This window comes from Callithrix jacchus, chromosome 4, assembly GCF_049354715.1.
Source record: "Callithrix jacchus isolate 240 chromosome 4, calJac240_pri, whole genome shotgun sequence".
NCBI lineage: Eukaryota > Metazoa > Chordata > Mammalia > Primates > Cebidae > Callithrix > Callithrix jacchus.
This window is the reverse complement of record NC_133505.1, coordinates 122,421,626-122,684,991: the sequence shown is the minus strand read 5'-3', so window position 1 is coordinate 122,684,991 and position 263,366 is coordinate 122,421,626. Positions and strand designations below refer to the sequence as shown.

General features: G+C 36.7%; 4 protein-coding genes and 2 pseudogenes across 11 annotated transcripts; 5 read left to right on the top strand and 1 right to left on the bottom strand.

The window, feature by feature from the left end:
* The first annotated feature begins 21,509 nt into the window (after positions 1-21,509).
* Positions 21,510-32,479, top strand: LOC100408508 (eukaryotic translation initiation factor 3 subunit H pseudogene; annotated as a pseudogene).
* A 30,928-nt stretch (positions 32,480-63,407) lies between these two features.
* Positions 63,408-66,609, top strand: TSPYL1 (TSPY like 1). The gene has a single exon (XM_002746885.6). The coding sequence runs from the start codon at positions 63,506-63,508 to the stop codon at positions 64,790-64,792; it is 1,287 nt and encodes a 428-aa protein (XP_002746931.1). The 5' UTR covers positions 63,408-63,505; the 3' UTR covers positions 64,793-66,609.
* Positions 66,610-79,599: 12,990 nt separating this feature from the next.
* Positions 79,600-83,470, top strand: TSPYL4 (TSPY like 4). The gene has a single exon (XM_008994942.4). The coding sequence runs from the start codon at positions 79,663-79,665 to the stop codon at positions 80,899-80,901; it is 1,239 nt and encodes a 412-aa protein (XP_008993190.3). The 5' UTR covers positions 79,600-79,662; the 3' UTR covers positions 80,902-83,470.
* A 4,554-nt stretch (positions 83,471-88,024) lies between these two features.
* Positions 88,025-230,919, bottom strand: NT5DC1 (5'-nucleotidase domain containing 1). 7 transcript variants are annotated; one of them, XM_078369974.1, is made up of 12 exons: positions 230,736-230,848; positions 225,041-225,132; positions 223,264-223,335; positions 220,771-220,877; positions 215,857-215,936; positions 213,681-213,765; positions 113,795-113,969; positions 111,910-112,007; positions 96,390-96,508; positions 95,061-95,222; positions 94,312-94,480; positions 88,025-89,847 (listed from the first exon to the last, which is right to left on the bottom strand). In XM_078369974.1, the coding sequence occupies exons 4-12, from the start codon at positions 220,856-220,858 to the stop codon at positions 89,732-89,734; spliced, it is 1,092 nt and encodes a 363-aa protein (XP_078226100.1). In that variant the 5' UTR covers positions 220,859-220,877; positions 223,264-223,335; positions 225,041-225,132; positions 230,736-230,848; the 3' UTR covers positions 88,025-89,731. The 7 variants fall into 7 exon arrangements, with proteins under 7 accessions (XP_078226100.1, XP_002746929.1, XP_008993188.1 ...); XM_002746883.5 differs by lacking the exon at positions 230,736-230,848 and adding an exon at positions 230,377-230,588; XM_008994940.4 differs by lacking the exon at positions 230,736-230,848 and adding an exon at positions 230,377-230,588 and having other exon boundaries at positions 213,681-213,762.
* On the top strand, positions 174,821-212,714 carry COL10A1 (collagen type X alpha 1 chain). Its single transcript, XM_008994939.5, has 3 exons — positions 174,821-174,969; positions 206,146-206,314; positions 209,675-212,714. Exons 2-3 carry the CDS (start codon positions 206,161-206,163, stop codon positions 211,561-211,563), a joined length of 2,043 nt encoding a protein of 680 aa, XP_008993187.1. The 5' UTR covers positions 174,821-174,969; positions 206,146-206,160; the 3' UTR covers positions 211,564-212,714.
* Positions 193,728-195,176, top strand: LOC118153059 (60S ribosome subunit biogenesis protein NIP7 homolog pseudogene; annotated as a pseudogene). The gene has a single exon (XR_013534490.1). The product of XR_013534490.1 is annotated as a 60S ribosome subunit biogenesis protein NIP7 homolog pseudogene (transcript).
* Positions 230,920-263,366: the final 32,447 nt, after the last annotated feature.

The window sequence follows — 263,366 nt, the reverse complement described above, 5'->3', positions numbered from 1 at the left end:
TCATGTCTAAAGGCATGGAAAACACCCAAAAGCTATTTTTTTTTCTTACTTGGAGTCAGATTATTTAGTAGCATACACGTTTAGTGAATATACTTGTATGGAACATAACTCATCTTTGAGAATATCATCATAGTCGTAAGGACTTGCCTGACCTTTACAGAGCCATATACTTTTCTGTCTAAGGAATAGTCTTGAATAACAGAATTACCAAATAAATACAAAACAATGCCTGCCTGACTGGGTTTTTTGCTCCCTCAAAGAATAGACAGTTGTGTCAGTTGGCCATTTTATGATTAATGGAGTAATGATGGTCCTGTTGAATACCTTTTCCTGAGATAATTTGGGTGGAACCTCATGCCCCTGCAAATTCTAAATTTAATTTTCAGATTGGGTGACCCTGAATTCACTGGAGTAAGCTTTCCTGATATGAAAAGAAGAAACACAAGTTCTTTTCTCTGAAGAGTTATCATGTAATCATGCTTTTTGTAAAAAAGAATTTATTGCCACAGAAGTTAGAAGTAGAAGATTTCCACTCTATGGGGAAGTAAGTCAGTCCTAGAATAATGTAGGTCCATACACATTGTTCTTCATACTCTTCCTCAACCATATCATCTTGATCAGTTTTTACTAAGGCATACCAAATGGCCTGATCACTTTTCAGTTTTCTTACTGTCCTAATCTCTTAAGAGACAAATCACTTTGAAACAGAAAAAAAATCAAGGTATAAAATTTTAAAATGAAACTTAGATTTGGACTAATTAGCCCCTTAAAATTACAAGGTCAGATTCCTAAATACTATAAAAGGGAGTAGTATATTTAGGTAATTTTTAAAAAATACTATGCATGTATACATGAAACAGAATTAATATATCTGTGACTCTTTTAAAAGTAATAGATTATGCCGGGTGCGGTGGCTCAAGCCTGTAATCCCAGCACTTTGGGAGGCCGAGGTGGGTGGATCATGAGATCAAGAGATCGAGAACATCCTGGTCAACATGGTGAAACCCCGTCTCTACTAAAAAATATACAAAAAATTAGCTGGGCATGGTGGCGCATGCCTGTAATCCCAGCTACTCGGGAGGCTGAGGCAGGAGAATTGCCTGAACCCAGGAGGCGGAGGTTGCCGTGAGCCGAGATTGTGCCATTGCACTCCGGCCTGGGTAACAAGCGCGAAACTCCATCTCGGAAAAAAAAAAAAAAAAAAAAGAAGTGTGTATCTATGTATATGGGTGTGTGTGTATATAGATATACTGTAGATATATATGTATAGATATACATTATATATTAGTATATATATTGGTATATATGTGTATATTTTAACTGAGCGGAAATATCAGCATGTGCAAAAGGCAGAGGAAATTTTCTTTTTACAAATTTTGCGCAGGCAAGTTACTTAAAAATACAAAAAACAGCAACAATAATAGTCTTTATGAAGTCAAAAAATTAGAATACAAACTTACTACAATACATTATCAAATATGCCCACTTTCCAACAAAATAATTATAAGATGTGCAAAAACCGGCCGGGCGCTGTGGCTCAAGCCTGTAATCCCAGCACTTTGGGAGGCCAAGGCGGGTGGATCACGAGGTCAAGAGATTGAGACCATCCTGGTCAACAAGGTGAAACCCCGTCTCTACTAAAAATACAAAAAATTAGCTGGGCGTGGTGGCGTGTGCCTGTAGTCCCAGCTACTCGGGAGGCTGAGGCAGGAGAATTGCCTGAACCCAGGAGGCAGAGGTTGCGGTGAGCCGAGATCGCGCCATTGCACTCCAGCCTGGGTAAAAAGAGCGAAACTCCATCTCAAAAAAAAATGTGCAAAAACCAAGAATATGTGACCCATATTCAGGGGAAAAATTCGTTGAACAGAAATAGTCTCTGGTTGTCCCCAAATGCTAGATTTTGCAGACACAACATATACAGCAACTATTTTTAAAAGCAGCTATTTCATTCAAAGAACTAAAATAAACCATGTTTAAAAAATTAACATATGACAGCAGTGAATCAACAAATAGAAACTCTCAGGTAATAGAAATTAGAAAAAGGAACCAAACGCATATTCTGGATTTGAAAACTGAAGTGAGGGATTCACTAGAAGCACTCAGTAGCAGATTCAAGATGGCAGAAGAAGGAATCAATGAATTTGGCAGATCAGGAGACATTATCCCAGCTGAAGAAAAGAGACCTGTGGACATCAAATATACCAATATACATGTAGTGAGAGTTCCAGCAGGAGACAAGAGAGAGATGAGGACAGAAAAATATTTTTAAAAAGAATGACTGAAAACATATTAAATTTGATTAAAAACATTAATCTGCAGGTTCAAGAAGCTCAACAAACCACAAGAAGATAAACTTTCTGCCTGAAACTTTTCTCCCTGGCTTTCTGTGATTCTGTACTCTCATTAATCCCCTCACACTACTTGACTGTTTCTTTACTTTGTTCCTTCCTCAATCCTTTTTTTCTCAGTGAGTGTGTTTTAAAATCCCATGCAATTCATATTTTTGTATACTCCACAGTCACATAGAAATTCCATCGATTTTCATAGTCCATCAGTAAAGAGACTTTCAAAACTCTTAAGAGGGTTTCTATATTTCTACTGCCAGGTTAAATACCTCTTTGCGGATGTTTCTCTAGCATCCTAAATGCAGAATGTAGATTCTTCTTCTGTTCCATATTTCCATAGTTTTATTATCACCAGGAATGGGCAACAGACATCTCAAAACCTGTTACCTTTGACATTTCCTTCTTCCTCACCTACACTCAGTTGCCAAGCCATATAAATTCCATTGACCATTGTCTCCCTCCTCTTCATTCCCACTGCTGCTTTACTAGTTCAGGATTTCATTACTTGCTCACGCAGATTGATACTACAGCAGTAACTGAATTTCATGACTCTGTTGTCTCTTCTTTTTAATCCATTCAAAACATAGTGGTCAGATTAATATTCCTAAAGCATAGCTCTGATCATTTCACATTAAAACAACAATAAAAAGATTTGATGGTTTCCCTTGGCTCATTAAATCTGAATTTCTTAGCAGAACATTCCTTTCCAAAGTGTATTTACCACTTCCCTTCACCAACCCCAAATTCCAATTGTGAAAAATATTGGCTACTTTTTCAAATGCACTGAAATAAACCATAAGGTTTAAAAATAAAAAAGAAAGAAAGAAAAGTGGGGGGAATGTTTTATTACTTTTGGGTGGGTACACATTCCCTGACAACTTGTAAATGTTCTAAGATTTAAGATTATGTAAGTTTTTGGAAGCATAGAGTAGCCACATCAGCTATGGGAGATGAAAAGATCAGGACACATGGTCACCGATTATGATGAACACATGGACAGAACTGGGGTGGAGGAGATCCCACCCTGCACTTTCTCAGCCAGTTACAGACAAGAAGACAAACTCATTTATCTGCTGAACAGGAGCATGTTACCAGTAAATGAATACAGATGAACAGAGCTTCTAGCACAGGGTGCATGAGACAAATAAGACAAAGATTGGAGCAAACATTTCTGGGATACTGTTTTGCTATTTGGAGGCACAGAGGAACTTGTAGTGCCAGATGGACCTGGGCAAAAATGTCTGGGCAAGCCCTCAGAGGTCCAGAGACTTGACAATGGGAAGCTGGAGAATCTTGATTAATTGTCATGAAGTTGCTTTGTTTTTGTAAACATGCTGCTGACGCCCTGTACAACACTTGGCTGGAAAATGGAAAAAGCTTTCTATTCCTTTACAACTTTGTAAGTAAAATAAGCTGCTTGGATTTTGCAAATTAGGTAACAGAAACTGCAGTTGCTGGTTGAGTGTGGGTCAAATTGCTTAGCTGAGCCTGCTACTCTCTTTGTACCTAAGCCAAAGGTAATCTTTGGTTCTGTCTGTGAATTACAATGAATTTTAAATTCATGAGATCCACATTTTAAAAATTTCACTGTGAGGCTGGGTGCGGTGGCTCAAGCCTATAATCCCAGCACTCTGGGAGGCCGAGGTAGGTGTATCACGAGGTCAAGAGATTGAGACTAGCCTAGCCAACGTGGTGAAACCCCGTCTCGTCTCTTCTGAAAATACAAAAATTAGCTGGGCGTGGTGGCATGTGCCTGTAGTCCCAGCTACTTGGGAGGCTGAGGCAGGAGAATCGCTTGAACCCAGGAGGTGGAGGTTGCAGTGGGCTGAGATTGCACCACTGCACTCCAGCCTGGCAACAGAGTGAGACTCCATCAAAAAAAAAAAAAAAAAAAGAAAAAGAAAAAATTTCACTGTAAAAGGATGCACAGTAGACCAGGCGCGGGGGCTCATGCCTATAATCCCAGCACTTTGGGAGGCTGAAGCAGGTGGATCACCTGAGGTCAGGAGTTCGAAATCAGCCTAGCTAACATAATGAAACCCCATCTCTATAAAAAATACAAAAAATTACCTGGGCTTGGTGGTGGACACCTGTAATTCCAGCTACTAGGAAGGCTGAGGCAGAAGAATTGGTTGAACCCGGGAAGCGGAGGCTGCAGTGAGCTGAGATCATGCCACTGCACTCTAGCCTGGGCAACAAGAACAAAACTCTGTCAAAACAAAACAAAAAAAACAAAGTAAGCATGCATAGTAATTAAAGATAAATAGAGCCAAAAAAGTAAGGTTATTCAGAACATCAAACAGAGACATGAAGAATAACAAGGCTCCTGTTAGAGCAGAGAACTGATGAAGTTTATTCTCTGTGGTTGTCCTTTCTCCTACCTGACAAAATCAAGGTAACTGCAAATTTCTTCTAGTTTCTGAAGTTATAGTCTTTGTAATCATACCAAATTTCGTAATGCCCCTCAAAACTGCTAAGGGTGTTCCTGAATGCAGGAATAAAAAGTCTAAACAAATTAGAATAGACTGAACTTACAGTCATTTTTTTCAGTGCCATTTTTAGAAAACAAAATTACACATTATGCTTATTAATAATGGTCATGAGAAGTATATAAAACCATTTTACTGTAACATGTCTGAATTCAGTCTTCAACAAAACCTAATTTTTCTAAATCTTTTATTTGACCTCAAGACTCTCTGTAATCATCAGTAATACCAATGCTTTTCAATTTATCTGGATTAATTTTGCAATTAGAGTATTTCTAATATTAAATGATGAATAATGACACTGTAGTAAAAGTTAGCTAAAGCAAATCTCTCACAAAGCAACTTTCTTATATATATTTTCCTCATATAGCATGGCAGTGAGAAGCCAGGGTTCTGGAGTCAGCTCTATATGCCAGCTCTACCACTTATCAGCTATGTGATATTCAGCTAATACTCAATACTCTCTGTGCCTCAGGTTCCTTGTGTGTAAAATAGGGATAACGAAAGTATACTGTACTTAGAGCTCATGGCATTATTATATTAAAAGAGATAAAATGTAAAAACACTGGCATTATCAATAAATCACTATGATTAGCTATTCTTATTATAGTCATGCTGTTTTATTGCTTTAAATCTTTAGTCATGAAATGTAGCCTTACATATATTGCTGACAATAAAATTATTATTTACTATGATTCCTGAAAGCTGAAGTTTGTAAGATTAGTATTTTTTGCTACAAAGACTATGAACCTAGCCTAAAATACACGGTCAGATATTTTGAGCACAACATAATAATACTAATATAATTTGATATTTTTTTTCTTTAAAACATGCAAGCACTGGGCACAGTGGCTCATGCCTATAATACCAGCACTTTGGGAGGCTGAGGCAGGTGGATCACCTGAGGTCAGGAGTTCAAGACCAGTCTGGCCAATATGGTGAAATCCCATCTCTACTAAAAATACAAAAAATTAGCTGGGCATGGTGGCAAGTGCCTGTATTCCCAGCTACTCCGGAGGCTGAGGCAGGGGAATCACTTGAACCTGGGAGGCGGAGGTTGCAGTGAGCTGAGGTTGTGCCACTGCACTCCAGCCTGGGTGACAAGAGCAAAACTCTGCCTAAAAAATATCAAGAAACAAACAAACAAACAAACTAAACCATTCAAGCAAATACCCAGACCATATGTCACTTGGGTAGGTGGCATCATAGCATTAATTTTTAAATAATAATGCTTTACTTTTAATACAACTCTTAGAAATTGTAATGGTTACATGCAGATGAGCAAGACTTTGGCTAAAATTAACTATATCACATTATCTAGCATTCTGTAGGCTTGCAGACTAAATGCTAGATAGCTATTTAGATTCTGTCTAGGTCATCAAGAACCTTTTCAATAGGAGTGTATTTCTGTTCATATACTACAAGGTATATATTTTTAAATTCTTCTTCAATAAAACAAATTTATATTAAATATAGTCAAAATAAAATTGTTCCTGGATTCCAAAGGAGTTGATAAGACTGCAAATATAAATCAGGGACATTCACATGCTGAACATAATTCTGAAAGAGATGTTTATGACTAAGTGCTGTTAAAGTTTATGGGAATCCATTGTTTTGGACCAGACTTCTGCCCCAGACTCCCACAGACCAGACCAAACCACAATAGTGTCACTCATGCAAAGTGCTTCATAATCAAACTGAACTTTAAAGTTCAGTAGAAGCTGGCAGACCCCAATTGGAGCAGTTATTCCTGAAAACAGGAGATTCATAGTAACTAGTCATAAAGAGCTCAGTCTTCCTAAAACAACATAATAAAGAGGTCTTCTCTGTTTTAACTCTTACAAGAAAAGTGACTTGCAGTAACTTATGCTAACCATTTCGCTTTTATTTATCGTTCTGTTGTCTTATTCCCACCTTACAAAAACCAATCAATCTATCATAGCCAGTGGAATACTAGTTCTGTTTTGTAGAATGAAGTGTTGCCTGATTCTAGAATCACAAATAAAAGCCAATTAGATCTTCAAAATAAATTTGCTGTATTTTGTCATTTGACAGTACAGTCAGAAGAGAACAATACCTTTTTTAAAAATTTAACTTTTAAGTTCAGGGGTACATATGCAGGTTTGTTATATAGGTAAACATGTCATGGGGGTTTGTTGTACAGATTACTTTGTCACCCAGGTATTAAGCCTAATACTCATGAGTTTTTTTTCCTGATGCTTTCCCACTTCCCACCCTCCACCCTTGCATAGACCCAGTGTGTATTGTTCCCCTCTTTGTGTTTATGTGGTTTTATCATTTAGCTCCCACTTAAAGTGAGAACATATGGTATTTGGTTTTCTCTTTCTATGTTAGTTTGGTAAGAATAATGGCCTCTAGTTCCATTAATGTCCTTGCAAAGGACATGAGCTTGTCCTTTTTATGGTTGCATAATATTCCATGGTATATATGTACCACATTTTCTTTATCAAGTCTATCATTGATGGGCATTTAGGTTGATTCCACATCTTTGTTATGGTGAATAATGCTGCAGTGAACATACATGTGCATGTGTCTTTATAACAGAGTGATTTACATTTCTTTGAGTATATATCCAGTAATGAGATTGTTGGGTCAAACGGCATTTCTGTCTATAGGTCTCTGAGGAATCACCACACTGTCTTCCACAACTAATTTACCCTTCCACCAACAGTGGGAGTCTCCTTCTCCACAACCTCACCAGCATCTGTTATATTTTGACTTTTTAACAGCCGTTCTGACTGGTGTGAGATGGTATTTCATTGTTATTTTGATTTGTATTTCTCTAATGATAACTGATGTTAAGCTTTCTTCATTATTGTTGGCCACATTAATGTCTTTTGAAAAGTCTGTTCATATCCTTTGCCAACTTCTTAATGGTTTATTTTCTTGTAAATTTGTTGAAGTTCCTCAAGATGGATTAAAGACTTACATGGAAAACCCAAAGTTATAGGAACTCTGGAAGATAACCTGGGCAATACCATTCTGGACACAGGAATGGGCAAGGATTTCATGACAGATGTCAAAAGCAATTGCAACAAAGGTAAAAAAGTAACAAATGGGATCTAATTAAAGGGTTTCTGCATAGCAAAGGTAACTATCAAGAGTGAGCAGACAACCTACAGAATGGGAGAAAATTTTCGAAGACAATATTTTTGGCAAAGAGAGCCTCATTCTCTGGATATAGTTTGTAAAATGTGGGCTTTGTGTGAATTAAGAAACCAACAGGAAATAGAATTATTTGTGAATCACTTCAAATGGAAAAATGAAGTAGAATCCTTTATCTTTCAAAATATGATTTGACTTTAACTCTGCTAGAAAGTAGCAGAGTGATTTCAAGCTTTCTTTAAAAGGGTTGAGAGTAAAAACTCATCTAGTTATTCAACAGACAATTGTGTGATATGCTGAAGATAAAAAGACACAAAGATAAGAACTTGTCCTCAAGAATACTAGAATCTAATGGTGGTAAGCAAATGTGTAAATAGATTAGCACAATGTTCACTAAGTACAATACATTAAAATAAAGCTGCTAGGATAGAGATCAGCATGTATGTGAAACTTCTTTCACATTGCAATATGTTGGAGGATTGCTTGTTGTTGAGAGGGATTCTTGCTCTGTCACACAGGCTGGAGCACAGTAGTGCAATCATGGCTCACTGCAGACTCAACCTCCTGGGCTCAAGGATTGCAATATTTTGTAAACTGCATTGTCTTACCTCTGAGTAAGGAGCAAAAGGCATCAAGTAATGTACTTAAAATGATATTTTAAAATTTAAAGGTAAATTTATAAATGTATAAGGAAAAACAGGATATATTTTTAAAGGATGCTTTCATAAACATAGTGAACAAATATGAGGTTGAGAATGAGAAAGAACTTGTTTAGATAGTGGCTCTTGAACTTAGTGGATTCGTGGATTTATTAAACATCTTTCTCTTTCTTAACTAGATATGTTCATGCCATAAAGATCAGTTGAGGCACGCTATGGTTTGAATGTCCCCTCTAAAACTCATGTTGAAAATTAATTGCCAGTGTTAACAGTATTGGGAGATGGGGACTTTACAAAGTGATTAAGTCATGGGGGCACTTTCTTCATGAATGGATTGTCGTTATCACAGAAGTGAGTTATCTCACATGTTCAGTCCCCTTTTTCTCTCTGTCTCTTGCTGTTACTCTCTCTCACATTATCTCACCATGTGACACCTTCCATCATGTTATGATACAACAAGAAGGCCCTCACCGAATATGGTAACTCAACCTTGGACTTCCCAGTCTCCAGAACTATAAGCCAAATAAATATCTTTTCTTTATAAATCACCCAGTCTGTAATACTCTGATATAGCAGCAGAAAATGGACTAAGACAAGACACAAAATAGGTTGGTGCTTTCTACTGGGATGCATGAATTTATGTGAATATATATATAAATTCTATTCCCTTTTCATTGTAAATGTTATCCTGAGGAAGTACATCTACCAATTTTCACATTAGCAGTGAATGAGAATTCCTGTTGCTCTACCTTTTCTCCCACAGTTGGGATTATCAGGATTCCTAATTTTAGCTATTTTGAAGGAAGTCTGGTGGTACGTAATTTAAATTTTTTAAAAATGTGGTTTTAATTTGCATTTCCATGATTACTAAAGAAATCAAAGATCTTATACTTGTTGGCAATTGGGGTATCTCTTTTTGTGAAATGCCTGGTCAAGTCTTTTTGCCCACTGCTCACTGGATTTTCTCATATATTGATTTAATTTCTGGATGTACTCTATACTGGGCACAAGACTTGGATATGTAATATATTCTACCATGTAGCTTGATTTTTTTACCAAATAAAGTTGTCTTTTCATAAACCGAGGCTCTTAATTTTAATCCACTCTAAATACGAGTGTTTTCCTTTATTGACTTTTCTTTTTGTGTTCTGCTTAATATATACTTAATTTATTTCAAATATGTGTCTTTTACTGGACTTCAATTTGTTCCACTGTTTTTTTTTTAAATCTTTTCTTACCCCAATGCTATACTATCCTAATTATCACAGACATAAGTATAAATATCCAGTAGGGCAACTTCTTCTACTTTTTTCCTCCTATTCAAGAGGAAATGTCTATACCTGTCTCTCTTAATTTTTGTTCATATTTTAAAGAACTGAGTTTCAAACCTCTTTTCTCCCTGTGTCTCTCTCTTACACATATATATACACACACACCACAACTGGGATTTTGATTTGAATTCATTGAATCTAAAGCTCAGTTTCAGGAAAATTAACATTTTTAAAATGTTGAGTCTTTCAATATATACATGTAATATAGGTATTCATTGATTTGTGTTTTCAAATGTCTCTTGGGAATGTTTTATGTTTCTTTCACAACTGCTAAAATATTTATTTCTATGTTTTAAATATTTTTGATCCTATTATTATTTTTTCAGTTTTATTCTTGTTGCTCGTCATAGAAATGAAATTTTAAAAATCTGCAAGTCGAGATTAGAATTGAGTTTAACAAGGTGGCTGGGATACAATCTTATTAAACTCAATTCTAATAACTACAGAGTCTTTGAGTTTTTTAATACATACAGTCATAGCAAATAATGGTGGTTTTACTTGTGCTTTTCAATTTGTCTTCCTTACCACACTGATTAGGACTTTCAGTAGCAGGTAGCCAAGAAACATCGATAACTATTGATATGGTTTGGCTGTGTCCCCACCCAGAACCACATCTTGAATTGTAATCCCCACATATTGGCAGGGGGAATCTTGTGGGAGGTGATTAGGTCATGGGGGCAGTTCCCCTATGCTGTTTTCATGATAGTGAGTGGTTTTTTTCATGATAGGTCTGATGGTTTTACAAGGGGCTTTTCCCTGCTTCTCTGCACTTTTCCTTGCTGCTGCCATGTAAAGAGGGATGTTTGCTTTCCCTTCCACCATGATTGTAAGTTTCCTGAGGCCACCCCAGCCTGCAGAACTGTGAGTCGAATAAACCTCTTTCCTTTATAATTACCCAGTCTCAGGTATTTCATCATAGCAGCATGAGAATGAACTAATACAACTATTATCTTATTCCTGACCTCAGAAAGACAGCTCTCAGTATTTCCATAGTGTTTATTATTGGTGTTTTCTAGATGTCTTTTATTTGATTAAAGAAGCTCTCTTCTATTCTTAGTTTGCCCAAAGACTATTTTAATCATAAATAAATGCGTACTTTAACCAACTGCTTTTCTGCATCTAGTACAATGATCATATAATTTGTTTCTTTTCTCTGTTAATGTCATAAATTCTTAGTTTTCTAATGTTAAACTAATATTGCATAATTGCAACAAGCTCAACTTATTTGTGACATTTCATATGTGCATGTTTTATGGTTATCTAATTTTAAGAATTTAAGAATATGTGTTCATGATTGAGGTTGCCTGCAATTTTTTCCTCATTATTTAAGGTTCATGTTCTTATATCAAAGTTGTGTTGACTTTATAAACTTAGTTGGAGAACATTATTTTCTGTTTTCTGAAAAGGTGTAAGGTCAGGGTATTTGCTAGACTAGAAAGTTTAAAATGAAAGATTCAGCTTTTTTGAGTCATAAGGAGATATTAATAATTTCTATTTCATCATGTTGAGATTTTATGCAGCTGTCTTTTTTTGTATTTTTCTTATCCTACTAAGCTTATAATGAAATAATCAACATAAAATATACTTTGAGAAATAACAGTTATTACTAAAATCTGTGGTGGTTGAAAGCTGTATTTAAGGGTAGCTGTTTCTATTTCTTGATTAAGAGTTTGCCTTATTAAAATAAATTGCTTTTTGGCATAATTGTCAAAATATATTTAATACTAAAAAGATTAAGAATGCATTTTGTTTTTGGTTAAAATGAATAGATGCATGTAGTGGCATAGCCAGTGTACTTGATGCCTGAAAGGGACCATTTTTAATACCCCTTCCTCAGTATGATAAAAGTATGTTCAGCAATAATTTTGACATGAAACAATATCAATAATTATGTCCAGAAAAGAAAGGCAGACAGTGAAAGTTTTCATTTATTCCATATTGTATATATAATCATTCTAACAATAAATTAATAAAGTATATATTTTAGTTGAAAATGGAAAAAGTTAAGGTTTAATGCTTTACATTACATTTGTGTGGGCTGGCCGTGGTGGCTTACACCTGTAATCCCAGCACTTTGGGAGGCTGAGGTGGGCAGATCACCTGAGTTTGGGAGTTTGAGACCAGCATGGCCCATATGGTGAAACCTCTTCACTACTAAAAACACAAAAAAGGCCGGGCACGGTGGCTCAAGCCTGTAATCCCAGCACTTTGAGAGGCCGAGGCGGGTGGATCACGAGGTCAAGAGATCGAGAACATCCTGGTCAACATGGTGAAACCCCATCTCTACTAAAAATATTTTTAAAAATTAGCTGGGCATGGTGGCGCGTGCCTGTAATCCCAGCTACTCGGGAGGCTGAGGCAGGAGAATTGCCTGAACCCAGGAGGCGGAGGTTGCAGTGAGCCGAGATCTCGCCATTGCACTCCAGCCTGGGTAACAAGAGCAAAACTCCGTCTCAAAACACACACACACACACACACACACACACACACACACACACAAAATTAGTCAGCCTGGTGGCAGGTGCCTGTAATACCAGCTACTTGGGAGACTGCAGTGGGAGAATCACTTGAACCCGGGAGGCGGAGGTTGTAGTGAGCCGAGATTGTGCCATTGCACTCCAGCCTGGGCAACAGAGCGAGACTCCATCTCAAAAAAAGAAATAAAAGAAGAGCAAATAAAAATATTTATACCTATATATTGGTTTGCCTCAGTGAAAAATAATCACATTAGGTTTTCCGACTTTGAACACTAACTTGCCAATTTGTCGATTCTTTGTCAAAGTAATCTTCACATAGTTATGGTCAGTAGAATCAGTACGGTCAGATTTGTCGACTTCTCTTCACTCATAGTGATTAAAGAACACTTTTTATTTTAATTTCAAGAAGTTTCTTCAGATGAAATAATGTATATGCAAATAGTGGTAAAATGTTTAAAACAAGAATAAATTTATCAGATTCCTAAAAATCCCACTTCACAATCAATTCCAGAAATTACATTACTGCACCTATCCTTCTTTCTTTGGAATCAGTTCCAGCAGTTTTCAAATACTTCTGCACTTGAAAAATTTCCACTAAAATAACTTCACCAGAAAATTCATCACAAATTTCTATCATATTTGGTACAATTCTCTGGAGCTTGTAATGACTGTGAATTATTTGAGCTCTCTTCAGGCTCAGGTCACATCTCCAGTCCCCGTGGTACTATGTAAGCCTATAGTTAAACATAGACTAAAAATAAACAATTATAGCCCAGTGATTATAAAAGTGAAACAGAACTTGACTGCTTATTCTTGAAATAAACAAGTGTAGCTGAGTCCATGTGCATTTGGGAGTTATAATTCCTTCCACATAGGATGCAATGTTTATTAGTGAATAAGTAATAATAAAAAGCAGTAATATTCAGCTTACATATTTTGTTAAATTTCAGCAACTGCAGCAGTTGTTTAGAACTTAGACCAACAAAAGTTTGTTGTTGTTGTTGTTTTTTTCCAAGAGAAGTAGTACTGTCGATGTTGCTTGGAATTGCCAGGCATAGTGATAATAAAAAGCAGAACTGGCTTTTATTATTATTTTATTTTATTCCTTTTCAATTTTCTACACACAAAGCAGCCCTTATTGCCTGTACGAGGGGTGAACTACTCCCACTATCCCATCCTTGGTATCACATACCACTGACTGAATGAGAAAAATAGTGAAGCAAACTGAAAGGGAACACTCATTTCCTTTTAACGAATAGGCTAAATAGTCTTCTGGAATTAAGAAATTCCAAGTAATTATAAGAAGAATAAAGTGGTTTGTTGATTTATTTCTGGAAATGCTCACAAAAATAGAAACTCCATTCCTTCTTGCTCCTTTATTGGGCTTGACTCACTACAATGTGCATCATTTTTTGTGATCTGCTGATACTAGCACTAGAGTATTAGAACTTACTCTGATGTCATGGGATAGATATACCAAGATTTTAAATTTTGGTCAGTCTTACAGACCTCTGCAGTGCCATTTGAGGTATTTCGTGGTGGTATCTGAAACTCTTCACATCCTGTCACAAACTGAAGGCAGGCAAAATTGTTCTGATGTCTGAGAAATTTGATTAAAATCTCAATGATTCATAATGCGAATCTCAAAATAGTGCAGCAACGGTTAATTAGTTTTAAATTCCAACACCCTAAGACCTTATTGTATAAATTGTAGTAAGTGAAATAACTGGAAAAAAGAGCATTAAATCCTTTCACAATCAGACTTTCCCCTAACCAAAATGACTGCACGTTGTATGTTTTCTATGCTTCGTTGACAAATTTGGTTGAAGGAACTAAACTACGACTTTCTTAATAATCACAAAATAAACAGAAGAAATGCCCATTTGGTGGTTCCTGTTTGGTTCTGTTGATGGGCTAACGTTCCCTCCTGCTGTAGCAATTGAGGATGTTTATATTCTTGACCCCTCTGCAGGGAAGCAGGAAAGAATCTGAACTCTGATGACTCGCTGTGCTTTTGGCTTTGATGTGCTCCTCTGGCCTCCCTGGCAGAAGCTCCATGTTAGAGTAACAGACCTGAACTTACACTAAAAGGAGTGAAAATATCACAACAGCTAAAAGAGACTGATTTTTGGCTGCTGTGTCTCTAAATTTACTTGTGTAAGAACACAGTTTCTGTAGTAACATACATAACGATTTCAACTGCCCTCAAAATTAGGCAGTAAAAATATATCATAAAACATTTTCTAGAAAATACAGAATGGCCAATGAGGTAGAAAGCATAAATGAATAATGGGCCCACCAATAACAAACAGAAATATTTACCAAGAGCAGTTTGGATTTAAGCATTATGGATAATACTTTAACGTTTTGAACTCCAAATATCCTGCAATATGAGTGACTTCTATTTAACCCCTGGACTCCAGCTATGGTTTTTTTCAGCATATCATTTGCCCAAGATCTTGACAAGAAAATCCATCCTCTTCCAATTCTACCTTCTCTGAAATCCCAACATCATAAATGGTGGAAGGCAGTTGAGGGTTAAAGTTATGATTATCTAGGTCACATCTGGGAGCTTAGAAGTTTATCTTAACCCTGGTTCTTAAACTCTTTACTCACCATTCACCTTATGATGGAAGAAATGGAGAAATCAATGAGATTTTATCTTAATTGTCTGCTGGGAAATAATCTTGTAAAGTCTTTGGCTCATTTCTTTTCTGTGCCTCAAGGGTCAATAGCTTAGTCTCTCTGATATGCTGTGTAACTAAGTAACTGAAGAAAACAGGGTCTGTTCTGGAGGAGAATGGAACTCTATTAGCTGGAGATTCCTATCCTCAACTTTTTCCTGTTTCTCCCCTCTTTGCTGTATGCACTGTAAATATCTTTAGACCCCATTAATTTCCCTCTAGGAGAAAGCCATTCATTTTCCCTCAAGTTAGCAGGCTTCTACAGAAGGCCTGAATATTTGAAGATCATACAAATGACCCCAACAACAGCCTAATGAGTGAAGGATCACACTGCCATGTGCATACCTATGCAACAATCTTGCGTGTTCTTCACATGTACCCCAAAACCTAAAAGGCAATAAAAAAATAAATGTGGCCAGGAGCAGTGGGTCACGCCTGTAATCCCAGCACGTTGGGAGGCCGAGGCAGGTGGATCACGAGGTCAAGAGATCAAGACCATCCTGGTCAACATGGTGAAACCCTGTCTCTATTAAAAATACAAAAAATCAGCTGGGCATGGTGGTGCGTGCCTGTAATCCCAGCTACTCAGGAGGCTGAGGCAGGGGAATTGCCTGAACCCAGGAGGCGGAGGTTGCGGTGAGCTGAGATCAGGCCATTGCACTCCAGCCTGGGTAACAAGAGTGAAACTCTGTCTCAAGAAATAAATAAATAAGTAAATGTGAAGCATCATGAAAATTTAACTACCTGACTAATCATTTTGAAGAGTCTAATTACAGTTATATTTTTAGCTTAGGCATTTTCTCTTTATAGATTGTTCACTAGAATGAAGTAAAAAAAATATTTTACATTCTCATCTCTGTAGTAATTATTCTGCTTCATTTTGCCCTTATGTACTAGAGATTTCGATACTTTTGCCTTTCTTTCCATTGAGTCTTCACCTAAATTCATGCTTTGTGCCTCAAAAGTTAAGTTTCAAGGAGTGCCTAATACCCTCATATTTGACAGATGAAGAGAGAACCTAACAGTTTTCTTGGCCAAGCAAAAGAGACATGGTGTAGGAGTGTAGTGAGTCAGGATTTGGCCGCCTTAGTATTCATTCAGAAGATGCCTGTGGTGCCGCAGCATGGAATAAATGCACAAAACACTGAAAGGAGACAGATGGTCAAACAGCATTATGTTGGTATCATTTAAATACTATCAGCAAGATACCCTAAGGAGGTGAACTGGCACAAAGATCACAGTAACTGACAAAAAATTTCATCACTTTTGGCATAAGTAGTTCCCAAGATATTTCAAAAATATTTTTAAATTGGGGGGGAGTTAAAGAAAAAGCTGCAAAGAACCCTTGCCTCAGATTTTCCTTTCATCTCTAGGCTATGACTCCTCAGGACTCCCGCCTTCCTCCCCTCTGAGCTCCTTTAGGATGAGGCCTGCCTTCTGGTTACTATAGTGACAGGCCAGGAAAATATCCGAATGTTTGCTGTAAGTCAGATAGCAAACTATACATGGGTTACGTATTTGAGAAGGCAGAAGTGGTCCTTACGTGGAGAGCAGAAGACAATTCCACAACACGTGTTAGTGTGGCAAAGAGAAGTATAAACATCTTAACTTGGCAGGAGAACACCTACCTACTACTCCAGTTGCAACACAGGACATTAGGTTTTATATGAAATGATGAAAGGTACAAGAAATCTGGGGATGAAGGCAATATATAAGATAAAAACAAATCATTTTATACAGTTTCTCTAATCCAAAAGTGAAAGAGCCCATATGTTTACGATGATACCTACCTCAAGAACTAAACAGCTGATGGGGACCTTGGAGATTATATATTATGCAGTACTCACCCTGGAGTGCATATCACAATTTGTGGTGGACATTTTTCAAAAATTACGCATGGTTTCACCCTTAACTTACAAAGTTTAGGCAGCCATAAGTCTCAGTCACCAGGGTTTTTCTTTTGCAGAAAATCCACCTTTTCCCAGTGACTCGTGGGTTTGGAGGCTTTGGTGTCTGAAGGACTCCTATGGTGACACTGAACATAATTTTGGGCCAGCAGCCACCTGGTTCCAGCCTTTCCTCAGATGATTATTTCCACCCTAGGTGAACCAGTTAAACTCTGCTGCTTGGTGGTATGTTTCTCTACTTCAACTATCATGCAAAGGAGTATAAGCACTCCTTATTAGTGCCTCATGGTACAAATATAAAATGGGATAAATTGAGAGAAAACTTAAGAGCACAGACATAGGAGAGTGCACACAGGCAGACATGGACTACATGCATCCCCAGAAGGGTGAAACTCTCCCCCTATAATACTGTACTCACTATAAGAAACAGAGAAGTTAGTGAACATCAATGCAATGGAAAGAAGTAGTTGAAATGCAAGCCTGTTCCTTCCTCAAGCTAACTCAGGCTCATTGAGCTACCAATGAGAGGGGATAATGAACTTCCGGGGTCACCTGGCTTGTTCTACTATTTGTGTTCAACAAAATCAGCTCTTTGTATTTTACATATACCCCTGCACACAACCCTCAGAATCTCATGTAGGTTTCCAAAGCTACGTAAGCTGCAACTATCCTATTCTAAGGCAATTATGCTTTCCCTGTCCTTTGTGTTGACGAAGATCTAAAACTCATGGAGTCAATTCAAATAGTTACAAAGGGATGGAGCTGGGATTTCACTGGGTGACTATTTGACTTCCAAACTCACATTCTTGTCAATAATCTAAACTGCTGCCTCCCAGGAGGTTACTTGTCCTAAGCTATTAAAGAAAACTGGGGAAAAAAAGTCAAAATACCTTTGTTTCCCTGAATCTCACCTGCTGTTGCATATACCTTGGAGTCAGGCCAAAAACAGGAAAATCTGCCCACCTGCCAATGGCAAGCTGATGAAATAAGATATAAGTGAAGTCTCAATAAAATGATGGTAAAATTAGCAGGAAAGGCTACTAGCAGACATAGCTTTGGGTCTTGTGTTTCCCACATGTTAATACAAAGAAAATCCCTTTGGATACTGGGGTGAGGGGTAAGAAAGGGACCTATTAACTGCTGAATTCAGATTCCACAGGTGGGCACTCCTTTTCTCTTTTGTCCTCTTACTTTGCCTTTGAGGGGTGTTAAGGAGCTGTGGTTTGACCATGTGGGGCAGGTTTGACTATGGGGCCCAGAAAAAAGAGAAGACCTGGATGACTCAGCCAATAAAAATATATCCTGGCTAAAGAAGGATGGTAGTTAGTGATGGAGAGAAGATAAAGGAAGAAATAATGGGAAGAGAGTTATCAGAAAAGATGCACATGATCAGGCTAAGGACCTATTTTCCCCTTATAGAAACCATATACAAAATTAACCATAATTTATTGCCAACTTAATTTTTTTTTCTCTTGGTATGTATTTTCTACCTGAAATGCTGTGCTATTGAACATGTTTTTTATTTTTCTGTTAGGTTTAAATTTTAAATCTTTCTTCAGAATATTTAAAAATTTTTGTGTTCATTACAAATGAAATGACATGAAATTCCATTACTCTTAGAACTAAAATGAGTGAATAGATCATAATAATATAAAGGTTTTTCCTGGACACACTTTTGGATAAGAACATTTAAAAGCACATTTGTAGACAAAGCACACTATAGCACCTGGCTGCTAAACCAATGTCCAAGAAATAATTATTATCTGCATTGCTGCCATTGAAATGTTTTTTATTTTTCTGGCAAGTCAAATGTGAATATCACTACTCAATAAAAAATAGAAATCCAAATTAATTACTAGCTTAACAGTAGAAGAATCTAGTAAGATTTAGTACAGTCCTGAAGAAACACAGTGAAAGATGTTCAGCTCTTATATTTATCAGTATATATTTCTTATGAGGTAAATGACATGATCATGCTGCAACTGAAAAAATATATATATTTTAAAGAAATCTGTTTAAAAATGGGCTTACACCTGATGTGTAAATTTCACTTTACAAGGGAACTTGGAGGGAAATTTTTCCACTGACATCTTAAAGAACAACATTAACAAAACCAGACTACAAATAATTGTTGCAAATCTGGGATTCCCTAATCATAGACCAGTAAAGTGAAAAATACCATGATCCACTCACTAACAGCTCTCTCTACTGGATGACTCTTCTGCTCCTTACATAGATACATTACTTCCTGCAGTTGGTTAGGGGAGGACTTCCCACAGCCAGGAAGCAAAAAAATGCCATAGTCTACACTAACACTCCAACGTGAACTATGTAGAGTGCAGTGTCAAATCTGGGAAGTTATCTTTCTGAAACACCTTTCTGCAGTCTCTTCTCCCCTGCCCCTTCTCTCTCTTCTTTCCATATTTAAACAGGAAATCTTGGTTGAGAGTCATTTACACTTGCACATAGGCTGATTACATTTTAACAAATTGAAATCCCAGCTTCGATCACAGGTTTGCATTTAAATCTTTTATCACTGGTTGAGGAGTGAAATACTTTTTTCTTGTATTTACTTCAAGCATCAACAAAGTGATGTGCTTTAGGAAGAAGGCAATCAGATAAAAACCTAAAAAATCACTCCACGTTTATTCAACAGGTCCCAAAGGTAAATCTTAGTTAATTGGGGTGGAGGGGGGCAGTAGTAATTTTGGGGATGGTGGGAAGGAAAGGTTTGTCTAAAGACTCTATGGCAGAGGCTCTGCTCCATCTAGGAGGCTGGCTGAGGCCTATAGACCATTGGGAACATCCAGGACTTCATCTCTTTTATTTAACATCATATTCCACTTATTCTATCATGTGAAATTATTGTGGCACATTGATTGTCAGGTACTACTAGACTTACAATAGTGAACAAAAAAGACCAAGTTCCTTCTCTTATGACACAGTGTAGGGGAGAAGGCAGACACTACTTAAGGAACTGTATGCATGCATGTATGTATGTATGTATGTGTGTATGCATTTGAGACAGAGTCTTGCACTGTCACCCAGGCTGGAGTACAGTGGTGCAATCTTGGCTCACTGCAACCTCTGTCTCCTGGGTTGAAGTGATACTCCTGCCTCAGTCTCCAGAGTAGCTGGGATTACAGGCACTCACCACCACTCCTGGCTAATTTCTTGTATTTTTAGTAGAGACGGGGTTTCACTATGTTGGCCAGGCTTGTCTCGAATGCCTGACCTCATGATCCACCCACCCTGGCCTCCCAAAGTACTGAAATAACAGGTGTGAGCCACTGTGCCCAGCCAGGAACTGTAAATATAGTAAGAGTTTTTGTAGGCTGGGTGCAGTAGCTCATGCTTGTAATCTTGGTGCTTTGTCGGGCTGAGACAAGGGGATTGCTTGAGGCCAGGAGTTTCAGACCAGCCTGGCCAAGACAGTAAGACCCCCATCCCTACAAGAAAATTGAAAAGGAGGCTGAGGCAGGAGAATTGCCAGAACCCAGGAGGCGGAGGTTGCGGTGAGCCGAGATCGCGCCATTGCACTCCAGCCTGGGTAACAAGAGCGAAACTCTGTCTCAAAAAAAAAAAAAAAAAAAAAAACAGAAAATTGGAGCACAGGAAAGAGACACCAGGAATGTGCATGCACAGAGAAAAAAACTATGTGAAAAGGCAGCAATAGAGTGGCCATCTCAAGCACAGAAGAGGAAACCAATGCTGCTGGCATCTTGACCTTGAAATTCCAACCTCCAGATGTGATAAAATATATTTTTGTTGTTTAATTCACTCAGTCTATGGTATTTTGTTATGGCAGCACAAGCAAACTACTACACCTCCTTCCCCAAAGGAGGATTCCTTCACCTGCCCTAACATGCACTGTTCTCTACTTCGTTTGTTTCTCAAAGCACAGTTTATATTTTCTGACTTATCTAGTATCTAATAAGTTCTTTATCTAGAAATATATCCTAGACTCTTGGAGGATGAAAACATTTACGTATTCTTGCTAGAAAATCTCATTTTTACAAAAGGACGAAACAAGATTTAGAAGTCCCACAATTTAGAACTAAGCAGGAACACATTCTGATATTGAGAGTAACCTTTGCAATAAAATATATACCTAAGAAGCAGCCAGCTATGATGGCCCTCTTATATAAGCAATCCTGGTATGGATCCCGTTCCTAACAGCTCTGCTGGTAAAGTTGTCTATTCTTCCTGTGAAATCTGGTAATGTAAGCTTTGGGCACTAATCCAAAACCCAGATTTGGCCAACAAATATTTGAGTGTTTGATTGTGTGCTGGGTATTGTGCTGTGGGTGTGAGTTAAATAGACACAACTTATATCCTGAGAAAATGCATCAGGTGCTCTTAGACACATAACGGGATATTTACCTGGAAACTCAGGGACAGTTACCAAGAGTAAGTCATGTTTAAATTGAGTTGTGAAGGTGGGGGTAGGATTCAGCTTATGGAAAAGTGGGTAGACTAAACACAAGTGCAAAGATGTATAAACAGGAGGGAGAAGAACATATTTATGAAACTAACACATCAGACAAGTTGACCAACATGACTGCAGTGAAGTAAGTGAAAGGGGAAGAATCAAAAGATGAAGTTTTGAAGGTGAATGTCAGATCAACAGAGCCTCAAGGGCCATGTCAAGATACTATATTTACCCCAAGGGCCATAATAAGGCACTGTAGTATAGGATTTTCAGTAAGACCAGGATATGACCAGATTCTCATTTCACATTATATTAGTTTTATGACATCCATTAGGGTTTTTCAACAAATACATTCAATTCAGACCTCTTCTAAGTTGTACTTCCCTACCTCTTCTTTCCATGTAAGACATAACAATGTAATTTGCTTTGGTCAATGGATGTGAGCAGAGGCTTTAAGGGGCAGTGTTAGATACACTATATTTCCTCATTCACTATAGCATAATAGTTGGCAAACTTGAATAGCTTGGGTGCTTGTTAGCATGTATCCCTGAATAACTAAAAAACAGAGTTCCCCTGCTTACAGTAAATACATATCATTACCTCAACACAAGCTTTTGGTATCTTAGATCACTGAGTATTAAGGGTTGGTTTGTTACTACAGCATAACCTATCTGCTCTAACACAGGGGTATATGTTAACTAATCTATAAGAAATCCTCGAAGTAAGCAGCCAAGTTTATTCATCTATCCCCTATAATATTTATTTTTCAATGAACATCTTAAGAATGGACAGCACTACCTCAAAGTGCTTAGAAAAATTAAAGAAAGAATAAATAATCTTAGAACTGAAGAGAGTCTGGAGATGACCTAGCCTATTCCCCTCAATTTATAGAAAAGACTACTGAAGCATTTTTTTCAATGGTTTCACCCTAAACAGAATCCGAGCATTTGGGGCATTCTGTCCTCTATTTCAGTCATCTTTAAATCATTTGTAAATATATCAATACATATTTACTATGCACACGGTTTTCCCAGATATTTCTGCAATGTGCTTTATAGGGTATGTTAGCATGTTTATTGTTATCATAAGCAAGTAGAGAAGAAGGTGATTTAATTCATTTTACTATTTGGATATTTCCTTCCCAAAAAAAAGATTTTTAAATTTCTCATTTTCTATTTACTTTTAACCCTTCATTTCTAAATTATCCAGGTAATTTGATGCTGAAATTTAATTTCCTTCATTTAAAAAAATATGTATAGCTGAGAAACATAGACTGGAGTTTTGATATCAGATAGTTGTAAAGTTGCTAGTTTTGCCACTTACTAGTTGAGAGCCATGGGCAAGTTAGTTTTGCTTTTTTAGTCTCCTCCCCCACATCTCAAATGTGCATAATGACACCTAGCCCACTGGCTTGTTGTGAAGTATAATAATTATAGTGCTACAAAAAATGAAATCATGAATGTCAAATGCCTCAGCACGGCATACAGCAAGTGCTCAATATATATTTGTCCACTCCTTGTTTGATCAAAGAAATACAGTGAATAAAACTGGCTTCGATTAGGATAAATGCTATTTTTATACTATTTGAGGTTTTAAAAATCTTCAAATAGTTGTTCTGATTGTGTATAATTTCCAAGGAAATAATAAAAAACCAAATTGATCAATAATAGTAAATGACAATTTTTCTTGTTTCCCTGACATGTTACCAGTTTCTCTCACCTCTGAACTTTGAGTGACAACTATTATTTCAAGAAGTAGAAATCAAAAAGGACCTATGAAAGCAGCAGACTGAGGTGAAAGCCCAAGTGACAAATTCACAATACTCATAAACACAGAGTAACTAAACCCAAACAATTGCACACTTTGTTTAGATAAGGCAATACAGTTCCTTTAATGGTCTATAATAACCAGCTGAATAAATTTATGTTACCCAATACTATGTGTGTGTGTATGTATACATATACATGATACAAACACACACATGCACACATAAACACCCCCCTTTTGTTTAGCATTAAACTTTTCTTAGAAGATTTAGAGACTAGCAGTGTAGATTTTATGTTTTTAAATTACTAAGCACCCTTATTAAAAATTATCTACATGGGTTAGAGTTTAGCACAAGACTGATAATAACCAAGTTAAAGAATGTGTAAAATGAAATCATCCTGGAAAAGACACATCTTGATGATAGCCAAGAGTAACTTCTCGGAATCTCTAGAACATTATGTCTAAATATGAGAATATTGGTCATAACAATATGCCTCCTAGATTTTGACTGCAGGGAGTAGAATTGACTGAAATCCCCAGCTGCTCTGCTCTGAAATCCACTGAGGCCTATATTTTCCCTTAGGCTGCTCCCAGCCATGACTGTGTGCAGCAGAAATACAAAGGCATGCCCAATCCCATGAGACAAGGGAATCCTTTAATAGTTGGCTTTGGCTTGGTGACTCCCAACAGCCTTGCTAAGTTTTCACAGAACTGAACAGCAGTCTGAAATGCTTACACCATTCTTCCCTTTCTCTATCTTTTCTTCAGGGTCAGACTTGCATTCAAGGCTCTTCTAGTGTCTCTGGGATCCCTTCACATTTTTATCTCACAGGCATTTACCCTAATACATTTCTTGCACATTGAATGCTGAATCAGTATCTGCTTTTTGGATAATCCATGCTAACATAAGCTCACAGAATTTCTTAGAAGTAAATGAGTTAAGGTACCTGTACAACACATTAAATGTTGTAGCAGTAGCAGTAGTAGTAGTAATAGTGGTAGGAGCAGCAGCAGCAGTAGTAGAAGCAGTAGTAGTAGTAGACGAAGAAGGAAGAAGCAGCTTAATCAGTTTCCAAGGCATTTGTTAAATATCTTCCTTTATGTAATTAGTTGTAGGATTAGAAAGTCATCTATAGCACAACCAAATACCAATCTTTCTGGGCTAGCTGTCATTTCAGCTCATTCTGTTCCAAGTTCCATTACATTGCTCTAGTAAAGATTGACTTGAGGGGTAATGCTTTGACAAAATCATTTAAGTCTTACTCATCTAGTATAATGTGGTTCGTTACTTGAAAACTGGAACTAGTTCCAAAGGTCCAGTCCCAGGGTAGGTTTAGACTGTCCACTTGTTAAACACCAATATTTGAAAGAGAAGAATAATTATGAAATTATACTGTGGTTAAACAACTGATTTTAAATCATATAGATTATTATGAGTTTACTGCCAGTCTATAGTAAGGTCTCTAGATACCAGTCACAGGCCAATCCTACTTAACATTTAGAATCAACTGGAAAATCATTATAGAAAGATCCATGAACTCAGCCATAAACCCAACCATGAATCAATGTCAGAAGGAAGCTCTGCTCCTACTATCTTCCATCTGTCCCTTTAAACAAAAGATTCAATCTCGACTTCTTTTGGAATACATTTAAAAAATTTCTAAAATTAAGGGTGTTATTAAGATAAACTTAAGCTATGCTTAGTTTAGGTGCAAACTAAGTTCACTTGGGAGTTTTAGGACAAAATGTTGTGACTCCAAACTCACTAAATTCCTTCAGAGTATGTAATGGGGAAGAGTAGGGAGCAGCAGGCATTTGTAGCTTTTGTTTTTGAAACAGAGTCTCACACTGTCGTTCATGCTGGAGTGCAGCGGCAGGATCTTGGCTCACTCCAACCTCCACCTCCTGGGTGCAAGAGATTCTCCTGCCTCAGCCTCCTGAGTAGCTGGGATTCCAGATGCACACCACCATTCCCAGCTAATTTTTGTATTTTAGGTAGAGACAGGGTTTTGCCATGTTGGTCAAGCTGGTCTGGAACTCCTGACCTCTTAATCCACCTTCCTTGGCTTCCCAAAGTGCTGAGGTTACAGGCGTGAGCAACTGTTCTCGGCCCCATTTGTAGCTTTTAAAACACCGCAGGTAATTCTGATGTGAAACCGGCATGATGAAACCAGGACTTGGAAGCCATTGGTTGCCTAATTTTAGTCGGTGTAACACAGTGCTTTAGAGTAGGGGATCTGGAGATAAACCATCTGGGACCAATTCACAACTCTGCCCCATTACTGTTTTGGTGAACATTAATAAATTACTTGATCTATGTACCTTATTCATTCAACATTGATTTTATAATTATTTCTTGTCAGGCTCTGTTTTAGAGTTATACTAATAAATGAAACAAATGGAAGTTCCTGCCCTTATGACATTTATATCCTAGAGCAAGGAAACTGACAAAAAAAAAACCCTGAAAACATAATGTGTACAAAAGAATAATACATATTCTGAGATGTATATGTGTGTGTGTGTGCGCGTGTGTGTGTGTGTATCAGATGGTGATGAGACAACAGGAGGGAAAAGCAGGCAGGGCAGGGAGAATCGAGAGGGTATGAGTGTGTTGGATCTTTCACCCTCACAGAGTTCTGAGGATTTAACTAATTTTACATGTAAAGTATTTGGAGTAGTGCCTGGCACATAATGTTAAGTAAATGTCAGTGGGTATTCCCTCACTGTACTGATGAGGGAATGTACTGATTTCTAGACAGATGGAGGAAGCTGCCGAAACAACCTTAAAAGTTAGGAGGTGAATCCCCAGGACTTTCCCCATGTCTCCCCACTCAACTTCCTCCAAGAATTTCACTCTGGGGCTGGAAGACAGATGGTAAAACAATAATTCCAGAGCCCACCTCCAGACACAGGTTCCTTACCTGAGTGTAGCTCTTTCTGGAGCCACACATCAGAAGCAAATATTGCTAAATGAAGCTTTGATTTAGCGTCCCTGAGAGATAAAGAAACTTAACTTTGCTTGTAGCTCCAGCCATCTCCTTAAACACCTTTCTGTAATAATGTTCCATAAGGGGTTATCTACTGGCCTCCACTTATAACACGAATAGATAAGCAATGGCTAAGAAAAAGTGTAAAGGAACTATAAAATAAATATTTGTAATAATTTAATATAATAATAATTTCCCTCAAAATAACACTATCTAATGAATAAAGCAAATCTAACAATTTCCCCAAATATATTTCGTCCAGAGCATTATTTTAAAGTATTTTAGAGTCAGATGAAACTTAGAAAACTTACAGGAGACCAGAAGTCAGGAAAGCAAAAATGAAGACACTTTCCTGAGAAAATGTATTAATGGAAGAACTTATCTGAGCCAAAGTCCTATGAGATGTCCAAACTGTTCTTCTAACCTTTATCAGAATGACTAATGTTTGTTTGGGTTACAAGATAACTATAAAGGTTAAAACCCATATGATGTGACCAACCTCAAACTTGTTCCCATGACCCTCAAGTAGAAAAAATAAGAAAAACTGAGTTAAGAATTAAATTTGAGGTTGAGTAAAGGAAGGGGGAGCAATAATTTAAACATGTTGCAAACCATACTAGAAATGATTTTTTTAATAAGATTTTTTTCCTATTTATGGACCTGCCATATGATAACAAAGCAAAATCTCTTATCCTTATTGTGAAAACACATGGACCAGAAAAGAAAGACAAAACATTAAATCTTGGCTTAATATAAGAGATAGAACTGACAGAAAAAAAAACAGGAGAAAGGAAATCATCAAGGCAATGGCTGACAGCCTTAAAAACAAAGATAAGTAAAATGTAAACCTGATATAACTTGATTTTCTCTCTGTAAACAACAGAAAACAGCTATCTGCCCAGGCAGTTTAAGTTTATACATAATTCATTTCTCTATGAATTTTCTCTCTGATTCAGCACATAAGTTAGCAAGATTATTGGCATAGTGAGTCCTAAATCTCTTGTTATACTTAAATAAGCATAATAAATGACTATATGATAGTCATTTAGTTCATGAACTTAAAACCAAAAAAGTTAAAATCTATTCATTATCTTATATGAATAGATTCATGCAATGATTGTTGCCTAAATCATTGGATGAAATGTACATAGGAATTAATGCTTTAACTAAAATAAGAGAAAAAGAAAGCCTGTTGAAGATTGAGGTTTTAAGATACAAAAATGAAAACAAAAGATCTATGTCTGATTCTACCGGTGATTCACTTAGTTTGTGGCTTGACTTACTCCAACTATGCTTGCAATTAATTTATAAAGAACTCTGTTCAAAGAATTTAATGATGCTTGCATTTATAGGTATTAAGTAACCAATCACTATCACTAAATCAACAAATAGATATACAAAGTTCTAATTGAATTTGTCAAATGTCCCATAAACCCAGTTACAAAGCAAGTGATGGTTTTCTTCTATTTGGCTTCATTTCAAAATTGGGTTGTAAAAGCAGAGTTTCTGTATTAGTCTCCTAAGGCTGCCATAATAAAATATCATAAACTGCATGGCTTAAAATAACAGAAATCTATTGTCTCACAGTTCTGCAAGCTAAAAGTTAGAAATCAAGGTATTGGCAGGGCCATGATCCCTCTGAAGCCTACAGGGGAGGTTCCTTCTTTGCCTTTTTCAGCTTCTTATAGATCCAGGCATTCCTTGGATTAAGGAGCATAACTCCAATATCAGCCTGCATCTTCACCTTCACATGGCGTTCTGCATGTTTAGCTCTGTCTTTACATGGGATCTTCTTATAAAGATACCAGTCATATTGGATTAGGGGTCCATCTCTCCAGTGTTACTTCATCTTATGTAATCATATCTGCAATGACCATACCACCAACTAAGATCATATTCTGAGGTACTAGAGAGGACTTACACACACACACACACACACACACACACACTTACACCCCTCACTCATTAATTAATTACCTTGCTCTATTTTTCTGTATGGTAGTTATCACCATCCCAAATTACGTTTACCAATATGTAAATGTAAAGCAGGGACTTGGCAGTATTATTTCCTACTTCATTTCCAGGGCCTACGTATTTATATAAATGTAGAAATAAAAAGAAAACAAAATATTTTTATGCAACTCAATCCATAACAGTGTGTAACTACTGTTTGACTTACATTATCTGTCTATAGAAAAAATAAAATCTTTAAAACAATACTTTTTTTTTTTTTGAGATGGAATCTCATTCTGTCGCCCAGGCTTGAGTGCAATGGCATAATCTCAGTTTACTGCAACCTCCGCTCCTGGGGTTCAAGCGATTCTCTTGTCTCAGCCTCCAGAGTAGCTGGGATTCAGCACCTGCCACTGTACCCTGCTGATTTTAGTATTTTTAGTAGAGACGAGGTTTCACCATCTTGGCCAGGCTGGTCTTGAACTTCTGACCTTGTGATTCATGCACCTTGGCCTCTCAAAATGCTGGGATTATAGGCGTGAGCCACCACACCCACCCTAAAACAATACTTTTTAAGAAAGTAAGTCTCCCCAGTACAGGCCCTAAAGATTTAAAGACTGATGTTCCAGTTTCTATTTCTGAGCTAACTATATTATGGGTCACAATTAATTTCTTGTTAAGTCCTTATAGGTTTCTCCCTCAAGGTCTGGGTCCTATACCTGGACCTCTCCCACCACTGCTCACTGCTGCAATGCTTTCCTGAAATGCTCCTTTTCCCTCCTCAGCATTAAATCTCTTCTGTCCTTCAAGGGCCAGCTGATGTCCTCCTTCAGGAAGACTGTTCTGATCAATGACTGTGTCCACAGTGATTTATCTTCCTCCAAATCCCTTAGGGCTTGTGCCTGAATTATTTACCTGGCTACCATCTCACTGATATTTTTCAAAATATATTTATGGAGGTTATTTTAAAATTAAGTGGCACATTACATAACTCAGAGTTCAGAAGCATAAAAAGTCATCCTATCACTATTGACTTTCATTTTCATTGGACCTCCACACAATATTTAATACCCTTCTCAATCCACCCTTTGACAAAATCATGGTTTGGACTAGATGACCTCTAAGGTCCCTATCAGCCTAAAAGCACACTTAAGTTTTTAAACATGAAGGGTAGCATATGGTGGTAATTTTACTCTCCTATCCAAAAGAACCTGATTGGAAAATCAGATCTATCTCTCTCTCATTTCTCTTTTTTTTTTTCAACGTTACTCCAGGCACTGTTGTAGGCCCTGAGAATGCAGCAGCAAATAAGACTGTCAAGTCCCTGCCTTACATTTGCAGATGAGTAAATGGAATTTTGGATGGTGATAACTATTATGCAGAATAGAGCAAAACAAGAGATTAGTGAGTGAAAGGGGTAAAAGATACTTTAAACTTGGTGTTGGAACATTCTCTGGGAGGTACTATCTAAGAGACACATGAGAGATCTGGAGAAGAGCATTTCAGATAGAAGGAATAGTGAGTGCAAAGGCCGAGAGCAGGAAAGCAGATGGCGAAAGCACACTGTTCTGCAACAGGCCTTTTCACTTTATTTTAGAGCTAGTACATTTTTATTTTCTTAGTTAATTTTTATTGTTGCATTTTATTATATGCATGCTCCATGATTTATTAATAGTCCTTTATTAACAGACATGTAGTTTGTTGCCAATTTTTTGTTGTTACAAGCAAAACGTTACACACAGTGAAGAGTCAGCATAGCCTAATGGAATCAAACAGAATCACAATTGGAAACAATTCATTTTCTTTCTTTCTTTCATTGTGTCATTCTTTATTTCTACTATATTTCACTGATTGTTTTGGGCACTAGGGATATAGAATTGAACTAGATGCTTCATCTTCCTGCCCTCAGGATGCTAATATTCTGGTGGGAGAGACAAGCAATATGAAAGTCAAGAAGTATATAAAAATGATATAGTTTTAGATGGTGGCAAATGCTGTAAAAAGTACAAAAGAAGGACAAGGTCTTCCTAGAACCTTGGGCAGAGCTGTGGATGCAGTTTTAGATATATTGGTCAAAGACAGTCTTTGAGGAGGTGGCATTTGAGCAAAATATAAATGATGTGAGATCAAGCCATATAAAAGTCTGAGGAAGTGCATTTCAGACAGAAGTGCAGCATGTGTGAAGAGCTGAGATGAGGAGGATCTTGGCACATTGGAAGTGCAGCAAGAAGGCAGAATGGTCAGAGCACACCTAACCAGCTATCGGAAATGAGTTGAGGCTGGACACATAGGCAAAGCAGGGCACAGAGACCTTGTGACATCACAAGACATTCTGATTTATTCTAAGTGTAATGGGAAGACATTACAAAGGGCCTTTGAGAAAGAAAATTACATGTTCCAATTTTACAGTTTAGAAAGCTTGTTCTGTCTGTATGCAGAGAGGAGACTATTAGGAAGATCAGTGGAAGCAGGGCTATGAGTCTTGCTGTAGTCCAGGTGAGAGTTGATGGTGCCATATACTAGAGTGGACATGATAAATACGCTGAGAAGTGTGCAGACTTGGGATATATTTTGAAGACAGAGACAAAAGGAGTTGTTGGTAGACTGAATATAGGTAAAGGAAAAAGAGGGAAATGAATGATGACTGCTAGGTTTTTGTATTTAACTGAATAAACGGCAGAGCCATGGACCAAGATGAGGAAAACTGGAGTAGGAGTACAGTGAGTGGTTTCAGGGGAAGATGTCAAGAAGGACATAGTAAGCGTTGAAAACCTGTTAGGCATCTGGATGGAGATTATTGTGAATGGCTGGAGAAGCAGCGGATATCACCAGTAACTGGAAAAAAATAATTATTTTGCCTACATGATTTGTAAGTATATTTAAAAGGCAGTTCATTAGATGTAACAACCCAGAAGGGAGAATACACAGAGAAAAGGAGAGGACCAAGGACACACCCTTCCACCTGTAGAGACTGAGAAGAAAAAGGACTAAAAAAAGAGATGAGAAATGGCTACCTCTAAATTAGGGGAGACAAACGGAGAATGTAGGATTCCAAAGGCACAAGTCATAGGGCCCAGACTTAGAGCCCTGGCTTCCTCATCTGTAAAATAGTACTTTCCTGTTAGAATTTGTAGAGATTCTCTTTCTTCCTGTCTTCTTGGAAAGATCGCATCCCACAAGGAAGGCACTGGCTCTACTGCCACCTCTTCCAGTTCCACCACCAGTGCAGCAGGGAAAGGCAAAGGCGAAGGTGGCTCCGGAGATTCAGCCATGAAGCAAGTGCAGATAGATGGCCTTGTGGTATTAAAGATAATCAAACATTATCAAGAAGGACGAAGAACTGAAGTTGTTCAAGGAGTGCTTTTGGACCTGGTTGTAGATCGGCTTGAAATTACTAACTGCTTTCCTTTCCCTCAGCACACAGAATATGATGCTGACTTTGATGAAGTCCAATATCAGATGGAAATGATGCAGAGCCTTTGCCATGTAAACACTGATCATCTTCATGTAGGCTGGTACCAGTCCACATTCTATGGTTCATTCATTACCTGGGTGCTCCTGGACTCTCAGTTCAGTTACCAGCATGCCATTGAAGAATCTGTTGTTCTCATTTATGATCCCATAAAAACAGCAAGGGTCTCTCTCACTAAAGGCATGACTCCTAAACTGATGGAAGTTTGTAAAGAGAAGGAATTTTCTCCTGAAGCACTGAAAAAGGCAGTATCACCTCTGATTACATGTTTGAAGAAGTGTCAATTGTAATTAAAATTCAAATCTGATCAATGTCCTAACTGAGAACTTGAAAAGAAGTCAGCTTAGCAGATAAATATGAATTCTTCAGTCTTGCCAGCAGCAATCATTTGGGGAAGAATCTACAGTTGCTGATGGACAGAGTGGATAAAATGAGGCAAGATATAGTTAAATACAACACATACATGAGGATTATTAGTAAACAGCAGCAGCAGAAACATCAGTATCGGCAGCATCACCAGCAGGAGAATATGTAGCACCAGAGCCAACAAGAATCCCTGCTCCCAGAGGAGGACCTGTTCAAATTCTTCAAACAGCCACAGCCTCCTGTCAGGATGGACTCACTGCTCATTGCACAGCAGATAAACACTTACTGCCATAACATCAAGGAGTTCACTGCCCAAAACTTAGGCAAGCTCTTCATGGCCCAGACTCTTCAAGAATATAACAATGAAGAAAAGGAATTTTCCAGAAAAGAAGTTAACATGAACACTTGAAATCATATCAGGGCAATTCTTGGAAGAAATATATTTGCATATTGAAAAGCATGGAAGTTTTCTTTAATGTCATTACTGATTTTGGCTATAACAGTGTCTTTCTAGATATAATAAAAGAAATCTTGAAAAAAAAAAGAGTTTGTAGGGATTAAATAAGATTATGTATGTGAGGTCCTAGAAGGAAATCTGGCCATAATAAATATGCAATAAACTCTAATAGTTGGCAAAATTTTGAATGTTCCTTATGTGCATGACTGCTATGGTTTAAATGCTTTTTTTTCTTTCCAAAATTTTTATGGAAACTTAATCCTCAATACAACAGTACTGGTAGATGAGGCCTCTGAGAGGTGACTGAGTCATGAGGACTTTGCCCTCATGAATTGGACTAGGTGCCCTTATAAAAGGGATTGACAGATGATGGCTGATTAGGAGCAGCTCAGGATTGGCGCTCCCAGCAAAAGCATGGAGGGCGAGTGGGCGCTGCATATCCAGATGAATTTTTATTGCCCACAGACCAGGAGATTCCCAAGCGGAGGAACCCCATGGCTCGCCAGTGCAGCTGTTTTGGCTGGTGTAGCTGTTTTGGCCAGCACAGTTATTTTGGTTGGTGCCCCGGTGCAGCTATTCTCTGTACAAAATACATGGGTCTGGGCACCATTTTAGCTGGCGATTGGAGCTCCAGGAATACAGAGTCACCCATTCAACTGATAGACAAGGAGGCTGACACAGGGAGCCAGGCCAGGAGATTTCCAGGCAAAAAAGGACCATGATCTCAGCACCACTGTTTCAGCACCACTGTTTCAGCTGGTGCAGTGGGTCGCCACACAGGAAATCACACAGATCCCAGCACCTTTTCAACAGGCAACTGGAACACCTGGGAGACAGTTGACCATTCAACTAAAGAAAAAAAAAAAAGAGGCTCTGAGGCAGGGAGCCAGGTGATCAGGCTTGGCTGGTTCCATCCCCACCAAAAAAACAGCAGTCTGAAAGGCTCTGGATTGAGAGTTTCACAGCAAGCACAGCTGAACCCGGGATGGTCCAGCTCTGTGGGGGAGGGGTGCACGCCATTACTGAGGCACTCCACCACTATGGAGGTAGTCCACCATCACTGAGGCAGCCTGCCATTGCCGAGGCAGCCCACCGTTGCCAAGGCAGCCCACCATTACAGAGAGAGTCCACCAGTATAGAGGTGGGCCACCATTGCTGAGGCAGCTCTAACTATACCTATATAAACAGGACTTCAGGGAAGTTGACACAGCAGCTGGGCAGAGCCCACAGCAGCTCAGCAAAGCCTCTGCAGACAGACAGTGACTAGGCTGCCTCCTAACTGGGTAGGGCAGCCCTGAAAAAAGACAGCATCACAACAGAAATTCATAAATAAAGCCCTAACTCCCTGGGACAGAGCACCTGGGGAAAAAAAAAGGGGTTTATGAGTTCTGCTGCAGCAGACTTAAATGCACATGCCCAGTAGCTCTGCATGAACAATGGAGCTCACAACTCAGCACTTGAGCTCATATAAAGGACAGACTGTCTCCTCAAGCAGCTCCCTGACCCCCGTTTATCCAAAAAGTCATCTCATGAAGGAGAGCTCAGACTGACATGAGGCGGGTATCCTCAAGGGACAAAGATAGCAGAAGAAGAAACTGGCAGCAACCCTTGCTGTTCTGCAGCCACTGCAGGTGATCTCCAGGCAAGCAGAGCCTGGAGTGGACCTCAGCAGTCCTACAGCAGAGGGGCCTGACTGTTAGAAGAAAAACTAAGAAACAGAAAGAAATAACTTAATTATCAACAAACTGGACATCCACTCAGAGATCCAATCTGAAAGTCAACAACTACAAAGATGACAGGTGGATAAATTCACAAAGATGGGAAGAAACCAGTGCAAAAGGGATGAAAACACCAAAAACCAGAATGCCTCTCCTCCTACAAGGGATCACAACTCCTCCCCAGCAAGGAAACAAGGCTGGATGGAGAATGAGCATGATGAATTGACAGAATCAGGCTTCAGAAGGTGGGTAATAAGAAACTTCTGCAAGCTAAAAGAACATGTTTTAACCCAATGCAAAGAAACTAACAACCTTGAAAAAAGATTTGACAAAATGCTAATGAGAATAAACAACTTAGAGAGGAATATAACTGAATTGATGGAGCTGAAAAACACAACACAAGAACATTGCAAAGCATACACAAGTTTCAACAGCCGAATTGACCAAGCAGAAGAAAGGATATCAGAAGTCAAAGATCAACTCAATGAAATAAAATGAGAAGGCAAGATTAGATAAAAAAGGGTAAAAAGGAATGAACAAAGTCTCCAAGAAATATGGGACTGTGTGAAAAGACCTAATCTATGTTTGATAGGTGTACCTGAATGTGATGGAGAGAATTAATCCAAGCTGGAAAATACTCTTTGGGATATTATCCAGGAAAACTTCCCCAACCTAGCAAGGCAGGCCAATATTCAAGTCCAGAAAATACAGGGAATGCCACAAAGATATTCCACAAGAAGAGCAACCCCAAGGCACATAATTGTCAGATTCACCAGGGTTGTAACAAAGGAGAAAATGCTAAGGGCAGCCAGAGGGAACAGTTGGGTTACCCACAAAGGGAAGCCCATCAGACTCACAGCAGATCTCTCAGCAGAAACCCTACAAGCCAGAAGAGAGTGGGGGCCAATATTCAACATCCTTAAAGAAAAGAACTTTCAACCCAGAATTCCATATCCAGCCAAACTAAGCTTCATAAGTGAAAGAAAAATAAAATCCTTTATGAACAAGCAAGTACTCAGAGATTTCATCACCACGAGGCCTGCTTTACAAGAGCTCCTGAAAGAGGCACTACACATAGAAAGGAACAACCAGTACCAGCCAATCCAAAAACATACCAAATGGTAAAGAGCATCAACACAATGAAGAAACTGCATCAATTAATGGGCAAAATAGCCAGCTAGCATCAAAATGGCAGGATCAAATTGACACATAACAATATTAACCTTAAAGGTAAATGGGCTAAATGCCCCAATCAAAAGACACAGACTGGCAAACTGGATAAAACGCCAAAACCCGTCGGTGTGCTCTATCCTACAGACCCATCTCACATGCAAGGATACACAGAGCCTCAAAATAAAGGGGTGGAAGAAGATTTACTAAGCAAATGGAGAGCAAAACAAAAGCAGGAGTTGCAATCCTAGTCTCTGATCAAATAGACTTTAAACCAACAAAGATCAAAAGAGACAAAGAAGGACATTACATAATGATAAAACCATCAATGCAACAAGAAGAGCTAACAATTCTAAATATATATGCACCCAATACAGGAGCACCCAGATACATAAGGCAAGTTCTTAATGACTTACAAAGAGACTTAGACTCCCACACAATAATAGTGGGAGACTTTAACACCCCATCATCAATATTAGACAGATCAATGAGACAGAAAATTGACAAGGATATCTGGGACTTGAACTCTGACCTGGACCAAGCAAACCTAATAGACATTTACAGAACTCTTCACCCCAAATCCACAGAATATACATTCTTCTCAGCACCACATTGCACCTACTCTAAAATTGACCACATAACTGGAAGTAAATCACTCCTCAGCAAATGCAAAAGAATGGAAATCATAACAAATAGTCTCTCAGACCACAGTGCAATCAAGTTAGAACTCAGAATTGAGAAACTAACTCAGATCCACACAGCTTCATGGAAACTGAACAACTGGCTCTTGAATGTTGACTGGATAAACAATAAAATGAAGGCAGAAATAAAGATGTTCTTTGAAACCAGTGAGAATGAAGACACAACATACCAGAATCTCTGGGACACATTTAAAGAAGTCTCTAGAGAAAAATATATTGCAATAAATGCCCACATGAGAAGCAAGGAGAGATCTAAAATTGACACCCTATTGTTAAAATTGAAAGAGCTAGAAGAGCAAGATAAAAAAAAACCCTCAAAACCTAGCAGAAGACAATAAATAACTAAGATAAGAGCAGAAATGAAGGAGATAGAGACACACACAAAAAAACCATTCAAAACATCAATAAATCCAGGAGCTGGTTTTTTGAAAAGATCAACAAAATAGACCACAAGCCAGATTAATAAAAAAGAAAAGAGAGAATAACAAAATAGATACAATAAAAAACAATAAAGGGGATATCACCACAGATTCCACAGAAATACAAACCATCATCAGAGATTATTACAAAGAACTCTATGCAAATAAACTAGAAAACCTGGAAAAAATGGATAAATTCCTTGATATTTGCATCCTCCCATGCCTAAACCAGGAAGAATTTGAAACCCTGAATAGACCAATAACAAGGTCTGAAGTTAAGGCAGCAATTAAGAGCCTACCACCCAAAAAAACCCCAGGTCCAGATGGGTTCACAGCCAAAATCTACCAGATATACAAAGCGGAGCTGGTACCATTGCTTCTGAAACGATTCCAAACAATCCAGAAAAAGGGAATCCTTTCCAAATCATTTTATGAGACCACCATCATCCTGATACCAAAACCCGGCAGAGACGCAGCAAGAAAAGAAAACTTGAGGCCAATATCCATGATGAACATAGATGCAAAAATCTTCAATAAAATACTGGCCAACCAATTGCAACAGCACATCAAAAAGCTTATCCACCATGATCAAGTAGGATTCATCCTGGGGATGCAAGATTCAACATATGCAAGTCTATAAACATAATTCACCACATAAACAGAACCAAAGACAAAAAACACATGATTATCTCAATTGATGCAGAGAAGGCATTTGACAAAATTCAGCAGCCCTTTATGCTAAACACCCTCAATAAACTAGGTATTGATGGAACGTATCTCAAAATAATAAAAGTTATTTATGACAAACCAACAGCCAATCCCATACTGAATGGGCAAAAACTGGAATCATTCCCTTTGAAATCTGTCACTAGACAAGGATGCCCTCTCTCACCACTCCTATTCAATATAGTACTGGAAGTTCTAGCCAGAGCCGTCAGGCAAGAAAAAGAAATAAAGGGTATTCAAATAGGAAAGGAGGAAGTCAAATTGTCTCTGTTTGCAGACAACATGATTGTATATCTAGAAAACCCCATCATCTCAGCCCCAAATCCCCTGAAACTGATAAGCAACTTCAGCAAAGTCTTAGGATACAAAATCAATGTGCAGAAATCACAAGCATTCCTATACACCAACAACAGACTTAAAGAGAGCCACATCAAGAATTAACTGCCATTCACAATTGCTACAAAGAGAATAAAATATCTGGGATTACAACTAACAAAGGATGTAAAGAACCTCTTCAAGGAGAACTACAAACCACTGCTCAACAAAATAAGAGAGGACACAAACAGATGGAGAAACATTCCATGTTCATGGTTAGGAAGAATCGTGAAAATGGCCATACTGCCCAAAGTAATTTACACATTCAATGCTATCCCCATCAAGCTACTAGTGACCTTCAAGGAACTGGAAAAAATGAGCTTAAACTTCATATGGAACCAAAAGAGAGTCCACATAGCCAAGTCAATTCTAAGCAATAAGAACAAAGTGGTAGACATCACACTACTGGACTTCAAACTATATTACAAGGCTACAGTGCTCAAAACAGCATGGTACTGGCACCAAAACAGAGATATAGACCAATGGAACAGAACAGAGGTCTCAGAGGCAACACAACACATCTACAACCATCTGATCTTTGACAAACCTGACAAAAACAAGCAATGGGGAAAGGATTCCATGTTTAACAAATGGTGTTGGGAAAACTGGCTAGCCATGTGCAGAAAGCAGAAACTGCACCCCTTCCTGACACCTTACACTAAAATTAACTCCAGATGGATTAAAGACTTAAACATAAGACCTAACACCATAAAAACCCTAGAAGAAAACCTAGGCAAAACCATTCAGGACATAGGCATAGGCAAGGACTTCATGACCAAAACACCAAAAACATTGGCAACAAAAGCCAAAATAGACAAATGGGACCTAATCAAACTCCACAGCTTCTGCACAGCAAAAGAAACGGTCACTAAAGTGAATCGGCAACCAACAGAATGGGAAAAAATTTTTGCAATCTACCTGTCTGACAAAGGGCTGATATCTAGAATCTACAAAGAACTAAAACAGATTTACAAGAAAAAAACAAACAAGCCCATTCAAAAGTGGGCAAAGGACATAAACAGACACTTTACAAAAGAAGACATACATGAGGCCAACAAACATATGAAAAAATGCTCATCATCACTGGTCATTAGAGAAATGCAAATCAAAACTACATTGAGATACCATCTCATGCCAGTTAGAACAGTGATCATTAAAAAATCTGGAGACAACAGATGCTGGAGAGAATGTGGAGAAATAGGAACAGTTTTACACTGTTGGTGGGAGTGTAAATTAGTTCAACCATTGTAGAAGACAGTGTGGCAATTCTTCAAGGTCCTAGAAACAGAAATTCCATTTGATCCAGCAATCCCATTACTGGGTATATATCCAAAGGATTATAAATCATTCTACTATAGGGATACAGGCACACAAATGTTCATTGCAGCACTGTTTACAATAGCAAAGACCTGGAACCAACCCAAATGCACATCAATGATAGACTGGACAGGGAAAATGTGGCACATATACACCATGGAATACTATGCAGCCATCAAGAATGATGAGTTCGTGTCATTTGTAGGGACATGGATGAACCTGGAAACCATCATTCTCAGCAAACTGACACAAGAACAGAAAATCAAACACCACATGTTCTCACTCATAGGTGGGTGTTGAACAATGAGAACACATGGACAAAGGGAGGGGAGCATCACACACTGGGGTCTGTCGGGGGAAATAGGGGAGGGACAGCAAAGGGTAGGGAGTTGGGGAGAGATAGCATGGGGAGAAATGCCAGATATAGGTGATGAGGAGGAAGGCAGCATACCACACTGCCATGTGTGTACCTAAGCAACAATCTTGCATGTTCTTCACACATACCCCAAAACCTAAAATGCAATAAAAAAATTAAATAAAAAATAAAAGGGATTGACAGAGGGAGTTTGCTCCTCTTTTGTTCTTCTGCTTTCTGGCCATATGAAGACACAGCAGCATTCCTCCCTTCAAGAGAACATGGTGTTCAAGGCACCATCTTGAAGCAGAGTCTGCATCTTCACTGGACAATCATACTGCTAGCACCTTGATCTTGGACTTCCCAGCCTTCAGAACCATGAGAAATAAATATCTGCTCTTTATAAATTACTAGTCTCAGGTATTTTGTTATAGTAGCACAAACAGACAACAACCATTAGGTTATTTTTACATTTGAGTTAACATACGCAAAGATGAATAATTCACATATATCTAAAAACAGATGTATCTACTTATATATAAACACTATCCACATCCATATGTGAACAAAAGTTAATGCCATCATAATTAAACATTATATAAGGAAGCAATAATAGCACCCATTCTAGACGACAGATAATAGGTAATTGACCTTTTCATTTTTGAGTGGTATGTGTGTATGTGTATTCAAAATGACATAAATAATGACTAAGTCTAAAAAAATTATTTTCTAGACCATCTTGGAAGAAATCCACCTAAAAAAGAGAGCTGTGTGTATAGTGGTTGAGGAAGAGGGAATAAAATGAGCACATTGAGTGCTTTCTATGTGTCATCTAGTAGAATAGATCATTCTAATTTTACTTAATTTACTCTTCATAAAACATCATAAGATAATATTAATAAGTTCAATTTACTAATGGCTGTTCTAAACAAAATAAAAATTTTTAGTAAAAGTAATAATTAGAAATTTTAGTTGATCTCATTTTGCCCTCTTGATTTAAAAAATATTAATCATAAAAGCCACTATTTACTAAAGTGTGTATTATAAATATATATTATGCTCAAGGCACTGTAACTCATAATCTATATACCGTTTTTTCATTTTCAAAACAATGCAACAAAACGATGGGTGTCATTATCACCATTTTATAGAAGATATACTTGGGGCTCAAGAGTTTATGTAAATTGATTTAAAAATATAGGTAGTAAATCACAAAATAAGAATGTGGGCCCTGATATTTCTCATTAAAAAGCCCTCATTCCATCTGCTATGTCAGGCCACCACCATACTACTTTGACAAATTAGTCTCCATGTTCAATATTCCTTATGTTTTCATTTATATTTATCAACAAATATTTTCTGTCTAAACAGCTCATTTCAAAATATATAAGGGTAAGCAAGGTCACATTAAATTCCATATTACCTTACACATTTATGAGATTTACAAATCTCTTACAAGATTGAAGCCAAACTTAAAACAAAAACAAAAACACTCCCAGAATTACTGAGTCTAATGCTTACCAGAAAACAACTTGCCTCCAACTCTTACAACATACAATATAACAGGCAGTGTTAGTTGAATAAATAGTCAGTGGAAGCAGCCACGTTGTCTGACAGACGAGAAATAAATCCACTCCATGACATAGTTAACACAATGCTATAGTAATATGTGTTTCTGGACATTCGAAATTAGGCCACCTGATTATCCAAAGAACACAGGATGGTGATGGTAGACTTTGCAATTACCACAAATTGTCACTGAGTGTTCAAGGCCCTGTACAGAATGAAATAAAAAACAAAGAAAACAAGCAAAAGCAATCTCTGAGTTGATAGAGATTGCTATTGAATGACTTAGAACTATATTCACTGTTCATACTTTTCCAGTAATTTTTCCTGATTTTATCTGAAATTGACTAAACAGTTCATATATACATAACCCTCCTCCAATTTTGAACATGTATTTAGAAACATGTATTACCCTTTGGAATGATCTTGTACACACTTCTTTCATTGTGCAGTATGGGCTGCCCAGTGTTTTGTTTCATTTTCAATAAAATATCTGCTGAAATGACTCTGTGCAAGAGGGTAGGGAGGGGACTGTATAAGAAAAATATTTGTATTAAAAGATGAGCCAGATGCTTACCATTGTTTAACTTGTACTACCTCTAAAGAAATAAATACTCATAATTTATTAACAACAGCATCTCATTTTTAAAAACTTTTTGATTATTGTAAGCATACTTTATTGTCTAGTTCATATCCATATAAAATGCATAAAGAAAAGTTTATTTTCAGAATGTTTTCAACCAAATGCATTCAAAATTCTTTATTAAGATATTCTCTTGAGGTCACTGAGTCCATCACTGAAGTTATAGAAAGAGGCAAGTAGGAGTACATACAATGCCTCTGCTTCACTAGAAACTAGCTGTCTGTCAATTGCTGAAATCATCTCATCACAAATTCAAGCAAAGTAACAATCAATCCACACCCAAACAGTATGGTTAGTGAATGATTGCAGTGATCAGGTTCAGATTGTCTCATTCATTCAGCAAGTCTGGACTTAAGGTCTCCATGGGTCAGGCAGTATATTGGGGACAGAAAAATGAAACACATAGCTGCTGTCCTCAGGACTCACATGCCTATCAGAGAGAAAGATTCATCAACAACCCAAAATAAGACTGAGTTCTAACTGCTATCTTTTTCCTCTGTGCAAAGTTCTATGAATACCCAGAGGAGGTATATTAGTCTGCTCGTACTGCCCTAACAAAATACTATAAACTGAGTAGATTAAAAAACAGAAATGTATTTTGTATTTTCTTACAGTTCTGGATTCTGGGAAGTCCAAGATCAAGGTGCTAGTTAATTTGGCTCCTGGGCAGGGCTCCCTTTCTGGCTTGTAAATGGCAACCTTCTTGCTCTATCTTCCCAAGACAAAGAGATCTCTTAGGGCACAAATCCCAAAGACCCCATCTCTAAAGAGTTTCACACTGGGGGTTATGGTTTCAACATAAAAATTTGGGGAAAACACAACATTCAGTTCACAAAAAGAGGGAAGAGTTGTCTGCTGAGCACTGTAGAGAAGGGTATTATGGAAACAGTATTTGAGCTTGGTTTCAAAGCAGGCATAGGAAATCACCAGTGGAGGAGCTGCGAGGGCTTACCTTATAGAGTGAACAGCAGGAATAAAAACACAGAAGGAGAAATACATGTAACCATTTCAGCATATATAGAGTAAGGAGTGCCTTAGAGAAAGGAAAAAATGAGGCAGGAAAATTAGGATGAGAACTGATTTTAGAAACTCCCTAAGCATAATGTTTATGAGCTTAAAATTTCTTCATATGGGCAGTGGGAAGCTTATGCAATTTTGTGTGTATGCATCTGTGTGTGTATGTATGTTATAATAAAGTTTGTTGTTTGGATAACAGTTATGTAAGTTCAATGATCTAAAAATTGAGTTTTTAAAAGTTTCTATGTTGAAATAATTTAAAACCTATAGAAAGGTTGCAAGAATAGTACAAAGAACTTCTGTGTACTTTTTACTCATATTTACCAATTATTACTCCCTTGCCATATTTATTATTCTCTTTCTATGTATGCATATACTATTTATATACACATATGAATGCGTGTACCTATACACACATACACATAATCGCATGTATATGCATACATTTTTTTCTGAACTAGTTGAGAATGGGTTCACATATTAATCCCTTTATTTCCTTTCTTTCTTTTTTTTTTTTGAGACGGAGTTTCGCTCTTGTTACCCAGGCCGGAGTGCAATGCCGCGATCTTGGCTCACTGCAACCTCCGCCTCCTGGGTTCAGGCGATTCTCCTGCCTCAGCCTCCTGAGTAGCCGGGATTACAGGCACGCGCCACATGCCCAGCTAATTTTTTGTATTTTTAGTAGAGACGGGGTTTCACCATGTTGACCAGGATGGTCTCGATCTCTTGAGCTTTTGATCCACCCGCCTCGGCCTCCCAAAGTGCTGGGATTAGACTTGAGCCACCGCGCCCGGCTCCCTTTAGTTCTTAATAATTCAGTGTGTATTTTACAGAAATAAAGATACTCTATGCCGGGCACAGTAGCTCACACTTGTAATTCTAGCACTTTGGGAGGCTGAAGTGGGTGGATCACCTGAGGTCAGGAGTTCAAGACCAGCCTATCCAACATAGTGAAACCCCATCTCTACTAAAAATACAAAAACTAGCTGGGCATGGTGGCACAGGCCTGTAATCCCAGCTACTCAGGAGGCTGAGGCAGGAGAATTGCTTGAACCTGCTTGATACTGCCATTGCACCCCAGCCTGGGCAAAAAGAATGAAACTCAAAAATAAAAATAAAAGGATACTCTATAGCCATGGTAGCCATGGTATAGTTACCAAATCCAGGACATTTAACACTGATATAATAATTTTATCTATTCCAATATGTCAATTACTTCAATGACCTATATAATATGTCATTTTTTTTTTTTTTGTATAGGACTTAATCCAAGATCTTTTATTACATTTCATTTTCTTGTTTCTTTTGTCTCCTTCAATCTGGAACAGTTCCTTGGCCTTTTTTTTTAAAAAATTTTTCAGGAAACTAACCTTTTTTTAAAAAAAATGAGGAATTTTAAAGCAACAATATGTTTTAAAATCTTTATTATTGAAAAATAACTAAGTTCTTCAAGAAAGAAATGGATAAGAGTATTAAATGAGGGGCAGAGAGGATCCTTGTGAGATCAAACCAGCTAAGGTGCTACTGGTATAGGAGAGGAGGACGCTTATGTGGGAGACTCAACAGGATGTAGTGCAGGTTATGTGCAAAAAGAAAAAAGAAAAAGGAACGTCTGATTCTAATTTGGGCCATTTAGTGTATAGTGATAAGGATTATAGGGTAAGCAGCAGATTTTGTTTTAGTCTGATTCTAGGTTGAAGGGGGAAAACCAGTTTTGGATTTTGAATGTTAGGTAGATCTGTGTACCAGGCAGCTGGAAATAAGACATGGAGCTCAAGAGAGATATCTAGGATAGAGACAGATTACCTAACAGAGGATGAAGTTAAACAGCCCAGCTTCTGCTTAACTTTCTATTTCCTAACTGAACTCTGAACACAGCAGATACTTAATGAAGATAATAAAAAGACAACCATCTCACAGTAGCCTAAGGAAAAGGCAAAGGGTCAGAGTTTCATTCTAGGAGGATGAGGGCTTGCGGGACTCTGGGGACTCCCTGCAGAATTGAGGAACTACCGAGTCAGCCAACCAGAGCAGCTCCTCCCTGTGCTGGGAATCAGTGAAATAAGAATTAACAGGGCACCAGAAGCACACAACGCTTTGTACCAATGCCCCAAGCCCCGATACAGAATTTCCAAACCCAAAAAGCTCTTCTAAACAAAAAGCATTTTGGTATCTCATTTGGCAGCAAAACCTGACCTCATATGTTGTGAGGCTATTGAGAGTTTATGTATCACACACACTATATATTTACATGTTTCACCGCATGGCTACTAATGTGTTTGATAACAAACACTGCCTTAGAATCCACTAGTGATGGTAGCTTATTCATGGTAAATGCATTCTGGGATGATACTCTATCTCCTTTCTAAAATAAAATAAATAAATCTAAATTTCAAACTCATGTGACTAAAATTTCAGAAGAGGAAATGTATTTGAAAAGTGGGCTAAATACTTTGCAACCCAGATTGATGCCTTTAAATGAATATTTTGCTCATGAAAATGTGAGTGGAGCTCAAAGAAACTTCCCCAGGCTTTGGCACGTTGTATCTGGAACTACTAAGGAGAACTTCATTTCACCTCCTCTTACCCACTGTTTCTTATTGCAGAATATTTGGCTCTTTGATTCTGTCCCTAGGCAATCATTACAGGACTGGCTTACCATTATGATCTGAAATCTTTATTCTTCAGGATATAGTTTTTGCTATTTTATGTATGGTCCTTCTGAATTGTAGCTGCTTCTAAGAATAGGGTTTACCAGCCCTCTTCCCTAGCCAGCCCTCCCCTACCCACATGGTCACCTGTTTCTTGCTTTCCTGCCCTGAGTTGTTGGGAGAAGGTGGAGTAAAAAAAGGAATCAGATTAGTCAGCGATTCAGCCATGCAGTTGGTCATTTGTTTGCTCAGCATTTATTCATTCAAGAAATATATATTGATCATCTACAACATGCCAGATACTACACTAGTTACATGAGATACAGTAATTAACAGACATATTCAGTGTCATCACTGAGTTTACAATCTAACAAGGGGAATGGGTATTAAATACCTACAATTGTAGTAAGTGCTGCAAATGGGGACTGCAGAGTTCAAAAAGAGTGTGTAAGGGGGCATAAGGGGCCTAACTTGTGTAAAAATTCAAGAAGTCTTCCTGAAGGAAGTGACTTTTGAGTTGAAAAGAGAATGAAGAGAAGGAAGTAGCCAGATAAAGAGGGTAAAGTTGAGGGGAAGCGTGGAGATAAAGAGAAATTCAGGCAAAGCAAATAGCATAAAAAGAAGCCAAGGCAGGAAAGAACTTGTACTAGAGGTGGAAATGAAAGCTATAACTGTGGCTAGAGGAGAGAAAGAGAGTGCATATTGGGTGAGATAAAAGAATGATGATTTCGGCCGGGCGCGGTGGCTCACGCCTGTAATCCCAGCACTTTGGGAGGCCAAGGCGGGTGGATCACGAGGTCAAGAGATCAAGAACATCCTGGTCAACATGGTGAAACCCCGTCTCTACTAAAAATATCAAAAATTAGCTGGGCATGGTGGCACGTGCCTGTAATCCCAGCTACTCAGGAGGGTGAAGCAGGAGAATTGCCTGAACCCAGGAGGTGGAGGTTGCGGTGAGCCGAGATCGTGCCATTGCACTCCAGCCTGGGTAACAAGAGCGAAACTCCGCCTCAAAAAAAAAAAAAACAAAAAAACTAAGAATGATGATTTCACATGGTACTGGTACCAAAACAGAGATACAGACCAATGGAACAGAACAGTGGCCTCAGAAATAACACCACACATCTACAACCATCTGATCTTTGACAAACCTGACAAAAATAAGCAATGGGGAAAGGATTCCCTATTTAATAAATTACGTTGGGAAAACTGGCTAGCCATATGCAGAAAACTGAAACTGGATTCCTTCCTTACATCTTATACAAAAATTAACTCAGGATGGATTAAAGACTTAAATTTAAGACCTAAAACCATAGAAGAAACCTAGGCAATACCATTCAGGACATAGGTATGGGCAAAGACTTAATGACTAAAATACCAAAAGAAATGGCAACAGAAGCCAAGATTGACAAATGAGATCTAATTAAACTAAAGAGCTTCTGCATAGCAAAAGAAACTATCGTCAGAGTGAACGGGCAACCTACAGAATGGGAGAAAATTTTTGCAATCTGTCCATTTGACAAAGGGCTAAAAGGAACTTAAATGAATTTACAAGAAAAAAACAACCCCAACAAAAAGTGGGCAAAGGATATGAAGAGACACTTCTGAAAAGAAGACATTTATGCAGCCAACAAACATATAAAAATAAGCTCATCATCATCACTGGTCATTGGAAAAGTGCAAATCAAAACCACAATGAGATACCATCTCATGCCAGTTAGAATGGGAATCATTAGAAGTCGATAAACAACAGATGCCGGACAGGATGTGGAGAAATAGGAATGCTTTTACACCACTGGTGAGAATGTAAATTAGTTCAACTATTGTGAAAGACAGTGTGGCGATTCCTCAAGGATCTACTACCAGAAATACCATTTGACTCAGCAATCCCATTCCTGGGTATATACCAAATGATTATAAATCATTCTACTATAAAGACACATGCACACGAATGCTTACTGCAGCACTGTTCACAATAGCAAAGACTTCGAACCAACCCAAATGCCCATCAATGATAGACTGGATTCAAAAAATGTGGCACATATACCCCATGGAATATTATGCAGTCACAAAAAAGGATGAGTTCATGTCCTTTGCAGGGACATGGATGAAGCTAGAAACCATCATTCTCAGCAAACTAATACAGGAGGAGAAAACCAAATACTGCATGTTCTCACTCATAAGTAGGAGTTGAAAAATGAGAGCACATGGACACAGGGAGGGGAACATCACACACTGGGGCCTGTTGGTGGTGGGGGGATAAGGGAAAGAAAGCATTAGGAGAAAAATACCTAATGTAGATAAGAGGTTGATGGACTCAGCAAACCACCATGGTACGCGTATACCTATACAACAAACCTGCACATTCTACACACACATCCCAGACCTTAAATTATTTTTTATAAAAAGAATGCTATTTTTATCCTAAGAGTACTACTCAGTCATTGAGGGGTTTTAAGTAAGAATGTGACATAATCAGATACTATTCAGCAGATTACTATGGCTGTAGTGGGAAGAAGGCATTGGAAGATGAAGAGTGAATGTAGGAAGAATCAATAAAAAATAAAATGGTTCTTCCCTCTTCAGACACATACACATCTAACAGAAGAGATAATACAGGAACATACCCAAGGACCATGACTCTGAGCAGACTGGATCTCCCTGCTCTAGGGAGGATCATACAGCCTAGTTGCACATGGGTAAGGCCAAGGCTTCCAGGAAGTCCCAGTCATCTCCAAGGAAGAGAAACAAAACTGTCTCTTCAGATGGGTCCTTGAAACTGCCCTTCAGCTCTAAGACAGAGCCCTGAGGGAGGTTGTGCTCTTGCATGTGCATGAATGCCTATGTTTGCGTGTGTGCTCTCTGGCTCTCTCTCTCTCTTTCTCTCTCTCTCTCTCTCCACCCCCCCACTGCTCTGTCTATATAACCACTCTAAAACCTTTCAGCCTGACTACCTCAGAAGTGCAACCACTATGCTACAACCAAAGAACTGTCTATCTCTTAGGACCTTCCTCCATATTTTGTATATGAATAATATCCTATTGGGATAAAAAAACACAGTAAGATGATTTCACCTCTAAGTTTGTGGTCTATAAATATTGATCAATTAAGCGCTTAAGATGGCCATGAAGTTTGCATTAGAAATCTTATCATATAGTGCCATATATAAATGACTTCGCTCATAGTGAGAAGAATTTATTCTGGCTTACTTCCACACTCGAGACCTTTATGCTGCCTGCTGGCATTAGCAACACTGCTGGAATTCATTCTTGAACAGAACTTTCCCTGAACTGAAACTTTACACTAAAAAGCAGTGAAGAGAACTTGTTACTATTCATTTATTTTGGACTCAGATTCAAAGGGTGAAAGAAAGCGGGGAAGGACAATAGTTCTTTGACACTAGTACTGGTAACTTAGCAGAAGGCCAAAAATGTCTCCATTAGACTTGATTGCCTGAGGCAGAAGTCAGGAAAAGTAATTATGCAAAGAAGATCTTTAGCAGAAGGAGAAAAATAAGTTAAGTATATGTCATGAAGCACATTAAGCTATTGCCAAATATTATACATGGTCTCTGTGAATTCTAAAAATTCCCAGCTCTTCTATTCTGTGGAATTTTATCAACAAGCTGGCTAAAATGATGTATTCAGAAATTTAAGAAACTTATACATTTGAAGCAAGGATTTTCTTCTTTCATTTTTGCATTTGTATGAAAATAATACTCAAATATGGAAAGAAATGAGTATTGTACACATCAAAACTATTTAGTATTCCAAGAAATAGTAACAATCACCTAAAATGTACTATTTGAAACTTACTTTTCAGACATGACTGTTAGTCCCTATTATTCCTCTAATTGTGACTTTGGCTCCTAAAGTACTATGGCAAACTCTGGAAGTACAAATTCAGTAGGTTGGGGCAAATAAAATTTCTTTCTGGAAGATGTGAAGGTCTGTCTTTTCTTTATTCTCTTACTACTATACAGAGCTTCCTAAGAAAAGTTGACACTTTTTTCTGGACTAAGATTTATGAATAACTGCCAAATTTAAAAATGGTTTGAATAAAAGTGAATTATTGGCAGACCAACAGTTTATTAAAATTCCACAACTATATTTCCATCTAATGTTGCATGCTATCCTTGCCCACAGCCAGTCATTGCCAAAACACAAGCAATCTCAGAAAACGGTAAAATTTGTTAGGTAACATTCTTTTAGACCATATTGATTTTACTTTCTCAGTTTCAATTCACAGTGCACTGCAGAATTAACCATTTCAACATTAATAACTGTTAATGATGTGCCTTAAAAAGTTACTCTGGGGCCCGCAGTGGCTCCGGCCAGATGTCCTGGCGCTTGAGGAGGCGAGGCCATGAGTTCAAGGCCAACCTGAGCAATGTTACAAGCTCTCATTGATTAACAATAACAACAACAACAAAAAAGTTACCTTGGCCTCTTAGGTGACAAAATAAAAAGTTGTGAATAGTTTTGTTCAAACTTGAGAGATTCTATGTGGTACAAGCTAAGTGCAGGGGACTATCCATTATCTGTCTCTACCTCTATCTCTTTATCCATATCCATACCTATAACTAATCTCTCTTTCTAAATATATTTGGATCATGTTCTCTCTGCTAATATGGTCTTCTGGCTCATTTAGACAAAGGAAGTAACCCACCTACATTCTAGAGTAACTTAAACAAAACACATACTGCTTGGTTCTGCAATAGATAAAATATGTAGTTAACACTGGAGAGAAACCCCAAATAGAGAAGATAACATCACCAGAAGATTAAATCAATTTAGGATTTTGTTTCTTTCTTCTTCCTTAAAATCCTTGATGGTCCAACCAGTTATACATCAAAAATTCATCGAAAACTTAAGTTAATATATATATATGCAACTATACTCAGAACTTTGTGTTTACCGCTACCCATTTCTTTCCACTACCCCAAAATGTGGCACGTTTCTTTTTTTATTCTTCTTCCTCACTCTGTTTGCCAGGAATTCAGAAAAGAGGAAGTTCTGAAGTGTGGACTACACAACACTGACCTAATTTGGCTTGTACATTCGGAAAAATCTTTATCCAGGATAGCCAAAAACATTCTAGTCATAATAGTAATAAGACTTATGAGCTCAAATTCCATAAACTCAAAGTCAAGGAACATATTAATATATATACAGATGTATATATGTGCATATATGTATATGTAATTCATATACATGTATATGTGTATATATGTATATATATGTACATATGTATGTATATGTATATAATTCAAACAGCCTTTCAGGATGAGAATTTACTTACACTTCTAGTTCACCATACCTTTGGGGCACTTTCTTTCCTTATATCTTTCTAAACTCATAATTATAGATAACTTCTAATTAGCTCAAATTATTCTTAAAACCATTATATAGAGAAATTGCTAATTGTTCCTCAACAGTCAGTCCTCCCTTTTTTCCCAGAATTTTAAGTAAGCACAAAACGATATCAACTAGAGACAAGTTTCCCTCTGTTTCTCTTGCAAACCAAGTTTTGCCAGTGGCATGAAAGTGGACACAACTGTGCAACTTCCAGGTCACATCAGAAAACTGCTTGCCTTCACTTCCTCTTTTCCCATTCTTATTGCTTAATAAAATTTAATATACATTGGCTACTTTATGCAAATTGATAACATTCTGAAAATATAAAAGTTAGTAAAAATTGTTTTCATGTTCAACTTGTTTCTAAACTAAGAGAAGTAAAATCACAAATAGCTAGAAATGAAGTAAACAAGTATCATAATAGATATGTAAATAATGCCTAAGGGTTCAAAAGAACAAGATAATATATCTAGCCTGAGGTATCCAAAACAATCTTTTATTTAGGAGTTAATGATTAAGAAGTAAGTTAATGAATGGCTAGCACAGAAGATGACTCCTTTTCCCATGGCCAAAAATTGATGAGGCTAAATAAAAAGTGCTATCTTTCATATTGTAAATACAACTCTGATATACCTCATTTATTATTGGTTTATGATAATCATAAGATGATGGTTTGCTAAGCAAAGGCAAAACTGATGAGATTATAGAAAAATTTTCCTTGGTGGAGCCCCAATTGATGAAGTTCTACTTTCTTTTTTTTTTAATTTTTAATTTTTATTTTTTAGAAACTCGATGTTTATTTTCCATGAATCTTATATGTTTTTTATGAGCCCACAAAAGTATAGCTTAAGACCATTCAGTGGTTGCTCCTACCCATTCAGCGGCCTGAGCAGTGCAGACCAGTCTTCCATGGCAGGCTGAACGCTCCAGTCTTCAGGAGGGAACTGCTGGATAGGCACAGAGGGTACCTGCATGCCTTCAGAAGTTCTACTTTCAAAGAGGCTTCTATGATAATGTTCTATTTTTAGAATGGAAATAAAATGACATCTAGCAATTTTCCTTTTCCCTTTAAATACACCTACTTATAACTGTAAATTAAGATTGTTCTCTTCCAGGGTTTAGTAATGCCTTGAAAAATAACTGAAACTAACAATGTCAAAAGACATATCAGTCAATTTCCAGGAGATACATTATTGCTTTCTGAAAATCTAGACAGCTCTACTTTAAATAATTAAATTAAGGCTGTTTTATTTTCTGTATTGTGGTTTCTACATGTTGGCTCATACAGTTGTTGGATCACATCTCATCTTACATAAAGACCTTGAAATTAAAAATGCTTGGGAGGAAATATTTTAAATAAGAAATTTTAAATAGGAAAAAAATAAATGGATGTTGTCAGGGTTTAATAGGATGATGACAGCAGAACATAATAAATACTCCCAGTGAGCCTCAACGTCCTTCAAATAAAAGCCAGGCCACATTCAAGCCTTCTTTCTTCATCCTTTCTCCCCCTCTCCCCACACCCCTCCACACCTTTGCCTAGGCTGTTCCCTGAAGCTACCTCCTTCCATCCTCTTTTCTCCCACCTTTCCTCTGCCTTCAAGTCCCAGCTCCATTGTCCCTTCTTCTATGAAGCACCTCCAACTTCCACAGCAATCAGCAGGTCTTTTTTTCTGTGTTCAGTTTGTACTTGGTAGAATATACCCAATATTCCTGTTTTCACATTGCAGTATGATTATTTCCAAATCATCCTCCACCCCATCGTGGGCAGTCTCTCAATCACCTTTTATCCTTAAATCTTCCACACTTAATCATACTTACCATAGGAAGTGCTCAGTAAGGAGTTGGTGAATAGTCTACTCATTTAACTACCTTTAGGGCTTTGAGATGGTGTGTTCTGCATATATCATTTTACTTTCCACTGTAGTGGTAGTAACAATGGGGTGGGAGGAAATTTGGGGAGAGACTTGTTATGCACATCTCTTCTTTTTCCTTATGTTCTTTCTGGCTTCAGGATGGGACCAGAGACTAGATGGTGAAACTCTGGCCTGGGGTTCTGCTGTGCTAAACCACTGGTAATGCCGCAATTCCGGTACCCGCCTGCAGGACTTTCCTGATATCTTCTCACTTCCCTTTAAAAATAATTCCCCTATCTAGCCTTCATTCCAAGAGTTCTTGTCCCCACAAGCTTTAAGACCCCTGTTTATGGCTTTCCTATCTTCCCTGACCCTTCTGTTAACCTGATTATACCTCAAAATTCAATTTAAGAAGGCTGGTTTACAGATTATTTAACTTACTGAAACTAATGTATGAATATATAGCATTTCTATTTTACAATAAATCTGTTATGTTCAATACAATTCTAATTACTAAACTACTTTTAACTTGAAAACTGTTTTTTGCTAATTCCAGCACCCTGCTTCTAAGTGTTCCATATAAAATAACTTTTGGCCAGGCACAGTGGCCAAAAGTGAGACAGAGTGAGACTTGGTCTCAAAAAAAAAAAAAAAAAAAAAAGAGAAAAAAAAGAAAAGAAAGAAAGAAAAGAGAAAAGAAAAACAAACCTTTAATTCACCTTGGACTCAGTATCACATCTGAGCAAATGTCTGTGCTTCAGCCTTTAAATACAAGCTCAATAAATTATTAGAGCAAATGTGTTCGTTTATGTTATTTTCTTCTTTGAATGCTGTAGTTAATTATATCAAGTTAAAATATCTCATTGTTGTACAAGAGGGTTTTCTTTAATGTTTGCCTGAAAAATATTTTAAATCCAAAGTGTAAAAGTCATTCCTAATGCCACCACCTCTCTTTAAAATTGTAAGAAGCAAGAAGGAAGGTAAAGTCCTCTTCCCATCCTCATGTCCAGATCACCACTGTTGGCAACTATGTACACATACTTTCTTAATGTTTCCTGCATTTATATAGATACATGGGTGTCAGTTAATGTTTATTAAAATATAATCAGCATATACTTATTGGTCTGCAATGTTCTTTTATGTCTTTCTAATTAACATGGATACTTTTCCAGGTCACTACTTCGTATCCAATTTATTCCTTTTAAAGGTTATATAATATTCAATGGTATAAACATGCCATAATTTATCCAGCCTTTCTTCTACTTACTTTTAGTTTGTTTTGTTTGTTTGCTTGCTTCCTCAACACTCCCAAGGAAATCACTGGATCCTTACTCTGCTGCTCTCTACAAACATTCTTCCCTCAACCCTGCATCTCCCTGAACTTGTCACCTAATCTTTCCCCTCTTCTATACTGATAATTACAAAAGAACTGGCCTCACACACTGTCTATATGTTCCTCATTCATCATTCATTCTTCAACTCTGAAATTTTCCTGTCTTGCTACTCTTCTGAAATTGCTCTCACTAAGGACACTCATGATGTACAGCTGCTGCCCAGTTCAGAAACTTTTCTTCCCAGTCTTCATCTCACTCAACATGGCTGCATCCTTGAACCCTAGCTTCCTGAAGTCCATTCTTCCCTTGCATACTGGGACAACACTTTTCTGGTTCTTTCTCTACCTCTAATGGCTATTTCTCAATTTCCTCTATTTGTGCCACCTCACCTGTTTCTTTCATGTCAAGTGTTCCTCAGAGCTCTACTCTTGTCCTTCCTTTCTTCTTCCTCTGCATGTCTTCCTGGTGTTCTCATTCACTCTGATGATGTCAACTATCACCTAAACACTAAAGATTTCCAAGTCTAACTAAACCCCACTCTTCTCTGATTCTGCAAATACCCATATCTATCTGATCTACAAATACCCAGCATCTTCCAGAGTCACATGAAACTCTCTTTGTCTGTAGCTGAACTGTTGATCTCTCCCCTCACAATATAACCTGATCTTCTTCCTGTATTTCATATTTCAGTCACATTTCCACCCATCCTTGTTATCCAAACTAAACATATCAGTCTTAGGCTGGGCGCAGTGGCTCACGCCTATAATCCCAGCACTTTGGGAGGCCAAGGCGGGTGGATCACGAGGTCAAGAGACTAAGACCATCCTGGTCAACAAGGGGAAACCCCATCTCTACTAAAGATACAAAAATTAGCTAGGCATGGTGGCGTGCACCTGTAATCCCAGCTACTCAGGAGGCTGAGGCAGGAGAATTGCTTGAACCCAAGAGGTGGAGGTTGTGGTGAGCCGAGATCATGCCATTGCACTCCAGCCTGGGTAACAAGAGTGAAACTCCGTCTCAAACAAACAAACAAACAAACAAACAAACAAACAAACAAACATATCAGTCTTCCTTAACTTCTTGTCTGCTTTCATATCTAGTTTTTGAATTAGTTCTATGATTTATCTAAAATATTTTATCACTTATATTCCTAAAGACATCCTCATCTACGCTTGCTGGTATTTTTATAATACTTCACAACTGATATCCCAGCTTTTAATCATATAACCTTCACATAATTTTCCATATGGCAATTAGTATTATTTTCTGACGTAGTCCATGCCAATCCCCTGTTTAAAAGCCTCCAATATCCTCTACTACACATAGGATTAACAAATATTTATATATATAATTCTATTTAATGTATTATAAACACATAATAATATATAATAAAAAGCCTTTAACGCTGAGATTCCATTTTACCTAACCATCACCCCCAACTAATCACCTTATTTTTCAGCCATTTCCCCAAGCTGGCTGGACTTCTACTTGTATTTGAGTCTTTGCTCGGGGTGTTGTAGTCAGCATGGAATTCTCACCCATTCCCTCTTATTATAATTCTATTTTTCTTTTTAGGACTCATTTCAAAATTACCTCCTCTGAATTCTTACCCCACTCTCTTATAATTATAGGAATACCAATTTCCTATTCTGTGCATCCAAAGCCCAACCACATCTCTCTTGCTAGGACAACACTTTCCTGGTATTATAATTATTGGTATCATCTGGTATTATAATTGTTTCTGTATCTACCTTCTCCACAACACTGTAAGTGCTTAATGAACAACGTCCACATCTTTCAGATTTTTGTATCTCATCACACAACTCTTGGGTCCTGCATGTAATGAATAGCAACAAATATGTTTTGAATTTAGAGAGTTTGGAAAGAACAGACGAAGTGGTCTGGTCTCAAGTCTATGCCTCCAATCTTCTGTGCCATAGATGACACTGCAGAGAAGAACGGTGGCTAGAAAATTGAGAACACTTAGAATGGGTGCTTTGTTTAATCTTTTGTATTCATAATGAAGTTCTAGGATGAGCATTCAATCAACAATTTCACTGAGGTTGGCTGGAAAAAAGTTTTTCCCTTTGGGAGAGAAGATGGCAGTTAAGAGGATTCCTTTCTGATTTTGGAATGAGGGAAATACTTCCAATTATGAGAGACCACAAATGTGTAGATGATGTACTAAGTGGGAAGGATGTAAACTGTATCTTTTCAGGATGAGTTTGAAGGAATTATTTCCAAATGGCACTTCATGTATTTCCTGATAACAAACCTTAATTTTCAATAATTGCCCTTGTGTGTAGAACAGTACATATTAATAAAATATTTATTTGCTAGACCTCTTATATCTTTGAATTAAAATCTCTGAACCCCAAGTCTGAGAATCTACAAATACTACAAATATCAGCAATATTGTTTTTAAAATCTGTCCCATGTTTAATAAATGCTTCCTGTGAGGGCACTTGTCTCCTAAAAACTATAGGTCCTGTTTAGATTAATATAATTAGATTAAAGTTTCCATGGCTGTTTAAGCTAGCCATCAGTATGGAATCATTCAATCAATGCAGTCAGCACTGCATAAGCATCTTTTAGGTGCTAGACACTAATGGTACAGATCCAAGAAAATGAAGTTATGAGAAAATAGGTGGCAGTATCCCTTGAGTTCTCCAGTTACTGTCAAAGATTTCAAGAAATCCAAAAAAGAACATGGCATAGTAGAAAGAGCTTTGAAGCCAACAAAGTGGGTTTTTATCCATACTCCATTACTTACTAGTCATGTAACTTTAGGCAAATCACTTGATATCTCTGGGATTTCTTAATCTTCACAATAGGGTGAATACTACCTATGTCATAGAGGGGTGAGACAATGAAATAATTATGAAAAGCATTTAACACAGTATCTATTATGTAGTAAATATTCAATAAATATAAACATTTCTATTTTTGATGATGATTAAATGATGATATTTTTCAAATTGACCTTTCACATTTTTAAAACAGATGTACACAGAATGGCTTGCTTACAAACTGAGGGAAGTTATAGTCTTACAGTCAAAGAACTCACAAGGCAGAGTACTCAGCTAACGGATGAAGTATTATGACAACCAAAGTATTAAGCTGGATACCATAATATACCTTGCACAATAGTCGAACTTTAATATGCCTAAGTTTTAGCATAAGATAATACAAATAATTCTACCATCTTTATTCATTGAAAGCTTATAGTACCAAACACTTTATACACATCTTATTTCATTTTCACAATAGGCCTGTGAAGTGTGTATTATAATCTCCATTTTACCTATGAGGAAACTGTGGCTCAGAATGAAATGACTAGCTCCAGTCAAACAGGTAGTGAGTAGGAGAGCTGGAACTTGAAATTATATTCATGACTGGGTAGGGACCTTGCAGGCAGGCTCATATGAGATACGTAAACCCAATCTGAGTATTGGAGCCATCATAATAAACCTAAAGCTGTCTGAGAAAAATACTTTGTTAAGTTACAGCTTAGTTGGAATAAAAGTTTGTGATTCAATTTAAATAACAAAAGTATTTAATTTATAGCGAAAGACCATTCCATAGTTCCTCCATCATAGACTAGATACATCACTTTCTTAAAGACCAGTTGCTCCCTCTAGTGAGCATCAATAGGAATGACATACCTAGCAAGTATTTAAAAGTGGAAATCTCAGCAGGAGCTGTACCTTCCTTAAGGATCTCTTGGAAGTTTGTGGATGTGAATTTTAGTAATTACAAAAAATGGCAGTCGCTACTTTTATAAGGTGGGGTCATAGATGCTAGACATAATACTATCCAAGGGAAGTCTCCCTCAACAAAAAAATCCCCTCCTTCCCAGAGGGAAAACCTATTTATATTTACCTGAGCCTAGAATTTAATATCATTTTACATATAAACACTAAACATGATTACACAGATTTAATGTGCAATAAACTTTCCAGGAAGCAAATCTAATTTGAGACATCAATTGTAAAACATAGTATTATTTAAGTATCACCAAGAAAGGAAGACAATGAGAAAAACCACTGCCAATTGAACTATGACATGATACATTCTTATACATAATTATTTTATGTTTTAAAAAATAACTCTTTTAAGCTTATTTAGACAGAAATAAATATCATACTTGGAAATATGTGAAAGGAAAAGGAAAAGCAAAATAAATTGTTATTCTTAAGATTTCTTCATATTCTGAAAATTTACTGAAAGTTTGGCTCAGAGTTGTCAATATCCATATTTTTTCCAAACACTATTATCCCATCTGCTATCAAGTGTTTTGATGATGCAATATTTCCTAAAACGGGGCTCTACTCTTTTGTCTAGAAGAGTTTTCATTCAAGCCAGACACAAATTACGTAAGTTTTGATGTCGGTACTTTTTGAACCCTCCAAAGAGATTAAGGGAAGATTTTAAGACAACAAACAGTGCACATTTTTTCTTCAGATGGTCTTTACACAGTTTGTCCAGAAATGAAATTGGTAACAATAACCAGGTTCATACATGCTCAGGCAGTGATGATGGCAATGATGTAATGACTGACACCTCATTAAGAGTGCTTGTAAGACACATCCTGATTTTAGGAATGTGAAATGTATTTCTTCTAATGGAAGAAACACAGTACCACGTACCAAAGGGAGCTTTCCTTTTTCTTTTACAGAACTTAACAAAGATTGGGTCACCCTTTCAGGAAACCTCATCACCAAGGTTTCTGAATCAGAAGTAAAACATACCCATATGTTTTACTGGGTAAAACATCCATGGATCAGTTTCCATGGATGGAAACTGATAAGAATTTACCAGTTACTATATGTATGTATATATCAACAGGTATAACTTTCTAATCACTTTGCTATTTCTTATAGTGTAGTCAATGCTAATGTCCTTACATATCAAAATAGGCAATATAATAAATTACTTTTATTTCTCTTTTATGATGTTATTATATTGATGTTTTTCTATTTACATGTGTAGGTGGGTTATATTATCTATAAATTTCATTTCAGGAAAGACTCTTTTAGTAAGTATCTGTTATAAAAAGATGGCATTCAGTCTGACAGGGTTGAGAAAATACTGAATTTGGGGATCATCGATACTGCTTCTCCTCTAAAAAGAAAGAAAATATTTGGGTACTTTCCTTATAAATATTATATTAATATGCTTGTGGATTGGGGAAAGAGGGAATAGAGAAGAAAATTGTGTATCAATTTAACATCAAGGATGTTTTATACTCATTTTAAGAAAGTGAGTTCACACCTGTTCAGAGAGTACAGGCTTTTGAGACAAACTTCCTGGGTTCGAATCATGGGTCTATCACTTTCTATATCATTTTGGGCAAGTGACAGTCTCTCTTTGCTTCAGTTCCCTATTGAGTAAAATGAAGGTCATAACTGCGTTACCTCATGGGGTTCTAATAGGAACTAAATTATGTGACACACTGTATGGTGTTTATAAAAGTGGCTGGTACATCAGAAGCAATAAATAAGTGAAAGCTAACATTAATTATAATGATAAAACCTATCATCTGCAAAACAAAAATGTCTGAACTTCTGCTAAACTCCCTGCCACCTGAGAAATCATTCCTGAAGAATCTATGATTCCTTGATATTATGGAGAAACACCTCAGGGTTTTTTGCAGATGTTTTCCCATAGAATCATATTAGAAAAGATTCAAGTATCTTTGGGGGTAGTGAAGTTTATTGTCAATTGCCACAGAAATGCTCTGTCATGGACCAATATATCCTATATTTTAAAGTGCAAAAAGGTGATATATGAAGCATAGCCAAAATATATTCCCTCTTCAAAAAAAAAATAATGCCAGTATAGATACACTGTTAGTTTTTGTAAGATAATTTTTTATTTTATTAAAATCGACAAATATTGTTAAGAATCTACCAAAATCTGAGCCCCATGCTATGATGAGTAAATGCAAAAGAAGCTGCAAATATACTCCTATCCCATGAGATAATGCTGGAATGCTGGGATGATGAGACTGACACATATAAATCAACTAGAGTCACTAAGAGAAAAAGCATAATTAAGTGCTATATTGCATGGCACAGCTCATTAAAGAGTTGCAGTAATTCAGGTGAAGAAGACTAAGGAGCCATAGGGAACTCAGGAAAGATGCACCCAGGAGAAGGGAGAAAGAATTTACCAGTTACTACATGTATGACTTTCGTAAAGTTAGCCTCTCAGTGTTACTGTTTCCTATTTTATGAAATTTGACAGTTTAATTCATGTAAAATGCCTAGCACATTCTAAAGCAAGGTAGATTTTTGGTAAGCCTTAGAGAATGTGTAGTATCTACTTACAAACAGAATTCTCAGATAGCAGGATAACCTGTGTCATGTAAAAGAGAGGTATCCTTTTAGAGCCTTTTAAGTACAAAAAGACAAAAATTCCACAAGCAATAGCCCTACGATAATAAGTACAATATTCTATGTCAAACAGCAACCACAGCTTTGTGTGTATGGCAAAATAACTCCCTGAGCACATGAGCCTTGATGCATGTTGGCATCCTAGAGAGTTCTTCCTTCCAAGCAAAGATTTGTTCTTTAAAAAAATACAGGACATAAAGTATGAATATTTGCTTTTCCCTCTAAAATCCTTGCCATTTACTGACCCTTCTCCTGAGCAATCATGACCTGAGCTTTCCATCACCTACAAGGAAGAGTTATAATCACATCGTTTCTCTGATGTGATTTTCTGTGAGAAGTAATTTTATCTCACGTTCTCTATATATTCAACTATTCTGTATCACAGCTTTACAAATGTGCTGACAAGAAGTGAATGAAGAGTTCCTTTAAAGAGTCTCAACGTTATTTGGGGGAAATACATTCAGCAGAGTCCTCATTATACTTACATGATCTGTAATTAGAATTTCCTAGCTTTACTGGTAAGAGTATTAATTACATAATGGCTTCTTTGACAAATAAAGCCATATATTCTAGGATTGGTCTAAGCCTGACACTCTTTTCTGCTTAAAAAAATAGAACACATATTGGAATAATAAAAGTCTCCATTTTAGGCCAAATGAAATTGTACCAGTTCAAGATAGAAGATGATTTCATAGCAATTAGAAAGAAATAGCCTGGCCAGGCACAGTGGCTCAAGCCTGTAATTTCAGCACTTTGGGAAGCCGAGACAGGCAGATCACGAGGTCAACAGATAGAGAATATACTGGTCAACATGGTGAAACCCTGTCTCTTCTAAAAATACAAAAATTAGCTGGGTGGTGATGTGCGCCTCTAGTCCCAGCAACTCAGGAGGCTGAAGCAGGAGAATCACTTGAATCCAGGAGGTGAAGGTTGCAGTGAGCTGAGATTGTGCCACTGCACTCCAGCCTGGTTGACAGAGAGAGACTCCATCTCAAACAAACAAACAAAAAAAGAAACAGCCTTTGTGGAAAGTTCCATTATTCCTTTTTATTTAGACCAAAAGTAATTCCAGCCATGCATCACAGGCTCCATCTCTTGTAGAGATGGAATGCATTCTATATTTCTTGTAGACAGAAAGGAAATAAGGCCTGAAATCATTACCTTGACTTGTCCAGAAAGGAGAGAAGAATTAGAAATATGTTGCTGGTAGCCTGAGGCTTTGATATGTAAACTCATCTAAATATGCTTGTCTTTTCAGAGTTTGTTTGTCATACAGTATGACCACACAAACTTAAATTATTTGTAAAATAAAATTGATTTATCTGTGTTTTTCCTATCCTTTTAGAGCCTTTGAAGCATATACAGAAATTCACTCTCTTGAGTAGGAATTTGTTACCATATACAGTAGAGTAGCCCTCTGGTTTTCCAGAGGCAGACAGAGAGAAGAGCGTGGTGACAATCCATATGGCCTTTACTTCTCTTCTGCAAGCACCAAGTTGCAAGCAAGAGAAACTGTGTTCTGCTCAGTTGCTCCTTTATTTAACATTTTAATAATCTATGGGATACTGTGATAGGTAGTACACTAGGCACTAGATAAACAGAGGTAAACAAAACCATGATCACGTCTTCCTGCAGTTTATAGACTCCTCAGATATCATTTGTGGTATGTTTAGGCTTTAATTTTTTCTTTCTGTGTATACCTAAGTATATTTCTGGTCCTGATATTGAAAGAGAGGTTTAAGCTGTAATACATCACAACTGTTAGGCAGGAACTCATGGGAAGCAATGAGCAAGGCAGAAGGGGCTGCTATTAGAAACAGCTTGAGGCACGCGCAGATGCAACCAAACCTTAATCCAAGGTGTATTCACTTCATATTGCTTCTGTAACAAATTACAACAAATTTAATAGCTTAAAAATACACAAATTTATCTTATAGTGCTGGAGGTTATAGGTAATAACCTCAAGGTGTTGGCATTCCTTTGGAGGCTCTAGGGTAGAATCTATTTCCTTACCTTTCAAGCTTCTAGAGGCTACTTTTATTCCTAGGATCCTGGCTCCTTCCTCCATCTTCAAAGTCAGCAACATAGCAATTTCCCTTTCCTTGCTCCCCCTCCTATTTTCCACCATTTCTTCCCTCTTTCTGTGCTTTTGTCCTTACATCTTCTCTGACTGACCCTCCTGCCTCCTTCTTAAAAGAAATATTGTAATTCCATAGGGCCCACCTGTATAATCCAGAATCATCTTCCCATCTCCAAATCTTTAACTGAATCATATCTGTGAAGTCTTCTTAGCCACATAAGACAGGCACATCTTTGAGGGCCATCAGCCTACTACCACACAAGGCAAATTAAGTGGAAAATAATGTTTGCCTCTTTTACACTTTGAGTCAACCAGCTGCATGTTGCTCTTTGCAAGTTTGTTTTCTACTTCAAGGCCACATTGGTTGTCCATTTTAATTAGCCTTTCCTCACAAAATGGTGGTATGTGGCTCCCCCAGCTGATACTTCTCTGAGGCCTTGTAACTCTCTAAGATAACACAAGTTTAACTCACAAGTTAACAAACGGGAACACTTCAACCAGAGACATTGACCTTCCTCTCTAATACTCTTAGCTGATTGCTAAAGACAGATGCCTCATTAGAGCCAAACATTCCTATCTTACTTAACTAAACATAATAAATTAAGTTTATGGGGCCGGAAATAGTTATCATTTCTTCTTTCTTGCAGTGAGGAGGCATGGAACAACATTTAGCAAATTGATCCTGGCTTAATTCCTACCGATATTATGCAGCACAAACTCTTATTTGATGGAGATTATAAATCGAGAATTAGCAATGAATAATACGCATCGCTTTAGTGGTAAGAAGCTGCTGAGTAGCTTCCCCCCACCCCCAGTAATGGTAAAGGCTAGACTTTATATTTTTATGTCACTTTTACTAAGAAGGGGAGAAACATTTTGCTATTCATCTTAGAGAAGCTTTTTGCTCCTAGTTACATGGAGTAACACGGAATAGATTTGCCTTCCTGCCTTGAAAAAAGTGAAGACCGGAAAAGCATTTGTTTTGAGACACTTAAGAGCAGGCACTGTTAGGGCTGTGATTCTACAACTGCTCTCACATGCTGGGGGCAGTCTCCAGATTCATCTCAAGGTGGGTCGTCACAGCTTCCAAACTAAGGACGATCTACATTTCTTTACGTAGGTAAAATGACTGTTGCTATGGGTAAATTCACAGAAGTAAAGCCCAGAGAATCCGGTTGGCTGGCTGGAAGAGGCGGAACCAATTCCGGGCTCAGCAAGGTCTCGCGATACCGTGAGATCTGCAGGCCTGACGACACCGCCGCAGAGACTTCCCTCAGACCCGAGGGTGGGCGGTGCGAGCGGCAGTTACCTCCGAGCGCTGCTTCTCTGAGGAAAACGGGCGTTGACCTGAGGTCGGTCCGACTGTGACCAACATGAGCGGCCTGGATGGGGTCGAGAAGACCCCTCCCGTTCAAACGCACAGCATCCCTATTTCTGACGACGTCTCGGGCGACCCGGACGCACGCCAGTGCCTGAGGCTCCGCGACAAAAGCGAGGCGACACAGGTGATGGCGGAGCTGGGTGAGGGAGGCTCGGAGACCGTCGCGCTCCCGCCCCCGCAGCCTTCAGAGGAAGGGTGCGTACCCCAGGATCCCGCGGGCCGTGGCGGTACTCCCCAGATCCGAGTTGTTGGGGGTCGCGGTCATGTAGCGATCACAGCCGGGCAGGAAGAGGGCCAGCCTCCTGCCGAGGGCCTGGCAGCCGCTTCTGTGGTGGGGGCAGCGGACCACAGCCTGAAAAAGGGCGTTCAGGATGGAGAGAAGGCCCTAGAAATCTGTGACGCCGAGAGGTCCGCGTCGGAGCTGACGGCGGGGGCGGGGACGGAGGCTGAGGAGGTGAAGAGAGGAAAGTGCGCCACTGTCTCAGCAGCCGTGGCTGAGGAGGAGAGGGCTGAGGTGGTGGTGAAGGAAGGCCTGGCGGAGGAGGAGGTAGTGGAGGAGCAGATGGAGGTAGAGGAGCAGCCGCCAGAAGGTGAAGAAGTAGAGGCGAGGGAGGAGGAAGGGCCGTGGCGTCTGCATGAGGCTCTCCGCATGGACCCTCTGGAGGCCATCCAGCAGGAACTGGACACTGTGAATGCTCAGGCCGATAGGGCCTTCCAACAACTAGAGCACAAGTTTGGGCGGATGCGTCGACACTACCTGGAGCGGAGGAACTACATCATTCAGAATATCCCGGGCTTCTGGATGACTGCTTTTCGAAACCACCCCCAGTTGTCCGCCATGATCAGGGGCCAAGATGCAGATATGTTAAGGTACATAACCAATTTAGAGGTGAAGGAACTCAGACACCCTAGAACTGGCTGCAAGTTCAAATTCTTCTTTAGAAGAAACCCCTACTTCAGAAACAAGCTGATTGTCAAGGAATATGAGGTAAGATCTTCCGGCCGAGTGGTGTCTCTTTCCACTCCAATTATATGGCGCAGGGGGCATGAACCCCAGTCCTTCATTCGCAGAAACCAAGACCTCATCTGCAGCTTCTTCACCTGGTTCTCAGACCACAGCCTTCCAGAGTCCGACAAAATTGCTGAAATTATTAAAGAGGATCTGTGGCCAAATCCACTGCAATACTACCTGTTGCGTGAAGGAGTCCGTAGAGCCAGACGCCGCCCACTAAGGGAGCCAGTTGAGATCCCCAGGCCCTTTGGGTTCCAGTCGGGTTAACGTTTGCCCTTGGGAATACTCCTGCACAAGGTCTCCTACCACCACCTGCTGGACCTGTGCTTGGGCAACAGAAATGGTATGCCTTCTACTGTGTTTTGTTTTTGCTGACTTTTCTGCACCCTCTTTCCTTTGGATATTCACTTCTCTCAACCTCAAGATTGAGACGGTGGTGGGTATGCTTCTCCACTTCCATGCTGTTCTGGAATATCACATGCTACGACGCCATCCTTCAGACTACTAAGCCAAGCAAATGATACTGTAGTTGGTACTGCCTTTATTGGTACTGCTTGGACCCTGTTAATTCCCAGGGCCTCTGAACTGGTTGCTATCACCTGGATTTCTAGCTTTGGGAGCCTATTCTATCTACTTAACACTGCATCGGGCAGTATGGGCACATGGCCTGTGGACAGTTACTGAACGTTAATGAACTCAGAGGAGAAAAGCAGTGGAGCTACTTGTTCTGTGTGATTTATGGTACTTCATTGTTCTTCCTTCACCTCTAATCACTCTGTTGCTACCTGCCCTGCTTTGGCTGCTGCCAAGGTCCCTCTCTCCCTCTTCCTTTTTGCTCCTATTTCTCTTTTTCCTTTTTTTGAGACGGAGTCTTGCTATGTCGCCCAGGTTGGATCTCCGCCTGCAACCTCCGCCTCCGGGTTCAAGCGATTCTCTTGCCTCAACCTCCCGAGTAGCTAGGACTACAGGCGCGTGCCACCATGTCCGGCTAATTTTTGTATTTTTAGTAGAGACGGAGTTTCACCATGCTGACCAGACTGGTCTCAAACTCTTGACCTAGTGATCTGCCCGCCTCAGCCTCCCAATCCTGTCTCTTTAAAAAAAAAAAAAAAAAAAAAAAGTAAAAGCTTGGAAATATTTGTAAAAGCAAACTTTAGTTTATTTTGGCTCTGTCATTTTCAGAGACAAAGAGGTTGTCCTGTAAAATACAGCTCTTATTGCTCCCCCCACGCCCCCTTTTCTCTTCCCAACTTTCTATCCCTTTTATCAACTCCTAGAATACTTAAAGGGAGACACATCTGGATGGAATGAAATGTGAGATCTAGTTTATAACGGATGGAAGAACTAAAGAGATTGTGATGGGTGCACTAAGCAGGGAAAACTGAACAAACGGCTAGAGGCATGGGCCAGGTAAAAATTGGGCCTAGAATGAAGACTGAGCTGAGGAGGAAGGAGTACTTACTCCCCAGTGGTGATGAATGGAGAAATACTTTTCTCAGGATAGTTAAAGGATAATTGAAGGGGTTAAAGTGTTAAATTGTTGCCTAGACAAGGGTTCTTTAAAGAAACACAGTGCAACCTTGAATGCTTGCTTTCTTCTTTTGTGACCGAATTTATGTGGAAGATTGTTATTTTACTAGGATTTTGTAAAATCTTATTTTTTTGGTTCTGCTTATTGTGAAAATTGAGCTGTACGTTCTTTTGATTTCACTTGGGAACATTTGGAAGAACAATAGTCTTACTTTCCTGTACAATATAGAAACATATGAATACTTATAATAGTTTTCAACTTGTTCTTGTTTCTGTTAAACTATATTCCTAGAAACATAGTTTGAATAACTTGGTCTTAAGCTTGTCAAATTGCCTTTATGGAAAAATAATCTACAAAAGTGGTTTAATTGATTGTCTTTGTCTTACATGATAATTTTCCCTGGTAACAATTTTTGTTAGTAAGTGATGTGTCTTTTTTCCTAAATCGCTTTTAAATACTGTGAAATTGCTCTGACAAATTGGAAGTGTACCATTGGCATATTTGTCTTCTTTTTATGCGTGATGGTAAAATAAAAGCATGTTGTTCTGCCAGATTTATTTTTCACCTTACCCATAAATGTAACGCTTGAATGAAATTGTTCATGTTAATTAAAAATGATGGAATCATTAAAGTCCTTAAATGGACACAATAGGCATTATCCCAAAGAGAAGAAAACAGGGCACAGTACATTTGGGACCTTCCAAGGTAGTTTGCTTTAAAACGTTAGCAGTTGCAACTGCTTACTCAATCACTTTTTTGCACATAGCTTATGCAGCACAAGCTCCCCTTCAGTTGCTCAGATCCTCCATTTCTAGCTCCATAAATGATATTCTCAGGTTATTCAGGCTCTTTTTATTAAGCTGTATGCAGGGAGTACCTATCTTATGTATTTCTCTATTTTCATACTTTCTCATCTGTTCAAACTTCTTTTCCTCAGATTTCCTCACCACTCTCTTCTGTCAAATCCTTCAAGGCCTGCCCTTGGTAACTCTTCTGCCTTTTAGTCTTTCGGTCCCCATAGAGGAGATAAATGTTCTTTATGCACTTAGTGTATTTTGGAGGGACCTCTGTTATAGAAAATAACATAATTATTCATTACAGTGAGTTCCACAAATAGTTACTAAGAGAAAAAGAATAAGAAAATAAAGTCCATTACCTTCATTAGGGAACTGGGGAAGGACTGACAAGTAATCGACAGAGTGACACAGTAAAATAAAATACAGAGATTATATTTTCATGTTTTTCACATTTTCACTCTTTTTCTCGCTTAAAAGTTTGGAAACTTTGTGAAAGTTGAGATGTAGTGTATTTTACATTGTTCATTGCATCTAGCATAATGTTTTGCACATAGTTGTCAGCAGATAAATAGTGAATCACAAAATAACTCAGATGGGGAAAAAGAACAAAATAACCTAGTGCTCAGAATGAGCAAATGGAAAGAAAATGTCAAAAAGATTTGCAAAGCCATTCCTAAATAACAGTATTTCCCATTTTAGTCATTAGAAAATGTCCAAATACTTTTTAACATTTAATCTTTCACTTGCATTTTAACAGAGCATTACTTAATTTTGGGTTACCTTTTATATACTTTGTGCATTTTAAGGTGATTATACTGGAGATAGAAGGGGGTTAGACTCTAGACGTGTCCTGCCCAATACAGGACAGGATTGTGGCTATTGAGCACTTGAAATGTGGCTAGTCTGAACTGAGATCTATAAATATAAAAGACACACTGGATTTTGAAGACAGTATGGAAAAAAGAAAGTTAAAATATCTCCCATTTTTTTCATACTGATTGCATGTTGAAATATTTTTCTCATTGGGTTAAAATATATTTAAAAATTATTCTGGTTTTGCCATTGTTTAATGTGGCTACTAGTAATTTTTAAATTATATAGGACAGCATGGCTTTTTGATTTCCTGAGGAATATCTGAAAGTATATAAAACATCTGTAAAAATTAAACATGTTAATACTTTCTCCTCATGAAGCTTCTTGTGACTAAGATAAGGGTTACCTGGCTAAAATTCAAGGCCAATGGGTAAAAAGAAAGTGAGTAAAATTTCTTTAATGATCTGTTCTTGAGTACGTAAGATACACTGAATATTTTGCAAAATGTTCTGTGCAACACTTTCTTGATAGAGGTAGGGTAGATTTGGATGCCAAATTGACACTGAGAGTTATATTGGTTAAATTTTTAGTAACATTTAGGACCAGTATATTCATATTTTCTAAAGTAAAATGCTCTATTTTTAGTTTATAAATGTTTATGATCAGAAAATTTCAGTCTTATTTTAACAGTTGGCTAGGAACAGTGAAGGAAAATATCTGAGTCTAGCTTTGCATTAAGTCAGTTCAGTGAATGCCTACTACTTGAAGATGCATACTTTTTGAAAATTAGTGTAGTCTGTAATTGTAATCTTGCTCTAGTTGTTTATTGAATACTAGCATAAGTAAGGATTGTATGGGACAGTAAAGATTGTCTTTGCCCTTGAGGAACTCAGGCTCATTGAGGGGGTACCATACCTTGAATGTTTCCTCTTTTTCTCCAACAAATACACATTCAAAAAGCTACTGCACCCAAGCAAACTCAGGACCAGCCTGGCTGAGAGGAGTTGTTGGAAATTATCAGGACCATCCCACTCAGGACTGACTTCCTTTCCTTCAACATTATTATATAATTAAAAGTCCTAGACTGTATATAAGTGACTTGAACAAGAAAGTCTGCGTAAAATCAGCTATCAGAAGTATTTCATGCAGCTAGTTTTTTCTTAAGGTTTTTTTTTTTTTTTTTTTTTTTTTTTGAGACGGAGTTTTGCTCTTGTTACCCAGGCTGGAGTGCAATGGCATGATCTCGGCTCACCGCAGCCTCCGCCTCCTGGGTTCAGGCAATTCTCCTGCCTCAGCCTCCTGAGTAGCTGGGATTACAGGCACGTGCCACCATGCCCAGCTAATTTTTTGTATTTTAGTAGAGATGGGGTTTCACCATGTTGACCAGGCTGGTCTCGATCTCTTGACCTCGTGATCCACCTGCCTTGGCCTCCCAAAGTGCTGGGATTACAGGCTTGAGCCACCGTGCCCGGCCCCTTTTCTTAAGGTATTTTATAAGGTCTTTAAAGTGATATGTGGAAGAACGTGGTAAAGCACTTTAGTTAGAGCAAAAAGGGTTGTATTCCCTATCAGCCCAAAATACCGTATGTCTAGAATCATTTAGAATTGACTGTAACATAGTAGACAAGCATTACTACTATGTCCCAGTGTTTCATGACTTTCCTGATTATTCAAATGGTATCCTATTTGTTCCAGTTCAACTTTTCTTCCACAAACCTTTCACCTATTGCTTCATTTTACATGGATGTCTTTTGTTTCCGAACTTTTATACAATTACAGTTTCATAATAGAATTTGATTTTATATAGCCTACAACTTGTTTATTTAATGTAATTCTTAGCATAAAAATAATAAAAATGAGCAAGTCAGATTATATTTATTGAAAGTGTATTGTGAAAAACACTTCATAGATACCTCATTCCACCTTCATGATAATTCTGTAAGTTGTTTTATATATTCATTTTGTATATGAGTAAATTGTGGCTTAGAGAGGTGACGTCACTTGCCCAAATTAAACAACTAGTAAGTAACAGCACTGGGACTTGCAGTCATATAGGGTGCACTTTAACCAGCATACAAAGGTGCGGGGTCATTCAGGTCAGGGCCTTTATCGTTGGTTTCTCTTAAGACTGGTGAAAGCAGAAGAATATGAAGTTTTTTTTTTTTTTCAAAATACTATCATAGGCAGTGATCATAACTAGATAATTAGCCTAAGAAAATATGAATTTTGTAACAGTGATAGCCTAAAGAAAAGAGATTCTAATTCCATTTTAATAATACAAAGAGTACCAAATGTATGCTGAAAAACTGTGCCATAGTTTTACTGAAATATGATCTATATTTGCCATAAATATTTTCTTTACAGCAGCTTCAACTTGAACTTTGAAGGCAGACAAAGCAGAATATTATCATCCTAAAGACTACTTCCTCCCTCTAGTGACCAGGAATGGGACAATCACAGCTATAGGCATTTAGAAAACTCAATTCTTAATGTATATGCATACCTCCCTCTAGTGGGTATTTGGGAAATTTTCAGGAGTAATTTTGGTTATTACGATGAATAGGGCTGTGACTGGTATTCATTAAGGGCATTAGGGATGCTAGTATTGTGAATGTGAGGGATAGTGCCCTATATAAAATAATTATCCAGCCCAAAACAGTAAGGTAGATGAAACATTCATTATTTTTTAAGCCTAGAACATAGCAGTTCAATCATGTTTCACTTAACAGTAGGCATACATTATGAGAAATGTCATTAGGCAATTTTGTCATTGTGTGAACATCATACAGTGTACTTACACAAGCTTAAATCCTATAGCCTACTACACATGTAGGCTCAATGGTAAGCCTATTGCCCCTAGGCTACAAGCCTGTGCAGCGTAGTACTGTACTGAATTCTATAAGCAATAGAAACACAGTAACAAGTATTTGTGTAATTAAACGTATCTAAACATAGAAAAACTGTAAAACGATGGTATAAAAGATTTTAACTGGTATACCTGTAGAGGACACTTAACCATGAATGGAGCCTGCAGGACTGGAAGTTGCTCTGGGTGAGCCAGTGAGTGAGTGGTGAGTGCATGTGAAGGTCTAGGACATTACTGTACACTACTTGATACAGTTTGGCTCTGTGTCCCCACCCAAATCTCATCTTGAATTGTAATCCTCATGTGTCAGAGGGGCCTGGTGGGAGGTGACTGAATCATGGGGGCAGACTTCCCCCTTACTGTCTTTTGTTAGTGAGTTCTCATGAGTTCTGGGGTTTTAAAAGTGTGTGGCTTGCTCTCTCTCTCTCTTGCTCTCTCTCGTGTTTGCTGTGGTAGTCGTGCCTTGCTTCCCCTTTGCCTTCTGTCATGATTGTAAGTTTCCTGAGAGCTTCCAAGTCATGCGGAACTGTGAGCCAATTAAACCTCTTTTCTTTATAAATTACCTAGTCTCAGGTAGTTCTTTATAGCAGTGTGAAAATGGGCTAATACACTACTGTACCCTTTATAAACATTGTACATTTTGGGATGCTAAATTTATTTAAAAATTTTTTTTCTCCAATAATATATTAACATTAGCTCACTGTAACTTTTTATAACCTTTAACTTTTTGAAAGTTTTTGGTTCTTTTATAATACCACTTAGCATAGAACACAAATAATGTACAGCTGTACAAAATATTTATGTCCTTTTATAAGCTGTTTTCTAATTAATTTTTTTTCTTTTAACTTTTTAAACTTTTTTGATAAAAATGACACAAACACACACATTTAGCCTAGGCGTACCCAGGCTCAGGATTATCGATATCACTGTCTTCTACCTCAACATCTTGTCCCACTAGAAGGTCTTCAGAGGCAGTAACACATGGAGTTGTCATCTTCTGTGATAAAAATGCCTTCTTCTGGAATACCCCCTGAAGGATCTGCCTGAGGCTATTTTACAGTTAAGTTTTCTTTTTAATAAGTAGAAAGAATATATTCTAAACTAACATATAGTAAATACATAAGCCAGTAGCAGTCATTTATGTTTTATCAAGTATTATGTACTGTACCTAATTGTATGTTCTATACGTTTATATGATTAGCAGTGTAGTAGGTTTGTTTATACCAGCCTCACCACCAATACATGAGTAATGAGTTATACTGTGATGTTATGAGGGATACAACTTGGCTCGGGCTATCATGATGCTAAGCAATAGGAAATTTTCAGCTCCATCATAATCTCGCTGTTAGATATGTGGTCCATCATTTGCTGAAACATCATTATGTGGCACATGAGTGTATTTCACATATGAAAACAAAAAATTTGCACTTTTTAGATATATGCTGCATTTTTACAAGTGATTTATTTCATCTACTCTAAAAGTATTGATTGTTAAATATGCCATTAGTTAACACTAAGAAAGAAAAGAACTTTCAATTAGACTCTGACACAAAGGTTTCTAATTCTTAGGATTTTAATTGTATATGTATTGAAAGACCTTTTGATTTAAAAAATATAGTTTTATCATATATCACTCATAGGTATACATAGTAAATTATGAAATAAACTAGTTTCACTGTTCTAATTATTTTCCCATTTATAATAGTAATCTTAATTACTATTCAAAATTCTTGAATTTTTTTTTTTTTTTTTTGGAGACGGAGTCTTGCTCTGTTGCCAGGCTGAAGTGCAGTGGCACAGTCTTGGCTCACTGCAACCTCCGCCTCCCGGGCTCAAGCAATTCTTCTGCCTTTGCCTTCCGAGAAGCGGGGACTACAGGCACTTGCAACCACTCTTAGCTAATTTTTGTATTTTTAGTAGAGACAGGGTTTCACAATATTGGCCAGGATGGTCTTGATCTCTTGACCTCGTAATCTACCCGCCTCAGCCTCCTAAAGTGCTGGGATTATAGGTGTGAGCCACCGTGCCTGGCCATTCATGAATAATTTTGATGATGACAACGTATCTTAGTAGAAAGTTCTACTACTAAGAGTATGCTTCTGGGATTTTTTTCCCCTAAGCCTCCAGTATTCATTCTGCAAGTTTTGGTGCTGGCACTTTCCTGATCTTATCAGATGATATCAACAGAATATTTTCAGGGAAAAAATAAGGCTTATTTTCCTTCCTCAAATGGCTTAAAGATTTTACTGACTGAAATGTCAAGAGGTTGCAGTTGTCCAGTCATGTTGGCAAGACTAACAACCAAGTTCACACCTCCAGGATGACTTTGAAGGCATCTAAGAACTTGCTTTATGAATCTGGTATACTATGACTGCTGTTCTGCTGGTAGCAGTTGTAAGATGCCATTGATTATAGCATGGATAGTCATTTCAGAGATGTTAAAACATGGAAAAAGAAATTGGGTTAAACGAGGAGAAAGCTGGGAACTCTACATGGGGCTACTGCACACCAGGAGTCATTCCTGGCTGCCAGTGTCTCCAGGGGAATGGGTGATTTGAACTGGCAAGTAGCAACCTCTCACATGGCCTCTGGAACCCTGGCAGAAGGAGACACCTTGACCACAATGGACACTGAAGTTGGCAGAGAGAGCTAATTAGAGAAGGGGTAGGGGCAGCAAGCCAGCTGATGCAGAACCCAGAGGGTTTGATGTGGGAATGTCTGCAGCAGAGCACAACCGGGGATGGCTATCCCCTCTAGGCTCACCTTGCTCTTATAGGAGATGTTAACCCTAGGGAACTGTCAGATCTGAACTCTGCAAGGTGGTCTTGCCCATCAGACAGGGCAGGTCTGACTTGAGCACCCTTTGATTTGCTGGCCTCTCCTGGGGCCCCAGCCTGCCCACTCCTGCTTACAGGATTGTCTCAGGTTCCCTGGGGGCCCACAACATAGCTTCTGTGCTGGTGGACCATGCCTAAGCAGCGGAGAGCTCCAGTAAGTTGGCCACTACAGCCATGTGCCAGCCTGCATGCTCTCTCCTCATACTGCAGCTCCCCCTGGGATCACAGCAACTCCCTGCATCACTTTGCTAGCACTTCTGTACAGGCAGATTTTGCTTTCATTGCCCCACCAGCATGTGGGAGTGCTTTCTGCTCCACTCCCCTGCTGCCTGCCATTGTAGACAGAGCCTTGGTGGGTACAGAGCCAGCCAGTCCAGTCCCTGCCAGCACCCCACCCTTGTGCTAACACTCCATAGAGAACAGCAGATTCTACTCTGCCCTGAGCAATCACTCCTGCTTGCGGAGTACAGAGAAGACACCCAGACCCGTGCCCACCAGTGCTCCACCCCTGAATCAACACCACCTCCAGCTTGACTGTGCACTCTGTCATCAGCTGGGGCCACTCCTACTCCCCACCCCTGCAGCTGCATTTCCTCTGCCACTGTGGTAAATGCCTGCCAGCATGGCACCTGCTGGCACTCTGCTGCAGCTGCTATTACCACTGCTGCTGGCTGCAATATGAAGTGCTTTGGCTGACACTACCCATTAACGTGTAGTGGCCAGTGGTCCAGGAGCACCTCAGTTCCCCCAACACAGCAAATTCCTAACCTTAAGGAGCCGGAAAACAAAGTCAGGGCCTCATACAAGTCCCTCAAAATTAGAGCATGAAATGAAGGACTTGGGAGCTGAGGGCTGGCCCTGTAAAAATCTTCCAGAAACAAAGCCAGTTGGCTGAATCCGCCTTAAACCACAAATGCTCAAAGTCGTCAAATAAGATAAAAGAAAAACCATCCAAAGATCAGCAACCTCAAAGATTAAAGGAATGTAAGCCCACAAAGATGAGAAAAAAATCAGCACAAGAACCGTGAGGACTCAAAAAGCCAAAGTGTCTTCTTTCCTTCAAATGATGAGATCACCTCCTCAGTAAGGGTTCTGAACTAGGCTGAGATGGCTTAAATGACAGAAATAGAATTCAGACTATGGATAGAAATGAAGACCATTCAGCTACAGGAGTACACTGAAACCCAATCCAAGGAAGCTAAAAATCATGATAAAACAATGCAAGAGCTGACAGACTAGACAGCCAGTATAAGAAAGAATGTAACTGACCTGATAGAACTGAGAAACACACTATGATAATTTCATAATGCATTCATGAGTATTAATATCAGAATAGACCAAGTGAAAGAAATACTTTCAGAACTTGAAGACCGGACAGTCAGACAAGAATCTAACTAATTTATCATGACATAAAGTGTTGGCATGTCAATGCATTTATATTTTAAAATATTTAAAAAATTACTTTCCTTTTATTTCTCCTTTAAATTACAACCAAGTTATTACAATGACTTAAAAATATGCATGATGATATACAATATGAATTTCAAGAAAGAAAAAGGGAGTTATAAAACATGTTATAAAAAGAAATGTTAGACCTGGCTGGGCCCAGTGGCTCATGCCTGTAATCCTAGCACTTTGGGAGGCTGAGGAAGGCAGATCACCTGAGGTCAGGAGTGTGAGGCCTGCCTAGCCAATATGGCAAAACCCTGTCTCTACTGAAAACAAACAAACAAACAACAACAACACACACACACACACACACACACACAAATAACCATGCATGGTGGCATGTGCCTGTAATCCCAGCAACTTGGAAGACTGAAGTGGGAGAATCGTTTGAACTCAGGAGGTGGAGGTTGCAGTTAGCCCAGATCGTGCCATTGCACCCCAGCCTGGGTGTGACACAGTGAGACTCTATCTAAAAATGAAATAAGTAAAAATAAATGTTATATCTGATGAATTGAGAACAATTAAGGCATTGAAACAGAGAATCATGAATTCTTATTTTACTTTAGTAATTGGGCTCAATTAGTGACTTCCTCAACAATTGTCACTAATTTTATGGATGGGACAGGCTATAGACTGAATGTTTTTGTCCTTTCCAAATTATGTTGAAGCCTAATCCCCAATGTGAGAGTATTTGGAGGTGGGGGTCATCCGGGAGTCAATCAGTGCCTCAGGTTAGAGCCCTAATGGGATTAGTGCCATTATAAAAGAAGCCCCAGAGCTTTCCCTCACTCCCTTTTCCATGTAAGGACAAAGCAAAAACAAAACAAAACAAAACAAAACACACACAAAAAGAAACTACTGTCTAAGCACCAGGATGCAGGACCTCACGACACCAAATCTTCTGGTGTCTTGATCTTGGAATTCCTAGCCTTCAGAAATGTGAGAAGTAAGTAACTGTTTACAAGCCACCCACTCTATGGTATTTTGTTACAGCAGCCTGAATGGACTAAGACAGGTAAAGGAAAAGAAGATAAAGAAGAAAGTTCAACATTAAATTGGGATGGTCATATAGTCTTATTTCTTTTTTTTTTTTTTTGAGACAGAGTTTTGCTCGTTACCCAGGCTGGAGTGCAATGGCACGATCTCAGCTCACTGCAACCTCTGCCTCCTGGGTTCAGGCAATTCTCCTGCCTCAGCCTCCCGAGTAGCTGGGATTACAGGCATGCACCACCATGCCCAGCTAATTTTTTTGTATTTTTAGTAGAGACGGGGTTTCACCATGTTGACCAGGATGGTCTCGATCTCTTGACCCCGTGATCCACTTGCCTCAGCCTCCCAAAGTGCTGGGATTACAGACTTGAGCCACCGCGCCCGGCCCATATAATCTTATTTCTAAGAAGGTAGATTTTCATATAGGTTGTGAAGGATTGCAGAATAGTATGATGAATGAGTGCACAGGCTCTCCAGTCAGATTACCTCATTCGAATTGTGGCTCCACCACTTGCTGTGTGATCCTGGATAAACCACTTCATTTCTCATTGCCTCAATTCCTTCTGAGGCAAAGTGAAGTGGAGGTCATAATATCACCTCACAGGGTCTTTGTGAAAATTAAATGAGATACACATTTAAGTGCATACAAGTATATGGCATATAGAAAACACTAAATGAATGTAAGCAATTATGAACCAGAAACTATATCATTCTGAAAAAGAAGCTGCTGGTCAAGGGTGTAACAATAGGGGATATTTCACAGATTTTCCCATCTTTACTGTACACTTTAATAAAGTCATTCCTGTTTGACTGTATTAATTTATGTTTGAACTTCCATTAAACATCTTATCTCCTTGCAAATAAAAATTACCTCATAAATTTTCATGTCATTTTCTATGGATATTTTTCCATAGAATCATAAGTCACTGATGTATCTTTTTCTGTGTAGTAAGGTTTATTGCCAATTTCCAGTAGAACAGACTTTACTGTATACAAAATATATATTATTCAAATGTGCAAAAAATGTAAAATATAATTTATAGCTACTGTTATATATCCACCCACCTCAAAATGAAACACAGGGATAGTCATACTATTCATTTTGGTAAAAATCTTTAAAAATTTTTATTTAAATTTAAAGTTTCACTTAAATAAGATTCATTAAAACATTCTATGAGATAGTAACCGGGCTATACTATCGCAGATGCTACAGAAGCTGCTATGAGGTCATCGTTATCGATCTTGGATGAAAATGACCTTAATAAAACAACCAAGAAGGTTAAAAAGCAGAGGATAAATAACTATAGTCATTTGTTGCATAACATTTTGGTCAAAGACGAATATACATGTGTGGGAACATAAAATTATAATACTCTATTTTTACTGTATAATTCCTATGTTTAGATACACAAATACTTACTATTATATTACAAGTGCCTACAATATTCAGTACAGTAACATGCTGTTCAGGTTTGTAGCCTAGGAGCAACATGATACACTATTTAGTTTAATTGTGTAGTAGGCTATTGCAGCTAGGTTTGATAGATGTACTATATGGTGTTTCCATAATGACAAAATCCCTGTTATTAAGTGATAGGTGACTGTACTAAGTTGTATGGTATATATCATAAGGGCTATACAGAAATTCAGAGGACTGTCAAAATGGCAAAGTAATTAAGGAAGGAGGTAAAGTAATTAAGATGGGAGGAGGCAATTTGCCAATTAATATTAATATATATGTGACCATGGGGATGTTAACTTCTCTGTGCTTGCTGTGTCTTTGTTTATGAAATGTAATGTATTTAAAATGCATAGTACAATCTACATGAACTGAGTTTTAAAGAATGGTCAGGTGGTTATGAGTGAAAAACGATTCAGGTGGCAGGACTAATAAAAGCTAGAGATGAGGATGCTTTGAGTCGTAGAGATACAAATCTTTAAAAAATTTTGGCATACACGAAAAGAAAAAGAAGTTCACATGTAATTTTAAAATTTTATATAAACTTATATAATAGCAACCTTCCTTTCTCCTCATGCATGGAAAAGTAACTTTCATTCAGTATTCACTGCTTCTCTTCATCTTGGCTCAGGTTATAATGGAAAATAGTTACTACTTCAACAGTGCAAAGATTCTTTGGAAAAGAAACAGAACACTGCCAATAACTCAGAGTCGCAAAGTCAAGTACAGCACACTTGTACTTGGTATAGTATAGCCCGGTTTACTTGTTTACAAAGACGATACATCAATAGATTGATTTAACCTCACAAACACAAAAAGAGCGTTTATTAAGACAAAGAGGAAAGAGAGAAAAATAATTGCTCTCCATTGTGTGAGTCTTGCTGGCATGTTTTGTATGAAATAACTGATTAGCTGGCAGGCAGTAAAGAGTTCATTCTTGACACATTGTCCTTGGGTAGGCTGATTAGGCAAGGCAGTCTGTTTATCTGTATTGTCTGCCAGTGACCTTTCATCAGTACTTTATTCTTAGTTGAACCAGAACTATATTACTTTCCTCATGAGAAGTCTCAGGATGCTGCATTTCTCTAAATCCTTTTTTCTCTAAATCTGTACTTCCTAGCCTGTATTTGAAAGTCATCATAATCTGGGGTGCTCAAAATGGAGTTTCTTTTACCAAGAGTTATAATCATAACTGTTTATTCAAATATAAATTTAAGACATTATGCGCAAAATTTAACTTTCCCTTTGGTCTTGTATTTTTCTAAGGATTAACACCATTATTTTCACACTCCAACAAACTAATATATAGTAGTGATAATCACTATCAAATGAGTTGTAAGAGCTAACTGACTCGAATAGACAATAACTAACCTTACTTTCAGAGTAAATATTTTAAGATACAATAGCATAGATGCCTTCACATAGCTGATTATTGCTCCTGTGCTGCAGCGAATTACCACATAAACACATTTTGCCAAAAATTTGCTGGCTTCATGCCCATAAGCATTATGAAGCAGGAACCACTTTTAGATTAAGACTGTGACCTGAGGAAAAGAATGTATAATGGGCATTCGTTTAGAAATTAAAATCTCCTGAGATAGTATTTCTTTCGGTAACGCTTAAAAGCCTAAATTTGGGCTCCTGTGCCAGTCACGTCTACATAAGGAAAAACATTTTATTACTCTTAGTTAAAGGAGGAAATACCGTCCGCTTGTTTTGTTGATGTTGGCCAAATTATATAAACTTTAAAATCTGTAAGACAAATCGAAATATTCCTTTATTATGTCTTGTTAGGATGAGAGAAGTTTTCCTTTCAGCTGCTCGTTAATTAAAAAAAAAAAAAACAAACACTAAACACAACAACACTTCTCTTTAAAAATCAAACTCTGCTTATCTAAATTCTTTGGTAATAGCCATGAATCCATACCTTAAATAAGGAAGGCCTGTGAGTTCGTGAATGCACTTTCCTACTCATGAATAGCCCTATGAACCGACTTGAATAAACAATAACTAACCCTTCTTATTTTAGTAAATATTTTCAGAAACAATAGCTTAGGTGCCTTAGAAATTCATTCAGAGGCTTAGAAATCCACATTAACACAGTTCTCACATGTTTGAGTCTGGTCTACATCCATTTACGGAAGTAAAGCTCCCCTTCCAGACTGATGAAATTCTTTCCGTGACAAGAAGACAAAGGAATACGATGGATTGATAAGCGCAGTCACTGGCGCAGAGTTCTCGCGCGATGTTAGGACGCTACCGCCCTGACATCACCGGTTACCATGGTAGCACCGCGGAGAGTAAAAGACCGGAGGCGCTAGACGTTTCCGGCAGAGCGCAGCCGCTGCGGAGAACGAGAGACGTTCCTTCTCCCGCTAGTCTGACTACTACCAAAATGAGCGGCCTGGATGGAGGCAACAAGCTCCCTCTTGTCCAAACCGGTGGCCTGTCTGCCCCAGACCATATCCCAGGAGATCCGGACCTAGACCAGTGCCAGGGGCTCCATGAAGAAACCGAGGCGACACAGGTGATGGCGGGTGGGGGCAGCTTAGAGACCGCTGCGGAGGGAGGTGCACCACGGGATCCGGGGGACTGTGGCCCCCTCCTCCGCTTCCCAGTTGCCGGGAGTCGCGGCGGTGCAGCGACCAAAGCCGGGCAGGAGGATGCACCACCTTCTACGAAAGGTCTGGAAGCAACCTCTGCCTCCGTGGCTGCTGACAACAGCCAGAAAAATGGCTGTCAGCTTGGAGAGCCCCGTGGCCCTGCTGGGCAGAAGGCTCTAGAAGCCTGTGGCACAGGGCGGTTGGGGTCTCGGATGATACCGGGGAAGAAGGCCAAGGAAGTGACGACTAAAAAGAGCGCCATCTCAGCAGCATTGGAAAAGGAGGGAGAAGCAGGGGCCGTGATGGAGGAAAAGAAGGCGGTGCAGAAGGAAAAAAGGGTGGCAGGAGGGGTGAAAGAGGAGACACGGCCCAGGGCCCCTAAGATCAATAACTGCATGGACTCGCTGGAGGCCATCGATCAAGAGTTGTCAAACGTAAATGCCCAGGCTGACAGGGCCTTCCTTCAGCTTGAGCGCAAGTTTGGCCGCATGCGAAGGCTCCACATGCAGCGCAGAAGTTTCATTATCCAAAATATCCCAGGTTTCTGGGTCACTGCCTTTCGAAACCACCCCCAGCTGTCACCTATGATCAGTGGCCAAGATGAAGACATGCTGAGGTACATGATCAATTTAGAGGTGGAGGAGCTTAAACACCCCAGAGCAGGCTGCAAATTCAAGTTCATTTTTCAGAGCAATCCCTACTTCCGAAATGAGGGGCTCGTCAAGGAATATGAGCGTAGATCCTCTGGCCGGGTGGTGTCTCTTTCCACTCCAATCCGCTGGCACCGAGGCCAAGACCCCCAGGCTCATATCCACAGAAACCGGGAAGGGAACACCATCCCTAGTTTCTTCAACTGGTTCTCAGACCACAGCCTTCTAGAATTCGACAGAATTGCAGAGATTATCAAAGGAGAAATATGGCCCAATCCCCTACAATACTACCTGATGGGTGAAGGGCCCCGCAGAGTAATTCGAGGCCCACCAAGGCAGCCAGTGGAGAGCTCCAGATCCTTCAGGTTCCAGTCTGGCTAATTTCCTGTGAGAAGGTTCTGCACAAGCTTCCTTACCACCTCCTCTTGGACCTATGCTTGGCCAACAGCATGCAGTCTTCCTTCTGCTTTCTCTTCATACTGTGGATTATCTTTTCCTTTGGTTCTTCTGAATCTTCAGTAATCAGTTGCAAGATTGTTGGCTTACCTGCCTATGCTATTCTTCCTCTGGGCCTTCATGCTTTTCTGCAATGTGTTAACATGTTTCAAGTGCATGGCCTTCTATGGCTTCGATGCCAAGCATATGATATTATAGATACACTGTACCATACTGCCTTTCTTTGCATGGCTTGGACCCTGTCTGTGACCATGGTCTTCTATTTAAGTGGTTGTGTACCACAAAGAATCTTGATACATCTTCATGAATAACTGACTGGGCTTCATACTTCATGCTGGCTATGTACCTGATGCCCATGTACTTATGGTAAGCTCTTTTGGTTTTACCACTGCAAGATGAAACTGATATCTTAACCTAGCCATCAACCCACATTGGACATTCCAGATTACCACCAACTGGATTCCAGCTGCCTTCCTGGACTTGTGCCATCCACCCTACTGGTTATCTGGTAGAACAAGCTGGTGGCTGGTGGGTGACTGCTAGGCATGAATGAGGTAATAGATGAAAAGTGTTCTATGTTACCACGTTGGTTTTCCTATACCTTTGGTTACTCCACATCATGACCAGTTACTGGTGAGTATGAAGCCCACCCCTACTTGATGTCACCTCCTGGTTGAACTTTGCTCTGGCCATTATTGTCTGCTTCATCAGGAACTATCTGTAGACTTAGTTCCCAGGGAGCACACAGGAACACCCCCTACCACCAGGATGGACAGTCATATGCGAGAGTGTCCATAGCAAGGCTGGAACACAGTCTCCTCCGGCTTCGTCTTTCTGACTTCTAGCCAACAAACCACCCTTAATCTGAGCAGCTTCTTTAGGCATTCCCTCTCTTCCCCACCTGCACCCACTCTGAACATGACAAAGTTGTCAGTTGGGGCACTGAGGAAGAGATATTTCTGGAATGTGAGAATTGTTATGCCTCTCTGTCTCTTTCTCTCTATCCCCCTCTTCCTCTCCTTCCTATCCCTTCTTCCCTTTTACTCTGAAGCAGTTTCAGCTGCTTATTAACGGAAAACAAAACTGGCAAAGCAGGCTTTTGTTTAATTTGCTCTCTTCTTGATTGTGTTCAGAGAGAAAAAGGTATGATTAAATGGACTCCGGATTTCTTACTGCCCTCATTCCTCCACCCCACGTCCTTTAGCAAGGTCTGAAAGTTTCAAAGGGAGCCATATAGGTTGTTTAGTTATAGGCAGTGTTCTTTTAGGCGGATTTTGACATCCTTATCTCTTTACACCATCCATTCTACCAAAACCTGTGTATTTCTTGAACTTTTAGTTTGAGAAGCTGGGGAGAGAGAGAAAGGCCTCACAGTGATGGGTTTAAGATAGGTCCTGAACAGGATTTAAGTGAAGGCAACCAAAACTTAGTTTCACTCCACTTTTCTAAAGTTGGAAATTCTTTTTTGGGCCTTGGACTGCTTGGAAATGACCCCAGGGTAGCATTTTGTAGGTCAGCCTTCTCCTTTGTACTACTTTGTTACTGCCCTGATGTCCCGTGGGTCTCCATCCTACTGCCTGGCTTTTATGGCCCTCATTTCTCAGCTTCTGCATTTCCTTCCCTGCTCGTAACAAATGAAGAAGCAGGCTGCAGCCTGCATTGTGGAAAGTCCTCAGCCTTCTTGTATGGGATAAGGGAATGTGTAGCATCTGTGTGGATTTTCAGGGACAAGTTCTAGTAGGTGAGACAGTGATGCTGTCAGGGCTGTCTTAGTTATGAGGATGTGTGGTGGTAAGGACCATCCACCATCACCTTTTTCCCCTTTGGTTTTGAAAGCCTTGCCCTAAGCTCCCTGAGGGTTTAGGAGGTCTGAACACACACAGTGGAAAGGTTAGTCTAGTTTGGGAAACTGAGTAAAAGTCCAGAAGCAGATATGAGCCTGCTGTGAAGTGGGTTTGGAAAGGCCCACAGGAAAGACCCTGCAGGATCAGGGGTGGGAGGGGAGGCCCCTGAGGTGCTCTCCAGGGAAGAGGGGCTGGGGTTTAAATAGTATGCTTGGAAGAGGGTTTTCCTCCAATTTTTCATAAGTCCTTGAATTCACAAGTAGATTTTTGTAAACAGAAATGTAACTCTGTATGTTTTCTCTCAATTATCCTATGAGTGACCTTTATATGTGCGGAAGATTAATGGTATATGCTCCTTATGTCATTGTTTTTGAGTAAAATCTATTTCCTTTCTCCATTTCAGCCTATGACAAAATTGATGTTTACAGGCCTGCTTTTTGCTTGTAATTGACAACAAGTGCAAAATACCAAATTTGTGTCCTGTGCAGTATAAAGACTTCAGTGAATATTCGTTAATATATTAGCTTGTTCTGCTCTCTGTTCATATATGGCTCTATTCTTAGAAATATAATTTGAATGTGATCTTTGAATAGTCTGAATATTTTATAAATTGTTGTTATGTCTTGTGAAAGTAACCTCAAAAAGAAAAATATAACTCTGTCGTCTTGATATTTCTTGCCCTAGTAATGTACTTGACCTTTATGTTCCTAAGCAGTGTAAGTACTAGTAGAATTTCTCTGTCAAACTCAATGATGATCATTAGTACTTTTGTCTTCTCACATGTGCTTGAAGGAAAAATAAAATGTCATTACTGTATTTCTTGTTTTCACCAAAAAATAAAAAATAAATAAAAAATTCTGTGTTGTCTAGGTTAATTTTAAGGTTGGGAAATCATTAAAGTTATCAAATGATACCGGTAACTATCATACTGAAAGTTAAAAAAAAAAGGCAATAGACATCAAACCTCCCAAGATTCTTCATTTGAAAATGGTAAATAAGGAGCCCAACTGCAACTGCATACTCATGAGCATTATTTTTTCTGTATAGCCAGTGCAGTTTTTGGTGGTAATTGAAACACTTATTTGGTATATATCTTAAATACTTAAATATATAAATTTATACATATAAGATATATACTATATATATTTAATATATATATAAAGATATATATCTTTATATTATAGTATAATATAGTATAATGTATAATATATATACTGTATTATAGTATGATATATATATATCTTAATATATATTAAATATATATATATTTAAGTATAGTATCACTTAAAATACTGTTTTCAGTGGAAAACTTATCTATGCACCATCCTTGTTCATTACATTTATATTAACTGTGCCTTCTGAGGTCTAATTTTCAGTGAGCTTAAGATAGGCCTTTGGAAGAATTATTGTGTATTCTGAGTGCTACTTACATTCTTTTCTTACACCAGTGTGTGGCTTTAAAGAGAATACCAAGAAAATAGGAAATAAAATGTCTACAAACAAGTGATATCAGGTGTCACAATTTCAATGAGCAGTAATGATAGTTCTGCTGTATAGCAGCGATTACATGAAGGTTTATTGGATAAATACCAATGCATTCTCTTTAGTAGAGAGGGCTTTATGGATGCTGCAAAATCTGTGAAAATGAATTGCCAAGTATTTGTAGCCATCTAAGCAAAAATTTGACATAAATGGCCCCAGATTTCTCATTTGAGTTAGAAAATTAATTAAACATACAGTTAAATAGATGCTGACTCTTGGTGTGATTATTACTTGCAATTTCTTGCTGAGTGAATATTTCTAGGGCTGGAGAATTTTAAGTATTAGAGAGCTAGGTTTTCTTTTGCAAGCTCTACATCCATCTTAATCCTATATTCCCCTAACAACATTCATTTTACCATTTCAATTAAGTGATTGATTTCTGCATTGTCAACCACCTGTTTCAAGCTTTATTATACCTTTTCTATGCCTGTTCTGGGCATAATCAGAAAATGTCCTTTTTCCTACACTTGATTTATTATCTGCATTAGTCTAACCAATAGCATTCACTCTAATAGGCTGGTGCCACATATTTGTTGCAGGTTAGCATGGTTTCCGTTCTGTTTAGTCTAATTAAATTAGTCATTAAATTACTCTATTAGGCATTTTATAGGTTTCATTTGCCAACCAATTGGTTCACTGATATATCCGTGCATAATTTCTTTTTTCTTCCTTAATTCTAGACCCTAATTCTTCATGTGGACCTCCAAACCAGTTAAGAGGTTATTATTTTAGTCTGCTTAGGCCATAATGCCCTGTGAGTAGTGGTGACACTGCATAATTTCCCTCATCCTCTCACAATCTCCTTGGACTTCCATTTCTGGGCATTCCGTTCAAGCCAGACACTTACAAACACTTCTTTGACCTTACTAGGATCTTCTCTCCATTTCTCCTGGTGCTAATGCTTTATCTCCAGTTAACTCAAGTGTCCTTCAGTGTTTTCATCATTAATGAAAACAAACAAAAAAACCCCTTACCTATATTTAAAATTATTGAGTTCCTGTCTTACAGAATCACTGTTTACGCCTTGGATATTTGATCTTGTTTCAGTGACATATTCCCTGGCTTCACAATCTCCTCAAAAGATCTGTGATATGTCAGGCACTTCCAAGTGCACTCTCATACTACTTTGAAAATCCTTGTAACACAAGTTTTATTATTTCCATTTAAATAGTTGAGTAAACAGAGGTCCAGAAAGTGAAATTAAATTAACTAAGACGCAAGTCTCAGACTCTTCAGTTTTCTGATCAAGCTAGCATATCTTCCACTCTATCACAACCAACTTAAATTTGGCATAAAAATGTTAACAAAAACCCTATTGACATGAGTATTCAGGCCTCAGTTGAAGGTTATGCTTAATCATTCATGAATGGCCTTTGAGAGGGGTACATTTTATCACTTGATTTAATACAGGACTCCATTCAGTTATGGATTAACATGAATTTACTTATGTCATCTTTATGTTTGCTACACCTGAATGAAATTGTTTGTTCCCTTCCTCAAAGGCATTGAACATTTAATGCACCAAAAGGACATTAAATGTTATACTCATGGAATTTAGCTGCTAAGAATTGTAAGGAACCACTGAAATTTCTGTTAAATTAAAAGAATATTTATTTTTTAATTCATTAAACTTGGTGATTGCTTTTAATACATTTAGATAGTAATTTATTCCTTTTCTTTATTAAACTTTGTTAAGCTTTAAACTTTGATCTTTACCAAGGAAATACCACTACCAAAGTACCAAAAAAGGTAAAAAAATAAAATAAAATAAACGTTTTCTGAAAGAGTCAGTCAACAGGTACATGGTATAAGAAACTGATTGTCAAGCAGTCTATGTATTTTTCCAGTTGTCATTGGAAGTAATGACCCAACTTCCCTACAGGCCCAGATATCCCATTTTCTACTAAGTTTACTCAAAGATGACTTTTCATTACTCCTTATCCATTTGGTTACTTCAGCAACAGTGAGAGAAATTTACCAAGTAGTTAAGGTGAACATTTAAACCAGAATATGAAGAAAGAGTAGGCCTGCTTACTGATCAATTTGGCTTCCACAAGGAACAGACCCATTATATGCTTTAGGACTCCTATTATTCTTGGATCTCTATTTTACTCTTCTAGTTAAGTTTTATATTACAGCTATCTATTTTAATATATTTGGCTAAATTATGAATTATTTAAGGATAGAGCCTGTGTCTTCACTTTTAATCTCTTATGTCCTAGCATGATACTATTGCTAAATTGAAGTATGGTTTTGGGCTGAGAATTTGCCCCAGTCTCGATTTAATATTGGAAGACATTATGTATCAAGTAATTAAAAGTGTGATTTTTGAAGATCAAACCTGGGTTCGTGTATGGTTCTGTCTCTTAGTAACAGTGTAACGTAGAGCAAGCATTGTATTTAATCTCTAAATTTCAATTTTCCCATCTGTACAATTTAATAGTTATACACATCTCACATAGTTGCTGTAGAGAGTAAACAAGATAATGTACATGAAGTAGCCTAGTGAGGAATCAGCACTCGTGACCACTATTTTACTATTATTTCTGAGGACAGTTCTAGAGACCAACAAGAGACACCTTTTTGAATTCATTCTATGTGGACTGGACCATGCCCAGGGATTTTCAAGGGTGGCAATAAGATGATACCATGTGAATTACTTGGTTTGCCCTCATGGCTGTAACAAAAACAGTCAAGTGTATTCCAGTCTTATACCAATCTAGAACCAACTCTCACGATAGTCTTCTTGTGCTCAAAGCCTGCAAAGATGTAAAGGACTGTTACTCCAAAAATGCAGATTTTAAAAAGCTATTCATGTATTTCTAACATTCAGTCAAGGTTATTGTATCCAGACAGGCAGTTTGACTTTCCATTTTATGCTGATTTGTTACAAAATAATTATGATAAATGTATTTTCATTCAAACTTTCACTAAAAGTGTGTGTGTGTGTATTGAAAGTTATTTTTGGCTATGAACATTGGTGGGGAAATAATACTTGATTTCAGTTTAGAGTTCAACAAACTCAGAAGTTGATTTTAGATTGCAACTCATGGTTCTGTTGAAATTTTTACTACCTCAATATTCCAAATACCAGATTCTGACAAAACATTTGGTCACTCAGCCATTCAGATCTTTCCTCTGATGATGGGATAAACAGTGGCCAGCAAAGAAAACCACAGCTCCCTTACATCTATTTTTAGGTGTCCTTTAGATCATGAATGTTTGCCTGTATGTGAATATTAAACATGTCTTCTGCTCATTTATATGATTTTCTTGCTTCATCAAACTTTTTTAATATTTTCAATTTTTATGGTGCCACATTTGGATGATTATTTTTAATCTTCATATTCAATCAGAAACACCGGCACTTTTTAGAAACAATGAAATAAAAATTCAACGAAAAAAAATTCATTAGAAGAAATACTGACTGCTAGAAAGGAAGGAAACGTAGAAATAAACTAAGCCTTTCCTTTTAAAAGATGGAAACAAGTGAAGCCGAATTTAGTGATAACTTGTTCAGGGTCTTTAGGTAGAATGATAAAGGGAAGACTAGAACTTTTGACAGCTGAATTCTGCCTCCAGGACCCCCGCCACTACTCAGTGGCCCCAAAAGTGCAATCAGTTTCTTATTTTCGAGTTCACATTTTTCATTATTGAGGTAGTTTATAAGCATTTAAAGATGTATTTTATTTGCCATTTACAGAATAAACATAGATAAGGAAAAATAGCTTTATTTTGAAATCAGTTATCTATTTAAAGCATACATGAGATAGCATCTTTCATTTAGTCCTAAGCTTGATTATTTATGCTCATTGTAATATTCCAATGACATTCTGGAAATAAATTTCAAGTATATCACCTATACTTATTGTTAAATATCAAACAAAGCTACTGTTAGGGAAAAATTTCAGTAATTTTTTTTTAACCTACCCTGAGATACTCATCCAACAGTATATCTGGGATTTATCTGAACATTTACAAATTTTAACAAAATTCTTTTCTTTCCATTGCATGCATCGATATGCTACATCCTCCACTATAATCCAGGTAAAATAATGACAGTGTTTGAAAACCAGATAGTGAAAATCAGTGTGTTTTCGAATACCGCCCAGGACAGACAGACAGAATAAAATTACAGCATAAACAGTAGCCAGGAACCTATACTACAAACATTATTTGGCTCAAAATATCTTGCAACAAATAGCTACTAATATGACTATACCTAGCACATAGAACAAAACAGGCCTGGATTGTAGTATACCTGTAAAACCCCTTAAAGCATTTTTTTCTCAAACTTTTTGTTCATTATTACCACCCTTTCCAACTACAGAAATCAAATTCAAATTAAATTAAATAGTTTTAACTACAGATTTCTTCCTAATGAGATAAATTAACACCAAGGAATAACGTTTTGTTGAATAGGATGATTTTGGAAGTCTACAATCCATATCTAAGATTTTTTTTCACCCCAAGAACCAATTTTTGTCCTCAGTTGAGAATGTAAGGCTTAAAATTGATTAAGTAAATTAAACAGCCTTTAACATTATTAGAAAAAAACCTACTGGGTAACAATGGAGGTTGAGATAGTTGACTTCTAGACCATCTCTGTTCCATACTTGCTGTATAAACAGAGAAGAAATCGTGTCTTTATATTTTCTTGTTTTGGAAAACACAGGAATAGCATAAAAACTCATAGCCTGGAAAAATCACTTAATCTCACTGGACTCAATGTTCTTGACTATTAATTGAAAGAACTGGTATAGATCAGTCGGTTTTCAATTCTGGCTGCACTTTCCTATGGCATACAAAAGATAACAATGCTCAGCTGTATTTACCCAGACCAATTAAGCCAGTATTTGGAGGATATGGTCTAGCCAGTGGGTTCTCAAACTATAAGGTAAATCAGAATCACCTGATGAGCTTGTTAAACCACATATTGGTAGGCCCCACTCTCAGAGTTTGCGATTCAGCAGGTTTTGGGTGGGGCCTGCAAATGTGCATTATCAAGTTCTCAGGTAATGCTATGCTATTAGTTTATGGACCACACTCTGAGAACCACTGGACTAGGCATATATGTAAGACTGAGTGTGTGTGTGTGTGTGTCCATCCCCAGGTGAATTCTAATCTCAAAACTATCATATAGAAAACATCAATAAGGTTCTAAGTTTTAGGATACTGAGATTTTAATATAATAAGTGTTGCTAGACATCAAGACAATTTATAGAAAGGAGATCTATGGACAAATATCAACTTCTTGGTCAATTTTCATTAAAAACTCGTTCCTTAAAGCCTTTTACAGAAATTTTTGAAAATTAACTTTTTTTAATCTGCATATATGGGTCTTCACTTCATTTTTCAGTAAAGACAACTTATTTGGTTATTAGTATGTCGTCACTTGATAAGGCCAATGGAGGGTTTGGATAGTAGCCAGCTGTTTTGGAATTGCTTGAAGAGAATCTTGTAAATTTGTAGTCCAGAGGTAATTCTGTAGAGAGGAAAAAAAAAAACAATTTTGATTATTGCACGGGTCTCTGAATGCCTTTCATAAACAAATCAAAACTTGATATTCACTGGTAATGAAAGCTATTTTTCAGAGTTGTAAAATTTTAATATTTCCCTTTTTTTTTGAGACAGAGTCTCACTTTGTCACCAGGTACCAGGCTGGAGTGCATCTCGGCTCACTGCAACCTCCGCCTCCCAGGTTCAAGCAATTCTCCTGTCTCAGCCTCCCGGGTAACTGGGACTACAGGCGCACATCACCATGCCCAGCTAATTTTTTTTATATTTTTAGTAGAGATGGGGTTTCACCATGTTGGCCAGGATGGTTTCCATCTCTTGACCATGTGATCCGCCCACCTTGGCCTCCCAAAGTGCTGGGATTACAGACTTGAGCCACCGCACCCGGCCAATTTTAATATTACTTTTACCCCCTTCAGTAGGTCTCTGTGTAGCTATTATTATATATAAGGTTAAAAATGTGTATAAACCAACCATGATTGTAATGTATATGGCTAATAAATACAAACTTTTACAACGGCTATAAAAATGGCTTCTAGGCATTTAAATGTGAATGAGATAACCATGTCTAACAGAATATCCATAAATAGAGAAACATTACATGAATATAAAAAGGTTTTAAGAGGCAAAGGGGAAGTACCAGGTTATTTTTCACTTCCTATCTCATTTAAAACAATTTAATTTTATTCTTTCTCCCATATCACAGAGAAGGTCTATCAAAGGTGACTTAGGATGAAGAGTTAGATATCTTTCCCTATTATAATAATGTTTAAGTCAAATCACATTTAGAGATATCTCAGATCATCCCCAGAGCTCTAACTAGTGAGTTTAATTTTAACACTCTCTGCTCAGAAGTTTATTCAAAAATATGAAGGCTTATCTGAATAAAAATTAAAAAGAAATCTCCCAGGCCCTACTTAAGAGTATCAAGTCACTGGTGAATGAGACCTAATAATCTTCTTCATAGTCTCAGGAACAGGGTTACTAAGAATAATCTTCAAAAGCTTAGTGAAATAATAATTTTAATACAACATGTCAACTTTCAATTTAAGGAAGAAGAATCTGAAGTTCAAAAAAATTAACTAGACTTCCAATTCTAACTTCAACTAGAAAATCTGGATAAAATATAAACATGAGACTGAAGTCACTGGAGAGCTAAAAAGGCAAGCAAGACTTGAGGAGACACAATTTCTGGGAAGGAGGAACCAGGGGAGACAGGAGCTAACACTCTGCCTCAGCTTTTTTCCTCTGGTGCTGGAATTCTGGCTGGGGGTAGGGGTCACTACAAGCAGCAGAAAAACCAGTAGAGATTTTGGCAGTCTTGCCAAAGACAAAAATTGAGGGCCTAGGAATCCACTGTAAAGGAAGGGTCAGAGAACCGGACTCTGCTGTGTTTTTCCTCAAACCCTTTGCCAAATGCTGAAGGAAACTTGGAAACTAAGAATCCAAGTGGAAAGCATATGCCTATATAAAGCAGAGTGGATGTTTTCTTTTTTAGGCAGTTTCTTGGTATTGTGAAAATGGGAGATTAAGTTCCGACCTGAGAGAGGAGAGGGGACTTTGTTGAGTATCTTAGACTGGCGATTATGTATTTCTGAAAACTTAGAGTTTATTAATTATGAAGTGATCTCTCTCATGAGAATCATTTTTCCCCTTAATATCTACTTTGTTTCATGTTAATGTAGCCACTCTTCTTTTTTTTGGGTTACTGTTAGCATGGTATTACCTCATCCATCTTTTGATTATTTAGACTTTCTGAATCCTTATGTCTCAGATATATCTCTTATAAACCACCTATAATTGGGTATTATTTTCTAAAATTGGCTATTACTTGAGTATTTGGTCACATATATTTAATGTAATTACTTCAGGTTTAAATTAAACATTTTACTAAATCAATCTGTCTTGCTGATTCTTAATATTCTCTCATCTCCTTTGTTTTCTTTTAGATTCTTAAATTATTTTACATATTAGGTTGGTATGTATATCATCACAATTCTTTTGACAGTTATTTTAGAGATCACAACATACATTTCTGACATCAATACTGAACATACTCTTATCCTTAATTGTTTAATTCTAGTATGTTAGAACATGTTAATTCTAGCTGCCATACTCTGGCATATATATATATACCGTTTTTGTCAGGCATTTTAATTCTCTATTTATGTAAATCCCATGGGACTTTAATTTTTATTGTTTCAAACAGTAAGTATTCATTTTTTATTTGAATACTTATACCATATACTTGTATCATATAGATCTTTCTTGCATCTCCAGTCTTCCAATATCAATTATTTTTAATTTTATCTGGAGAACAACAATCTTTATTTCCTTTAGTGCAGGTTTCTGGACACACAGTTTCTCCATTATTCTATCTAAAAATAATTTTTTTTGTTGTGGTTCAAGATGGAGTCTTACTCTGTCACCCAGGCTGGAGTGCAGTGGCGTGATCTTGGCTAACTGTAACCTCTGCCTCCTGTGTTCAAGCTATTCTCTTGCCTCAGCCTTCTGAGTACCTGGGATTACAGGCACCCGCCACCACATCTGGCTAATTTTTGTATTTTTAGTAGAGATGGGATTTCACCCTGTTGGCCAGGCTGGTCTTGATCTCTTGACCTCGCGATCTGCCTGCCTCGGCCTCCTAAAGTGCTCGGATTGCAGGCATGAGCCACTGCACCTGGCCAATATTTTACTTTTATTATTTAAAATGTTTACTGGGTATAGAATTCCATCAAGATGGCTGGGCATGGTTAAATGCATTTTACTAAGCCTGGTGACAGAGCAAGACTGTGTCTAAAAAAAAAAAGAATTCCATCAAGATTCACATCATTTTCTTTCAGCAATTTAAAGCTAGTATCTTTGACCCTTCTCTGTTTCTGAGAAGTCAGATGTCAATCTGTTATTCAATCAATCTATATTTGTGCTCTAGATTGCTTTTAATATTTCTTAATTATCTTTGGCATTATCAGTTAACTCTGAATTTCTTTTTTATTCATTTTGTTTAATTTATTTGGGCTTCTTAAACCTTTGGCTTATTTTTTTCCCCCACTTTGAAAAGTTTGAGCTATTGATTTTGGCTTATTCTTTCATCCCCTGGGACTCCAATCACAGATGCCCCTCAGTATCTGCAAAAGGACCCCTGTGGATACCAAAACCTATGCATGTTCAAGTCAAAATATGGCATAATATTTGCATATAGCTTACATACATCTTCCAGTACACTTTAAATCATCACTAGATTACTTATAATATTGAATACAATGTAAATGCTATATAAATAATTATATTTTAAAAAATTTGTAACATTTTAAATTGTTGTACTGTGTTTTACTGTTTTTTTCCTCTGAATAATTTTTACCCACAATTGGTTGAATGTGAGGATGTGAAACCCAAGAATACGGAAGGCTGGCTGTATAGAAATCTTACTTCTTCTCAGTATATCTTTTATGTCTTGGCCTTTCTTCTGTATCTTTTATGATTTTTCTCTTATTGCTTCATTCCAAATATTTTCTTTTGACCTAATTTTCAGTGCACTAAGTCACTTTTCATTTGTGTCTAATTCGCTGTTAAACCCATCTGTTAAGTTCTTAATTTCATTTTTTAAATGTTTCAATTCTAGACTCTCCATTCTTTTTATAGTTTTTAATCTGCCAAATTTCTCATTCCTTCCTTTTCTGTATTTGACTATAATAAACATGGTTATTTTTGTTAGTGTGGTCTTATATCTTTATGTGCCCAGCTATTTTCCATTATGTGCTAAATTCTATATGAGTTGTTTTTAGAAATAATTTGAGTCCTAGAATGATGTTACCTTACTCAAAAGAGAATCTAATTGTTTCTACCAGGTGTGCAGGGGCACTAATAATCTGGAATCTCCTCAATTCAATTTTAGGTATTCAGCTGATTTCAAGCAGAGTTTTAGTTCCTGTGAAAATGGAGATTTCCTCTCAATTTATTCTTATTTTAAAGTAAGGCCCTCAAGGTCTCAATATAGAGAGAGTTCACCAGACCCACCTCTCCTCGGGCAGGCCTTCTCCTCCAGTTCCTATTCCTGTAGATTATGAAGTTACTGAAAGGCCCACTCACCCTCTTTGGTGCCCTCTTTGGAATCAGCAAATACCCATGGGGAAAAGCAGCCTCAAATGCCACGTTCACCTTACTGGGCCTTCTTAGCAGCTTATCCTGGTATAACTCTTCCCTAATTTTATAATATGCCTCCAAGCTGACTTAAAAAATGTCGAACTTTTGTAGTTGCCTCCCACAGAAGTGCTGGTCCTAATTACCTAGGTTGCCATATCTAGAAGATGTTTTCCCCAAAGATAAATCAATGTTGTGGGAAATAAATCTTTCTTTCTTAAATATAAGAATTCTAGTACTGATCACTATTGGCCAGTAACAGGTGAAGCTTTACAGGTATTTTCCCCCTTACCTGCGATTGCTTCAATACTTGGAATTGCGATAGTGCTGTAAGTACTGATTCTCTTACAACACCATGTATAAACCAAGGAGTCTTCTGTATTTTCCAGTCCCAAAATTGAATCAATAAAAAAAGAGCCCCATTTTTTAGATGAAGTATTTAGAGGCTTTGCCTTTGGTCCCTGAAGCAAGAGAACAGAATAATTAAAATGATGATTAATGTTCAATCTCATAATTTTTTTGTCAATTAAGTAAATAAAAACTTTGATACCCTGTAGGAATCTACAAATAGGCTTTGGGCACACATTACATTTTTGGAACAGGAAAAATAGTCCCTCCTTATTATTATCCTTTATTTTAAACAGAAACTAGATTTTTATATGGTCAGTTGGTTATTATCTGAAAACTAGCCCAAACAGAACATCCCTGAAAAATAATTCTTTCCTTACAATGAAAATAATTCTCTAATTCTATTATTATGATGTCTATAGGATAGTTAAAACACAACTTGTCATAATTTTCTTATTTAGTATTTACTTTTTAGAAAGGAATGAAGATGGCATTATTATTTATTGCTTTCAATATAAATGGAATATGAAGTCAATAAAATTAATACAAAGTTTCAAATTATTAGTCATTTTTTAAAAATATGATGGTATTCAGTCTGACCAGGATAATTTTGGAGTCATATAGTATAAAAATACTTTATCTTTCAGACATAAACATTTTTCTTTCAAGGAAAGAACTACAGGGAACACTTACCTCATATTTTCCTTTCTTCTCTAGAGGCTCTGACTCCTCAGGCCTCTGCCTCCTTGTGCCTTCATCCCCTCTGAGTTCTTCCAGGATGAGAACTGTCTCCCAATTACTATAGTGACGAGCTGGGAAAATATCTGAATGCATGCTGTCACCAAAATAAACAACCTGTAAGACAGACAGCAGATGCTGTTTGAGGCATAGAATTGTGAAAGGGAGTGGCATTTATTTCATATAAGAAAGAAGAAAATTTCTCAACAGCCATCAGAGTATGACAACCAAAAATTGCATAAACATCTTAAACTTGTTTGAATAACCTCACAGGTGACCATCAACTTGTTTCATTTGATTCACTGGGTGCCAGATTTGTCTTAAAAAGTTATACAACACATTCATAGGTGGAAGAGAGCATAAGGTGAAATAAATTATTTTATTCAATTTTCCTAAAGAAGTGAACCTATATGTTTACATATATGTTTACAATTATTAATAAAACGGCCCCTGCAGTTGAAGAGCTGGTGAGGTATTAGACAACTTGTTATAGTAGGTTAGAGATTATTAAAAGTGCAAATCACAACCACTTTTCAAGAGAGTATCTAGGCTCAACCCCAAATCTGCTGAAACAGAATCTGTGAGAGTGGAATTGGGTATGTAGAATCTGGAAAGTTCCCTAGGTAATCTGAGGCAAAAGTCCATTGACTAAGTCCATACCCCTCAATTTTCAGATGTGAAAACAGAGTTAAGGGATGTAAGAATCAGCATGTGCAAGTCAGATTGCTCTATCCATTAACCCTCAGGAGTCTCCAGGGGACTGTGACATGGTGACAGCCAATGAAGCAGGGCTCTGTTACCCCATGATCTCTTAGCTCATGGAAAATTCTGGTAAATATTTTTTTAGAAGGGCTCTGCTGTTAGAAATGCACCAATTCAACATGATCAACAACGTGATTATGTTGTCAAAAACAAGCATATCTTTAGGCTAGTCTGCGGCATAATTTCAGTTGTTTGTTTTACATATAAAAACTTTTTGGATGGATCGTTATCAGGATAACATTCCAAAGGCATCCTACACACCCATACACCCCCTAAATCTGTGGTGCCCTGCTTGGAATCCTTGCTCTTCTCTATCACAGATAGACAGCTTTGACATTGATCAAGGAAAGCCTTATTTAAACAGAAGATTTAAGAGGAGAGATTTGGCAGATAGGCAGAGGCAGATAATCATCTGCCTATCTGCCACAAATGATTAAACTGAATGCACTGAGAATGGTTTTAGTTCACAACTGCTTATGTCTGCAAGTGGGTGCTGAGGATTCCTCTGCAACTGGAAAATACCTTGGGTTCAGGTTTGCCAGTCATTTTCTTCAGGAGTTCATAGAGGTGGACAGCGTTTCCTTGGGAGTACCAGCCAGGTTTATCCAGAGATGGCAGTGCCTCCTGTTCCTCATCGTTCTCTGAAAATACAGTTTAACAATCATATACTTTTTAATCAAGTGAGAGTAGCCAGCTGGGCATTTCACACATAGGGCATGGCTGCAGGACATGTACAAACAAGAACCTTGTTGGGGGAGGGAGCTGGCATTCAGTGGCACCTACCATATTATAAGGCCCTTATAGGTATATACTTTTAAATCCTATGGCCTTATTAATTGGGGAAAATAAGGTTCAGTGAAGTTATTTTGCCCAGGATCTCAAAGCTGGTAAGTGATTTATTCAGTGATTAGATAGACATCTGCTTGACATCATGCCTCTACTGCTACAAAATGGTTTATTAAATAAACAACACAAAGTCATTAGGTGTTCTTTTTTTAGAATTGGGGGTGAGGGAGATAAGTTTTTAATTAGTAGTCTATCAGATTCAGATGTAAATTTTGTTTCCTTGGTGCCTCAAATGCTTTACCCTAGTACCAGGTTGGGGTGGGTGAGGAATAAAACGACTATTTGCTGCCAAAGCACAAGTGTGTGGACCATTCCAAGTTGTTCTCTCCCAGCACTTGACTTGCCCACTACTGTTAAAGCAGGGCTGGTGAAAGTGGTAAATGTCTTTGCCTCTCTGAAATTTGCCCATGATTCTATTCCTTGTACACGAGCTGAAAAGCTGAAGAGAATCTGCCTACCAGCACAATGATAAAGGAAGATAAAGTAAGATTTTATGAAATACATGATATATCAGCAGAGACTTCGTTAGTTGTTGATACAGCTTTGCAAACCGTATGGAGAAAAATAACCTCCTTTTTCTCACATCAATTATATGATTTCTGATTTTAAAAAGGTTTTATTCCCACCACTTTTTGGTCCTTTCTGCTGTGCCACTAAGAATCTTATGATATACAATCCTATGTTGGATACATAGATTGTGTATAAAGAAGTTTCTATAATTAGAAGGGTCCTCTTTAAGAGAACAAATACAGAATTAACAATACAAAATTACCATGGTCCCTGACAGGATTTGGAGGAGATAAATGAGGGGGTCTTAAAGCTTAAGTTTCACTGGCTTTGTTGTAAATCAATCCTGGAGTAGGACAGGGAGAAAACAAAGGGTTTAGAAAGGAGGCAAAGATGGATAAGTCAGTCATTCAAAATACATCTCTGGCAACATTAGTACCTTTAACCAAAATCTAATTTTCCCTAAAGAAACTAGATGTAAAAGTCACAGACAACCACACTAAATCTCTGCTTCATTTATAACATAAAACATCTTGAATATGGTATTAGAGAATTTAACATTTACAAATTAAAGATTTGTAAATGGTACTGTAAATGGTCACTGTAACTGAAATGAAATACAATTTATTAATCCTACAACAAAAATGAGTCAAATATATCACAATAATAAGGTGTATTTCTGCATAATCTCAAATATTTTGAACAAAATTCTAAAAACACATTTATAGATAATTAAAGCCAAATTATAGCACCTAGCAGCTTATGTTCAAGAAATATTTATGCCTATCTTGCTGACATTTCAGCAGCCAATTTTAAATTATTCTGCAAAAATAAATGAAAATCCCACTATTCTTTAAAGAAAGAAGCAATAGGAAGTCAAAATCATGTATTTGCCTAACATTAAAAGGGTCTAAGAATATTCAGCACATTCCTGGAGAAACCCAGAAAAAAGTGATCACTTCTCATGTCTGTTTATTTACTGAAATGTCTTAATATGAATATAATGTGGATTTGAAGGCAACTGGAAAATGAATAATTTACAGAAATATTTCTGAAAAGACTTATGATTGATATGTAGATGCCCACTTTGCAAGGATAGTGGGAAGAAAATCTTTCTAATACTTTAGAAAAATCAAAAAAATCTATAGCATTATAATTTCTCAAATGTTGAGACTCAGTAATCTAATAAGAAGCAAAAAACCCAAATCAAGTAAAAACAACAAATTCACTTCATACAAACATCTCCCTTTCCGGTTTCCGGCCCCTACACTGGAAACTGCCTTAATGAATAATTAATCTATGAGGGCAGCTGAGGCTGCAGGTTCTGGCAGAGCCTGCTAGCTAGGAAACTGCAAGACTCAGAATATTATTAATTCCTGCAGTGAAGCACCTGTTGGGAATGTGAAAGCCACAGAACTGAGGTGGAAGCTGTAGAGTACAGAGGAACAAATCAATGGAAGTTTTAAGCACAGTGTTTACAAACCCAAATAAACACTTTTTAACATTATTTAGATCAGGCGCTGTACTTCTTTTCAAGGTCAATAGAAAATAGTTATATAAACCTCTATTTTTTACATAATATTTAGAAATGTAGGTTGGCACTGTGGCTTACACCTGCAATCCCAGCACTTTGGGAGGCTGAGGCAGGCAGATTGCTTGAGTCCAGGAGTTCAAGACCAGCCTGGTCAACATGATAAAACCACCATCTCTTAAAAAAATACAAAAATTAACTGGGTATGGGGTTGCACGCCTGTAGTCTCAGCTACTTGGGAGGCTGAGGTAGAAAAATTGCTTGAGTCTGGAGAAAGAGGTTTCAGTGAGCCGAGATCATATCACTGCACTCCAGCCTGGGTGACAGAGGTAGACCCTGTCTAAAAACAAACAAACAAACCCCCCCAAAATCCAAAAAAGTGTCCTGAAAAGAGTATAGTGAGTATACTGATTTTACAAAGTTTATTTAAAAATACGTTAGAAAATACAGAAAGATAAAGATAAAAAATGTTAGAAGACATAAAAAAATAAAGAAGACAAAGGGGATAGGTGGTGATGATAATTTGTTTCCACAGTTTTAAAATGAGCATAATAACAATGCTTACCTCACTGAGTGGTGGTGTAAATAAATTAATAAAGATAAAAATAAAGCACATAGAAAAGTGTCTGCCACAAAGTAAGTGTTTAAGAAGTCTTAGTTATTATCCCTTTATTTTACAGGTAAATAAATGGATATCTGGAAAAGTTAAGGAATCTGGCCAAAGTCACTGAAATGTTATAATAAGAGCCAGGACAAGAATTCACTTTGCCTCCTTATTCCAAAGGATTTCAAATTGGGGCTAGAAGAGAGAGTAAGATGATAGTCCCAGAGAGCATTTCCGAATTTGGATTCCTGGACCTGAATGTGTCCCATGGTATTGCCACAAACAGGAAACAACTCTAGTACAGAATAAACCTATCTGGCATCCCTTAGGACACCCATACCAACAATTCCCACTTAGGATGGAGCCTCAGCCAACCTCCTATGAGATCTTTATATAAGGCCCAAATTTAGTGCTGCTACAATCTCCCATTTATATTGAAAACAGGTCAGCAATGAATAAAGGAAAGAAGGAGGGCTTTAGAATGCCCTTTGAACTGAATTTTATAGAGTTTATTATTTTCACAATTTCTCTCAAATTCACTGATAAAAAGCTTTATTTCATAAAAAAGCAAACCTGTATTATTTTCCTAAAATTCAACTGTCTTTGCTTTAATTTAAAGCAGTCCTAACAGTTAGGTAAAATGTATTAATTGAAGATATTTTCTATAAAAACATATTGTGGCTGGGCCTGGTGGCTCACGCCTATAACCCAAGCACTTTGGAGACCAAGGTGGGCGGATCACCCGAGGTCGTGAATTCAAGACCGGCCTGACCAACACGCCGAAACCCCGTCTTTAAAAAAAATAAAAACAAAACAAAAAAAATTAAAAATATATTGTTAGGACCAAAGTTCTACAAGATTTAAAAATTATTCCTCAAACCCTTTAACCTAATCGCTAATAAATGTTTGGGTTATAAAATAACTATAAAGGAGAAAAACTCATAGGAGAACAAAGCTCAAATTTGTTCTTTTAGCCTACAAAGTACCAAAAAACTGACCTAATAAAGTTAAGAAACAAATGAAAATTGAATAAAGACATGGAGAAGCAATCAATTTAGGCAAAAGCTGTCTTGGAAATGGTAATTTGTTCACAGATATAGCTATGTCTTACTACAATGAAGTAACTCTTTTTATTTTCTTATTGTAAAAGCATATGGACAATATGGACAGGAAGAGTTTAAAAAACAGTAAACTTTTTGTCAGTATAAAAGTTACAAAATAGATATGGGACAATGACACAGTCAAGGCTAGGCTGACAGCCTTGAATAAAGCTAAGTGAAACTTATGACAGACAGCAGAACCTGTGGGAAGTTTTGTATGCCAGAACTACTAATCTCAGCTCACAGCTGCCTCCCCCAAACTCCCCAAACGAACACTTGGTGTCATATTTTATTAACGTTTAAAAATATGTATCTGAGATTTTTTCTGAATCAGTAATATATTTACATGTTTTTAAGTCTCATTTTTGAACTCCATTTGCTATGCACTCACCTCTTCTGCAAAAGGCAATCGCTCTTTTATGCATATAAAAGCAAATATAAATATGACTAAATTCTTTTCCTCCATGTTTTTATACATTTGTTAATACATAATCAACATACAATAAATTGAACATATCTAAAGCATACAATATGATGAGTTTTGGTATATGTATATACCTGTTATGGGCTGAATTATGTTCCTCCCCAAATCATAAGTTAAAATCATAACCCCTAGTGTGTCAGAATGTGACTATTTAGAGATGGAGCCTTTAGTGATTGGATTAGATTAAAATGAGGCTCTCAGGGTAGATCTAATCCAATACAGTCACGTTATAAGAAGATGAGATTAGGACACAGATAGACACAGAGGAAAGACTACGTGAAGACAAAGGCAGAAAATAACCATCTACACACCAAGAAGAGAGAGGCCTTAAAAGTAACCAATCCTCCTACAACATGGTTTCAGACTTCAGCCTGCAGAACTGCAAAGAAATAAAATAAATTTTGTTGTTCAAGCTATCTAGTTTGTGGTATTTTGTTATGTCAGCACTAGCAAACTGATATAATACTCATAATTTTTAAATGCTTTTAAATGCTAATATTAGAATAACCTGCATGAAGCTCTGCAACTTGCTGTTTTTAAACTATTTTGGAGCTAGCAGTGTAATCTCCCTCCTTTTAAAATATATGCATTTCATTCTATTTTACACATGCTCTGTTATTTATTTATTAATAATAGTCCTCTATAAATAGACATGTGAGTTGTTACCAGGGTTTTCTGTTACAAGTAAAAAGTTACAGACATGAGAGGATCTGCACAACCTGGTGGGGTCAAACAGAATCTGAGCTAGAAATACAACTCATTTTCTTTCTCATCTCACTCTTCATTTCTACTAGATTTCACAGAATGTTTTAGGCAGTAGATATAGTAGTGCATGAGATGGCCTAACTCTCTGCCCTAAGCATCCTTGGACTCTCTTCTCTAAGGATGCTTATATCCTGGTGGTAATCTCTGACTTGTTAGAGGTTATTAAATAATGAATTATGATTAAAATATATTTATAATTTTTATTTCTAAGATTCCTTCCTATATATATGTACATTGACTGAACAGTTCATATTTACTTTTATAAATCCCTTCCTCAATTCTGGGCTAGAAATTTTTTTCTCCAATTGTACATTTTCATATATACTTTCTCTGTATCTTGGCATGGACAGGTAAGACATTTTTCAAGTAAAAAGTCCAGTAAAATGCTTGTGTTGGGGGCTATAACAGGAAAATTATACTATTAAAGAAAATAAATACCTTATCAGTGAGCTGGAGAAAATGTAATAGAATAAAGTGTGATTCTTACCCTTATCTACTTTGGTTTGGGGGGTTTACTATTCATTCATAGTTCTTTAATAATTAAGAGCAGCTAATTCCTTCAAAGTATTTTCTTTGGGTTTAAATATGCTTAATTACTGCTATGGTTTGAATATTTTTCCTCGCTAAACTCATGTTGAAACTTAATCCCCAACCTGGTAGTATTGCCAGGTGGGTCCTTTAAGAGGTATTCTGCTATAATATACAGAAAATTGCCTAAGACAATTCACTAGCTCATTTCCATACCTAATATGATGGGAAGTTTCTTTCTTTCCAGAATAACAATATTCTGTGAGAAATAAATTTCAATTTTTTATAAGTCACCTAATCTATGATATTTTGTTATCATAACGCACTAAGGTGTACCCACAGCCTAGAAAGCACTGTGCCTAAGGCCCACGATACTTTTAAGGGCCCACAAAAATGTTTTTAATTTCTTTCAAAATCAGAAGAAAAGATATAAACTTTTAGGCTGAAGTGAAGTTATAAATATATATTTCTGTATGTATATTTGTTATATATCTATATATTTATTACTATATAAATACATTTATAGTTAAAAAAATAACAAATGTGAAGTTAAAAATGTGCAGAGATGAGATATGTAATTTTAAAAAGTTATTTCAGGGCTTAAACAGGTTTGAAGATCAGAGTTCTACCATATAAGTGGAACAACAGGAGATAGAATGTCCTGTTTTTCTGGTAGAACATATATCATATTCATCCTTATAAACAGTCTCTTTGAGTTGTTCAATAATATTTAGAAATTCCAAGAGTCTTCAAGATATAAAAAGACTTTTAAGGAGTAGTATATTTTTAAGAGAACTGAATGCATGTGTGTATATATACATGTACATATGTATGTATATATAAAGACAGATGAAAGATAGACAGATAGACAGTCTAGGAATTAGCTTACCTGATTGTGGGAGCTGGCAAATCAGACATCTGTAGGGCAGGCCAGCAGGCTGACAATTCTCTGGCAGAAGCTACAGTCCAAAGGGAACATTTTTTTCTTCCTCAGGAAAACCTCAATTTTAGTCTTAAGGCCCTTCAATTGATTGATTGGATGACACCTATCCACATTATCAATGGTATCTCCTTTATTTAAAGTTATCTGACTATAGATGCTTACTCAACTACAGAATACTTTCACAGCAACATTTAGGTTAGTGTTTAATTGGAAACTGGGTATGATAGCCTAGCCAAATTTCCACATAAAACCAACCATCATAGTGCTCCAGAGAGAGAGAGAAAGAGACAGAGAGAGAGGAGAGATTTTACTTATTATCTTGAGATCTAAATGAACAGAAAGAGAGAGAGAGAAAAAAACCCATCATGTTAAGATCTAATAAAAAGAAAAAATAGAAGAAAAAGTTCTTTAAGAATGCTTAACCACGTTTGTTCTTACATGTTTTGTGAGACCAGATTTTATGCCATCTGTGTTAACCCCCACCACATACTTGTCTATGCCAAGTATTTTGTTAAAAGTGCTCACAGCAGAATTTACTGAGGTAATGGAAGTGTCCTAAAACTGGATTGTTGTAATGCACAACTGCACAAGTGGGTAAATTTACAAAGAAAAATATTCACATAAAATGGGTGAATTTTATGGTATATAAAAATTACAGTGGTATATGAAAATTATATGAAAATAAAGCTGCTTTAAAAAGTGACCTGAACAACATACTATATTTCCAAGGTGGGACATGGTAGGTATTCTTATATGTTGCTGTTGGAAATAGAAGATACTATGATCCTTGTGGAGGGAAACTGGACAATTTCTAGCAAAACTATATGTTTATGGACCTAAGAGTTTACAGTGATTTTTATTGGCATATTATTTGCAATAGCAAAGACTGAAAACAATTCTTTCCAGAATAACAATATTCAAGTAAATGCACGCACTGAGACATTACTCAGTTACTAAAATCTGTCACTGGTGGTACAGGAACAGGCAGGCAGGGCTATATGCAATGACTCTGATTAGAAATCATGGCTTTGTCACATGCCAAACTTATCTTGCTATAAATTCAAGCAAATCAATGGGCAAGCCACAAACATCTAGATTAATAAATTTTTGACTAGTATGCTGATAGATTCAGTCTTTTTCATTCAGCAAGCTTTTAATGTTATTGGAATTGTGCTAAAGACAGAAGACTCCTGCATACAGCTGTAACCCTCAGCACCAACATCCCAGTGATAAAGTTCATCAGACAATTTCCCAACTGTAGCCAAGTGAAAGCACTAAACAATACAGAAAAAGAAACAGCTCTGACTGGTGCTGCAGATGGAAGATATTGCAAAGGAAATGTGATTTGTATGTTTGACCTTAAAGCAGAGGTAGGCAGTCAACAGAGAGAAGAGGGAGAAGGCATTCTATGTATATCTATGCCACTCAAATGTGATCTTCCAACCAGCAGCATCTGCTTCAAAGACAACTTATTTAGAAATGCAGAATCTAAGGTTTCACCAGGGCCTCTGAATCAGAATCTCCCTTTTAACAAGATCTAGGTGATTCACTGTGTATACTAAAGTCTGAGAAACACTGATGTTGACAGAATAGCAAGAACAAAAACTTGATATAAGAATAAAAGGCAATCATTTCAGTAGGAGTAATGGGTACTTTTATGGAGATAAGAGTTAAGGAGGATGAAAAGGTAATTTAGGAACCAGATTGTACAATCACCATAGGATGCTATATGGAATGGAAGTCAATGAGATACTGTGTGCATATGATTAAATATATTTGTGTTTAAGTAAATAATAAGAAAGATAGAACTCAAAAATAGAAGTCTGTGCTAATGAAAAGTATCTGGAGAGAGATTGAGGAGGAGTTAGAAGACCTAATAGAAAGAGAGAGGAGGACAGAGATGAGAGATTTCCTAGGTATATTAAGCAGGATTTAATGCATTGCATACTGGAGGTAAAAGGGTGAAGATAATGAAGGTTATTAGCTGGAGAAATCTAATAGATGGTCAAGTAAGGAAGATAAGATACACAAGGTGACCTGCATGTTTGGTTTCTAGGCAAAAGGAGAATCTCAAGCTTGATTTCAGAATGAGTGGAGCTGCCTAGTGTGGAGGAGGAACTGTGTATGAGATTCAGGAAAACAGGTGTCAGTGAAATATTTGGAAGTCAGAGTCTGTACTGGTAGACAGCTGAGGCCAAGGGATGAGAGAGAAAGGAGAATAGAGACTTGGATTATGATTCTCACAACTGCGGGCAGGGGCAGGAACTGAGTTAGCAGCATTGGTGACACCGCAGTGGACAAGGCAGACACATTCCCTCTCCAATGATAATTTAATCTTGTAAGACAGACTCCCCTGTATCCCGTCCTCAGCATGGGTGAGGATCTGGTGACGCAGTGCAAGTGACAGAGAACAGAGGATGAAGATTTTGCCTGGAAGATGCTTTCCCTCTCCATCCATCCTTAAGCACTGGCAGGAATCAGACTGGCGGTAGGAGCTCAGTCCCGACTGGCCCTGGCATCATTATCTTCGCTCTTGCTACTATGACAACCGCTGACGTCAAACCCATGCGACTGCTGAGGACGTGCTGTGTTCCGTGATTTGCTCGCTGTGCCTTCTATCCCAGAAAGCTCAGTTGCATAAATTTTACTTTAACTGTTTGGAGCAATGACTTAATTTACATACCAGTGGAGGTTATAGCAGAGGACTGACGTGACTTGCATTATATAGTAACATTAAGTGCCATGGAGGATGGTTTGAGGGCTACAAGACTGGACAGAGGCAGGGAGATCAGTTATTAAGTACTGTGATAACTCAGATGTGACGTATTAATAATACTGCGCCATTTTGCACAAGGGATGATACTGTAAATGGTGGGAATGTAATGCAGACAAACCCAAGAAAATGGAAGGACAACTTAAAGGGGAGGGAGGAAATGAGGATGACTGATTTTTTTAGCTTGGTGCAAAAGTAATTGCGGTTTTGCTTAGTAGCCTGGTTAAGGTTTGTGCTTGGAAAAGTAACTAAAATGTAATTATGGAATATGGGAAGAGGGGCATGCTAAAATGGGATGGGGATTTAATGAGCTGTTGCAAGCACGTCAAGTTTCCTGTGGCTCTGGGGCTGTGAGATGTGAAGATTTTAGAAGATAGAAATAGGCTTCTGAAGGTCAGAGAAATGTGAAGCCCAGAGATAAGGAAATGTCAACCATCGGTGTATAGATGATAGTTAAAACCTTCCTAGTGGTAGAGAGCTGAAGAACAACAGGAGAAGAAAGGAGAGCCAAATACAGAATGCTAGGGAATATCAACATTTAAAGACAGAGGTGATGGGAAACCAGTAGTGAAAATGGAGGTAAAGCAGTTAGAGGTAGCTGAAGAATCAGAATCAGCAGCAGAATAAACATGTAATATAGAATGTAATGAAGTAGGGATTTAAAAATATATGCAGTACAATCCTCTAATTAGTAATAATTCTGGCAATCTTTTTTGCATTCTAAATACAACTATTTTGGTTTAATTCTAAAAACTAAACATTGTTGCATCTTCCATTGAAATGTTTTAAATCAGAGGCCCAGAAAATAAAGGTTGGAAAGAACCTTACAGATCTACTCCAATCCCTCCTGGATATGATAAAAATGAGGTAAACTTTTCTTAGCATCTGTACAAGAGCATGAAATCTATATATGCTGAGATTGCTAGGCATTTTTACAGTTTTCAAGTCTTCATTACAGAGACTGGTAGTAGGACTTTGGGTCCTGTTTCAGCAATCCAGATTTTTCATCTCTAAAACCACAGAAGAGAATGAAACACAGTCACTGCTATTTAAATAAAATTTTTATAAGGTTTTCTGGATACTTCCCCAAATGCAGAGACAACAAAAACAAAAATAGACAAACAAGATTATATCATACTAAAAAGCTATGCAACCACAAAGAAAACAGTCAACAAAGGGAAAACAACCAGTAGAATGGTAGAAAATATTTGCAAACCATACATCTGCTAAGGGGTTAATATCCAAAATATAAAAGAAACTCAATAGTAAGGAAAAAAATAATCCAAGAAAAATGAGCAAAGGACCTGAATAAAGACTTCTCAAAAAGGTATACAAATGTCTAACATCTACATAAAAAATGCTTAGCATCATTAATCATCAGGGAAATACAAATTAAAACCACAATGAGGTATCACCTCAGAACTATTAGAATGACTATCATAGGACAAAAATAAGTGTTAAAGAGTATGTGGAGAAAAGGAAATCCTTGTACATTCTTGGTGGATTGTAAATTAGTTTAGCCATTATAGAAAAAAGTGTGGAGGTTCCTTAAAATAATTAAAAATATAACTATGATATGATCCAGCAACCCCAATAGTGAGTATGTATGCAAAAGATATGAAATTGGTATGTTGAACTATCTATACTCCCATGTTCATTACAGCATTATTCACAATAGCCAAGATATGAAATCAATAAATGTCCATTAGCAGATTAAAGGATAGGATATGGTATATATATATAATAGAATACTATTCAACCTTAAAAAGAAACAAATCCTGTCATTTGTGACAACATGGATGAACCTGGATGATATAATGTTAAGTGAAATAAGCCAGGCACAGAAAGACAAATACCATATGATCTTATTTACATTTAGAATGTAAAAAAGCTAAACTCACAGAATCAGAAAGTAAAATGGTGGTTATCTGAGGCTAGGGGTAGTGGCATTGGGAGATGTTGGTCAAAGGACACAAAGTTTCAGTTAGGAGGAATAAATCCATAAATCCAAGAAAGATATTGTATATAACATAGAGTTAAAAATAATATATTGTATATTTGAAAATTACTAAGAATAGATTTTAAGTGTTCTTACCACACACAAAAAAAATGATAAATGATGTGAGCTAATGACTATTTAGCATTATTTAGCCATTCTACAATGTATACATATATCAAAAAACCATGTTGTACACCATAAATACATATGATTTTTACTAGTCAATTAAAAAATAAGTGAAATACAAATTAGGGAAAGTAGAAATTAAAAAAACTAAGTTTTTATACAACCCAAAATGTAAAACAATTTTTTAAATTGCTATATTTATTATCAGTATATGCTATTTTTAAATTTTAGATTCCTATTATTTCCATACTATAAATTCAGTCAAAAAGACTAAGTTTTTTGATGAGTATAACATTTAAAAATATAGTCTGGATAAACATCATTATTATGTCAGCCCTCAAATCCAGTTATACTGTACAACTAAGAGAAAATACTGCTGAGAAATCTTAAGATAGGTAATTGTAATCTTTTTTTAAACAGTCCACCCTTTTGTCTCAGGATACTCTAAACAGAAAAAAAGCTAATAAAATGCTGTAATCTGTCAGCATAGTTAATGCATTTATAATTTCCAACATGTTAAACAAACTTGGTATATTTTTAATGTGCAGTTTTCCATTATCTGTGTCTTTGTGTAAAATTTTAACAAAAATCATATGGAATGGCATAAATACTACTACGGGTATATAAGGGGTATAGATTTTTCTTAGAACAAAATATGAAACCCCACAAAAATAAAATTGAAGACAAATATTTATTGGGTACTTACTTATATATTTAAATGTAAATTTATGAAGTGGGAAAAACATTTTAATTTTTTCTGGTTTAATTACAAGAATATTATTAGAATCCTTGATAAGAGATTATTTCTTAACATCAAGGATTTTATTATAGAAGACTTTAAACCAATATATAAAAACAACATCAACTTCTTTCTCTTTCTTTCTCCTAGACTAGGGTTTCTTAGCCTTGGCACTACTGAGATTTGAGACTAGATAATTCTTTGTTGTTGAGGGGTGCTGTCCCATGTGTTGTAGGGTGCTTAGCAGCATACCTAGCCTCTACCTACCAGATGCCAAGAGTACCCCCTTCCCAAGCTGTGACAACCAAAAATGTCTCCAGACATTGCCAAATTTGCACCAAGGGCAAAAGTCCACCATTGAAAACCATTGCACTAGATCATTCTCATGAACACATATGCATATTCCAGTATCTTCAATCTTTAAAAAATTAAATATGCCCTTAATCCTATATTGTCTTCTAGCTAAAACCTCAATTACCTGACTGCCTTCACAGCTAAAATTCTAGAAAGAGCTGTACATATATACCCTGGTTCTATCCCTCCAATGAAATACTTATGATACTGCAATTTAGTTTCTATACCACCAATTGATGGCAACTGTTCATTGAGGCACTAGAGATCTCCATCTTGACCACTCCAGTGAAGACTTCCCTTTCCTCATTTCAGTGGACTTTTTCTGTAGCATTTGAATTAGCTGGCTACCCTTTCCTCTCTCCTTTGACTTCTGAACACTGTATTCTACTGTTTTCCCTACTATAATCTCTCTGCTGCCACACTGCATTCTTTCTTCTCTAGCCTTAATATTAAAGAATGTCAGAGCTTGGTCTAGGCCTTTTGACTATTTATATTCTCTCTATATTTGGTTTCATATAAGCCCCTGACTTCAAATACCTACCTATGAACTGATTACTCCCAATCTATACCTCGAGCCTAGACTTGTTCCCTTGAATCAGGCACATTTATGCAATTTCCTAATTGATAGTGACGGTTACATAACTCATAGGCATCTCAAAATTAACATGTTGAAAAATGAGTTCTTAATAGATGTAACCCCTACTCCACACAACTTTATCCTCTGTATTTTTCCCCAAGTCTGTAAATGGTACCACCATCTACTCACCTGCTCATTTCAGGAAAAAGAAAAATCAACCACCTTGAAGTCATTTTTTATTACTCCTTTCTTTTCATCTGCGATTTCCCTAAGTATCACTGAACCCTGTATTTTCCAACTCCATAATGTATCTAAAATGTATCTACCTCTCTCTGTCTCCAGTACTGTCACTCCAGACCAAACCACCACAATCTCTTACCCGGGACACTGCAGTTGCCAGGTCTTCCTCGTCCCATCCTTCCCCACACCCAAACCATTCCCTCCCCAGGAGCTAAAGGGGTCTCTTATATCACTCTTTTGCCTCAAATAACGGAATGGCTTCAGGTTAGTTATGGAATAAAATTCAAACCCCTTTCCACTGCTTACAAGGGTGCCTGCTTCCCTGACTTCACCCTTTCCCACCTCATGACCATGTGCCAGAATGGCAGGCCTCTTCTCTGTCACTGAAATGTGAGAAAACTACTCTCCTACTGGGCCTTGGCATTCATTTGATCCACTGCCAGAAACACTCTTCCTCCACTCTTCTCATCACTTGTCCCTCAGGGCTTGCTTTGCAAGTGGCCTTTTTGGACAGAGCTTCCCTGGCCAGCTACTCTAAGGGGGCCTGCTCCGTATACTGTACCTTATAAGGTGGTTCTTACCTTCATGACACGTACTAAAATCCATAAGCATCCCTTGCACTTTCTGATGTGCTTACATATTTACACATCTGTCTAGTGTACAGAAAATGCCTTGGTGCTTGACACTTGCTACAATGAACTTCACTTAGATTTCACTGTTCATAAATCCATCAGAGTACTGAGCTACTATCAAATGCCTAGGACTGAATCAGGCTTTTGAATAGCAAAAAGAAATAGAAGTTCAAAGTAAATAGTACTGTATTACCATATTAAATAAATTTATTAAATGTGATTCACCTGAATATTTTTTGAGAAATTTTAAATTTTATTTCAAAGCAGGGTAGTATGTGGCCATAGGAAAGTAAAGAGAAATGTATATTAAATATAAGTCCAATCTGGCCTAGGTTGTTTATATAATGCCAAGCATATGAATGAAAACTAAAACAAACTATAAATCATATATAACAGGGTTTGGGTATATAATTATGCATATAATATGCATGCATGTTAATTTTATCATTCTCTTTAAAATACAGCTATGTCTCTGTAGATCTATACATTTTATTTGTTAATAATCTTATATACATTTATGTGCATTTACAACCATCAACTATATTTCAATTTTCAACCATCCTGGATTTATTTTAGATGTCCATCTTCTAAGAGAACTTCTGAATGGTTCTCACATGTTAATATATCATTGAGCTTATTTGAAACTACTTGAATAAAATAAAAGGCAAAGCAGATATCAAAACTAAGCTCACTATCTTTCCGTGAAACCTATAACTTCTCTATTACTGATCAGGCTCTGCTTTTTATTCATTCATGTATTTATTCAAGAAGCTTTCAAGAGCACCTACTATGAGGACCTCACTTTATTATCATTCTTTTTCATCTGCAAATCCCTTTTCATTCCACCTCTCTCCCTGTCAGTGAGAGGGAGAATTCTATATGAATGAGAATTCTAAATACTCTTTCAGGGAGGCTTTGCCTGTTCTCCAGAGAGTGGAATGTTTCATATGTTTTGATCTTCATGTGTTCTGCAGGTGCTTTTGTTCTAGAAAATAACTCAACTGATTTATCACAATTAATCCATCTTTCAAGTAATTATCAAGGCATTTATTTAGGCCCTAAAAACTAAGGTAAAGTTCATGCTCTTCATTTTTAAAGTCAGGGAGAGACTGACATGCAAAGAAATAATTGTGATATAAAGTGGTAACATAAAATCTGATACAAACATAGGTTTATTATCTTCTTTCTTCCCCATGGGAGGAAGGAAGACATGGCATTGCATGTAACACAGTATTCTGCACAAGGTTGTTAGCCAGCAGTATACGGGGGAAGAAAGAAACCAAATGTAACTTACCGAGTATCCGGAAAGGTCTCTGATTTGGTAAGTGGGAGAAGAAACCAGGCTTCAATGCATTTGTAATCACAATGTCAAAAAGGTCTGCAAAATCATTCCTAAAGGCCACAAAAATTTATTTTAAGAATTAGAAAAGGTCCATATAAAACACAACTTGATCTTTGCTTACCTATTTTATCTTTCTTTTGATTAACGTTTACATACTTTATATTTTTCTTATACATTTTAAGGTGAACATTCCACTGGAAATAGAAGGTGGTTGAGTACTAGTCTTCCTGACAACTCTTTGAAGTATAAACAGAATCAGGAAAAAAAAAAAAAGAAAGAAGCACACTGACTCTAGGTACCAAGATGGTTTTGGTAGTGAACTTGATAGTTTCTAACAGCTGAAAATATTTGGAGGATCTACCTTCAAATTTGGGGGACTGAAATTGGCTAGATTTGTTAGCTTGAAGAGTTAACAATTTTTTGTGTTATATGGGTCCCACAGAAAGCAGCATTATGGCAAGTCATGGTTATCTTTCAGAGTGTATTTCAAATGTGAAGAAGATACTTTATTTGGCAATCAGTATAGTCTTATAATGTGGTAATTTTTATAAGACAATAATTAATGATTTGAAATCTGTACTTAATATTATATAAAGGATTATTTTTGATGGCAAAAAAAGGTAGCCTTTCTCCTGAAGAACTCACTGTTACAATGGGGGAAACAATATTTACCCAACATTCCAGAATACTTTTACAAATCAAAAGAGCAATAAATAGAAATTAAGATGAAGAAAGACTTTGGTTATCTATGCTAAAGAAAAAGGAATTAAAATCCTGAGTATTTATTCTAAAGCATGGGCCTACTACTAGGATAGCAAATGTCTCTATGAGAGGCACCTTCGAAAACATCTAGGACTTTAGCCTTAATTTACCCAAAGGATGCACTATTATGTATCAGCCTATATATTATTCAGAAAGTAGCAGTTCTACTCACAGATTGTAAGTATATCACAGAACAAACTAAAGCCATATATGCTAAGAAACATGGAAATCATGATGCTGAAAAAGTTGGAGAAGGAGGGTTTTAAGGCTTAAACTTCTTACATACTCATGGTAATTCAGTAATTGTTGGAATTTGAGGAAACATTAGGGGAGACCTACTAGCTCATTGCAGAATCTTACTTTGACTATAGACATTTCCTGGTATTGCCAGGAAAAAAAAACACTGAAGTCTATCAACTACTCCTGTCTAATTCTCTATCTGCATTACGCTATTTAAATATCGCCTCATACCTATGAGGCATTACTGTACCATTTTTACGATGACAAAATTGAGCCTTAAAGAGGTTATAAAACCTGCCCCAGGTAATACAGTAAACTGCAGAGCAGGGCTTGAACTCAAGTCTGTCTCATTTTAAAGTCTAAGCAATTATACTGCATTCATTTTCATGAATTCAATCCCATCCTGCCTGTGTTAAACAGTAAAGTACATGGCTCTGCACTGAAATGACTAAATAGTGGCTGTACTCTAGTATCTGTGGAGAAGTATAATCTATAACTCAGAGTATAATCTATAATAAATCATCATCCAAAGATGAGAACCCAAATTCATGGAAAACTGAAAGATATACGGTTTATCACCTTCCAGAAAACCTAAAACCTGGACATTCAGTGAGCTATGAGCATACTGGTCCTCAGTGACATTGCTTTGCTAAAAGGTACTTGGGTGGGCTGCTGTCAGCAGATATTGAGGATATGAGGAAAAAAAAAATCAACTTGTCACTCAGCGTTATTTAAAATAATGATATGGTCATGATTGACACTCTTAAAAAAAGCCCTGGTCTAATCTGCTGTCTGTATTCATAAGACAGTGAAAACCGACTGACTCATCACTTACCCAAGGATATATTCGCAGAGAAGTCTACAGTAATCACTGTGAGAACTGGTAATTAACAGAAGAATTTTCCCAGCATTCTTCAGCTGTCGAAGCCATTTTTTCACAGATTCAGGACAACTGTGTAAGTACCTGCCTGGATCTCTTTTTATTTCTGGGAAGTATATTCCGCAGTTTTCTGAAAAACAAAAATATCAATAAGGTTTCCCTTTTTAAACATTTTTTGACTCAGTGTATTCTCAACAAGTTAATCTCTTTCAAATCGATAGGTAAAACTAAAAGGATAAGAACAAGGTTTGACCAACCTAACAATGATGCCAATACTACTTGATTTTTAAGAATAGTTCTTTACTTGAAAACATAATACTGTTAGAAAGTGTTAGTTGATAATATTTGCTGGCTATTTGACAGGAACTGTTAAAATGTTAAAACAGGTAACAGAAGAAACACAACATGATCAGCATTCTCAAATGTTGTAAGATAAAACCTTGCATTTGAAATATCAATTGACTATTAATATTCTTTCAATTATTCAGCAAATACTTGCTGAATACAGATAAGAAACAAATAAATATTCAGATAATGCACCAGGAATACGTCTTTGGCATAAATAGCCAAGAAGGGAGATGAGTTCCTCAGAGTCACAGTTTGTTATTTCAGATGCAACCTATAATAGAGGAGGCATCCTAAAGCCTCTGAGAAGTCCTAAGATATGAAATGAAAACATCGGTGCAAAATAGGCCAGAACAGGCTAAAAGGCACTGTAGTTGACAGGACACACTGAATGACTCGCATCACTGAAGTTGGACTGCTAGCTTTGCCCCATTAGAGTGTCCAAGGTGTCCGGCTGAGCTCCAAGGCAGATGGTGGCAGTATCTCCAGATGTCCTGGCCTGACTTATACATAGTGCTTGACCCAGGGCCTTTAAAGTCGTGGGTACTTAGCAGGCAATTGCAGATTTAGTTGAAATGCTACTAGATTCATAACATTTTAGAAATACTGTTCTCAGAGCATGTTAGAACCAACAAGCTGATAAAAAGAATTCAAGTTTTTACTTTCTCTAATTGTTAGGAAAAGGACACATGCATAGACAAAAAAAAAAAAAGTAGGTTAAACAGCTTGTACTGAATAAGAGTCTGCAATAGCTAGGTAGGAGAGACATCTGTGACTCTGTCCAGTGTGATACACTTGAAATACTTGAAATGAAAGTTATATTTCAAGAACATCAGGATATCGGGAAGAAAACCTTTAAGTGAAACCAAAACGAACAAATAAAAACAAAATGTATTATTAAAATACATTCTCTCTTTTCCAGGGAAGAGAAAGTACTAGTAAGAAAAGTACAGTTTAAGAAACAGATGACAATAATAAATCTAAACAGCCAAGAATAGAAAAGTTTGATTAGTGGATGACTTAATTTCAGAGGCTATGTCTCTCTCAGAACTTACTATACCTAAGGGAATCAGATGTGAGATTATTTCACTTACAAAAACAAAGCTTTTGTAGCAAGAAGAATTTCATGGACTACATAAAAAATTTATAGTATGAAATGCTGAAAACACAGACTTGTTTTCAGAAAACTTGAGAAAAAGTTATTTTTCTTAGCTATATGTGCTTAGTGCCATCTAGTGATTAAAATATAAATTACTATTAAAAAGCTACTGTTAACATTTTCAAAGAAAAGAAAATATAAGGCCTATGCATTTAAATACCATATTTTACATTTCTTACCTAGGTTAATTTCATTAGTATCTCCCAATTAGCAATGTCTGATTCAAAAGAGTGCAAATATAACAATTTAATGAGATAAAATTATTCTCTGAAGTTATAAGAGAGATGTCCTTGTTTTGTTCATAAGCCAGACTGAAATGAACAAACTAAGAAAGACAAGCCCCATATAAACACATACCCAATGGTAGATTATGAGTTGCTTTTACTACAAAAGATCACTGGCTGTCATGGAAAAAATATTTTTGACCCCTTGTAACTGCAAATTATTAAAGGAATAGGAGACATAGAAACATCTTTTTATTGAAATAAGTCAAGGTATTAAATCAAAGGAAGAGTTATGTTAAACATACTACAATGAATTATAATTGTCTATTAAATTATATCCCCAAAGAAACTATGAAGTTTGAAAGGCAAGAAATATATCTTTCTGCTTGGCATGGAGTAAGTATTCAATGAATAATACCTAAATTAGTGCAGGAGCAGACACAGGAACATTTATGTCTCCTTACATTTAAGGCAAGAGTGTGATTAGTACCATACAGCCAAACTGGAGTGACAAAAATGGTATTATTCATGTACGATTAAGGCAGTCTATGAAAAAAGTCATGTTTAATTATAATACTAATTAACACCGATTGAACAAAATGGAATTTAGACTTAAGATGGAAAGGAATGGTATTGTTTGTTCATAACTCACAAAGAAGTCTGTGTTTTCACTTAACCTCTAAAGGAATTCTATTTCACTGCCACTTTATGTAACTTATTTTCCTGGTTTTTCCACTACTCTTATATCCTTTGATGCTGGTATTTTCGAGGTGCAGATGAAATTTAAAGGAAATTCTTTTAAAAATCTGATTCAAAAGAATAAAAGTTTAGTTCTCCTAATGTTAAAAAATTGGTTAATATAGAGTCATAGAAATAATAGCAAAGTGCTGCAACTGTCTGAAATGCATATTAAATGGCCTGAATACACCAAAAAGGATTTAGGGACCTCTTGTGGTAAAAAAATATAGTACAACCTGAATATTAAAAATACTTTTTTCAGTTTCACAGACAATTGTGCCACATCACTATTTCTATCATCACTGAATAAGCTTTTTCTTGTTAACTGTATCACTACTGTTTGCATGATTTTTGAACAGAATCTTCAAAGCTGTTATCTGAGGGAACTAGAGATGCCTGGATGTTAACACCTCCACGGTCAACTTCCAAATACGGTCTGTTGTTGTTTCCATTGCAGAATATAATTTAGAAGCGATTTAAATATTTACAACCTTTACAAGTTATATGAGCATGCTAGTGAACAGCTAAAATGTTTAGCTATGAACTGTTTAAATGTACTTGCTATAGAGATGATATAATGAATTTTCTGAAAAAAAAAAAACAAACAACAAAACAACAAAAAAACAAAAACCAAAACTTTTTTCTTTGCTGAGAGACACTGAAATATTTGTTAAAGGATAAAAGAGATAAATTTATTTTGTTTATTTATAGGTGGCAAAAAATAAATTAAAACAGATTTGCTGATTATATAACAAAATAGATATATGGTTTATAATCTAATATTTTATAACTAAATAAAGAAATCTAAAATATTTAGATTGTGTAAAGTGAAAATTATATGCTAAATATAATGCTTGGAAAGTCTCTCAAATAAAAACTGGAAAATGAAGTATGGAATATATGAGAAAAATATAATTTATAAAATTTACATTTTAAAAATATCTGATTTCCAGCTCTGTAATTTAACTTACACATCCCTGCCCTATTCCAAAAATTCTGATTCATTGGTCTGGAGTAGGGCCACAACACTGGTATTTTTTTTAAAGCTTCCAAGGTAATCTTAATGTGCTACTAGGACTAATAATTGTTGCCCTAAAATATACAAACTAGAATTCTTACTATTATTATCTGTGTATTTTGCCTGCTTCACTGGAAATCATAGGCTTAACTAACATATAGCCTTATACTGAACAGGTAATCAAGAAATATTAACTGTTACCAGTTATCTTAAATGTCACTGTGGTTGATGATCTTTAAAATGTTTACTCTTACTCTATACCAATTAAGCATGGTATTCTAGATTGTGAATACAGAATGACAAATTTCATAACTATGAATGGAGGATTCCTGGAAAAAAATGTATAGTATAAAATTCTTTGAAAGAAAAATTATTCAAACAGTTTGAATTAGTATAGACAAGCCAAAGAAACTCCTTTATCTCTCCAAAGCCATCAAACTGCCAGACTCTGGGCTGAATACAGTCTATAAATATGACATGGGGTCCATGGTATTTTAAAATTTTTGGATGTTAATGTCCTTGGACAATATTACATATGTATTCTAGTAGTTTACCCACAATCCCACTATACCATATCGACTACACTTGGCCTAGTCAACTCTCCTGTTGGCATCAGTTTACAACCTAGGTTTTCTCCTATGAAATCAGAATGAGTCAGTCTAAAATAACCTACTTTTCTCTTTCTGACATGGTTACTGGACAGACAACGTAAATGTGGAGAGAGGTTTTTGAATATCTGTCTGATCTTTTTCAAAATATAACAAATCCTTTAATAAGGACACTGACAGCTGGGAGGGTCAGCAGATGCATTTGATGACAGAATCACATATAATAATATCTGGTGGACAAGGTGACAGAGTGAGGTAAAATTTCTAGAAAGTCATGTGCCATGGAAGATGTGCCACCAATCTGAGACTACCCGAGATGCTGTGAGGAATAGGTTAGATGAAGAATTTGTGTTGTAGGTAGTCCAACTGCCAGCCCCAGCTAAGTGCTGAGCTAAAAGCTTCAACTGTAAGACATATAGTGAGCCCCCCTGGACATCTAGCCCAGTCATGCCTTCAGATGACTGCCGTCCCAGCTGACACCTGACTACAACCACAGGAGAGACCCCATATGAAAAGAACACAAGTAAGTCCAGAATCACAAGTGACATAATAAATTAAAGTTTTAAGCTACTGAGTTGTGTGTAGTGGTATCTTATGGAGCAAAAGATAACCTAACCAAGATGCTTTGGAATGAAGTCACAATTTTAATTATTATCTCTATGCAATTCAAGATAAAATATTTACAAATCCTTTCAGAAACAGCTGAAATAAAAGTAAACAGGCTTTATATTGTTTTTCTTCACTTCCAAAAAATAACTCAAAGGTTTCTATTGCATATAAATTTGCAAAATATAAACACACAAAGAGCTTATGTCAGCATAAATGTTTTAAACAGTTTAAAGAAAACCAAAAATAACAAGTATTTAAAGCAAATTCTACATGCTTATTACTTCTCACCTAGTTCAAATATGAAACACATAGAAACTGAAAATAATAATCAACTGCTGAAATACAGAGTGATTACAGCAGTAAAAAATGAATATGCTGGAATGTTTGTTCTCCTGTCTCCCTGCCACCCAATACATATCAACTTAAAAACTTTGGATCTTTCTAAAAACACTAGATTGGTCTTCAAAGAAATATGCATTTTAATGATCACATTTTATCACAAGGGTGCACTGTTTCCTTAATTAATTTAGTTCAAATATGCTCAGTGTCTTCAGAAATGTCTTTTCTTACTAATAAAGCCAAAAGTATGCAGAGCTATATTTCACTTAGAGGCAATCCATTTCAGAACACACATAAAGATTATAATCACAAAGGATTACTTGTTTAATGTCCAGATAGTGTATTATATAAATGGGAAAGCCCTCTCTAGCCTCTCAGGTCTGTGCCACATCTATCCTTGCATAGACAGAACAGCTAAGCAGCTATTTTAATGAGGCATTACTCTGCTTTTCACTATACTTTTCCACCTATATATGTATCACATCAGTTGTATCTTCTATATGTTTTCATAACATATCACCTGTTTAGTTACTCATGGTAATGAAAAAGGAAAAAAAGAACATACTAAAGTTTCAAATCAGTGAGATTTTAACTCAGACAATTGTTTTGACAGAGTTATATTATGTTTGTAATATAAAATTTGAAACAGAATTGGTAAAATAGTATTAGAATGATGAAATAATTTCTTTGATATAACAAACATACATATATAGGATAGTATGTATAATATTCTGCAACATTGCTTGAGGAGTAATAATGCCCTAAACCTGGGTTTTTATCCTAAAATCCATACATGGGCCTCAGTGGGTGAATGAAACCCCAATACTCTTTGGAGCATTTTGTTCATCAGTGTGTTATGTGTATTGGGGAATGAGAGGACGTGCAGCCTTTCTAGCTTTAATTAGATTCCTGAGGGTAGGGATGTGAAGAACCACAGACTTAGATTCTCCTAGATTTGCATAGTACAACAAAGCAAGCATTCCAATATCCTTCCCCTTGTTATGATGGAGAAAAGTCTTATAAACATGTCTTAGAAAGAGGAAATTTTTTATAATACGTAGTATAGAATTTGTACACAATTTGTCCAGGAATAAAATACTCCCTGGACTCTGTATTTTTCACATGTAAATATTCTAAGTCCAATACATTTATACTTATTTAGGATGGCTAACAAATGGCTGTTCTAGCTAAATTAATTTGTAAGTTAATTAAGAATAACCAAATATACAATATAAAAACATACATAAAACATAATAAACTCTTAACATTGAACCTATATAGAAAAAAGAACTATTTAAGGGGATTTAATTATTGCTTTTTTTTATATGATGATACACTTTTGTTAGAGAAAATTCATTGTATTGGGTTTTTTACTGCTGCACAACTTACCACCTCAAACATGGTGGCTTCAAATAACAGTGTATTATCATCGCTCCTGATTCTGAGGGTTGACTGAGCTCAGCTAGGCATTTCGTACTTGGAGTCGTGCCCGTCGGATGTCACTGGGTATGGAATCAACTATGGCTTTCTTCACTCTCTGTCTGGCACCTGGGCTGGGCTGGCTGGAACGGTGAGAGCTGGTGAAACAAACATCTCTCCACTTGGCTAGCTTGAACTTTGTCACTGCATTTGGGTCTCAGGGTAGTTGGACTTCTTAAATGGTGGCGAGTTTCTCCCAGAGCAAGTGTTTTAAGACAAGCAAAAGCTGCAAGGCTCCTTATGACTTAGTCTCAGGAGTTTTACAGTAGCACTTCCACTGGATTTTACTGGTGATAGAGGTCCAGCTCATTTTCAAGAAGAAGAAAACAGGAAGGTGTGAATTCTGGGAGACATGATTCATTAGGGAGCTATCTTTGCAGACTAGCTACCAAACATACTAACATTTCTATGTGATTCCTGCCAGTATATTTTCTGTTCATATGTAACCATGGGAATTTTAGGCATAGCATACATAGTTTTTTTTTAAACCTGTGTTTTTGTTCAGCATTGTATCTGAGGAATTTCCTATGACATTAACATTTATTTTAAAACGTTTCTATCATTTTAACTTAATACCACATTTTACAATAGGTTATTTATAATAATTATCCTTATAATAATAACTGAAATACTCTGAGTACTTATTTTTGTCAATCACAGTTCCAAGGCCTTTATAACTATTAATGGCTTTAATCCTCATAATGACCTTGTGAACAGGTCCTATATTATTCTCATTTTGCAACTGAGAAAACTGAGATACAGAGAGACTAAGGAACTTGCCCAAAGTCACAGAGCTACCATGTGGCAGAATCAGGATTTGAATGCAGCCAGTCTGCTTGTAGAGCTTGTGCAATACTGCCTCTCCAGTAACAAGGCATTCGGAAACTCTACAGTAACTACAGGGTCATCACAAATCCTTACTCTTTCTTTTTTTTTTTTTTTCCACATAGTACATTATTATGTAGTATTAGAGTTCAGGGGCTTTAGGGTTGATTAGAATTTTAATAAGTGAGGGTGTAGAATTTGGATAAATTCAGATAAATCAAATTAGCTTCTTTTTGAACTTTAGACATAAATTCATTTAAAATCTTGCAATGTGGAAAGCCTTTTAAGCATGGCACTGAACTCAAAAGCCATAAAAGAAAATTGAAACATCAAATTAGGTTTCCACAGAGGAAAAAAGTATCCATCTATATGCATTCTAATTATACCTAGAGCTAAAAGCAGCCTCAGAAATCATATCCTTCAACCCTGTCATGTTAAAGATGATTAAGTAGTCACATATTTTGCTCAAAATTACAGTTAGTAACAAACTTGGGCATGGAATAGAGTCCTCAATAATCCTAGTTCATTATACCTCATCATTTATGTGTCGACATCTACATATTTGACATCTAACTTATTTGGTGACCATTACCTATTAAAGAAAAATAACTTGCATTCAGAAGCAGAAATTAAATGCTTTAAATGATATGCCCGTTTAGCTCTGTAATTATTGGATAATAATTATAAAATTCAATTGTGCCTTTCCTCAGGATTTCTATAGAAGTTCTTTGTAGTCATTGAACTGATATTGTCTCTGCTATTATCTGGGAACTCAGACTTTCCACTGAGATGGAGAAAAAAACAACCAAATAAATGCCTCAGATTAAGGAATAAATATTATCTCCCTTCCTGGTATACGCTGCCCTCCCTCTGCTGCCTGGTGAACCTTGGAGGCTAGTCACAAGGTTACTTTCTATGAGGAGCCTGCCACAATACCTGCTCTGCACATCAATGATGGCATTCATCATGTTACACTGTAATAAACACTTGTAATAAGCATATTTACGTACTTTTCTTTCTTCTGAGACTCTGAGATCTTTTAGGAAAAGAACCATCTTAGCATTCACGTTTATACTCCTAATATCAGGCAAATACCAGATGATTCCTAACTACAGAAGTAAGGATGTATGGAAAAAAGCTACCAGGCAAGACTTACCAGGTGACCATAAAAACCAGAGGTTGGCAAACCACAGCCCACAAGCTAAGAAAGGTGCTTACATCTTAAAATGCTAATACAAGTATCAACAAAATAGCCTTGATTTTTGTATCTTCATGCCCAAATCCTATAATATTTACTATCTGGCCCTTTAAGAAAAGGTTTGCATATTAAATATGTAGTATTTAATAATTATAGGACAGTAACTTAATAAAAGTATAATTAGTTATATATAACTCACTATTAGAAAATATCAAAATAATAATAAAATCATTAAGAGACTTTGTTTAAAGGCTACTCAGTCTCTGAGCAGAGTGAATATTACAAAATCATTTGAGATCAAACTAATGAAAGATAACATAAATATCTTTATTATCTTTTAATCGCGATGAAACCCCAGCCATGATGTAACTGCCCTTCAATTATTTTCTGGTCTGGGTTCTCTATTAGTATATTCTATAAGCTAGATAATGGGTCTCTTTACTCTGACATCTCCTTAAAACAAATCTATACGTGCCTTTGCTATTGCTTTTATGATTTTAGCACACTTTATTTTTAGTCTCTGAATAAGATGTTTTCAGGCATATTTGGTCTACTTGTTGAAAGAGGAACAGCAGGCAAGGGCCACAAAAAGACACTACAAGCCTAGGGATGAAAGCTACCACTGGTAATGTTTTCCCTCATGAATGTCAAAGGAAGATGAAAGATCCAAAAAATGCACATGATGACATGATGACATCATCAGAAAGAACTAAAGAGCTTGTAGCTTGAGATGAATAAAGGCACTATTTCCTAAATACAGTCTTACAAATTAACTGTGCAAGAAACAGGAATGTTTTCCTTGGTACAGCAAAATAAAGATGCCTCCAGGTAAAACCCAGGACAGTTTTAGGGGCTAGCTTCAAAGAGATACACTGTAGGTTTCATTTCAAACAGTTTTAAAATATATTTGTGAAGCACAAAACCATTTTGGGAGAATCTTGTTTTCAGCAGAAGTCAGCCCACTGACATTATCCTTACTTGAAATCTTCCACCTCCTTCAGAAGAGAGAAGCTGGAAAAAATTAGAACTAAAATGGGATGCCTCTGGGCAAAGTATTCTCAGAGATGTGGCAATGCTTACTCCTTTTCAAAAGTTATACTTGACTTCTCTAGCTTTGAGGCACAAAGAGATCAGAAAAAATAACAGGAACAAAGAAATAATAAACTAGACATTAGGAGTCATTAACTATAACTGTGTTAAGGAAATCTGCCCAATACTGAGGACTGAAGTGCTCAATTATTTAACAAACAAATGACCTGGAATAGAACTTTCACTGTGTTTCTTCTAACCTGGTGTTTCTTCTGTAGTAAGTAGCCTAACAGAACGCCAAGACAGCATTTAGTATGTATACACTATGCTATATTCAACTCCCAAATCAACGTAAACAATGAAAATAATCTGTGATGAGAATCCAGTCCTCATTCCACAATGATCAGTAATGAGGCAGAGTAAAGAAAGCCTGGGGGCAGCTCTTCATAGTCTCTGTAAGGAGTGGGCAAAGACAGGTAGAAACACAGTAGGAACCTGGGAATGAGGGGTTCACAGTTGATTAATGGCTGGGTATGGCTGGGTTCCCAAAATATTCTACTCTAAGCAGGGCTTTTAACTATCTCATTCCCTCTTTTTATTTCTCTGATCTTATTTTTGCCCCTTTCACACTGCCTCCTTCCAATCTAACTAATGTAACAAGTTTATATATTTTGGGTATTTTTTAGAAATAAAAAACACATAATAATAAAATAACAATCATACATACATTTCAAATATAAAGATGAAAGACTTTTTAAACCAAAAATTAAGTAACTTTTTACCAAGTTAACATGAAAAAAATCTAAAAAACAGGTTATAAACTTAGTCTTTACCTATATAATATTATATATGTATCTATCATCTATCTAATTAAAGATTTTAAAGGATTTTTTTTTTGCTTTCTCTCTTTAGAATACATTGTCTACAATAAAAAACAAAACTTTTACTTCTGTAGCTATAGACTCTATTGTTGTTAAAAAAATGTACAGAAATATTTTTTCCCATGATTTCTTAAGACACGTGATCCATTTATTGAGTGCACACCTTCAATCTTTCAGAATAAACGGTAAGAAATCTGCTATAGGTAGGGAATAGGTGTTGTTATTAATGCAGAGACCCTATCAGCTCCCAGAGGATCTGAATAAAACAATATTGTAATAATGAAATTATATTCTTTCTTTTTACCTAGGAAAAAGTTTGTTAAGAAAGCATATGATGTAAGTGATCAGACTATTTCTTTTTAAAAGGAAAGATGTCAATATAAACCTGGAGAAGTCTAAACTCTAGAATTACTCAATAAAGAAACATTCAAAATCCAATTTAAATGAGACAAATATTTTGCACACAATTATCTGGCAAATGTTAGCAATAAACACTAAATGCCCTATGTGTATTCAGTGAAGAAAAATATGAGTAAAGAGGAAACTGTACTAGACCTCGACCAATTAAAGTTTATGTAAAAACTATGGCAAAGAAAATGTTTTGCCCTCCAGATAAAAAATCCATTTAAAACATCAAAAGGAACTTAATCTAAATGTCTCATGCCAGCAAATTAAATCATTATGGAGCAGGGTAGGAGCGATGGCAGAAAGAAATTCATAATTTACAGATGACTTCATTAAGAAACAGCTGTTGCTGTTGATATAAGGAGAGTTGCTATTCCATTTCTACTGAAAAGCTTCAGAGGACAAAGTTCTGTACTAGAGTAGACACACAGATATAAGCATATTACAGGATACGGTCTCCAGTGTTCCTGGGTGGTATGGACCCAAATCAGACCATCTTGATTCAAGTCTTAGTTATGCAATTTCCTTGAGTAACTGTTTTTTTCATTCAGAGATTATTGGCTTATCTGGAAAATGATCATAGTCATAACACTCACCCCATTAGGTAACTGTGTGAATTATATGCAATGATATATGTGAAACATTTAGCACAATGCTTTATACATAGTAAACATTTGTGTTAGAGCTATTTTTACTTTACCAAGTTCCTCTGGCTTAAGTATAGGTGGTTGAATAACATGAAATGCTATGGGCCACACTGCATCATGGAATTGCCCTGCATAGGCCCAAAATGAAAGATTTCCCTTATCAAAATGCTACTTACCTTCAAAATATATTTTGAAAAATATGCTATGAAAAAACCCTAAAAGTCATACCAAGCAGAAGGTAGGATAGTTCTTTTTTTTGTTACTTCCTAGACCTGGGCTAGATGGCCCAATGTTCTATCAGATCATTCTCACACAGGAATGAGCAGAGAAACTTGGGGTGGCTATTAGAACCTTGGGGACCACAGAACCTAATCCCCTCATTGTGCAGATATGAAAATGAGGCCTAGAGAGGCTGACTTGCCTATCATCATGACATAATAAGGAAAATAGCAGGATGGAATGAAAATCTTGGTCTCTTTGTTTTTTTTCATTCCACATTTTTTCCTGTCTGCATCTATTTAATCTTATTGTTTTATCTCCTTTATTAAAATATTTTACAGCTTTTTTGTAAAAACATAAATATGATTAGTAAAAAAAATTTTTTAAAGTACCCTTTTAATACAAAATCAGAATAAAGATGGAAACTACCCAACAGTTGGTTTATTCCTAAAGAAATATGTCAAATATCTCAACAGCCTTTTCTCTCCCAGTTTATTCCATACATTTAAGGAATTTCCTTTGGAAAGCCTAGGTCTAGCAAGATCAGATGCTCTGTATATCTGTGTGGAGACTGTGGGGCTCCTGACTCAGAAAGTTTCAACCTACCAGATAACAAAAAAATTATCTAAGGTAAAATGTTATTTTAAAATTATCTTGTAATTGCTCAAGTAATATATGTGAACACTTCTAAATTTCCAAATACATGTTCCAAATTTTGAAACATAACAAAAAAGTCTGAGGTCTTCTCTAAATTGTAGTCTCAATTTCTGGTCCCTAAACCCTAAAGGGTATGTATCATTGTCGTAATTTTGGTGTCACACCAAGCTTGTCCAATCCACTTTATTTTGTTTTTGTTGTTCTATTTTGTTTTGTTTTGGGCTTTTAGCAGCCTGAAGACATGGTTTTTAGTTTCTATCTGTAATGATAAGCAGAAAAGAGGGATGAGGAAGGGTCATTACTGGCCTAACCAGAAACAGAAACTAATAATGTATGACTGTATTCTTTCCTTGGACACTTTTGCACTGTATACTTTTCAGATAAGTTTCTGGGGACTTGCGTACACACATACGTTGTTCACATTTGGTGTATATCTTTCCATTAAGGTGTTATGGACTTATACACATGTATATTTATTTTTTCAGTACAAATTTTGTGCAATTTGTTTGTTCACCCAACAGAATGACTTCAAAATCTGGCCATGTAATTAAATTTAGCCATGTAATTATAATACATAATTACTGAGCACCTGTTACACACTATTCATTGCTCTAGTTGTTGAAAACACGGGCAAAGTTCTTTCTCTAATAGAGCTTACATTCTAGAAACCTTATATTTTTAACCACAACAGTGCAATCCAGCATATGAATATACCAGTCCTTTGGTGATTTTTTTTTCATTATTATAAATTCTGGAGTAAATGACATTGTATATGAGTCCATGCACACATGTGAGTACTTCTTTAGGGCTTAAAAACATGAAACAGCTGACTTATTGCATATCTACATTTCTAATCCTTACATTTACACTGAGTTTGCTTTCAGAATTGTTGGGGACAATAATTTTTAACATTGTTAGCAGCATATATACACTTATCGCGTGCTCTCATCAGGTCATATTGTCAGATTCTTAATTTTTATTAATACACTAAATGAAAGTAGACATCTCATTATTGCTTTACCTTGCATTTTCCTGATTACTAATTAGGTAGGGCATCTTTTGAATCTTTCATAGTCACTATGTTTCATTTTTTAAATATTTCCACATTTAAGCCTGAGAATGAAGTAATTATGAAAAAGCAATTTGTTGGATTCAACTGGGTGAGTTGAAGGCCATTATGAAGAATTACTTTAAAACTTCAACAAACACACTCTGAGAGCACTTGGCAAACTGTGTAGTATTAACTCCTGAAATATTTCTTACCCCACCAAAAGCCTTCAGGCTCACAGCAGTACATTGCCCTTTCCCCCACCCAACTGTTTCACTGCAGGAGCAAATTCCAAATTATACTGCCCAAAGTGAGCTGGGTCAGAGGCCGCTGCCTTCAAGGGGTTTTTTTCAGTGGGTCTATGGAGAGCTGGGAGTGGATATATTTAATCATCACTGTGTGTATGTCAAGGAATCTGTGTAGGGCTAAGGGCCCTACAGGGTTGTGGGGTGTCCCTTATGCTGTGCTGAGGCGCAGGATTCAAGACATAAAGAGACAGGACACAGAAGTACAAAGAAAGCACAGCTGGGCTCAGGGGGGCCACACCACCTATAAGCGGAGATAGGCGAGGCCCGGAATGTCCAGAAGCATCTATATTTATTGGGTATAGGTAAGGGGACAGGGTAGTGAGTGAAGCCATCTTTAAGGATAGTGATAGGGTCATGAGCAATAAAACAAGGGGTCCATCCCCTTAGATCATCGAGGCAAGGAGGTAGGCAGTGTGCAGTAAGGGGTCCACCCCCATTAGGTCACCAAGACATGGAGGTGGGCCGTGAGCAGTGAAAAGGGTGCAGTGTGCAATAACTCTTATCTCTGGCATGGTACTTCTAAGAAGATTTATAGGAGGATGCTTTTGAGACGGCACAGTAACAGGAGCTGATAAAGTTCACAGTCACCAAGGTGCGACTATCTGGAGGGGTCTTGAGCCCTCGGATGCTCGAGGGATTGCCCGTCTGAGGGCAGCTTTCCACAAGAACTGGACGCAAGGTCCTACAGCTTATCAGGAGGAGTGGCTCTTGCCCCAAGCCTGCTATACAGCGGGTATCTTTAAGATACTGGACGCTGCTGCCTGACCATGGATTCTTTTTCTGGTATAATTGTTTTTCCCTTAAATCATGCTCTGCATCGTGTCTGCTCTAGACATTCCTCTGACTATTAGTTGCTTATTACTTAATTCATGCTCTGTACCATGTCTGTTCTAGGCATCGCTCTGATTACGAACTAAGATACAGTTATATATATCTCTCTATATATGGAAGTATATAGAGCTATACCTCTATATATGGAAGTATATAGAGCTATACCTCTATATATGGAAGTATATAGAGCTATATCTCTATATATGGAAATATATATATATAGAAATCTATATTTCTATATATAGAAATATATACAGATATATATATGGAAATAACTGAGTAGTAAGATATTCTTTAGGCACTCATTCTAGGAACGAATGATTATATATGAAGGATTATATAAAAGGAAATAACTGAGTAGTAACACTATAAACTGAGATATTCTTCAAGCCCTAATTCTATACACTAATATATGATTATATATAAGAAAATAACTGAATAGTAACACCATAAACTGAGATATTCTTCAAGCCCTAATTCTATAAACTAATGTATGATTATATATAAAGGATTATATAAAAGGAAATAACTGAGTAGTAACACTATAAACTGAGATATTCTTCAGGCACTAATTATATAAGCTAATATATGATTATATAAAAAGGATTATATATAAAAGAAAATAACTGAGTAGTAACACTAAAAACTGAGATATTCTTGTTCTCTCTCCCCCTTTCTCTTTTTTTTCTTTCAAAAAAAAAAATACAAGTATTGTCTCTGACTGCAGTGGAATTAAAGTAGAAATTAATAACAAAATCATTTGAAAAAAAAAAACTGAGATATTCTTCAGGCATTAATTGTGCCAGGATTCTGCTTAGCTCTCTTTCCTTGGTGCCTATATGTGAGGTTACCCACAATCTGTGGTCTAAAACTTCCTGTATTCTCTAAAAGGTAAATTATTATAATCATTTCAGATATCAAGTGGCAAAAAAAAGTTTGACAATATTAAGTACTGGTGAGGATACAGAGAATATAAAGTAGCTGAAACTCACACTGTGCAAGTACTTTGAAAAATTATCTGGCAGTTCCTATTAAAATTAAACTCACAAACACACTCCAGAATGTAGTAATGCTAATTCTACAGGTAGATCTAAGAGTAACATGTAAAAAGGCATGAAAATCACATATAAATGGCGTTCATGAGGCATTATTTGTAACAGTATCCAATTAAATTAACCCACCTCTACCAAGGGTAGGATGAATAGATAAAATATGGTGTAGTTATATTAATATAATGGCATACCATACAGCAATGAAAACTAATGAATTACTGTGACATCCAGTAACAAGGAGACATTATAGAAGCATAATGTTGAGAAAGAGACACTACACGCAGGAAAATACATACTGCATAACTACATATATAAAATTAAAAATGAGACAAATTTAATCTGTGGTGTTAGGTATCTCCCCAGGGAATGGATATTGGCGAGATGGGAGCATGAAGAGAGCTTCTGGGGGACTGCAGGGCTCTGTTAGCTAAAAATATGTTCACATTTAATAACAATGTATAGCAAAGTAATAATAAAGAACTGACATAATAGTTTCATGACCATGAAAATGAATCCAAGAAATAGAATAAAAACAAGTGCTAAATCAGAAATGAAAGACTCATGTTAAAAGAGAATCTAATACTGTATAACTGTTTAGTATAGAAAAGCAACCACTTGGTAGTTTGGTTTGTTCAAATTTGCATTAAGTGACATTTTAGATTAACTTCACTATTTCCTGTCTCCTACCATAAAAAGTGTTTTTCTAATATTATAATATGTGGGGAAAAATTCGTGTATTAAATTGAAAAAGCACTTGTATTAGGAAGTGTAAAATCATGTTTGGAGAAGAAAAAGTTTCTTATGAGACAGCCCCTCCCTCCCTTTTTGCATTATTACATAACTCCTAGTAATATCTGTTTCCTTTGTACTTTCCTTATGAAATAATGAGGTTGAGATTTTGTAGTCAAGAAAATGTGAGGTAATTAAGAACTGTCACTTTTTCTGATTCCTTCCATAGAGCTTCTGAGTTTACTTGCTCAAGTTAACAACAATAATAACAGCTGTCATTCTCTTAATATTTTGATGTTTATCTGCAATGTATTTATGAAATTATACATTACATATGTATATGGTAATTTGGTTTGTTCAAATTTGCATTAAGTGACATTTTAGATTGTATATGTATATAGACATATGTATAATGTAATGTATAATTTCATAAATACATTGCAGATAAATGTAGCCTAGAATGTAGCCCCTTTCTTAGCCTAGAATCTCAGAATGCCATTCTTAACCTAACATGATGTGACTAGCTTTTTATCTGATGCTGTAAATATCACTCAATCTGGACTTAAAGTGTCACTGAACTTTGCAGGCATCAAATTAACAGATTTGCGTCTGTAAAAAAAATCCTTTGTTTTTAGAATTAAAGAAACAAACCTATTGCCAATAATAATTTTTTAAAGGTTCAGACTCTTAAAGGTACAATCAAGGGCATATGGGATAACTGTTTCCTCATTTCCCCTAAATAAGAGTATGGTTAACAAAACTCAGTGAATTATCTTTTTCAATGTTAAGTTTAAGATATTATAGCTTTAGATTTAAGTGGGTCAAAATTGAAAAGGAACTTTGTTCTGCTAGTGATCTGTATATTCCAAACATCCTAAGCATAAGAAAAAAAGATACTACCCAAGTGTTTTCTCAAAAAGAATAGCCAAGTGTGTGCAAGCAAGAGCTAAGGTAGTGGGGGAGGATCCATGATCCTCCTGCATCACATGGAGGATTCCTACACTGTCTAGACTGGTGCTCTAGCAGGTCGTTGGCCACTGGTGGCTACTTAAAGTTAAATTAAGTACAATTTAAAAGTTTCCGCAATACCCTGCCACATTTCAAGTGCTGAATAGCCACATTTGGTTAGTGGCTACCACACAGGATAGCATGGATATAGACTATTTCATCACTGCAGGAAGTTCCATTGGTTAGCCCTCCTCTAGGTGTGAATTAACTTTAGTCTGCAGTGCCTAAAATTATCAGCTGTAGCTGTATAAATCTACAAGTGTGGCATTTGGGTCCAAACAATAAGCAAACATGATTTGGTCCAGAAATAGAGCATTTAAAAAAAGTAGAGGTAATAATTATAATCATGAAACCATGCCAAGGCTTCAGTGCAGGCTAGTAGGAAAAATACTCTGCCAAGAATCAGGTGGCTTAGGCTGTACACCTGTGTTTCTTTCAGCTGCATGTCCTTACTCATGACCTCACCTGTCAGAAGTGGCCATATATTACCTTCCTGACTTCATGGGTCGGATGGGATATCAAACAAGCCTAAATAATTGTAAGCACATGTTGTTTGTACTGTTATCTTTATATTAACCAATACTTTAATATCCTCAGTAAACCTGACTCTGGCAAATACCTCACTGAAGTTCTCAGAACTGAAAAGTGCTGATGTGATCCCATAAATCACCGGTCCCATTAAAGAAATTTGATTGGTCAATTCTTCTTCACCAATGGATTACAGAACACTACTCTTTATATACTGGATTGATTCTAAATTCAATTTCTGTAACAAACTATGTTCAAATACATACCTTTATAAAGTGCTATATGCCCAGAGTAAATAAACAATACCGTTCACTGAAATAAAGACAGTGGGAATGACTTCCAATTATACAGTTAGTTATAATGGCTACAGCCAAAAAGTCAAGAGTATCCTAGAGGTAACTAACTGTAGTTACGTATATTAAATTTTTTTATCTGCTCATATATTGTCCCTCCAAGATTTTATATGTGATGACTCATTCTGAAGGATCCCCTCATCTTACCTTCTTATTCTGTACATATCTAGTTGCAGTACCTACTGGGCAAATTGGTGCTGTGGGGTGCTACCATGGTACCTTCCCACTTTTTTCCATTCCCCTTGAGAACAAAGAAACTAACAGAGAACCTTTCAGACCTTGGTTAGAAGAAAGCACTGGTAAGTTGTGAGGGCAGCTATATGTCTGACTGGATGGGGGAAGAAGAAGGGAACACATGTGGATTTTCTCATAAGAAAAAGTAAACATGGTCTGCCACAGGATTTATGCCAAGAAAGTGAAGAACTGTTATGTGATACTCCTCAGCTTCTTTAGTTGGAAACCTAAAACTGCTCCAAGCTGGTGGGAGAAGAGATGAAGTACGATCCATAAAGACATTAAACATCACCTAGAGAGGGAAGTTGGGGAATCACTTCATGAATAGACTTTTAAAACTAAGAGAATTACATACCAGAACTTGTTAATTTCCTTCTGGATAAAATCACCATTGCTTATAATAGTGTCTTACCTTTATTTTGCTATGCTTTTTAAAATAAATTTTTAATTTTAGCATAGTTTTAGATGGACAGAAAAATTACAAAGACAGTACATACACTTCACACTCAGTTTCCCTATCAACATCTTTCAATACTAGGGTACATTTGTCACAATTAGTGAAGCAATACTGACACATTATTATTAACTAAAATCCTCCCTTCATTTAGATTTCCTTAGTTTTTACCTAATGTCCCTTTTCTGTGCCAGGATCCTATCCAGGATACCATATTATGTTTACTGGTCGTGTCTTTTAGGTTACTCTTGACTGTGACATAGTTTCAGACCTCTCCTGTTTTTAACTTTGACAGTTTTAAGGAGTACTAGTTAGACATTTTGTAGAATGTCCCTTAATTGGGATTGTCTATTTTTTTCATTACATTGAGTTATGAATTGTTGGGAGAAAGACAATGGAGGTAAAGGGCCATTCTCATGTTAATTAAGGGTATATACTATCAAGGGTCACTGTTGATTTGACTTGACTGATTTGGCTGGGACCATATTTGTCAGGTAGCTACACTGGAAAGTTATTCTTTCCCCCCCTTCCCATTCTGTACTCTTTGAAAGAAAGTACAATGCACAGCCTATACTTAAGGAGTAAAAAGTCATATTCTACCTTCTTGAGGGTAAAATGTGTGCATAAATTATTTAGGAACCTTTTATGTGGTAAATTATTCTCTTTTCCCCATTTATTTACTTGTTAATCACTTGTTTATATCAGATTCATTGATGGTTATTTTACACTTTCGGTTATACTCTCATACTACTTTATTTATTTTGTTCTCAAATTGTTCCAACGTTAGCCATTGGGAGCACTATCCTTTAATTCCTGTGTCCCTTTTACATACCCCTCTCATTATAATTTTTTAAAAGCATTTATTTACTTTCTGGCACCACGAGATGCTCTAGGTCATCTTGTATATTTTCTGCCCCAGGACTAAAGTCAGAGATTTCTCCAAGGAGCACTGGCTTCTAATACTGGAAAAATCACATTAGAAACCAAGATCTGAGTGTTAGGTGACTTCTTTAGTTTTTAAAAATGCTTTCATACACACATATTTTTCTCTTTTCCATAACCTTGATGACAGGTAAACCAAGGCTTAGAGTAGTTAAAGGATTTGCTCTGTGCCAAGGCTAATAATAGCGGTGTTGGAATAAAACTCAGTCTTCTAATGATAGTTCCATGTCCTTTGACTATTTAATGTCTTTTGGATAAGAACACAGCATCAAAGACCAGATTAACAACCTATAATAAAAAGAAAAAGGCACTTCCGGAAGATAGCCCTTTTTGGAGGGAAAATTTAATAGGAGTAATTGACAAACTCTCTCTTCTATCTAGAAGAAACAACTGAAGATTCTTTCTTTTATGGAAAGATATTTTATATATTATGGAGGTGATTTAGCTTCCCTCACCCCCAGGGACATCTGGCAATGTCTGGAGAGATTTCTGATGGGTGGTGGTTGCTGCTACTAATATCTAGTGAATAGAGGCCAGGGAACTTGCTAAACATTATATAATACATAGAACAGCTCCTGTGCATTACCAGTTCAAAATGACAATAGAGCTAAGGTAGCAAAAGGAGGATAAACTAGAAGTTCTTCATCTAATCTACACTGTTTATATTCTCACTGAATTATTTTTCTATTGGTGGCTATGAGGGATCACCATGGAAGACCCTGTCTCATTCTGTGACCTCATGAGTTAGCCTATCAGAAGAAAAAGTCCCCACTTGGTTAATAAACATGGCTCTCAAATCAGGTAAGAGACTCCTATGGTCCTTTTTTTAAAAAAAAAAAAAAAAATATATATATATATATATTGCTTCCCCTGTTGCCCAGGCTGGAGTGCAGTGGTATGATCATAGCTCATAGGCAGCTTTGAACTCCTGGGTTCAAGCAATCCTGACTCAGCCTCCCAAGTAGGTAGGACTGCAGGTGCCACAGTCCTGGTCTTGAACTCCTGGCCTCAAGTGATCCTTCTGCCTCAGCCTCCCAAAGTGCTGGGATTATAAGAATGCGTCAAGTCAATATACTCAACCACCTGTAGTTCTTATGTATGGAGAAGGCACGCTCTTTAAACAAGCTGCTTTGAGTCAGCAGGGCATGAACAGAGTTATGTATAACGATCCTGAAAAGGGAAGACCTATCTCCATATAAGCCATCATTTACTGGTCATGTTGACTATCTTCTGTTTCAGAAACAAGTTGTGTGGAATAATTAGGTGGCTTTGAAAATATGCCAATGAATGGGTGAACCTTACTAAGTAGATGGCTGTCCAGAAACTGTTGTTCACTACTCAGTGACCTCAATTTGGAGAGGAAGTGAGTGACTGAATCCCTGTTTGTTGATGTAGTGACCACCCAGCACTTTGACAGGAGAAAGAATCCTTTCATTTACCAGGATCTCTCTTAGAAGCTTTAGAAAAAGCTTGCTCACTCTTGACACTAACAAGTTGATGAAGAACATTTTCTGAGCAAAGCTAGATGCCCTGGGGCCATAAATTGCCACTGCCCTCCATGACAAAATTCTGAGCTTTGGTGGCAGCACTATCTGGGGTGAACCTATTTATGGAGCTCCCAATGAAGTAGACATGTGTATATAAAGTAGTCAATGCACTTGCATGGTCTGGTACACGAAACTGCTTCTCAATGGTAGCAAAAATAAAGGAGAAATGTTTACCTAGTGCTTTCAATCTACCAGACCTTGTGCTAAGTTCTTTATACATTATCTCACTTAATCTTCTAATTATTTTATGAGAGAAGTACCACTATCAGGTTTATTTTCATATGTGGAACTTAAAACTAATTGTGATAACTGGCCAATGCTAAACAATCAAAAAGGTAGGGTTGGTATTTGAATCTCTTAACAGTTTACGACACTTGGGTGCCTTCATTACTGTATTACATTGTCCTCTATCTGTACTGTAGCAATTATAATTATTATTATTAACCACTGTGCCAGGCTGTTTGTTCTTAAAACTTGGGCGGCAGAGGTATAAGGTGATGAAGGTCAAGAATGTTGAGTTAACCTTCCCAGTATCTTCCAATGATTAAATTCTGCTTAGCATTTCAAATCAGACAAGATGATAATCAGACACCTAGCAGAGAATCAAGGACGTTTTGCGGATTTTGGCTGTAGTAAAGGAAACAGTGTCTACAAAGTATGGGTGGTGTGTGGTTCAGGACAAGGGTGACATCCACATCATTAACTAGGCAAAGCACATCTGTGGCCAGATGCCCATGAAGACTCATGCATCTTCAGACACTAGACAGAGAGCAGAAGACAGTAGAGGTGAGGAGGGCAGTTGGCACACTACAAATGAAGAAGGAAGTGGGGCTGGACAGGAGACCCTGTTTCCCGTGACCCTCTGGCTCTGAGGCTATGGCTCTGATGAACACACACAGCTGTAGAAAAGTGAGGAGACTCTGGACACCAGGTCTGCCAGAAATGAAAGGAAAAAGAGCTGGTCAGATGCAGCTAGATAGAACTCTGCAGAAAACATGACTATTCTATTTGAGAATATCTCTAACACCAGAGTAGAAGGGTGGAAAAGGAAATATCTCCTCTTCTGTCTAATGAAGAATTGTGCCTGGCCTGTGGTAAGCACCATGTGAATGTTAGAAACAGTATACACAAGGCTGCACAAGTGGAAGAGGAAAAGGTGGAGAGAGTAAGCCAGCACTCCCAACACTGCAGAGTTAAGCAGCAGCAAACACGACCCAGAAAAAGTCAGCAATGCTGGTGAAATGCTCATAAAATGTCACAGCAGACAGAGAGAAACACTATTTTGTTTGGTGTAATGAAGCTATTCCTCTTGTTCCCCTGACCTCAAGTTTCTATGTACTAAATATAATTTGACAAAATAATATCCAAATAGTTTGATGTGGGAATTCACTCAGGGTGGTGGCAAAAATATTAAGGGAAAAATATGAGAGAAAGTTATAGAATATAGTCTCAAACGCTTTTGGAAGGCCTAAGGGTTTTTTCTATACTTCTTGGCTGAAGCCAGCCTTGCCCCCTTAGTTAAATAAATTAGAGTAGAAACAAAGGAATGTGGGCGTTTACCTAACTTGTTTACTCATATGGTCTTAAAACTAACCTTTGAGCTGGATGGCCCTCTGGGGTGGGGCCGGGGAGGTTGACCAGGGAGATTACTGTATTAGAGGTAATCTGCTTCGGGCATTGGAACCTGGCCTTTAATCTTTCTCTATAAGTGGGTTGATTTTTTTTTTGAGACGGAGTTTCGCTCTTGTTACCCAGGCTGGAGTGCAATGGCGCAACCTCGGCTCACCGCAGCCTCCGCCTCCTGGGTTCAGGCAATGCTCCTGCCTCAGCCTCCTGAGTAGCTGGGATGACAGGCACACACCACCGTGCCCAGCTAATTTTTTTTGCATTTTTAGTAGAGACGGGGTTTCACCATGTTGACCAGGATGGTTTCGATCTCTGGACCTTGTGATCCACCCGCCTCGGCCTCCCAAAGTGCTGGGATTACAGGCTTGAGATACGGCGCCCGGCCAAGTGGGTTGATTTAAAGCCTCTGTTATTAAATCTATACTGAATAAATGAGGAGAGGGTGAACTAGTCAGCGTCTTGGAGCGGTGATCTCTCTCTGTGAGTGGCTCATGACCCCTTGGCCCACTCAATCACTGGAAATTTGTGTCTGAGTGCATTTATTCATCTGTCGTGAAACTGGGGTCTACGGATGGACCCTGGCAGTTTGAGTGTTTTTCTAATTGATATAATTTGTGCTATAACAACTAAATGGAAAAGAAAAAACTTTTTTCCCCTAGATCAAACCAATCACTAATAATGGGTTGATTTATATTTGGGGAAAAATTTAGAAAATATTTAAATGCTAGTATGTAAAACTGGCTTAAATTTTGATTAACCAAACTCTCTCCCATTGCATATATTTTGTTGTTGTTGTTAGAGCAATGCAAAAATTCAGAAACAGTTAAGGATTTTAATGTACTTTTAGGAAATAACAAATGTGATGTGGAAATCTATTGGTTAAAAATGGTATTCCTGAAAGTCATTGCTGGGTGATTTGAGGTTTAAGCCATCAAGAAAGTTAGATGCTTATTGAGTATAAGATTAATAAGAAGGGACGACTGTCCTTTTGAAATATAATCTCACTCTTGTAGATAGCATGATGTCAAGAAATAACAGAAATGTCAGAGATAACAGAATGTCAAGTTTAGCCCCTTAATATCTTGACAACCCCAACCAAAGAGTGTTACAGTGGGTACTCATGCAAATACTAGACAGATGGGTGGAAGAATGAATGAATAACTGACCAAAATGCTGCCTATCAAATATGGTTAGAGGAAGGAATCTCCCTCCATCTCCACCTTCTCCTGTCCAACTTGTGTTTTAAAATAGCTTTTTGGCCTCTTCTAAAGTTAATGCTAGAAAGCAGCAACTCTTTGGTCTTCAATCCCCAACCACAATCTTGCTGTCCGTTCTGTGCACATCAAATTTGCTTAATTGCTACTAGTTACTATTATTGATCTAAATCTGCCTACACTTCAATCTTAATCCATGAATATATTTAGCTAATCAACAAGAGAGTCTACCATATTCTAAAGATGTGCCTTTTCCAACCAAAAATTTAAGAGCTGTTCTGATAGTCAGCCATCTTTGTAACCCCTTATTATATACACTTGAGGGAGGGGGCAGAGAAATGATACGAAAGTAATAATTTCAAATATGATCATATATAAAATGGAATATTTGGATTATCATTGGAATCCCTGTATTGAACTATTCTTAAAAATGAATATTTTTAGTAATGATTTGGTCACAATTTGGCCATGACCAAGCTAATCTGGTAAACTACTATGATCTCTTGAATAGAAAATGTTAATTTAATAAAAAAATTAAGGTAAACCTAACACTGGTATAATGGATGTTATTTTCTAAGCAGTAGATACATTGTTTCTCTTACTATCGTATGCTTGTATTATAACTTCAGTATGTTTTATAGAAATTAACCAGATTGACATTTCAGTGAACAAGAGAACTAACAATGAGATGATATAAAATACAATGCAACATAGGCTTATTCTAGGCTGACAAGCAAAAACAATTCATGCTACCTAGAAGTCAAAGCAGAATACAGAGTGTTTAGAGAGAGTGGTAGAGTACAGATGGCAGGAAGGTGAGGTAACTTTAGGTTTGAATAATTACTGTGTATCTTCCAGATTTGAGGATGGGAGTGAATATGCCGCAGTATCCATCTATGACTTTTGGTTTTCAGTACTTAGAAAAATATGCTTGTATCAAACTAATAATGTACACTATAAAATTTTACAACAGTATAGAGTGTCTTATAATGAAAAACAATAGATTCTAGCCCCATACCTACCCCATTTCAGCACTGCTCCCCAAAGCTACCACCTTTAGTCATTTGTTTTTAACTCCTATGATAATTTACACTCACAACTCTAAATAATATAATTATACTTGTAGTTCTTAGTTCATAAGCCATAAAGAACATCTATTGACTTCCCACCAAGAAGTAAGGACTTAATTCACATTATCCTTTATTAGTCTTACCCCTGTCCTCACAGTTCTTATAGTTTTATTCTTTTTTACTGGTTACTGCTAACTTTAAACCATATGTTTCAGGTTCTATCTGTTGTTTGATCAATTTTTAACTCGCCACAACATAAAATAGGCTATTAGTGGTTCTCCCCTTCCCACCGATTCTCCAATTCCCTTCTATATCCTAGTCTCTGACTGCCATGTTTTTCTTCCCCAAATTGTCAACTACCCTTTCTATGCTTTGTCTGTAAGTTGTTCATAAAAATTAAAGGCAAATAATCTGTGTTTACTCTGTTGTGAACACAAAATCGTTTGTTGTGAAAACAAGTAATGTGCTAGAATTTTATTTCTATTTTTAGAGTTCCATTTTTATAAACTTGTCATTTGAAAGAACATGTTACTAAAATAAAGTCAAATAGATTTCCTTTTCTTCATTTTCACAGTTGATCAAATCTTGTCACATTTTTTGTGCATTCTGATTGAATCATAATATAATTCTACAATTTCTTTCTTTACCTGGAGTTCCTAATTGCTTTTACTTTATTTATTGTTGATCAAATCTTCATTTTTTTTTTCTTTTCTTTTGAGATAGGGTTTCATTCTGTTGCCCAGGCAGGAGTACAGTGGAGTGATCATGGATCACTATCATCTTGACATCCCGGGCTTGGATGGTCCTCTCACATTAGCCAACCTAGCAGCTGGGACCACAGACATGTGCCACCACATCTGACTAATTTTTGTATTTTTTGCCATGCTGCCCAGGCTGGTTTCGAACAACTGGGCTCAAGTGATCTGCCTGTTTTGGCCTCCCAAAGTGCTGGGATTATAGGCATGAGCTACTGTGCCTAACTTGAATCCTTTTTTCTTTTCTTTCTTTTTTTATTTTTAACAGTATAATTATATGTTTAAGTTCAACAATAAATACGAAATATTCAAGATTTATTATAGCAGAGGTAAAATTAAAGCAAACTGCAAATACTCTTGTTTTTAAATGCTTACACAAAGACAACCATTTACTCATATGTCCCTTAGAATAGAGATAAGATATACTCTGTGTATATTAGTGACTTTCAGTTTATGAAACACTGCTTGCATACATTATTTTATTCTCTCAATCCATAAAGTAGGAAATATCTTCTCCATTTCATAAAATAACTTAGAGAGACAGTGAGATTTAGCCAAAATCACACAGCAAGTAAGTTGCAAGTTCCAGATTTGAAATCAAGTTTTCATTTTTCAAAGGTCAGTGTTCTTTGTTTCCACCGCAGCTGTGTAACACATAGGCTCTTCCTGCCTTGTGTTTAAAAGTAAAATATCATAATTTTTTGATTTATAGGTTTTGTTATCACAGCACTCCTGTAAGGAAAGTAACACAGTACCTCCACTTCTGATTTATTACTGGATGTTATGGGGCAAGATATTTAAAAATAAACAGTTGAAAAACTGGCAGAACTAGGAGTAAAACACAAATAAACTAAAAGGCCATTACACAAAGAGTTGTTAATAACAAACTGAATGGTCAAGAAAAGCCAAAGGTTCATAAGCATATTCTCAGGTAATACATGAGAGTCTGTAAGGCACAGAGCTATTCTGTACAGCTTTAATAATATAGCATTCATATAAAAAGGAAAAGCGATGCCAGCAATATTCTGACAAAGTAAATATATCTCACACAAATAGCTTCTTAGCAAAAATCCTGGGTTTTGACTTTAAGGTCAAGGCCAACCAGAGACCACTCAGGACAACTGGGGTCTGTTGAAGATAGAATGTGAAGAAGCAGGGGAAGTAGAGCCTAGAGAAGACACACTTTCCAATAGTAGGAGGCCAAAGAAGCAGGTTTCAGCTTAATACCAGGAGGAACTCCTAACAGAGGAAATGTGCACACAGAAATAAAGACAAAATATTAGTATTCAGACCAGGGAGATTCTGGTTAGTTGAAGTTTTACACTCTCTATACAGGTTCAAGACAAAACCTCAAAATTCAGTTACAATGTTTTGAACTTCATATTCACTTTTTATAATACACAAAGTAAACATTCCTTAATGTACTTTAAGATTTCATTTTTGACTTTACATAAAAAGAAATTAGTTTAGGAAGTTTTGCTTTTTTAAAAAAATACCTACTTAACAGAAACATAGGATCCAATTTGAGCAACGTGAAATGTCCATTTCAGGTCTTTCATCTGTATATAGTTAAACCCTAGTACTAATTTTCTCTTTTTTAAAATAACGGAGGGGAATATATATATAACCCTTTAAAGCAGAAATTGCAACTTAAAATAATATTTGAGTATACCCAAAATGGAAATCATGTCTTTTCATTAGTATTATTATCTGCTAATATTTATTAAGAGCTCCTCACTATGTATTAAAATTAGGCAATGAGCTTAACATATTACATGCATTATCTCACTCATAATACAACTTATCCCAATTTTAACTAAGAGCAAACATATTTATAGAGGTATATTAACACAGTTAAGTCTGAACTCAAATCATTTCTTAAACATCACATACACTACCATTCTACCTAATTAAGTCATTTGAAAGTCCACATGACTAATTCTTACCATGATATTAATGATTATCAATTTTCACCTAAGCAGTGGGCTAAGAGAAAATTAACTGAATGAGTTTCATAAGCCTGCATCCTCACCCTCATGTATTCTCCTAACTTCTACCTCATCTTTGTTCTGTCCAAAAAAAACATGGCAATTAATATAGCTCACAGGAAGTAGCAAAACTATTGGATTGATCACTGATAATGCCTCCTGCTCCCTTGTTGGTGGAGACATTAATGAGCAATGAGAATCAGGCCGCCTTAAGGCTTGGGGAATGCAAATATATAAATACTGCACATCAATATACACACTTTAAGGAGTTAGATATTAGGAGAAACATCTCATTAGATGTTAATCCTAGAAACTTACATAACCTACCTTATTACACAAAAATGTTAGACAATGTTAATGCCTCTCTTTAGGGATGGATATTCTTTACAATTAGTTAAGACAGACTGTATTTTCCTATTGCACTAAATTTCATATAGTTGGTGGTATCACATAGCTTGAAGAGAAAAGGTATGGCTATTTTAGGGTGTAATTTATTACATAAACATGTTTTTGAGTTAGACAGTGACTGGTGAAGGCTATTTCATCTATCAGTAATATTTATGAAGCACATGCTAAGTAGAAACCTCTTGCACTGTAAAACATTTTTCCTTCCTCTTCTTTACCTTGAGTCTCCTCTTCTCCTCTTCCAGTGAGAAATGGGTGCTATTATACAATAAGTACAGTAGGGTTTCTTTTGTTTTTTTGTTTACTATGGTTAACATTTTGTAAAGACCTCAGACGCTCTTCCTTGTTTTGCATCTTGAAGCAACTTGTCCTTAGAGTTTGGGTCAGAGGTACAAATTCTTGCTAAACTACAAAGAAAGGGTAGGAGTTGTTTATTTCTCTTTCTTTATTTAGCATATTGACCTCCAGAGCTGAATAAGGTTATGTGAGTAGAATCACACTCTACATTAAGAAAATGGTTTCCACAGCTATTTGCATTTAGCTCAGGAGTTCAGAGACTCAGGTGCTGGCTGTAGTTCTAAAACTAATTCACTATGCAACTTTGGGGAAATCACTTTAGGCCTCTGAGCCTCAGTTTCCTCATAAATAAAGAGCTGGAGTTAATTTCTCAAGTCTTTTCCAGTTCTGGAGCACCCAGGATTTCTTTGTATTCATCTTTATAAACAGGGGTAACTACTAATGAGGGCCATGTAGAAGCACAACACAGAACCCATCCCAACGAAACTCAGAACTTGTCTCTGGCACCTTCTTGGATTACTGAAATCCAGCAGACCTGTCACTTGCTCCTCAGCAGAACGATTCTTTCCAGATGTATTACATACCACATGACTCTCACAGTTCAGCTGTCAAGAATCCAGAGACCACTACATTTTTGGCAGCTTTGCAGGTCTGAAGTCTTTCCTGTTTGATTTTATTGACTATCCAATAAAGCAGAGTTGTGCAAAATGCAGAGGCTTTCTGCACAGGGTGTATACCCCGCCAACCACTGTCATCTTTTTCTCTCTTGATTTAATTTTAGTTGTGTCAGAAAGGGCAAGTAATGTGATGGGTAGGGGGGCTGTGCCTGTTTTGTTTTCTTCAGATAACCACTGCTGCTAACTTCTGTATCTTATCTACTGTCTTCCTCACCTCTCATCCCTCATCCAAGTAACTAACCACATTTCCCCATTTCTAAATCTACTAACAAAACAACTTATTTTGTTCTTTCAAAATAAGAAATACAAAAAATTGCTTCCTTTTATCATAAGGTAATAATCTCATTTTAAAGGAAAAAGATAGTATTTCATATATTGATAAAAGAAAAAATACATAGATAATTTAAAAATTACTGTTTTGGCTCAGGGAATGCTGACTTTCTATGGTGGAGAAGTGTGATGATGGGAATAGGAGAAAATGAACATATGTAACAGCCACTATGTAACAGGTTTGATATAGATATCATATCTTATGTAATATCCACTATAAGCTCTGTGATATTGTTATTCCCACAAAGCTGAAAAAAGCATTGAGAATGATTCAGAGAGATGAAATAATCTGCCCACATTTAAGCTGAGTCACTATACTTTCCATTATATCATTATTGTGCCACTATCTGAAAACTAGTAAAAGAACAACAAATATTTTACTTCTTTATTGAAATCAGGTAAATATCTTGAGGCAAAAGCATACATATAACATGGCATACAATAAAAGAATTGTGAACTTCCCCTGAAGTGATGGTATTAAGTATTTACCTGTAGCTAAGTAACTGTTTTCTAACATTCCTTCATTTTTTTCTACCTCCTGCATATGAATGGATTTTGTATCCATCTTCTATTAAGGATGCAGTTCTATTAAAATCATTTTTTTCACTCTCATAACATTTTACCATGGCCAACTGTAAATATTTACTCTCACTTGACAAGCAAGGGCCTTTTTAAAATAAAAAAACAGTCTGCATAACTGGTTTAAACTTTTGAACTTTATTTCAAACGCAAGAACTATAGACAGTCAATAGTCTCAAGCACAACTCAATGTCATTCAATACTCATTTGTTTGTACATTCATTTGTGTCTTCTCCTCCAAAATATAAAAAAGTTCTAAATTGCTTGCAAAATACAGTTAGAAATGAGAGAAAGGTGTATAAAGAATAAGTATCACAAACCAAAGAAAGTCAGAGTAAAATTTCAAGACTAGGAAGAGAAAAAATAAATAGAAAAACATACAGCAATACTGGAACCATATGTTAGTCTCAAACTAGGTTCTGAGCTTACTAGCATGCAAATAAGGGAAAAATATATACATGCACAATCAATTATACAATTCTAAAGGTTAATAAGAGAAAAAAGTGCCAGTTCATTAACAGAAGTAAAACTTTTAACAGAATTTGTACCTAAAAGAAATTTCTCAAGAGTGGTCAACTAAAAAACAAAGAACAAAATTCAAGTAGGAAAGGTATTACTACTAAACATCCCATTTCAACATGATTAAAATTATTATTTAAAAATCAACTTTAATGAGAAAACTGATAATGACTTTTCTGTAACTGTGAATATATAAGAATACAAATTCTAGAATTTATAAAATGTTTCAAATACAGTGAAATAATACGGGGCCAATGTTAATGTTTTATTTATGTATTCCAATTACAAACTTATACTCCATACTACAAAGTGATAGTGATGCTTAGTTATAAACAAAGAGAACAAAATAAAAAACAGAATATCAGCTATGAAATATGGGTCTTCTCTCCTTAAATCAGAAGTTATAAATCATCTTAAAAATTATAAAACATATACATACACAGAAAGATAAAAACCATAAATCTATACTTAAGTTGAAATGTTATAAATATTCATGTAATTGCTAATCAGGTAAAAAATAACTTTCCAGGATACCAGAAGTCCTCTGATACCATCCCTGAAAGGTAACTGCTATCCTCATATCTATGATACATCCTTACTTTTCTGGTTTTACTACCTAATTATGCTCTAGTGCAGCCCATTTTAATATCTATTTTATAAGTGTAATCATAGAATATGTATTTCCTGCATTGCTGGCTTTTTCTCTCCTATTTTCTGTTTTTAAGATTCATTCATGTTGTTCATATAGCTTCATTTTCATTGATGAATAGAATGTCACTGTATGATACACAGCATAGCAACTGCACTACTGAGGGATATTTAGGCTGTTTCTAATTTGGCATAATTGTGAATGCCACTAAGAACATTCTGGATGGTATATACTGCAGTGTAAAATGACTGTGTCATAGGGAATGCTCACCTTCAATTTTACAGGATAATACTCAATAATTTTTAAAACCAGCTCAACCAATTTTTACTCCCACCAGCAGTTTAAGGGTTCTCTTTGCTCCATATCCTCACCAACCATTGATATCCCTAGATATCCCTAGATAACAAGTAGCACCTCATTGAGACTTTAATTAGCACTCTCTTGACTATTAATGAGCATAAGTACATTTTCATGTTTACTGGACATTTAGAGTTTCCTATTTGTAAACTGTCTGTCAAGTCTTTTGTTCATTTTCTCCAGGGTTGCTGTCTTCCTGTTACTGATTTATGGGTCTTTTTTATGCTTTTAGATAAAAGTCTTTTTATGATTATATGTATTCCAAATATTTTCTATTCTATAGCTGGTCCTTTTATTCTTAGTGATTGTTTTTTGATGAAGACAGATATCTAATTTAATGTTTGTCAAATTTATTCACTTTTTCTTTATAATCGATCAATACTGTTTACATCCCATTTAAGAAATATTTCATTATCTTTAAGCAATGAAGCCATTTTCTCAGATTTCCTTCTGATAGCTTTACTAGTTTGCCTTTCATATTTATTTCTATAATTATGTGAAGTTGATTTTTGTCAAATATGTGAGTGGGGATCAAGTTTTAAGAATTTCCATATAGATCTCCAACTCTCCAGGCACCATTTATGACAGTCCTTTCCCCACTGCTCTGCTGTACCCCTTCTGTCATCAAGCATGTGTCTACAACTGCAAATGTCTTTTCCAGGATCTCTGTTTCAGTGATCTTCTAGCTGTCAGTCTTTATCCCAAAACCACTCTGGCCAAATTACTGTAACTTTAAAATAAACCATGAATTATTTGCTAGTGTCTTGTAGAACAGACCCTCTTGCCCAACACTTCATGAGTGTCTTGGCTCTTCATGGTCCTTTCCATTCCGTATAAACTGTGGCATGAACTTTAGTTTTCTGTAAAGAAACCTGTTAAAATTTTGGTTGGACTTAACAAAAATACAACCAAGGACCCTAACAGAGTTCACTGCACTCCCTTGCTACTTTTCCTGGAGCAGGTGCTGGTAGCCATAGCTACGATACCTGAAGACAGATCACATCACAGGATTCTGTGCAGACACTTTGCAGTACCAGACTAGAGCCTCGTGGCTCTGCTGGGTGGCTAGATCCAGAAGAGAAAGGGCATTACTGCAGTTTGGCTCTCAGGGAGTCATTACTAGGGGAAAAGGGAGAACACCACAACAACAAGTGCTTTTGTCCCTGTGGGACAAAAGAATCTGAACAGTAGCCCTTAAGTACCAGATCTACCATCTGACATAGTCTACCCAACTGAGAAGGAACCAGAAAAACAATTCTAGTAATATAACAAAACAAGGTTTTTTTTAACACCCTCAAAAGATTATACTAGCTCACCAGCAACAGATCCAAACTAAGACTAAATCTCTGAATTGCCAGAAAAGGAATTTAGAAGAAGATCAACTATTAAGCCAATCAAGGAGACACCAGAGAAAGGTGAAGTCCAACTTAAAGAAATAAAAAAAATGATACCGGATATGACTAAAAAAAATCTCCAGTGAAATACATAGCATAAATAAAAAAGCAATCACAACTTCTGGAAATCAAGGACACACTTAAATACAAAATGCACTGAAAAGTCTCAGCAACAGAATAGAATCAAACAAGTAGAAGAAAACTTCAGAGCTTGAAGACAAGGCTTTCAAATTAATCCAATCCAACAAAGACAAAGAAAAAAGAATTTAAAAAATGAACAAAGCCTCCAGTAAGTTTGGGAGTATTTTAAATGACCAAACCTAAGAACAACTGGTGTTCCTGAGGAAGAAGAGAAATCTAAAAGTCTGGAAAACATGTTTGAGGGAATAATCGAGGAAAACTTCCCTATCCTTGCTAGAGACTTAGGAATCCAAGTACAAGAACTCAAAGAACACCTGGGAAATTCATCACAAAAAGATCATAACCTAGGCACATGGTCATCAGGTTTTTTTCAGTCAAGATGAAAAAAATCTTAAGAGCTGTGAGACAAAACCATCAGGGAACTTGTAAAGAAAAATCTATCAGATTAACAGCAGATTTCTCAGCAGAAACCCTACAAACTAGACTGCATTGGGGTCCCACCTTTGTCCTTCTTAAACAAAATAATTAACATATAAGAATTTTGTATCCGTGAAACTAAGCTTCATAAATGAAGGGAAGACATAGTCTTTTTAAGACAAACAAATGTGGAGAGAATTCACCATTACCAAGCCAGCACTATAAGAACTACTAAAAGGAGCACTAAATCTTGAAACAAATCCTTGAAATACAGCAAAATAGAATATCCTTAAAGCAAAAATCTTACAGGACCTATAAAACAACAACACAATGAAAAAAGCAGGATGAATAGAATATTACCTTACATCTCAATACTAATGTTGAATGTAAATGGCCTAAATGCTGCACTTAAAAGATACAGAATGGCAGAATGGTTAAGAATTCACCAACCAAGTATCTGCTCTCTTTCAGAGACCTACCTGACACATAAGGACTCACATAAACTAAAGGTAAAGGGGTGGAAAAATTTTTCCATGCAAATGGATACCAAAAGCAAGCAGGAGTAGCTATTCTTGTACCAGACAAAACAAACTATAAAGCAACTGCAGTTAGAAAAGACAGTGGGACATTATACAAGCATAAAAAAACTAGTCCAATAGAAAAGCATCACTATCTTAAATATGCATGCACCCAATAGTAGAGCTCCCAAATTTATAAAACAGTTACTACTAAAGACAAATGAGGTAGACAGCAACATAGTAATAGTGGGGAACTTTAATACTCCACTGACAGCACTAGACAGGCCATCAAAACACAAAGACAATAAAGAAACAATGACTTAAACCATACCCTAGAACAAATGGACTTAACAGATATTTTCAGAAAATTCTACCCAACAACCATAGAATAGACATTCTTTTTATCAGCACATGGAATATTCTCCAAGACAGACCATATTATAGCCCACAAAACAGGTCTTAACAAATTTAAGAGAACTGAAATTATAGCAAGTACTCTTAGAACACACTGGCATAAAATTGGAAATCAACTCCAAAAGGAACCCTCAAAACCATGCAAATACATGGAAGTTAAATAACTTGCTCCTGATTGATCTTTGGAGTCAACAATGAAATCAAGATGGAAATTTAAAAATCCTTTGAGATGAATAATTGTGACACAACCTATCAAAATCTCTAAAATACAGCAAAGATGGTGCTATGAGGAAAGTTCATGGTGACAAAAAGACTGAAAGAGCACAAATAGACAATCTAATGTCACACTTAAGGAGCTAGAGAAATAAGAACAAACCAAACCCAAGCCCAGGAGAAGAAAAGAAATAACCAAGATCAGAGTAGAGCTAAAAATGGAAACAAACAGAAAAATTACAAAACATAATAAACAAAAAGCTTTTTTTTTTAAAAAAAATATAAATTAGATTGATAGACCATTAGTGAGAATAACCAAGAAAAGAAGATCCAAATAAACTCAATTAGAAATGAAACAGAAGATATTACAACTGATACTACAGAAATACAAAAAATCGTCAAGGCTACTACGAACCCCTCGAGGTGCATAAACTAGAAAACCTACAGGAGATGGATAAATTCCTGGAAATATACAACCCTCCTACTTTAAACCAGAAAGAAACAGAAACTCTAAACAGACCAATAACAACCAGTGAGAGTGAATGGTAATTAAAAAGTTACCAAAACAAAAAAAAAGGCCATGATCAGACAGATTCACATGCGAATTCTATCAGACATTCAAAGAAGAATTGGTACCAGTCCTACTGACATTATTTCAAGAGATGGAGTCCTCTCTAAATCATTCTATGAAGCTAGTATCATCCTAATACTAAAACCAGGAAAGGACATAACAAATAAAGAAAACTACAGAACAGTATCCCTGATGAACATAAATGCAAAATCCTCAACAAAATACCAGCGAACTAATCCAACAACATATCAAAAAGATAATCCACCATGATCAAGTGGGTTTCATACCAGGGATGCTGGGACGGTTTAGAATATGCAAGTCAATAAATGTGACACATCACATAAACAGAATTAAAAACAAAAATCACACGATAGATTCAATAGATGCAGAAAAAGTAGCTGACAAGACCCAGAATCTTTTTACGATTAAAATTCTCAGCAAAATTGGCATAGAAGGGACATATCTTAAGGTAATAGAAACCATCTATGACAAACCCACAGTCAACATTATATTGAACAGGGGAAAGTTGAAAACAATCCCCCTGAGAACTGAAAAAAGACAAAGATGTCCACTTTCACCAATTCTATTCAACATTATACTGGAAGTCCCAGCCAGAACAATCAGACAAGAGAAAGAAATAAAGGGTATCCAAATTGGCAAAGAGGAAGTCAAATTGTCGATTTTGCTGATAACATAATCAAATACGTAGAAAACCCTAAAGACTCTCAAAAAAGCTGCTATAACTAGTAAATGAATTCAGCAAAGTTTGAGGATAAAAATTAATATGCAAAAATCAGTAGCCCTGGTATACACTAACAATGACCAAGCTGAGAACAAATGAAGAACTCAACCTCTTTTACAAAAGCTGCAAAAATAAATATATAAATAAAATAAAATACTTAGGAGTATACTTAATCAAGGAAGTGAAAGACCTCTACAAGGAAAACTAGAAAACACTGCTAAAAGAAATCACAGATGACACAACGGAAACACATCCCATGCTCCATGTAACATAGAATATTTAAAAATCCAAAAAAATAAAACATCCATATTTAAAAAATGACCACACTGCCAAAAGCAATCTATAGAATCAGTGTAATTCCCATCTAAATACCACCATTATTCTTCACAGAACTAGAAATAAGTCATAAAATTCATATGGAACCAAAAAAGAGCCTGCATAGTCAAAGCAAGGCTAAGCAAAAAGAACAACTCTGGAGGCATCACATTTCTCGACTTAGAACTGTAGTATAAGGCCATTGTCACCAAAACAGCATGGTACTACTGTAAAAGCGAGCACACAGACCAATGGAACAGAATAGAGAACCCAGAAATAAAGCCAAATACTTACAGCCAACTGATCTTCGACTAAGCAAACAAAAACATAAAGTGGAGAAAGGATACCCTATTCAACAAATGGTGCTGGGACAACTGGCAAGCCACATGTAGAAGAATGAAACTGAATCCTTGTCTCCCACCTTATATAAAAATCAACTTAAGATGGATCAAAGACTTAAATCTAAGACCTGAAACCATAAAAATTCTAGAAGAGCACATTGGAAAACCCCTTCTAGACACTGGCTTATGCAAAGACTTCATGACCAAGAATCCAAGAGCAAATGCAACAAAAACAAAGATAAATAGATTAGACTTAATTAAAGTAAACACTCCTACACAGCAAAAAATATAATCAGCAGAGTAAACAGACAACCCACAGAGTGGGGGGAAAAAATCTTTGCAATCAGGCTTGGCGCGGTGGCTCAAGCCTGTAATCCCAGCACTTTGGGAGGCCAAGGCGGGTGGATCATGAGGTCAAGAGATCGAGACCATCCTGAGCAACATGGTGAAACCCCGTCTCTACTAAAAATACAAAAAATTAGCTGGGCATGGTGGTGCGTGCCTGTAATCCCAGATACTAGAGGCTGAGGCAGGAGAATTGCCTGAACCCAGGAGGCGGAGGTTGCGGTGAGCCGATATCGCGCCATTGCACTGCAGCCTGGGTAACAAGAGTGAAACTCGATCTCAAAAAAAAAAAAAAAAAATCTTTGCAATCTATACATTTGACAAAGGAGTAGTATCTAGAATCTACAAGGAACTCAAATCAGCAAGAAAAAAACAAATGATACCCATCAAAAAGTGGGCTAAGAACTTGAATAGACCATCTAAAAAGAAGATATACAAATGGTCAACAAACGTGACAAAACGTTCAACATCACTAGTGATCAGGGAAATGCAGACCAAAACCACAATGCCATACAATTTTACTTCTGCAAGAATGGCCATAATAAAAAAGTAAAAACATAATAGATGTTGGCATGGATGTAGTGAAAAGGGAACACTTTTCCACTGCTGGTGGGTATGTAAACTAGTACAACGACTATGGAAAACAGTGTGAAGATTCCTTAAAAAATTAAGAGTAGATCTACCATTTGATCCAGTAGTCCCACTCCTGGGTATCTACCCAGAGGAAAAAAAAGCCATTTTATGAAAAAGAAACGTAAACACGTATGTTTATAGCAACACAATTCACAACTGCAAAAAATTTGGAACCAGGTCAAATGTCCATCAGTCAAAGAGCATATAAAGAAAATGTGATACACCCACATCCACACCCACACCCACACCCACACCCACACCCACACCCACACCCACACCCATGGAATACTACTCAGCCATAAAAAGGAATGAAATAATGGCATTTGCAGCAACCTGGACGGAACTGGCGACCATTATTCTATGTATAATAGAAGTAACTCAGGAATGGAAAACCAAACATTCATTGTATGTTCTCACTCATTAGTAGCATCCAAGCTATGAGGATACACTGGACTTGGGGACTCAGAGGAAAGGGTGGGAGCAGGTGAGGGATAAAGGACTATACACTGGATATAGTGTACACTGCTTGGGTGCACCAAAATCTTAGATATTACCACTAAAGAACTTATTCATGTAACCAACATCAACTGTTGCCCAAAAACCTATTGAAATAGAAAAACAAATAAATAAAATAAAATTTTGGTTGGAATTGCACTGAATTTATATAATTAACTTGAAGAGATGGCATCTTTAAAATACTGTCTTCCACCAGGAACATAATATATCTCCCATTTATTTAGGTCTTCATTTATTTATCTCAATCTTGTACACTTTTCCCTTTTATTGAACAGAAAGTTTGCAATAGGTTTTAATTTATCCCTAGGTACTTGTATTTTATAATACTATTGCAAATGGCATTTATTTAAAATTTAGTTTTCAATTGATTGTGTTGGGATCTGGATATACAACTGATCTTTACATAATGAAACAAGTGGTGACGATAAGCCTCCTTGTTTTATTCTCAGTGTTAAAGGAAATACTTTAACCAAAAGCATGAAGCTTTGGAAATATCCTATAATGAGATTAAAGAAGTTCTTTTCTGTTCCTAGTTTCCTAAGACTTTTATTACGAATAGATGCTGGGTTTTATTTATTGAGTTTTTCTGCATCCACTGAAATAATCATAGATAATTTGTTAATATCATAAATGAAACTGACATTCCAATGTTAGTTTTTTAACTTTTTATGTGTCTGAATTTGCTAATATTTCTGTAAGATCCTTTGTATCTATATTACAGTGTATTCTTATTATAGTAATTTAACTAATATTTATTTAACTGATATTCTTAAGTTTATTACTAGTTTTTCATTCTTAGGGAATTTTTCAGGCACATGTAACAGTAGAGAGGCCATTGTAACAAACTGCTATTCTCATCACTCGACTTCAATAATTATTAATCTTTTCATTTATGTATCTCTCCTGTACCTCTGTTAGGTTGTCTTAAATTCAAGATACCATATAATTTCACCCCAAAATACTTCAGTATGTATATCCAAACGATAAGAATTCTTATTGAGCTACAAGACATATAACAATAATTCTTTACTACCATCATATACTAGTCAGTGTTGAAAATGTCACCAGTATCTCCAAACTAGTTGTTTAATAACTAGTTTGTTTGACTTAAAATACAGGACTCACAAATTGCATTTGGGTGATAAGTCACCTAAATGCCCTTTAACCTATCTCCATCATTCTTTTTTCTTTCTATTTATTCACTGATGAAACTGGATGGTTTTCCCCATAGAACTTCCCACATTCTGGATTCTGCTTATTGCCTTTCTACAATGTCAACTAATTTGGTACTCTAGATCCTATCAATAATACAATCTGGGTTTAATATTTTGGCAAGACAGTTTTATAGAGAATGTTTGTATTTCTTATTGCATCACATCAGGAGGCACAAAATGCCTGAATAGTTCTTTTTTTTTGTGGTAAGATTGATCAGTAAGTTCAGGTGTTATCAGCCTTCTCCATCCATTAAGTTTCATCTAGTTTTAGCAGCCATCGATAATCACTGCCTAGATCCATTATTCCACTAGGGACTGTAAAATGTGACATATCATTGCATCATCCCCTTTCATCTTTTTTAAGCTGGAATTCTTCTATAAAGAGAAACTGTCCTGCATCAACCTTGCATGAGAATTTGTAAAAGAGAAATAAGATAATTATTTTACTCTTTCCTTTTTTGATTTTCAGAGTTGGCTCTCTTGCATCCTTTAAATGTGATGAATAAGACATAACACACTTTCAAGAAAACGTTTAACATAAAATGAACTGTTTACTTATATGCTACCTCTAGAATTAAAATAATATATGCCCTTAATAATAATTTAAAATAAAAAATGCAAACATCCTTTGGGAGTAAATTCCTCTCAATTAGATCATTATAAATTCAACACAGTTATACAGCACACCATGGAATTTTGCAATAAAAAACCAAGATTTAATTGTAATAATAAAGTTCTTGGTATTTTATGCAGCTGGAACTAAAATCATCCACACTATCTACACTATTCTGAAACTCTAATAAATATGAACTTGCTTCAGAGGGATCACTGGCTAATAAATCCTTTAGGATGAGAGTGATTTTCATATGACATCAAGAATCTTGCTAACATTTATGTATTATTCTTATGCCTTTCCAAAAAATAAGATTACTCTAAGTTATACTCAGTATGACTAAACCGAACCAGGACATCAAAGATAGGTGTGTGTCTCAATCAAACCAGAATTTTACAATTTATTGACTTCATCACTGAAGCTGATTTAGATTCCTATCATCAAAGTGCCAAATGCTTGTTCAAAATATTTTACTCTTTTTGATAACCTTGAGGATGAAAACAATTTAATATCAGTAGGTTAATTTTTAAAAAGGTCTTTGTGTTTTTGATTTGCATTTCCCTGATCATTAGTGATGTTGAACATTTTTTTCATATGCTTGTTGGCCATTTGTACATCTTCTTTAGAGAATTGTCTATTCAGGTCCTTAGCCCACATTTTGATGGGGCTGTTTGTTTTTTCCTGCTAATTTTTTTGAGTTCCTTGTAGAGTCTAGATATTAGTCCTTTATTAGATATATGACAAGAAATGAATGCTAAAACCACAATTCTTTGAAGAAAGTTATTAACATGTGAAGAATAAAAAGTACATCCCCCTGCTATGATGCAGTTTTCAGAATTCTTCATTTTAATGTAATAGTAATAAAATGAGGAGTATTTTCTATTAACAGTGAAACAAACACATTGGAAGAATATCTACTATGTGTTATTTAATATTTTTAAGCTAGAATTCTTCTATAAAGAGAAACAAATAAATTGATATCCCTACCCTTACAATGATACTTCCTGAAGTATCAATACTTCTGCTATATAAATAAGAAAAAACAAGATGAACATATTTAATTTTAGAATTTTTCAATTTACTTTGACTATTTTTGGGCCAAGAAATTACCATTTGTATAACCATAAAAATGAGGATACAATAATCTTTTCTTTCTACTGTTCACTGTCTTTGTGCCTTCAGACACACAAGGAAAGAAAAATTAAAGGGGTGGAAATGCATATTGAGTAAAATAAATTTTGCTTAAAGTAAGAAGATTCTTATAAGACAAACACGGAAATAGCAAATTTATTGAGGGTTGGGCTTTTTCTGGTTCTCACCTAAGTCAATTAATCCATGGGTTCCCTTCCCCTACTAAAATGCTCACATTTGGGGGGAGCATTAATCAAGAGGTTTTATTATTACATGGAAAGTGCTCTGTATTTCCAGAAGTACAATAAAATTATGGACTATTCAGTAAAATTGCCTCTACCAAAACTATAGTTCTTTTCACTGAGTCTGAAAAAGTTAATTCTTCAGAGTAAAAGGTGGGAACACTTAGTAATTTGGCTTTCACATACCAGCTCATACTAGTTATGGCTGCTTTAACAACAAATGACTGGAAATAGATTAGTTTTCTGCTTCAGTGCAATAATCTCTTTTAAGAAACTGGCTCAGGTTTTAACCACTCAATTTTGGGATTCTTATATCTGACCATAAAACATAGAGATTTACAGATTCTTTCTATTCCCTCTATCAATCAAGAAAGGTGACTTCAAGTTAAAAGAATTCAGAAAGATGTCCTAGGGCCTATGGCTATACCACCCTGAATGCGCCGGAACTCACCTGATCTTAGAAGTGAAGCAGGGTTGGGCCTGGTTAGTAGTTAAGATGGGAGAAAGTTGCCCTAGGTATAATATTCAGCTCGTTATAAAGGGTTTTATGAAGGGTTTCAAGCAAATTAACTTTCACTTAGATGACATAAATATAGACCCAGTCCCACTAGTATACACACACACACACACACACACACACACACACACACACACACACACTTTCCTCTATGTAAAATTTATAAAAATGAGATATATGCGGTAAAAAAATTCCACCAGGTGAACTCCTTGATGCTGTAGTGAAAGGTAGTGGTATTTTTAAACTGACCATGAAACTAACCTCCAATCTTTAAGGAGTTAAGTGTGTTCTAGCAAAAGCACAGCAAAACGTCCACTTCCTTTCCAACCTCCCTACCCTTCCAGTAGGCATTTCGGAGCTGTAATCTAAAGTTTATCAGTAGAAAATAAATAAATGGGGTGCTTTAATGCCTTTTCATGTGGTTATGCTTTAGAATGTTGGAAACATTTTAGAATATTTTATTTAATTACTTAGATTGTTTAGTAATAAAACTAAGATAGCTGATGGTATTTTGATATAATTTTATCTCTTATTTCGATGAGTTTTTAGATAAATTCCTTTAATTAAAAAGCATAAGAGCACTGGAAAACACAGGGCTTGAATGCAATTGTTAATATTTTACTTCTAAATATATTTTATTCTGTAATTTTATTTACCTAAACTATATTTTAAATTTAACACTGTGACTCACATTTAATAGAACATTTATATCATTAAAGAGAAAAAAGCTAATGAATATATTTTTACCCATTTTACAATGAAACAGATGGGAGCCATTTGTAATAGGTGAGTTTCAATCACAAAAATAATGAAGTCTAGATTTTATAGTGAAGGCTGCCTTTGTATATATTCTATCTAGTTTTTTTCTTTAAAGTTTATCATGGCCACGAATAAAAACACAATTAATTGAAAAGTATGTCACGAATGTTATAAACAATCAAGGGAAATAGCAAAGAAACATAAAGAGACTAAACTTAATCATTTGAATTGAGAATTTGTTGAAAATGAAAAGCTCATGTAACAAAAGACTTAATTTTTATAGTCTTATGCATCAGTTCACTCTATGAGACACTAGTGAGTATTTATATTGAAACCAGTCCACATATTATAACAGAAACTATACTATAAATCAAAACTTCAAATTTTAGTTGTAGTTCTCTGGACATTTTGTAAGCATTTATGTGCCCTAGTATTCAATTCAGTAAGATAAAGAACTACTAAAATTATATCTAAAGTTCTTATAAACCTTCAAAAATTACATGGGGCAAGAAAAGGGCCCCTTTCACATCTTGGATCAGATGCTGCACTTGGAGAAGTGAGAAGACCACAGAACAGTTAGTCAGGCAAGAAGAAAATAGACTTTGGATGTATCTGTCCATCTAGTGGGAACAACAAATCCTCTACCCCACAGAGCTTCGGTGCTACCTGTTTCTTCAGACTCTTCATGCTAATGCAACAAGACTTAAGCAGCTGGAGGAAGGGCAGCAAGTCCCATAGGGCACCATAAAGGACAATATGTGGTTGGGAGAAAGGTGGAAGGAAAACTCAATCATGGGCACAAGACTGCTTTGGGCCTAAGATTCTACACCAATACCAAATAGATGGCACTGTGTTAGATATCTTTCATTATTTTTTAGAAAATTCCTACTGTTATAAGAGGGGCAGAAAACTTCTGCTAATGTCAGTTGCAAGTAAAGGCAGTGTTCAGCTGCCATAGGGAGAGGAACCAGTAATGCAGGAAAAATCCCCAAGGCCCAGGTGTACATGGCTTCTCTAAGGCTGACACTGTGCCAGAACAGAGAACTATACCCTTCCTCCAGCACCAACAAAAGCAAAGTACAGAGTGCTAAGCAACAGCAGTCTTCTGCTAGGGGAAGAGCAAGAGTGTGGAGCTATATCCACACTCTCTGAGGTACATGCATGCCGAAACAGCTGAAAGATTAGCTGGAGCAGTAATCCTGAGGGAAACTTAGCCAGAAGAGCATCCCTAAGCACTAGGCAACCACACTCTAGCACTAGAAGAATTTGAAGTCTATGGTCTACCATAGGTAGCAAAACCAAAATCCAGCTTAGCTCCTGACTAGACTGATTTAACCTCACACAATAATAGCCTAGTAGAAGAGGCAAGTCCATTTTGAGGTGTAAATACTGTTTGCCTCAGTGCCTAATATTCACACAATGTCCAGCATTCAATCAAAAATTATAAATCTCATACACAAAACAAACAAGAATTTCCCAAGCAACCTACTGCTAAGAGACAAGTTAATCAATAGACACAGACTCACAGATGATTCATATATTGAACCTATCAGACAGGAACTTAAAAATGATTAAGATTAAAGTGTTAAAAGATCTAGTGAAAAGGATAAACAACATAAATGAGTAGATTGAATATTTCAATAAATAAAGTAAAACTATGGAAATATTAAAAGTTTTAAAAGACAGTATCAGAGATGAAGAAGATTACTTTGGTGTGCTCATCAGCTTCTGACATAACTAAGAAAATATCAGTGAATTTGAACAGTAGTCAATAGAATTTACCTAAACTGAAACACAAGGAGAAGAAAATCATGTTAGGGTAGAAAGAACAGAATATCCACAATGTGTAAGATGTTATCAAATCGTTCAACATACTCATAACTGGAATCCTAGAGAAAGAGGGGAGACAATGGAGCAGAAGAAATATTTGAAGAGATAATGATGAATAATTTTCTAAAAAAAAGGACATTAAACACAGATCCAATAAGTTCAGTGAGAAAATACTCCCCCCACCTCAAAATCTAGCACATCATAGTCAAACTGTTAAAAAGCAAATATAAAGAGAAAATCATGAAGGTAACTAGAGAGAAAAATTGTGAGTAATATAAAATAACTGCTTTTCTAAAACCAACCTATAGTGTCAGAAATCAGATCATTAGCTTTCCTGGGTAGGAGGTAGAGATGGGGAGGACTGCCTCTAAAAGAAAATGAAGAAACTTTGTGGAAATTCTCTGTATCCTGATTGGAATGGCAATTACACAAATGTATACATGTGCCAGGATGCACCAAACTGTATATAAAATACACACATTTTATTGTATGTAAGTTATAGCTCAAGAAAATTAAATTTCTGAAGTTAATAAGCCTAATTCGTAAATTTTTAAAACAATGAGTAGATAATCCTGTTCATGGAAATGTTCTACATCCCTTATGAATGATTATCATGGTTATTCAATAATCTAATCATTTAGAAAAGGAGAAAAAATTGTTTATTATAAAACATTATTTTTAGATATATCTTTAACACTACAAGAAACCCTTGCTATCCTAAAATGGCTTATGTAGTGTTTGCAGGGAACTATTAATAACCGTATTAGGGGAGATGGCACCAAAATGGCCTAGAAGAGGCAACACTGACACCAGAATGCAGCTCCTAGCAAATGAGACGCAGAGGGCTAGAGAACTTCACAATTCAAGTGAGGTGCTGGGTTCATTTTAGGGGGACTGGAAGGACTCTGAAAATAGCACAGAGAAGGAGCCAAAGAAGGGCAAAAGCCGCCCAGGGAGGGCGAACCAAGACACAGTGGGGCGTCCCGACTTGGACTAGGCAATTGGCTTGGAGGGTTGGGGGACTTCACCCCCTCGGTGCTCTGATTCATCTCCTGTGCTTACCTCATCCCTCCTGCAACCCACCATCCATGAGAGTCCCACCAGATTAAGGGATGCCATGGGTTGTCCATGCAAATCTGAGTGACGGCTCCCTCTGCAAATTGTTGTTAGATGGACCTGCACGGAAGTTTGGACTAACACCAGCGGGATGGAACAACCTGTCCCACAGAAAGAGGCAGAGTTGAAAGCAGGGAAACAGGTCATAAGGCCTGGCAGGCCCCACCCCCTCACAAAACTCAAACTGAAACCTGTGAGACAAAGAACTTGGCAGTGAATATACCAGTTTGACCCCAACCAGGAAGATCGAGCTCAGGGAGGAAGAGACACCGCTAGGAAGGTGGGGCTAATTTCACCTACAAACAAACCCTGGGGAAGACTACCCCATCCAGCAACCTGACTGAATACGGGGCAGTCCAGCAGTGCCTGCCTCTACAGGCCAAAAAAAATATAGCTCCAACTGCAACAGAAAGGAGTTCCACTCAGAGATTTCTCCCGAAATCACCAACTTCAAAGATCAAAGGGAGATAAATCCACGAACATGGGAAAAAAAACAGCACAAAAAGGATGACCTTCAAACACCAGACCACCTCTTCCTCTCCAAGGGATCACAACTCCTCCCCATCAAGGGAACAAAACAAGAAAGAAAATGAGTTTGACGAATTGACAGAAGCAGGCTTCAGAAGGTGTAAAATAACAAACTTCTCTGAGTTAAAAGACCATGTCCTAACCCAATGCAAACTAGAAGAACCTGCTTAGAGAAGAACATAAATGACTTGATGGAGCTGAAAAACAGCACGAGAACGTCACGAGGCATACATGAGTTTCAACAGCTGAATCGATCAAGCAGAAGAAAGGATATAAGAGAAAGAAGATCAAATCAATGAAATAAAATGAAAAGGCAAGATTAGAGAAAAAAGAGTAAAAAGAGACGAACAAAACCTCCAGGAATTATGGTATTATGTGAAAAGACCTAAACTATGCTTGATCAGCATACCTGAATGTGATGGGAGAATGAATCCAAGTTGGAAAACACTCTTCAGGATATTAGCCAAGAGAACTTCCCCAACCTAACAAGGCAGGCCAACATTCAAATCCAGGAAATACAGAGAACACCACAAAGATATTCCTCAAGAAGAGCAACCCCAAGGCACATAATCGTCAGATTCAGGGTTGAAATGAAGGAAAAAATCCTAAGGGCAGCTAGAAAGAAAGGTCTAGTCACCCACAAAAGAAACACCATCAGACTCACAGCGGATCTCTTGGCAGAAACTCTACAAGCTAGAAGGGAGTGGGGGGCCAATATTCAACATCCTTAAAGAAAAGAACTTTCAACCCAGAATTTCATATCCAGCTAAACTAAGCTTCATAAGTGAAGGAGAAATAAAATCCTTTATGGACAAGTGATTGCTAAGAGAGTTCATTGCTATAAGACCTGCCTTACAAGAGTTCCTGAAGGAAGAACTAAACATGGAAAGAAACAACCAGTACCAGCCACTGCAAAAACATAATGAATGGTACAGAACAACAATGCAATGAAGAAACCACATCAACTAATGAATGGGCAAAACAATCAGCCAATAACAAAATGGTAGGATCAAATTCAAATATAACAATATTACGCTGAATGTCAATGGCCTAAATGCCCCAATCAAAAGACATAGACTGGCAAACTGGATAAAAAGTCAAGACCCAATGGTGTACTGTATTCAGCAGACCCATTTCCTGTGCAAAGACTCACAAAGACTCAAAATAAAAGGATGGAAGAAAATTTACCAAGCAAATGGAGAGCAAAAAAAAGCAAGGGTAGCAATTCTCATAAAATGGACTTTAAACCAACAAAGATCGAAAGAGACAAAGAAGGGCATTATGTAATGGTAAAAGGATCAATGCAACAAGACGAGCTAACTATCCTAAATATATATGCACCCAGTGCAGGAGCACCCAGATAGATAAAGCAAGTTTTTAACAGCCTACAAAGAGACTTAGACTCCTACACAATAATAGTGGGAGACTAACACTCCACTGACAATACTGGACAGATCAATGAGACAGAAAGTCAACAAGAATATCCAGGACTTGAATGCAGATCTGGACCAAGCCAACCTAATAGACATTTACAGAACACTCCACCCCAAATCCACAGAATAAACATTCTTCTTAGCATCACATCACACTTACTCTATAATTGACCACAAAATTGGAAGTAAATCAGTCCTCAGCAAATGCAAGATGGAAATCATAACAAATAGTCTCTCAGACCATAGCATAATCAAATTAGAACTTAGGACTGAGAAAAGCACTCAAAACTGCACAATCACATGGAAACTGAACAACTTGCTTCTGAATGACCAAAGAATAAACAACGAAATGAAGGCAGATATAAAATGTTCTTCAAAACCAATGAGAATGAAGACACAATGTATCAGATCCCATGGGACACATTTAAAGCAGTGCCTAGAGGGAAATTTATAGCAATAAATGTCCACATGAGAAACAAGGAAAGATCTAAAATTGACACCTTATTGTCAAAATTGAAAGAACTAGAGGAGCAAGATAAAAAAACCTCAAAAGCAAGCAGAAGACAAGAAATAACTAAGAAAAGAATAGAACTGAAGGAGATAGAGATACAGAAAACCCTTTAAAAATCAATAAATCCAGGAGTTGGTTTTTGAAAAGATCAACAAATAGACCACTAGCTAGCCTAATAAAAAAGAAATGGGAGAAGAATCAAATAGGTGCAATAAAAAATTATAAAGGGGAGATGACCACTGATTCCTTGGAAATACAAACTACCATCAGAGATTACTACAAACAATTCTATGCACATAAACCAGTAAATCTGGAATAAATGGATAATTCCTGGACACTTGCATCCTCCCAAGACTAAGCCAGGAAGAAGTCGAAACCATGAACAGACCAATAACAAGGTCTGAAGTCAAGGCAGCAATTAATAGCCTACCAACCAAAAAAAGTCCAGGTCCAGACGGGTTCACAGCCGAATTCTCCCAGGCATACAAAAAGGAGCTGGTACCATTCCTGTTGAAACTATTCCAAACAATACAAAAAGAGGGAATCCTCTCTAACTCTTTCTGTAAGACCAATATCATCCTGATACCAAAACCTGGCAGACACAACTAAAAAAGAAAACTACAGGCCAATATCCATAATGAACATTGATGCAAAAATATTCAATAAAATACTGGCAAACTGAATTCAACAGCACATCGAAAAGCTTATCCACCACGATCAAGTAGGCTTCAACCTACTTCCTACTTGGGGATACAAGGGTGGTTCAACATACACAAGGCTATAAACATAATCCAGCACATAAACAAAACCAAAGACAAAAACCACTTGATTATCTCAATAGATGCAGAGAAGGCCTTTGACAAAATTCAACAGGACTTTATGCTAAAAACTCTCAATAAACTAGGTATTGATAGAATGTATCTCAAAATAATAAAAGCTATTTATGATAAAACCACAGCCAATATCATACTAAATGGGCAAAAACTAGAAGCATTCCCTTTAAAAACTGGCACTAGACAAGGATGCCCTCTCTCACCACTTCTATTCAATATAGTATTGGAATTTCTAGCGAGAGCAATGAGGCAAGAAAAAGAAATAGAGGGCATTCAATTAGGAAAAGAAGAAGTCAAATTGTCCCTATTTGCAGATGACATGATCGTACATTCAGAAGACCCCATTGTCTCAGCCTAAAACCTTCTTAAGCTGATAAGCAACTTCAGCAAAAGTTTCAGGATACAAAATCAATGTACAGAAATCACAAGCATTCCTATACACCAACAACAGTCAAGCAGAGAGCCAAATCATGAACGAACTCCCATTTACAATTGCTACAAAGAGAGTAAAATATCGAGGAATACAACTAACAAAGGATGTAAAAGATCTCTTCAAGGAGAACTACAAACCACTGTTCAAGGAAATAAGAGAGGACACAAACAGATGGAGAAACATTCCATGCTCATGGTTAGGAAGAATCAATATTGTGAAAATGCCCATACTGCCCAAAGTAATTTATAGATTCAATGCTATCCCCATTAAGCTACCATTGACCTTTTTCACAGAACTGGAAAAAAACACTTTAAACTTCATATGGAACCAAAAGAGAGCCCACATAGCCAAGACAATCCTAAGCAAAAAGAACAAAGCTGGAGGCATCATGTTACCTGACTTCAAACTATACTACAAGACTACAGTAATCAAAACAGCATGGTACTGGTACCAAAACAGACGTATAGACCAATCGAACATTAAAGCAGCCTCAGAAACAATGCCACACATCTACAACCATCTGATCTTTGACAAACCAGATAAAAACAATTAATGGAGAAAGGATTCCATGTTTAATAAATGGTGTTGGGAAAACTGGCTAGTCATATGCAGGAAGCTGAAACTGGACCCCTTTCTTACACCTTATATAAAAATTAACTCCAGATGGATTAAAGATTTAAACCTAAGAACGAATACCATAAAATCCTAGAAGAAAATCCTGGCAACACCATTCAGGACATAGGCATAGGCAAGGACTTCATGACTAAAACACCAAAAGCAATGGCAATCAAAGCCAAAATAGACAAATGGGATCTAATTAAACTTAAGAGCTTTCACACAGCAAAAGAAATAATCATTAAAGTGTACCGGCAACCAAGAGAATGGAAAAAAATTTTTGCAATCTACCCATCTGACAAAGGGCTAATATCCAGAATCTACAAAGGACTAAAACAGATTTACAAGAAAAAAACAGTCATTCAAAAGTGTGCAAGGATATGAACAGACACTTTTCAAATGAAGACAAATATTCGGCCAACAAACTTACGAAAAAATGCTTATCATCATTGGTCAAGAGAAATGCAAATCAAAACCACATTGAGATACCATCTTATGCCAGTTAGAATGGTGATCATTAAAAAATCTAGAGACAACAGATGCTGGAGAGGATGTGGAGAAAAAGGAACACATTTACACTGTTGGTGGGAGTGTAAATTAGTTCCACCATTATGGAAGATAGTGTGGCAATTCTTCAAGGACCTAGAAATAGAAATTCCATTTGACCCAGCAATCCCATTACTGGTTATACACCCAAAGGATTATAAATCACTCTATTATAAAGACACATGCACACGTATGTTTGTTGCAGCACTGTTTACAATAGCAAAGACCTGGAACCAACCCAAATGCCTATCAATGATAGATTGTACAAAGAAAATGTGGCACATATACACCATGGAATACTCTGCAGCCATAAAAAATGATGAGTTTGTGTCCTTTATAGACACATGGATGAATCTAGAAACCATCATTCTTAGCAAACTGACACAAGAACAGAAAACCAAACACCACATGTTTTCACTCATAGGCGGGTGATGAACAATGAGAACACTTGGGCACAAGGAAGGTAACAACACTCTCAGGGCTAGATGAGGGGGTGGATGGGTGGATCAGCACAGGGTGAGCAGGGAGGATGGGGTGGGATAACACTGGGAAAAATGCATGATGTAGGTGACAGTGGGTTGGGGGATGGATGGAGACAGCAAACCACCATGGCACGTATGTACCTATGCAACAATTCTGCAGGATGCAGAATGTGCACATGTACGGTAGAGCCCAAAATACAATAAAAATAAATAAATAAATAAATAAATAATCTTATTAGGTTGAATTAGCCATGCTTTATGGTACCAGCAGGTTGCAGCGCAAGTAGTAGAATTGGAGACTGAGTCCTTCAAAATGGAGTATGATGAAAGCAAAATACAAATTCAAAAAAAGTTATGAGGGCTAGAAAGTGGAGCAAAACAAGTACCTGTATAAAAATCTAAGATGTCTTTAAAAAATCTTATTGTAAATAGTAAAGGGAAAATGCCTGAATTCTCTAGTCTACCTAATCTTCCTACAAGTTGTTCTTTCATTACTTTTATCATGAAGCAAAACAATAGGAAATACTGTATTCACTTAACATTGGCACTCTAAATTTTATATTCAGTGGTGAAAAATACATTTAATCTAGTCATGAGCATAGTTTAAGTTGGTTATTTCATTAAAAATGCGTATTATCTTTTCCTTCAGGGTCGAAGGAAAGAATTAATATTACTGAACAGACCTATTAGTAGGGTCAAAACAGTATGTCTATGATGTTTCTTACAAAAGATTTCAAAGTAAGTATATATTTTTCCAATTCAGGCAGGGGAATTTAACACCTACCCCCGCCCCTCCCTGGAGAGTGGGCTGGACTTAGTGACTAGCTTTCAAAAAACAGAGTATGGAAAGGGGAATAACAGTAATTTTACAGAAGAAAAACATGGCAAATGCTAGGCTGGTCAGGTAATCAAGGTTAATATTAGCAGTGATGTCATGTTGACAGCATCTACCTCTGACATGATATGATACAACCAGTTCTTCACCTCTATGAAGTGAACCCACAACTGCAGACTAGTCATGAAAAACCATCACACAAAACCCAAACAGAGGGACATTTTATGAAATACATGGCTAGCACTCCAAGACTGTCAAGGTTGTGGGAAATTTTAAAAGAGTGAGAAATTGTCACGGACCAGAAAAGACTAATTGAATGTGATGATTAAATGCAATGTTGTATCCTTGATGCACTTCTTGGACAGGAAAAGGACATTAGTGAAAAACACTGGTAGAATCCAAATGAAGTCTGGCGGCTAGTTGACAGCAATGTGTCAATGTTGGTTTCTCAGATTTGACAAAGGTACCATGATAATATAAGATGTGAACATCAGGGTGATATTCAGGATCTCCATATTGTCTTTATCATTTTTCTATACATTTAGGGGTTATTCCAAAACAAAGTGTACAAGGCAACCAAAAATAAAAATAAATAAATAAATTACAAAAATAGTCTGTTCAGGAAAAGGAGCCCAAGGAGATTTTCTGAGCTGGGTCTGATTTTTACCACACTCCACAACTCCTCATACCTGAGGAGCATACTCACCCTCACACAGCTTTCCTGTTGCCATTGCTCAGCTGGAACCCTCTGCATGAAGTGAATGAAGCTCTCTAAAAAAGACTGACAGGCTGTCTAACTCTCTCTTTATATCACTGGAAGATTCTGTTCTGTTGTCCAAAAATCACACAGCTGGAAGGAACCTTCAGTGTTTTCCCACTCCAGATGGGAGAAGGCATTTCAACTTCAGATTGTTAAAGAATAAATGTTCTTATTTCTTATTTTTAAATCTTATTTTTCTAAGTTTTAAATTTTGTAGCCCTTAAAAATAAAACATGGAGGGCCTCCATGTGTATTTCAAGTGGAGTAGCCACTGACACAGTTATAGTTTACACTTCAGATGAACACTGTCAGGGGCTGTGGTTTAGACATATACCATGTTCCGGCTATCTTTTTTTATGAGATGGAGTCTCACTCTGTCACCCAGGCTGGAGTGCAGTGGCACAACCTCGGCTCACCACAACCTCTGGCTCCCGAGTCCAAGCAATTCTCCTGCCTCAGCCTCCCGAGTAGCTGGGATTACAGATGCCTGCTACTGCACCCGGCTAATTTTTGTATTTTTAGTATTCACCATCTTGGCGGGGCTGGTCTTGAACTCCTGACCTTGTGATCCATCTGCCGTGGTCTGTCAAAGTGCTGGGGTTATAGGCATGAGCCACTGCACTCAGCCAGCTATAATTTTTAGTAGAGTGCATTAAATTTATCCCCAGAAGGGGTTGTTGTTAAAAGAAAGGTTATGGAAGAACATAAAAATGACAATTCCACAGGTTCACTCCAAAATAATGATATCTGTGAACTGCATTCCTTTGATCAAATTTCTTATGTAAAAAAATTATGATATCTGAAGATAGAAATATAATTTTATCCTAATTGTTTATCCACAGCTGCAAAAAGAATCCTGAAACATCCTATCTTATCTCATCATTTGGAAACCAAGTAAGAACAAGGAGAGTAGATTTTGCTAAAGGTCAGATTTCAGGAATTCCAAACATTCAGACGTGAAAACAATATGGGCTATTTTTGATGCCTGAGTACATAAAGAAATATCATAAATATTTAAAAATTTCTCAGTAAATATATTTTTTTATGTAAATAAATAATACATGTTATCTTCTATATAGAGAAAATGTAAACATTTTCCTTACAAACTACAAATGTTACTAAGGGGTTTTACTAAAACGAATTTGATAATCCAATCTTTAATAATAGACTTTTCGAATATAATCTTAAACTTAAAACCACTTACTACATACAATGTAAAAATGAAAAAAATAATTTTCAATCTTTCTATGAAGAAATCATGAGATTGTATCACTTAGGAAAGGGTTCACAATTTTACAATAACAAATTAGGAAATGCTCAACTACTTTAGTCATCTTGATTTACAGATGGAAAAAAACTGAAACCCAAGATGTGTGGATGAAAGTAATAGTGTTTTCTCTTCCCTCCTCATAATCTTTCTACAACATAATTTCTAAGATGTGGCAGCTTTCATACAGCTAGCTATCCATCAACAGAATCCTAACCACTAAGCAAAGTAGGTCAGAAAACTCTCTCACTCTTAGATTTAAAATTCCCTATGTATAGAAACCAAATGTAAAGACAACTTTTTAAGCACCTCTTTAACATCAAAACACTAAACTTACAAATTGTACATTCATGCAAATGGTTGTACCAAGGCTTCTCTCTGCTCTCCAATTGCTCATCACAGGCCCACTGTTCTTACCATGGGAGAAAATCTTTAGAACTCAGCATTCTGGAATAATCTTTAAATTCAAAAGTAGAATAGAAACAGCAGAGATAAGTATAGGGGATACCAAAGAGAGAATTCAGCCAAGTCAAATATAGAATAAACTGTCCTCCTGCTTTTCCTACTTAAACCACATTATTGCCCTATTCCAAGTCCCCTCCAAAAGCTAGGCTCTCAAGTTATATGACATTATGGTTTAAACAAGTATTTTGTAAGTACAAGTCTGAAATCTGATTATTATTTTAATAATCATCTTTACCACCACTAACACTTGCTCAGACTGACTTGTTTTATAAAGTATATTCCAAATTTCTGACAAACTGATTATAAATGGTCTTTTAGAACAGTGTCTATTTGTAATTCCTGGTCTCAAATCCTTGCACAAAAGAATGCTTTTCTAGCCAAAGTGAAAACCACATATTTATTTGATTTTATAATGTGTATTCTTCATAAAATAATAATCTTAGCAATTAATTAACAAATAAGTTAAATGATTAAAACATTAAAATATGTAAAATGCAGTGGTAACAATCATATTAATGGGTCATTTAATCTTACATTTATTCAACAATCATTTATGGAACACCTACTATAGATCAAGTACTATGCCAGGGATTTAAAAAAAAAAGGTGACTTCTAAGGATATTATAGGGCAGTAAAAACAGGCAGATGTGTGAATCATCAAGTCTAATGAAGAGAAGTGGTAAGGTGGTAACAGATAAAATGAGACCACAAAGGATGAATGGGCGGGTCAATTACAGAATTATGTTTGACACGCTAAATGTCAGAAAAAGCCTTAAGGGTGGAGGTGACCTTAAGCTGCAGTTTGAAGATAAGTCAGCCCTGACAGATAATGAGGATAGGCTGCATGGTAGGTAGCAGTGAGAAGTGCAAGATCTTCTAAAGTGATCAACTGAAGGTCCTATGAAGTATTTTCAGTTGATTTCATAGGTACTTCATAGTACTAGCAAGCAAGTAACAACAAGTGAGCAGTTTGCTAAGGCTGAATTTGGGGGTAGGCAAGTACAGCAACAGCCAGGGCTATGCATATTATGCTAAGAAATATGGCTCTGTCCATAAACAGTTCTGAATAGTTTCTGAACATAGACCCTATTTAGAATTTAAATGTGACACAAAAAAACAAACCCAATAGCTAAGGTGCACTGATTATTTACTATGAGTCAGGTACTTTACATGTATTTCTGATTTAATTTTATATCCACCAACAACCCTAAAATAGGAACTATTACTATGAGAAAATGGTGGCTATGAACCTGGTACTTTCCCTGTTGGAATAAATAAATGGTAGCTAGACAATCTGCCCACAACACACCAACTACATGGCAGAACAGACTTCAAATTTAGTTTAAGTCTGTACTCTATGAACCCTTTCTTTGAATTAAAACAAAAGTATATATATATGCACCACAATTTTCTTCTTAATCAGGTCACACCCCCCAATCACTGGTAAATACAGGAGATAATTTCCTTTCATTCCATATCATCCCCTAGCTACTAATCTCTTTGTCTCTCCACTTCGCAGCAAAACCCAGAGTGTTCATATAAAGACACTGGCCACATTCACTTCCTCATTTCCCCTTATCCTTCCAAAGTAGTCTTCCTATTAAAGAAAAGAGGAATTGGCTACGGACAATGTCACTTATGGCTCCATATTGCTAATCCCATGGCCAATTAACTGTCCTTATATTACTCAAGGCTCAACAGGTGACTAATTCTTTTTGTTCTGGGAAACCCCTCTCCCCTATTTCTGTTGTTTTCCTTTTGTCCTTACCTACCCTTCTTCTCAACTCCTCTTCTGCCCTAAGAAACTATAAATGCTGGACTATCACTTGCTCAATCTGAGTTTTTCTTCCTTTCATAGAGTTAAATACCATCTATACACACTTTTAATCAATAGATTTTTATTGATAATTCCCTGAACTCCAAATGTCTGTCCAATTGTCCACACATCTCCTCTAGGATATCACACAGGTTATTTCAAACCTGAAAGGTCCAAAATAGAACTCTTTATTCCTCATGTTTTATCCATTTGTTAAAATTTCTGAATAAAAAATAAAGTTTAGCATATAGGAGGTACTACAGGCTACCACATAGCTAAACAGGTCATGCAATGCTGCATATAGTTGATTGGTATGCAAAATGAACAGCAAAAATCCTTAAAAGCCTTGTTAAGATATACATTTTCCTACCATATAGTCTTTCATATAGAATTTACGGCACCTATCATATGATATTCTGGCTAATCACTATGTTATTGAACTTACATACATGGAAATAAAATAAGCATAGACACAAAATATTTCAACAGTCATAAACTGGAAACTATAACATGTTTTCATTTAATGTTGTGGAAACTGGTCTCCTGCTTCTGATAGTGGAGAACTATGCCATTTGAACAAAGTATGTTATTGAGGATAACTAGAAAAGTTAAACGAACATAAAAAAAATATATCTGCTTAACAGCACTGAAGAACCAAAAAGTCAATGAAGATTTAAGAGATCAAGTTAAGGAAAACAGAAATCAGAAAGCTAAGCCTGGAATCTGGGGCTTCTGCCTGGAATTAGCAGTAACATCAATTTCAAGAAAAGTACAAGAGAGCCTAAGAAGCTTCAATCCTCAAGAGGCTTTGAGGACAAAAATTGGAGGTCAGTGCTTGCCAAGGTTAGGTAGAGGCTAATAACTCTCCATGGTTTATTAGAGATTAATGAACTCTCCATGTTGACTCAAAAGGCTATACTATAGAAAGAAGTATGAACCAGATATAATACAGAAGTCAATGGCCTGAAGCACAACGTCACATCACCTCAGTCTCTGAAAATTGATGACAGGTGATCCAGGAGTGCTAGAGCCCTAGCTGCCTACCAGAAGCAAACACAGTTCTCTCTGTAGAAAGTTATCCTAAACCTCAACATTTTTCTCTGCAGAAAAGTACTCTCTGTAGAAAGTATTCCAGACCTCAACATTTTTCTATAAAATTTTAAAAATACAACAGCTGATATCAATAAAAAATTATCAAATACTGAAGGAGACAATATAATATAAAAACAAAACAAACAAATAAAGGGGACAATGATATGACAGAAGCAGATCCACAGCAGTTCTTATGGCATGAAGACAGACTGAACCACATCCACAGCAGCTCCTATAACATGAAGATAGACTTGAAAATTATAAATAATTAATTCAAGGACCTATAAGATAAAGATTCTGTCAGATAATTGAAAAACAAAAAGAATTAAATGGAATTCTATAACTGAAAAATATAGTAACCAAAATTAAAAGCTCAATGGATAGGTTCATAAGCAGATTAGACAGAGCTGAAGAGAGAATTAGAAAAATGGTTAGAAATGAGATTAAAAGTAAACAGAACAAAAAACAGATAAGAGAAAATGCAGAAGAGAGGGCAAAAGATAGTCAGTAAAAATATCTTCTAAAATATGAATAACTGAAATCCCAGAAAGAGAGAAAAGAGAAAAAGAGCAGAACAATATTTTTAGAGATAATGGCTCAGAACTTTCCAAAACAAACCAATGGTGTTAACCGAACATTTGATAAGCCCTCCAATGGAATGTTGTCATTTAAATTTTAAACAGTTGTCTTCCTGTTATGAATTTAAAAATTAAAAAGAAAAGACAGTAAAGTACATCATAAATCAAGATGAAAAACCAAAGACAAAGAGAAATCAGACTGCAGTCTTAACAAAACAGATTATCCTTTAAAAAACAATTATATTGATAACTGAATTTTCAACATAAACAATAGAAACTAGACTATAGTGCAGAAGATAATCATTAACCAAGACAGCCATTGAAAAATTTTTTTAAGAATGAAGATGAAATAAAAACATTTTCAGAAAACAAACACCCAATACACAGATATAATTGGTTAGCTCATTTGAGCTAACCAATCATATCTATTTAGAACATCTTGAGAGCTATGTCAGGTAGCTCTCTGTAGAAAGTATTCCGACAGAGGCCATGGGCATTGACTTTTGTAGGAAAGCTCTACTTCCCAAGTCACTGAGCCGAAATATTGCCTATAAACAATTCAAATAAATTAAAAACTAATGGAGGGTAGAAGGGTAAGAAAAGAAGGAAGTAAAGAATACCTGTCTAATTATATAACATTGAAATTTTATCAAATGAAATCAGTACAATTAATTGATGTCAAAATGCTAAACATTTTTGCCTTAGAAAGTTCTATTTTAACTGCTTTTACAAATCCTTAACTACAAAGTATATCACTTATCTTTATGCATTTGGCTGCATATATACAAATCGTCAGTGGTAAAAGATAATTCTAAGGATATCACATGCTCTGAATAGTCTTATTTGTGATTTAATTTTCTTGGAAGCAAAAATTTCTCAACCATCTTTCAAGTCCTATAGTAGGCCTAATATGCGACTCTGTGCACAGAAGGCTCTCAAGAACAATTAACTTAATATAGACAAGAAAGGCAATATACTTCTTTGGCTCTATTCCTTGGCTCAATTCTGAATAAGAAAAAATTATTCTCATTTCAAGGTCAGATTCCACACATTTCAGAATTTCAGTTCTTTTGCCTTAAAAAGAAACCAATGTGATGAAGTTTATATCAAGGAAACACAATCTACAGAATGTGAGAAAATATTTGCAAACTATACATCTGACAAAGGACTAATATCTAGAATCTGTAAAGAAGTTAAACAAATCAACAAGAAAAAAACAAATAATTCCATTAAAAAGTAGGCAAAGGGATATGAACAGATACTTCTCAAAATAAGACGTACAAATGACCAACAAACATTTGGAAATTGGTCAACATCACTAGTCATTAGAGAAATGCAAATTAAACCACAGTGAGATGTCATCTCATACCAATCAGAACAGCTGTTATGAAACAGCCAACAGATAACAGATGTTAGACAGGATGTGGAGAAAAGGAAATACATATACACCATTGGTAGAAGTATAAATTAGTTTATGAGCATTTCTCAAATAACTAAAATGAGGTCTTCTCTTTGATCCAGCAATCCCACCACTATGTATATACATAAAGGAAAAGAAATCATTTTATGAAAAAGATACCTGTACTTATTTATTGAGCACGATTCACAATAGTAAAGTCATGGAATTGACCTAAGTGTCCATCAAAAGCTGATTGAAAAAAAATGTGGTAAATATACACTGTGGAATACTATATGGCCATAAAATGTAATGAAATTGCATCCTTTGCAACAACATGGATGGAGCTAGAAGCCATTATCCTAAGTGATATGAAGCCAAATGTCACATGTTCTCACTTATAAGTGAAGTACACATGGACATAAAGATGAAAATAATACATACTGTACTCCAAAAGGTGGGGGCTGGGGAGAAGCACATGTTGAAAAATTACCTACTTGGTACAATGTTCACTATATAGGTTCATTAAAAGCCCCAAAGTCACAATTATGCATTATACTCTTGTTAACAAACCTGGACATATACCTTTTGAATCTAACAGAAAAGGGGAAAAAGATGACATCAGTGTTGTGTGTGCTCCAGCGAGCATAAAGAAAATTACAGGCTATAGCTACATCATATAGAGTCAATAAGTTGGCAAATTATTCACATGATATCCAGAATATCTGACAGATAGCTACAATGGTGAAAAAAGTCTGCAACATTTAAGACATTCTATAATGCATGGTACATTTTAAGTTGGGGGCAATGAAGAACAAAGGAACAAGAAGAAAAATGAATGATCATACATGTGTAAACTGTCAAATAATTAGGATAAAGCATGTGAATTAAAAAACAGAATTAATAATTTGAAAGTGTCTTTTTTCTCTTTATGGAAAACGAAAGTTATGCTTCTCTGGTTTTTGATAAGAATAAACATACAATGAAGTCAATTTTTAAAAGGAGTAATGCAGAATGAAAATCCATAAAACTACAAAAAAAGTCACATAATTGTATACTAAAAAACAAAAACAACAAACAAGCAAAAACAACAAAAAAAAAACACTGATCCCAGAGCAATGGCATAAGAAGCCATCCTTCTGTGGAATTCCTCAACATAGCTAGTTAGTAGGTATATAGGGAGTAATTTTCCCTTCTAAAATGTACATATCATTTAGATTTATTAATTAAAACTACTGAAGAACTTGTATTTGAGCTATTCTAATGCAAACGTTTATGTAAAGCTATGTATTTGAGCTATTCTAATGCAAACGTTTATGTCATTCCATTCTTGCATTTACACATGGGATCAAATAAATGAAATTCCCCAATTCCCAACTGTGTCTCAAAAAGTCACCGACTGCTGGAAAACAACAGATATTCTCTCCTGGAAATGAATCAGAAGGCAGACCATCATTCAGTAGCCAGCATATGATTCAGCAGAGCTTTGTATAAAAGTATAAAGTTCAAAAACAACCCCAAAAAAGCTCGGGAAGTAGTGGACTGTTTTTACCCCTCCTGGAATCACCACTGACAGCATCCATGAAGTTCTGACAGAAGAACACGCCAAGATGACAAAGTAGTGTCTTTTAAAGAGCAGCCAACAACAAGCACATAGGGAATCTTTCAACAAATACAGGTAGGAGAAATTCAAACGTGTGACAATAGGTTTTTGTAACCAATAATGTGATTAGATGAAAAACAGGCATAAACATTGGCTGTGACTATTTAAATAATTTCTCTGAAGAGAGAAAATTTATTTAAAGAAAATATGATACTTTCTTCTGTGTCTCATAAGATTGCTATGTTTTTATTTTCTTGTCTTCACTAAGCAAAGGTTAAGTAAAAAGCAAATCATCTATAAACTTAATACTTTTTTTTTTTCTGGATTTGAAGAGAAGCTTGGGTAGGTGATTTAAACAGGGGAGGAAAGCAGCCATGTAGATGCACAGGACTAACAAGAAAGCTATTGTTTGAAATGCCATGTATCTTCACTGAGGTAGCACGCTAAACTACTCCCAGATCTGTACTCACTTACAATACTAAACATCTCCCAACAATGAGAGATAAGCAGTATTGTCAACTGCAGATTTATTTGTAATAAAAACTGTAGTAATTTGAACTCATTATATTAATAGCTATTGAAACTAGAAAGTTCTTACAAATTCAGAGAAATTGACTTTTTGAGAGCTCAAGCTGCCGATACGTTAATGCTTTTCTTTTTAAAAAGGGGAAATGTCAAATGATTAGAAGAAAAAATTGGAGAGAGAAGTACTAAAAGATTTAATTGGAAAATATGCTGTTCATTTTTTTGGATATTCCTGTAATATGTGTGAGACATTTTGTTTCTGTACTTTAATGATATTATAACTAGTCTAAAAGATGTACAACACAGAACTGAGAGGCTTTCAGAAAGATCCCGAGTAGGTGAGTCAGGTCAGCTGGGTGGTCTTATTATCAGTTTTTGATTTCTCCATTAGAGTCTGTTTGAACTAAAGTGCCTTTCATCTTTCCACCCACTCTCACCATTTTGGCCTTCTAATTTAGTGCAAGTCTTTTTATTCTGTTTTGTTAAAAAACGAGCCCAAATTTGAGGAAGGCAGGGAGACTCCCTCTCTTGTGGTTTCATGTAATTTTTTGTTATGGTCTACTGGAAAAGAATAACTTTAAAAAATGCAATTTCACATACACTTGATCCCCCCATTGGACTCAAATCTCTTCAACAATTCATGTTAATATTTTTTGAATTTAAAAAACTATTTAGTTTTAAGACTTCATTGGTTTTTGGCAGGCAGCTTTTTCAACATAGTTTCAACTCTTTGAACCTGTCCCCACAGCTCTTTTCCCACTGCCTGACCTTTCAAAGACAGCAGTGGCCAAATACAGCAGTGGCCATAATGAGGTGGAAATCCATACAGTTACTTGTCTAGGTTTCCACTAACCAAGTTATGCTGATAACTGACTGGTACCACACAATCTGACATTTTTACAGAAACTCAGAGCATTGTAATTAACTCAAGAGATATGGGGTGAATCCTCATTTTTAAACCAAATCAATAATAAAAACATGATTTAGAGGGAAAAGGGGCAAATATCTAGGATACATGTATTCCCAAAGGTTAGTTTTGTTTTGTTTTCCATATTCTCATTACCAAATAATCCATGTAATTGCACCCAAGACCTGGTCTCCCCTCCGTGTCTATTTGGTGGAAGGGAGGCTATGCTATGAAGTGAACACACTTAGTTGCCTAAGAGAAAAAAAAATCCAAATAAACAAGCTATGATGAGGAAAATGCAGCAGGCCTTCTTGCCAGGGAGTGAGTGCCTGGTCAATGAACAAGGGACTAGTTACACAAACTGGGGTCCCAAGGAGAACAAAAGGGATTGTGGCAAGAGTTATGATGTAATGGGGCCGTGGAGTGGCCTGGTTAGAGGACGTGAAGCACAAAGTTATTGTTATCTGATCTCTACTTTCTTCATAGATACCTTGGATACTCTTAAGTGTACTTCTTATTCAAAATATGCTGAAATTTAAAAGGAAATATTATGAAAGTACAGTAAGAATATCTGCAGTGTCATTCCATCTGACTTCCCTCCTCTATCTCTACATGACCATAGTGATCTTTCAAGGCAACTCCAAATTACCATTGCCTCCATGAAGACTTCCTTATGCCTTTTTTCATACATCTGCAATTAGCACATGGAATCAGACTCCTCTTCCCTTACTTTGCTGATGTCTTCTTTAAGACACATTCCTTTTTCACTGATGTGCAGAATATTGAGAGGTAAATACATATGTGATTTGGGATTGACTCAAAGTCATTTTAAATTGTTTAGATTGTTTGCTTTAGTCAAACTTTTTAAACTGGATTTAGTATGTATTACATGATATTCTCAAAATGTGATTTTAGGCCATATTAATTCATGGTCCTCCAGGGGAACCAGAAAGTAGCCACTGAATTCCAAAAGAGGTATTTGTGTTGGCGAGTGACAAAAACTAAAAAATGAAAACCACTACTACAAAGTGCTAAATGAACTGGTCGTTCATAAAAAGAAAGATTATTATTCTTCTCAGATTATCCCAGATATCTAGAGCAGTTTGGAGACATTAGGAAACTATATAACCTGTAAACATCATGTTAGTTGTCTAACAATACTTATAAGCTCTAAAGCCATGCTAACTATTTATACCCTTAACTAATCAAAATGTAGAAATATTTCAATGCCATTATCATACTCAGCCACATATTTTGCCATTGAAAGTAACGGTAAAAACTGTAATTACTTTTGTACCATCCTAATATAAAGTCTGTATACTCCCTGTCAAACCAAAGTTCTACTCTATCAGCCTCATTTCAAATAAGCACAAGGAGTAAAAGCAAAACAGAAAGAACAATGTGTTTGTATAGGGTTGTTTATGGTTTTGGATTTTTTTTAAAAATCCTAAATGATGTTTTTAAATTTTTATCTTATGAAGAAAAATGATATCTTATTAAAACAAATTATTGTTTTCACTCATCTACAAGGCATCACAGGCAAGTCAAAGAATGTAACAAGATGCCTCTGCTAAGAGAAATATCTTCTAATTATTAATCTTGAGGCATAAACAAGTTAAACAGTGCTTTGTTTTTAGTTTGATGAGTAAAATAACATAGGACAAATAAGAAATTATTTAATTCCATCATCAAAGCCATCCAAATATTTCCCAGGGAGAAGCTCTTCCTTTCATAATTAAATTAACCTGTAAGTCTACCAAATAAACACCATGAACACCATGAACAGTGTACTTTCAAACTGTTTTAAACACCACCTCACTGTTCTAGCATTTTTTAAAAAACCAAATACAAAGTTTTGTTTATTTATTTTTTCATCAGCATTTGTTGGAAGACCTAAAATAAGGTTAACATAAAAATTCCAGAGCAGGAACATAATCACCTGTAGCAAGGAATATAATGTGTTTGGGTGAATCTGTTGTCTGAGGCCAGGTAAGAAAACAAGTCATAACCATGTCTCCTTCTGAGGGGAAACTGGATGACCATGGACAGTGCTAGGATATGGGAATAGAAAGAAATCCAGGCCTCAGTGACAGCATCTTTTAATCTAGACAAAATATAACTATTTTTAAATTTCACACATTTTAATTAAGTGTTAACACCATAAATAACCACAAGTAAAATCAATAGACTTTTATCACTATTCTGAGGGGGCAAAAGCACACTACAAATCAATGTTGATTTGAGAATCATGTTTTAACATCTTTTTGGTCAATCACTTCAATTAGCACATCACCAAAATAAGTCTAGAAATATTCCCCTTAGGCATGTATTGTACATTCTATTTTCAAAAATAAACCATGCATTTTCCAAATGCAACACATATAGCTTTACATGGCAATACTTGAAAAGTCTTTTGGCATGTAGTAAGACTTATTCTTCCCCTTGATGCTTAATTTGCCAAATTGCATTTCTGTACATATATCTTCAACAAAATCCACAGAGAAGGTAAGAAACAATACTTCAAGGTCAAAACTTTACAAAACTTAGCCCCACAGGACTATTCATGTCATTGCATAAAACATAAAAATGAATATGACTAAACGTGTTAGAAAGTTATTAGGCTGAACCATATGAAAATACTAACATTTGACTGTTTTTGACACCAATGGCAACTTCATATGTAACTTTTATATTCCTGAAGCCTAACTAAAAACCTTAGAGGTAACTATATTCCTGAAGTCTAACAAAGTACCTAATACAGGTACTTATGACCTTGACTCAAGGAGACTTAAATTAGAATAAAATGTTTATAACTAAAAATTTAAATGAATAAATGGCATATTATCTTCTATTATTTTGAACTCTAATGGAATAGAGACTCTATTAAACACTATGCTAAAGATAAATGAATGTATCATCTGATAACAGATATTAGATCTAAAACAGCTAAATTTGCCCTCAAGATGTTTGTGAAACTTTTAGAACTGATGTTTATGGAGAGTCTGTGTAAGAACATTACATGAAAATGTTCTGATCTTTTACGTGTCTTATATAACATATAAACAAAGCTAAAATCAGACAAGGTTATAAGTTTTATGATTTTTAAAAATTCTTAATATTTATTAACCTTACTCAAAAATTAAATTATGTTGTATGTTTGTAGTATGTGTGAATTTGTATATATATATATATATACATATACACACACACATGTATTTGTGTGTATATATTTTTATATTCATATATCAGGGATTTTATTAAATGTTATACATTAGCCAACCTCAAGTGATTAAGATTTTACTTCTTTTCCAAAAACAAAGTAGTTCAGCCATCTAGTGGTAAAGTATAAAGCTATCACTCCTCTGTATTTTGTTATACTATAAAAAAAGATTGTCAGAATGGAAAAGGATTATGGGTTATTTAAATTTACTTTTCCTTTTCTCTGGTGACCTCATAGAGCACACTCAAGAGCTCAGAGGCACTATGAGTACAGAATATACATCACTGGACTTAGCAATCCGGAGCTTCTGGTTGACCTTATCAACAGCAATGGAATGATGCCAAGATCTGTATTAGAGTTGTAAAAGGAAACAGAAAAGTATGAAACATTCTAACCAAGAAGTATGGCTGTGAAAAGATGGAGGAAAAGAGGAGAAGAGAAGAAACAGCAGGGCTGAAGAAGGGTTGTCTTTTTGTTTCATAGCATTCAAAGTCTTCATTATGTTAAGGGATTAAAATAAAGACCTGGTAAAGAAAAGACAGAGAATAAAAGTCCCATGTGAGATAGAGGAGAATAAATCCAGTACACAGGAGTCAGACTGCCTTGGAGAGAGCATGGCGACTCTTCCTCTGGCGTGGTGGGGTAATCACCATAATAGATGAGTTTAAATACGGAGAACACAGAAGTTCAAAAGTTGTTTTCTAATTTTTTTTTCTAATTTTTGAAACAAGACGCAAGGGAATCTACCTCATGGTGAAATGCAGAGGCCAGTAAGAAAGAAATGCGAGTTAAATGATATGATAAGTTGAACAATCAACCTTAAGGGTTGTGTGCACCTTTAAGGTGTTAAAACCTTAACCACTATTAATGAAAAAAAAAAAAATAGACAGCTCCTGTATTTTCCAATCATATTCTCATTTCAAATTCCAAATTTTCAAACTAGTTTAAGAAGTCAACTATACTGAAAGTATAATGAAAATGAAGGCATTGCATCCTTTTAAAATGGATTTTGACATACAAACCTCCCTCTACCTCCTCCAAAATTTCCATTTCACCTTCTCCTTTGCAAGGAAGAGTGTAACAGAATCAACCAGGTTACTATAATCCCGTATCTTAGTCAACAGAATTAGGTTAGTAAAATAGTGTTTTTAATAAAGTTGGCATCAATAATCCCTAAATTAACATGTTCTTATAAAACTTCAGAAGCCAAAAAAATACTTCAGTGTTTCAGAACAAAAGAATATTTGATGAGACAAAACTATTAGTTTATTAATATCTCAATAACAAAAAAAAAAAAAAGGAGTATAGTGAAGCATTTTGTGGTTGCTGCTTTTTTAAAAAAAATTTATTTGCTGTCATAGACTAAGCTGGTATTTATTATAGAAAAGCTAAAATGAACATACATAATTCCCATTATAAATGGGAGAAATATAAAATAATGATTTCTAACATATTATCTATAAATGTAACCCTAAATCCACATTTGTCATTGTTTATGTGTACTGCATTCTCTTGATAACATTGTGAATTTTAAAAGCATAACAACAGACTACATATATACATTAGTTAAATTTAATGGTCTTATATTAACAAATTTAAACAAGGAGCAGCATTGTAAGTGCTCAATGTATTTCAAGAAAATAACCAAATAAATGGATTTCAAATTCCAAATCTTCCAAATGGATTGATAAAATTTTACTCTATAAATGCCTTTTAACTGTACTATCATTTAGAGGGTAGAAACCAAAAATAATATGAGTTGAAAATATAGATTCTTTCTTCCTGTGCAATTTTGAGAAAAAACTTAAGAAAAATATGTGTAGTAAAAATGCACTTGCACGTATGAACATCATCAAAGATGGCTGATAAGCTCATCAGAAGGCCTATATACTCTGATCTTAAAATGTGAGGTTTTGGAAGATGGGTTTATAGGTGATGGTGCAGGCCCTGAAGTTGGCAGTAAGATGGGCTGGATAACTTCCCAGAAGCAAAAAGAGGGCTGAGCAGGTGATACAAATTGCAATTAGAAGCTGCAAATTCTAATCCCTGAGCAAATTCAGAAAAATGTAAAAACTCAGAGATGTCAAGATTTTTATCAATGAAATAACATTTTAAATGCCACAAGGAGTTGTTAATGTCATCTTATTTGCCCACCTATAAAAAAATCATAAAATATACAATCTGCAATGTTTTACTTATAAAATTTAAACGTCAATCATAGTACCTAAAATCAACCTATGTAATAGTTGATTTTACAACCTATGTAATTGTTAAATATGAACACTGTATTTATTACATCACTAAAATTTTATGTGACATTCTCAAATTCACATTTGATATGCACTAGATATATAAGACTCCAGGTTCTCCAGGTTCCTTACCTTCAGATATTTTATTAAATTACAACCTTATATGACAGACAGCAATAACAGCAAACAATATCAAATAAAAACTAGCTTACAAAAATACTGCTAGACTAATGCTCCAATCTCTAAAAGTTAGGGAAAGTACCTAAAACTCACTCTTGTCTAGGGACTTCTCTCTATTTCCACTGCACCATTCTAATCTAAAAAACAATTTCAAGGCCAGGAGCAGTGGCTCATGCCTGTAATCCCAGCACTTTGGGAGGCCGAGGCAGGTGGATCACTTGAGATCAGGTGTTTCGAGATCAGCCTGGCCAATATGGTGAAACCCTGTCTCTATTAAAAATACAAAAATTAGCTGGGGGTGGTAGCACATGCCTGTAGTACAAGTTACTTGGAGGCTGAGGCAGGAGAATTGCTTAAACCCAGGAGGTAGAGGTTGCGGTGAGCCAAGATGGTGCCACTGCATTCCTGCTTGGGTGACAGAGTGAGACTCCACCTCAAAAAAAGAAAAAATAATTAAAAAAAATTAAAAATAAAAAAAAACATTTTTTTAACTGATCTCTCAGTGGCCATGGGCTCCCTTGGTATGTTCTCCATATTAGAGCCACAGTAATGTTTTAAAAACATGCATCTAATTAGGTCATTCTTCTGTAAAAATCTTGGCTTCTCACTATCCTTGTCAAAGACTCGATGTTTTATCAGGGCCTAGAAACAATATGATCTAGCTCCTATTCTCTAAGCTTCAACACTTGGGGCCCATAGGCCTTCCTCTTGGCTCCTCAACAGTACTCTGTGGGGGAGATGTCAAAGGAGTAAAGGTACAACAATGTAGCAACAGTTTCAACCTTATCTACCTGAGTGGGGGAACACCACACTTTACATAAAAAGCCATAAATCCTAATCCTGGTTCTTCGTGCGAATCAAATTCCTTATCTCAATTTCCTCACCTCTAAAGAAGGAGACTTGTTAAAAAGATTTCTGTTTGAATCTTCAAGCTGGCTGATTTCATAACTCTTTCACCACTTATTTTACATGGAGATTCCAGATTCAAAAGTTCTACCCCATCTCTAAACTGATTTGGTGCATCAACAGTAAATTCAAATACTGCCTTTTTAATTCAATGTCTCCACCAGGCATTTGGGCTCTTTTGGAAAAACGATTTCTCTAATAAAGTCTAGATACCCTTTCACAGTCATCCTTTGGTCCACCTTTGTTAAAAGCACTACTTCATTATTCAGATATCACTCTGTTTTGAAAGCTCTGTCTCAGACTCAAGGTACTTATCCTATTAAAGTAGCCTTTAAATAGGTTAGTGTTTCTTAATATTGGCATGGAAATAATTTAGAAGATCATAATCCTAAAAATGCAGAGCCAGTCCAATAAAGACACACTGTCTATCTGATTTCCTGTTATACATACTGGAAGAATTAGTATATAGAAATGGCTTATAATATTCTGGAATTTTGCAGTAATGAAAACATATACTTAAGCTATTAATTATTTTTAAAATTCTTAATTTAAAATTTTGGAAGTCACTAAGTAACTTAAATTGTGTCAAACAGCTAATAATATCATCCACACCTTCAAATTCTGAACCAAACGTATAATTACTCCAAAATGTCCTGCCAGACAAAATATATTTTGAGAACTTTGTTGACTTACTGTCCACTTGAATTTATCCATAGATTATACACCTGTCTTATAGTAAAAAAAGAAAATTTAAAAGACACCTGGAATGGGCTAAAAATCCTAACATCTAGGAATATCTACAAAGAATGATCAATTCTCATCACTTAAATGTTTAGTAAAATTTCTAGAGATTAAAAACAAGACTAGCTTCTTAGAATAAGCTGTAACTTATAAATTGGTATCATGTAATAGATATATTTTAAAAACATTTCTTTGGTGAGATCCTTATTTTCCCTGTTATGCTTTACTTTTGACTTATACAAATGACTACCTGTAACCCACTCAAAATATGGGTTTAAAAAGTCAGTACGCTCACATATATCTGAATAATAAACAGTATTTTGCTCAATTATTCATCTCACATAGAGAAAAACAAAAAATTTCTCAAAAAACCATTTTAGTTATTAATGACTTTGTTATATAAACCATCCAACTTTTAGTAATTTCTTAACAAAAAGACTGATATTCTAAAAAATACATATGATAAACTTATCATAATAATATTTCTATCATAGTAATATTTCATGTCCACTTTCTGAATAACATGAAAACCAATATTCACAATAATAATCCTAAGGCACTGCAAGATTGAGTAGTACCAGCAAAGGAATATAAATTAACTATAATTTTAGGATATCAGTTGTCTTATCACTGTATTCAAATGCTCCAAAATGTAGACAATTTTTCATGGCATGTTTGATAAATTGCAATGAAAACAAATGCTACAATATTTTCTGTTTTGCTTTTTGCCTTTTTGTAAGAATTTTTAAAACTATGATGTTTTGGAATAGATTATGCTTGATACAACATTCAAAATGTAAAGATTGGCATACAATGAAAAGTAAGTCTGCCTTCCACCCCTCTCCCTAACCCCCTAACCTACTCAATTTGCCTCTCAAGAGGCAACCACTCTTACTAGTTTGTCTATCCTTATACAAGGATATGAGATATTCTGTCACATACATCAATTATGTGTATGCATTTTACACAAATACTGTATACCATCTACTCTATACACTTTTTTTCTACTAAATATATTTTGGATATTTTTTCATAATTCATAAGGTGCCTCCACGTTGTTTTTTTTTTTTTTGGTTCGTTTTTTGAGATGCGTTCTTGTTCTGTTGCCAGGCAGGAGTGCAGTAGCTTGATCTAGGTTCATCGTGACCTCTGTCTCCCAGGTTCAAGGAATTCCCCTGCCTGCCTCCACCTTTTTAATGACTGCTAATGTAACTAGTTCTTATGAATGACTATATGAGCAGTTTCCTTTTTCTGCTACTACAAACAATGGTATAATCAATAACCCTTTATATACATCATTTGCACATTTGCAACTGTATCTGTAAGATAAATTCTTAGAGATATAATTCTTGGGTGAATGTGCAATTAGTATTTTCAAAGTTTATATTAAAGTCTTGTAACAGGTTCTATTTGCAATTACAAATAAAATTACATCTTTGAATAGGTTTAAAGCCATTTATATTTCCTTTCCTGTAAACTGTTTATATTCTTTATCCATTATCCAACTGGGTTATTGTTTTGCTTTAAATACTTTTTAAAATAAACTTCTTATATATTTAGTCTATTAGCTCCATTACATAAATTAGAAATTTTTCTCCCAGTTTGCCATTTTATCTTTTTTTTTTTTTTTTGAAATGGAGTCTTACTCTGTTGCCCAGGCTGAAGTGCAGTGGCAGGATCTCAGTTCACTGCAACTTCTGCCTCCCGGGTTCAAGCAATTCTCCTGCCTCAGACTCCCAAGTAACTGGAGTTACAGGCACACGCCACCATACCCAGCTAATTTTTGTATTTTTAGTAGAGTTGGGGTTTCATCAAGTTGGTCAGGCTGATCTCAAACTCCTGACCCCAAGGTGATCTGCCCACCTTGGCCTCCCAAGGTGCTAGAATTACAGGTGTAAGCCACCATGCTTGGTCCCAGTTTGTCATTTATCTTTATCTGTATTTTTCTTTATATGCAGAATTAAAGTTGTCAGATTCATACATCTTTTCTTTTATAGTTATGGGTTTGAGGTTGTATTTCAAAAGGCCTTCTGATTACAGGATTAAAAAACAAATATATATATGTGAGTATATGTGTGTGTGTGTATACATATATATCTCTATATACATACATACATATATAATTTCCCCCTATATTTTCTACTGGTAGGTATGTTTTTTTTGAGACGGAGTTTTGCTCTTGTTGCCAAGGCTGGAGTGCAATGGTGTGATCTTGGTTCACTGCAACCTCCGCCTCCCGGGTTCAAGTGATTCTCCTGCCTTAGTCTCCCGAGTAAGGGATTACAGGTGTGTGCCACCACGCCCAGCTAATTTTTTGTATTTTTAGTAGAGACAGGGTTTCTCCATGTTGGTTAGGCTGGTTTCGAACTCCCAACCCCAGGTGATGCACCCACCTCAACCTCCCAAAGTGCTGGGATTACATGTGTGAGCCACTGTGCCCTGCCTTCTACTGGTAGTTTTATAATTTTTTTTGCTAATGCATAGACTTTTGATCTCTGTGGAATTTATTTTGATATTAGGTATGAGGTAGGGCACATCTGCACATCTATCCCTAGGTCAAACACCACTTATTGAATAATCTGTTTTCCACTGATTTGAAATGCTTTCTTTTTCATACATTAAATTTCCCAGTCTTTTTGAGTCTATTTCTGAACTTTCTATTCAGTTTGAATACCATGATGCTTAACAATATAAATCAAAAAGATTTATAGCATATTAAGTTTAAGAAACATAAGTTATATTATAACTATAGGAAACTATAAGATACAGATAAAGTAAATATTTCCCCTAGATTTATTCCTATTTAATTCATTTAACCATAATTTATTTAACATTCTCTTCCCCCTGGCACATACTTTCTTTTGTTAAGGAGAAAGTTTCAGGTGGCCAGCTAAGAATTTCTCTGGATTTAATCCAAAGGGATTTATCTCCCTCATTCTGAGTGAAGCAACTCCAATTATTGACTTATTGTCCAGGAGCTCTGAGAAATTCCTTCTTATCCCTTTTATCTGAATTTGGGAGGTCAAATTATGATAAAGTTTATTTAGCAAGCTGTCTAAAAAATCACAAATAAATAGCCATCACTGTTCTGCTGCCTAGGTAACTTATTATTTGCTTGATTCCCTTTTAACCGCATATTGGACTTAAATCTCCTTTATCATACCCCAGAGACTCTTCCTGCCTCAATCTGCCTACCACACAAAGCATGAAAGATTTTTTTTTCATCAGTATTAACTATAACCATAATCAAGAGTCAGGCTGTGGGACATATGGCTGGTAACTGTGTATAGTTAACTGTGATAAGAAAAGGAGGAGGGCATCCTTTCACTTCTGTGCTGCTCTCCACAAGTAAGCAAGGCAAGATTTCTACCTGGCACAGTGCTCTGTACAACACTACACTGCATACCAAATTGAATTAATTATCAAAGACAAAATGGTTGTTTGCTGCTCTTAAATACCATCATGTAAATGTTAAAAGAAGTTGAGAAAGTATCGAAAATTTTGTTTTATTAATATACAATTTTGAGTTCAATAACAGTTAAAAATGAAATAGTAAAAACTAAACAAAAAGTTAATTCTAAGTATCTGAAAATCAACAATAAATTTAAAAATGAAACAAACTTTTTTATTTTATAGGATGTAAGATACAAATTTGTTTTTCAGATCACTGGGAATACTTTAAGGAAAATTCTAAAATGTTAAGAGTAGATTATGTAACATTGGTAAGTAAACAAATATTAGGTAAGAGATGAAGAGAAAATAATCTCAAGAATAATCAATAAGATGACAATAGCAAGACAAGACTTCTAATGAAATAACATAGAACCCATTTTAATCTCTGAAATAAATGTGAAACTTGTGGATATATCCTGAAGCAAGGATGTGGCCAATCTTCTTACTAAGAGATGATAAAGAAGAGAAAAGGTTTTGCATTTTGAAAATCAGCATTTCTTTTTACCATCAATTTCATGTTGTTGACTTTTTAAGCATCTCATAGTGAAGAATTAATTAAACTCATATCTTATGATCTGACAAAACTTACGATAAGGCGAACTCTGTTACCCATTCCTTTTATCATATCTCATCTTTCTAAACCAATTCTTTTGGGGACATCTAATAGTAAGCAATTATCAACTGTCCTCTATTGAGGACAACTGTCCAAATTCTCACTGCAGAGAAGGAGAGTTTAAAGAAGATTTTAATCTATTACAATGCTTCAAGACAGAAACTAGAAGTTCTTATGTCCTATAACTTTGCTCATGTATTAGATTTAAAAGGCATTCCATTTCTCATGTATCAATCTGATGTATGAATAAAATCTATAATTGGTGCATAATACATTCTCTAATTGAGCCCTTTCCCCTCAGATCACCTCTTTACTGCTGGCAACTAGCACATTTTAAAACAAATCCAGTAACTTTCAATGCCATCAACCTAACATCCCTTGTTTGAAAAAGTCTGTTTTTGAACTATGTGCCAAACAGAGCTCTCATTCTCCTATCATGCATATTTGTGGCTGGGATGTGGTGAACTAGCTCAAAGTTGTCAGGGACAAATACCATTGGCTCACCACTCCTGGTTTACTTCCTGCTATCACACCCAGTCCCCTTAGGGAGTATGTTACTGGTGTGAAGTCTAACAAACAGTTGTCCCAAAGTCTGGTGTGGATTACAAATAAACTCTAAAAGTCTGTTTACTAACTTATTAAAAATCAAGGTTAACTTAAATACACCTAAATATTTGAATTCTAAACTTAGTCATATATTTAAAGTAATATAGAAAACCAGGAAAAAGAAATTTAATAGAATTAGCAAGTCAGTATATGTGAATGAAAGTTGGTGCTCTCCTTTTATACTTTGTTTTTTGAGATGGAGTCTTGCTCTGTCACCAGGCTGGAGTAGTGATGCAATCTCGGTTCACTGCAACCTCCACCTCCCTGGTTCAAGAGACTCCCCTGCCTCAATCTCCCAAGTAGCTGAGACTACAGGCATGTGCTACCATGCCTGGCTAATTTTTTGTAGAGATGGGGTTTCACCATGTTGGCCAGGATGGTCTCAGTCTCCTCACCTTGTGATCTGCCTCCTCAGCCTCCCAAAGTGCTAGGATTACAGGCATGAGCCACCATGCTCGGCCTCCTTTTACACTTTGATGTTGTAACAAGAATATGTTCGTTTTTATACTGTCTGTTACAAAAAGGATTTCAATTACATAAATCCCCAGGATATCTAAATATTTGACTGCAGAATACCTGACACTACCAATACATGAACTCTGGATATCCTCATTATAAAAATATAAATGACTGTATTTATTTGGCAATGACTGTGAAAAATCATAATTATAAAACTCCTAATCTTGCTAAGTTTTTTTCTCAATTTATATAAAGGTTTAAGACATTCTACTCACATCTGATGATTTTATTGACTGAATAATTTATTTCCTAGGCTTATCCATAAAACAATCACTTGTTTTTTTTTTTTTTTAAAGTTATATATCAAACACCCAAAATGCAAAAAAAAAAAAAAAAAAGGCAACAAAATGCTGAATCAATAGCAATAAAATATGGCGCACTCTCCTCATATTTTAACTATAGCTAACAAGGACAGTGTGACTTGAAAGTTTTCATAAAACTAAAAAGAAAATTTTAAGTAGTACAACTAATTCAATCTGAACAAAAACGAAGAGGTGGAAAAATGTAGTACTATCTCTTTTAACATTATCTGTGTTTCTTAAAATTCCCTTAGTTATATCTATGCTAGAGGCAAATTTATCAGGCATTTTGATATTATTTCTAAATATTATTCAAAACAACAAAATTCTGTCTCCAGGAATTACCTAGTAACAGCAGAAGGACAGAACCATAGTCTTCCTTCCAAATAAGGCACAAACCATAATGTCTATAATTTTATCCACCAAATTTTCCCATCAAAAAATCCAGATTTTTGGATTTTGCTTTGGAATTTGCTTTCCATGCATATATGAAGAAATGGGGACGGATGTAATAAAGGCCTTACAACATGAAAATAACTTTTAGAAATGATAGATACCTTACATCTTCAGTCTGAAGCAGATAGTTCACAAGAAACAAAAAGAGACAAGAAAAGCAGTGCCAAACTCTTTTTCAAGGTTGGAAGAACACTACTAATGTTATTTCACTGCTTTCTTCTTATCTCAGCCGCTGCCATCAACCTCTTTAAGCTATCATCCTATCAAGATGCCAAGCTTGCTAAAGACATTCTTGACTCTAAAGAAAAAAGTTTTTACCACACACTATAAATTAAGTATCTCATTTTCCTGTACATGTTTAATTTTCAGATGTTAAATTTCAATGAAATAATCAACAGTAAGTTATAAAATCATTTAACATGTTTTAGGAGTGAAACATGAGTTTAAGAATAGAAAATTAGCATTGATAATATATAATTAAATATAATATGAAATTTAGAAGAGATGCTTTCAAGTGAGAGTATATGTGGTTTTTGTTTATTAATTTTTTTTCCAAATCAATGAAACCTCTACTACCTTGTCCTAAGTATAGGCAAAATAAAAACTTTTTCAAGTTAAAAAAAGCAAAAATAGAGTTTAATCAAATAGTTTACAGTATTTTTGCCTTTTACAATTAAATTACTAAATTTGGTCCCACAAACTCTGAAAAACAAAATGGAACAACTGTGAACTTTACTAATATTAGTTTAATATTTTAGAAAGAGTACTCATTTAGTTCCTACAAAAACGTAGTTTTATAAATATTAAAGGAATAAGATCCCAATATCAATTCCATTTATTATCATGCACACATCAGCTATTAAATGAAAATGAGAAGTAATAAATCTTTTTTGAGTTTTCATCCAAGTAACTTTGTCAAAATTTTCCTGAAATAGGTATTCCTATATATTTTCTAGACTAGAAACATCTCATATTTACAGTGTTTTTTTTTTTTTTTTTACAGAAAACCACTTACTGAAATAAGATACTATATAAGGATTTTCAGTAAATAAATGTTTATCATAATCCTCAAATAGAAACATTCTCCCATTGGAAACTCCAAAAAAGAAAATGTGGTACTAGTTACTATCACATAAGAAGCAAAGTAATCTTTTCTTGAATTCAAACGTTGAATATAAACTTCTGTTAGTTATTTACACAGAATCTTTGCAAGTAAATCTAGAATTGGAAATTCTAAAAAAAGAATCGTCACCTAATTCTATTAGAAAAAGAATAGTCATGAAAAAAAAGTAATGAAACATTCTCTACCATCATTCACAAAGGTACCAAATATTTTCTAGAATATACAATGACTTGGAGTTTCACTGGAAAGTTAGGAAAATAACAATGTAAGTAATTTATTGAATCTCAATGAGTTATTTTAAACAATGGAGTCCTTCTTAGATAGATGATAGCTGCCGATAACACATAAGATGCCCTAAGAGAGTGAACATGTCACAAACTGAAAGAAAATATCTGCAACACATATAACTAATGAAAATCACTATCTAAATTAAGAATGCTAAAAAAACCCACTAACAACAAAAAAGAAAATGTGATTAAAAAATGGGCAAAGGTATAAGCAGGTACTTGAGAAAGGGGTAAATACAAGTGGCCAATCAACATATGAAAATATGCTCACCATCATTTAGAATCAGTATCATACAAATAGAATAAAATGAGACAGTATTTTACAACTACTGGTTGGCAAATTTGAAGTTTAGATGACACCAAGGAGGTGTGCCCTTATGCCCTGGTGGTAAAAACATGAAATGATTTAGAAAATAATATGGAATTGGCCAGTAAAGCAGAGAAATATATTTAATATTCCACTCCTAGGTACACTTCATAGAAAGATTCTTTTGCATGTAGCCATGAAACGTACAAGGATGTGCAGAGCAGTATTATTTTGCGTAGTAAATGGAAACAAGCTAAATATCCATCACAGATGCAAATAATTCTGATAAACTTATACCATTGTAAACTACAGAGCAGTGAAAAATGAATAAACAGCCCCATACATCAGTATTCACAAATCTCAAAAACACAATATTACATCAAAAAAGTTAAGTTGCAGAAGCATATACATACAATATAATTCCTTTTAAATGTAGAGTTTAAAAACATGCAAAAAAGTTATTGTGGGTGGGAAGTGGGGTGGTATACTTTCTTTCTACAAGGACAGAGGGAATAAGAGACTGGGCATAATTAAGTATATGGGAAAACATGGGGAATGGAGTTAGGGAGATGGCATACGGGCTTAAAAAAGAATTGTAAGGTTAAGTTTCTTTTGCTGGGTAGCAGATACACATGTGTTCATTGAATTAATATCTCTCGCCTTTAGCATAAAATAATGATATATACTACATACATATCAAAGTTTCCCCAATTTTAAATATTGAAAAAAATGGTTATCTGTTCTTGAAAATTGTGGAAACCAGCCACATAAGGCAGAGAAGAGAGGTGTGAGGTGGCCAGAAGAGCAAAGGAGGTGCTCCCACTCTGAGAAAGTATATTAGCTCAGTGTATAACTGCTACCACAGCATTTCAGCTAGTTTATAAGGGATAGAACATAAGCATAAGTTGATGGCTTTAGGTAACAGTGAAAGGAAATTAAACAAAGGAGGAACACTTTCAAATACCTGAGAGCATATACTGGTGGAAAAATGCCACAACAACCTTTGAAACTGGTGTCCAAAAAAGGGCAGCATTCAACTCTCCACTCTGCCACCTACTGGCTTTATGAACTTGTGCAATTCCTTAACCTCTTGGGCTTCAATTTCCTTAAAAAATAACAATGGCAATATCTATCACGTAAGTCTCTTGTGGATCAAATGAGAAAAGCAATACACCTGACACAGAGAAGACTCTCAATAAACACAAGTCCAGTCTGAAGACAAAGTTGAATCAGCCCTAACTATCATGATAATTGTGGAATGTTATTTTAAAATGAGGGAGAGAAGACTCAAGGGCTATACTAGGACTCAAAGACACAACTTTTATACAAATGGCCCTCACCTTGAAGAAGATGTCTTAATATTTATAATGCCTTTTAAGCAAAAAACTGTTAAGTTCCTATTTTCCTCTTTCCTCCCATGACAAGAAAGATCTAAAGAACTGTAGCTCATAACATGACATGCATATGTAATTTGCAAATCCAAAAACTATGTTGTAAAGTGCTATAAAGTAAAATAAACAAATTATAAAAACTGGAAGTGCTCTTTACTGTCTTATAAAATTTTTTTTAAATTCCAATAAACTTAATACCAAAAGTAAAATGCATTTTAAAAGCAGTTCAATATAATTATACTGTAATATATAATGTATATTAAAATGTACAAGAATTTCGTAGGTATCAGCACTGAAAATTTAAAAAAATGTATACAAATAGGTAGATTTCAAATACAACTATTTCTCAATATTACTTTGGAGTCAGCTTTAGACTGTATTATTCAAAATACAGTAAGTATATTATCCAAATTCTATACAAAAGTTTAATCAACCTTTGTACCAAAGAACACAGAATTTATTCTTTAGGTTGATTACCCACAAACTGTTAGTAGTAGACCGAGAGACTTTTTTACCCAAAAACTCCCCACACTTTAGTAAGGTCATTTATTTCCCACAGGCTTCAAAACTCTTAACATTTCCTCTCAATATTCTCCTATTAGAATTGCTGCCAAATAACTCTTTATCCTTTTTTCTGTATTTTAAACAGTTGTGCTATAAACAATAAGAATACATCTTTTTTTGGAGTTGCATTATTTTGTCATTTTATAAGTTATGCATGATCAAAATATCATTTACTAAATTAATATTTAAATGTTTTACTCTGCTGCAATTATACAAATCCCACTGGTCACAAAACTAATAATGCAATTACAAACTAACACCAATGTGAGAAGTGAAGATTTATGGGGAAATCAAACCAAAAGCAGAGCTGAAAATATTCAATATCTATTCTTACTCTCAATATCATAGTTGTATTAAAGGGCATTCCCTGCCATATTTAACTCAAGCTAAATATAAAATTCTATACAAATATAAATACTACAAAATGAAGTTCGACATGTACCCCATCAGTAATGATTCACATATTAGTAATAATTCAAAAGTCTCCCAAAACATTGAGAAGTTTTTAGTTACACCATTCTGCCTTTTAATTATAACAGGCCACGATGCCCTAAAAAGTAAGCATGTTTGACACTTCTTCTAAATAAAAACAAATATATTGACATTAGCACTATTTGCTTTTCATTTAGCTTCTTTTTTAATTAGCAAATTCTGAATTAGCCCCTTTTTGAACTGAAACAACATAGCTCTTTCAATATTAAAAAATTAAAAAGTGTCCACCGATTTGAGATGATTCGGAAAGCAAATATAGTGAGATTACACTTTCACACAAATCTTAACAAGGAATAGCCAACACAGCAGTTCCTAGTTAAGTTCCTAATTCTGCTATTCTCAGAATTACACTGTGCTTCTCATAAATACTCAGGAACTATATCCATAGAAAAGTCACTTTACCATGGTTATATTGGCTAGGATGCTTAACCTCCTGGGCCTCAAATTCTCTATCTCTAAAGATGAGAATAATAATACTACCTGCTTCATGGGGCTGTTATGAGAAGTAAATGAAATAAGATATGAAAAATTCTTAGAATTATGTCTAGCACATAAGACTTTAAAATATCAGCTATTGAGCTAGACATTGTCTAATAGATTGTCACAACTCTGAAAGATACGTGGTTTTCTATATAAATATGTAAGTATTGCACACATGCATTTTATATAAGATGTCTTGGTTCAGCAAATAATAGTATTTATCTAAGTGTCTGTTGATGGTTGAAGGGATAAAGAAAATGTGGGACTTCCGTTTCCCACTATTGAGGCACGAGGATCCAGTGTTCCAACCCAGTGGGGAAAGGCAGCCTTTGACTGAAGAGGAGATCCATGTAATGTTTGAGAAGATTGTGAAATACATCAGGGAGAGTCTCTAGCTACTGGCTGATAGGCTAAATGGCACCTACTGTTCTTCGCTGCACAAAGACCACGTGTACTACGTGAATGAGAAGCTGGCTGCCGATATCTGATTTCCCTGGGACCTGCTTCAGAAAATCCACCAAGATCCGTAAGTTTCAGTTGCACAACACAGCTCTGGATTACCCTGCACCCTATGTCAACACAAAGCGCGGCTAAAAACTGGAGCAGAGCAGTCCTTCCCATATGGGAACCATATGCTAAAATCTGGTCTGAGTTGAATCATGAAAAATAACTTCACCAGGCCAGGGAGTGGTGGTGTACACCATGGCAGACATCCCTTTGGGTTTTGGGGTGGCAGCAAAATTTATGCAAAACTGCAGAAAAGCAGACCCCGTGGCAATTTGTGGTATTTCATCGAGCAGACATTGGTGAATATGTGTGGCATGAAGAGACGTTGACTTAAAATGAACTCACTGCAAGGACTTACCAGTGGTGTGGAAAGGCCAGCTTTGTTTCCTATGTTTGTGTGGATTCTACTATTGGGTTGAATTTTGTCAACACTATGACCTCTTCAGGGTCTTCTTCGTTTACATACTGTCACTGACAAACACAGGCTGGATTCTTCTTATATAGAAATGGCCTAAAATTGGGGTTTCAGATCTCTGTGTTTGTGACTTAATACTGTTTCATATCTCTATCTGAGGGCTTCTTGTTTTGAGTAACAGATTCCAAACCACTGGAACTAAGCACAAGAATGGCCTATTGTTATCTGTGGCAACACTTTGTTTTCCAAACTCATGGTAACAGCACATGGATTTTCTCTATTGTTTATTAATATGATAGATATTGCCATATCTGAATAGTAGGTCACATCAGAGATTTCACAAACGAAATTTCACTGAAATAATAACAGCAATTTATAGTAAGTGCTATATGGTACGGAAGAAAAACTTAGGTTCAAACCCCAGTTTTGCTGCTTACCAGCTAAATGGCCTTGGGTGACTCATTCAACTTTAATAAGGTAGCTTCATTTTCTGCTGTTTAAGAAACACAAAACTTAAAAAACAGCTATAACCATCTATCTAAGAATGGTTTTTAGAATTAGAAGAATCACGATTATAAAGCATGCAGCACAGTGTCTGGGAAATGACAGGTGTCAGTTCTCTTGTCCTTTAAAGAAAAAAGTGCATATTACACACACACACACACACACACACACACACACACACACACACAAAATATTATTCAGCCTTAAAAAGAAGAAAATCTTGCTATTTTTGACAACACGGATGAACCTAGAAGACAATACACTAAGTGAAATCAGACACAAAAAGACAAATACTGCATGATTTCACTCATGAGGAATCTAAAAGTCAAATTTATAGAAGCTGGGAGTAGAATGGTGGTTGCCAGGGGTTGCAGAGTGGAGGGTCACAGGGAGATGTTGGTCAAGGGGCACAAAGTTTCAGTTATGTAGTATGAATAAGTTCGTGACATCTAATGTACAGCATGGTGACGACAGTTAGGAATACTGTATCATATACTTAAAATTTGCTAAAAGAGCTGAGTGTGGTGGCTTATGCCTATAATCCTAGCACTTTGGGAGGCCAAGGAAGGTGGATATCCTGAGCTCAGGAGTTTAAGACCAGCCTGAGCAATATGGCAAAACCCCATCTCCACTAAAAATACAAAAATTAGCTGGGGGTGGTGGCTCACACCTGTAATTCCAGCTACTCAGGAGGCTGAGGCATGAGAATTGCTTGAAGCCAGGAGGTGGAGGTTACAGCGAGCTGAAGTCGTGCCACTGCACTCCAGCCTGGGAGACAGAGACTCTTTCTTAAAAAAAAAAAATTTGCTAAGAGAGTAGGTCTTAAGTGTTCTTGTCAATGTAATGGATATATTAATTAGTTGATTGTGGCAACCATTTAGCAATGTGTGTGTGTGTGTGTGTGTGTGTGTGTGTGTACATCGATCTATCTGAAAATACCGTATTGTATACCATAAATATATACACTTTTAATTTATCAGTTATAACTCAATAAAGCTGGAAAAAAATTTTTTTTAATCTGAATATTTGTAAAACTATGACCAGGGATAGGTATGTTGATCCACAGTTTAGAGTACTGCTAGGAGCATATATACCAGGAAAAAAAAAGTTTATTAATTGAATTAAAGTACAATGAGTCTAGAGTAAATATTAAATATAGCTCATGCAAAATGCTTTTGGTAATAGAAGTTATATTGTTCATCAAGTAATGAAATGGAATACTACCTAAGATTTTAATGAAATGAAAGTTAATTCTGTCCAAGCATAATTTTGCTGAATAACAAGCAGAACTGAGGGCTCTGTCAGTGTTATCTAGAGGACTCACATGGAGATGTTAAATAAAGAGGGGGAGTTATGGATGCTACAGAAAAAACTGAAATATCAGCTTCTAGTACTTACTCAGTTTAGTATCTCTTGCATCTCTAATAATCATAGTTTAATGATAGTGATGCAATTCTCAAATTTTCATCTTATAAACTCAAATGTTCTAAAATATCTATCTAATGCTCACAACCCAAATAATAACATCTTCCCCCTTTAAGGGTCATATATGTATTTCCTTTCAAGAGAGAAGATGCTAACAGGTAGGCTGAGCAGGGAAAGAATTAATAAATGATATCAGCAGTCTATAATCCCATTTTTATTTCCTGGCATATAATATATTTTTAATACATTGAGGACTTGACTAAATGTGTCAATAAGTAAATGCAGTACAGATGAGTAAAAGATAATGGGAAAATGAAGCATAGCTATGTCTAAAAAGTTATTTGTTGCTCTGAAACTGCATAGTTCAGGTTTCTAAGATATTTAACGAAATCTCTCTAAATTCCCAAGATTCTGGGTTCTTCTTTTTCTTTCCATCTCAGGCCCAAACTGAACCTGCCCTCTAACATCTATATCCTCCTACCATGCCTACTTTCAGAAAAACGTCTTTGGAAAATCTAACTCTGAAATTTTAACTTATTAGCCAATAGGACAATTTAAGGTACACACTTACTAGAACAGCAACCATGGTTATTTTCTTTTGTGAAAACTACTTTGGGAAGAAGTTGTTGATGCTAGGACCTCTATAAGAATTCCGAGTTATTATTTTAAGGTAAGGCAAGGTTTGGAAAGATTCAGGTCCAAACCAGAACCATGCAAATGGCCCTATCCCTGTGCATCCACAAGCACGAGGCAAACCAGCCACCTCAATAAACATGGAAATCTGATGTCCTGAAGCTCTTAGTTCTGTCATTCGGCAAAATTTGTGAGGTCAATGCCTTATAATAGGCACTATTTTTGTAGAGTGGAGTTTCAATAATAAATAACATATAGTCCTAGAGTTACATTCAGGAAAGAATATAAAGTATAACGAGAAAACACCATTTCATGATTTGGAAGACAGATTCATGCAGACACTAAAGAAGCCAGAGGCTGTAAGAGGCTTTGGTGTCTGGTGTTTATCTCTACGACGAAGAAGCTCCTGCTCCAGGTTCCTAGCATCCAACCTGCCAACTGATACACATTGAGGGCCAAAAAAGTCTGACAATCATTTGAGAAGACTGTCTAATATCAACAGATATTTACTTATTTGACACCAGTATGGTTATTATCACCATTCACAGAGGTGGAACATTCCCAGACATTGTGTTACCACTTGACATACATGTCATTTCACCTTCCAAAGTTTGTAACATATAAAAATAAAAGAAAGTAGGGGAAGATGACAGCATGTCTAAACTTCTGCCTTATTAGCATTGCAAGTGGCAAGAGTTATTTTTGACTCATAAATCATTAAAGATAATAATTTCAGCACTATTAAGATCACTGGGGGAAAAAACACTATAAATGGTCATTATAACTCTATAGTATATGTGTTTTATTTTATTTCCTATTTCTTACATTTTTCCTAAGTAGCAATTACCTTTAAAATATAAAAGAAAGTAGGAAGACAAAGAGGAAATCAGGGTGCAAAAAGGCCAGGTGATTTGTTCAGCGTTACTGGTGAGCAAGAGGTAGGAAGCAGAACAGCAGGAAGAGTACTCACTTAGCACCTTTCCACTGCTGGGGTGAGGTCTGTGGGTGAGGCAACTCAATTATTTGACCAATGGCTAAACAGACAAAGGCGCTGCATTACTGGGACATATTTTCATTGTTAATATGATGAAGTTGGACAGCTGCGTAAGTATCCATTTGGAGGATGTTTCTTAGTGGTCTGTGTTGCCACACAAACCCTACAGGCACTCAGGTGCTTAATATTCTACAGGTACTTATGTACCCTACAGGTACTTTTTACACTATAGATGGTGATTGTGGGGTTGTTCTCAAGTATAACAATAATAGGGGAACAAAGAGACCTAAAGAAAAAGTGTTACCCTGTGACTTCCCTAATTAATACTTTGATTCTCTATTTTATTTCTCTTTCCAACTTAGCAGAAACTGCATGTGAAAGCTGAGGCTGTAGAGTAGGAACATGTGTGAATGGTTGAGAACCCATTGGGTGGCCAAGATCCTTGAAGATTTAAGGTCAAGGGGCCAAGATATTCTCTATTTTTAACTCAGCTGGGTCACTATGGAAAGAAGGTGATGCCATTAAGTGCCTAGGGCACAAAATTATGAGCTCTTCAAGTAATGTAGCAATTTGTGTATTAACAGAAAACAGAATATAAAGCCCTTGTTAGAACTTTATAAATGACTCTCAGTTTTTCTTGACCTGACCTGAAGTTTTAGGGTTTTTTTCATAAACACCTGTTTTTATGCATCAATTTCCCTTTTCAAACCCTCAGCAGGTATCCAACCACTAAACCACATTAGACTATTTACACAAATAGATCATTTTTAGCTTCTGGGCTCTATAATAGCACTGAAGAACGTTCTTTTAATTTTTTTTCAAGAGAAATGAGCAAGGTAGTGCTGGAAGGTGCCCTGACTAAACTTCTTGGCACTTTTCCCATTTCTACCGCTAAAAGGATGAAGAATTAGAAGAACAGGAAAGTCAGTATCCTGCTGGACCAGGGGTGAACACATTAGCTCAGTTGCTGCTGTTTTCCCTCAGTGCGCTCTGTCGCCAATAGGCTGTCACATCAGAAATGTAACTCAGTTAAACATTACGGCAGGAGATGTGCATAACAGAGAAACTAGTTTCCTTGTCTGAAGAATAAAGTGATTGATTTGGATGAACTTTCCTATCCCTTACAGCTGAGTCTATGAAAGAATAATATTCTGAATAAAGATGTATGTAACTTAAAAGGAAATTTGGCATGTCAAAAAACACTTCATAAGCAAATTAAAAAAAATGAAAACATATGTGAAAACTATATCACAGAACAGAGGCTTATATTACTAAGTTATAGAACACTTACAGGAAAAGTAGGCTTAGAGAAATGATCTAAGCTATATGAAAAAATACTCGACCATGCTTTCAGTAAGAAGAATGAAAATTACAACTAGACTGAGATTACAATTTTCACCTCTAAGGTGGACAAAAATTAAAAAGTTCAACAAAATCAAAACAACATATCCTGTTGGTGATGCTGTGGAAAAACAGGCCCATGAATCCCCCCATTCTATGAATCTCTCCCCAAAATATTCAGGCTATATATACACACACATACCCACACACAAAGTTATTCACTCTGAAGTATTTCTGTTAAAGACATGGAATCAACCTAAATACCCATGAATGATAGACTGGATAAAGAAAACGTGGAACATATACACCATGGAATACTGTGCAGCCATAAAAAAGAATAAGATCATGTTCTTTGCAGGGACACAGATGGTGCTGGAGGCCATTATCCTTAGCAAACTAACACAGGAACAGAAAACCAAAAGTATCATGGAATAAAGCAAATGAGTAACTATATTACTGCCATGAGTACTGGGATTTTTAGCATGAAACAAAAGAGCTACAGATACAAGATTGAGGTCATTAAGTAAACCCCTGTGGTACTGAATGGGAATTGGCTATATCAGTACAAAGTTATGATGTCTTTTATATTTAACGAACATCGTGTGCATATGTTTATTAGCTCTGTTCATTGAAAAGGCCTAGAGAGAATGACACACCCAGAAGCAATCTGTATCCCAAAAACCCAGACATCCAGGCATTCAGATTGTGGTTGCTATTTCCCACAAAAGAAATGAAGAGTCTGTGGAGAAGTGTCTTATTATAGATCTGGGCCAGGAAAAGTATAAAATATTAGAAGGAAAAGAAGGTATTAAAAAAAACTACTGGACTAATTTACACTCCCACCAACAGTGTAAAAGTGTTCCTATTTCTCCACATCCTCTCCAGTATCTGCTGTCTCCAGATTTTTTAATGATCGCCATTCTAACTGGCGTGAGGTGGTATCTCAATGTAGTTTTGATTTGCATTTCTCTAATAACTAGTGATGATGAGCATTTTTTCATGTTTGTTGGCCTCATGTATGTCTTTTTTTGTAAAGTGTCTGTTCATGTCCTCTGCCCACTTTTGAATGGGCTTATTTTCTTCTTGTAAATCTGTTTTAGTTCTTTGTAGATTCTGGATATCAGCCCTCTGTCAGATGGGTAGATTGCAAAAAATTTTTTCTCATTCTGTTGGTTGCCGATTCATTCTAATGACTGTATCTTTTGCTGTGCAGAAGCTGTGGAGTTTGATTAGGTCCCATTTGTCTATTTTGGCTTTTGTTGCCAATGCTTTTGGTGTTTTGGTAATGAAGTCCTTGCCTACGCCTATGTCCTGAATGGTTCTGCCTCCGTTTTCTTCTAGGGTTTTTACGGTGTTAGGTCTTATGTTTAAGTCTTTAATCGATCTGGAGTTAATTTTAGTGTAAGGTGTCAGGAAGGGGTCCAGTTTCTGCTTTCTGCACATGGCTAGCCAGTTTTCCCAACACCATTTATTAAACAGAGACTCCTTCCCCCATTGCTTGTTTTTGTCAGGTTTGTCAAAGATCAGATGGTTGTAGATGTGTGGTGTTGTCTCTGAGGCCTCTGTTCTGTTGCATTGGTCTGTATCTCTGTTTTGGCACATATACACCATGGAATACTATGTAGTCATCAAAAATGATGAGTTCGTGTCCTTTGCAGAACATGGATGAACCTGGAAACCATCATTCTCGGCAAACTGACACAAGAACAGAAAATCAAACACTGCATGTTCTCACTCATAGGTGGGTGTCGAACAATGAGAACACATGGACACAGGGAGGGGAGCGTCACACACTGAGGTCTGTTGGGGGGAAATAGGGGAGGGACAGCGGGGGGTGGGGAGTTGGGGAGAGATAGCATGGGGAGAAATGCCAGACATAGGTAATGGGGAGGAAGGCAGCAACATCACACTGCCATGTGTTTACCTATGCAACAATCTTGCATGTTCTTCACATGTACCCCAAAACCTAAAATGCAATAAAAAAATTTGAAAAGAAAAGAAAAAAAAAAACTACTGGAATCATGATCAAAAGAACTCAGGAGCCAACTGGATGAGGAGAGGCTCTCACTGACCCAAAATGGGGAAAAATCCTGAATAATAGTAAGATTAATAAGTGCCATAGACTGAAACATATAAAACACATTATAAACTCAATTTTTATGATACTCAAACACACACACCTCCCTCACTGCACCTATGGAGGATGCTAGGAGCAGCTTATTGTTCTAAATGCTGGTAAAGGCATTTCTCCTGCTTTTTCTATACACACTGTACCTCAGGATAATCAAATAGTTGATGAAGGGGTGTTTCACTTTATAGAAAATATCCCAGCTAATAAATAAAAGACCAATGATAAAGTCAGAATATTACCATTTTATAACCTATAATAACATATTGAATTGAATATAGGTAATTACCAATGTCCAGTAACACCAGAGAGACACCAGCAATTACGGGCCTCCTGACAGAAGTATATCATACCACTCTCTAGAGTATTCTTGCCAAAAAAATGTATTTGTGTGTGTTGTGTCTGTGAATGAGTGAATGTGTGTATTTCAAATCTAAAATCAGAACACTGATATGAGACTATACATTCTAGCTTAGGAGGCCACCATGATCACCCGAGGAGCTTTATAAAAATAAAGTCTTTGAACCACCACTGTCTTAATGAACCTCAAAGATGGAAGGAATTGTGCCATTTCCCTCAGGACTGCAGAAGTGGGGAAAAGAGAACCACTGTGTAAACACTTTAAGGGTACAGAATGTATATTTTTCACCCAGTGTTTATCTCAATGCCTAACACATAAGAAGTACTTAAGAAACATAAGGCGAACTAATTAATGATCCACAGATGTGCAAATGAATAGGCAAGCTTAATAGTAGCTAACTACTAGATATGAAAAAAGCATCATTCATATTTGATATTTTAAAAAATCACTCAGGTTATAGAGTTTAAAGAATATGGCTCTCTGTTTTGAGTGGAAAGGGTTTCCTTCATAAAGCCACAGACTAGTCACTTCAAACAGCTACAAGTAAACACCCAGAATAAAAATAGTTTTAAATACACAATTGGGTGGGGTGTGGCTAGAAAATATTCTGATTCTACAATCTGTTTTGGACCAGACGGTGCTTCTTATGTGACTAACAAAGCAAACAGCAGTCAGATTCCTTGTGCTGAAATAAGTATACTATTTGCAAAGAGGGTTGGCTGCCCAAGGCTTATTCAATGAGGATACCACATTTTCCAAAACTAAAGGGGAATACAGAATGACAAATACCCAAATATATTTATATAACCTAAAACAAGGCATACAACTGCCCGATATGGATTTTTTTTTTGTCTCTAGTAAGCACTAACTGGAGCCAAGTCTACCATCTGACCATGGAGAGGAGCAGAATACCTCAAACACAAGAATAATCTAATTTTAAAACTGGGAAGAGCTTAGAAACCACTTAGTCCAAACTTTTCATTGTGTTGATAAAAAACAGACACCCAGAAAGGTTAAAGTAAAAAGCTCTGAAAAGTGTTGCAATAGCCACAGATGAAAAATTGGTATACACAGGTCCACAGCGCTATATATTAAGAGCTGAGAATTAGCCTTCTGAACGTTCACATGAATCAGTCACATGGTATTACATGGTATCAGTCTCAATTATAAGCAAACAGAAGTAAGTGTGTGCATGTGTGTCACCATATATACACAAAAATACTAGAATATGTTTTTAATAATTCCTTTCAAAACAAATTCTTCAATCTAGCATTCAAAAGCATCCATAAAGTTACCTCCCTCACTTTTTCAAAAGGTTGTCCAAATGAGCCATAAGACAGTAGAAGGCAGGTGTTTTCTCACATTTATCTTTTGTAGTCTCCTACAGATGTAGCAGAGTACATATTATAATTACAAAAGCTATTCCACATATAATTTCCAAATGATAAAAGGATGATTATAATATAAACTTTCCTATTCTGTTAGTCTGAACTGCTATAAAAACATATTTTATATGTATCTATGAATATTATACAGAGACATATATAACAATGTAGGTTTTTTAATATTGCAATTAACAAAATGCTTAAAAGTGAGAGGAGACAGGCAATAAGATGCCTTATCTATTTACATTTCCATAACGGGCAATACAAGGCTTTGTTTAAAATACAGAAAATTGCTTGCAGGGGAGAGAAAGGAAAAAGAAAAAAAGACAAATCTTTCTTTCATTCACTGGTCAAACTTTCAATTATTTTAATTATTGATTAATCCTGAATCCATGCTACTTTAATTCTGTGGAGGTAGAAAAATGATGTGCCTATGCCTGTGTATAAAATTGTCCTTCTCAGTCAGTTCACCTGTATAGCCAATTTGATCTTGATTCTAAATGATGAAATTAAATAATATAAAAAATTTGGGTTGTCAACTTCCTATCTTTATTAGATTTTTTAGGATCCTAAAAACTGATTTTAAAGTTTTCTTAATATCGTTAAACAGACTCTACTGAAATTGACACCATAGTTTTTACTTCCGCCTTGAGGAAAAAGTATTTCTAATTGGGATAATTCCTAAAGAAAACTGTAAGTTAAGCCAATAATATTTCTTTTTAAAGCTGAAAGCAAAGTTTGAAAAATTTTTTCTTCTTAAAGAAACACAACAATCTTATGTAAATTAACATAATATGAGATTATCAAATTAAGGGCTTTCTGCAAAATCTACATCAACTCTAAAGTAAATCCAAATTTAACAAGAAAATCTGAAGTCATTTACTGAATATATTGTAGTGTTGTAATAAGGAAGCTAAATCCTTCAGGATAATTATATTGCTAACTCTACTATCAAATTCACAGATGTCTTGCCCTGTCTGAAAAATTTTAAATATTTAATATGCTATCATATTTTAAATTTCTCTTATTAACTTCTGAAGGCTTACGCTAAAATTCTGACATGCAAAACCACATGCCTATATTTTCACCATTTTGTTTCTTTTGCTTAAGCCTAAAATTAAGAATTGGGGTTAGCTATTTTCACAAAAATTTACAAACATTAATAGATACATTGATAACTTTATATAATAATTCAATAATTTAGATGATGGTTTAAATCTAGTACTCCATTCAAGGAATTCTTTTTCCATTTTTATGTACTACTAAATATTACATAATATTAATCAAATAACATAAGAATGTATTTTCAAAAATAAAAAGGAGGTATCTTCATTCTGTCATGAACCAGTCTAAACACTAGAGTAATAATTAATAAGATAAAATCACAGAAAAAAAATTGTACCTGGTTTAAACTATTAATATATATTTAAGACAAAGGTTTTATTTTTTAATAAGAAAACAAGGAAAAGGAGAGCCCAGCCTGATCTTGTGTGCCTGTCCAACAGAATTTTCCACCATAATTACTGCTTACCATCTTGGAGGGGAGGACCTTAAGCTCAGGGCTTCCTCATGTAGTAAGGCAAAAACAGTATAAATACCACAGGGCAGCTCTGGAGAGGCACCTTCTGCACTGCTCACCTGGGCAGAGGAGGCTTCAGAAAGCTGCCAACGCACCATTTCCAGGAACTCCCAGCACCCAGGTAAGTGTACACTCACTGGCAGACTTCCATGTTAACTTGCTTGGAAACAAACTTCAATAATTTAAATACTTGAGTTTTCTCAAATATTAGAAGCATTAAAGTCATTTTTAAAAAATAATTTCTACTAAAATGCACTCAGAAAGTTCTTTTTGCATCAGTCTATAGATGATAATCCTAATAAAACCATATTGTAAAAATTTGCCCTAATCTGAATTTCAGTGTATTTTGAAACTACTGGATGGATATTTCAGGCTATGTCAAAGATCCTGGATTATTTAATACAGACATCCAATCCTAATTTCTGTTTCTTTTTCTTTAGGTAAATCATTATTTTTCACTTGATTACCTGAATATAGCTTCCAAAAATAACTAAGATATATATTTAGATTACTAAAGAAAACATTTACATATGGCACATATTAAAAATATATAGGAAAGGTTAAAAAAGTAGATAACCGTATAAAGAACTCATCTATGAAACATCAGAATAAAATAGGTTAATAGTAATGCAGTATAAAGTTATTATTTTCTGTTTTTCAGAATCCACCTGAGAATATGCTGCCACAGATACCATTTTTGCTGCTAGTATCCTTGAACTTGGTTCATGGAGTGTTTTATGCTGAACGATATCAAACACCCACTGGTATAAAAGGCCCACAACCCAACACCAAGACACAGTTCTTCATTCCCTACACCATAAAGAGTAAAGGTAAACTGAATTGTATATTTTGTTCTATTAACAAGTTGGTTGTTGCTTTCTACAATCTTAATAATATCTTTAACAAAATGCATTTAACTCTGGTGTTAAATTATTTTCAAACTTCTGAATTAGCCCAAATTATTACAACAAAGTGATCTGTGAAAAAAGTAGAACAAGAACATCCATAAGTGTAGTAGAAACTATATACCTGAAAGTATAGTAGAAAGATATACCTGGAGAAAATTAAAAACTTTTGTGTGTAGAAAGTTTTTTCTCAGATGCTGTTTTTGTACAAATGATTCATGTAATCCAGAAATATTGATCTAATCAAAATTAATCAAGTTAAAAATTTTTAAGCTAAAGAGAATTGCCAATTGTACAAAGAAAATAACTGGTTTATTTATCTGGGTAATTAAACATTTTCTTTTAAAACTAATTCAACTAGCCCACAAACAGACATAAAACAGAGTCTTATCAAAAAAGTCTGATGCCCCCCCCGGACAATGAACAAATGTAATTATTAGAACTGTCAAGCAGACAAATGAAACTGCAATTCTCATAATTACTTACACATTTTTAATATAGTTTAGTGGTAAAATGCAGAGACTTAACTATAACATACAAGCAGTGTGACCTGAGGTAGGTTATTTGTCCTCCCATGCCTTACTTTCCTTACTTGTAAAATAAGGAGCTGCTATCTCAAGGGCTGCTGTGAGGTTTAAATGAATTAACACCTGTGAAGTGCTTTAAGTGTTGCTATTACTTCTATTACTACTTCTGTTACTCCTAGTTTTACTTCTATTACTTTTAGTTACTAATGCAGCCTTCAATAAGTTAATGTTCTTCTTCAATCTGTTGCTTATCTGTCCAGCTTTCTTGGTTACTCTTTGAAGGGTACTGAGATAATATATATAAAGTACTATGGATGTCAAAGAAGGGCAACTTCTAGGCCTCATATTTACCAATTTTATTTAATAGCAACTGACACAACTGCCTATAAAATGTCTACTGAACAATACAAACTGACTGCAGCCTTCAAATTCCCTTTCCATAATTTTTTAGTTATATATTTTATCCTGTAAATAAAGTCAAGAATATTTGTTATACACTTTAAATATTATACTTTTGGCAACCACCATTTTGAGCAAACGAAACTTATAGAATTATCTTTTTAAGAAGCAAGATTAATTTAAAATATTTCACACAAGGTAACTTAATATTTGAAAATACAATGGATACTTCTGAATGTCTCAAAATATAAATAAAAATGTTAAAAGTAAAAAGCTAGTAAAGAGAAAAATAAGACAAAGGACCTTCTGCTTTACTTGAAGCAACAAACACAACTTAAATGCTATGACAAACAGCACTGTATTCAAGTTTCTGTGATCCCAAATTCTTTTTAATACCTTAATAAGAGCATAATAAAGTCTTGAATTAAAAAGAAAATGCACTATGTTTAGAAGGCTAAAAATACTTTGATCTTTTCTTACCATACTCCATTATCTTGGCTACTTTTACAGAACAAATGAAAACATCTTAAATGAAAAGTTCAGAAGCTGTATTGAAAGTACTAAATCCACCTTAGTCCCTTTTTAGATAGACACTCTACTACATTATCAACCATTGGCAGGCATTAATGCACTGTAACAAACACAAAAGGCCACAGTCTATACAAGTAAAACATTAAGTTGATAATAGAAATTCAACAAGTTACAATATAATTCTTAGGCATATCTATCCAACACAGGTTAAAAAAGAGTTCAGTCAAAACATTCTAAATTATGCTGTAGAGGATTCCACAGCTGGTGGGCAGAGACAGGTGCCACATTTTGACAAAACCAATCACGATTTCAGTTTGTGGCATTTAAAAAACTTAATAGCAGTAAGTAGTCATTTTCCCTTGAGGATTGTGCCACCCTAATCTTGAATGAATAAAAGTTTTTCAGATGACAACCTACAAACAGGGGCTATCCCCCAAGCATTCAGTAGAAGTCAAATTCTTTCTGAACCGAGATGTTGAGGACCCATTAGGACAACATTCCAAGTAACAAAGTTAACCCTGTCACTGGAGTTCTAGCCTTGGATGATGCCCAATGCACTCATTTCCACTGACTTATTTCTCCTCTTTTCAAACAGTAAAACAGGTTTCCAATCAGACTAAGACAATTATTTTTAGTGTGAACATGACACTTATAATCAGGTTCTGAAGCAAACTTCAATCTAACATAGTTGGTATTTAAAAAAAAATACACTATTTTACCCCTCCAACCCATTCAAAAATTCCTTATTTATCCATCTATTTGCAACATATCAATATCCACTGACACATAGTATAATCATGTATATACACTACAATCAATGAAACATTTGTTAATATATGGAAATCTTTTACATAAATTAATTTTTCTCATAGTCTTTTTCCTGATGTCATTTTCTGAAAATCCATTGGGAAAGCTCTATGTATTTATTAATAAATGTTTTCAAATTGAAATAGAACTCTAATTATTATGAAAAATATCTAAATTAAAAACAATTATTTTCCTATTTCAGCCTATCTATTTTAATGATTTGCTCTGCATTTATACACATCAAATGTTTTCCAAATCTCAGAAACATCTTTACCTTGTGCTTTCCCCATACTTGTGGCCCAGCAGCATTTTTCACATCACAGGCACTATGATTTTCTAGTTTAAGTTTAGTTTAACAGGTCAAGTGACCTCAGAGCTCTATGAAAACTCATACTTTAGGTGAGTACTTTAATACTATTTTATGTGCCTTACCCATTATGTCTAATTCTCTAGTTCTTTGCTTCAATTTTAAGTCAATAATGGAGAGTGTAAGAGCTCAGAGTATATTCTGAGGTAAAAATAAATAAACCTAAATCTAACCTGGGTTCAGCAGGGGCATGGCAGATGTAAATCAGAATTAATTCTGTTTCTCTTTTATGTCTAACAAGACAGCTTTGAGAAGGAAAATTTTTATAGTTCTTAAACATTTTCTCAGTTATTCTGCACTAGTCTTTTTCTGCCTTTTCTGTACATGATTTTCCCAAAACAGATGTACTAAATTTACTCTCACTGTCACTTATTCTAGAGGAATTCTTCAATCCCAGCTCATTTTCATGAATCACTGCCATGTGATAGAAGTATTATGGTAGCCATGGTTTTGTGAAACCATCTTCTCCAGCAGAGTTTTTTTTTAAAAGAAATATAAAACATATTCTCTAAAACCATTTCAGAACGTTCTGTCTACATGGAATAAATGACACTGAAATATCCTATCCCAATTCATATTTTGAAAGCCAATGATTATCTTTAATGTCACTAACCAACCCCTTCTATGGGTGGGTGTGTTGGGTGTGTCTTTTAGGTATAGCAGTAAGAGGAGAGCAAGGTATTCCTGGTCCACCAGGACCCGCTGGACCTCGAGGGCACCCAGGTCCTTCTGGACCACCAGGAAAACCAGGCTATGGAAGCCCTGGACTCCAAGGAGAGCCAGGGTTGCCAGGACCACCGGGACCATCAGCTGTAGGGAAGCCAGGTGTGCCAGGACTCCCAGGAAAACCAGGAGAGAGAGGACCATATGGACCAAAAGGACATATTGGACCAGCTGGCCTACCAGGACCACGGGGCCCACCGGGGCCACCTGGAATCCCTGGACCAACTGGTATTTCTGTGTCAGGAAAACCTGGACAACAAGGACCCACAGGAGCCCCAGGACCCAGGGGCTTTCCTGGAGAAAAGGGTGTACCAGGAGTCCCTGGTATGAATGGACAGAAAGGGGAAATGGGATATGGTGCTCCTGGTCGTCCAGGTGAGAGGGGTCTTCCAGGCCCTCAGGGTCCCATGGGACCACCTGGCCCTCCTGGAGTGGGAAAAAGAGGTGAAAATGGGGTTCCAGGACAGCCAGGCATCAAAGGTGATAGAGGTTTTCCGGGAGAAATGGGACCAACTGGCCTACCAGGTCCCCAAGGCCCTCCTGGGGAACGAGGGCCAGAAGGCATTGGAAAGCCAGGAGCTGCTGGAGCCCCGGGCCAACCAGGAATTCCAGGAACAAAAGGTCTCCCTGGGGCTCCAGGAAGAACTGGGCCCCCAGGGCCTCCTGGCTTTGGGAAACCAGGCTTGCCAGGTCTGAAGGGACAAAGAGGACCTGCTGGCCTTCCTGGGGGTCCAGGTGCCAAAGGGGAACAAGGGCCAGCAGGTCTTCCTGGGAAGCCAGGTCTGACTGGACCCCCTGGGAATATGGGACCCCAAGGACCAAAAGGCATCCCAGGCAACCATGGTCTCCCAGGTCCTAAAGGTGACACAGGGCCATCTGGGCCTGCAGGATACCCTGGGCCTAAGGGTGAAAGGGGTTTCCCTGGGTCAGGTGGAAAACCAGGGTATCCAGGAGAACCAGGTCTCAGTGGACCTAAGGGTAACCCAGGGCTACCAGGCCCAAAAGGTGATCCTGGAGATGGAGGCCCTCCTGGTCTCCCAGGCCCTGTGGGTCCAGGAGGAGCTAAGGGAATGCCGGGACACAGTGGAGAGGCTGGTCCAAGAGGTGCCCCTGGAATACCAGGTACTAGAGGCCCTATTGGGCCACCAGGCATTCCAGGTTTCCCTGGGTCTAAAGGGGATCCAGGAAATCCTGGTCCTCCTGGCCCAGCTGGCGTAGCAACTAAGGGCCTCAGTGGACCCACTGGGCCACCAGGGCCTCCAGGTCCAAGAGGCCACTCTGGAGAGCCTGGCCTTCCAGGGCCCCCTGGCCCCCCTGGCCCACCAGGTCAAGCAGTCATGCCTGAAGGTTTTATAAAGGCAGGCCAAAGGCCCAGTCTTTCTGGGATGCCACTTGTTAGTGCCAACCAGGGAGTAACAGGAATGCCTGTGTCTGCTTTTACCGTTATTCTCTCCAAAGCTTACCCAGCAATAGGAACTCCCATCCCATTTGATAAGATTTTGTATAACAGGCAACAGCATTATGACCCAAGGACTGGAATTTTTACTTGTAGGATACCAGGAATATACTATTTTTCCTACCATGTGCATGTGAAAGGGACTCATGTTTGGGTAGGCCTGTATAAGAATGGCACCCCTGTAATGTACACCTATGATGAATATATCAAAGGCTACCTGGATCAGGCTTCAGGGAGTGCCATCATTGATCTCACAGAAAATGACCAGGTGTGGCTCCAGCTGCCCAATGCCGAGTCAAACGGCCTATACTCCTCTGAGTATGTCCACTCCTCTTTCTCAGGATTCCTAGTGGCTCCAATGTGAGTACACCCCACAGAGCTAATGTAAATCTTCTGCTTGAAAAGGCATTCTCCAACTCTTCCCTACCCTACAAAATGCATATGGAGGTAGGCTGAAAAGAACATAATTTTTATTTCTGAAATACATATTTGGGTTATCAGACCAACAAAACTTCCCCCTGAAAAGTGAGCAGCAATGTAAAAACACATGTGAAGACCCTCTTGAATTTCTAGTCAGCAATCTTTTAAAGTTTCTTTGAACTCCTCCAATATTTAAAAATATCACCAAAGAAGTCCTGCTATGTTAAAAAAAAAAAACTATTAAAAGAAAAAAAATGAAATACAGCTCTAAGTGATGTGAAGTTTGATTTGAGAAACTCAACATTTCCTTTTTTAAAAAACCTGTTTCTAACTACTAATATGAGAACTTCTTAGGAAACATTCAGGAGGTATCATAACTTCGTAGAACTTAAATACTTGAATATTCAAATTTAAAAGACACTGTATCCCCTAAAGTATTTCTGATGGTGCATTACTCTGAGGGCTATATGGCCCCTTTCATCAATGTCTATAAAATATACAGGTGCATGTATACTTTTAAAGCTCTTATATTAAAAAAAACCCCAAAATATTATATTGAAGTTCATCTGAAATGCAAGGTGCTTTCATCAATGAATCTTTTCAAAATTTTCTGTGACTGCAGAGAAGCTTTTTATATACCCAGCACAAATTGGAAACAGATATCTGACCTATTCCTATTTATTTAACAAAAATGTGATTAATCTGACTTCTTTCATTCCTTATTGGATCTTATGTGATACGATGTTCTGGATTTACAGAACATTAGCACATGTACCTTGTGCCTCCCATTCAAGTGAAGTTATAATTAACATTGAGGGTTTCAAAAAATTGACTAGAAGTGGAGATACATTATTTATTTATGCTCTGTACTGTATTTTTATATTGCTGTTTAAAACTTTAAAGCTGTGCCTCACTTATTAAAGCACAAAATATCTTACCTACTCCTTATTTACGATACAATAAAATAACATCAATAGATTTTTATGTTGAATTAATTTGAAAGCAGCAATTTGCTGTTCTCAATCATTCTTTTAAGGCTTTTCATTTTTTAAAGCTAATAAAAAAGTAGAACAGTAAAGTGGTGGGTGGCTTTTACAGTTGTCATGGATATGTTCCTATACTGGGGATGAATATTCATTCCCACAGACCCAAGCACTAAGGGTAGACCCGTGAAAAGGTACCCACAAAGCCACATGCAATCTGAGTCAGGGTCAAGGGCTGATGACTAGGCATAGAAAAATGAGACAATCACCCCAAAGTTGTAATTTTCTTCTGGGAGGGAAAGAAGCAGGTGACAGAGAAATATGCCATTTGAACAAATATTCTGCAGTTACTATTTACTGTCTTGACATGTTTTTAGTCCTAATATGTAAAATTGTTTTGATGGCTTGAATTACATTTTAAAAAGGCAAGCAATTTTTTATGTCAATCAAAAGGCAACATTTTTTCCAAGCTGAAAAATATGACTCTTGAGCATCCATCATCCTATTAATCAGGACAATGTGGCTCAAGTCACTGAAGTAACATACTATAAAGGCATCTATTCATTCCTTAAAAGCAATCTTGTGTAATCCAAGCGAAGGTGTGATTAGAAAGGTAAAATGCAGGGCTCAAGATTGGTGTTATCTCTGCCCCCATTCTCCATCAGTCAATCTTGTTCCTTAGGCAACAAGAACAAAATTTCTGCTGGCATTCATTTTGCCCACATGTCTATAACTACTACATTAATGGTTACAAGTCACCAACCCTCAGGCCCAAGCCAGGAAAAAGCAAAACTGAAACTTCAATTCTGAGGAACTCACAGAACGAACCTCATGGGAGGCATGGTAAAAGAGAGTATAACAGCACAGTACAGCTTGGAATATGGGCAATTATAACCATGAAAGAAGTGCAAATAAAATGACCTCTGAAAATGTAAGCAGAACGAACTTTAAATTAATATTTAAGCTCAAATTAAATCCTAAGTAAGATACATAGCAAAGCACGTACTTTTTAACTAATTCACCAGACAAACGTAGTTTAACAAACATGTATCAGGAAGCCCCTCTTTACGATACTCACCCTTAAAAGCTGACATTTTATAATTGTGTTGTATAGCAGCAACTATATCCTTCCAAAAATCAAATGTTTTTTGACCATTGTTCTGCTGAAAAAATAATTCCAAATGTAATAAATGCAATAATTCAGCTTTTAAGCATAGTGAAAAATGCTGGCAAATACAATTCAGACAGTCCCTGACTTAAGATGGTTAGGCTTATATTTTTTTTATTTTATGATGGTGGAAATGTGATAAAGATTCCGTAGAAACTTTACTTCAAGTACCCATACAACCATTCTGTGTTTCACTTTTAGTACAGTATTCAATAAATCACATGAGATATTCAATACTTTATTATAAAATAGGCTTTTTGTTTGGTGACTTTGCCCAACAGTAGGCTAATGGAATAAGCTAAGCTAAGCTATGATGTTAAGTAAGTCAGGTGTTTAAAATGCATTTACAGTATTTTTGACTTAATGATGGATTTGTCAGGAAAAAACCCCATCATAAGTTAAGGAGCATCTCTATTACTATATTCTGAAAGGAGTTTATATTTTAGAAAACATAATAGATTAATAAAGTTCACATTCTTCTAAATGTGATTTTAAAAAGAGAAATCTTCCATGAAAATCACTGCTACGTATATACACATACCACTAAATGTTAAAATAGCTCATTTAGCCCAAATATAATAAAAATTTCCACTCATCACAGTCTAAAAATTATAGAGTATTTTTAAACACAGCAAATTCACAGCATTATATAATTTCTGAGATATCAGAATGTTTGATATAAGATACTATGGCATCAATGGGACTAAGAAGACTGAAGCCCTAAAACCCCAGAAGCTGGTTACTTTAGAATTCAGTGCACTGGTAACCTGCATTTCAATATGAAAGAGCAGCAAATCTCAATAGAAGAAATGAATCAGGTTCCAAATCCAAAATGCAAATTGTTTTTATTAAGATTTTTTTTTTCAATCAGAAAGCAAATAAACATTACATTAAAACACACAACCCTATGATCCTTTGCTTCCTTGGAAATGTTAACCAGTGACCTATCTAAAGAAAGACAGACTACTAGATATTTATATCTAAATATACAAACTCCAAAATATTTAAAGATTGATAAACTTTGCTTATAATAACTACCAATGAGAAACTGACTCTATCTTGTGTTAATAAAAATTTCTATGAACATATCCAAACTACTTCTCAGTGGAAACTTTCACAACACATAAATGTAATTCTGATTCACAAATAAAACATTACCTGTGTTCTATTATCAAAATGACAGTAGTGATTTTTTTTTTTTAATTTTTTGAGACAGAGTCTCACTCTGTCACCCAGGCTAGAGTGCAGTGGTGCAATCTCAGCTCACTGCAACCTCCACCTCCTGGGTTCAAGCAATTCTCCTGTCTCAGCCTCCTGAGTAGCTGGGACTACAAGCACACACCACCATGTCCGGCTGATTTTTGTATTTTTATTACAGATGGAGTTTCACCACATTGGCCAGGCTGGTCTTGAACTCCTGACCTTGTGATCTGTCCGTCTCAGCCTCCCAAAGTGCTGGGATTATAGACATGAGCCACCGAGCCTGGTCCAAATAGCAGTGATTTTTAAAAGACAACATATGCATAAAGAAAAGTGATTCTGACATATAAATCTGTTTTATGTTTACAGGTCTTAAGTCCTAGGTATAAACTAGTATAACAAAGGATTGATTTAATCTTGATATACAGTACAAAAGAAAAAATTTACATTCATTAAATGATGCTCAAAACGGTGAATTTTAAAATTTCATCCAATTTTTTTGCTTTTATATTATTTAGAATGCTTAAAGACACATTGAATTGTCTTAATCAACCTTTAACTTTTCATTTTGCTAAATGAAACTATTTATTTTACTAAAGAAAATATTTTTTCCAGATGGAAGTTCTGTATTTATTTTCTTTTTCTAAACTTTTGCACCCTCTGCTGGAGAACAGGTTTATTTTTCCCGAGAGGAAAAAAAAAGTCACTGCTATTTCATTTCCCAAAAATATTTTAACCAAATTCACCATGTTTTCTTTCCTTGTCATCTCTGAAACCACAAAGAAGAAACTGAGCAAAAATCACAGCTTAGAAGCAATATGTAATTAAGTTCTCCAATTTAAGACTGATTACCTATCACAGTTTAAAAAAATGAGTCCCTACTTACTTTTGTTAAATAATCCACCACCCTGGCACATAGAAGAGCTCCTGGCAGGTCAAAGTAGTTGTCGTAAAAATAATACTTTCCTAAAAAAGAACAAAATTTTAAACTGGGAACAACATAATGCCGTATGTATATGAAATACACAGAAATGTGGCTGTTTTTTAAAATGTTTAATTATCTGAAGAAGCCTCCATTTCAATTCAAAATGGCACCATTATTGGCTTTGTCTTTTAAAAAAGATTTAAGCTCTGAGGGCACCACAAGGAAGTTAAAGTATAATATCTGGAAGTTAAGCACTGTATTCAAAGATATTTTAGTCATCTTAAAGAATGTAAAAACTAAAAAAGAGTATATGTAAAAAATAAAATAGAATACTAAAAAGCCATAATTTATGTTATCGATGTCACTGAATTTCAAAACAAAAATAACCTAACCCTGGAGTACCGTGAAGTGCTCCCCACTTTCAGACTGGTTGGCCAACCCCACCTAGAGTACTGCATTCTATTTTTATGCCATTTAAGACAAATTTCAGTATAAAAACTGAAAAAAACTGGGGTGATAAGTAGAATATAACCATGCCATGTGAAGACACAGTGTGCTTATCTTATAAAAACGGTGGCTAACAAATGGCAGGATGGGGGAACAAAAATCAAGTGATTATAATCAAAATCAACTGTAGAGTACGGGACAGGTACATTCCAAGATTTCATGGAAGAGAAGGATTTGGTTCATTCTATATGACCTTAGGGTACAATTACATTTGAGCCCTTGTTTGACACATTTGACTTTTGGGTCTGCTGTCCCTGAACAGACAATTTTGATGACCCATGTCACATTCCCTTGGCCCATGTCTGAGTCCAGCCACAGCTATGCTAACAGCACCATCCCACCTTGGCACACTGTGTAATTCTCTTCCTCCCAAAGGCTCTGGAGCCTATGTGGCAAACTACAAACTTGGAACAGGTTCCAAACTTGGAACTACAAACTTGGAACAGGCTGACAGCTCTGGGAGGTATTTTCTGTGCTTCTCCTTGGAAGTCCCAGTGGAGTCCAGCACCCATTGTTCCTTCCATGCCTCACCCTCTCATTCCTTCACTCCTGACTAGTGGGATCAGGAGTAACCACTCTGCTTTTGAGGGAACCCAACCTCATAGAGTTCCCTAGAGAATGCTTGTTACCAAGAAGAATCAAAGAGAACCAATAGGTAAAGCCAGATTTGACATTAATAATAAGATGCTTGAGTACCTCATTGTAATCATTTGATTTTGATTCCTCCCTCCTCCCATTTGTTAGCTACGTATATGAGGTTATGGAACACATTTGTCTTGTTGTTTAGTGTTGACTAGGCAGTGTTCAGCATATTCTAAGTACTCAAGAGATGTTTGCTGAATGAATGAATGAGTAACCAATAATTAAATAGATTATTTTGGAATGCAAAAGTATTATAGAGAAATTAGAAGATAACCATATGCAGAAGCCAGGGTTCTTTTTCTCTGAATATTATTTTGTGCCTCTTACTTCTTTCTGTAGAATTATTTCAAAAGGTATAAAAAATAAAATCAAAGTTTTCTTTCTGTTAATTTATAAAATGGCTGTGCCTGTTTCTGTTCATTCCCTCAGTTAAAAACATTTTGGTTGATACAGTCTCCCTGTTTTTCATTCTTTCATAGCTTAAATTGTTAGGGGAACCTCTCAGGCTGTTTTTAATTCCTAAGAAAGGTCACAATGGCTTTGCCAGTGTGAAGAAGCAGTGATCTGAAAGAAAAGGAAAGCTATATGCCATGCACTTTTCTGCCTTTGCTTTGCTATGCTGTAAGACTGTATGACACCCCAGAACTCCCAAGGCTTAGGACAGTAGGCAAAGCTTCCCAAGGTTCATTGCACTTTGTCTTGACTCTTGGCCTCAAATCTGCACTTTGTCTTATTTCTTGACCTGACACTAGAGTGACCCAACTTGATGGGTTGGGCACTGCTGTCTCGGGCACTGCTGGAGCAGGAGGCATCGCAGCACTGCCAGTTATATACTCTTGCTTTTCTCCTCCCATTCTTCTTAATTTGTGGGTACTAATGGATAAAATTCAGTCCAAGAGTTGAACTACTTACTGATTTTGAGTTATGGTTGAGGTCTAATAAAATAATTCAGGGGGAGCCTAATGAGAAGAGCTCATTGGTTCTCACCCACAATGCAAGAGGCTAAGGTCACTTGACTGTTGAACTTGGGCTGAACGTCCGCTGTGTGGACACAAAGAGGTTTGCTCAGCCTTGAGCTGTTAAGTGGGCCAGGCTGCTTGCAATGCTTCTGCACCCAAACTCTGACACTATACCATGTGAAAGCTTCATCCTCCACCTCTGTATAGAAGAGACAGCTCATTGTGAATGAAGTGAATAGTGAGCCCAGTTCAACAAAACAAGCCTCTGAATTAAAACCAAGTCCGATACTAAGTTTTACAAGCAGAAAGACTGCTCCCCAAGAAGCCACTACCAACCCTACTCCCTTTGTCTTAGTGGCCATGGTAGAATGGAAAATGAAGGACTGAGGGGAAGGGAAAAATTTATGTTAAAAAGGTTTTCACTTCTGCAGGTAAGTGATATTATTATCTCCACTCAAAGATGAGTAAAATGATGCTAAGAGTGAATTAGTACCAGAGTCACTTTATCCAGCAAATTGTAACAGAGCCAACATGATCCAGGATTGTCTGGCACAAAGCTCTTTGTGATTTCCACTAAACCAAGTTGTTTCTACCTAATCTACCATTTAGGGAAGATAAGTTCAAAAGGATTTGCTCTCTGGAGATCAGCTGGCAAGGAAAACTGGTCTTATATTAGATCAACAACCTGAAAAGAGATTATCAAACAAGTTGTCACTGAAAATCTCTACATCCATCAGTGCTTTAAATTTCCTAAGTGTACTGACATGGAATATACTTTACAACTCTGTTTTTAACTCTGAAGATTAATACACTTAACTGTAGAAGAAAGCTACAGATATAGAATCAATTGGAGTTCCTGAAAATAAAGAGCTTATTTGGCAATTTGATAAATTTAAAATTTATCTAAATTTTAAATCTGTATATCTTTAGAGCAAGTATATTTCTAGGAGTTTATCCTAGATATATGTATGAAAGTGCAAAATATACATTCATGAAAACATGACCACAGGTTTGTTTGTAATGGTGAAACACCAGACACAACACAAATGTCCACTGCTAGGAGCACGATTAAATAAATCATGACACACTGAATTGCAGAGCATCCCAGCTTTAGAAAAATACAGTGTACCTAGTGTGTGTTTGTTGATGCCAGAATCTCCAAGATGTAAATTAAAAAGAGCAAGGTAAATAATCCCTTTTGTATGCATTTAAAAAATAAGCTTTGGGGAAAGGGACTCTGGAGGACAGGAGTTGAAGACAATTACTCTTCTTTTTATTCATTTCTATAATATTTAAATTTTCTAACCATGTGCTGAGATTAATTTTTAATCTAAACCAACTTTAACTGGGCTGCGGAATCACAGGCCATTTTTTTCTTTCATACTTCTCTATATTAAAAAAAATTCGTATTATTTTTTAAAGGCATTAGCTCTCCCTCATTTTACAAAAACAATGGGCCTCTATTATGTGTCACAATCTGAACTGGGCACCTGGATGGGAAACACTTCCCTAACCAACACAAGTTAAGTGCAGATAAACTCCCGGGAGCATCCACATCAGGCTCCTGGCCAAGTAAGCTCCAGATAAAGCTGCTGATTCTAGGAGGCAGCGCTCTCTAGTGGGCAAAATGGTGAGTAAACAGGTGTGTCTTACCAAGTGAATGAATGCTCTTTTAGCAGGTGGCAAATACTTCTTTACTCCTGATCTTAATGAATTTCAGAGTAAAACACTTAGCTATGTGCCTGGCTTTTCCAGAAGGGAAGAGCCTGTTTACACCTGCCAACATCTGGAGAGACAACAGTAGTTCTTTACCATCATTTGAGTAAAAGGCTTTCCATCCATTTGACTTGACAAGTATTATACAAAGGCATTCTATATCAAACTCCGATGTGAAATCTTAGTTTTTCCTATCAACGAATTTTATCAATAGCACTCATACTTCCTGACATTTTCAGCTCTCTATAAAAACAAACAAGCAAACAAAACAGAACTCTCAAGAGAGAGTAAATGTAACAAAGCAAACATGTTAGGTACAAGGAATAACTGCAACTATTTTCAGGTTACTGTAGTCTCTGAAAAAGAAAAGGTGCAACCAAATACTGTAGTGTGGAAGAAAACTGCAAAGTGGTCAAACAATTAAAACAAATAAAAAAACTAATAATTGGGATTTTTAATAAGCTATGTTAATAAAAACATCTAACCATTCCCTATTAATTATGCACATTTCTGTCTGTAAATAATTTTTGAAAAATCATTGCATATTTACCCATGGTGAAACTCTTTAAAGGCAATGGAAAAGAAAAATAGTTAAAATCATTTGAAAAACAGGAAAATAAGAGACAAAGGCAGATGATACTAAGGCAGTAAGGAAGATAATTATAGAAAACAGGAGTGGTAGGTAATGTAAATATGTGGAGAAATCAGAGATGGAGGAAGAAAAGTAAGGATTGAGCACAAAACAAATTGATAAATATAGGACAACTAAGGACTGCATTATTTCTAAGTGCTAATCTTTAAACCAGAACAAGTACAGGTAAAAGGAGTAACAGTAAAATCTTCTGTGAACAGAATTTTGAACCATCTGCCAAACAGAAATCAAATACACTTGGAAAAAATACATCCTATTGCTACAAAACTGAAGCTGCTCTGTTTTGCACCCTGCCCAGCAGTGGGAAAGAGGGGGCGGTCTTCTTTGTCCTCACATCAAAGGTTTAGGGTACAAAACAAACAGGGAGTAGATGGTGAAGCTGCCTCCTTCAAGTCATACCTGAGCGGCAAGCCATTCCAGTGTCCGACAAGAAGTGCTTCCACTCTTTCTTGCCATATGCCTCTGCCAGCACTGCGGGAGTCATCATCTTGGTGCCATGGCTTGCCCTGATTTTGGGAGAGGATGCACATTGTTCATTAATGGTTCCCTTGAATGCCCCTTCCTCTATCATTGTGACTGTTGATCCCTGTTGCTGCTGGAGCTAACAAATACATATGCATTTTTTCTGTTTTCAGCTGGGCGCCTCCCTGTTTAGGATTCTGTAGAGTAAATTTCTGTGGACAGCTGTAATACCTCCCCCTTTTCATCTAGGAGGTAGCAGGTGATTAGGAGATGCTCATTCTGAGGTCAACACCGGATAAGATAACATCCTTTTTTAGAGAAGTTGTCCTTTAACTATACAGATAAGAGTAACATATCTGGAAAAATTAGAAAACAAAACAACCATGTTTACTGGGAAGCTGGTTCTGGCAGCACTAGAGAAAGAGCAGTAGGTACTAGAGTCAAAGCAGGAGTCCACCAGGCACACAGGAGGCCCAGGGGGCACCTGGCACCCACAGGAGGATGACTATAAGCATGCAGGACTGTGAAGACAAGATGGGAGCAACCAGCCCACTCAAGGACACAGAAATGGCTAAAACCACATGGGGAAATCGAAGAGCAATGTGGAAAAACAGAGCAACATGACAAAAAAGTAGGTATTTTCTGGGCTCGAAATACTGCTTTTGCATCAGTTAAGTCCAGCTAAAAGAATCTTACTCTGTAGAGAAATATGGTAGTTCCCCCTTATCTAGTTTTGCTCTCCACAGTTTTAGTTACCTGTGGTCAACCTGGGTTGAAAAATACTAAGGGCATAATTCCAGAAACAAGCAATGCATAAATTTTAAATTACATAGCATTCTGGGTTCTATTGTTATATTTTATTTTTATTTTCTTCCTGTACCTAGTTTATAAATTAAACTTTATTATAGGATAAGACATAGTACATGTAGGGATATGCACTATCTGTGATTTCAAGTAACCACTGAGGGTCTTGGAAGATAATCTCCGAGGATAAGGAGGGATTATTGTAGTTGAAATTTTAGTGGAGTTTATTATGAGAAATTATAATGATCGAGAATATTATTCTCTTGGTATTACAATGAGGTAACTAAATAATATGAAGGAAAAAAGAAAATAAGAAAAAACAAATGGGCTCCTTTTTATGAAGTGGTTAGCATTTTAGAAAGCTGTATGTCAAGATCAAGGAATCCCGAAAAATAAATACGATCAGACAAGGAATCTCCTATACTGGTTGAAAGAAAGCATCAAGGAGATATGCTAATAAATTCAGGAGAAACTAAAGGTTATGCAGGACTTGAATGGAGAGAGACAGACCTTGCAGGAGGAGGATGGGGACAGGAACAGACAGACAAGCAAGGAGAGAAAGAAACAAAATTGTAGAATGCTTTTCATTCTTTTAACCATGGTTAAAGATAGCCAAGAACACTGTGAGAATCTGACAGTAGAGTTAAAGGTCATAGACAAAGCTGCATTTACACATATCCTATCTCTGGATGCCTGAAAGATAAACATGGAACCAAATTACAAAATACCAAAGGTGGGACTACACCTGCTTTAGTTAGATGCACCTTAGGGGAAGGTCTGGGGGAAAGTGTGAAGGGAGTTTACATCATGCAAAAAGAATAATATATCAAAAGAGAGTATACATTAGGGGTCTGGGAGTTTTCTCCTTTGATTCTGATCCTGTTTGTGTATGTAGTAAGTGGCATAGCTTCATGCCCATGTTGACTTGCCTGTACTATTAGGACTGGAGAAAAAGACAGATGCTCCCTCCCTGGTGCCCTTTGAGAGACAGCAGTGACAGCTGCTGCTTCTGGACTGCTTGCTATACCCTTAGCAACAGTTAAGAGTTTGGGCCCACTAAGAGAGGAGAAGGAAAGAAAGTCACCCTGGCGTGTGGGAGAAGGGAGAGGTTGATGAGACTTGGAACAGTCCAGAAAAACTTCCAAAAGGAGATAGTACACAACATGATCCCTGCATGATAGGGACAAATTTGGAAAAATGGAGAAGGAAAGGGTGGTGGGTATACAACACCAACGTATACCCAATACCCATTCTTTCTTCCTTAAAAAGAACTCCAATTTTATTTTAGGCATCTATATACTCAGCTAAAACATTATAATTCCCGGGCTGTTTTGCCAAAAGGGGTGGTCAGTGAGATGTAGCAAGTTATAAACTTTCTATTGTATTTCCTACAAATATTTCTAATAGGATAAACTTAAAGGAATTAGACCTTTAAATGTAATCCTCACAAATTCATATATGAATGGCTCAAACAATTCATACAAAGACATGTAGGCAGACAGATAATCAGTCATCTAATTAATTAAAATAATCGTATTTAACCCATATTGTAAGGGTCATATGTCATGCAGTAATAAAGTGTCACAGAGAAAGTAAAGTTTTGACTCCACAACTATGTTTTATTACCTGAGAACAGTGCCATTATCTGCAAGTTTAAGGAAGTTCCCATCTTCTAGATCCAATGCCAAACCCTTGCAACTAAAACAGAAAAGTTTGATTATCAATCAATTAATATATTTAGCTAACCTAGGAAATAACAACCTATATTTTCCAAACATCATAATGCTAAAAAGGGATTCTCCCACGCAGGGGAATGATATGTTAATCACACAAATAGGAATATCTAAGAACAGTAAAATTAAATATCCATCACTAAGCGGGTATAAAAGGAATATTGTTATGTAGGCAAACAAAGGACAGCATATTCAGTTTGTAAAAATCTTTAGGCTTTTAAAAAGGTAAATCTAAAACTCTAAAGAGAAAAAAATAACCTGAACATCATCCCATACCTTTGTTAAAATGTACAAATGTTTTCCACTAAATAAAATACACACACACACACACACACACACACACATTTATATATTACTAGTTAAGCATTTAGCCAGTTGTTCCTACACTCTAGAATTTGTCTTAATTTAGGTCAGGTTACAAGAACTTGCCCTCTGGACAAGGCTTATTATTGAAAACCACTAAAAGAAAGTCAAACTAAGTTTTAGGTTCTTTACTGTAAAAGACTTGTGGGATTTGGGGAAAAATATTTATTATTATGAATAATAAAAGCAAACTGGTAAAATGGCTACCAAATACCAAGGGAATTAAACTAAAATGACAGTGTACTTTAGAAGCATTATTTACTTTTGTTTAGGGTAAAATTTCCAGAGTCAGTATTTTCTTACAGTGAAATGTTACCATTTCTTCCTTTTACAAAAATGGTACATCCAAAAAGACTAACCAAAAATCAAAAGAATGTATACTAGATCAACATTATGTAGGTATTTTTCATGTGTTTTAGGATTGTTACTGATTTTATTTATTTTTTTTGGAGACAGGATCTCACTTTGTAGCCCAGACTGCAATGCAGTGGCATGATCAACAGCTCACAGCAGCCTAGACCTCCTAGGTTCAAGCAATCCACCCACTTCTTCAGCAGCTGGGAATAGTGCACGTGCCACCACCTCTAGCTAATTTTTTTATTTTTTGCAGAGTTGGGGTTTTGTCATGTTGCCCAAGCTGGTCTCCAACTCCTAGACTCAAATGATCCACCCACTTCAGCCTACCAAAGTGCTGGGATTACAGATGTGAGCCACTACACCTGCCTGGCCTGTTATTAATTTTAAACTGAACACTTTAAAGTGTCTTAGGGTTTTTGTTTGTGTTGTTATCTAAATGAGGAAGACAAAGGAAGCTTTGGGAAGTTGAGTCCTAACCCAGAAAGGGAATAGCAGTAAGAGTTTTGAGAATGTCGATCCAAATGACCAAAACCAATGGTCCTAATTCAGATGCTTACTCAAAACGTGATGATTCCCCATCTTCTTTTACAGTTCTTAAATTAAAGGGTAGTAAACTAAACCTTTTTCTTAAAGATGTAAATTTTAGAAACAGTTCTTAATAACCTGTGAAATTATTATGACAAACTTAAACCATACAAAAATATCCAAATTAGTCATATAAGCTCTTAGCTTATTTTCACATTTAATTAAGCAAGTCTACACTTGTTTAAAGTAGAAAACACTTTAATTCGTTAAATACAAAACTTTTAATATAGAAGACATTTGTTCTTTGACTATTTCACATTTTGCATTCCACCTTCATAGAAGAGAAAGCATTACAGCTTTATTGGTAACAATTAGAACCACAGGAGATGTACAGACTTTAAAAAAAAGGAAAGGAAAGAACTTACCAGAAATCCCAATCCTCTGGGGTCACATTGAGCAATTCCTTATCATACCCTTTCTCCTTCACTAGGAACTGGGCAAAGCTATTATAAATGAGCTGCAAATAAGGGAAAGAAAAAGAGATTAAATATAACACCCACTATTCATTCTAAATGTCACAGACCTAAAAACCTAATGGAATCACTGATGGAGGCAGGTCGGAGGAGGGAAATATCTGTAATTGTGAAGTTCTGCAGTTTAATTCTCCTTCACAAGCAATTTATCAACCCCTGCATGCCCCAGGTAGTTGTCCCATTCAAAATTATACCATCAGCATACAATTATACAAGCAAAGACAATTATTAACCCTACTTCTGAATTCTAATGTGTTGGAGATCATAATTTAAGACTTGACAAAGCTTTTTAAACTTATTTAATATATCACTAAGATGATAAAGATGACGACGACTCTATCCATCCATCCTTGGTCCATTCTGGCCAGAAAGGCTCCATGTCAGGGAAATCTCAGAGTGAAATACACATGACCACCAGGCAGGCGATCTAAACAAGTCATGATGCCGCTATCAGATACAGAAAATCACTCTTATTTCTCCACACACACATACACAAAATCATTTAAAAAAAAAAAAAAACCTAAAGAAAAAGGACAAAGAAAGCCTTTGGAAGCAAGTACATTAATTACAATAATAAATACTCTGCTGATTGCTGACAGATCTTATTTCTCAACAACAACAAAAAATGCTAGGTTTTTCAGTGAAACATCTGGTTTTTAAGTGCTGGCTCAATTTTGAAAGAACTGTATATATCAAACAAAAAGCACTCAAAAGGTAGATGGCCCTACATTATTCTACCTCGAAGTGTTCCTTGGCCAGTGTTGGGTACACTTGAAACTGAGCAGAACAGTGGTCTAAGTTGGCCTGAGCAGTGTTCAAAAGGACACACTGAACAATCTGACACCTCTATAGATATTAACCCACAACAGGTTTTGATAACATGTCATACTCTTAGGAAGAAGAGGGCATTGGAGGAGTGAAAGAAACCTCCCTGGGGTGGTGAGGTTTACACTGATACTTAGATGTAGCAGTTTGACAGGTGAATGTAGAGGGAATGGGGGGAAACCCAGGTTCAGAAACTGAGGGGCCTGCACACAGGTAGAGTAGGGCTGTCAGAGTCTGAGTGTCAGGATGTGAGCAGGGAGAAAGCAAAGGCTCCTTGTCAAATGTCAAATCGAGTCGCTCCTTGTCATAAAGCTAATTAAAATTACTACACATGTACTTCCAACCAGTGCAATGTGACCTTATCCAGGGTAACTGTTAATCAACCCACATTATGTTAATACCATATATCAACAGTTCTCAACTCTGGTGGTGATTCAGAACCACAGGTGACACTTCTTAAAAATACCCAGAGCTTCCAAGCCTACAGGCTAGAGTGGGCTCTCTCTGAAGCACAGAGAACACTAAAACCACTGACCTGCATGGTTTACAGATTTTCATTCAATCATTAAAAGGAAAAAAAAAAACAATAAAAAAATGCACTGAGTCACTCTGTAGTTCAAAGTACTATGGACAATAAAAAAGTACACATCATGATCCTGCTTGATGTGTACTTTCATACAACCAGTACAACCTTGTGAAACCAGTGCTGCAGGGCTAACAGATGTAAAATGCTTAGAGCAGAGCCTGGCACACCAGCAAATCCAACTTAAGTATTTGCTATTATTATGCTTTATGCCGCTAAAAACAACAACCAAAAAAAAAAAAAAAAAAAAAACCAAACAAACAGAAAACAAAAACACTGCCCTGATGTGTAAACACTGCTCTGATGTGTGGCGCCTGCCCATCTCCATGGTGTAAATATTCCCACCATGGCCTGTTTCAAGCCACCAACGGTTTACCTGCTTGCATAATTCCTAAATAGTTAACAACCGGTTTTCACAAGTCCCTAAGAACCAGCTATTATACACCTTAGATTTGCCTCTGGTTGAGGCACTTTATTTAGTCTTGGAAAACTGGAGTTTCTCACCCCTTGGCAACAGTAATTAGTTTAAGATATGGGCATGTGATTCTAAAACACTGGAATTCTTCTTTGACGAAAGGAGTCCTTTCCATCAGAGATAGCAACAGGGTCACCCACAAATGTGTTCCTTACCTTGTGGAGGAGATTTTTCTGTAACAGGAGAGAAGGGGACCAATGCACAAGGAAGAGAAGCAGAGAAGAGCAGTGTGGAGAAAAGCAGGGACATCTGTACTCTGAAACCCCTGGTCTAGGCAGAAGCCTTCATGGCACAGGGCTCTCCGTGACATTCCTCTCCCAGCCTTAGCTGTCACCACCTCAGAGTCTCTCAGGGCCAAAAATAATATAAACTCCACAGTAGTTGCCAGTTGGTACATATGCAGCCTACAAATTGTGTTTAGTTCCCACATAAGGATGCCAGATAAAATTTAAAAAGCCTAGGTAAATGTGACTTCCAAATAAAATACAAATACTTTTTTAAAATATAAGCATGCCCCATGCAATATTTGGGACCCTACTCTCCCACTCACACATTTACATTAACTGTCTGGTATCAGACTTCTGAGTCTGCAACCTTAGGAGAAACCATGTATCATCTCCTCTTCTAGAATGCCTTTCCTGAGGCCTCATGTGAGGGGGACACACTCAGTTCTGTGTTTGCACAACTCTGCAGTTGTTAAATGCCTACAAGCCTGAAAGGAGAAGCACTCACAGCTCTCCATGATGCAGCCCCCACTGACTTCTCTATTGTCTTCTTCTTCAACTTGCCACCTTTTGCTTGTACCCAGCAGTTCCTGGTGCTGTTGCTCACCTCCAGGTCCTGGCCCTTACTGTAACTCCTTTGTGTGAAGCACGCCTCTCTACCTCCTCACCTGCCAGCTCCAGGACTCTCCTCTGTGTTTTAGGGCACCATACAGACAGGAAGGTGGGAAGCAGTGGAAATCCATAGCCAGACTACCTTGCTCGGTTGCCCTGGATACACTTCCTTTCTGTGTCCCGTTGTTCAATGTTCTCTGAACAGTGACTCTGGCGATAATATCTACCTCACAGGATGTTGTAAGGGTTAAATCCATTTACATAAGCAGCATGCTTATTAGAATCATAGCTGTATCATGTTGTTATTAAAATATCTATTATGTATTCAGTTTTATATTTAGTCTATTTATTGAGCCCAGTATGTGTCCAGCACTAAGCTCAGCACACAGAACACACAAGAAACTGTCACAGATACTGATGTCAAGGAGCCATCACTCTGGGCTCTAGAGGAAGTCCAACAAGTAAACAGGAAGCGTTAATATCATGCGGTATGTGCAATGAGGAATGAAGGGTTTTGTGGAAAACTGAAGGTGGGCTTAGAGTGGAAGGGCAAACTTTAGGAGGCCAAAAAGGCTTCCTAAGGGGAAAGTGTTTAAGATGAGACCTGATGGAATGAAGAGCTTCTGTGCAGAGCAAAAAGGCCCTTCAGGCACTGGCGGTAGCATGCAGTAAGACCCAGGTCATACTACCCTCACCACAGGATGGAGACTAACTCTTTGGCATTTTTGACGACTGCATGAGGCTGCCTAGAGACCTGCGTGTTGATCTCTGTATCCTCAGCTCTAGCATGGTGCTCAGCACACTATGGGACTTAAATTAAGATTTCCACAGCAAACATGATCCAAAGCTTTAAACATGATGTATTCTCCAGGTTTGCAGTAAAAAAAAAAACAAAAAACTCTTGTCTTTGAGAATCTTATAATCTGAAATTTTATGCTCCCCCATGGACAACACTGGCTCTAACATGACTGTGGTTTAACAATATTCCCTCCAAACGAAGGTAACTAAAGAGGAGACAAACAGAAATGTGAACCAGGAAGAGATTTGAAAGACACAGAGAAAAGAATAATATGTATCAAACACCTAGGGGAAGCAGTGGCCCAAGAATCAAGCATTAAAAAAAAAAAAAAAAAAAAAAGCCTTCTTAACTCTCAATATGATTAAGGAAACCAGAACTATAAAATAAGAAAGCAAAAGTGTATAACAGCAGAAAAAGGACGCCTAAAAAAAAAACACAACTTAGCATTTGGGCATAGAAAACATACGAGAAATTCAGCCAGCCAGTCTCTTTTGACCTTTAAGTGTACCTGAACCGGCCAGCGCAGGGACATCACCATAGTGAGGCACAGCTCTGGCTGATGTCTGCACCAGTGATACAGAGTTCCTCCCATAAACTGTGAGGTTTCCAAATGGTTTGGGTGGTAACTATAAAAGCAAACACTAGTCTTTGCCAAGGTACTATTCTCAGCATTATACCTCTCTTACTCATTTAATTCTTGCAACAATCATATGAGGTAAATCCAATTATTAGCTCCATTTTACAGATGGGGAAACTGAGAAGCAGCACAGATTAAGTAAGTTGCTCAGATCTCAGAGCTAGTAACAGTGGAGCTGGTGTCCTAAGCTAGGCAGTCTGGCTGAGGAGTCCGCATTTTCACCACTGGATAACCAGCTTTTCCTGTATGGATGCGTAGATCTTGGACTAAAAAATCCTGGTAACTTTTCAAAATTAGTTTCCTTGGGAATTGGGATACCAAAGGAATAGGGGAGGCAGGACAATTAAATTGAGCGTACAGGTCTGGAAGCCGGCATACTCCATGTGCCCCTCCCTCAGGGCACAGTGAGGACCCAAACTTTGCAGGGTGTTGGTGGAATGTGAATGTATTCAAAGTTCATGGAGCACGTAGTCGGTGCGGAATAAATACTTATTTTCTTCTCTTGATAGAAAATAAAATTAGGGCTAAGATCTTAATGATTTTTCAACTAGTATTCCTTCCAATACACTACACTATATACTACGCATCTCTCCTAGATTGCAGTTTAAACACTGATGGTTGACTGTGAAACGGAAAAATGCAGCCAAGAAAAATGCGAGTCCCAAATCAAGTGGCTGTTTCCACAATCCGCTGGTGCCCAGAAAGACATGCAGAGTTCCAGGGTGTGGGATCTTCAAGGACAGCCCGTTCCCGTGACACTGCCCCTCCTCCTCTGCCCTAGATACGGATTCCCCAGCCTGATCTTGCACAATTTGCCCCTCCTTCGTTCTTTTCCTTCCCTGTCCCTCTCCTGTCAGCATTAGCTAATGGCTGAGCTAAATGTGCCGGTCCCCACGGAACGGGCGCGGAGGGGGAACTGCACACTTCCGCCCCTCCTCGCCGCTGGAGGACGCGCTCTAAGGAACGGTGCAGGCCCCGCCAGCGCCCTCAGCCGCCCAAGTCTGGAGGAAACTCAAGTCCCGGCCGCCATGGAGGCTGCGCGCAGTGCGCCCCGGGGAGCCCGCGCCACTCACCGGGGCGCTCTCGGGCAGGTTGTAGCGACACAGAGTGTGGTCCAGGTCGAATCCGACCACGTCGCAGGCGGCCAGGGAGAAGTGCTGAGCCATGGCTGCACGAGGAGCACCGGGGAGCGCCTCGGCCAGGGAGGTTGCAAGGAGCGGACGGGCGGGTGCAAGGAGCGCGCGGGCTGGACGCTGCGGGACCCGACCCGGCCGGATGCGGCGGGGCGGGGCTGAGGTTGCTGGGGCACCAGGCGCGGCCGCCTCTCCCGCCTCCCGCGCCCTCCAGCACCGCCCCTGGATACGCTTAGCCCCCGCCCCTCGTACGGCCGGCGTCCTGCGCCGCCCGGCGTCTGGTCGTCCGCACTGCTTACCCCTGACACCCCAACGACGGCGCCCCCTGATGTGTCCCCCAAGCCTAGGAGCCCAGAAGGCAGGAGGGGCCCAGGAGCGGTGCCGCTGCTGCGCAGCTGAGACCTGTAGGCACGTAACCCTTCCCAAGGGTTACCACAAAATTCACCCGGGCTCTCCATCGCCTTCAGGGCCCCTCGGAAACCTGGAGACCCTGGGGTTAGACTTGACCTTTTTACTATTCCTGCGGAATAGTGTAAGATGATGGAAAAAATTCATCCGCTAATATCCCTCTGACCCAGCTAGCCGTCAGTTAGGAAAGTCTTTTTGCCCACCTGATCTTTGATAGTGGGTTAAACTAAAAACTTTGTATTCCTTAGTTTCTTGAGTGGTAAAATGGAAGGGAGACCTTTCAGCATTTCATACCCTGGAGTGCGTTAGAAAATAAATGTATCAGACATCGTGAAGAACCATTTTGCAAATTGATACTGGTTATAGAAACCAATATTGGTTATTACTTGATCGTCCATTTTGTTATTGCAATGAAGAATTGTCTATGAGAGGACATTAGAAACTTCATAGAAACATAGAGCTTATTGCAGAAAAAACTTTTGCAAACTGGTTTTAAGGTTTATAGAGCACAAAATGATTTGAGTGACAATTTGCTTAATTATCTCAAGAACTGTGTACCTACTACCATTTTAGATGCAAAGAAAGTTAATCCATTACATATCATGTATGCCTTAAGGCATTTAATTCTCTTCCTGATTTCCGGATGTGAAGGACTAGCACTTTGAGATCTTTATTACATAGTACCTCATTTTAAAAAGAAAGTACAAATCTATTATGTTTATATTGCTTCAGTTTTAAGTTTAAAGGAACAGTTTGCCCAATGGGACAAATCAATAGTCGTGACATAATGAAAATATAATTGATTGAGAATTGCATTTAACCCTTACAAAGTCTAATCCTTTTGAGGCTAATAGACCAATCAGAGGATTAATTTAGTGCAATAGATAGTTCAATTGAATAGGAGGACACTTATTATACTTAGTGGACCCATTTGAATAAAATTGATAACTTGTTCCATTGTAACACTTAAAAGCCGCAAACAAATCTCTCTAGAATAGGAAAAGTGAAGATTGAGCTATTCACAGATGAGTCCTACAAGCACGTCTTCAATGTCTGTGAACCAAAAGAGAAAAGGCTGGATTGCTGGAGAGGCTGGAAAAAGCTTGTTAGCCCTGGAACATGGACCCTGGCATTCTTCTCTGCCCCCTGCGATAGAGTGCTACCTAAGTCAAACTTCCAGGTAGATATCACATTGAAGGGCACAGGTTTCCTTGGGGAATATTTTGTTTCATGTGAGAATAGGTGCTGTAGGTACTTTAGGGACTTTCCTTGGTAATACAAATGTTCTAGTACATTCATTATAAGAGGGAAGAGTATAAAAGGATTGTTTTTCTTGACTCAGCAAAAACTTCTTTTTACAAAACCTCTTGAGGGTGCTGAATTATAAAGAGGAAATTCACTGGGAGTGAGGGGAGAGAGCAAACTGGGGCACTCTTAAGAGAAAAAGACTCCTGGATCTGTAACCAACTGGTCCTGGGTCTAGATTTGGCTATTACTTGCACATCAATAATCTTATGTACTTGCTGAATAGCGAATTATGTGTATTCTGCATGTTTACTCAAACAGTCCTTGTATTCGAGAGTCCATGTCATTTAAACTTTGTGGGAGAATTTTGCAAATGGTCCAATCCTGGAGGCTTGTACTCTTTCTTGAGCTCCACTCACCTTTCCTTTCTACCTCAAACCTCAGTCTGACTCTTCCAGAAATATAGAGGATAGTTACCTTCTCTTCTCCCATTCCCTACATAACCCTGAGTTTAAATACAAACACTAAGTTTAATTGTTTCATAAGGCTTATTTTTGGATAAGGATATTTCATTTTCCCTGTACATTAAACTTTTATCACACTTACTGATAAAATGCCACAGCTCTTGTATTATCAACTGCAAGTTCAGTCTTCTACTCAGATACCAATTAATTTCTGTTTGAGTATCATGGACTGCATTTTGTCCCCACTCATTCATGTGTTAAGAGGTAACCTACAATTTGTCTATATTTGACATAGGACCTTTAAGGAAGTAATTAATGTTAAATAATGCCATAAGGGTGGAGCCCTAATCCAGTAGAATTAGCATTCTCATAAGAGGAGGAAGAGACACCAGAGTTTGCAAGCACAGAAGAAAGGCCATGCAAGGAGCCACACTCCCAGTACTTTGGGAGGCCAAGTGGGGTGGATCGCTTGAGGTAAGGAGTTCAAGATCAGCTTGGGCAACATAGACCTGTCTCTACAAAAAATACAAAATCAACCAGGTGTGGTGGCAGGCACCTATAGTCCCAGCTATTCTAGGGGCTGAGGTGGGAGGATCTCTTGAACCTGGGAGACGAAGGTTGCAGTGAGTTGGGATCAAGCCACTGCACTCCAGCCTGGGTGAGAGAGTGAGACCCTGTCTCAAAAAAAAGAGCACCTTGATCTTGGACTTTCAGTCTCCAGAACTGCAAAAAAATAATTTTTTGTTGTCTGAACCACACATTGTGTGGTATTCTGTTAAGGGAGTCTGAGCTAAGACAGTTAATAAGGAGAGTTGACTCTAATCAGTGCTATGTTGAATGTAGCAAATATTTGCTATTTGAAAGATGTCTAAAGGACATGAACTTGGGTTTATGTTATTTGCTGACTTTTTAAAGTTGGTTAATTTTGCTTATGTGTAACATTAATACCATGTTGTGAAGTTTTAGGGCTTTTTTTTGTTTTTAGTATTTCATGTACTGTATTTTCTTACAGTTGTGAGTTATGTAATAATTTAGAAATATTCAGAAATAGGAAGTTATGTTACAGCCGTCTAGAATTGAATTTCATTATTACAGTTGACCTGCTTTTAATTAAGGTGGTACTAAAATTTAGCAGCTTTAACCTTATGTGTGACTTGTGATCAGCTAGCTTAAGCTATAGGTTCTATAGTAACTCACTAACTGATTTTTTGTGAATTTATAATACTGTCTTATAACATTTGTATTGGAAATATTATTCACCAACTGTGATTTTAAGGGGGAGAGAAATGGCCTGTTTCTTTTTTCATTAGTTTAAAATATGCTTTTCTAAATACTCCTAATTAAACATAATTAAACATTATATTTTCAACATTTTATATAACCTAAGCCAATCTACATATCTTCTGTGGCACACATAATTTCTTTAAGGGGTAAGAAAAAAGTTCATTTACTAATTTGAAAAAATTAGGAAAAATATAAATTCCTAAAAATAAAACTATGGCACTTAAATATTAGCCATTTAGCTACATAAAACCAAATACTTATTTGTAATACTAGGCTGGGGCCTTTAGATGGCAGTAGTTCTGCATCAGGAGTATGTTTTTTCTTTTTCTTTTTTAGTAATCTTAAAATCTTTAAATTTCTTAATAAAAAATCCTTCACTCTCTACTCTCTTGATTTTCTACTCTGCTCTTGCCACAAGAAAAACAAGCCTACTTAGACATTTAACTGTTTATGTGTGTGTGCATTTATTTTTGATGGTGGAGAGGGAGGATGTAATGGGCCAAATTCCTTTGGTAGGAAACTTCTTATAAAGGTTGTGTCTAGATTTTTAAAAATGTTCAAAATATGAAATTAGTTCCTCTTAGATAGATATTAAGTAGCAGCATAGCAAATGGTAGAGCAATGAATTGAAATTTAATTAAAACAAATGTTAAGTTTTGCTTTAAGGTTCAAATAATCAACTTTAATAATATATGATGGGGAATGTTGATTTGCCAGCAGCTGAGTTGGAAACACAATATAGGTAAACTCAAGATAAGCTCAGCTAGTTCCAGCTTAAACTTCATGTCTGTCACTTTCTAATACCTCCCTTTGACTTTGGCTTTGACTTTGTTCTTTTGGGGGAGTGGGGCTTCTAAATTGCAGAAGGGCTAACATACTATTGAGAGGTCTAGGGAGAGGATTTTGATCCTTGGTTAACAGCATCCATATACACAGATTCTCCTGGACTAGACCGTCTCTGGTGGTTTTGGGTTGCCTCTGGACACATTGTCAGTAACCACCACTGCTGCATAAACTCTAAAATGCTTCAGTTACAGTGATGTCCAAAAAATGTTTAGTTTTGACTCAAACCATGAGACCACTTCAGGCCTGCCTTTCCACACTCAGCCAACCTCTGTACCTATCTTGCAATCACAGGAAACCTTTGGTTTTGGAACCACAGAAAAAGAAGATGCATGTACTATGATGGAGGAAGGTGGGGCCACTACCTCAGATCCTCTCTCTAGATGTCACCTACTGTTCCTATTCTATTCACTGTCCCATATTGTCACAGGAACCCTGCAAAGCTGTTTTCTCTCAGAATTCGGAATGTGAATCAGGAACTAGTTTTCTCTGCTTTGGGATCCCCAAGCTCATGTTGGGGGTGCTGTTGTTTCCCATGCAGAGGATTTAACCTTGCAATGGAACAGGGTGTAGGACCCATGATAAGGCTCATTGTCATGCTCTTCATCCTGTTTATCTGAGACTACATTCATAGATAAAATACGGATGCCCAGATAAATTTGAATGCCCCAAAGATTGTGGGACATTCTTATACAAAAAATTTATTTATCTGAAATTCAAATATATCTGAAATTCAAATTTAAATTGATATTCTACATTTTTATTTGCTAAATCTGGCAACCCTATGTGAAACAGGGACTTTGTATCCATTTTCAAACAAACTTTTTGTAAACCTTTTTGTAATTAGTATTTTTTTCTTTCAGAAGGAAAATCAAATGTGTCAGTCCAAAAGTCATATTTTAAAGCTCTAACCCTCAGTATTTCAGAATGTGATTATACTTGGTGATAGGGCCTTTGAAGAGGTGATTAAGTTAATATGAGGTGTTAAGGTTGGCCCAGATCCAATCTGTCTGGTATCCTTATAAGAAAAGAAAATTTGACACATAGAGATATAGCAGGGATGCACAAAGAGTGTGTGAGGACACAGTGAGAAAAAAAGACCATGTGAAGCCACAGTGAGAAGGCAGCCACTTACAAGACAAAACAGGCCTCAGAAGAAACTAAGTCTGCTGACACCTTGATCTTGGACTTCCAGCCTCCAGAACTATAGGAAATAGATGTCTATTGTTTAAACCACCCAGTTTATGGCATTTTGTTGCAGCAGCCCTTGCACACTAAAACAGCATTCAAGACTATTTCTCTACTATTAGAGTTTAGAGTTCATTTTGGAACACAAAACCAATAATTGTCTCTTTTTTCTGCTCTAGAAGATCTTCCTTTTAGGGCTGGACTGAGGAAAAAATTATTGCTGCTTTCTGAGTGGGGGGAAATTTAAAGCAAAGATATCTCAGTTAATATCTTAATGTTATACAGCATAGGCAAAATCTGTAAACAAAGGTATAATGGAAGCATTTAAGCCAAGCCTTCTCATCTAGGGACTGGTATTTCTAAGGGATTATGGGAAAATTGTGAGATAGTTTTGGAGTGTGGTCAGCATTTTGATGGTAAAAGCGGTAAATAATATGTAAGAAGACTGAAATGGTTCATTCACTCATATCTGTCCTTTCCTCTTTTGCCTCTATGTATTGATTTCAATTTTTAAAATATCTAGGTGAGTTAAATTTTTGATTCTTTAAGGGTATTTGAAATATGAACATATTTCTGGAATCCTTTATAAACTGTAATCCAGTCAATGTGGAGTTCCCCGTGGCTTAGTCTCAAGTGCATTACTTCTTTGTCTTCAGACCTCTTGGGCAGCTTTCAGTCAGTTAAGTCAGAAAGTGTTTACTTTCTGGAGAGCTAATCATCGTAAAAGACCAATCAATCAATCATTAATTAATTATTATTGAATTTGTCAGACATTGTCCCTGGCTTTGCATTCTCTGAGCACCAGAATCGCATCTGCAATATTAGCTAGCCTTGAGAAATTGAACTACAACAATACCTAAGAATAAACCTTGAACCAGCGATGTTGGGAAGGGACTATTTTAGCTGAAAATGACATAGTACATGTCACATACTTTGTAGAGTACAATTATATGCATGTACATATGCAACAAAACAGAAATGTTATTTGGTGAGATTATGACATTTGTTTTCAACTTCCTTGTGCTTAAGAAATCAGAGGAAATGTTTTTGTGGTAAGAGAATGTTCTTTGGTCAGGCTTTCTCTTCTTCCAGGTTTAGCTTGTTTTATAGTTCTTGTTCTACACCACTGTGCACTGAGATACTGAGTTCTCATGTCTGTTTTTTTTAAATTATTACTATTTGTACAAAATTTATAATGTCTCAAAATTATTTTGCTGCATCTTTCTCATATATGGCTTGCTCTAAAAAGCAGAGCCTGTGACCAGGACTTGGCTGCATGTGGTATATTAGGAGGTGATCCCAGAAGTAAACAGTAAAGTAGTAGAGAGAGAGTGAGCCAGTAACAACACTAAAAGACAATATCAAGATCACTGTGGTAGGCAACAGCGGTTCAATTTTGCTGGCATGTCCCATGAAACACAGAGGATTCTTCTTGGAATTGTCCACTGGAAGGAGGAGAGGCTGAGTGTTTGCTCACTGGCTCCTGCTGTCATGATTGAGTGTTATCCACCCACCAACTTTCAGGCAGTGCTTGTGCTTAGTCTCCTATAGCCTCAGAGAAGGCCCTTGGGCACAAAGGAGAAAGACCTTGCAGAGCTATCTTGAGGTGGGTTATTGCTAGTGTGTCATGAGTCTGTACTTAAACAAGAATGACCGTGTATGAGCTATGGTTGAAATCAAAAGAGGGCCAAACGGATGTGAAACAGGGTACCAGTGCCATCTGCTACAGTGGCCATTCTTTTTTTTTTTTAAATGGAGTCTTGCTAGAGTACAGTGGCACCATCTTGGCTCACTGCAACCTCTGACCCCCTGGTTCAAGTGATTCTCCTGTCTCAGCCTCCCGAGTAGGTGGGATTACAGGCACATGTCACCACACCCACCTAATTTTCATATTTTTAGTAGAGATGGGGTTTCACTATGTTTGCCAGGATGGTCTTGATCTCCTGATCTTGTGATCCAACTGCCTTGGCCTCCCAAAGTACTGGGATTGCCGGTGTGATCCACTGCTCTTGGCCCTGTGACCATCCTTATAAAAGCTCATTCACTTCAGTATATTCCACAAAATTTATCCCAATCTATAAGAATTAGTCTGGAAATGGTGTCTCCATCTGTTGGCCAGTCTGCCTCTAACCCCCTGTTCATTCTGTATCTTTTTTTTCTGTTCTATCTGCGGGCTACTCTGTGTATTCTCTGCCCCAAGACAAAGTAATAAAACTCAGTGGAAACTACCATAAATGGTTTAGTCTAATGCTTTCAAACATGTTCATGTCATGACTCACATAGAAAATGGTAGTTTATTTAGCATGCTGAAACACACAGAAAAAGCTGGTCCAGGTAGTTGGGGCAGCCTAGGCTTTGGGCTAACTCTAGGGTGCAGGGAGCAGAGCTGATCAATATCATGGCATAAATACAACCTGGTATGTGTTGGGCACATTGGTCAAAATATTTTATTGAATCAACTTTTATTCTTTTTAAATGGTAGTAAACTCTTGGCTTCTTCTCAGTTCAGTTTAGCAAATGTTTATTAAGAATGTACTGCATGCTAGGCACTATGGTAGCTATCATACAAATGTAGACAAAGTAGTACCTTGCCTAGAGGGGCTGCAGTTTAGAGAAAGAGATGGCATATAATCTGATAACTACAATAAAACACTGTATATAAAATAAAGAGAAGGAGAGGCTAGTTTGGCAAGGTTTCTTTCATGCATGCTGTGTGCTCTGCTCAAAATATTCTTTTCCTCCTTAATTTCTTGATTTCCATCCCCATGCAGGATATCTCCCACATTACCTTCAGAAATGACATCAAGTATTTTGTCTAGCTGCAGGAACCTGAAGTTATCTTTACATATTTTTTTTGTATTATAACTTGTTTTCATGTCAGCCTTCTTTACCAGCTCTAAGTTATTTCAGACGGGGACTCTGTCTGTTCATTTTTCGTATCTCAGTGCATAGCACACAACCTGACACATATTGTCCATTGAACGAGTAAATGAATTCCATGTATTCATTTTCATCTTTTTAGTTGTAAAGTTTTCTTTCTTTTTTTTTTTTTTTGAGACAGAGTTTCACTCTTGTTACCCAGGCTGGAGTGCAATGGCGCGATCTCGGCTCACCGCAACCTCCGCCTCCTGGGTTCAGGCAATTCTCCTGCCTCAGCCTCCCGAGTAGCTGGGATTACAGGCACGCACCACCATGCCCAGCTAATTTTTTGTATTTTTAGTAGAGACAGGATTTCACCATGTTGACCAGGATGGTCTCGATCTCTTGACCTTGTGATCCACCCGCCTCGGCCTCCCAACGTGCTGGGATTACAGGCTTTAGCCACCACGCCCCGCCCAGTTGTGAAGTTTTCAATGGCTGCAAAGAAGCTTTTACTCAGAAGCTGGAGGCACCCATATTTCACTGGAACTCTGAATCCCATGCCCTTAGTAATCAGTTAATCAGGATCCACATTTTGCAGATTTAGAATATTTTAGTTACTTGGAGCCAACTTCAGGCAGTGCTCTGACAACCATTAATTTTTAGTTCTGTCAAATACTAGTATAAGTGCATGAGCTACTACTTTAATTTGACCTTTGATAGACCATTGCCCACACTAAGAAGTCATGTGCAGCCTATAGAAATAATTACAGTGTAAAGACAGCCTAAGCTAACATTTTAGGAAACTGAGAATGAACTTACCCAGCAGCACTTACTTTTTAAATAGTACATCACGAAGAAAAATACTTATTTTAGGAACTTAGGTTTATAGATTTTATCATGAGATTCACAGCGTTCCCCTAGTTCCTATTAATAGATTGTATCTATATTGAGATACATACTGCATACTAAATTCTCTTCATTGTGACTTTTGACTGTTGGAAAATAGTACTTCCTCTGCCACTTGTTTTTAAAACTGTATTTTAAAAAACGTCATTTGGACATACAAACAGTAATGAGAATGGTTGAAGAAATGCTGCTTACAGCTTACAATGGAAGTGTCAATATATGCATAATTTATTGTTACTACTATTCTCTTCTGGAAATCAGCCAGGTAATTGTTATACAAACAAAAACATGTCCATTTTCTTTCTTCCTTTTCATCTCAAAGTCTGAGCGTACTCCAAGGAGAGTACAAAAGTACTAGAGTCTCCGTGTTTGTATGTGCCCTTCTCTGTCCCATCTCTTTCTGTGGCGTGCACACACACACACACACACACACACACATGGGTGCATGTGGTGTTGGGGGGATTTGTCAGTGAGTACAGAAATAGAAAACATTCTTGAGCTCCTTCTAATATGCCAGACATTGTATTAAGAACAGTAGATAATTATCTCACTTATTATAACAGCATGGAAGTAGGTAAATGCATACTTACTTTACAAATATAATTCAAATTCTAATATTTGTGTCAAGAAGTTCAACACCTTTGCTTTCTTACTTGAATGTTTTCTTTAGACTAAGTCATTTATGCATAATACATGTGTGTTATGAAACAACAAAAAGAGATGCAAATGGATTTAAAGTGAAATTCCTTTTGCTACTTCGAATATTTATCGTTCTTCTTCCCAGTAACTTCTCATGGCAGTTGAATGAATGTCCTTAAAAATCTATTCCAACATGCAAAATGCAGATATACATGTGATATACACCAACCTATCCTAGTCATCCCCCAACTCCCCACATTTCCCATTTCTTGAAGATTTCAGCTCCTACTTCATTGTATTTTTTTCCATCCTGTTTATTTCTTAAATTTTAATGATTCTAATACTCTAGCCTCTCCACTCCTTTAACTTCTGTCATGTTCTTGTCACCCACACAACCTCAGCCATGCTTTCACATATCCTTCATATTCTCAAAAGCTGGCATACCACTCTCTTAATCACCCCGTTCTAACTTTCCTGCTCATGTTCCCAAGTATACAAGTACAACAATCCTTACAGTCCACTGGTATCTAAAATCTAATGATCCTCACTTCCTTTTCACTGTGTCCTTTGGTGCCATTATGTTCTTACTTCTTTTTGCAAAGCTATGAATATTCATAGAGAATCATTATAATCACTTCATTTATATATCCTAATTTGATATTATTCTCTCACCTCTTTGTACTCCTAGAAAAAAATCACAATAAAAAATAGGCATAATTGTTCCTTTCCCTGTGTCCATGACCTTTACAATACAACTTTGCAACCCTTCTCATCAAGGCATAGAATCTATTTCTCCCACCCTATATATAGTCTAGCTTTGTGGCTTGCTTTGGCCAAGAACATCAAGTGGAAAGTGACATTTTGCTAGCTCTGAGTCTGAGTCACAAGAGGCTATGAGGAATTCCACAATCTTTTTGGGAGCTCTGCTACTGCTATTTGCATAATGTTGGGCTAGCCTGCTAGGAGATGATTATTACAGTCATCCCAGTCATCACAGCCATCAGTGATCTGCCAGACATGTGAGCAAGGCCATCTGAAACCAGGCAGTCCCTAGCTGACCTGTGAACTGACTACAGACCATGAGTGAGTCCAGCCATGATCATCCAAGCCTGGTCCAGATCAACGTGACTACTCAACTGACCATAGACTCCTGAGTAATAATAGATATTCTTTTAAACTACTGAGTTTTGGGGTTACTTGTGTAGCAATACTTATACAAATTGGCTATCTTCTTTTGATTAACAAATATCTAAGTTTGACTCTTCATTCTCTGCATTCACACTTGAGTAACAGATCCTGCCTGAAGAAAATATACATACAACCATTTGATATGTATTTCAATGAGTACTTAATGCTACTGGGTAATCACATTTTGTTGTCCTGGTGCATTCACTGTGCTGCTATCCTAGCAATTATTGCATTTTCTTCCTTTCATCAAACTGCTACCACCTTCACCCTCATCTTCACTCTCAGGAATTGATGAAACTTTTATTTTTCTGTGAATGTATAAGCAATCAAAAAAGCTTCTTTAGGGCTAAGCACTATGGCTCATGCCTGTAATCCCAGTGCTTTGGGAGGCCAAGGTAGGACAATCACTTGAGTCTAGGAATTTGAGACCAACCTGGGCAACATAGTGCTGCCTCATCTATCCAAAATAATAACAAAAGCAAAACAAAAATCTAGCTGGGCATGGTGGCTCTCACATACTCAGGAGGCTGACGTGAAAGGATCAGTGGATCCCAGTAGTTTGAGTTTGCAGTAAACTATGATTATGTCACTGCACTCCAGTCTGGGTGACAGAGAAAGACCCCAACTCTTACAAAAAAAAAAAAAAAAAAGCTTCCTTAAGCTCCTATCAACCATATTGACCTACCTACTACCATCCATGCTTAGGTACCTTACCTCATTCCTATTACTATAGGCAGTGGTTCTTATCTTGTGGTTCCCAGCAGTAGTACCTGGGAACTTGTTAGAGATAAATTCTTGGGTCCCACTTGAGAAATGCTGAACCAGAAACTCTGGGTGTGGAGCCCAGCAATTTGTGTTTTTACAAAACCTCCAGGTGATTCCATTGCACATTAAAGTTTGATAATCACTGCTACAAATTACCTGCATTTTTAGGTAAGGCCAAACCTTCACTTGGGCACTAGACGTATGGATTCCTATTAAAAATGCTGCTTTTCCCCTCCTCTCTAATGATATTTTTCATTTCCACTAAATCATTCTCATTGTCATACAAACATGCTATTAATTTTCTCATCTTAACACAAAACAAAGTTTTTTTTTCAATGCAAAACTTGTTTCTCTGCTCCCCTTTGATGAAAACTCATTGAAATAGTTGTCTGTCTCACCATTTGTGATCTCTTTTTGCTCCCATTCTCTCTTAAGCACATGAAGGTGAACTTTGCCCTTCAATATTGAATGTAAATGGCCTAAATCCCCCAATCAAAAGACACAGACTGACAAACTGAATAAAAAGTCAAGACTCATTGGTGTGCTGTTTTCAGGAGACCCATCTCACATGCAAAGACTCACATAATCTCAAACTAAAGGGATGGAAGAAGATTTACCAAGCAAATGAAGAGCAAAAAACAGCAGGGATTGCAATCCTAGTCTCTGATAAAGTGGACTTTAAAGCAACTAAGATCAAAAGAGACAAAGAAGGGCATCGCATAATGTAAAAGGATCAATGTAACAAGAAGAGTTAACTATCCTAAATATATATGCACCCAATGCTGGAGCACACCGATAGATAAAGCAAGTTCTTAACAACGTACAAAGAGACTTAGACCCTCGCATAATAATAGTGGGAGACTTTAACACTCCACTGACAATATTTGAAAGATCAATGAGACAGAAAGTCAACAAGGATATCCAGGACTTGAACTCAGATCTGGACCAAAGCAGACCTAATAGATATTTACAGAACATCCCACCCCAAATACAGAGAATACATATTCTTCTCAGCACCACACTACACTTACTCTAAAATTGACCACATTATTGGAAGTAAATCATTCCTCAGCAAATGCAGATGAACAGAAATCATAACAAACCATCTCTCAGACCACAGAACAATCAAATTAGAACTCAGGATTAACAAAAGCACTCAGAACTGCACAATCACATTAAAACTGAACAACTTGCTCTTGAATGATGAATGGATAAACAATGAAATGAAGGCGGAAATAAAAATGTTCTTCAAAACCAACGAGAATGAAGACGAAATGTACCAGATCCCATAGGAAACATTTAAAGCAGTTTCTAGAGGGAAATTATAGCAATAAATGCCCACATGAGAAAAAAGAAAAGATTGAAAATTGACACCCTATCATCAAGATTGAAAGAGCTAGAGGAGCAAGACTGAAAAAACTCAGAAGCAAGCAGAAGACAAGAAATAACTAAGAGGAGAACTGAAGAAGATAGTGACACAAAAAACCCTTCAAAAAAAATCAATAAAGCCAGGAGCTGGTTGTTTGAAAAGATCAATAAAATAGACCTCTCGCTAGCCTAATAAGAAAGAAAAGAGAGAAGAATTGAATAGATGCAATAAAAAATGATAAAGGGGAGATCACCACAGATTCCTTGGAAATACAGACTACCATCAGTGATCACTACCAACAACTCTATGCACATAAACCAGTAAGTCTGGAAGAAATGGATAAATTCCTGGACACTTGCACACTCCCAAGACTAAGCCAAGAAGTAGTTGAAACCCTGAATAGATCGATAACAAGGGCCGAAGTTGAGGCAGCAATTAATAGCCTACCAACCAAAAAGTCCAGGTCCAGACAGGTTCACAGCCGAATTCTCCCAGACATACAAAGAGGAGCTGGTACCATTCTTGTTGAAACTATTCCAAACAATACAAAAAGAGGGAATCCTCCCTAACTCTTTCTATGAGACCAATATCATCCTGATACCAAAATCTGGCAGAGACACAACTAAAAAAGAAAACTACAGATTAATGTCCATGATGAACAATTATGCAAAAATCTTCAATAACATGCTTGGAAACCAATTCCAACTGCACATCAAAAAGCTTATCTACCACAATCAAGTAGGCTTCATCCCTGGGATGCAAGGCTGGTTCCACATATGCAAATCTATGAACGTAATTCACCACATAAACAGAACCAAAGACAAAAACCACATGATTATCTCAATAGATGCAGAGAAGGCCTTTGCATCAGCAGACGTTTATGCTAAAAACTATTTATGAGAAACCCACAGCCAATATCATACTGAATGGGCAAAAACTAGATGCATTCCCTTTAAAAACTGGCACTAGACAAGGATGCCATTTCTCACCACTCCTATTCTGTATAGTATTGGACTAGCCAGAGCAATTAGGCAAGAAAAAGAAATAAGGACATTTGATTAGGAAAAGAAGAAGTCAAATTGCAGACGACATGATTGTATATTTAGAAGACCCCATCATCTCATCCCAAAACCTCCTTAAGCTGATAAGCAACTTCGGCAAAGTCTCAGGATACAAAATCAATATGCAGAAATCACAAGCATTCCTATATACCAATAACAGACAAACAGAGAGCCAAATCAAGAGCGAACTCCCATTTACAATTGCTACAAAGAGAGTAAAATACCTAGGAATACAACTAACAAAGGATGTAAAGGACCTCTTCAAGGAGAACTACAAACCACTTATCAAGGAAATAAGAGAGGACACAAACAGATGGAAAAACATTCCATGCTCATGGTTAGGAAGAATCAATATTGTGAAAACGCCCATATTGCCCAAAGTAATTTATAGATTCAATGCTATCCCCATCAAGCTACCAATGACCTCCTTCACGGAACTTGAAAAAACTGCTTTAAATTTTATGGAACCAAAAGAGAGCCTGCATAGCCAAGACAATTCTAAGCAAAAAGAACAAAGTTGGAGGCATCATGCTACCTGACTTCAAACTATACTACGAGGCTACAGTAATCAAAACAGCATGGTACTGGTACCAAAACAGACATATAGACCCCAATAGAACAGAGGCCTTGGAAGCAATGCCACACATCTACAACCATCTGATCTTTGACAAACTGGACAAAAACAAGTAATAGGGAAAGGATTCCCTGTTTAATAAATGGTGTTGGGAAAACTGGCTAGCTATATGCAGGAAGCTGAAACTGGACCCCTTCCTTACACCATATACAAAAATTAACTCCAGATGGATTAAGGATTTAAATATAAGAACTAACACCATAAAAACCCTAGAAGAAAACCTAGGCAACACCATTCAGGACATAGGAACAGGCAAGGATTTCATGACTAAAACACCAAAAGCATTGCCAACAAAATCCAAAATAGACAAATGGGATCTAATTAAACTTGAGTTTCTGCACAGCAGAAGAAACAATCATTAGAGTAAACTGACAACCAACAGAATGGGAAAAAATTTTTGCAATCTACCCATCAGACAAGAGGCTAATATCTAGAATCTACAAAGAACTAAAGTGGATTTACAAGAAAATAAACAAACCCATTCAAAAGTAGGTGAAGGATATGAACAGATGGTTTTCAAAAGAAGACATTTATGTAGCCAACAAACATGAAAAAATGCTCATCATGATTGGTCATTAGAAAAATGCAAATCAAAACCACATTGAGATACCATCTTATGCCATTTTTTAATGGTGATCATTAAAAAATCTGGAGACAACAGATGCTGGAGAGGATGTGGAGAAATAGGAACACTTTTACACTGTTGGTGGGAGTGTAAATTAGTTCAACCATTATGGAAGACAGTGTGACGATTCCTCAAGGATCTAGAAATAGAAATGCCATTTGACCCAGCAATCCATTACTGGCTATATACCCAAAGGATTATAAATCATTCTATTATAAAGACACATACACACATATGTTCACTGCAGTGCTGTTTACAATAGCAAAGACCTGGAACCAACCCAAATGCCCACTGATGATCAACTGGACAGGGAAAATGTGGCACATATGCACTATGGAATACCATGCAGCCATAGAAAACGATGAGTTCAAGTTCCTTTGTAGAGACATGGATGAATCTAGAAACCATCGTTCTCAGCAAACTGACACAAGAACAGAAAACCAAACACTGCTTGTTTTCAGTCATAGGCAGTTGACGAACAATAAGAACACTTGGGCACAGGGAAGGGAAAAACACTGTCAGGGCTAGGTGGCGGGGGGGGGGCTGGAGAGGAGGGGAGGGACAGTGAAGGGGCAGGTGGGGAGGATGGGGAGGGATAACACGGCAGGGGAGAAACGCCTGATGTAGGCAGGGGTTGGGGTGGCAGGGGATGGAGACAGCAAACCACCATGGCATGTATGTACCTATGCAACAATCCTGCAGGATACAGTATATGCATATGTACCCCAGAGTCCAAATACAATAAGAAAAATAATGAATTTTTATTAAATATCCATTAAATAACAAGTTTAACTCATAAAAACAGAAGTGGATCTGTCCAAAGCTGATGACAAGATCAGCTATCCATGTAAAGTCTGGACATGTATAAAATACAAGACTAAATATTAATTTTAATATTATCAAAGACAGCTATTTCTCATGAAAGAAAAGCTCTTGGTGATAGTTTGAGAGCTCTGACAGCTGAGAGAAATCTCAATAACCTAAAGAGAGAGATGAAATCAGACAAAATGTATTATGGAAGAAGTTAAACATTCCAAAAGGCATACTTATGTCTCTGATGTTGGAAATGAGGTATTTGGTAGGGCCTGGGAGAACCACAAGGGAACTACCATTCTGGATGGCCAGATCCTCAAGGAAAAAGGAAATCTGGTTGTGATGGCACAGGAAGCCAGGTCCAGCATCCCACGTGAACCAGATGCCAACCTACTGGAGTAAGGACCCTAAAGTAGGATTACTTCATTGGACCACCTTCATCCTCTACAAGGGCACTGCAAAGCACTTCCCGGTGCTCTCTGAACTGGCAGACACTTGAGACCTTCAGATTCAACCTTCCCCCTTGAATTGAATGAGGAGTTACTGACATCTGGTCTCCCACCTCTACGTTGTTGTTCCATCACAGATTAGATGTTACCAAGAGCTCTCAGAAGGCATTTCCTTAACAAAGAACGCTCTTGCCTTTCTCTGTTCTTGAAAGCAAGGACAAGACTTCCTAGGAATTCTCTCTCTCCACTGAGGAACTTCCCTGGCACAGCACATCCTCTATGGGCAACAAGAAATGTCTACACCAAGCTCTGGATTTAGTCTTTCCTCTATACAACCTGAAAAAAGTGAGCCACCTTCCAAGTTCATTCTCCTTTATCAAGCCTCCTTCTGAAGGTCTAGAGCCACAGCAAGAGGCTTTTCCCCAGAGATGAAAATAATTTTGATGTTTCCTCTATTAGTTGTATTGCCATGACGTTATTATACAATAGATCAAACGGAAGCTTGATATAACTATAATTCTCATATAATGTTTTATAATTAGAGTATTTAAATGTGAATGTCCTGGGTTAATTGTGTCCATTTAATTCTGCAGGCAAACCTTGGAGACATTGCAGGTTAAGTTGCAGATCACCACAATAAAGTAAAAATTACATTAAAGTGAGTCACACAAATTTCTTGGTTTCCCAGTGTACAAAAGAGTTATGTTTACATGATACCATAGTCTACTAAGTGTGAAATAGCATTATGTCTAATAAAAAATGTACAAGCCTTAATTAAAAATACTTTATTATGAAAAAAATAACCTGTAACTTTATCACCTTTCTTTCCTTGATCTGGTAAACAGATTCAAACTGATAGCAAGGTGAAAGGCATTTCATTGTTACTATTTTAACGTAGAGAATCAGTGCATAGGGCACTCATGAGATAACAGAAGTATAAACACCGCCTGGGTCTGCAAGATATTTGTGCAGCCCACATTAGTCTCTGCACCACATTAGTCAAAGAAAAACACGTGAAAATTGATCTGAAATGTGTGACCCATGAGCAGTTAAGCTCATTTATTAGCTTTCATTTTCAAAATAAATGCAACAAAGATATTAGACATGTCAGTGCCCAACCAAAAATGATTCAGCATGGTGTTAGTAAGCAATTTCATACCTTTTGCTTCCTTATCATTGCTGTAGTTTTACAACAGCTGAAATGGATGAAAAAAAAAATTCCTCATTTGTTATAAAAAGCAAAAATCTAATGATGGAATCATTTTAAAATCCAGGTAATGACACAATAGTTGAAATTAAAATATGTGAAGCACAAAAGGAAGTGTGATTCAGTAGAACAGAATGCTTTTAAATAATTTAAAGAAAATAAATCATTTTAAACTCCACTGTTTAGTATTTATATATTTGCATACATAAATTAGACATATTATGTTGTATATATATGACATCCATCATATACTGTAAGAAAAAAATGAATAATTTCCTTTAAATAATTTCAGAAAAATCTTTTATTATCTGGCAATCATCATATAAACTTTTGGTGAGAGTATTTATAACAGAAACAGATATGCAAGATACTTAGAAAATGGATATATATAAATGAAGTGACTCCATTTAAAATACTTAAAACAGGAAGAGCACTAAGAAAACAATAATGAAGATGAGAAACTCTGTTGCAGAAGGAATTTCCTGTCATTCCTTCGTGACAGGAAGGAGTCAATGTCAAGGAATGTCAAGGAATCAATGTTAAGTGGAGTTGATATATGCCAAAATTTTACATTTATTATCTCATTAAATTTTTGCATTCTACAGTCTACAGGGCCCTGCAGATCTCATCTCTCTATCTTTCATTGTCACCTCTTGTCGCTTTCCTCACTTTGTTCAGTCCAGCCTTAACAGCTTTCTTTGCGCACCTATAAAGTGTAGGGCTCAGAATTTCTGCCATTTGTCAAGATCACACAGCCAGCAAAGGACAGTAATATCATGCTGGTATTATTTCATCCCTTTACTCCTTAATTTTGGGTGGTGGTGGAACACTTTTTATTGTTAAAAACAGAGCCAAAGACTGAAGTCTAGCTTTCTAGGGAAGAGGGGGCACAAAAGAACCCAATGAAGAATATTAATTTCTCACCTGAGTTTCAAAGTGGGCTTTTAAGTCTTTGACTGAAACAATCATCTAAAAAAGAAAAATCTTTATATTGAAAGAACCAAGTTCTAGGAGGAAAAAATGTTCTCAGTTTTTTTTTTTCTTTTCTTTCAGCTCTAAAGCTTGTGTTTGAATAATCACAGCAAAATAAAAAATAATATCAGCTTTTTGGGGGGCTTTGTGTCAAAATTTTCATAAGCCTTTTATACCTATTAACGCATATAATCTTCACAATGTTCCATATGGTGTAGATACTATAATTATCCCTATTTTTACAGATGAGGACATGGGCATAAGAAGATTTAAAAAAATACTTGCTCACAGTCACATAAATAGAAAGTAATTATAGAGAAGCCAAAGCCTGGGGACCTAGCATAGAACCTATTCATGATTCACAGTGGAGAAATGAGTGGATGGTGACGTGTAAGAGCTGGTTTCTCTTCCAAAAGGAGAGAATAGTTCAACAAATAAGTGGAAAAAGAGAATCAGGGGCCTTCGTGACAGCTGAAAACCCCCTTGGATGATTTAAATGAGCTTAATCTCTGCCCCTCTCTTTCTCTCTGAGCACTCACAAGGGAGAGGATATCAGGTAGATCCTAGAGCAGTATTTGTTGCTGCCTGGCTTTCCAGATTGTAACCCTAGGAGGCCATAATGTCAAGGTGTAAAGTCAAAGGGAATGTAGCATGGCACAACAGGGGGACAGGTTGGCATATAAAACTGTGGACAGCCCCTCACCATCTCTTGTGCCCTGGTATGGCACTGGAGAGCACAAGGAAGTTTTTCGCATCCCTTCATACGGCTGTGATGTAGGTTTGCTGAGGTCCACTGGGATGGTACAAAGGGAATTAGATTTCTCCCATCTTGACTTCTATGCAAGGAAATAATCTCAAGACAAGTTTTCGGTATAGACTTTTATATATACTGATGATCCTACCTCACGGCAGTTTGAATATTGTTAGTGAAACTTTGCTATCTATGAAAATGTAGCCATAACTCACTAAAATATATTTTTAAATACAGTATTTAAGTGTTTGCTCAAATTTAATTTTGCCATATGTATATCTGATTACTTGAAAAAACAAGACAACTGGTTATATTAGTTTCATCAGTTACATGAAATAAAGACGCATGGCATATTTCATTACCCAGAAGAAAGGTGACCAACATTTGGATTTGCCTGGGACTTCCTCAGTTTTAAACTGAAAGTCCAGAAGAGCTTGAGACCCTCAGTCCCTGTAACCAGTATGCCATGTAGAAATCACACGCTTTCTAACATTAAAAGCATGTAAACAAAGGTGTTAGTCATTATGAAGACAGATAAGTCACCCCCAGTCTCCTGGTTTTAGCTTTAGAACATAGCAGTATTATTTCTTAAGCTCTAAGTCAGACCTGTGGAGGACTTCTTGACCCAGGTCATTGAATTGTGGATTTGAAGATTTTCTTAATTTTTTTCTAAGTGAAATACCTAACTTTGTAAGACACCAAGAGCTAGGATAGAAAGAGCATCTGCAGTAGCATTGCTGATCACACAGGTGTAATGTAGGAGCAGGTGCTCTTGGCTCCTTTGTGTCAATGTGGAGGGCAGAGGACAGGATAAGTTAACTCTCTGACAGCTTCCTTCACCCTGGCAGTAGCCAGGATCCAGGATTTGGAACTCTCATGTCAGCTCTTATTAATTCCCCCAGCAGTCTTTGGCATAGTCAAACACCATTTCAAGCTCTCAGTCTGTCAACTCTGGATAATTCTTAGCTATTGCTGTGCTGTTAGGGGAATTGATTAATAATTATGAGCACATTTTAATGGGAAAATGCAATATAAATATTGTTGCATGAACTGAAAAATAGTTTCCTACATAATATGTACAAGGAAAATAAGTCATGGACTCTAGCGGCTTCTTGGGAGAGTTTTAAGTGGTGATCACTTATCTGCTGCTTCCCTATTCATCTTTAATAACTCTAGTGCCTTTGTTATTTAATGTTCTCAGCAATAATTTCTGCTAAGTTAATTTTATTATTGTTGTTACATATTGATGCATTTTGTTTCCTGTTAAGTTCAATACGTTTCTTTGTTCCCAGTTAGAATTTGTAAATCACAGCTGGGCGCGGTGGCTCAAGCCTGTAATCCCAGCACTTTGGGAGGCTGAGGCGGGTGGATCACGAGGTCAAGAGATCGAGACCATCCTGAGCAACATGGTGAAACCCCGTCTCTACTAAAAATACAAAAAATTAGCTGGGCACGGTGGTGCGTGCCTGTAATCCCAGCTACTCAGGAGGCTGAGGCAGGAGAAGTGCCTGAACCCCGGAGGCAGAGGTTGCGGTGAGCCGAGATCGTGCCATTGCACTCCAGCCTGGGTAACAAGAGCAAAACTCCGTCTCAAAAAAAAAAAAAAAAAAAAAAAAAAAAGAATTTGTAAATCACTGACTATGATTTTCCTCCATTAAAACTTGTCTGATGTGTTAGGAAGGTATTTCATTACTTGAGAATAATCTCTGAAACTCATCACTTAAGAAAATTAATATTTCTCTAGTCAAGCCATTGCACATCAAATTTCTGTTACATGAATTCGTGCTCCATTCTTGAATTTGTAAGTATAAAATTAGAAGTATATTGGCTGGAAGTAAATGGGATCTGGAGTATAATAAAATTATACTTAAGTATTTGGTTAAGTTTATGAATCATATAAAACACAAGTAATAAATATCTTTTTCATAAAAATGTAATATATTAGTACAAACCTTCAAAATATTTATAATGATCTTTTTTGACAAATGATAAAAAATAAATACTCTAAATGTTGAAGGATAGTTCAGTTCAGAATTTTATTTAAAAAATTCTTCATATGCCATTATAGGAGGGAGGCAGTAGTCATTTTAACCATTTAATATTTAACTGTTTAACTTCTGTATCATGTCTAACTTTAAGCTCAAGATGATCACTGTAAATATTTCTCACAAGTCTTATATTTCCGTCCTATATAACTCTTTCGAGCCACAACTACTGTTTTAGTTTAGACACTGACAAGGTCTAGCACATCGCCTGCCACCACCAAATGTTGTTCCAGATAAAGCTGATAGCCATTTCAGCATGAGTGTCTTGGGGCACCTTAGTAGAATCAACATTCATTCTGGGACTGGTTCTCAATAATGCATGTTCAGCAACTTTGTAAATATTAGATTACCCAGAAATTATTTTATAAATAAAAATTATTTATTCATAAAATATATTCTAGTTAATCAAATTTACAGGGTGTATTAGTTTGTCCTTACACTGCCATAAAGAAATACCTGAGACTGGGTAATTTATAAAAGAAAGAGGTTTAATGAACTCACAGTTCCATGTGGCCGGGGAGGCCTCAGGAAATTTACAATCATGGCAGAAGGCAAAGGGGAAGCAAAGACCTTCTTTACACATTGGTAGGAAAGAGAGAAATAGCAAAAGCAGGGGAAACTGCCTTATAAAACAATTAGATCGTGTGAGAACTCACTCACTATTACAAGAACAGCATAGGGGAAACTGCCCTCATGCTCCAATCAACTCCCACTGGGTCCCTACCTCAGAACATGGGGATTACAATTCAGGTTGAGATTTGGGTCAGGACTCAGCTGAATCATATCACAGGGGAATGATTTATCAAACAGAGTGTCAAATTATTCATTCCTAAAATAAGTATACTTGGCAGAGCTGATAAGACACATTCAGAAGAAATATAGAATATAGAAATATAGAAATTGGGTGTACCAAGCAGATGATCATCTCACTCTAATGTATCAGTGTGACCGTTTCTCCTTCTTACCAAAATTCTGCAATACTAACAGAGTACAGTGTAGATATATTGATATGTTCTTCTGGTGCCACTCTTCTCTTTCAATATTTTAAATGCCACACATACACATAAAACTTTTTTATAATTACATAACAAACTTCCTCATGGCAAACATATTATATTTTCTAGCATCCATTTCAAAGGGATATTTTCTTTTCCAGGGCCACCCCAAGCCTTTTGCTAATATTACCAGCAGTTTACTTACTATTTGCTTAGATGTTTTTCTTCCCTGTTATACTTTCCACAGACATCTCAACTTATCTAGGTTTTCAGTTAGCATGGGTTAGGTTAAACTCCTGCAAGAACAACCCTTAACTCTCTGAGGTCTAAAATAACAAAGATTATTTTTCAATTAGGTTATATGTACCTATCAGGTCAGTGGAAGCTCTTTTCCATATTTCACTTAGCCAACAATGCAGGCTAATAGATCACCCCTCATCTGGAACATTGTCATCACCATAGGGGAAGGAAGCGTAATTGCACACTTCCTCTGAAAGGCATCGTGTGTGTGTGTGTGTGTGTGTGTGTGTGTTTAACCCAGAAGTGATGTAATCAGTTTTAACAACATTTCATCAGTCAAAACAAATCATATGTCTTTGCTTATCTTCAAAGGGATAGGAAAGTACAATTCTGCCATATTTTAGAAGAGGAGAAATGGAAATATCTTTGAACAGCAATAGTGAATATTATGTCTAGTCATTTTGATTAATATTTTTGTTTTTAAAGAGTGACATTTTTTACCTCATTCTCAAATTCAGGACTCAATCGCTCAACATATATTCATTTAAGCATCAATTTTTTTCAGTCTTCTTTCCCAAGCACTGTGGGTGATACAAAGATGAAATGAGCACAGATCTAAAGACTCTTGTGTATAAAAGAGTGCAATAGTCCTCTTATAGTACTTGATACTTCTGCTTCATAGCTCTTAGTGAGATGGTTATTAATTATTTCTATAATTATTTGTCTAATGCTATCCAATGCTCTACTAGTTTTACAAATTCTATTTAGGATACAGGCTGTATTTTGTTTCATGACTACATCCTCAACAGCAAATACCCTGCTTGATACCTAGCAGGGGATGTTCAACAATTATGTGTTGAATAAATTATAAAAGAAGAAAACTATTACGGTAGTCACAGAGGGAGACACTGTTCCCAAACAAATTTATGCTTCTTTAGATTTGTACCTTCTTCTGCACTGACAATATTTATCTGGTCACATTTTTGTTTGCAATGAGAGAGACTCTCCTTGCATGGGAAAGACTATGTTTATTTTATTTAATTTTATATCCCCAAGCACTAGCCAAGTGCCTGACACATAGTAGAGCCCACTAAACATTTGTTGAATCAGTGAAGCAAAGGAGGTAAGCCTCAAGAACTATTGAAATAAATAATTTTTAATAGGCAGGCACACCAGAGTGAGCTTTCTTTAATTGTCTGTTAATAACATGTGGTTTAATGTTTTAAAACATTGACAGGTTAGCTGATAAGTGTTTTTAATCATCAAACAAATCTGATTGCATCCGATACAAACTGTGCAATGAAGTTTCAGCAGATGACCTCCAGTGGCTGAAGATGGCTCATTTGCTGGAGGTCACAGTGTAGAAAAATGAGGTTTTTCACATTCTGTAAATGTAGGGCCAGGTTTGTGGAGTGGATTTGTAATTCAATTAATACATTTTCTTTTAAAGTTTGATATTCTGAAATTTCTTTTTTTTTTTTTGAGACGGAGTTTCGCTCTTTTTACCCAGGCTGGAGTGCAATGGCGCGATCTCGGCTCACCGCAACCTCTGCCTCCGGGGTTCAGGCAATTCTCCTGCCTCAGCCTCCTGAGTAGCTGGGGTTACAGGCATGCAAGACCGTGCCCAGCTAATTTTTTGTATTTGTAGTAGAGACGGGGTTTCACCTTGTTGACCAGGATGGTCTCGATCTCTTGACCTTGTGATTCACCTACCTTGGCCTCCCAAAGTGCTGGGATTATAGGCGTGAGCCACGGCACCCGGCCCCGATATTCTGAAATGTCTATTGACTGTGAAGATGTAAAGATTTGTACATGAATACTTTCCTTTGTGAAGATGAGTATAGCACATATTACCGACTTTCTGTGCTAAGATGAACCAAATGCATACCTATCATTGTGTTCATAGGGGACAAGGGTGTGACTTGTGGTTTAACTTTGAGGAAAAGCAAACTACCTTCTCATAGGCTTTTATTACATACTGACCATGTTTACTTTGATGATTCAGCAAGAAATTATAAGCCCCTAAGAGTTAGTTACTTTTCCAAAATAAGGTACTCAATCTTCCGAGGCCCAGGACACCAATTACATGTGTGCCATACATGACAATGTGCATGATAAGTTTAACAGATTTTCAATAAAAACATTGCTAAAGCATCATTATTATGAACTCCATTATTAAAATGCCAGGTACTTAAAATGTATCTAAGAATCCTAAAGATAATTTTATTACTTTTGAGTTTAAGTGTCTGCATCTGAGTAAAATATTTCTTCAACTTTAAGTAGCAGGGATTTATGAGGATAACAGGATTTTTTAAAAATCAAGAAACAAATTAAGCACAATATGTAAGAACATGAAAACAGTTACACAATAATCATTAATATGAACAGTACAAATCTCAGTGTTGTGATTTAGTGACAGTCCAATATCAAAACAAAGAATGCCAAGTATACTTTTTACATATCAAGAGACAAAAAAAGGCCTAGCTAGACAGGAAATTCTTAAAGGTCTATCCAATTACTTGGCATGGACATAGGAAAAATCTAAATCTGGAAAGTTTGGCATCAGAATTTTTTTCTTTGTTTCTATAAAAAACATGTATATACAAGAAACAGTACATTTGTTTTTGTTGTAGTTGTTGCTAATGACTACAATTTTTACAATGTGAGTTATAGAAAGTAACTATTACGCATCTATTTTAACTGGAAAATACTGATTGGATATATTACCCTTTATTTTTTTTCTTCTTGAGTTAGGCTTTTGTTAATACTATTGACATTTTGCAAAAGCTGCTTCATAAATGCAGCATTCTGAGAAAGGAAAGCCCATGGTTCAGGCTATATGATTTGTGGACATCATAATTCAAAGGATACAAAATAAATCACTGTTAGCACAAGAGAAACCTAGACTGAGACTCAGGAGCCTGGGGGCCCAGTCCTGGGATTTTGTATGGGACACATTCTACATAAAAATATTATTTGGCCACATCCTTTTCTTCTTCCACTCCCTGAGTTCTTTATCCAACCGTCCCCTAACCCCACCACCTATACTAGCCAAGAATTGTCCAGAGTCTGCTCTTGACTAGACTTCTTGAGAATAAGCAGCTGTGTGGTAAAGAGAAGATTCTCTTGTAGAGGGTTGGTTATTTCTGATTTTAATGTCACTAATACCTATGACCTGAAGCAAGTCACTTTAGAAGTTTTTTTTTTTTTTTTAATAATGGGCTGTTTCCTTCATTCTAAAATGAGATAATTGGCTAAGTTGGTCTTTAAAATATTTTTCAGAGTGAAAAATCCAAGGGATTAGATAATCATGATTTCAAATGTGAATGATAGTCAGTGAGGATTTGCTGATGTCTCACTCAGAGAACAAAGCTATAAAATGAGTCACTAAATTCCTGCCACACAAACTGTAGTCCTATGATCAGCAGTATGGACATCACCTGGAAGCTTGTTAGAAAGGCAGACTCTCAGACTTCACTTCAGATCTAGTGAATTAGAATCTAAGTTTTTATAGGATCCCTGGGTTGTTTGTGTAGGATCCCTGGGTTGTTTGTGGTGCTTTGTGTCAAAGGTGAGAGGGACAGGAGGAAGCCCAAATCCCCAAGGAATTTCCCCTGACCGTCATCTGCAGGTCTCATTAGCTTGAATCCTTTTAGTATTCCCCTGCTCTAGTGCAGAATGGCATTCATCCTTTTTGGTTTGATCTATGAAACTAAGCAGAATTAATCCACTTTCATACCTGAATAAGACCTTCTAGGTAAACAAAGTGAGACTGGTTTTTATTTTTTAAAACACAACAGCATTTCTATTACCCCTGGGTCTTTATAACTTTCCCTCTACTTGGAACATTTCCTATTTTTCACTTAGGTCAGTCATATTCTTTCTTCAAGATTTAGTTTAGATGCCACTTCTTTTGTCTAATTGCTTCCTTATTCCCACATGACTACCTGGATAAAGTTTGTCTGCTATACCTTCCGAGGTATAGCAATGTCAAAAGGGGCCCCCTATATAATTAATGGAGAAATTGTGGATCACAAATAGGCATGTGCGAAATCTATTTGCTGGGCCGGGTGTGGTGGCTCAAGCCTGTAATCCCAGCACTTTGGGAGGCCGAGGCAGGTGGATCATGAGGTCAAGAGATTGAAACCATCCTAATCAATATGGTGAAACCCCGTCTCTACTAAAAATACAAAAAATTAGCCGGGCATGGTGGCCCGTGCCTGTAATCCCAGCTACTCAGGAGGCTGAGGCAGGAGAATTGCCTGAACCCAGGAGGTGGAGGTTGCAGTGAGCCGAGATCGCACCATTGCACTCCAGCCTGGGTAACAAGAGTGAAACTCTGTCTCAAAAAAAAAAAAAGAAAAAAATCTATTTGCTAATGTCACTGTCAACCTATGTGCCTCATAAAGACCTATCCTCAGACTTTTTAGAAACCCTTCTATATTTAAAGCAAGAGCAAGAAAGTGGTTCCCCACTCCCTATAGATGGGACTAGGGCAAATCTGTTTTAGAGCCAGCCACGTTCTGGGGAAAGGGAAATCCGCATAAAGTGTTAGGTGCTAGAGTTCATAACAATCTTAAAAGGAAAAGACACAGTTTAAAAAGTGTCTCCTGGACATTAGAGCCTCTTCGCCTTGCCATTGGCATGGGGTGTTCACTCCCTGGAGGACAATATCTGACCAACAACATGTTGTGGCCAATATGATAACTAGAGGTAGACAAACCAAAGCGTCCATCTACATTGGCATTCTAATAATTAGGAACAGTATATTCTAGTGATACATATAATTATTAATCTTTTCAAATTTTGTAATGCATTTTGGTATTTTGGAAATTTTGCATTTTGGTATTTTGGTATCTTTTGACACCAAATCTTAAGACAAAATATTCTAAGATTGAAACCTATTTTTATTGATCCAGCAGTAGTGCAGCTTTAATTTTTACTTGAGTTCATATGAACTTATAAATTGATGTTTTTCTCAGAAGAGTCTACAAGGGATGGGATGAAGAGGGATAGGGAGAGGGGGGTCATCTGGGGAGGCTGAGGATTAAGAAATGATGAATGGGATAGCAGTCATATGAAGAGAAATTCTGGGGAAAAAAGCAGAGATGTTTATAGATAGTTTGTCAAGGATGTTTTCTCATTCAGAGTGCAAGGTAATCGTCTTCTTCACATGTGCACAGAATCATAGTTTTAGCTACATATTAGGCCACGTTCTTGGAATGGATATTTGGCATACAGTTTGCTTTCGTTTGGAGGAGGAAAATCAGTTGGGAACCTGATGATTTACAAAAACTGTTTCCAGTGGTATAGGGAGGGCACAGGGGTATCCCAAATGGCCAGTTACATATTTTTACAATAATGACTAATATTTTTGAGCACGTGCCATGTCTTAGACTGGGAAATAAATATTTGAATGCATTTTCTCATTTAATTATTGTAACAATTTTATGAAGTACATGCTATTATTAAGAAATTCTCAGCACTTAACAGATGAAGAAACTAAGGCTAAGCACTCAATATATTATCCAGTGCCACAGAGCTGAAGAGTTCCAGGGGAAGAGGAATCCACAGGCCATTCAGCCTCCCTGTAGCACTGCATGAGAACCTGCATTCAGGGACCTTGCTTAATGAGCAGTAATACTTGGTTCCATTCCTTCAACTAGTTGTGATTCTGTCTGACTTTATCATTATCTAATGCACATTTAAAAAAATTTATAGAGGTGGAGGTCTCACCATATTGTCCAGACTGGTTCAAACTCTTGGCCTCAAGTGATCCTCCCACCTTGGCCCCTAAAGTGTTGGGATTACAGGTGTGAGCCACCATGCCTGGCCAAATGCACGTTTTAAAAATATTTTTCACAGTAGTATTGAGTAAGATTTATCTTTTGATAGGAGTTAACTGCAAGAGAGGCATGACTCTGCTCATTTACTTTGCACATAGAGTTTGGAATTAGCCAAGAAATTTTAAGATAAACAGTAAGAACTATGCTGTCATACTACATAGGCTCATGTTCAGTTAGCCCAGCCACCAATTTTGTGTCCCAAACTTGATGAAATATCAAAACAGAAGTGCTTGAGAAAAAAATCCCCAGAGACTTCAGGTGCTTCTATTTTCTATTATTTTAGGGAATCGTGATAGTGTCTAACAGATTAGAAAGCTCTGTGGCATTACTAAAATAATGTTGCTGCTAGGTAGATGTGAATCTTAATTGATTATTTATCTACTTAATATGTGAGAACAAATCACCTGGGCAAACCATGGATAACTATTTTTTAGGAAAGACTTACCAGCTGCTTCTGGGAGATTGTATATATAAGAATATTCAGTCTTTTTGGAAAGCAAGTTCTCTAACCCCATTTGCGGATATTGCTAGAACTTTTTTCAGTATCTTACAGAAATCTAGATATACTATGTCTATTTCATGTCTTTGACAGTGCCAAAGAATGAAACAAAAGCTTTAAAAAGTTTTTTTAAGTTGAATTGATAGGCTTGCAACTAAAGAAATTCACTGAGTACCTACAGTTCATTGAGGGTAAAATTCTTGGGTTTTCAAATATAGAAATACTATTTCATGATTATGCTCTTTAAGTATTGAAAGCACACCTTCTACACAGGAGAGAATGAGTCCAGCATCACATGTTGACTGGATGTTTAATGCAGTCTGTTGTCATTGGTCAGAAAACCTGCTACAGTTATGAATATTAAGGACATGGCATGCCAACACACCTCAAAATTCTTGTTCTTCAACAGTTTCAGCTGGTTAGACAGAACCAGTTGCAAAATGCAGCATTTGGTTTTGATGTTTTCTAAGTGCTGAAATAATTAAACAATTTCTCATTTATAATAGTAATTCTATATGAAAAAGGAAATTGAGGTTAATTTAGTATTGTTTTTTCTTTTTAAGCCCATATTGGCTTCTAATAATCATTGCTTTTCCTTAAATTCCCAGTCTCACTCACATATGTCTGGTCTTCTTTTCCAGTCTGAGGATTATACTCTTTGGCTAAGAAAACTAGAATAAATTTAGAGTTAAGTTGTTGCCATCTGCTTCAAATATTAAAGGTCATCTTTTCATCATCGTCATGATCATCATCGTTTTCCTCTGACTATAACTTAAGAGCTCCATATTTCATTTTCTTTAGTTCATTCTAACAGATTCTTGTCATTTCCCCTAGTGTCATCCTAGTGTTTGGTCCTACAAGAGATGACTAAATGAGGAATTGGTGAAGGTTAAGATGAAAGAGATGGAGAATCCCAGAGTGCTAGGCTGTATTATAGCCAAAGGAAGTATCTAAATTTTGTTTAGAAGAAAATAAAAGATTAAGCCAGTGGATGATGCCAAGACTCAATCCCAAGGGATAAGATGAAATTGTTTGGGGTCTTCTTATTTAATGGCATCTGGGAAGATAGCTGAAGCCTGAAAAAGTTTCCATTAAACTTCAGAATAATATAAATCCCATCATCAACCTCTTGGCAGTAATTGTGAGATATTATAATTTGGCCCTCGGTATAAAATAATCTTTAGAGGTAGTTCACTTTGTCCTATTATAGTAAAAACAAAACTCTACAAGGCCTTTACAATTAATGTATGAGGCCCCAGTTTTCCTTCTAGAAATAGGATTTTTCCATTGAAATAGCAGTGTCTTTGTATCTACTGCATTTGTAGTGATATTATTTTATTAATAAAAATATGTTTTTGGTATTTTTACTATTATATAATAATTATTGGTTGATCATCTATTATAGGTTAAGCTCTAGGGACATAGCAGTGAAGAGGGTAGATGAAGCCCCCATTTCACCTGAACATTTTCTAGTAGAGGAGACTGTACTCAGTAGGCAAAAAAAGAAATAGAAGACGTAAGTAGAGAATGTGGTGAGTGCTGCAAAAAAGCATAACACTAGTGACATGCTGTATTAGCTCCTGTGGGCTGCTATAGTAAAGTACCAAAGACTGGGTGACCCAAAACAACAGAACTCTATTGTTCCATGGTTCTGGAGGCTAGGAGTCTGAAATCAAGGTGGCAACAGTGCCATGCTCTATAGCTAGCCTCTTCTAACTGCTAGTATTTGCTGATATTCTTGGCATTTCTTGGTCTGCAGATACATTACTCTAGTCACATGGTTGGCTTCTCTCTGTGATCTTTGTATGTGTTGTTTCTGTGCCAGTCTTTATCCAAAGTTCCCCTTTTTATGAGGACACTTGTCACATTGGATTAGGGCCCACCCTGATGAATTCATTTTAACTTGATTACCTCTGTAAAGACCCTATTTCCAAATAAGGTCATGTTCTGAAGTGCTGAGGGTTAGGATTTCAACATACCTTTTGGAGGACACAATTCAACCCATAAGACGTGCTAAGAGAGAAGGCAGTTTTGCTACTTTAGACAGAGTGGTTAGGGGTAACCTTTTTAATCATACATGATTTAGGCTGAGAACAGAAAGATCCATCCACATGAAGAATCTGGACAAGAATGTTGTTGATTAGAAGAATAGTGAGAAAAAATCCATGGTCAGAAAAAGGACTTGGCTATTGCCTTAGTGAACAGAAAGGTGGCCACTGTGGCTGGACCAGGGAAAGCCAGAAGAGTGGTGTCAGATGGAGGGAAGGGACAGGCTGGAGACAGTCCCAGCAGAGCCCTGTTCCCAAAGATAAGGCATTTGGAATTCATAAGTGCAATGGGAAGCTATTGAAAAACACAGATCTGATTAATATTTTACAAAGATTATTTTGGCTGCCATTTGGAGAATAGGTTGCTGTATTAGGGTTCTCTAGATGGACAGAACTAATAGGATATATATATCTACACACACACACACACACATATGTGTGCATAGATATATGAAGGGGAGTTTATATATATCTAAAACTGAACCTTGTGATTATGTCAGTTAATATATAAAGGGGAGTATATATATATATATATATATATATATATATGGAGTTTATTAAGTGTATACATGTATATATATATATAAAGGGGAGTTTATTAAGTGTGCATATATTATAAAGGGGAGTATATTAAGTGTGTGTATATATATATGTATAAAGGGGAGTTTACTAGGTGTGTGTGTGTGTATATATATATAAAGAGGAGTGTATTGTGTGTGTATATATGTATATATACAAAAGGGAGTTTATTAAGTGTGTACAGATATGCTTCATATACATATATATAAAAGGGAGTTTATTAAGTATATATGTATTATATATACTTAACATAGTTAACATATATTATGTATACGTAATAAGTATATATATACTTAAACTCCCCTTTATATATATATGAAGTACATATATAGAGTATATTATATATACAAACATATATATGAAGTATATATACATATATAAACTCCCCCTTATATATATATACATATATAAACTCCCCTTTATATATATATATATACACATATATATATGTATATATATAGTATTAACCTACATAATCACAAGGTTCCACAATAGGCTGTCTGCAAGCTTGAGGAGGAAGGAGAGCCAGTCTGAGTCTCTAAACTGAATAACTTGGAGTCTAATGTTTGAGGCAGGAAGCATCCAGCATGGGAGAAAGATGTAGGCTGGAAGTCTAGGCCAGTCTCACTTTTTCATGTTTTCCTGCCTGCTTTATATTCACTGGCAGCTGATTAGATGGTGCCCAACAGATTAGGGGTAGGTCTGCCTTCCCCAGCCCACTGACTCAAATGTTAATCTTCTTTGGCAACATCCTCAGACACACCCAGGATCAATACTTTGCTTCAGTCCAATCAAGTTGACATTCAGTATTAACCATCACAATTGCAATTGAACAAGAGTGAAAGTAGAGAGATTTCCTATGCATAGGACAGATTCTAGATTTTCCTTATGATACAGAGAAATAAATATAAGACATAAACTTGTCTTCAGGGACAGAGCAATATGCTTGGGAAATAACAAAATTACATATAAACAGATTAGACTATTTAATATTAGGCTACCTAA

Excerpts from the sequence above, each read along its gene's own strand:
- TSPYL1 (XM_002746885.6), top strand. The coding sequence starts at position 63,506 with ATGAGCGGCCTGGATGGGGTCGAGAAGACCCCTCCCGTTCAAACGCAC.
- TSPYL4 (XM_008994942.4), top strand. The coding sequence starts at position 79,663 with ATGAGCGGCCTGGATGGAGGCAACAAGCTCCCTCTTGTCCAAACCGGT.
- COL10A1 (XM_008994939.5), top strand. The coding sequence starts at position 206,161 with ATGCTGCCACAGATACCATTTTTGCTGCTAGTATCCTTGAACTTGGTT. Across the intron at positions 206,315-209,674 it reads CTACACCATAAAGAGTAAAG|GTATAGCAGTAAGAGGAGAG; the intron begins GTAAACTGAATT and ends TGTGTCTTTTAG.
- NT5DC1 (XM_002746883.5), bottom strand. The coding sequence starts at position 230,469 with ATGGCTCAGCACTTCTCCCTGGCCGCCTGCGACGTGGTCGGATTCGAC. Across the intron at positions 213,766-215,856 it reads TGGTGGATTATTTAACAAAA|CAGAACAATGGTCAAAAAAC; the intron begins GTAAGTAGGGAC and ends TTATTTTTTCAG. Across the intron at positions 112,008-113,794 it reads CTCTGCGAATATATCCTTGG|GAATGATTTTGCAGACCTTT; the intron begins GTAAGTGATGAG and ends TGTGGCCTTTAG.